This window comes from Hypomesus nipponensis, chromosome 14 (genome assembly GCF_054491055.1).
Source record: "Hypomesus nipponensis isolate SF chromosome 14, ASM5449105v1, whole genome shotgun sequence".
Classification (NCBI taxonomy): domain Eukaryota; kingdom Metazoa; phylum Chordata; class Actinopteri; order Osmeriformes; family Osmeridae; genus Hypomesus; species Hypomesus nipponensis.
The window spans coordinates 13,664,227-13,939,174 of NC_140374.1; the positions used below are offsets into that span (position 1 = coordinate 13,664,227).

At 43.6% G+C, this 274,948-nt stretch overlaps 33 protein-coding genes and 1 long non-coding RNA gene across 59 annotated transcripts in view; 14 read left to right on the top strand and 20 right to left on the bottom strand.

Annotated features, from left to right (window-relative positions):
- The first annotated feature begins 282 nt into the window (after positions 1-282).
- Positions 283-3,512, top strand: LOC146258695 (uncharacterized). The gene is made up of 3 exons (XM_084671214.1): positions 283-336; positions 2,459-2,691; positions 3,171-3,512. The coding sequence occupies exons 1-3, from the start codon at positions 319-321 to the stop codon at positions 3,289-3,291; spliced, it is 372 nt and encodes a 123-aa protein (XP_084527340.1). The 5' UTR covers positions 283-318; the 3' UTR covers positions 3,292-3,512.
- A 5,065-nt stretch (positions 3,513-8,577) lies between these two features.
- On the bottom strand, positions 8,578-14,109 carry csnk2a2b (casein kinase 2, alpha prime polypeptide b). 2 transcript variants are annotated; one of them, XM_084673073.1, is made up of 13 exons: positions 13,913-14,109; positions 13,050-13,209; positions 11,868-11,979; positions 11,457-11,558; positions 11,026-11,076; positions 10,824-10,883; positions 10,617-10,700; positions 10,059-10,169; positions 9,860-9,961; positions 9,656-9,756; positions 9,359-9,507; positions 9,006-9,088; positions 8,578-8,909 (listed from the first exon to the last, which is right to left on the bottom strand). In XM_084673073.1, the coding sequence occupies exons 1-12, from the start codon at positions 14,079-14,081 to the stop codon at positions 9,012-9,014; spliced, it is 1,278 nt and encodes a 425-aa protein (XP_084529199.1). In that variant the 5' UTR covers positions 14,082-14,109; the 3' UTR covers positions 8,578-8,909; positions 9,006-9,011. The 2 variants fall into 2 exon arrangements, with proteins under 2 accessions (XP_084529199.1, XP_084529200.1); XM_084673074.1 differs by having other exon boundaries at positions 13,050-14,033.
- Positions 14,110-14,117: 8 nt separating this feature from the next.
- Positions 14,118-18,098, top strand: cfap263 (cilia and flagella associated protein 263). The gene is made up of 8 exons (XM_084673077.1): positions 14,118-14,383; positions 14,481-14,610; positions 14,710-14,868; positions 15,125-15,280; positions 15,488-15,724; positions 16,191-16,298; positions 17,330-17,485; positions 17,730-18,098. The coding sequence occupies exons 1-8, from the start codon at positions 14,313-14,315 to the stop codon at positions 17,901-17,903; spliced, it is 1,191 nt and encodes a 396-aa protein (XP_084529203.1). The 5' UTR covers positions 14,118-14,312; the 3' UTR covers positions 17,904-18,098.
- Positions 18,099-18,103: 5 nt separating this feature from the next.
- znf319b (zinc finger protein 319b) lies at positions 18,104-23,674 on the bottom strand. Its single transcript, XM_084673076.1, is given in 4 exon segments — positions 18,104-22,434; positions 22,933-23,103; positions 23,400-23,512; positions 23,515-23,674. Coding segments are annotated over 4 exon segments (1,797 nt in total). The 5' UTR covers positions 23,630-23,674; the 3' UTR covers positions 18,104-21,036.
- Positions 23,675-24,683: 1,009 nt separating this feature from the next.
- usb1 (U6 snRNA biogenesis 1) lies at positions 24,684-27,647 on the top strand. Of its 2 annotated transcripts, XM_084673079.1 has the most exons (8): positions 24,684-25,356; positions 25,516-25,653; positions 25,770-26,005; positions 26,250-26,433; positions 26,663-26,716; positions 26,852-26,957; positions 27,212-27,292; positions 27,380-27,647. In XM_084673079.1, the coding sequence occupies exons 2-8, from the start codon at positions 25,517-25,519 to the stop codon at positions 27,485-27,487; spliced, it is 906 nt and encodes a 301-aa protein (XP_084529205.1). In that variant the 5' UTR covers positions 24,684-25,356; position 25,516; the 3' UTR covers positions 27,488-27,647. The 2 variants fall into 2 exon arrangements, with proteins under 2 accessions (XP_084529205.1, XP_084529204.1); XM_084673078.1 differs by lacking the exon at positions 24,684-25,356 and having other exon boundaries at positions 25,399-25,653.
- Positions 27,648-27,978: 331 nt separating this feature from the next.
- pla2g15 (phospholipase A2, group XV) lies at positions 27,979-32,606 on the bottom strand. The gene is made up of 6 exons (XM_084673075.1): positions 32,279-32,606; positions 31,194-31,350; positions 30,508-30,626; positions 30,281-30,379; positions 29,957-30,181; positions 27,979-29,733 (listed from the first exon to the last, which is right to left on the bottom strand). Exons 1-6 carry the CDS (start codon positions 32,424-32,426, stop codon positions 29,219-29,221), a joined length of 1,263 nt encoding a protein of 420 aa, XP_084529201.1. The 5' UTR covers positions 32,427-32,606; the 3' UTR covers positions 27,979-29,218.
- A 118-nt stretch (positions 32,607-32,724) lies between these two features.
- On the bottom strand, positions 32,725-37,300 carry lcat (lecithin-cholesterol acyltransferase). Of its 2 annotated transcripts, XM_084672080.1 has the most exons (7): positions 37,210-37,300; positions 36,085-36,319; positions 35,064-35,220; positions 34,826-34,941; positions 34,622-34,717; positions 34,007-34,231; positions 32,725-33,630 (listed from the first exon to the last, which is right to left on the bottom strand). In XM_084672080.1, the coding sequence occupies exons 2-7, from the start codon at positions 36,230-36,232 to the stop codon at positions 33,023-33,025; spliced, it is 1,350 nt and encodes a 449-aa protein (XP_084528206.1). In that variant the 5' UTR covers positions 36,233-36,319; positions 37,210-37,300; the 3' UTR covers positions 32,725-33,022. The 2 variants fall into 2 exon arrangements, with proteins under 2 accessions (XP_084528206.1, XP_084528207.1); XM_084672081.1 differs by lacking the exons at positions 36,085-36,319; positions 37,210-37,300 and adding an exon at positions 35,922-36,053.
- On the top strand, positions 36,792-44,064 carry drc7 (dynein regulatory complex subunit 7). Of its 6 annotated transcripts, none has more exons than XM_084672073.1 (19): positions 36,860-36,890; positions 37,128-37,161; positions 37,239-37,399; positions 38,179-38,353; positions 38,510-38,635; positions 38,995-39,189; positions 39,532-39,690; positions 39,966-40,184; positions 40,348-40,470; positions 40,669-40,741; positions 40,992-41,120; positions 41,328-41,456; positions 41,654-41,877; positions 42,110-42,325; positions 42,588-42,698; positions 42,812-42,922; positions 43,198-43,392; positions 43,658-43,797; positions 43,885-44,064. In XM_084672073.1, exons 3-19 carry the CDS (start codon positions 37,239-37,241, stop codon positions 43,967-43,969), a joined length of 2,571 nt encoding a protein of 856 aa, XP_084528199.1. In that variant the 5' UTR covers positions 36,860-36,890; positions 37,128-37,161; the 3' UTR covers positions 43,970-44,064. The 6 variants fall into 6 exon arrangements, with proteins under 6 accessions (XP_084528202.1, XP_084528201.1, XP_084528199.1 ...); XM_084672072.1 differs by having other exon boundaries at positions 36,878-36,915; XM_084672076.1 differs by lacking the exon at positions 37,128-37,161 and having other exon boundaries at positions 36,792-36,890.
- A 151-nt stretch (positions 44,065-44,215) lies between these two features.
- On the top strand, positions 44,216-50,953 carry uba2 (ubiquitin-like modifier activating enzyme 2). 2 transcript variants are annotated; one of them, XM_084672077.1, is made up of 17 exons: positions 44,216-44,430; positions 45,332-45,415; positions 45,651-45,721; positions 45,922-45,986; positions 46,103-46,203; positions 46,418-46,539; positions 46,793-46,860; positions 47,201-47,322; positions 47,627-47,726; positions 47,967-48,118; positions 48,293-48,386; positions 48,691-48,803; positions 49,264-49,419; positions 49,524-49,620; positions 49,808-49,913; positions 50,093-50,235; positions 50,397-50,953. In XM_084672077.1, exons 1-17 carry the CDS (start codon positions 44,290-44,292, stop codon positions 50,609-50,611), a joined length of 1,950 nt encoding a protein of 649 aa, XP_084528203.1. In that variant the 5' UTR covers positions 44,216-44,289; the 3' UTR covers positions 50,612-50,953. The 2 variants fall into 2 exon arrangements, with proteins under 2 accessions (XP_084528203.1, XP_084528204.1); XM_084672078.1 differs by lacking the exon at positions 44,216-44,430 and adding an exon at positions 44,812-45,034.
- LOC146258704 (uncharacterized) lies at positions 45,832-48,865 on the bottom strand. The gene is made up of 2 exons (XR_014729720.1): positions 48,618-48,865; positions 45,832-46,218 (listed from the first exon to the last, which is right to left on the bottom strand). It is a non-coding gene; the product is annotated as an uncharacterized LOC146258704 (long non-coding RNA).
- Positions 50,954-51,155: 202 nt separating the features above from the next.
- ca5a (carbonic anhydrase 5a) lies at positions 51,156-61,937 on the top strand. Of its 3 annotated transcripts, none has more exons than XM_084672084.1 (7): positions 51,156-51,428; positions 54,742-54,939; positions 55,378-55,496; positions 56,886-56,981; positions 57,281-57,343; positions 58,423-58,581; positions 58,816-61,937. In XM_084672084.1, exons 2-7 carry the CDS (start codon positions 54,750-54,752, stop codon positions 58,975-58,977), a joined length of 789 nt encoding a protein of 262 aa, XP_084528210.1. In that variant the 5' UTR covers positions 51,156-51,428; positions 54,742-54,749; the 3' UTR covers positions 58,978-61,937. The 3 variants fall into 3 exon arrangements, with proteins under 3 accessions (XP_084528210.1, XP_084528208.1, XP_084528209.1); XM_084672082.1 differs by lacking the exon at positions 51,156-51,428 and adding an exon at positions 52,553-53,166; XM_084672083.1 differs by lacking the exon at positions 51,156-51,428 and adding an exon at positions 53,195-54,607.
- Positions 61,938-66,878: 4,941 nt separating this feature from the next.
- Positions 66,879-78,459, top strand: slc7a5 (solute carrier family 7 member 5). The gene is made up of 10 exons (XM_084672079.1): positions 66,879-67,685; positions 69,892-70,017; positions 74,403-74,508; positions 75,180-75,224; positions 75,511-75,634; positions 75,931-76,034; positions 76,165-76,261; positions 76,939-77,088; positions 77,872-78,049; positions 78,320-78,459. Exons 1-10 carry the CDS (start codon positions 67,103-67,105, stop codon positions 78,373-78,375), a joined length of 1,569 nt encoding a protein of 522 aa, XP_084528205.1. The 5' UTR covers positions 66,879-67,102; the 3' UTR covers positions 78,376-78,459.
- Positions 78,460-86,090: 7,631 nt separating this feature from the next.
- klhdc4 (kelch domain containing 4) lies at positions 86,091-90,569 on the top strand. The gene is made up of 12 exons (XM_084672180.1): positions 86,091-86,297; positions 86,430-86,521; positions 86,619-86,697; positions 87,097-87,195; positions 87,476-87,612; positions 87,816-87,908; positions 88,114-88,276; positions 88,425-88,503; positions 88,666-88,874; positions 89,063-89,486; positions 89,804-89,878; positions 90,022-90,569. The coding sequence occupies exons 1-12, from the start codon at positions 86,199-86,201 to the stop codon at positions 90,192-90,194; spliced, it is 1,722 nt and encodes a 573-aa protein (XP_084528306.1). The 5' UTR covers positions 86,091-86,198; the 3' UTR covers positions 90,195-90,569.
- A 202-nt stretch (positions 90,570-90,771) lies between these two features.
- On the top strand, positions 90,772-94,997 carry LOC146258708 (E3 ubiquitin-protein ligase Hakai). Of its 2 annotated transcripts, none has more exons than XM_084672182.1 (6): positions 90,772-91,078; positions 91,631-91,798; positions 91,873-91,973; positions 92,357-92,440; positions 92,595-92,668; positions 93,576-94,997. In XM_084672182.1, exons 1-6 carry the CDS (start codon positions 91,066-91,068, stop codon positions 94,600-94,602), a joined length of 1,467 nt encoding a protein of 488 aa, XP_084528308.1. In that variant the 5' UTR covers positions 90,772-91,065; the 3' UTR covers positions 94,603-94,997. The 2 variants fall into 2 exon arrangements, with proteins under 2 accessions (XP_084528308.1, XP_084528307.1); XM_084672181.1 differs by having other exon boundaries at positions 90,774-91,078; positions 93,561-94,997.
- A 114-nt stretch (positions 94,998-95,111) lies between these two features.
- actr6 (actin related protein 6) lies at positions 95,112-98,591 on the top strand. The gene is made up of 11 exons (XM_084672183.1): positions 95,112-95,310; positions 95,442-95,559; positions 95,668-95,736; positions 96,106-96,229; positions 96,374-96,509; positions 96,597-96,653; positions 96,818-96,916; positions 97,207-97,285; positions 97,403-97,574; positions 97,682-97,820; positions 98,192-98,591. Exons 1-11 carry the CDS (start codon positions 95,243-95,245, stop codon positions 98,319-98,321), a joined length of 1,191 nt encoding a protein of 396 aa, XP_084528309.1. The 5' UTR covers positions 95,112-95,242; the 3' UTR covers positions 98,322-98,591.
- Positions 98,592-107,512: 8,921 nt separating this feature from the next.
- atp2b1b (ATPase plasma membrane Ca2+ transporting 1b) lies at positions 107,513-127,396 on the top strand. The gene is made up of 20 exons (XM_084671921.1): positions 107,513-107,952; positions 113,199-113,396; positions 114,279-114,536; positions 114,789-114,914; positions 115,587-115,817; positions 116,796-116,822; positions 118,424-118,576; positions 119,032-119,246; positions 119,485-119,727; positions 120,214-120,455; positions 120,911-121,148; positions 121,513-121,692; positions 121,952-122,039; positions 122,153-122,259; positions 122,640-122,831; positions 123,176-123,389; positions 123,739-123,950; positions 124,143-124,250; positions 124,560-124,748; positions 125,028-127,396. Exons 1-20 carry the CDS (start codon positions 107,757-107,759, stop codon positions 125,394-125,396), a joined length of 3,786 nt encoding a protein of 1,261 aa, XP_084528047.1. The 5' UTR covers positions 107,513-107,756; the 3' UTR covers positions 125,397-127,396.
- A 548-nt stretch (positions 127,397-127,944) lies between these two features.
- gtse1 (G-2 and S-phase expressed 1) lies at positions 127,945-134,500 on the top strand. Its single transcript, XM_084671920.1, has 12 exons — positions 127,945-128,075; positions 128,548-128,637; positions 128,753-128,810; positions 128,900-129,578; positions 129,914-130,090; positions 130,676-130,817; positions 131,137-131,556; positions 131,958-132,027; positions 132,592-132,816; positions 133,161-133,500; positions 133,690-133,806; positions 134,184-134,500. Exons 2-12 carry the CDS (start codon positions 128,595-128,597, stop codon positions 134,277-134,279), a joined length of 2,367 nt encoding a protein of 788 aa, XP_084528046.1. The 5' UTR covers positions 127,945-128,075; positions 128,548-128,594; the 3' UTR covers positions 134,280-134,500.
- A 687-nt stretch (positions 134,501-135,187) lies between these two features.
- Positions 135,188-179,746, top strand: celsr1b (cadherin EGF LAG seven-pass G-type receptor 1b). The gene is made up of 35 exons (XM_084672873.1): positions 135,188-138,695; positions 149,514-150,197; positions 152,421-152,643; positions 154,417-154,532; positions 155,690-155,778; positions 161,808-161,965; positions 162,766-162,929; positions 163,313-163,438; positions 164,105-164,271; positions 164,469-164,654; positions 164,760-164,873; positions 165,263-165,437; positions 165,551-165,692; positions 166,715-166,835; positions 167,196-167,379; positions 167,520-167,621; positions 167,875-167,969; positions 168,528-168,737; positions 169,828-170,011; positions 170,319-170,489; positions 170,757-170,964; positions 171,686-171,853; positions 172,329-172,455; positions 172,868-173,068; positions 174,007-174,181; positions 174,746-174,858; positions 174,946-175,025; positions 175,212-175,338; positions 175,737-175,862; positions 176,116-176,240; positions 176,658-176,764; positions 176,909-177,055; positions 177,184-177,414; positions 177,528-177,849; positions 177,964-179,746. The coding sequence occupies exons 1-35, from the start codon at positions 135,188-135,190 to the stop codon at positions 177,986-177,988; spliced, it is 9,201 nt and encodes a 3,066-aa protein (XP_084528999.1). The 3' UTR covers positions 177,989-179,746.
- A 655-nt stretch (positions 179,747-180,401) lies between these two features.
- Positions 180,402-181,565, bottom strand: LOC146258713 (gamma-crystallin M2-like). The gene is made up of 3 exons (XM_084671401.1): positions 181,542-181,565; positions 180,813-181,055; positions 180,402-180,704 (listed from the first exon to the last, which is right to left on the bottom strand). The coding sequence occupies exons 1-3, from the start codon at positions 181,563-181,565 to the stop codon at positions 180,402-180,404; spliced, it is 570 nt and encodes a 189-aa protein (XP_084527527.1).
- A 2,143-nt stretch (positions 181,566-183,708) lies between these two features.
- On the bottom strand, positions 183,709-185,044 carry LOC146258714 (gamma-crystallin M2-like). The gene is made up of 3 exons (XM_084671399.1): positions 185,018-185,044; positions 184,577-184,819; positions 183,709-184,011 (listed from the first exon to the last, which is right to left on the bottom strand). Exons 1-3 carry the CDS (start codon positions 185,042-185,044, stop codon positions 183,709-183,711), a joined length of 573 nt encoding a protein of 190 aa, XP_084527525.1.
- Positions 185,045-187,516: 2,472 nt separating this feature from the next.
- On the bottom strand, positions 187,517-188,396 carry LOC146258715 (gamma-crystallin M2-like). Its single transcript, XM_084672117.1, has 3 exons — positions 188,373-188,396; positions 187,961-188,203; positions 187,517-187,810 (listed from the first exon to the last, which is right to left on the bottom strand). Exons 1-3 carry the CDS (start codon positions 188,394-188,396, stop codon positions 187,517-187,519), a joined length of 561 nt encoding a protein of 186 aa, XP_084528243.1.
- Positions 188,397-189,983: 1,587 nt separating this feature from the next.
- LOC146258716 (gamma-crystallin M2-like) lies at positions 189,984-190,840 on the bottom strand. Its single transcript, XM_084672115.1, has 3 exons — positions 190,814-190,840; positions 190,441-190,683; positions 189,984-190,286 (listed from the first exon to the last, which is right to left on the bottom strand). Exons 1-3 carry the CDS (start codon positions 190,838-190,840, stop codon positions 189,984-189,986), a joined length of 573 nt encoding a protein of 190 aa, XP_084528241.1.
- A 2,640-nt stretch (positions 190,841-193,480) lies between these two features.
- Positions 193,481-195,505, bottom strand: LOC146258717 (gamma-crystallin M2-like). The gene is made up of 2 exons (XM_084672110.1): positions 193,945-195,505; positions 193,481-193,792 (listed from the first exon to the last, which is right to left on the bottom strand). Exons 1-2 carry the CDS (start codon positions 194,197-194,199, stop codon positions 193,490-193,492), a joined length of 558 nt encoding a protein of 185 aa, XP_084528236.1. The 5' UTR covers positions 194,200-195,505; the 3' UTR covers positions 193,481-193,489.
- Positions 195,506-197,422: 1,917 nt separating this feature from the next.
- LOC146258718 (gamma-crystallin M2-like) lies at positions 197,423-198,961 on the bottom strand. Its single transcript, XM_084672102.1, has 2 exons — positions 198,632-198,961; positions 197,423-198,480 (listed from the first exon to the last, which is right to left on the bottom strand). Exons 1-2 carry the CDS (start codon positions 198,959-198,961, stop codon positions 198,187-198,189), a joined length of 624 nt encoding a protein of 207 aa, XP_084528228.1. The 3' UTR covers positions 197,423-198,186.
- On the bottom strand, positions 198,872-202,595 carry LOC146258719 (gamma-crystallin M2-like). Its single transcript, XM_084672109.1, has 3 exons — positions 202,018-202,595; positions 201,676-201,918; positions 198,872-201,495 (listed from the first exon to the last, which is right to left on the bottom strand). Exons 1-3 carry the CDS (start codon positions 202,042-202,044, stop codon positions 201,202-201,204), a joined length of 564 nt encoding a protein of 187 aa, XP_084528235.1. The 5' UTR covers positions 202,045-202,595; the 3' UTR covers positions 198,872-201,201.
- A 2,896-nt stretch (positions 202,596-205,491) lies between these two features.
- On the bottom strand, positions 205,492-206,881 carry LOC146258720 (gamma-crystallin M2-like). The gene is made up of 3 exons (XM_084672101.1): positions 206,269-206,881; positions 205,934-206,176; positions 205,492-205,785 (listed from the first exon to the last, which is right to left on the bottom strand). The coding sequence occupies exons 1-3, from the start codon at positions 206,434-206,436 to the stop codon at positions 205,492-205,494; spliced, it is 705 nt and encodes a 234-aa protein (XP_084528227.1). The 5' UTR covers positions 206,437-206,881.
- Positions 206,882-208,659: 1,778 nt separating this feature from the next.
- Positions 208,660-209,619, bottom strand: LOC146258721 (gamma-crystallin M2-like). The gene is made up of 3 exons (XM_084672107.1): positions 209,470-209,619; positions 209,115-209,357; positions 208,660-208,962 (listed from the first exon to the last, which is right to left on the bottom strand). The coding sequence occupies exons 1-3, from the start codon at positions 209,494-209,496 to the stop codon at positions 208,660-208,662; spliced, it is 573 nt and encodes a 190-aa protein (XP_084528233.1). The 5' UTR covers positions 209,497-209,619.
- Positions 209,620-212,191: 2,572 nt separating this feature from the next.
- Positions 212,192-213,075, bottom strand: LOC146258722 (gamma-crystallin M2-like). Its single transcript, XM_084672108.1, has 3 exons — positions 212,999-213,075; positions 212,643-212,885; positions 212,192-212,494 (listed from the first exon to the last, which is right to left on the bottom strand). The coding sequence occupies exons 1-3, from the start codon at positions 213,023-213,025 to the stop codon at positions 212,192-212,194; spliced, it is 573 nt and encodes a 190-aa protein (XP_084528234.1). The 5' UTR covers positions 213,026-213,075.
- Positions 213,076-215,048: 1,973 nt separating this feature from the next.
- LOC146258723 (gamma-crystallin M2-like) lies at positions 215,049-216,624 on the bottom strand. 4 transcript variants are annotated; one of them, XM_084672106.1, is made up of 4 exons: positions 216,436-216,624; positions 216,071-216,313; positions 215,685-215,922; positions 215,049-215,113 (listed from the first exon to the last, which is right to left on the bottom strand). In XM_084672106.1, exons 1-4 carry the CDS (start codon positions 216,460-216,462, stop codon positions 215,049-215,051), a joined length of 573 nt encoding a protein of 190 aa, XP_084528232.1. In that variant the 5' UTR covers positions 216,463-216,624. The 4 variants fall into 4 exon arrangements, with proteins under 4 accessions (XP_084528232.1, XP_084528231.1, XP_084528230.1 ...); XM_084672105.1 differs by having other exon boundaries at positions 215,049-215,121; positions 215,684-215,922; XM_084672104.1 differs by having other exon boundaries at positions 216,071-216,452.
- Positions 216,625-219,626: 3,002 nt separating this feature from the next.
- On the bottom strand, positions 219,627-220,512 carry LOC146258724 (gamma-crystallin M2-like). The gene is made up of 3 exons (XM_084672114.1): positions 220,486-220,512; positions 220,078-220,320; positions 219,627-219,929 (listed from the first exon to the last, which is right to left on the bottom strand). The coding sequence occupies exons 1-3, from the start codon at positions 220,510-220,512 to the stop codon at positions 219,627-219,629; spliced, it is 573 nt and encodes a 190-aa protein (XP_084528240.1).
- Positions 220,513-223,497: 2,985 nt separating this feature from the next.
- On the bottom strand, positions 223,498-224,339 carry LOC146258725 (gamma-crystallin M2-like). The gene is made up of 3 exons (XM_084672113.1): positions 224,313-224,339; positions 223,949-224,191; positions 223,498-223,800 (listed from the first exon to the last, which is right to left on the bottom strand). The coding sequence occupies exons 1-3, from the start codon at positions 224,337-224,339 to the stop codon at positions 223,498-223,500; spliced, it is 573 nt and encodes a 190-aa protein (XP_084528239.1).
- Positions 224,340-226,658: 2,319 nt separating this feature from the next.
- LOC146258726 (gamma-crystallin M2-like) lies at positions 226,659-227,539 on the bottom strand. Its single transcript, XM_084672116.1, has 3 exons — positions 227,513-227,539; positions 227,101-227,343; positions 226,659-226,952 (listed from the first exon to the last, which is right to left on the bottom strand). The coding sequence occupies exons 1-3, from the start codon at positions 227,537-227,539 to the stop codon at positions 226,659-226,661; spliced, it is 564 nt and encodes a 187-aa protein (XP_084528242.1).
- Positions 227,540-230,623: 3,084 nt separating this feature from the next.
- On the bottom strand, positions 230,624-238,073 carry LOC146258727 (gamma-crystallin M2-like). Of its 2 annotated transcripts, none has more exons than XM_084672112.1 (3): positions 238,065-238,073; positions 231,049-231,291; positions 230,624-230,926 (listed from the first exon to the last, which is right to left on the bottom strand). In XM_084672112.1, exons 1-3 carry the CDS (start codon positions 238,071-238,073, stop codon positions 230,624-230,626), a joined length of 555 nt encoding a protein of 184 aa, XP_084528238.1. The 2 variants fall into 2 exon arrangements, with proteins under 2 accessions (XP_084528238.1, XP_084528237.1); XM_084672111.1 differs by lacking the exon at positions 238,065-238,073 and adding an exon at positions 231,490-231,522.
- LOC146258728 (GRAM domain-containing protein 4-like) overlaps positions 234,656-274,948 on the top strand; it is a 42,422-nt gene continuing 2,129 nt past the window's right edge. Inside the window, exons 1-20 of one of the 10 annotated variants that reach the window (XM_084672091.1) lie at positions 234,656-234,964; positions 240,487-240,742; positions 242,963-243,037; positions 243,907-244,027; positions 261,406-261,526; positions 262,329-262,387; positions 264,928-265,060; positions 268,327-268,352; positions 268,568-268,659; positions 269,452-269,543; positions 269,760-269,808; positions 270,079-270,150; positions 270,297-270,340; positions 270,567-270,676; positions 270,962-271,116; positions 272,725-272,872; positions 273,125-273,218; positions 273,738-273,828; positions 273,980-274,048; positions 274,315-274,948. The exon at positions 274,315-274,948 is cut by the window's right edge and continues 2,129 nt beyond it. In XM_084672091.1, coding sequence (XP_084528217.1) covers positions 234,936-234,964; positions 240,487-240,742; positions 242,963-243,037; positions 243,907-244,027; positions 261,406-261,526; positions 262,329-262,387; positions 264,928-265,060; positions 268,327-268,352; positions 268,568-268,659; positions 269,452-269,543; positions 269,760-269,808; positions 270,079-270,150; positions 270,297-270,340; positions 270,567-270,676; positions 270,962-271,116; positions 272,725-272,872; positions 273,125-273,218; positions 273,738-273,828; positions 273,980-274,048; positions 274,315-274,422 — 1,944 coding nt within the window. In that variant the 5' untranslated portion in view covers positions 234,656-234,935 and the 3' untranslated portion in view covers positions 274,423-274,948. Of the gene's footprint in view, positions 234,965-239,792; positions 240,086-240,486; positions 240,743-241,749; positions 242,012-242,962; positions 243,038-243,467; positions 243,606-243,906; positions 244,028-261,405; positions 261,527-262,328; positions 262,388-264,927; positions 265,061-268,326; positions 268,353-268,567; positions 268,660-269,451; positions 269,544-269,759; positions 269,809-270,078; positions 270,151-270,296; positions 270,341-270,566; positions 270,677-270,961; positions 271,117-272,724; positions 272,873-273,124; positions 273,219-273,737; positions 273,829-273,979; positions 274,049-274,314 lie in introns of those variants that run through there. The other 9 variants (XM_084672094.1, XM_084672092.1, XM_084672093.1 and 6 more) reach the window with 9 other exon arrangements.

The following is a 274,948-nucleotide window of genomic DNA, read 5'->3' on the forward strand; positions in this document are numbered from 1 at the left end:
GTGTGTGTGTGTGTGTATGAGTGAGTGAGTGAGTGAGTGAGTGAGTGAGTGAGTGAGTGAGTGAGTGAGTGTGTGTGTGTGTGTGTGTGTGTGTGTGTGTGTGTGTTTGTTCATGTGTGTGTGTGTTACATCTGTGGTGGTGATCTCACTTTTGTGCTGTCAGAGGGGGGCTGGGCTGTTCGGCATGGTCTGCTTTGTGATTGGCCCAGCTTTCTCTGACCTCATTGCCTCAGATGCCATAAGAAGCTGGGGGGGTCACAGTCTCCAAACCACTCACTCCTCCAGCCCACCACTGAACACACACCACAACACCTCTCCATGGCAACGGTTGTTCCTGTGAGTACTTCTGAGTATTTGTTAGTATATGTGATGATGAGGATGATTATGATATGAGCCACAATAATGCGATGTAGGCCTCATATCCCATCATACTTACTATCATCCTATCTTCGACTATATATTGGAAATATATGTTGGCACTATTTGACATATATTAACACGAAAAAAATTATAAATGTAACATTTGGACTTCATATTATATGTAACTTGGCATTATTATCATTGTTTCATTATTGACGATGATGAAGTTCTTTGATGTGTGTTAATAATTGCATGTGTTGTCTTCACTGTGGACTGCTTTGGGAATTAGAAAAAAAGCATACTGAATTGAATTGTATGCTAGCTGCAATGTTAGAATGACAGAACTGAATTCAGATATTCCAAATTCTGAACATCTGTGTTTTACCTTCCATTCACTTTCAAATGTTTCCTTTGGTTTCTACTCTTAATTCACAACTGGATTCAGCAGTTGATCTGCACCTCAGGAAGAGGGGAGCCTTTACTACATTTCTCCTGCCAAGGTTTCTTGCATTTCCTGCAAGTAGTTTCTCGTGTTCCTTGAGGGTTGAGGTTGGTTTAGGCACAGATGCCCTCTGTGACTGCTTGTTAAAGGGCTATGAACATTTCAATTTTAACGTGTTACTGCTGCTAGAGGAGTTGCCAATCCTCCAGTCAGTCAGTATATAGAGGAGGTGTGTATATAGAGGAGGTGTGTATATAGAGGAGGTTTATATAGAGGAGGTGTGTATATAGAGGAGGTGTGTATATAGAGGAGGTGTGTATATAGAGGAGGTGTGTATATAGAGGAGATGTGTATATAGAGGAGGTGTGTATATAGAGGAGGTGTGTATATAGAGGAGGTGTGTATATAGAGGAGGTTTATATATAGGAGGTGTGTATATAGAGGAGGTGTGTATATAGAGGAGGTGTGTATATAGAGGAGGTGTGTATATAGAGGAGGTGTGTATATAGAGGAGGTGTGTATATAGAGGAGGTGAATATACAGAGAAGATGTGTCTATAGGGGAGGTCTATACAGAGGAAGTGTGTATATAGAGGAGGTGAATATACAGAGAAGATGTGTCTATAGGGGAGGTCTATACAGAGGAAGTGTTTACATAGAGGAGGTCTACATAGAGAAGATGTGTATATAGAGGAGGTCTATATAGAGGAGCTTTGTATATAAAGGAGGTGTGTATATAGAGGAAGTCTATATAGAGGATGTGTCTATATAGAGGATTGTCTATAAAGAGGAGGTGAATATATAGAGGAGGTGTGTATATAGAGGAGGTGTGTGTATAGAGGAGGTGTGTATATAGAGGAGGTTTATATAGAGGAGGTGTGTGTATAGAGGAGGTGTGTATAGAAAAGGTCTTCATAGAGGAGGTGTTTGTTCAGAGTAGGTGTGTATAAAGGAGGTGTGTGTTTATTAAGAAGGCATGTGTGTTAAAGAGGAGGTGTGTATACAGGGAGTGTAGATGAAGAAGGTGTTTATACAGATGGGATGTGTGTATTCCTGGACGTAGACCAGGTCAGATTGGTTCTATGATGTGACAGGGCAGACGTCCAGCCAATCATCTGCCATAAGATCAGGTGACTGGGAAAATGAGTCTTTGTATCTGGATGCTTTCTTGCTGACGTGTGTGTGTGTGTGTGTGGGCAAACTGTGTTTGTGTATGTGTGCTTGCTCACTGATGTGTGTGTGTGTGTGTGTGTGTGAGTGAGTTAGTCTTGGGTGTCTGATGAGGGTGATTGAGTGTACTCCTAAGCTGAACAGTCAGAGAATGTGCCGGCTCAGATGGTAATTAATTGGGTGAGATCTCAAAGTGAAGATGTTCTTTAGATGCTAGAAACCACTCAGTAACTTTCCAATTAGTCTCTTGTGGCTTTCACACATTGAGTACACCTTTAGGATTTATGATACAAGCAATAACTGGTTTGATATTTCCTATCTCTCTCTTTTGGGCTGAATACAACATGGTAACAACTTTTGTTCCTCATCAAGCAAATCTTTTGAAATTATCACTCATTATTGGAATGATTAACTAACTCTTCTTTTCTCCCTTCCCCCTGTCCTATTACCTCCTCTCTCCCTCCTCCTGTCCTCCCTCTCCCTCCAGTTTGCGTCGTGCTATGCCAGAAACAGCATCAGCGACCAGCCCCTGCAGCTGTTTGGACAGGGCTCGGGCGGGGACTACATGTCCCTGTTCACTTACCGAGGCCCACGGGGCGTGGCCCGCCCCCGCCTGGTGGGCCACACCCCCAAGATGACCCTCCGTCAGATCTGCGGCATGCTTCGCCTGATGCGCCAGCTGCGGAAACGGGAAGCTGCCGCCGCCGCCGCCAGCGCCTGGTGAGTCCGGCAAACAAACCCTGCAACTTGTGCAAAGCTGGTTCAGGCTGCGTGTCATATCATCAGCTTATGTCACTCACACAATCACTGCAGGAATGTTCATTCAAGGTCTAGGCCAGGGGTCCCCAAACTGTCATTTTTGTAAACAAAATATTGGTTTGATTCACCCACCAACAGAATGGTACATTCAACGTAACGTTGTAACATTGTGATCGAGCAGGTGCACACGAGCCAGCAAGAAAATTCTCCACAATAATACACAAGTCACTCCGGCCCATGTAATTTTCTATTACAGACCGACCCGGCCCCACATTTAAGAAAGGAATCTTATCTGATCTGGCCCTCGCAAAAAAAGGTTTTGGGACCCCTAGTCTAGGCCTTCCTGTTTTAGGGGACTGGAACACCGCATGCTCACACGTCATGTGTTCCTTTTTCTCTCTCTATCTCTCTCTCTCTCCTCCTCCATCTCTCTCCCTCAGGAAGCAGGCTTCTCCCGTTGTGGTCCCGGTGTCTCCCATCACCAGGACAGAGAGGAGGTGTCTGCCTGCTTGTTTCAGGCGCAGACGCAGCAGCAATAAAGCCTCGAAAAGAGTCGCCTGACCCCAGACCCCTTCACCCCCCCCCTCCTCCCAAACACCCTTGACCCATAACCCACCACCAACGATCCCCTCCATCCCAAACACCCAGTTACGAACAGCCCAGGATCAACAACCCTGTTGCCCCTTCCCTCCCTACCAACAACCCTGGAGGGGGGGGGGGGGGGGGGTGATGTATTCATACATTTATATGTGGATGGAGTCTCTACACACCAAACCAGAAACAGAGACTTTAAAGCTAGGGTGTGGAGGGGAGGGTAGTAAGGGGGTAGTGGCAGTGGTGGATGGGGGTTTGAGTGACAAGGGGTAGGTAGAAGGTAAGTGGGGGGCACTTGTTAGACGTTGCACCTGTACTTTTCCATTTGGAAGGAAGGTTGGGGGGGGGGGTCGACGACGACTAATGACTGAAGAGAGCTGTTTTCCCACCTCAGCCTGGTTGCCTATGACAACACGTGATGTACAATCACCTCTCCTAGATCTATCAGCTTGGGTCTCTCGTTTGTAATTACAGCAGGGTCAGCGGTCCACTCCAGTGGAGGATTACCTGTAATTAAACCAGTGGAAACTTCACAGAAAGAAGAGACACTTGGTTAACGTTCTGTCTTTTTACTGTTGTCTGCGTTTTGGAGTTTGTTGTACCTGTCCATTTCCCTCTGAAGCATGTAGCCTTCCTGCTATGTTTACTTTTGAAATTAAATTAAATTACATTTTTGAATTATAATCTGTCCTGTGTTGCACTGTGCTGCTGTGTTCTGTTACAAGTTTGTGTGCCGTGTAATAAACTTAAGGCGAAAGATGTGATGTGTATGCTATTGTAATGTTGTATACACCGTTTATTTGGTGTAGTCGAGGTGCACTGGAGAGCCTTTTGGTGAGATAGTAAATGAGCAAAATACAGAAATTAGATTGAATTCATCGCATCTAATTCCTGTTAGAAAGAACCACAATCAGCCAGTCAACCCAGAGAATAAGCAGCCAGAAAACACACACGTACCTACATATGGAATGACACTATTACATACAAACAACCCTGTACTCCTTTCTCACATGTCAAATGTTCCACCTGGTTGTTGCAATTTTTTACAATCACTTTGACACTCATTTCAGAACCTTGATGTTCTTTTTCAAATCTCCATACACAAAACTCACAACTGATGATAAAAATGCACATTTTTAAAAATGCTAACATGATTTTCAATTGCTTGGATACATTACACGTACACCTTAGATCATGGGTTCATTGAACTATAATCACTTAACATCAAAGTATTACGATTTTAAAATGCAACTCACGCATAACATCTGAAATGTCTGTCATTTCCTTACATTACAATGATCCAACTCTCAATTGATACTACTGCCCAAAATGTAGCTGTTGCATTACTCTTACAGTTTTTTACAATCACTTTGACACAAATTCCAGAACTTTGATGTCTTTTTTAAAAACTCTGGATACAAAACTCAAAACGGTCATTACTTGTAACACACACTGTCACATGATCAAAGCATAGCATTATGTTCATATCTCTAAAGACACCTTGCGCATGCAGAATCATTAGTTCAAAAAACGAATTTATCATGAAATACCATAGGAACATTCACTTAGATTATCCAAAGACAAGACACCTATAGTTTCACCATATAGTTGTTTGTACAATCATTAAATATTGTACAACAAAATATGTGATACATGTTTCATAAGATACTACGTCACCATAAATGGACAAAGGGGGAACACTACAGACAGTGGAATCATTGAGCAAAATCAGAAATGTATTGATGAAATACAATCAAATTACAAAATGTCTTTGTTTTTTTGTATCAAAGCAAACATTAGCTACAAAAGAAAACGATGCCACAGTACGTGAACCTGTACTGCAGTGTTCCTCACCTGGCTCCAAAAACAAACGAAGCAAAATAAAGGATTGATTACTCTCCTATATTTCCATCACCCCTGTCTAGTGGATTTGGCAAAGAACTGTAAGAGTAGCATTTCAGATGTTATGTGTGAGTTGCATTTGAAAATCTTAATACTTTGATATTAAGTTGTGTGATTTTGAACAGATGATTATAGTTCAATGAACACATGATCTAAGGTGTATGTGTAATGTATCCAAGCAATTGAAAATTATCTCAGCATTTTTTTTTTTATGTGCACTTTGATCATCAGTTTTGAGTTTTGTGTATAGAGATTTGAAAAAGAACATCAAGGTTCTGAAATGAGTGTCAAAGTGATTGAAAAGAACTGCAACAACCAGGTGGATCAGATTAGTATCTTATGAAACAGGTATCACATATTTTGTAGTAAGTGAATGGTATTCACTTATATGGTATATGGTATTTCATGATAAATTTGTTATTTGAACTCATGATTCTGCATGCGAAGGTGTCTCAAAGATATACAAATACAATGCTTTGCTTCGAACATGTGACAGTCTGTGTTACAAGTAAGGACTGTTTCGAGTTTTGTATCTAGCGTTTTGAAAAAGGACGTCAAGGTTCTGAAATTTGTGTCAAAGTCATTGTAAAAACCTGTAAGAGCCATAGACCCTCCAGGTCACCTGGCTCAGGTGTGAACACATGCCATGTGAACAGACCAGGATGACCAGCGCTGACCGGACACTCAGCTACAGCTAAATGTTTCATGGGGGATGAGAGATGTGGACATGTGGACAAACAGAGGAGTCAGGTTGTAGGACAGGAAGCACAGTCTCCAGTTTCCTTTCTGAGGAGGAAGTTTATATTTCAGTCACACTTTTCTGAAGTTACAGTGTACACACACACACTCCACCTTCAAGGCTCGCTGAATTATTTGAAACTATTGAGGCCATGCGGTGGGGTGGGTGATGCTTCACAATGTTAAGAGGTATTTGTACAAGGAGGTGGCAGTTGACAAAGTTACGTGGATTTTTTACTGTATTGTCGCCCAACAAACATCTCTCACTGCCCATCCTGTCAAGTTTTCCTCTACGGACTCTGTCTGTCCTAAACCAACTCATTATTTTTTCAACTAAATTATTTGAGAGTGATTTGTGTTTATCTGGATTGAATGCCCCCCCCTTTGTCTGGTGTCCACTGAGGGGATGGTGAGGCTGTTAGGACCTACAAGTACATGGGTGTCCAGCTCTCCAACCACCTGGACTTGTCACCGAACACCGATGCCCTCAACAGGAAGGGACAGAGCGAGAGGCTGCAACAGAGACGTTGTCGTACAACTTGTTCAGCAGGGGGGGGGGGGGGGGGGGGGGGTGACTTGAGTCTGGGGGGAGAAGGCCAAAGGATAAAGAGGTGTTGATGCGAGAGGAAGGAAAAGGGAGTATCTCATCGGATACTGACTGGAGAAGGTGGAAGGTGTGAGATCCAGAGGGCAGGATGTGGAGCAGTGGGCTGTGATGAGGCGTTCCGCCTTCAGGGTCGTCAAGTGTCTCGAAGCAGACAAGATGGTCTCCAGCTTGATCTTACACGTCGACCCTAGCACTGAGGGAAGAAGGGGAGGACAGAGGAGGAAGTGGAGAAGAGTCGACGTGGGTTAGAGAATACCCCGCAAATATTACAGCTTCTATAAACACAGATAGCCATAAGTACAGCTACTATAATCACAAACAACCCTAACAACTGGGGACTGGAGCCCATTGCAGGAGTGAGCTGGCCCGGACTCTCCATGTACTTAGCTGAACTGTATTAGGGTAGAGCCATAGCTACTATGCTAATGTAGAACTACAGCTCCCATCAGCCAACAGGAGCTGAGATGGAGGAGAACACAGAGAGACTTCATGTTCGATAGTGACAATTAGCTGACCCACCCAACACTCAGCAAAGTGTCTGTTGAACTTGATGACAGTTATGCAAGTCTGGTTACACAGGATGCCTCATCTATATAGACTCACTGGAGAACACAGCAAGGTCGGTGTATGAAGTAGATTGAAATACTAGATGATTCATGTGCCAAGGGCTGGTCACTGGATCTCAACATGCACAACCTGGACCAGACTATGTCACTTTAACTGTGCACTAGTATTGAGTCTAACACACACACACACACGCACCTAACATCAGAGCCTTTGTAAGGGCTCTCTGGTGCTTGATTGGCAAGTAGTTATCCACCAGCTGCAGCTCATAAGGGTGTGAAACTAATAAAGGTCCTGCTACACATGGCATGAACAACAGTGTTCCATCCATGTCATGAATGACAGCAAGGTCTGATCTGTCAGCAGTTACAACACCCAAACAAACTTCTGTTCTTGAAATCATCTTGTCATCCACCCGTTATCCTGACGCACATCAATGACTTGCAGGTAGAGCCTTTGTATGCGCCTGTGTGTGCGCGCGTGTGTAGGATGTGTGTGTGTGTGGGTACTCATGTGATGCAGCCACTTGCCTGTCAAGTTATCGACCTATCATGTTCCATAAAGATTACACAGGTAATGATGCGAGTGTGGGGGCAGGTCTGGTTTCATCTCAGCTTCTGATCACTTAGTTGGCTGGGCCAGGCCACCAGCACCGACTACATTTAGTCATTAAGCAGACGCTCTTGTCCATAGCGACTTACTGTAACATTCCCTCAAGGCAAGTAGGGTGAAGTGCCTTGCCCAAGGACACGTCATTAATCCCGGCCAGAAATCGAACCGGCAACCTTCTGATTAATAGCCCCACTCCCTAACCGCCCAGCCATCTGACCCGACTACCAGGGCTGTAGACAGGGCCATGCCCTGCTCCCTGTTCAGAGGACAGCATGGCCGCCTTTAGTCGAGGAAACCATCTAGTAGTCCAGCTGAACTGTCGAGTCAGTAGCTAACGATCATAACGTATTAATGACCTATTCATTAAGCAGTACAGGGCATGATTTGAACCGGGAGCCTCTCCTTGATCCGAGGTCAGGTGCTCTATTCACTGAGCTGTACCCTACCCTGTTCATTTAGAAACTAAATGACCTCTCTACAACCTTACCCCCTCTGCCCCTGGAATGTCCCAGCCTCCCACCTCTGGGATAGACAGGGAGACGGAAGTCACAAGACAAGACACGTTCATCTAAATAAAAATCATTTTATTTCCATTAATATTACTGTCATCATCATCATCATCAGCGGCATCGTCATCATCATCATCGTTGTCGTGGTCGTTCTAGCTGGAGCACAGAGGTCCACCATGTCAGGAATACAACAGCAGAATGGAGACAGACCTGAGGTCTGTCAGGGACAGGCTACTGGACTGGTAGACAGACAGCCGGGGGGGGGGGGGGGAAGGGGGGGGAGGAAGGGGGGCAGTCTGGCACTCCTTTTCATTCTCCATGCTTAGATTAACAAGAGGGGGGGGGGGGGGGGGCTTCTGTTTACCTACTGAGAAAGGGAGTGTGAGGGAGAGGAGGAAGGGAGGGATAGGACAGGAAGGCAGCAGTGACGGTATCAAATGAGTCTCATTGGGTCTGGCTGCTTCACACACAGCTGGGGCCAGCCAACGGCAGAGACTGACACAGAGAAGGAGTGTGTTTGTGTGTGTGTTTGTGTGTGCGTGCATGTGTGTGTGTGTGTGTTACTGGTGGGCATTGCTTTGATCCACAGTCACTGTACACTTGTAGAGGTTTCTGCCACAGAGGGGTCGAGAGACGAGGTAACCAACATCCACCTGAAACAACAAAAAGAAGGGAGTGGTTCTCCTGACTAAAATCATTCATAATGTGTGTGTGTATGTGTCTGCGAGAGTGTGTGTGTGTGTGCATACCAGTTCTCATCGAGCTGTAGTTGATCCAGTGGACACCATGTTGCCATCAGAATTGGACAAAGACTGCTCCTTTACCACGGGGTCTGGAGGGAGAAAGACTGGCGTCACTGGAGGCAAAACCGTGTGTGTGTGTGTATGAGTGTGTGTGCGCGTGTCTGTGTGTGTGCGTGTATTTGCGTGTGCACGCCTGTGTGTGTATGAGTGTGTGCGCCCGCATGCGTGTGTGTTTCAGCGTATGTTTAGAAGCGTGTGTGCGCGCGCGTGCTTGGGTGAATGAGTTTGTGTTTGTGTATGACAGTGTGTGTATGACAGTGTGTGTGTGATAGTGTGTGTGTGTGTGGGTGTAGACCTACAGAAGTAGGGGTGCTCCATGGCCTCCGTGGCCGTCAGCCTCTGCTGGTGGTCGTAGCGCAGCAGCTTGTCCAGCAAGTCCAGGGCCTCTGGACTCACCAGGTGCTGGTTCTCAGTCTGGACAAACTGCTCCCAGCGCTTCCTGCTCTGCCTGCAGGGGGCGGCCCAGGCCGGGGGAGGAGTGGGGGATGGGGGGAGCGAGAGAGGGAGTGAGAGAGAGACAATTGGCGAGTACGGGTAGGTGAGGTGAGAGAGTGTGGGTGAGTTTGGGAACGAAGAGAGAGGAAAGAGATACTCACTGTCCTAACAAGTCCTTGAAGCGAGGGTCCAGTTCGATGTGGTATTTGCGCAGGTATCCAAACAGCTCGTCGGTCCCCAGCACTTTGGCAATGCGGACCAGCTGCACACACAACCACATCCCATGTATCGAGGCTGATGGGGTCATATCTACAGTCCACATTCATCCTCTGGTTAGGTGCGCTTATGTGTGTGTGTGTGTGTACCTGGTCGTAGTTGTCTTGGCCGTGGAAGAAAGGCTCTTTCCTGAAGATCATGCTGGCCAGCATACAGCCCAGGCTCCACATGTCCAGACTGTAGTCGTACATCTGGGAGAACGACACACTAACAGTCAGCTACACGATGGCCCACCACACACAAACACTCCCTCTCTCTCTGGGCTAGACTGTCTGTGTGTGCTCTTACCTGGTAGTCCACCAGTAGTTCAGGACCTTTGAAGTATCGAGACGCCACCCTGACGTTGTACTCCTGGGCAGGATGGTAGAACTCCGCTAGGCCCCAGTCTATCAGACGCAGCTACACACACACACACACACACACACACGCACAAACACACAGGACAGGTACACACACGCACGCACACAAGAGCCCAAAAGTGCACGCACAAAACAAAAGGTCAAATGGATTGAATGATACCAATCACACTGAATGGGAATGGGTTGGTCTCTTTCAGACTGTCTGCGGTCAGGTTTGTGTGCCTGTGTGTGTGTGTGTGTGTGTGTGTGTGTGGCTGCTGCCCTCTGGTGGGCAGTCTTAGTTTTACCCAGATACAGCCCACAACCAGCATTTTAGAACGCTCTCCCATGGAAAACCCATGGATCATGCAGACCTGCATGAGTCTGACAGGACTGCTGTAAACACAGGCCATTCATGGAATAGTCTGAGAGTAGTAGACTGAGCTTAGGCCAGGAGAGACAACACGCACGCACACGCACACACGTGCTGGACAGAGGGGCTGCCTACCTTCCTCATCTGGTGGTCGATCATCACATTGTGAGGTTTGACGTCACGGTGCATGATCCCCATACTGTGGCAGTAGTCCAGAGCCTGGGAAAGAACACACACAATGGCAGAATCAGCCTCCGGTTTTCTTTTCTCTCTGTCCAAAAACAGAGCGAGAGCGAGGAGAAGAGAGAGAGAGAAGAGAGAGAGAAGCGGTGCAACACTCACCTTCAGCAGTTCATACATGTAAAAACGTATATCAAAATCTGTTAACTTCTGGTAGAGCTCCTGAGGGGACAACGAGAAAGAGACTGAGGAGCGCAGGGCAAGGACACACACACACACACACGTACACACACACACGCGTGTGTGCCAAATGAGATCTTTTGATCATTTTCGTAAAAACAACAAGAGAGGAGACATGTTCTACCTTAAAATCTGTGTTATTGATGCATTCAAAGACAAGCGCAGGCGTTCGGGACTGCAGAGAGAGAAAGACAGAGAGAAAGAGAGAGAGAGAGAGAGAGAGGGTAAACATGAGAAACAAATCTGAAAGGGGGGGGTCAAATCACCAGAATCAATCAACATCTCCAGAAGCTTTAGGACATCATCGTTACTCAGAGCAATGCTGAGATGGAGGTGGTTAGCCGCAGCTTGCTCACAACAGAAGCCCTTACAAGTGTATGTGTCAATGAATGTAATTATTAACTCATTTCAAACTAATTAGTTCCACGCAAACAAAGCAGTCTCTGGATCCTAAGTTTGAGAAACACTGTAAAACAGGACGTCAGCTTAGCTGGTTCCACCAGGGGACACACAGGGAGCAGAGAGAGGTAGATGGAGAGAAAGAGATACACATACCACAGGGTCCTTTACTGTGTCGACCAATCGGATGATGTTGGTTCCTCCTCTGAGGTTCTCCAGAATCTTGATTTCACGTTTGATCTTCTTTTTCTTGACAGGCTGGAGACAAATTCACAACCAATCAGCAGGCTGGAGACACATCCACAACCAATCAGCAGGCCGGAGACACATCCACAACCAATTAGCGGGCCGGAGACACATCCACAACCAATCAGCAGGCCGGAGACACATCCACAACCAATCAGCAGGCTAGTTAAACACCTTTCCTTTCCGAAAAGTGGTTTACTGTGGGACTGTGTGATGGTGTGTTTACTGCTGTGATGGGGTCACTGAGTGTATTGCTGCTGTGCTGGTATGATGCTGCTGTGCTAACGTAGCAGCAGGAGGACCTGTAGCAGCCATGTTCACCTTGAGGATCTTCACCACCACCTTCTCATTGTTGTTGATGTTGATAGCTTCAAACACCTCGCTGTACTTCCCCCTGCCCAGCTTGCGCACCAACTGGTAGTCCTCCTGGTTACTGGAGCCAGGGAACACAGTGAGGGGGAGGGGGAAGGAGAGAATTGGGGAATGGGAAGAAAATCACATGACTCACATGGTCCTCATTCCATTCTAGGAGGTTCTAAACTGTCTGGTAGAAGACTGTTTGTTTTACGGCAGAGGAGAGGAGGGGGCATTTGAGCCACTTTTTAAGCTCCAGCCTGAGGGGCTGTTGGTTATAATACTGGTCTTTAAGCCAGCACTTCTGTGTATAATGAGACATTTCCTGGTGTGACATATTCAGAATATGAGTTAACTTCACAATAACACTGTGCACACTTTTTAATATGTGTTCAAATCATCTGGATGCCTTTTCAGATGCTTGCGTGTCTTATCTCATTTTAAAGACAGTGGGCAATGTCGTCACCTACCACTCATGCTGTGATGACAACAAACGGACGACACTGATCTGAAACGCAGGGGATATTGATTGTTCCTTCATCCCTCTGAGAGGATGGTGTTTCGGTATGGATGAGTATATCGGATGTGAGGAAACCATTACAAATCTAAGGCGTCATTCTCGGACGCGTCCGGGCCCCAGGCCGAGCGGCCCTGCGGCACCTCGCAGATAGATGACTCTACTATCCCGATCGATGCTGGAGCTCGTCTATAATAATAGCGCTCAAGGCGCAGACTCGAATTAAACGAGGATATCCCGCACGCTCCCGTGAAAATCTTGTTTACAGGGCCGTTTCACAACGAAAGAATCAATTTCATAAGAACGACAATCTAGTATTAGTATGACGTGTTAATGACGGTCTGTTATCATATGACCCAGCTCAAAATATCCATCCCTACTAGTCAAAAGCTGTTCGTTATTGATTTGCATGACCACTCATGTAAAGCCATTCGATTGTGGATGGCTACTACCATAATATGGTTAAGGTCTTACAACAGCCTAAATGAACTACTTTTATTCTCCATAATTAATATGAATAACTACTAAACTATGAAACGTGCTTGACTTGATTGTGCTTGTGATGTGAACATTTCTATCTCGTGACTGATGTTTTGGACCAATTTTAAACTTTAGGAATAAAAGCCTCTCACCTCCAGCTGGGCACGTGGGCCTCATAGTCCCAATATTCCCTGCTCTTCAGAGTGTTGACATCGGCGTACACCCGAGATTTACTACCGGCCGCCGGGCCCGGCATTGCGAGCACCGGAGCTCGGTCTGTGTGGAGGATGCGATTGCCACTGAGCTCTTTTGCTGTGCAGGCAACAGAAACAGCTCAGACCTTCCACCGGTCGTATGACGTCCCGCTAGCCTACTTTACAGCTTAAAAGATAACCAATTGCGCTGCAGACAGCTAACAATTAGCAGCGCCTGTCGCATGGATTGTCAGCAGCAGCTAAACCGACTGGGCTTCAAGGTTCTGGATGAACGAGGGGGGAGAGGAACCGTCAGATATAGCCGGAGTTAAGACGAGGGGGAGGGGAGAAGGTGTATTGAGGTAGACGAGGTGAAATAACAAACTGGCCTTATTACTTAGCTTATATTAAAAGTTTAGAACATCGTAATAAAAATTCCCAAAAACTAAGCAAAGATGCAACGATTCTGGTGTTAAGGAATCCAAATATTGCTTCCTATATTGGGCCTGAAATCCCGAATCCGACGCAATGAGTTCCTACGCGAATACATCCGAGTCAAATCAAACGTATTCCAGCGCGGGGGGGATCTTTAGAAAAGGAAAACCCCAATCATTAAGAAGTAGTTGGAGTTATAACGGTTCACCCCTTTTTACTAAACGGCATACTGACTGGTCGCTATCGCCGGTTGGAGAGGGGGTGGAGTAAAAATCGATGTTGTTAGCTCGCTATCATGCTATCTCTGAGATATCGCACCACCGATGAGTGCGGTGCGGTGCACCCTCGCTGGGGCGCGTGGCATAAGCAAGCGCGATGAAAACCACCTCGAAATCCCTTCCAAATCCGGCGGAGATCGGGTTTTTGGGGTTTTCTTTTAGAAACCCCCCCGGTCCTTATTCCGAACCGCAGGGAACCGGATTGCCATGGAACAGCCACCCGGAAATGAATACCACATGGACAAACTCGTGGGATTGCAGTTCGCTTAATTTTCATACAGCAACAGTGTATAAGACAGCGCCATCTTGTGGGTAGGAGACATACACAGCCTCAAATATTATTTTATCTTATCTCATCAAAAATCTTCGTTTGTTTTATTCTTCCGACCAGATAGCATGCATTTAGCCTCAAACGACATCAGAAATCTTTAATAGATCTACGTTCGGAGGAATCCCACGTGACACACAACTTCCATCCACGACACAAGGTTTGTTTACCTTAGCAACCATGGCTGAAGTGGACGAAATAGTTACTGAAGCAGAGAAAAGACATATCGTCAAACTTATCGCGGATTTAAGGTAAAAATTGTATTCCAAAATGTTATGTTATTATCTTTAGTTAATTATCTCTAATTGTACTACAATCCCCCTTCCTGAACTGTCCCGCTGTGACCAGACGCTCCAATGCGGTTCTACGGGCAGAGACGGACATGTACGAACGGTACATCAACCGTATCGACCCCAGAGACATGATCCTTCAGCCGCCGTCCGAGAGCCAGGGTGCCACGCAGCCCGAAGCTGGAACAGTAATTATTGAACCATCTGGTGAACCATCTTGTTCTTGCACACCCAATGTGGGTGTATGAGCTTTTAAAAATGCAATGCGTGTGTGGGTGTGCGTGTAGAGCCGGAGGAAGTCCAAGGCCAAGACCGCAGCTGTAGACTGTAAGCCGCAACTGACCCCGGAGCAAAAATGTGATATAGCGCATAGAGAGCTGGACGAGACACGAGAGGACCTGGAGAAACTGAAAGAGAGCACTGAGAGAGTCCTTCACAATTACAAGGTGAAGCACTAAGCACACACAAACACACACAGTGCATAGTGAAATCAGTCTAATTCTGGATCAATGAACTTCTTATTCTTCTCTAATATCATAATGTTACAGTGTTGGGCCTGATAGTTCCCCTCATGACACGTTGTGGCCTATCTCATGCTCTCTTATATCCCCAAATACACACACACGCACACGCACACACACACACACACACACACACACACACACACACACACACACACACACACACACACACACACACCAGGCTACTTTGGAGGAGGCTGACATCAGGCTGGTGGAATTGAAGAAGGCCAGTTATGAGTTTGACCGGGATGTGGCCAAGGTGCTGAAGGAGAAGAGAGGGGTGATAGTGGCGGCGGAGAAGATTGTCAGATACATGGAGGATAGGATGAGGGCCAAGGTGAGCGATACTGCTCCAATTGTTTCGACTAAGGGTGCAGTCGTGCCATACGCGAGACGCAACCGATGCCCGTTCTAACCTTCTATCATCCTATTTACTCCTTTGACTGTTTTTACTACGCCCTCCCATCCTCCGCTACTCTGACTCTCTTTTGGGTCTCTCTTTCTCTCACTTTCTTTCTCGACCCACGACCCCCTCCTCCCCCAGGACACGCTGATGGAGAAGCTGCGCCTCAGAAGCGCTGCGCTGCAGGTGCAGAAGAGGAAGCTGCAGCTGCAGCTGCGGCAGAAGGAGGAGATGGGCGAGGCCCTCCTCGAGGTGGACTTCAAGCAGCTGAAGATCGAGAACAGCCAGTACCTGGAGCGCATCGACGAGCGCAACGCAGACCTCCTCCGACTCAAACTGCAGGCAGGGAACACCCTGCAGGTCCTCAACTCCTACAAGGTACTCTGGAGGGAAGGGCCTGTCTGACGACAGCACTTGACGCACCACCCTGGTCAGACGGCATTAGGGACACTAATGGGCGACGCACACTTTTTCCATTTGCATGTTAGACATTGCCTTCATATAGAAAATGCTTTTATCCAAAGCGATGAACATATATTGAATATGGGAAGTTTTGCAGAAAAATCAAGGATCAGAAGGGCATTGTTCTGTGTTTCGGTGGTCAGAGGGTTTGTAACTGAGTGAAGAGTCGAACGGGGCGGGCAGTGGAGGAGAGGAACAGAACAGTGTAACTATGTCCAACTGAGATTCGGTTGAGAAACATTAACATCGATTTACATTTGAATTTCCCCTGTGTGTGTGTGTGCGTCTCATCTTACAAAGATGTGTATCGAGAGGTGTACTGCGTGCATCTTGTTAGACAAAGGTGTGTATTGAGGATGGATATTGCGTTGCGGTGTTTCAGAAGAAGCTGCAGATCATGACTTGCGAGTCCATGTTGCTGAGCAGTGACATCGCCTCTAGGAAGGACATGCTGGTGAAGATAGAGGAGGAGGCCCTACAGGCCGAGGAGGTGACACCCCCCCCCACACACACACACACACACACATTCATAGATCCATGTAAAACTGGTTCCATAAAGCACACATCTATCATAGCTCAGTGGTTTAACATGTGCAGATCAGAAAGCTGCAGGTTTGTATCTCATTATTTTCCCACCATTGCAGATACAAGCTCTTTAAAACCAGAGCATATGGCATGTGAAATGTCATATATACAGGCTTTACACATACAAATGTACTATACCAGTGGTTCTCAACCCTGTTCTCAGGGACCCCCTGTCCTGCATGTTTTACATGTTTCCCTGCTCCAACACACCTGATTCAAATAAAAGGGTCGTTATCTAGCTCTGTAGAAGGCTGGTAACGAACATGCATTTGAATCAGGTGTGTTGGAGCAGGGAAACATCTAAAACATGCAGGGCAGGGGGTCCCTGAGGACAGGGTTGAGAACCACTGTACTATACCATACAATAGTTTTCTATAGTTTACTATACTAATATTAGTAATGTTATTATCCTATTGTAATGTTATACTATTGTAATGTTATATCCCAGCACAGGCTATGCTGACAGCTAAGCTAATTCATGTAAGATGATCTGTTTAGCTCAGTGGTTAGAGCATTTGAGTAAGAGGTCACACGCTCAACTCCCCCTTTGTACGTAGGTTGTTATGTTGTTGTTGATAAGTGTCTACTAAGCGCATACACAGTATGACTCAACAACATGAACACGGTTCAACAGCACAGTTCATCAGATCTCCTCAGAAGCGGGATGCACAGAGGAGGACATGGGGAGAAGGGGAGGGGGCGGGATGCACAGAGGAGGACATGGGGAGAAGGGGAGGGGGCGGGATGCACAGAGGAGGACATGGGGAGAAGGGGAGGGGGCGGGATGCACAGAGGAGGACATGGGGAGAAGGGGAGGGGGCGGGATGCACAGAGGAGGACATGGGGAGAAGGGGAGGGGGCGGGATGCGCATGTACAGACGACAGGCAGATCAGGTGTGTATTCACACGGTCATGTGTCCCTGTGTGTCCTGTCAGGAGCGCTTGAAAGCCGAGACTCTGAACAGGAAGTTGCGTGGCCAGCTGGCGGACTACCGGGTTCCTCATGTGCTGCAGTACATCACGGCCAAGGACTCCCACAGCCAGCTGGAGCAGAGTGTACGCACCTGGGAGAGGAAGGTGGAGATCTCTGAGGTAACACACCCTTCCTCGTTCACGCCCATGGAGGTAGAGCCTAGGAGATGTTCCTAAGAATGCTTGGGCCTTACAGCCAGCCTATGCACTTAGTGGAGTTGCAGTATGACAGACTTTAACCAAGAGCTTATAATTGGGAATAATTCCACATTTCCTATAAGCGTTTACTAAATCAACATATATTACATTCAATGACTGTAACACATCCTGAGGTAACTGCTGGTATTCCAATACTGTCATCCAGATGGCTCTGAAGACTCACACCAAGGCCTGGAACAAAGTTAGGGCCTCCGTTGGGGCGGGGCCAGGACCAGGGCCAATAGCGAGTGCAGTGGCCAGGCTTGGGCCAATCACAGGACCCATGGCTGGGCCCAGGCCAACCACAAGGCCCAGGGGAGGAGCTGTGGTGGGTTGGTGAGGCGTTCCTACCTGTGGATCCACTCTCCGATAGCATCTCTCAGCCTCTCAAGCCTTTTATAAACCCCTAAGACATCTGGGTATGGTGGAGTTGGTGTGCACGAATGATTGCATTGAGACAACGGATGGAGATGTATATGGATGGCTATCCTTGCTTATTCAACTTAATTATCCTGCAATAAACCCAAAAAGTCCACCAGATTTCCTTTATAAATGAAAAAAAGTTTATTTGTTAGTGCTGTGTGTATTGAATGCTACATACAGACAGATATCTTAGCATGAATGTACACAAACTGTACGTTGCCACGTAAATGGTTCTTTTTTTTTTCCTTTTCTTCTTTTGACTACATCATTCACATACTACAATTTGAAAAAGCTATAAGAGGATTGCGTGCCGTCTGACGCACAAACACCAGGGACAGATAACAGGAGCTAACACAGCGGGCATGCAGGGGAAGGAGACGCCAGGGACTGTGGGAACCGTCAACACGCTAATCTCCGTACGCCACCCCGGGTCCTAAAGACCCCTCCACCACTCTCGGGTCAGCCCCTTTGAATCTCGAAGGCCCTGTCATCTCCTTCCAAGAATATAGATATTCATATAGATTTTAAAGAATATTAATACAAAATGAATATAAACACAAAACTTGAAAACATAAAAAAAACATATACAGTACTTTTTTTTTTCTTTTTTTCTCTATTCCAAAATTCAATCCCCAACTGCTCCCGATGTCGTTTAATGCCAGATGAAGGAAATCAACACGATGAACAAATGGAACAGGTGACAGGGAGGCCAGCTCAGGCACAGTGGCAGTGGATAGAAATACACTCGGTACAATACACATGGTACAGTACCAGGAGCACACTGGACCCAGTACACACGGGACAGTACCAGGAACACACATGGTCCAATACCAGGAACACACATGGTACGATACCAGCAGCAGGCCAGACAACACAGACTCTGGAGCAGCTTGGGGCTTCAGCGTCCCCCTGACCCCAGTTCAAAGGCCGAGCAGACGTCAGACTGAATCCCAGTCTCGTATGAAACATACTCCGAGCTGCCCTGTCCTCTGGGTGTAGAACACTTTTCAATACTGCACTCAACAGATCCTACCTTTGAAATGCTTCAATGACTGAAGAACAACACACAGCCACGTGAACAGCCCACCCATCCCCCCCCCCCACACACACACACACACACACACGACTGGACCTGCCCATCTGAACGAGCTCTACCTCAGAACAGGGTCCACTCAATCTCATGGTTGGAAAGAAACAAAATCAAAAGTCAAATCTATGGCAGACCATGCAAGTCCAAAAGTCTAGACAAAAACCAAAGAGGGTCTTTGGGAAACGCCTTCCCTTCTAGAGACGTCTCGAGCCTGCATGCACTGCACTAATGACTGATACGGAGCAAAAAACATGGCCTGCCCTAACGCAACTTTCAGACAGCTCACTGTGGTCCTTCAAACATGGCTCAAAACGTCTTTCCTCCTAATGGAACTGTGGAGGAACTGTGGAGCAGGAGGGGTCCGAAACTAACCTGTGGAAGGAGAATGCTCTCCATGGAACCTTGCAACATCTCATCACAAGCAGGATGGACGTCAGAGAGAGATAAAACAGTTTCAACAGAAAGGGAAAGCAAACCCACTTGCATACTATTTACACGCAGAAGAAGCTTATATCAGGTGTTCTGAGACAGTTTTCAGCACAGATAAAAGTCTAAACTGATCTCTGCTGGGATATGAGCTGAAGATTAGTGTGAAATATATATATATATATTTCTATATGATGATGTGAAGCTGGAGCGGTGAGGAGTCAACCATTAGGGTCACTAAAAACGTTGGCTGGTTAGATTCCCCTCAACTGGGCTCTCTGGGGCGTTGTTATGGTGTTTAGCGTCTGCTAAATGTAAAATGTGTTTTGGTACAAACTAGAGTTGCCACTATCATGGCCACACACATATACACCCACATACAGCCACTCACTAATATTTTGTATATTTTTTCCACAAAAGCACAACAAAACTAGCCCCCGGCCGCCCTCCCGTTATTTCTTACAAATAAAAAAAGAATAATTAAAAGAACCCCAAAGCTTCTCGTCGTGGGCTTGATACAAAAGAAAGCGTAGAAAGAGTAACTGCACAGAAGATGATGACGGTGTGTGGGTGAGTTGGAAGAGTGCGTGCTGCTCCTGCAGCAGTGGGAGATGTTGGTGATGGGACGGGCTACCCCCCCCCCCCCCCCCACACCAACACCAACACCACCCTCCTCCCCCACCCAGGCTGGACACACGTCCGCTCCATCGAGGGTTAGTAATAGCACAGCATACTGGAATCCAAACGTGAGAAGCAGGAGAGACGTCAGCAGACTATAGATGCTGACGGGCAACTTACAGTATAAAACTATTTTCAAGTTCTTGGTAGTCTATGCAGAATCTCCATAGGTGGGGGTCTCCAGAGTCACAACGGCCGCTGTTGGCAACAACAACAAAAAAAGCTAGTTTGGGGTCGCGCCGCGGGGCGCCACGCCCGTGTAGAGGAAGGGTGGTCAGAGGGCGGGAGGGGTCCTCCTCTTCACAAACCTAAAAAGGTTACTTATTTACACAAACAAACAATTGGCTGGACTAGACAGAAATGTAGGCTAATGTGGTGAGTTACATTTCTTCTTCTCTTCTTTCTTTAAGGAGTGGGGGGGGGGGGGGGAACTGGTTCAAAGGGAGAGAAAACATCAAGGTTGACCTAGTCGAGGAGCCAGTATTCCTCTAGTCTATAAAAATGTAAGTAACACGTTCAATCAGGATGGGGTGATTCTTCTGTCCTTTAGAGAAGTAGAAGTTAGACTTGGCAGCACGATGACTAAGCTGTAAGACCCTTTTAATATGAAACAAAGGAAGATTAAAAAGAACCTGTAGGGGTTTCTTCTTGGGGTAAGGTGGGGGTGGGGGGGGTTAGTTTTCAGATAGAAGGTAATCCTGCAGTGTTAGGAGGTTCTCTGTCAAGCTGGAGGGGTGGGGGTGGGGTTAGGGGGGCAACTGAAGGTTTGCAAGCAGGGTTATTTATTTTCTGTGCACTGTAAGGAAGAAACGAGGGGGGTGGGGTGGGGTTGGGAGGGGGGGGTGTTATTAGTAGCCTAGATGCAGGGAGGGACCGGGTAGCCCCCTCCCTCAGCAGTGTGCTGTACAGTGTGCTCCTGTAAAGAGCCCAGGTCGCTGAAACGCTCCCCGCACCACACACACTTAAACTGGGCCTCGCGCGAATGCACACTCTGGTGCTTGGCCAGGTGCTCCCTCTGCTTGAAGCCCTTATCGCAGCTGGCACACTTGTAGGGCTTCTCGCCCGTGTGCACGCGCCGGTGCCTCTGCAGGTCGGAGGTGTACTTGAAACGCTTCTCACAGTCGGGACACTTGAGGGGCTTCTCGCGGGACGGGTCGCAGCGGTGCTGCACGAACTCGGACGACGACAGGAAGCGCCGGTCGCACAGGGAGCACTTGAGCGGCTTCTCCTGGCAGTGCGAGTTCTGGTGTCGCTGCAGGGTGGAGCTCTTCTTGTAGCCCTTCCCGCACACGTCGCACTTGTACGGCTTGTCGGCCGAGCCAGAGCCGGAGGACGACTCGCCGCACTTGTGGCGCAGCAGCTCCCCCGACTGGCTGAACTCCTTCTGGCAGGAGGCGCACTTGAAGAGGTTCTCCATGCCGTGGACGTGCTGGTGGTAGAGCAGGTGGGAGGGCTGCAGGAAGCCCTTGTCGCACAGGTTGCACTTGAAGGGCCGGTCGGCGGGGTTCTTGTGCGTGCGCCGGTGGCGCACCAGGGCGTACTGCTGCTTGAAGCTCATCTGGCACTCCTCGCAGTGGAACGGCCGCTCCTCCGAGTGCGTGCGCTCGTGCTGGCGCAGGTCCGACGGGCGCTTGAAGCCCTTGCCGCAGGTGGCGCAGCGGAAGGGGCGGGCGCCCTGGGGGTGGCACGGGTGGTGCAGCAGCTCCGATGACTCCTTGAAGTGCAGCTCGCACAGGTTGCACTTGAACAGGTGCTCGCCGGAGTGGGCGTACATGTGGCGGACCAGGTGAGAGCGGTGCTTGAAGCTCTTCTCGCACACGGCGCACTTGTACGGGCGCTCGGAGCTGTGCGTGCGCTGGTGGTGCGCCAGGTGGGACGACTGGCTGAAGCTCTTGTCGCACGTGTCGCACTTGAAGGGCTTCTCGCCCGTGTGCACGCGCTCGTGGCGGGCCAGCTCCGACAGGTGCTTGAAGCCCTTCTGGCACACGGAGCACTTATAGGGGCGGTCGCGGGCCGAGGGGAAGGTGATGGAGGAGCTACCGCTGGCCGACGCCCCGTCGCTGGACGGCTGCTGGGGATTGGTGGCGGAGGAGGTGGGCGTGGCGTTGCCCGAGGAACCGGGCCGGTAGGTCTTCTCACAGATGGAACACTTCATAGGGTTGCTGCTGTTGTGCGAGGTGTGGTGCTGCGCCAGCGAGGTGAGCAGGGAGAAGCCCATCTTACACACCCCGCACACAAACGGCTTCTGCTCCACCTAGGAGAAGATAAGATAGTGCTTTATTAACCTCCATTACAGAGGAGATGCGCACGCCACCAGCACGCGCTGGGGCGGTGAGAGCCGTTCCGTTCCGCGGCAAGCTCCTCAAGCGGACGGGCCCGCCGACTGTGAGATGCGTTTCAACTGGACGTGCACCTCCAACTTGCAGAGGCACCGGATGAGATTAAGGACGCGATTTTGCTGGCGCGGAGCAAACACCGCAAAACACCTTAATATCTAGAATAGAGGGGGGGGGAAAGCACTTCAGTCAAAAAGATTAGGGATTAAGGATCACATGGTTTTCGGTCAAATTGTTCAGAGAAATCATGGGAGGTTTTAGGGAGATCAATGTTAGAATTCAACAGCATTGTCATGATCTGAGTAGGTTTTTTTTGCTCCGAACGGACCAATTTTGCTCCAGCAAAACCAAGGCCTTAAAATACTCACGGCTGGAGGACATGAGGACCTGGAGGGACGAGCCTTGAGCCTGCTCACCTGCACGCACTGATGCTCCAGCAGGTCAGTCGCCTGGTGGAAGATCTTCATACACTGGGTGCACTGGAAGGAGCGGTCCTGGCTCACCATGCACTGGTGCTCGTGTGGGTTTGCCAGGTGGGAGATATCGTGGCCGCAGGCCCCACACTTGTGTCCTCCCTCCCCTCCTACCTGCGTGCGGAGGGAGACACGGATCGCTTCTATCAGCACAAGCGGGGGTGCAATGCCACATGCTACATTCACTTTGTTTGCGACAGGTCAATCCTGCATCCTATTTTTTTTATTACAAAGATTCATGGTTCTTTTGAGCAGGAAACCTTCCGTGTACAGTATGATCACCAGCAAACCAGACCATGAGAGAACCCCCCCCCCCCCCCATTACTGTCATAACAAATCGAATAGGCGTGCCAGTGACGGCAGGCCCGGCAGAGCCCCAGGGGTGGGTCCGGGTGTGGAGCCAGGCCTACCTGCAGGGAGGGCTGCTGGGCCTGGGCTGGGTGCTGCTGCTGGCTGTGCTGGCCTCCTCCGTGCTGCTGGGCCCCGTGGTGCTGCTGGGGCTGCTGCTGCTGCAGGCTGGGGGGTCCGGCTGGAGCACGATGCCGTACACCGCGCAGCCCAGGGCGTTCTCTGCCCCCGGGGGGATGGTGTGGACCACCGGGGGAGGCGCCACAGCATGTTGCTGCCATGCCTCGGTCATGCGGGCTCTGGTGTAGGGATTCAGCTTGGCAGCGGATGGGGACCTCTTTGTGGGGGAGAAAGTGGAAGGTGAGTGAGCAGGCTGGTCAGTGTGGGGGTGCTGGGCACCTTACAATGTCATCTAAAGCCAACTGACGTGGAGGATAATGGAGAGTGGTTGTTACGGGAACGGGGGTGTCTTCTGTTCTTCAGGTTGCACAGGATTTCTGCAGAGAAGACAATACCAACAAGAAATAGGATTATTTCACCTTTCGATAGCTATGTTATGACTCCCATGGAGATGTGCAAGCCCTTGGTTTTATAACTTTCCAATACAACAATGTCCAACCAAAGCCAACTATTAGCCAGGCTGAGATCATATCGTAACAAGATCACATCAGTAAATATTATCCTCGATTGTGTTTAAACATTTTATTACGCGTCTATAGTGTCACAAAGACTTTCAGGAGATGTCAATCAATCAACTTTCTGATATTAATGATCTGATAAATCAATCAATGGTCTTGCAACGACAAGTAGAAATTCGCCACAAAACCCTTGACAGCGTTCTGATTCCAAGTCTATGCCGACCCTACCGCTCATGATTAGCATAGCCGACGTACTAGCTAACTAGCTACAAGCTTAGCTAGGTAAAATTGTCTTATGTATACCCAACTTCTTCACCATAACCAATACCAAATTGATTCAATATATTAAATATTACCACCCAAACGTGAACTACGCAGATGCATGAGAGCGGGATTAACACGAATACAATGAAGCATCATTCAATTTTTTGAGAGGGCGGCTGATGCCCATGGCTAACGTTAGCTAGGTATCCTTAGCCGCCGGAGACCTAGGCTAGCTTGGCTAAAAAGCTAACTCGCTAGTAATGTTTACGGGGTTCGAAAATATTTGATGTTGGAACATCTAATCTTGATAGAAGATGCACCGCTTGCAGGGTACTGATAATTTGACAGGTAGCTGAAGACGGGATAATTGTTAACATACCTTGACCGATTGCATGAGCTATTGGCGGGGTTTACAATTTTGACAGAAATTGGGAAACCGTTTTAGGCCCAAAAACACGTCCCCTCTTCGTTCGTATCCGCAGACTCAGCCAGTCGTTCTCTTGTCTGTCTGACGCGTTCCCAATACCAGGGCCGGAGAATTCGGAAATTGTCAATCGCTAAAAAATGCCTAAATACTATAACAATTATTTGAACGGCACATTTAAACACTTCCCTCGTCCTCGTGTGGTCGTATTATAGCTTAGTTGTACTTTTTTAGGTTAAATAGACGAACATTTAGGATAAAACGGTAGGTAGCAATCGGGCTAGCAAAAAACCCTGCCCCGGCACAGGAACATGAATAATCCAATTTTTAATTGGCATGCTCACAACACACCCGGAACCTGCTACGAATAGCCAGCTTTCACCATTATTCTGTTAATAATATGATGAGTAGATATTTGTAGTTTGAGTTAGGGTAAGCGAGATATTTTCTCTGTTTATAATTATTTTATTTTCTAGCTCAATATTTTACAGGTCTTTGTTACTCATACATCTAGATATTAATACGATTCATTTTATGAAGTAGTGAATATTCAGTGACAACTACTGCTAAGAAAGACGTCTGAAAAAGAGATGTGTAAACCAAGTTGAACATTTATTAAAACCAAGAAAATGGATACGCTAGCGATATTCCCATTGATGTTGAATAAAAACGGAACGCAGGACCGTGTACTGGGTATGGAACCTACGTTGAATTACATGTTGTTTCAACGGGGGCATCAATTATCCTAACAACTGTTTGTTTACATCGGAAATAACGCCGGTTCCCTGTTTTGCCGTCTCTTGTAATACGCCTGGAGCCACAGCCGAATTAATTGTTTCTTTGTTCCCATAGGATGATGTTAGTTAACTACAGTAGCAGCTCTGAAGATGAAACTGAAGTTTTGGAAAATGCAAAGAGGCGCCAAAGTTGTAACAACGATGACAGGTTGAGGAAGAAACACAAGTCAGAGTTAGAAGTCCCCAGTCACAGGTATAACGAAAATAATGCTTTTTCAATTACATATATTTAACAAATGGGCTCATCAGAACAAAATGATCTGTGTGAAGTAATGTCTCATCCAGATATAAACCTCTTTGTATTGTCAGGAACAACTTCAATGACCATGAGTCTCTCTCAGTTACTGGTACTACTGCCAAAAGGCACGAGTCCAAAACGAAGTCAGAAGCAGCGCTTTCCAGACTGCCACTCCCTGACAGCCTGTTGGACATGTTCACAGGGGAAGGGGAGGACTCTGACACGGAAAACAGCATACATCATGAAGGACGGATACGCTCCTTCAAACATGAGAGGGGGAACTGGGCCACATATGTGTACTTTCCATGTAAGTTCATGTCTTAGTCTAATCAGCCCTAAGGCTTCACGTAAATGTTAGGGTGGACCAACAGTTTCAGTACAATTATTCTAAGCCATGCACCTGTACACAACACACTTCCCAAATATTAAACACCAAGTTGCTATAAACAGGGACCGAGGCAAGAGGTACACACAGGGTAGAAAGGGGCAGCTGCTTCCTGTTTGGTTGCACACTTTAAGCGCCCTCTCCATCACATCCCCTTGCGCCACAGACCTTCCAGAAGAGGAGTTCCTGGAGCTACTGGATGAGATGCTGGCATTAGCAGCGGCCCATGGGGTCCCGCTCTCCCGGGCACAGGACTTCCACCTCAGCATGTCCCAGACAGTGGTCCTGCGACACCACTGGATCCAGCCCTTCATACAGTCCCTCAGAACCGGCCTGAGCGACTGCAGGAGGTCCGCTGCTGTCCTCGCTAAACGCCAGCCCTAACAAACTTTTGTTATTTTTGCGAAAGGAAAAAAAGAACTTTATAGATGTGATATTATTTCTTAGCATCTCTAATGTCCAATACGTATTAGTCTCTTTAATGTCCATTTTGAAATGTGTGTGAAACTTTAACCTGTATGTTTAAGCATAGGGAAACCTTACAGAGGAAAGATGTGATGGAGATCCTTTTTTTTGTAGGCTAGTGTGTTCAGCAGAGAAACTGAGGGTCTACTCCAATGCAGAGAAAACGAGGTACTGTGGATTCTTCATGTTCCCAAAGTTCTGAAGAACAAAATTTGTTGTCAGGTCTTGCTCAGAAACGAGTTTAGAGAAAGGAGAAAAGGAATATAGAACTTTCAGATTCAACCATACCACTCTCTTTTGTAGAACCTTCCTGGGGATGGAAGTCTCTAGTGGGCATTCTCAGTTGTTGCAGATAATGAAGACAGTAGATGGAACCATGGAGGAGTTCCGCCTGGATACATTCTACAAGGTCTGGAAACCAGCGCCTCACACTACAAATTCCCCTCTCATTGAAACACTAGAAACCTGTCTTTTCCACACAATTTTTGTCATCTCCCAGTCACCCTTGGTTGCACTGATCCGCCCCTCTAGTCAATGTTTCTTTTCCAGTGATATGTTCCAAACTCGGACTGCAATATGAGTCCAGAGATGACAAAGTAACCAACAAAAATCAAAGTCAAGTCACACTTTAAACTACTAACCATCTCATCTCTCTGCTACTAGAATCCATCGTTCCATGTCAGTCTGGCCTGGTGTGCGGGGGACTTTACTGGTTGTATGCGTACCTGTCTACAAAAGCTCCAGGTGACTCCTCCTTCGTCAGACACCCTCCTTGTGTAGCCCGACTCGGTCTGTTGAGGTTTGGATCCAGTGTTGTTCCTTCGTCCTCAGGGCCTGGTGGACTGCCATGAAGATGGACGGTTCCTGCTGAGGGTGGACTGTCAGGAGCTCCGCTGCAAATCAGGGAACAAAATCTTTTCTTTCCCCTTAGTCTGCTGATATTTCAGTGATGTACACGACCTTCTCCTTTCCCTTGGTCTGCTGAGGGAATAATGCTGGTGTAGGACTGCTCAAATAGAACTCGGATCGGGTCTGACCCTATCACCATCCTTTTACCTGATGTATCATTTATGCTGTAAATAAAGATTATTTTATCATATGTCAAACCTTATGTCATTATCACCTGTGACATTAGCAGCCTTAAAATAGACAATGACCAAACCAGTAGAACCACTGCAGAGGTTGTTTTTGTTAATAGTCCCAGGAAGTATCACATGCAGATTTGGTGTACTGGTTCATTAGAAGTGTTGCCTTCTGCAGATACAGTATGATTAAATCAAGCTCAATGTAGAGGAAGAAAAACACTGCCAGTCACACCATCAGTTCAGAGACTGGCCTATGGTGAAGTAGTCATTATAAAGATTCACTATTAAAATGAAGAAAGTTTAATATAATCTGTGTTTAAGAACAATACTAATATTCACACTTCATTGTTCTGGCATAGACACACTTTTATTAACAAAATGGAAACATCTAAACAAATACATTCCAAGTTTTGTTGTAGGGCTTGCTGAGTGAGATCAGAAAGACATAAGGTAGAGTGGTCATGTACCAAGCAGTAGGGTCAGGGTAGAGAAACCACAGAGAAGGGAAGAGGAACTGAAAAGGACCAGACACAACTGCTACTGAAACTTGTACTGCAGTTCCTCAGTAACCCTGGGATCACTCCTCTATCACAAAAAAAGAGAACACGAGACGGGCTACATGTGTAACATCACAGCTTTACTCAGTCAGAAGGCAGCAAATGTGCACAACACACAGCTTATTTGATTTTCAGCAATTACAACATCTTGGTCTGGCCCAACCATGGGGCTGTAATATGGCACAATTACTATCACACTGGTCAGAGCAGGCCTTGCTGTGCTGTAGCAGGTTCTCAATACCAGACATAATAACATCCATGTAGGATAACAAAGAACAGGTGCAAAAATCTAACCGGTTCAAGAAAGAACTAATCAATATAAAGGTTATCGATGAGCTGACAGTAAGCATAAATCTGATGATAAATCTCGTGTTGTACAGATCGCAAACAATGGCTGACTTTTAATAGCAGACTAACAGAAGCAAAGCATGATCTGAATGAATTACACCAGGCGATTTTTAAGTGTTCGTTTTTTGATGACTGTAGCCTACATGGAACATCGTTTTGTACTCAATATAGGCCAACAGCTTTAATATGTAACATCTTAAATAGAATATTAGCTTTTAAAAATGTGCTGATAAAATCCGATTTTAGTTTTATGCCACAAAACAACCTGTTACTCTCCATTTCTAGATCAGTTCCTCTTAAATTACAGAATTGTAGTTAGCGTACAAGCCTACAGGTCTTTCATAGGTCTACTGTATACATAAATATAAATCAACCATAAAATCATTCAACATTATAAAACTGAAATTCTTCTATGAACATCAAGAAATCCAATGTATGAAATCGCATGTGTACGTGAATGAAGCTCAAAGATCTGGATCCAAACCAACGCCAATCAATTCCCTGCCAACGAAGCATCAGTCCTTGGTCTGAATGACGAGATCACTGAGGAGAACAAGAGGAAAAGGCGAGGAAAGGAAGAGATCAAGAGAGGGAGGAAGAGGCAGAAATTGGTTGCAGCCCCTGAGTGGGGCAGTTGAGGGAGAGAATCGGGGAGGTGGGGGGGGCAGGAAGTGGACCACTCAGGTAGGAAACAGCACAGCCTTGATGTAGTCGACGGTGGTGATGTTGAGCAGCATGTTGACGTGTTCGTTGCCCGGCAGCTCCACCAGGTGGACCGGCTGCTTCTGCTTCCCCAGCCAGCGTTTGCACTGCATGGCGCTCAGCAGGTTCACCGTCCCGTCGCCCTCCCCTTGCACCACCGTCGGCTCCACGTCCGGGAACTTGCCGTCGTACTTGAAGGCCTCGGCGGTGGGCACGCCGCTCCCGTACAGGCAGTGGATGGCCACCCCGGGGGCCTGCAGCGCACTGACCAGGGGCTCCGTGTCCTGCCGCATGGCCCAGCCGTCAGGGAAGTCCAGGTCGCTGAACAGACGCTGGTAGTCCCTGACGGTGTAGTTGGTGGTCGGGGTCTGGACCAGGGCCTGGTTGTTGGGCCATGAGTGGGCGTAGGGGAACAGCCAGACGGTGGAGACGGCGGAGCGCTGCTGAGAGCGGATCTTCAGAGGGCTGATGACTGGAATACGGTTGTTATCGCCTGGGGGGGGGGAGACCATCTTGTGATTGGAAACACATGGAAGGAGTGATGTTCGACTCAAACCACAAGCACACCGACTGGCTTGGTTGCTAGACACTGATAAAATGATCTGCAGTCCCACACCACAACACCCAATAAACCACACAGAAAACAAAGCCTCTCAACCCTGCACTCAAAAAACAACAACACCCAGTAACCACCCCACACACAGTGCCCAGCATACCAGAGGTGACCACCCTGAGGGTCTTGGCCACACCCGCCCAGGGGGCCCCCAGGGAGATGAAGGCCTTGATGTAGCGGTCCTTCCAGGCCTGGGGCTGCTGGTTGAGGAAGTACAGTGTGTACATGTTCCCCATACTGTGAGCGATCAGCACCACCGGACCCCCGGCCTTCTCTGCCATCTCCTCTATCATCTGCTGGAGGCCCAGGAAGTAGGCCTTGTTCTCATCTTGAGGAACGTCACAAGCCAGAGCAGCAGATTAGACATTGGAGATGTTGTGAAAATGGTAAATGGGTTGCACGTGTGTGCGTGTGAATGAGACCTTACTGGGAGCTTTACGCCAGTCATAGGGAGCTCCTCGAATATCATCATCTCTTGTGTACCCCTTCTCCACAAGCGCCTGCACTATGGTGAAGAAATACATACCTACACACACACACAGCTGAGTTAAGGGATCATGTCTGATACAGTGACCCTCATCAGCTGAGCAAGCCAGTATAACCTGGAGGCCAAGAGAGCCAACAGGGTTATGGGTTAGTCAGGAGGCCACTCACCCAAGCTGCGCTTGCTGGGGTCCAGATACTCCAGAGGGTAGGTCTGCCCGAAGCCAGGTACCCTGACAACCACTCCTGGGGGAGACTCGGAGCTCCTGGTGGTGCGGTTGTAGATCAGCCTGGAACAAAACAGGAAATGTGTTACAGATGGACAGAGACAGTCAGGCGGACAGACAGGCTAAAGAGACTAAAATATCAAGGAGGCAGGGAGACCAACAAACAGAATTGTCTACTATTTGTATCATGTAAAAGAACTGAAATGCAGATAAAGAATGCTGAAGCAGTGATGTAAATCAGGGGAAATGCGCTGCATGGGGCACACTGAACAATCAACCTTGTTTAGTTTTAACCTGTTTTCACTGATGATAATAAGTATTGGTGTGGTATGACTGATTCTAGAAGCATGAAAGGTTAGAAATATTGAGGGATGATTATAGAAGACACAGTATTTTAGTCGGTTTAAAGGTCTGTGTGCACTGGGGCCAATGCTGATAACCTCATAGGCCAGGTTATGACCTATTGATGTGTTTTGTAAAGCTCAGCACCTTTCAAAGGAGTGCAAACGAGTTTCCCCATCATACGCAGGAAAAGCACAATCCCAAGACAAAGTGTAGGACCGTTTTTAGTTAATAAGTGTTGAAAAAATAAAACATTGACTGTTCCTGCCATTCCAGACAGCAGCTCACCTCATGTTGTCGATCCAGCAGTCGATGATCACAGGCATCAGCTGCTCAAGGTTCAGCCATAGGGTGAAGAATGTGTCCGTCTTCCTGTAGCAGATATAGTGAACCACGCTAGGCTTGTCCAGCTTAGCCTCTAGCTGGTTACCCAGGTCTCCTGGAACTGAAGGAACAGAATATGTTGGCTGTACAAATCTGCATTAATATTCGCTTAGCATCCATCTACCTATATGAACAGTCGTCTGAACACATGAAACCAGATAAGACTCGGCTAGTTACTCTGATCTCTACGATTTGGACATTAGACCAGCATGGCAGTCACGCAATTATTTGATACAGTAATGTGAGATCTACTAAAATAGGGAAAATACAGTAACACTAAGATGATGAAGGCAACTATCAGCTGCTTTCTTTGATGATGGTTTATTCAGGTTCAGGCCCCACCTTCCTTCACGCCAATATAGTGTAGGCTACTAACTGTTATCCAGCGTTAACCACAAGTTAGAGACCAAAGTCAGAGGTGAAACCATGGGGTAATTCACTACCCACAATCACACAAATGTAGGTATACAAACAGTAGACTACAAACTCGTCAAACAAGATTAGATAAGCCTTTGTTGAAAATAGCCGAATCTGTTAATTTCAAGACTCATTTTCACATTGAAGCTGGCTGGAGACATGATATAGAACTTTAGAATCGGGCATAAACTCCACTTTTGTGCCTTGCCTATTTATCGGCCGAATGCTTAAGTTTCCCAGACTAACTATCTGGCTCAACAGTTGCCACTGCGTGGTAAGCAGTCACATTCTGTTCCATTTACAGTCATATGACCGGTCTCCAGCATTGCTTCATGACTCATGAGTAAACAATCGGTCAGAAATGGAGGTTGTTGTTTATGCTAGCTAGATAGGCCTACACACAATTGGGACACTTACATAATTGTTAGCAAAAAACTAACAAAAAAGCATTCGAAATGACTGCAGTCTGTCTGGAGTCAATGAATCACGCAAGTAAGTTAGCATAGCTAACTAGCTATCCTCACATGATGAGTATCTACCAAACAAGCACCCTACAAGATGAACACACTTACTCAGGACCACTGGGGGTCTTTCCGACTGGCAAGACCGTCCCGGGAAACATTTCTCCAATGTTCTGGCGTTGCTGCATGTTACAAAAAACAAAAACAAACACAGCTGGAACAGCTTAGGGAGAACAGTCAACCCACAGCTGAAGACCATTTCTCGCTATCTCTCATAACGCTCTTGGTATTAGATAACACGAAGGTCTACGCACATAAAGAACTCTATGTTCTGCAATTCCTAGAATTAAAAAAAAAATATCCAAAGATACCGATGGTAGCGGTAAAGACAACAACAGGTTTCTGACGGCGGAGACGCTGTCTGATCAAGGAAGAATAGACGACGTCAGACATAGTCGAGTGATTATGGGAGTGGCATAAAGATACCTTGATTAAATTAGGCCGATTCAGTTTTAATCAGAGAAGATCTTCCAAAAAACACAGCAAAGTAAATATAGTCTGAGTTTAGTTTTTTTATACACGATCACTTTAATCATATCACAATCACATCTTCACATTGCAGAACAACACATACTGAAACAATGTTTTTTAATTTTTTTAAATAATCTTATAGCATACAATTTCATGACCTTTTGACAACCAATAACACTTTATGCTACGTCATGAGTTGTTCATCAATGACATCAGTTCTTTTCTGACAGTAGACATGACTACTCTTTTCTTGAAATGGATAAGGATGTAACTCTTTAACCTCACCCTAACACACCGGGCAATGCTGCTAGGCCACTGCTTGGTCTAGTCCTGGGTGGTGGGGGGGGATAAGGGAGGGTCGCTACTGTCAGCTGTGGAGTTAAAGTTGCTGGTCTCCTCTGGCAGGGGCTCTGTCCACCTATCCTCCAGGATCCGCTGGATCAAGTTGAGCACCTTGTGATCAAACACCATGTCCAGATGAGGCATGCCATTGAACTCAGTGACATGCACGGGCTTGTCCTGTTGGTTGACCCAGCGCTTGCACAAGCCCATGCTCCGACTGTCCACCGTATCGTCTCCGTCATCGTACAGGAAGTCCACTGGGTCTGCGTTGGGGAACTCCTCGTCATAGATGTAGGTGACAGGCGTGGGGAGACCCACCCCGTAGAAGCAGTAGACCTCCACTCCGGGCGCCGGCAGACCTGCCGTCAGGTTCCTGGTGTCCTCCCACATGTGCCAGCCGTCCTCGAAGTTGATGTCGGTGAAGAATCGCTGGTAGTTTTGGTTGGTGTAGTTGACGGTTGGGGTAGAGATGAACACGTGGTCCTTAGACCACGCCTCCTCAGTCGGCAGCATCCAGGAATTGGTTGTGGTCATCCGCTGCTCCTCCCGGATCTTAATGTTGGACACCAATGGGATGCCGTCGTTTTCACCTGCGGAGACAAAGTAGAGTCGCTAAGACGGTCACTAAAATCAAATAGAAAAACGAAATTACCTTTTGAAGTAATATGGAATTGTTAGGTAACTGCAACCCCACCAGGAATAAGGGTTCTATTAAAAGATGTAGCCTCCTAAAATATAGATGTATTGGTTGTGACAATGGGATATTAGGGTTACGATGAAGGCCAGCATTATAGGTGCATAATGTGGAGCGTTAATGTTACTGTTAGGGTTAACCTTGTTTGCCTGGTACCCGAAACCATCACTGTGGAGGGTTAAGGTTACCCACCACCCCCCCCTGCATGCCTGGTACCTTAGGCCCTCCCTCTGGGCGAGGTAGGGTAAGTGTTAACCTTGTGTGCCGAGTACCTGAGGCCATCACTCTGAGAGTTTTGATAGCTCCGCCCCAGGGGGCCCCCAGGGAGATAAAGGCCTTGATGTAGCGGTCCTTCCAGGCCTGGGGCTGCTGGTTGAGAAAGTACAGCACGTAGTTGCAGCCCATGCTGTGGCCCATCAGGTAGATGGGCTGCTGGTACTCCTCATACATTTCCTCCACTAGGGCCTTTAGCCGAGCAAAGTAGTCCTCATTCTCATCTAAGGACAGAGAGGTGGAGGAAGGGTGGAGAGGGAGGGATGGGTGGGGGAGGAGGGGGAGGGTAAGAGAAGGAAGGGGAGAGATAAAGGGGAGGAGAAGGAGGGGAAGAGGGATTGAGGGGAGGAAAAGGGGGAGGGGGAGGAGGAGGGGTTAAGGAGAAGGAGGAGAGGGAGGGGGGAGAGGTGCACGTGGAGGAGGAGGGACAATTACATAGGAGTTGAAGGAAAATCTGTGCACACACTCAGGTTTGTGAGCGTGTGAGCATGAGAGCGTGTATATGTTTTGATGTGCTGTATGTGTGGTGTGTGTTTCTGTGGGGTGTTAATATGTGTGTGTGTGTGTGTGTGTGTGTGTGTGTGTGGGGGGGGGGACATCTTTATAGTACTCACTTGGAGCCACCCTCCAGTCATAGGGAGCTCCACGGACAGTCTCATTGCGGACATATCCCATATTCACCATGTGCTGAACCATAGTGTGGAAATAACCTGAAAGGTTACATACACTGGCATCTTAATTAAACCACGAACATAAATGGTTCGTCATTGTTAGTGAAGAGATCAGTTTACAGATCAGTACATAGATTGATTTTATACCTGCCAGCCTGTTGGTGTCCAGGAACTCAATGGGATATGTTTTTCCAAAACCAGGCACTCTCACCTCAACTCCAGGTGCATTGGATGACCTGCGTGTTGTTTTGTTATATACAATTCTGCAGTGGGAAAACACATAAATATAAAATCACTCTTAGCATAAATTAGCATTTATTATGTGGCTCGGTTAAAACTGTTGATACTTATTCTGCTTGGATGCCGTTCCATACTGCCTCTTCACCTGATGTTGTCTATCCAGCAGTCTATCCCGATGGGCATGAACATATTGAGGTCTATCCAAAGGGGGAAAAAGTCATCCGTCTTCTTGTAGCACATCCAATGCACCAAGGTTGGCTTGTTAATCTTGGCATCCAGACGATTTCCCAGGTTACCTGGCACTGCACAGACATTACCATACATTGTGTAAGAAGAGGCAGACATTACTAGACGTTGTGTAAGTAGAGGCAAACAGACAGACAGACAGACAGACAAACAGACAGACAGACAGACAGACAGACAGACAGACAGACAAACAGGAAGGGATGCATGGATGGTTGAGACAGCCAAGTGTCTTTGGATAACTGGATATGTTAATTGAATTTATAAAATACAGATTTAATACTGAACCCACTACATCTCTCACGAGGGTTGTGAGAATATGTCACTGGTAAGTTTGGTCATGTTATAGCTTTCTTCAAATATAATGTATTTACACACATCTTAATGAGTAGCAGGGCTACTGTACCCAATAAACCAAATGCTTGGGTTTCCAAAACAATATGGACATCATGTCCATACTGTGTATTACACCTTGTTTTTCCAATGTTCCCAGAACATGACTTTAGAGATAGGGTAATCACAGAGGTCACATACCTTTGACCTCTAAATATTGCTGCCACAAACCCCACAGCCCTGCAGGTGTCCCTGGTCTGAGTTTGTCTTCTGAACACATGAAACCACAATCTAATTTTCCAAGTAGTTTATTGTCCATTATCTTGAAAAGGTCGTTTTCATTTAGGCTTTTTGGTGTCTAGATTTTTTTAGGTTTACGGTATTGTATAATATAGGTCTGCCAGATGTGCGAGATGTTCAAAGCCACCTGTAAACTGCGACGATTCCAGAACAGACATCAAACGAACTTCAACCGAATGTCACGTTGCCGTTTCTCCAGACATATAAACCAACAGAGGCATTGCACACAAATGATCGAGTAAATATATAATAAATAAGTAATATATGTATAAACATGTAAACATACTCACCTATAATAACTGGGGGAGTGCTATTGCTTGCCTGACGAGATTTAGCATTGGGAGGAAAGATAACGTTGAACAGCCAAAATGCAGCTGCGTGCTGGGATATAAAGATGAACGCCAGAAAGAGCGAAGAAAACAAATGTGAAAAGTCCATGATGTTCCTGCCAAAGTCTCTTCACGACTTTCGCAACTTATACGTCTTTCTCACTGGGTCACTGGAGGACTGAACTTTTAATGCTGTCTGGGGCAGAGGCAGGGTTCGACCGTGAAAGATGGAGAAAGAAAAAGTGAGGTTATTTTTTCTAGACCTTTTCAAAGCTTTAGCTGGACATAGGCGCATCTCCATAAACTCGAGCTAAATATGCCTTCAAAATGAATTTGCAAGAACATATACAAATACACAAATACAACACACACAAACACACACCTACACACACACAATCTAGGTTGATACAAAACTACCTATTGCCCTATTGATTTTAGAACGGCCCCATATTTGCAATGGCTCAAAGGTGAATGACTGACAGTCCCAAACAGATGACCACAATGTCCAATAAAGTGCTTTTTATTGACTTTCTTTAGCAGTCATAATGTTATGTTTGTAATGTTTGTAATAAGTTAGTTACGGGTAAGATAATAAGATTGAATCCATAGCAAGTATTTGGTTTGATTTTCTTCACTTTCATTCATACTGCAAGTTTTTTTAAATGTATCAAATCAGAGCCCGTTTCTGATCCAATTGGAGTTCTCTAAATTCTATCGTCACTCAACTCCTGTTACTATGGAGACACAATGACAACAATTTCGTCCACGTAAGGGAACTAGCAATCTAGCTAGGTAGCTAATGTTAGCAAATAACAGAAGAAAAGCTTATCTAACTGTTTACACTTGTTGTTAAAAATACTCCTACAGTTCTTTAGCAAAGAATGTTATCATATAATTATTATATGCTAAGATTAAGTATTGCTACAGTAAGACAGCTACTGTAGCTATCGAGAGCTGTCAATAATTCTAGGTAACAGTCTACTGTAACTTTAATCCAACTACAGTACAGTACAGTAAATTCAACAAAGTATATACAAAGTACGTACCAGCCACTGTATGAATACAATATATAATGGTGTGTTCTACCTGTATTAATTGATTTTCTTCCTCACCAGATGGAGGTGGAAATCTTGCCCGACAAAGAGCCAGAGAAAGAGGATCAGGATGTGATAGCAGAGCTGCAGGAGAGTACATTGGAAGAGGTGCGAGATGACCTGAACGAGCTGGAGAAGACCCTTGGCAGCATACACACAACCGGAATGACAAAACCCTACATGTGAGGTTACCAAAGAGCATTGACATTTGCTACAGTTGTTGTCCACGAGTGTTCAAGTAGGGCATCTGGTCATGTTGCTTCAGGTGGTGCTTTCAACATAGCAGTGTAAGAAACACAAGGGCTGTTTACGTTTAATTTAATGATTACCCATATACAATGGCCCTGCTTTAGTTCGCACTGTAACTGAACATATTTGTTGTGCCTACACGTTTGTACAATTGTGTGCAATTGCGTGTTACAGTTACATCGCGTTTGTGTCACGGCTATGGCTCCGCAGCAGTCTCTTCTGTGTGTCTCTTCTGTGTCTCAGTCCTTACCTGCATCTGTGTGTGGTTGTGTCTGCGTGTAGTTTGCTTGTTTGTTGGAGTAGTTTCACCTGTGTCTAGTTTGGTCCTTGTGTTTATAGTTTCTTCCCTGGTTAGTTTGATTTTGGGTTTTGGGTGTTCTTCCCATCATGTTCCGGATTCTTGTTAACTAATAAATACATTTTAGTTCCTTTTATCCTTCCTGCCTGCGTTTCCCTGCAGGTCCACCAACTCTGCCACATTCGACAGTTTGTCAACGTTGTTCATCCCTGTTACTGTAAACCAAACACACACACACTTTCATGATGGGAATGAGGACATTCAAAGTTACACATGAACATGATGCAACAAATGCATGTGTCTTGTGTACACAGGACAATAGTTTACCTTCAACCTTTCCTCTCAGACTGTCAATAATGTTTCTGTGCTGAGGCCACATCCACACTCACTAGTGTCCCTCCTCATATCCGGCAGCCCAGAACAGGTCCAGAAGGTGGACGTGTCCCAGTGTCCCACCTCCTACAAAGAGAACAGCCCTAAGGAGAAGCTTCTGCTGGCGATGGCTGACAATTTTCGCTACCAGTATGCCCACATATACCCCGACCGCAAGCCCCTGCTTCTGTGCCCACTCAACGAGTGTGGCGTCCCGGTACTGTACACAACTGTACATCCAGATATGCTCTCTCTCACACACACTTAATATCAAAGATACCCCCACTGTCTCCCACACACATACACACACACACAAACTATGTGGAAGGCCAGCTATCACAGTGGTTGTACTTTTGTCTCCCTGATCCAACAGAAGTTTGTGAGCACCACTGTGCGAGCCACCTTGATTCCGTACCCTGAGCTGTACAGCTGGGACGGATGTGCCAGCTTCGTTTCCGACTTCCTGTCTATGAAGCCACTGGACCCTCCCATAGACCCGGTGAGGAGCAGCAGTCTGTTTACGTTCTATTGCATACCAGATCATTTTATCTTTCGATATTGTGTATTTAATTATCATCATAGTATAATAAGCAGCAGTGTGTTTACAGTCTTTAGATTATTTGTATCTGTTTATATAATTATCATATTTAAAAAAGCATCAGTTTCTTTACTTCTATTATTTTTGCGGTATTATTGATGTGCTGTCTTATTAAATATAGCATAGTCTATACATTATGATTATTATTTTATAATCAAATCTAAATACAGTAATGATTGTATAAGTACTGTAGTATGCAGTTTACAGTATGCAGGGTAGTATGCTGTGCAGTGACAGCTGTGTGCCGTGTGCCTATGCAGCCTGTACACCTGTACTCTCCTACCTGGGTGCTTCAGACCCAGGTGGGCACCTGCTTCGAGTCGTCCACGCTGTTGTGCAGCTTGCTGCTGGGCGCCGGCTACAACGCCTACTGTGTCAGCGGCTACGCCGTCAAGGAGATGTGTATGATGAACCAGACCAAGCTCGAATGCCCCCTGCTCACCCCTCCCGTGAAGGTAGAGTATCATTGAAAACCAAACCGATTGATTTGTATGGCGTCGTGAAAAGAAAGGAAGAACATCGAAGGAAGGACATTTAACTCAAAAGAAAGGGATTTCAAATGACCACCACAGCCCGTAGCTCATTCAACGCACAAACAACGTGTTTTGTAATGTAGGATGTCGTCCAGTATACCGACAGTGCTGTGACAGGTCTAATACCTGCGTACCGGGACAGTAGACCTTGTTTCTGCACGGGTGATTTACAGCCACATCCATGACAGACAGCCAGGCCCTGCAGAGGTATAAAATTGCACCATAGAGAAGATGTGTGTGGAGTCAGTGTGTGTGTGTGTCCAGGGCCAGGCTGCAGAGCAGAAGGAGCAGATCCAAAAGTACTCTGTGAAGCCTCCCAGAGACCTGCTGAGCGGCTTTGAGCAGAGCCAGGCGGATCGTCGCCAGGCAGAAGCCCAGGCTGCCGTGCTGAAGAAGCAGCTCGAAGCCGATAGGCTGCAAGAGGTGAGGCCCGCGGCTCTTGACAACATGTAATCACAACCTTGAGCGCAATGTCCACAGTGCAAACTTTATGCATGAGGACAGCTAAACCAAGCCTTCCTAATGCATGACAGACTGTAGAAATGAATTGGATTTAATCCAATTCAGAGGTTGAACAATATCCCATACACACATTCCAAGGTAGATCCATATTACTAAACAGGTTATGAGGTAGAACTTGATTATATTGCAGGTTCTGAGGTAGAACCATATCACATGCACATCTGTGTGTTTTCCAGGAGCGAGAGCGACCTCCACCTGACCCCTTGCTGGGTCTGCGGGTCCACTGCTGGGTTCTGGTGCTGTCTGGGAGCCGCGAGGTCCCAGAGAACTTCTTCATCGATCCCCTGACAGGGAAGAGTTTCAGCACCAGCGACGACAGTTTCCTGGGCATCGAGTGCGTCTGGAACCACATCAACTACTGGGTCAACATGCAGGACTGTCGCTTTGGCTGCGCTGTTAGTATGCTCTGTCTGTCTCGGGGAGTGTTTAGTACACTCCGTCTATCTGTGTGGGGCTGAGTTTAGTATGCTGTCTGAGGAAGTGTTGAAGTATGCTCAGTCTGTAGGGGTCATGAAGGGGGCCAGACCGGTTCATGACTGTGTGTATGCCTTTGGACAGGATATGACCTACGACCTGGGAGATGCGATCAGGTGGGAGTATTTGCTGTGTGGCTCGACAGGTCATTCTCTGCTCCTCATTCCCGACATGAGGAACGAACTGGAGCCAGAGGAGGAGGATGAAGTGAGTGTTAATGTGAATACCCACGCACTCGCTCTACTTATCTTCACTTTTCTCTCTCTCGGTTTGTTACTACCAGAACAAGGGTGGTCTAATACTGTCAGACAGAACGATTAAGGTCTATGATAGAGTGCATGCTTGTAAGTGTGATGAGAGGAATGAACATATCAAAGTGGTGTTTTCTTACCGTCTGTGATGAAGGATGAAGTTCCGGAGCCGAAGCAGTTTGAGATGCCTCCATCTTGGGTGAAACCCATCACCATCTCAGAACAAGGTAATCCCGCTCGCTCTCCATCCCCACTTTCTCTCTCTTTCTCCCCTCCCGTGTTTCTCTCCATCCTCCCATTATTTTCTCTCCATTCGTCTTTCTTTCTCTCTCCATTCCGCCCTCCTATATGTATTTCTCTCTACACATAAGTCCTCTCTTTATTTATACCCCTTTCTCTCTTGTGCCATTTGCCTCTCTCTCTCTCTGTCCCATGGTTCCTGGTTCTGCCCTGGCTGGCCTCTGAATGGATGTCTAGACATGGAGACTCGCTGTCCTGGAGGTATGAAGGTGCTCAAGTACCGGAAGGCCAAGCTGGAGAAGTTTGCCCACTACCTCCTCCCAGATGGGCTGGTCACCCGCCTCACCACCTACACAGACCTGGACTGTGAGTGGGTCACCAGTGGGACAGGCCTGGGTTAGGATTGGTCACCTTTGGGACAAGCCTGGGTTAGGATTGGTCAACAGTGGAATGGTGCCTGAGTTACGATTGGTCACCAGTGGGATGGGGCCTGGGTTAGAGTTGGGGGGTTGTGTGTGTGTCTGTGAATTTGTTAATGCTTATTTGTATGTGTTTATGTTTGTTTGTGGGAAGGCTCCAAACCTGAGATAGTGAGGGAGTGGTTCCAGCACAGACACGACCACCTGGAGGAGCGTGAGCTGGAGAAGAAGAGCAATGTTACCAAAGAGAAGTTCACACCTGGACGCAGCTACGCCTTGAAATGTAACTCTCACCTCATCTGTCCATCTAATGGACTTAAACATTCCTGCAAATTACTGTCACAACGTATTTTGCAATCCACCGTCCAAATGCGCTTTACTCAGCCTGCACCATAAAGTCTAGTCAGGGAAGTGTGATTCATCATAAAGGTCATTCACTGTATTTGTTTGACATAATGTTTGTTTCGTGTGCCGGCTTAGCCCACAGGTACATCACCTTGACCCCTGAGACGGAGCGTCAGATGGACTTCTACAGCCACGCGCGGGCAGATGGCCTTGCCCAGATTGTGGAGACACCCCTGGAGATGAAGGAAACCTTCCAAGACCGCCCAGACTTCCTCTACTACCGTCATGTGGTTTTTGACAGGAGGGCCAAGGTGTTCGGCCCCAGAGATGCTCCGGACCTGGGACACAGACCCCTGAAGGCAAGATGGCTCCTGTGCCGTGTGTGCTCGGATAGTGCATCCTGCTCATAGTGACACCACCATGAACGACACACGGTATTAGCTGATGTTGATCAGCTGAACCCGTGGCATCATCCTCATTTAAACTAGGGATTTAAGATTTAAGATACATCACCATAAATAGATCACTGACTTTGTTTATGTATGTTTGTTGTGTGTGTGTGTGTTTGTGTATGTGTGTGTGTGTGAGTAGAAGGTATTAGAGAAGTTCCATCGCGACCTGTCGAAGCCGGCCAGTGAGGACGTGGCAGAGCGAGTGTTCCTGGTGTCGGAGGACCGGATCCAGGTGACGTACCACCGGGAGGACGACAGGATCATCCCCGCCTGGAGGAACTTCACCAAGCCCAGGGACTCTGGAGACTCCAACAAGCCCCAGTCCTTCACCCCCGAGATGGCCTCCTCCTTCCAGGTGTGGCCCAGTCCACCCCACTTGAGTTAGGGTTAGGCTACACTCACCCACCATCAGTCAGCAGCGGTGCACCAATGCGCAATCGACATCATCTACCTTATACCAAGAAACATCATAGGAGGATGTTTCAAACACCTGTGTGGACACTTCGCCACTGGAGCACCCAGTGAACCGCTGTTTGACAAGTTAGCATGTGCTAAATGACCCGCACCAAACTACATTGGCTCTGTTGAACTCCTGTATGCTGTGTGTGCGTGTCCAGGTGGATCCCTTCGAGAAGCCCAGTAAGAACGTGTTCCTGTATATGACGTTGATGCACATGATGAAGGAGGAGATTAAAGTGGCCAAGAGTATCAAGGACTCGGAGAAAGAGGTACCGTGTGTGTGTCTGTAGATACACAGCAGTATCGAGATCCCTAAATGATTCAAAGTGTGCATGTATGTGGATATGTGCGTGTGTTTGCACGTGTGTGTGTGTGTGTTTAGGTGAGAGCCATCCTCCAGCTGAGACAGCAGGAGGAAAGCAGCATTGAGCTGAACATCTCCATCTATAACACAGCCAGGAATGAGAAAGCACGCTGCCATCGGGAGGAGCTGGTGAGTCCAGCACCGCCACACCGCTCTCTGAAAGAGAGGGGATGTGACTCGCCCATGGAGTTACTGATGACTGACCTGCCATCCGGGCCATCAGACTTTCTCTGCATGATTACATATGTCCCACTAGCACGTCACAACACTTTTCCCTAAGACCAAATAGCTTGTGCTGATAGAGTTAGAGAGAGTCGAGCGATGACGACACTATGAGGATATTTTATTTTGTGTACACCCCCCCCCCCCCTTCCAAGCGTAACTTCACTCCCCCCTGGTTCCAGGAGCGAACAGCCCAGGAGGAACGCCTACGGAGGGAGGAGAAGGAGCTGGACTGCTTGGCTCCGTTCCTGGCTCAGCTGGGCGACCCTGACAAGCTGACCAAGCACACTGCCGTGCTGCTGAGGAACAACTGTCTGGCCGACCTCAAGCAGCGCCTCATCGACATGGCCAACCTCATACAGGCCCGCTTCGAGAGGGTATACACCAGTACAGTAGGGGATAGAATACAGGAGTAGACTATAGTAAGGAATACAATACCATATAGAACTGTAAAAAAAGAAGAGTTTAATAGAGAATGGAATACAATACAGTAGAGGAGAGTATAGTTGAGTATAGTAGGTTTGCATATAGGGTAATGTAGTAATAGAGTTAAGTACTTGATTGAAATACAGTATACAGCAGTAATTGTAGCAAAGGTCCACCTGAACATGATTGTTTGTGGTTTTATTCTTGTGTTTGCAGGAGACCCAGGAGCTGCAGCAGAAACAGCTGTGGTACCAGAAAAACCAGCTGAGCATGACCAAGGAGGACGAGGATGAGTACCTGGCCTACTGCTCCGACGCCATGTTCAGGATACACATCCTCAAACTCAGACTCAGCAGGTGAAAACGAGGGACTGAGCGAATGGAAGTGGATCCTGAGTGGTTTTGTGTGGATATCAGTTAACCCGTGCGTTGGTTGCATTCCAGGCATAAGGACAAAGCCCCCCAGAAGTACCTGGCTATGGACGAAAAACTGAGGAGAGACCCTAGACTGTCGAATTATCTGTTCTGAACAATGAAAAAAAGCTTCTCCAAATTAAATAATCACACTCCTCTCCATGCTCGGTTTAACTGTGCTAATCTACTCAATAAATGACTTTTCTATTATTTATCCTCCGTTTGCGTTTTTAATACGAGTCTTTTTCTTCCGTTTCTGAGAAAGTATATTGGGACAACTGAAGCCACTTCGTCTTTTCTCCAGCAGACGGTGCTACAGGGAACGTGCTGGATCTTTGCCATTCTCTCTTTGGTTTTGTTAGAAAACTGGCTAGCAGCTAGCTGGTTAGCAAATATTCTCTCTATAGCATTCATTCCGTCTTGAGCCGATCAACAATGGTACATCTGGTGGGGTCTCTCCAAAAAGAGCTCGCTGACTCCGTATCCGCGTGTCGGGTGCTTGTGGTCGGAGCCGGAGGTATTGGATGTGAGCTCTTGAAAAACCTCGTCCTTACCGGCTTCAAAAATATAGAAGTGGTAAGTTGAAGGGGGAGGACACTTCTGGGTCTTTGTGCACAGCAGGGCCCAGCGTGCTAGTTAACTAGCAAGCTAGCGTTCTCGAGGTAACGTTAGGTGCATTTATTTTAACAGCATTTGTCTATTGGACCTCATGACTAGGGGTAACTAGCGTCTTTAAAATTAAACATAATCTTGCATGCTTATCATACCCGTTGGATATTTAAACAAGTTGGCTGTTGTTGGTTCTGGGTTATGGCGTATTCACGTTTAAGTACCGGGTTACTAACTTAGTTTTGAAACATTTTCATCCCGGCGCCGCTCGGGGCGGGCTGGTTAGATGAAACGATAGAACCCACTAGCTAGCCAGGTAGCAAGCTATTGGTGGATGTGGTCCTCCAATGTTTATTTTTCAATTACCAACTAGCTGGTTTAACTGATGCATTACAGATTAGTCCAAAATCGAGTTTCACCCGTGGTTCACATTTTATATAATAAATACTTAGTTAATGATGGATATGGTAATCTTGTAAGGTAGCTAGTTTAGATCATTTTTGGACGTTTCAAGTACGCGCCATATTTTGGACACTAGATTTGTCGCCTGCCAGCAAACTTATCTTCAAAGGTTGTGTCTAGGAAAGCCATTAAGAGTCTTAATCAGACGAGACAGCAAGTCTTTAGTGTTGTGATCTTTCAGGACTGATTGTGCGGAGGATCTTATGCTAGCTAACAGTAACGGTAGCACAGATATTTGAAGACTACTTCATGTGCAGGTTCCCATTGTCTCCCAAGTCGTTTCCAGAGCATCTTTGTAATTGTCACATGGATTTCAATCAATTTGTTTCAATCCAAGCAGGCTAATTGTCGCCGTTTTGCTAATCGTGTGCCTAATAAAGTGTATAACACTTGTGTGATTCTTTAGATCGACTTGGATACTATTGATGTCAGCAACCTCAACCGACAGTTCCTGTTCCAGAAGAAACATGTGGGGAAGTCTAAAGCGCAGGTTGGTTATGAAAATATTCGTTTAGTGTTGTAAATGTATAACATTTACAAAACAACCAAATCACTCATTATACAAATTCTCCTTCGAGGTTTTCCCATCACAGAACTTTGACACCTGTTAGAGCACAGTAGCAAAATTACGGATCACTATGGATTCAAAATTCCCATCACTTTCTTTCTCGTGAATGATTGAAATATTTTGGGTCTAATTTCTGGTGTCTTTGTCTCTCCTGCAGGTGGCCAAAGAGAGTGTACTTCAGTTCTGCCCCACAGCCAACATCACGGCCTACCATGACAGCATCATGAAGTGACAACACACACACAGCAATCAATATTTAGTTCACTATAAACAAAAAAAGATATTAGTATTAGTTGTCTGGTTGATGCATATTCTTTTTGACACACCACGTCCCAATGTTAACATTTCCAAGGCTTGTTTAATTGTGTTATTTGGTGGGACTTCTCTATGTCCTGATTGTGTTAATGGTGTCTCTGTGGACTGTGTAGCCCTGACTACAATGTGGAATTCTTCCGGAACTTCATACTCGTCATGAATGCCTTGGACAATCGAGGTATAGTCTTATATCACTTAACCCCACCACAAATACACACATACTTTCACACACACAGCAGACTGTTCTTCTTCTTCAGATCTTTTTTTTTTTGTGTCCTCCATCTCTTCCTGCAGCGGCCCGTAACCATGTCAACCGGATGTGTCTGGCTGCGGACATTCCGCTGATTGAGAGTGGCACAGCTGGTTACCTGGGCCAGGTGACTGTCATCAAGAAGGTACGAAGACGCTGCCTACGGAAAATGTCAGAATTAGATCTGTTTAAAGTCACATTCTACTCCTTGTGGCTATCGACCAGATTTATATCACTCCTGTGTTTGCCGCTTGATCAATTAGCCATTTGTTGAGTGATGAAATCTTAAGTCGTTCTCCATTGTACCACTCATATTTGTTCTGTTTCCCATCGCTCTCTCTCTTCTTTTTTTCTCTCAGGGTCTTACAGAGTGCTACGAGTGCCAGCCTAAGCCCACACAGAAAACCTTCCCAGGATGCACTATCCGTAACACCCCCTCAGAGCCCATCCACTGTATCGTGTGGGCCAAGTACCTCTTCAAGTGAGTAGCCGCTCTCTACTATGAAGCCCTCTAGTGGTAGTCGCTGTTGCCTTGAACACAAGGGAAAATAACTTATGCGAAGGTAGTGACCCTCATGTCAGATCAGACAGCTGACAGCTGTCGCCATGTATGATAATCAGTTGTACCATGTCAGGCCTTCCCAGCAGTTATGTACAGTTTGTACACAGTCCCCTGGTCTGTTAGAACTGATCATTATAAGGCTCATATGTCGTGTATGTTATGTGTTTGTCAGTCAGCTGTTTGGAGAGGAGGATGCAGACCAGGAAGTCTCACCTGACACCGCCGATCCAGAAGCTACATGTGAGTACAACTATGATGCTCAAAACTGACGCCTAGTGACTCGCGGTCACTCGGTTTAATTATGCTCCCTGCCTGATAATTAGCGTGTAATAACTCCCCCTACCTGGTAGCTAGCGTGTATTAACACCTCCTGCCTGATAACTAGCGTTTAATAACCCTCCCTGCCTGGTGGCTAGCGTGTAATAACTCTGCCTGGTAGCTAGCGTGTAATAACACTCCCTGCATAGTAACTAGCTTGTAATAACACTCCCTGCCTGGTAGTTAGTGTGTATTAACACTTGTTGCATGACAACTCCCTGCCTGGTAGCTAGCGTGTATTAACACTTGTTGCGCGCCCCAGGGAAGCCAGAGGAGACGGCAGCCCGAGCCACAGCCTCGGACCAGGACGGTGACATCAAGCGTGTGTCCACCAAGGACTGGGCCCGCTCCACCGGCTATGACCCCGTCAAGATCTTCAACAAGGTAGGCAGCTGCTGCAGGTGTGGCCTCTGGAGATATGGAGCAAAGACGATTATGCTCCAGTGAGACAGTAAGAGTCTGTTCCAGTGAGACAGAAACTCAAGTCCAAGGTTGAAGAATTCTTGTTTAGCGGAACCCTGTTTGATGTGTACACACACTGCTCTGGTTTAGCTCGTTATGAGGATTTTTTTGTTGTTGTTGTCCTAGAACAGCTTAGCAACTTGTTGAAGGAGCTTGAATGATGTGACGGTTGTAGAAGTGGCCAGGCTTGCTATTGGCTACATGACTGTGATATCTTGTGCTGCAGCTCTTCAAGGATGACATCATGTACCTGCTGACCATGGATAAGCTATGGAAGAAGAGGAAGGCCCCTCTGCCTCTGGAATGGCACGAGCTGCAGAAGCTAGGTGAGACTGGTCTGCTGTCTCTGAGATCTACTATGCTACAGTTGTGGATGTTGTAATAGTAGGAGTGCTAATACTGGTTGGAATCATAATACCCAGGACCAATGTCAGTTTGTAGTCTTTTCCCATATTGGTGTTTTCCTTTTCCTCTCTCTCTGTTTTGTCTGTGTGTGTGTGTATGTGTTCCACCCTCCTGCCCGTGTGTGTGTGTGTTCTCCACCCTCCTGCCCGTGCCTGTGTCAGTGAGCCCCGATGAGGAAGTGTCTGGGGCTGGCCTGAAGGACCAGCAGGTGCTGGGGGTGAAGGGCTACTCCCAACTCTTCTCCCGCAGCGTGGAGACCCTGCGCACCCAGCTGGCTAACCAGGGAGATGGAGCAGAGCTGGTCTGGGACAAGGTGACAAGGACACAGGGGCCTGCTTCAATACTGCTCACTAGCATGCTTCCTTCCTACTTTCTTTTGAAAGAGCCTCTTATCTAACACACTTTGGTGAAAATATGTCCACCCTTTTAGGGTGCCTGAAAGAAGCCCTCATGACTTTGTCTGAACTCTTTCCTCTCCTGCTACCAGGACGACGCCCCAGCCATGGATTTTGTTACCTCGGCAGCCAACCTGCGCATGCACGTGTTCAGCATGAACATGAAGAGCCACTTTGACGTCAAGTGTGAGTGACAGCAACATGCGGTTACCGTAGTTATTTTGCACTTAAACTTGGTGATCCGGATCATAGTTCAAGTGTGTTCTATTTAATTTCTGGGGCGCAACAGAAATACGAAGTTAGTAGTGCAAGCATGAAAAGCTCATCTAACCCAGTTCGTATACCGATGAGATCATATTTGTTGCATTAGTTGTAACTTGTTGTGTGGCTTAAGCCTGCTGCTGTCAGTAGATTTACCTGCAGTGTCCCAGAGGGAAACTTCTTGCAGTCAGAGAGCATTGTTGTCACGGTGACGTCCTGCTTCTTGCAGCCATGGCTGGCAACATCATCCCTGCCATTGCCACCACCAACGCCGTCATCGCCGGCCTCATCGTGCTCGAGTCCCTCAAGATCCTGTCTGGGGAGGTGGAGCAGTGTCGCACAGTGAGTTCCTAGTTTCCTGTCCCTGCTTCCTTTTTCCTATGTCACTTCCCCTCCTTGTTTCCTTGACTTCCTCTCCAAACAGGAAGTGGTTTTATTATTAAAGTTCTGATGGTTTCCTCCTATCTGTTCATGAAGTTATTTTACAGATGTATTTTTTGAATTGTATGTTTCATGGGTGTGTTTTATAAAATGTTTGAGACTTAAGACGACATTTTTTTATTCTTGAAAGACAATGTTGTGTCTTCCAGATGTAGGTTGTCCTGCTCAGATGTCTGGTGTTTGTTGTTGTTCTCTCCACGTTGTCATTCTGTCATTCCATACCTCGTGTGGAACTGGACCCAGGTCATGAATCATTGAGTGGTCAGGATACTTGCTCAACTCAAAGTCTGACCTTTAACCTTTTCCCTGTCTGACCAGGTCGCTCATAACTGGTCCACATTTTGTCAACTTCTTTTTCTAGATCTTTCTGAACAAGCAGCCCAACCCCAGGAAGAAGCTGTTGGTTCCATGTGCGCTCGACCCGCCCAGCGCTAACTGTTACGTATGTGCCAGCAAACCCGAGGTCACCGTCAAACTCAACGTCCACAAAACCTTTGTACTCAGCCTTCAGGACAAGGTGAGGGTCACATTAGACATGGTTGAGCCCAGCTTGACTAGTTATCTATGGTACGTCTGCGCGTGTTTTTGCGTGTGTGTTGCTCTGACCAGTGTGTGTTGTAGATTCTGAAGGAGAAGTTTGGCATGGTGGCCCCAGACGTCCAGATAGAAGATGGGAAAGGCACCATCCTGATCTCCTCCGAGGAGGGAGAGACTGAAGGTACCCTAACCTCATAACCTGAATATGTCCCTTACACGCTGCATTAGATATCAAAGCATTTTCCCAATCGGAACACCAGGGGGCGCTTGTAGTGTTTTTTTGTATTTGTATCAAGCTTTTAACTTGAAAATATTATTTTCTAAGATATGGCTTACTGTGATATCATCTGCATTCATTGGTGTTTCAGGCAACAACAGCAAATATCTGTCCGATTTCGGGATTCGTAACGGGAGCCGTCTTCAAGTAGACGACTTCCTTCAGGACTACACTCTACTGGTGAACGTGATTCACTGGTACGGCCTCTCTCTTTCTCTTCTTCATTGATTAGGTTTTTGTTGTTTCTATCTGTATTCATTTCTCTCTGTTATGTGATCAACTGGCATTAATATCATGTAGCTTCTTCGATTAAGTTGTCATCTCACCTCATCATTGTGTGTGTGTGTGTGTGTGTGTGTGTGTGTGTGTTTTCCAGCGAGGACCTGGAGAAGGATGTGGAGTTTGAGGTGGTGGGGGATGCCCCTGACAAGGCCCCAACTCCAGCCAACACACAGGAGGAAGGCAACAACATCGCCAATGGCAACAAAGATTCAGCACAGCCGTCCACTTCTTCAAAAGGTGAGCAGCACGCACGCACGCACGCACACTACATGTTCATATCACACTACACCAATGGGCTAACCACGCAAAGGAGTGTCTGGACACGACTTTTGTGTCTGCTGTAGCTGCTTGTCTTGTCTGTAAGGCCAGGATGATGTGGTTTCCTGTCTCCTTCCCAGCAACCCCGGCGGCGGCGGACGACGACGACGTCCTCATCGTGGACTCCGATGAGGAGGAGCCTTCCTCCAGTTCCATGGATGTCACCACAGAGACGGGCGGCAGCATCCGCAAGAGGAAGCTGCAGGACGCGGAGACCGGCGAAGCCTCCGTCAAACGCCAACGCGTGGACCAATCAGCCAAGGACGACGACGATGACATAATTGCTCTAGACTAGCTCTAGTCCGTGGGCACGTCGCCCAGGTTTTTCTCCTCAGAAGGACAGAACTCTGTGTTAGTGCTTTCATACCGCTGTTCTACCCTCACCAAACGTGTGTAAATATATGTACAAAAAACTGTTGGTCAGTTGTTTCACTAGGATGCTGTCTGAAGTCAGTGGTAAGTTTGACCCGATTTTATCCTGGAAGACGGACAAAATGCTTTTGATTTTTTTGTAATGTTTTTTTATTTTATAATGTACTGTATTTACCTCGTCGCGAGTAAGGGTGTCACTAGTTCTGTGTAAACATTTTAGGGAGACTGAAAGAAACGCATTAAATACCAAATGTTTTTTTGCTTATGTATTTGATAAGAATCATTGTAATCTTAAACATTGAAGGGTAAAAACAAAAAAAATACATTTGAGCATCGATTGATTGATTGACTGACTGACTGGCTGATTTACTGACTGACTGACTTACTGACCACCCATTGACCACAGACAGTGGGCAAAATGGGCATCATCAGCCTCTTTCATTGTTGTTCTGTAGCTGAGGACCATAAAGAAGACACCAAGAGACTCATGATGAGACCAATCGTAGTTGGGGTGGCCTTGGGACCAAGCAGATGACCACTGATGAAATAGATCACCTGATCATCAGATACCTAAAGTCATCTAAGAAGTCCTCTGACTCAACCACACAGGGCTGGTGGAGGGGGCAGTCACTGCATTTCTGGCTAAGGTGACTTATATACTGTTAGTTCTGACCAAAATAAAGACAGCTGTAGGTCGACAGTCTATGGCTAGGACTACATCCAGACCTGGAAGAGAGCAGGTGTGTACTAGCTATATATATATAGCCTTTATTGTTTGGTGGGGTGGATGTGGTTTGTGAATCAAAGATGATCTTTCGAAAATGTAAACCTGCTTGTCTTACCTGGGACTTGATGAACGGGACACCTTGTTTCCCAGTTAGTTGCCTGGTGTTTGCAGGATTTAAACTAGATTAGACAGTGAGTTATGTTTTCTTGTGTTCAGGCAGAGGGGAAAGTCCTCATTACAGCAATTACGTTTTGCAGAAAGGAATGTTGACGTTGAACCTGCTGGTTGGCCCGGAACAGCCAGTCATTTTTGAGTGTCCTGCTCACCTTGAGATAAAATGCTTTGTGTGCTCCAACTTGGCGTGGAAAAAACCTAGAACAAATGTTTAGCGGTTAGTGCGTCCTCGACAGGGATTAAAGTCCAGTGCCCAATGACGTCCTCTTGATTGGTCACATGGATGAGCCCATTTACAGTAAATACAACATTCATTGTCGGGGTTATCTGAGTGTAGGTAAAAAAATGAAGCGAGTGATTTGCCAAATTGCTATGCTTCTTCAATGAAAATGTGTGCTTTATGATTATAAGGAAATAAAAGAAGTGTGTCTAGTGCATCTGATGCTGGACATGGGTAGGGTTCATATAAAGCAGGATTCGTAGTGTTGATAACTTTCATGACATCCACAGGTAGTTTATATTGTAACTGTGAAAGGAAATGTGTTGGATTTCAGGAAATATAATACAGGGGTGTATAGGTTTGGTTTGAACATTGTTCTGTCAAAATGTCCTCCTGGTAATGTCAACACTTCATCTTTTTAACACTTTTACTGTGATGGTCAGTCAGTGAACCCTCCCTTTCAAGACTTGTGACCTGCCTCTGGTGTGCTTTGAACGCTTTTTCATTCATCTGAGAAATAAAATATTCGAACGCGTTTTAGGGTTCTCCCGTCTATCCAATCGGGAGCAACACAGACTATAAACGAAGACAAATTACCAAAAATTACAAAATGCCTTCCGATCCTTTCCTATTGTTAAATTGATTGGTATGTCCCCATAGCTCACCCCTACGTAGGCTACGTCTATGTTTGGCTCGCTTCGACGTAATTGTTAAAACGCCCCTCGTTGGATGAAGCTGATTGGCCGAAAACCCGCGACCCACACTCGGCGAGCTCTCCATTTTATAGCTTCACAATATACCTCATAACAACAACTTTACTTAAAAACGTTTTAGTGTATGTGGGAGCCACGGTGCATATTTGAGCAATAATTTGTTGTCTATTTGTTGTGCGATCGAGTACAAATTAGTCATCTACATGTTGGTGGACAGATGAAGACCGGTTTATCTTTTGCTGTCGCTGTGCGTTTTGATGAAAGCCTGCCCACTTTGTGAATACAACCAGTCAACTGAAAGCGAGGAGGCGTTCCAAATGCAACTGACATCGGAGTTGGTCTGAAACCCAACAACGGTGTAGTACTGGGTGTTGGAAAACTGTTATGTAAAGGAAACTTCGGGTGAATGATGCCATAACTGATTGTTTTTAGCTTTAACGTCGTTGTATCGTTGTGACAAGCTTCGAAAAACGTTTTAAGAACCAACATCCAAGGCTCGATCATGGTGATTCTCTCATCGATTGCATCGCCGCTCGCTCGCCAACTGCACAGACGTCTCATCAGGCACACTAGGAGCCAGCGGTTTATGCCAGTGAGAACATGCAGTCTCAGTGCATGTTCGAGCAAATATGTGCTTTCGCAGAGTAAGTTAAGTGTGCAAATTAATGTTGACGTGTATTCAACAATTGTATGAATTTAAACCAGGATGTGCCGCCGCATTCATTTTAGAAAAAAATCCGCTGTCAGTCGACGGAGTAAACTAGCTAAACAGAGTTGAGCTTTTAAAGAGCGTGTCCGAAAGACAGTTAACCTGTGTTTTCTGTTTAGAACACTAGAAACATTTTTTATTACAAGCACATGATGGCTACAATGTCATTTTTATGAAAATCAAAAGGAGCCGAAGCTCTCGTGCTACTGTGTTGTCATGTTAAGCATGTGGAAAGAGTCCTGGAAACAAGGGACTGGATTATTCGCATGGGTGGATTAGGGTCGAGCAGAATTCATATTTATCAAAAACATTGACGTCCAGGTTTTGATTGCAGCTAAGGTCTGCCGCTAAGATGTTGACGTCCTCTACGCCTATTATTGACCGATTTTCAAAAATGTTGAGCTCGCATATAGGGTAAGATGTCAGAATATTTTGCCACATTCCATCTTTTGTTTGTCCTTAACGCCAGGTTCAGAACAAGGTAACATCAAGAATCACGTCCATGCATGTTCTTATCCAACCCTGAAGAATGCTTTTGTACTTGCTCTTATCTGGTTGTGTAGGTTAAGGGTGGGGACTTGTGTCTTTAAACTGCATGCCATTGAGTTGAGTTCACAATATTATCATTTTCTAAATGGATCCATTTGAGACAATAGGCTACATAGTCTGTGCCAAACTGTGATTGACCATGGTTTCGATAGACAGCACACACTGAACGTAGCCTATATGGAGGTTAAATGACATAAGGATAGCCTATAACAGCTTTATCGTAGAGTATAGGTGGACTATGGACACTATCGTGGTGTCACGTTAAGGGATACATCCTGGGACTATGTGTCAAGATGTCATTCACGAACCAATAGCAAATATTAGCAAACACTTCACACTCAGTCAAGCTTTTTCCAGGGAACCAAGTCTATTGGTAATTCAGAATAATTCTGTACGCTTTTTAATTAAAAGCTGTAGGCCAAAACAAAACCATCAGTCACATGCCACATAAGGAAGTCCGCTACATGACTTTTCCATAGTTGGCTATATCCCACAAAGTCATTCAGAACTAGACGAGCGGATCAGTGCCCAGCTGTGGAGTACAGTTGGCGGTCTGCCAATACATTCCGCGCGTCACTTTATAGCCTTCCCACGTCTAACTTATTTTGCAATTTCCTTCGAAAACAGCCTACAAAGGGAAGTATATTTCTCCCTCACTCTTTCCTCCAAGTACTGCTAGCCGAATCACGGATGATATTTTTGTGTAGTCGATAGACTACTTTTTGATCATTTTTTTGTGTGTGAATAAAATCGTCATCTATTTCGATTCGTTATATTGTTATATTACTGTTACAAAATGCAGGGAGCAGCCGAGTACACAATGAAAAGTAGGTGTTTTTAATCGATGTGAATAATTCTTGGTTGTACGATTTTTTTTCTCCTGTTTCTCCTACAGGCTAGTTTCTTTCCTTGAGGTAGCTTGTCGTCATGAACTGGTTGTCTAACATAATCTCTTCTTTAGTGCATCCGATGTGGCAAGGACCCCTTGCCATCCCGGGAGGAGAACGCCAATCTCCAATCGATATCACGGTGCGCAAGAGCATCTTTGACCCGAACCTGAAGCCGTTGATTGCGAAGTATGACCCTAGGACCTGTCAACAGATCTGGAACAACGGCTATTCTTTCCTGGTGGAGTACGACGACACCACCGATAAATCCAGTAAGATGTTTTTCTCCCACTTTTCCTGGACCGTTACTGATTATCAGTGGAATGCCTGCCGGCTGCCACGTGGAAGTCATAACTGATTTGACTGTGTTCTTTTATTGTTACTTCTCATGTGTATTGATCAAAATTATTTAGGCTATAATTTCATGTGAGCATCAATATAAATTCCGCAGTTCATAGGTTTATTTTCAAATTAAGTCGTACTAAAGGAAATTAATTATTGTGAAGTCTTAAAATGCCCAATTTTGGATGGTATTGGCATGTCAGAAACCTCCAGGATCAGTCTACAATAATAAACAATGGGTATTGGAATCAACTTTTTGACAGTGAATCAATGGTTTCATATATGAATGTTTTCAGTCAGAGTTTTGTTGTTGTTTCTATTAGATCATTGTTGTTACATAGTATGACATTATCGTGATAATTGTGCAGCACTTAAAGGGGGTCCCTTGGAAGACCAGTTCCGGCTTTGTCAGTTTCACTTCCACTGGGGGGAGACCAACGCCTGGGGCTCGGAGCACACTGTGGACCGCCGCCTGTTCCCTGCTGAGGTACCGAGCTCAGATCATGTACTTGACAGATTATGTATCTGTCAAGAGAACTTAACAAATACTGATCTCAAAACTGATCTCAGTTCACGGAAGTAGCTGAACAGACTGATTCCAGTGTTACTTCAACTTGGAATAGTTTACACACATGGTCTGATTGTGTTAATGATGTCTATGTTTGGTATTTTACGGTAAGAGAGAGGGCCCTTACTGTTTTACTGTAAGTTAATGTGTCAGTAGGACTTCTGCCTGTGTGTTTATGATGTCCAGTATTGCCTGATAGAGACAATAAATGGATAAGACAATGACAGACTTTGGATAAGGTGTATACCTAGATAAGAAAAGCCTACTGTATTCACTGTCGCAAGGACGTTATGATGGGTATGATGGGTAACGGGGCAGGGGTTTGACAGGGGTGTAGTCGTCCTGTGGAGAAGTGTGGAATATGCTCAGTCCCAGACATACTTGCACGTAATGTTGAGTTTGACAATCACACTGGTGCGTCCCCCTTTACAGACACAGACCGGGTGCTCAGTCCCCTCTGCCTTCTGGGAAGGGTTCTATTTTGGTATTGTTCCGCTCGTCTAAGTTTATGTAAGAGAGGGAACAACAGGGTTTCTGGTCCCTGTAGGGCCTTGACAGGCTGTTTGTCTGGTTCAGCCGGCCCTGCGGGACCACGCCACAGCCTCTTGCTGGCAGGGGGAAGTTCACATTTTTCTTAACTGCTCATTACACAGTATCTTGTGGATGTGTGTGCATGTGCATTGTCACTTGGGTATACGCCCTCTTTAGACAAACACTTTTTACAAGAGGTATTTGGTTTTCAGTGGATTCACATGGGCACGCCCTGGTCCCTGTAGAGACCTGGTCCCTGTAGAGACCTGGTCCCTGTAGAGACCTGGTCCCTGTAGAGACCTGGTCCCTGTAGAGACCTGGTCCCTGTAAAGCCCTGGTCCCTGTAAAGCCCTGGTCCCTGTAGAGACCTAGTCCCTGTAATGCCCTGGTCCCTGTAGAGACCTGGTTCCTGTAGAGAGCCCTGATGATGGAGGCAGCAGCAGCACCGACTGCCAGGCTTGGGCCTTTGTTGAGCTCTCAAACAGGGAGGAACACGGTGAGAGGCTGCATGAGAACCTGCAAGTCAGCAGAGGGTCAGAAAGATAGGGTGTCATGCAACAGAATGGCTCAGTGCGGATGAATGGAAACGGACACCTGTGTTAGGCCTGTGTTGGTGTGGTGGATGGATTATTGGCCAATGGCTTTGAGGCTTAAATGCAAGTAGTGTACTCATACTGTACCCGATTGTGCTAATAATGACAAGGGCTGATGTACAAAGTGTTCACATACTCTGTCTGTTTTTCACTCTTTTTCCTCATTCTTTCTCTGTTTTTCTAGCTTCACTTGGTTCACTGGAACTCTGAAAAATACAGTTTGTTCGAGGAGGCAGTAATGGAAGAGAACGGTCTGGCTGTTATTGGAGTCTTCCTCAAGGTAAAAATACCCTACCCCACATAGCCCTACCCTGGATATTTACTGAACTATCCTACAACAAAGCCCTACCAATTTGTCTACGTCTCAGCTTTCCAGCCCTCAACCTCCCCTCAGCACGCACACACAGGGGACTTGTGTTCGTTTCTACAGCACATTCTCCTGCAGATTAACATTCCATGTCTCACAGTAAATCGAAGATCATACCGAACACAGGCCCACTGTGTGAACATGTAAAGAAGGTTATTAAATAAGTGGTGGATATGGACAAAAGAGGCTTGTTTCCTGATCTTTCTCCTTAGGTGGGAAAGAGACATGAGGGGCTCCAGAAACTAGTGGACGCCCTCCCTGCTGTCAGACACAAGGTGAGAACAAGACCGCAATCCTTTCCTCCAGCCATGTTGGTCTGGGAGGGAGCGGGTTGTGGGATGGGTGTCGGAGGGGTCTGAGAGGCGGAGGGTCTGGGAAGGGTCTAGGAGGGGTCCGTGGGGGGTCTTGGAGGGAGAGAGGTATTGTTAGGGTCTGGGAGGGAGAGAGAGAGCTATGGTTAGGGTCTGGGAGGGAGAGAGAGAGGGGTCTGGGAGGGAGAGAGAGGTCTGGGAGGGAGAGAGGTCTGGTTAAGGTCTGGGAGGGAGAGAGGTCTGGTTAAGGTCTGGGAGGGGAGAGAGGTCTGGTTGGGGTCTGGGAGGGGGAGAGAGGTCTGGGAGGGAGAGAGAGAGGTCTGGTTAAGGTCTGGGAGGGAGGGAGGGAGGGAGGTCTGGGAGGGACAGAGAGAGAGGTCTGGTTAAGGTCTGGGAGGGACAGAGAGAGAGGTCTGGTTAAGGTCTGGGAGGGACAGAGAGAGAGGTCTGGTTAAGGTCTGGGAGGGACAGAGAGAGAGGTCTGGTTAAGGTCTGGGAGGGAGAGAGAGGTCTGGTTAAGGTCTGGGAGGGAGAGAGAGAGGTCTGGTTAGAGTCTGGGAGGGAGGTCTGTTTAGGGTCTGGGAGGGAGGTCTGGTTAGGGTCTGAGAGGGCTGTTGTTCCCACCTCAGCGGGTGTTGGCATGTAGATGTGTGACGTGGGAACTGCTCCTAGATGAGCATCGGGTCGATGCTGGGGAGCGGAGTATAAAGGAGGAGTGGGGTTATCGGCGCTTGGACTGTAAGAGAATAGACTGTCCACCAACACGATGACACAAAAGTACCATGCAGTAACATGAGCTGATCTTGGAACACGTGAGTGTTGGGAACACTCATGATATTTTCCAGGTCTACTTTCATCGCCCCCTTGTGGTGAAATACAACATTACAACCCACCACTGCCAGTCAAGTTGGAACTGTTTAATGTACAACTGTCGATTAGATTTCAGTTTGATAAAGGGATGTTTTAAGTTATGCTAATAGAGGCATTTCATTTGGCATTTTAAACCTGTAACTTGGCTATCTGTACTCCTTCCACCCCTCCAGGACAGTGTGGTGGAGTTCACCAGGTTTGACCCTGCCTGTTTGCTGCCCACAAACATTGATGACTACTGGACCTATGGAGGGTCACTGACCACGCCCCCTCTCACAGAGGCCGTCAGCTGGATCATCATGAAGCAGCACATTGAAGTCAGCCATGACCAGGTGTGTTGTTTCAGTATGGAAAGCTGAGTCATGTAAACTTGCATAACTTGTTTTTACTTAAAATACGATCCCTTGACGCATTCTCTCTCCTTGCCCTCCCCTCTTCTCACTCTCTCTTTCTTTCTTCTTGTCTCTCCCTCCTCTTTTGGTCTCTTTCTTCCTCTCTCTCTTCCTGTGGCTCCCTCCCTCCTCTCTTCATTTGCATTTCTCCCTCTTTCTTCCTCTCGCTGCCAGCTGGCAGTGTTCCGGAGCCTTCTCTTCACCTCAGCGGAGGAGGAAGCCCAGAAGAGCATGGTCAACAACTTCCGGGTGCAGCAACCACTGAAGGGACGGACAGTGCGTTCGTCCTTCTCCCCATTCCTCCAGGGGGCGCCACCTGCGGAGGGAGACTACTGACCCGACACCAGAGTCCCATCTCATCCACCCAAAAGCCCTTCAGCCCATATTGGGGACTTTCAAAGTCTTACCTGGTCTTCAGAAGTCATGCCGTCTGTCATACTGCCTGTCTATCATACTGCCTTGTCTGCCTGGCGATTTGGAGTCAAAGGCCTTGGAACAGTTCATCCCATCTCCTAAGCAACAGAGCTTTCTAGCGGTGGAGGTGGTAAGGTGTGGAGGCCATTTTAAAAGCCTTACTTGGTGCCTGACATGTTATGAAAAGGTTGAATGTTATATTTTTAATCCCTGGTTCTTGGGCAAAAGGGACATTTTATCACAATCTCTGGATGGTTATAGTCAAGCAACTTTTTTCTCTTCCTATCAACAGGCAGACTATGACGTTTTACAATTAAGTGTTGATGTTTAACGATAAGGGATATATTTAGTGGTCAGTCACTATTCATAGCACCCTCTTGTGGACATAACAAAATCAATGTTATACATTTCCATTAACACCATAGCGTTGGTTAAAACACATTAATGGTACAATGCTGAAGAAGATTTGGTTTGTTAAATTCAGTCTGAAGAGAAGTCGCCGTTTTAAATGGGGGTTAGGCTTACCTAAACGACTATTATAAAGAATGTACATCTTCGAATATGTAGCTTAGAGCTGAGAAAGATAATATATGTATACAGTATGGCATCTAGTAGCCTTAGAAGCTGTGCTGATTGTTAATCTTCAGTGCTTTTGCTGGCATAGAAGGGGCCCCAATATACGCACAAGTCATTTGTTTTTGTTTTCTACCGCAAAAAAATATTAGATTTGAAGCATTGTTGATTAAGATCTGTTCTTTTCCTTTTACCTGAGATGGCATTTCTCTGACAGTGCCTTTTAAATGTCCACTGACATGGCCAACCATGCTTTTATGTAATCAATACCTCACTGCATTCTGCACGGCCAAGGCCTACGGGGAGAACGGATATAGGTTGCATCTCAATTCGGAGACATATTTTGCTCCACCTTTGTCTTTTTTCCACTCTGATCTTTTTTACCACTGACCCGATACTCTGGCAGGGGAAAGCACGGGGCATTTCCTCCACTCATTACGCACATGTCTATTCCCTTTGCCCTCTGCTATCACCTCAGTAGTCAGAGAGGAAGGCAACCATGTTGAACGATTGAAACTCACCCCTGATGGCCGTTGCAGGGCCAGCTCCCCTGTCTGCTGCTGCTGCCGAGGCGTCTATCTGAATATCTGGGCCCTCCAGGCCAGAGGTGCAGCCAGCCAGGCCTGTCTGGCGTAGCCTTCTAACTGTAAGGTTGTCAGGCTACACTGCGTCCAATAGAGGTACCAGGGGGAGGGTGGCCTTAGCAGGGTTGGGGGTTAGGATGGTAGATGGACGGGGTTGACACTACCCTGGGACCACCAGTTTGAATCATTTCTACCAAGCTGGATTGACTATTTGAATCACTTCTACCAACCCAAACTGACTGTTTGAATCACATCTACCAAACTGAATCGACTATTCGATTCACTTTTAGCAACCTGGAACTGACTGGTATTAATGCACCGGGGGCATCCTTGAATGCAGTTCCAAACTGTATTGGTGATGAAGCTTTGTGTTCTGTTACTGCCTGTTCAGCATCAACATTGTTCTACTAACCTGTGTCTCCAAACAGGAAAGTGAAGTAGGGAGAGAAAGGAGGAGTGGGGGGGGCGGGGGGGGATGGACAGAATGAGCGACTGTTACTCTAGGGATTTCTCAGTAAAAGGCATGAAGAGCTTTTGTGATCATTAAAACCCAGAAGGAAGCATTGATTGGTTAGTTCTGCCTTCAGGGGGTGGGGTATGTGGTTTGGTCTGGCCTGTGGAGTGAAGGGCAGACCACAGTCTTCTTTGTGATCTTTCTTTAACAATGTTCCTCTCAAAACCAGCCTCCGACAAGGCCCCTGGCTGAATGAGCCACCTGCCCACTCCTCAGCCCCCTGTTGGTCCCCCAGCACCCTTCGGGCCCCACTAGAGGCATGTGACAGTGAAGCTAACTTGCTCTGAACACTGAAACACTGTCTAAACATAGGAGTCTAAACTCACCGTTCCCTGTGTCACATCTCCCTGTCTCACCTCTCTCTACCCTCAACTGTCCCTGTCTTACCTCTCCCTACCCTCACCTCACCTGTGGTGAGAGGGTTAAGGGGCTGATACACCAGTGCTGGATATGGTTGTGAAATTATGCATTTACTGGTTTGAAGTTGGGTGGTTATTTTAGGGTTGCATTTTGGAATATTGCAATTTTCCAATGTACTGTATGGAGAGTGAAATGATTGTCGTGTCCTGTGGTAGATATACTGACTTTATCCGTTGTGTCAAATGTGGTGACTTGTTACATGCCTTTTGAAGTGGCCCTATCCAACCACGAGTATCACAAGTTCCTTTCGTATATGCATTTTCTTCCTAAATGTTTCTTCTCCTAAATAAATTATATTAATAATAATGGAATCTAATAACATTCTAAATCTGATGACGGTAATTTTTTTGTTTGTTCTATGTTTCAGCTGCCGTTACTGAGTGTTTTGAAACGTGTACATAGGTCTCGAGAAAATATGCACACAGAGTGCACCCTATGCATGTTGTACAGGAACAGGCCTGGGCCCTGTTTGATGTGATAGCAGGTGTTGTCCCCATGCTGCAGGCTGTGTTGACCTATGTGGGCTTGTGCTGTAGTACATACTGCTGTTTGTTTAGTCAGTGGGCGTCCACATTCCTGGCCCCTGGGCTGAGAGGCCCTGGGCCCCTATCCCAACACCTGCTCCCTCATTGGCTCAGCCCAGCTGTACAACCAGGAAGTGGAGCTGTTGGGTTCCACAGGGACTGTAACCCTGACAACAACCTCTGCTGACAGGAAATGTATAGTACTGTAGAAGATTTTAAGGACACAATATATGAATAAAATGAAAAAGCAACGAGTGCTCATTTAGAGCTGCCTGTGTGGTTCATTGTGAGAGCTGATGATATAGAGTAAACTGTGTGCAGCTGTGTCAAAGAGGCCAAGAGTCACTGTACACTATAGCTCAGATGCAGTATACTGTATGTTTATTCAAAGCAATCTGTCCAACACATTGAACCCAACCGGGGGGGGGGGGGAGGTGGAAAGATCACAAGTGGACTGAGGAGCTCCAAACCTTTTAATAAGACCTTAGAATCGTGTTTAATCGCCAAGTGGTCACAAACAAGGAATTTACTTTGGTGGACAGGTGCATACAGTGAACATTTGAACATAATGAACAAAATAACAATTTAGAAAATTTACAACAAAACACAATTCTAGGGCTATACAATATAATATATATAAAATACGATAAATAAAATAATTGAGAAAAAATATATACTGAATGTGTTAAAGTGAGAGTGTCAGTTTGGGGCTTTGTTAACTGTAACCACCACCAACCCTCCTTATCTATACTAGCATCTCACCTTAACTAAACCCTGATCCCACCTTAACCCTGATCTCACCTTAACTACTGTATACTCCTATCTGACCATAACCCTCATCCCATTACAGCACTCCCTCCAAACACTGTTGAGTTCTGGGTCCCTGAAAGCCTAGTATTGGACTATGAATTAAGGGTAGAATGGATGAATGGAGAAGTAGATGAGTGGAGGGGTGGATGAAGGAAGGTGTGGTTGAGAATGAGAGGATGGGCAGATGTGAGGTGGAGGGTTTGATGAGAGGACTTTAAAAACAGACTTGTGAGAACCGGAGCTGGGGAACACAGGGTCGTCAGGTCTCAGGGGTTCCAGAGAGTTCTAGGAAAGGTGTATGCAATGTAAACATGCGTTGAGCAAATGGTTCCACAGCGACCCATTGTTCCCTCCCAGCCAGTCCTGGAGACAAGGTCAGGCCCAGGCAGTTAGGCCGAACTGTGAAGTCCCCCCGCCCAACCCGGACCCCCCCACCACACACACACGTCCCCCGCCAGTCCCCCGCCCCAGTGTGCCCCCGACCTGTCTCGACTACTGCTTTGAAGCCCCAGCAGAGCTTGGAATGCCCGGAAACCTGGTTTGAATTTGGTCTCCACCTGATTCAAACAGTCCCTCATTGGTGTTTATTTTGTTTGGCCAAGAGGGAAAGGGAGGATGGAAGAGATGGACGCGTTTGTGTCTATCAAAAGACTGCTAGGTTTCCCATTATTGTGTGAGAAAGTTTCAGATAATTTAGGTTTTGAACTTTGTATGAGAACAAGTAAATGAATGAGGTTAGGGGCATGGACATTGGATGTAGTCCAGTTAGTCCCAATGTCTCCTGTGACCACATTTCTCCTGACTCTGAAGCTAATATTGCAGGGCAGAATGACCACTACACTGATCTGGACCCCTGTATACTCATTCAGACAGAATATGGATCCTGAAAAAATGTACCAACTGATGAGAAATTGGAGGTGGAAGGTGGACACGTATTTGTGATTTAAGGTTTGTGGGTGTAGTTTAAGGTTTGAAGAAGAAGAAGAATTGGATTCATTTCACACAAGTTTGTGGTTCACACACACACACATGCATGCACACCCGGTGTCCTCTGAATGAATCCCCATCCTGTTGTCCTTCCTCCCAGGGGAGCAAAGACCACTGGGCAGCCACATCACCAGTGCCAAGGGACCAAGTCCAAGTTCTCACCCATGTCCTGGCCAGGGACACGGTCAACAGAGCAATCTGTTATACATGTCATTGGGCTATTAGGACACCCAGGTCATCACAAGGAGAATATGCAAACTCCATGCAAAAGGACCGGGAGACACCGACAGGCCCTGAGTGAGAATCGAACCCAAAACATTATGGCTGCGAAGCGGCAGTACAAGGCAGAGGGCCACCGTTCCACACGAGGGGTTATAGAATTAGGTCTCGGTTCAAGTTGATGGAGCCTGATGTGTTAGTTTAGTTTCAGACTCTTCTTTCCTCATATTCATGATCCGAAGGCTGAACAGATGGATCAGCACATGAGACTGGATACGTGTCGACCTAGATCGAGTTCAGCTCAGCAATAAAACATGAGGTACTCTGTTGAAAGGGCCTCTTCGATGAGGACAAGGCTGCTGGTCCTTATTGGGGAGAGGCTGGGACCTGAGGCTGTACAGGAGGCCAGAGGACTGACCGTACGCTCCGGGACGCACTGAGGCTCATGAAGATGAAAGGAAAAGTCTCATTAAAACTCCTTTCTCATCTTATTGTTCCAAGTTTGAAGGAGGTAATTTTAGAACAACAACGGAACAACCCCCACGTTCCACAGCTCCAGGGGATGTAAACAGGATCTTCAGCTTTGGGACGGTCTCTGAACTCCAGCTGGACTCTCTCTCCTCCTGCTCTTCTCCCTCCTCATTCATCTCCCCTCCTCTCCTATACCCCTAGAGTCAGCCTAAAATATTACTAGTCTTTCGAATGGTTCTTCCTGGGTTCCAATAGACAGGACTTTGAGAGAGAAAAAAGCATGCTTGTGTGTGATGTGTATTTGGCCCCAACCTTTTTTGGCAGTTTTATTCAAATGTTCTGTAGTGTTCAGAAGAACGGACACCATCACAAAGGCCTGCCATCACAGCACAGGGGACCATCACAAAGACATGTACACATGGTAGAAGCTCCCCACCCACTAAAGCAACAGTCTTCTGCACCACCGTTTGGATACAGCAGACACTGGAGGCCCTATTGCACCACAGTCAGACCGACACCTAATCCTCAACACTTCTCCCAGCTCCAGAACAAAAACGACTGTGAATTCCTTCATAAGTATTTGACTCTTGGCTCCCTGTGCTCGAGTAGCAGGACAGGCATCCAGACCCCCTCTAGGCGATAAGGTTTTTCTGTGTAAGCCCAGCGGTGTGCTGACATCCTTCCCGGCAGCTCCCGCTGGCTGGCCCTCCATGGGCTCCGCTCATAGGCCTCTGGTTTGTTATCTCTGCCCGGTGAGGTTGCCTCCATCCTGGGATGGTGTTGGCCCAGGTTAGCCCTGCCCTGAATCAGCTGTGGTCAGGGAGGCAGGCAGGCCTTTGCATCACTGCAGACCTTGGCTCAACCACCTCTCCACCTGGAGAGTGATGATTCTTACCATGCTGGAGAGAGTTTACTGTGATGATTCTAACCGTGCTGGAGAGAGGTTACTGTGATGATTCTAACCGTGCCGGAGAGAGGTTACTGTGATGATTCTAACCGTGCTGGAGAGAGGTTACTGTGATGATTCTAAACATGTTGGAGAGATGTTGCTGTGACTGTGGTGATTATAACCATGCAGACAAGTGGTTACTGTGACTGTGATGATTACAACCATACTGGAGAGATGTTACTGTGACAGTGATGATTCATGCCACGCTGGAAAGAGCGATTACTGTGATTACTCTAACTATGCAGGAGAGAATACTGTAACGATTCTAAACATATTGGAGAGACGTTGTTGTGACTGGTGATTATAACCATACTGGAGAGATACTGTGATGAAGATTACACTGTTGTGTACCTTTTGTTTTGTCTACTCCCTATACCCATAGGGGGTTAAAAGTGTAGAAGAAAAAAAGAAGAAAAAACTAATGCAAGGTACAAGGTACAGCATATCACATGCTTAATCTGAGAATATATAAAAGAGCAAATGAAATGAACTTGAATGAAAAGTTCAATCGTATTTTCCAGGCCTTGTTACTAAATCCTGGTTCCAAATACATGAGAAATGTCTGTCTTCCAGGACGTGGGACCAAGACATCTACTAGATGTGTTCCCAAGGTTCCCTGTTGTTGCCTGGGAATGTTATTTAAGCAGAAACACCACAACTCAGACCTTGAGTGGAAGATAAGCCTAAAACTATAACCTTGCATTATTCACTGTGTCATTTTTAGCCCCAATATCTCTGTAGACCTTAACGGTAACTTTGGCTGCCATTCTTCCACCGTAGCAACTTTATCTACAGACAGGAAATTGTATCTGTCGCTATCATCTGTGTGCGTACGTTCATGTGAGTGTTCAGGTGTGTGTGTGTGTGAGTGTGTGTGTGTGCCGGAGCAGGTCATAGTGGTCCCAGAGGGTCCCAGACAGAGGAATGTCAGGCAGGCCTTGTCGGGACAGGGGATAAGGATGTGCATCCCTGCTGAGCTCTCCCACATGGAAATGATTCCCCCCTGCTGCTCTGAACCCAGTCACCTCTCTCCGCCCCCCCCCCCTCCCCACTCCCATCCCACACTACTCCCTGGTCAATAAATCCACACCCCTCTTTCTCGCTGGTCAATAAAGCCACACCCCTCCTCTACCTGGTCAATATAGCCACCTCCCCTTTGCTTCCTGGTCAATGTAGCCAACTCCCCTCCACTCCCTAGTCCTTGTAGCCAAAAAAAATGTTTTTTTTGTGCCCCCCTCTGAATGGCGCCCTAAGCAACCGCCTATACCACCTGTAGGAAAGACCGCCCCTGCCATTCCCCTTCACACCTTGGTTAATTAAGCCACGCACTGTCACATCCAACGGCCCTTTGCTTCCTGGCCAAGCTACTGAGTCAGGTGGCTGAGCAGTTAGAGCGTTGGGCTAGTAATCTGAAGGTTGCCAGTTCGAGTCCTTGGGCAAGGTACTTGCCTCGGGGAGAATGTCCCTGTACTCACTGTAAGTCGTCTGCTCAATGACTACATTTACTGTCAGTTTTTAAAGAGGTCATTAAGTGTCAGTTTATTTTCAGACACTGGGAAAATTGTTTCAACAAGTTTCAGCAAGAAAATTTGAATAGTTATTAATGCAATCCCTGGCAGCCAGTCCGGTTGCTTGGACCCATTTAGGGGCATTTCATCCTTGCCTAGAAGCCTCTGTCAATCGCTAGAGGGCGTTCCTGAGTTTCTTAACGGCGCATCACGTTCAGCAGATGATGACGAGGAAGGCTGGCCTACACTACACCCAGGAGAACTATTGGGCAAATTCTCTAATCCTTTGTACACAGAGGCAGAGTTGCTGTGACACAGTGGAAAGCACGCTTGTCTGAGTCTGCAGCGAGCCAGCATCTTAGCGTGTCCTCGTGTTCCAGTAACCAAGCCTACGGACCAGTCTCAAACTGTAGCATCATTGTCGTTGAAAACACATTTTAAAGGGAGAGCGAATAAAGCGGAAAGCGTTGTCCCCACAGGAGCGAGAAATGTCTAGTTTAAAGAAAAGAAATTCGAATTCGTCCGCCGACCGCGATGAGGAAGACAAGCAGGTGACGGAGAAGATGCTCTCCCCAAGCGGAGGGGAGAACGGGAACACAAACCGGACCGGTGCCCCGGCAAACGGGGAAAAGGAGGTTGGCAACATTGAAGGAGAGGAGACAGTAGTTCTACAGAGAACCATCACACTAGTTAACGGCGTTGCCATCATCGTGGGTACCATCATCGGGTCGGGCATTTTCGTGACCCCCACTGGAGTGATCAAAGAGGCAGGATCCGTTGGTCTGTCACTGGTCATTTGGACTGTCTGTGGGGTGTTCTCGACCATCGGTGCCTTGTGCTATGCCGAGCTGGGAACAACTATCTCAAAGTCAGGAGGGGACTATGCGTATATACTTGAGGTTTACGGGTCTTTGCCTGCTTTCCTCAAATTGTGGATCGAATTGCTTATCATACGGCCATCCTCACAATACATTGTAGCTTATGTCTTTGCTACCTACCTCCTCAAACCCATCTTTCCGGACTGCCCAGTGCCCGAGACAGGAGCGAAGTTAATCGCCTGTCTTTGTATCCGTAAGTAACCTAAAACTGACCAAAACTGTAGCCTAACATCTAGTAGACCAAGTCAAGGAAGTCAATCAGCAGAACCATGCTTCTTTATGACATGCCCTCTTCCTGTTACATCAGTGTTGTAAGTGCGGGTAAACCAAAGTGTGAACCAGTTTTTTTTCTTAAGCCTACTCACTTCGCTTCGCTACGCTACGCCAGGCTCCCGTGTAAGATTTAAGGAAAGCTAAATGTTGGTTCACGGAACAAATGCCGCTGCGGCTGGGTGTGGGCATCAATTCGAATGTGGCCTACTGTTGAAAAAATGCAGCGTTATTTCATCATCCTCAGCCTGTAGTATCCTGAAGTGCGCGCTCAGTAATACGCACCATCCACGTGTCATAGCCTATTCTATTGTTTCTACTGCATGTCTATAAAATTGAGGATGATAACAATTAATAACTAACTAGATATATGATCATATATCATATATTTTATAAGATAATACAGTACAGTATCTTACGGTCTAAGTGGTCTAAGGGTTGAAAATCAATCAGACGCGAAACGAGCGGAGTCAAAGCACCAGAACTCTGTCTTGACACTTGTTAATTAAAAGGGTAAATGTCAACAAACTCTTGTCACAAATACTTTCTTTGTATAATAATAATTGTTGATGCTACCTATTTATATATAAAATAATTTGTTTTGTGTTTTAAACACTTCCACAGACCTAATCCACAGGTTGAGATAGGGAGGGCTAAACTACTCACACAAACAAACTGGCCAACCGAAGGCGTGTGTTGTGCTGTCAGATTGGAGTTTAGCCTGTTAGGATTACGCCTGGATTAGTTTTAGCTCCGGCTAATTGGCGAACATATCAAAAACAGTCTGAGATTGTGTATGTGGTTGGGCATTTGTGAACTGTTTTCTCTCTGCTAAACCTCTGTCTCTTTGATAAACTGGCGCTCCCATTCACCCCATGCAGTTTGGAGGAAGGGGGGGGGGGGGGGGGGTTGCCCGATGAGGATAAAGGAATGTGTTTGTGAGAAAGGGAGAGAGAGAGAAATAAATACTGTGTATGTGAGCAAGACAAAGAAAGTTAGAGAGAGAAGTAGATACTAAGTGTATGTGCAGTTTTGAAAGGAAGACAGACATTGTGTGTGTGAGTGTACCTGTTAGCATTGGTGTCTTTGTACTACCGCTAGTCTGAACCCATAATCCCCATTTTCACCGAGGGCCTAATCCCATGTGGGACCGCTTGATAGAGATACAAACTATGGATGACTCTGCAGGTGTTGTGCCACAGTCTGCCTTAGACTGTGTGTATGCGCATGAGTGTGTGTGAGTGATTGTTACAGTGACCTATTTCATTGATGTGAGTTATTAGTTCGAGGCCATGTTGTAGGGTTTGAGTTTCACAATCATCATTTAGGATCGAGAGAGAGAGAGAGAGAGAGAGAGAGAGAGAGAGAGAGAGAGAGAGAGAGAGAGAGAGAGAGAGAGAGAGAGAGAGAGAGAGAGAGAGAGAGAGAGAGAGAGAGAGAGAGAGAGAGAGAGAGAGAGAGAGAGAGAGAGAGAGAGAGAGAGAGAGAGAGAGAGAGAGAGAGAGAGAGAGAGAGAGAGAGAGAGAGAGAGAGAGAGAGAGAGAGAGAGACAGAGAGACACAGAGAGACACAGAGAGAGGCTTGTTTGGGTGATCCCCATTTATGTTCTTCACACTCGTCTGTCTACATACACATGTGTGTTTGTGTATATAGGTGTTTTTGTGTTAATTTTTATGCATGTGTGTTGGTGGTTCCAGACTGTCTGTGAGGGAGAGAATACAGTACAGAGAGAGTCTTTGTGCTGTGATCTCTCAGGGCTGGTCAGACCTCTATTGTTGCCTGATTTACAGATTATGCTGCTTTGAAGTGGAGGCTTGTTAATCACTCTTAATGGGGTGGCTGGTTACTCTGGTGTAAGGCTGACTGGCTGGCTACTCTGGCGAGGGCAAACTAGCTGAGGTGCTGAAGTGCGGCTGTACTGGGCTAGTTGTACTGTACCTTCTGTGTGGAACTCTGTGTTCTCTGTAATCGTGAGCAGGTTTGGAGGGAGTATCCATTCACAACTGGTTGTCTTCTCAGGAATGACAGAAGCAACCATGTAACACAGACAGACAAGCATCGCTCCACTCATTTTAAACAGAGGTCAGTCAGCGACTAACATGTACCCCCCCCCCCTGTCTCTCTACCAGTGCTGCTGACAGCGGTGAACTGCTACAGTGTGAAGGCCGCCACCAGGGTCCAGGACGCCTTTGCTGCTGCCAAACTGCTCGCCCTCGGCCTCATCATCGTCATCGGCTTTGTGCAGATCGGCAAAGGTATGGCCTCTCCATCACCACCCCCTCTCTTCCTCCTCTCTCCCGCCTCTCCCTCTCTCTCTTCATCCTCTCTCTTCATCATCACTCGCAGACATCAGGGTATGGGAGTTGCTCGGCATCCGATTGCAGAGCAAGAGGTCTCACGTTCCATTCCACCTATGTATTTGATCAATTGGAGTGATGTATAATTGGAATTGGAATGATTGGAATTATTACAACATTCATTTGTACGTCACTCTCTCTTCTCTTTGCTAATCCGAGAACTCCAATACAACGTGTGCACCTGCCTATTGTAGAAGTACACCATCAAGTCAGAATACTGCTTGTCCTTAGAGGGCTGGCGTGACACCAGCGGTGACACCAGCCACTCAAAGACACCGTCACGGCCTAGTAAGCTCACTACAGCACGAGCAGATACAGAGCATGAGGAATAGGGCACTATAGTCCTCCTGTAGGACAAACCAGAGAAAAAACTTATGTACCCTTTTTTATTACTGATTGACAACAAGAAATATCATTTGTTGATAATAAATAGCTCAGTTTCCTTATTATTTTCACATCAAAACAGAGGCCGGGTTTCTCTGAGCATCAATCAGTACAGTGCAGGAAGGACTATGGGATACACTTAAGACCAGCCGCATTCACACACACCCACATACACACACAAACACACACACACACTCTCTCCTATTGTATTTGCTTCACAAATGGATAAAGGAGGGCAAAGTACAGGTCTGGTGCACTTGTATCCAAATTCTGGGGCGAACACAGATCCTTTCATCAGATTATGCTCATTAGCCTCAGTAGATATTACTGAGGGTTCCTGTTCAATTGTGCCCCAATCCTGGTCCAATTAAGGTGTGTGAGAGTTGCCAATAAGCAGAACAGAACAATCTTGGGGAATCAAAACACTGTTTCATTGTGCTGTACAGGGACAGGAGAGGAGTGGAGTGGAAAGGGGAGGAGAGGAAAGGAGTGAAGAGGGGAAAGGGGGAGAAGAGCGAAAAGGACAGGAGAGGAGAGGCAGTCATTATGGAGAAAGCGAAAGCCTGTAGGGCTAAGACTCTTTTCAGGCTGTCTTAGTAGGCCACCAACAAGCAAGTCTCCAGACTGACTTATTGCTACATGGCTCGGCTCCTTACGTAACGTTATGTAACGACACATGCCTTGTGTCCTTCAAATTAGTCTGAAGGTGCCCTTCCTGGTAGTGACCTGTTGTAAACTGGGCCGGACATTGACTAGGCTACATGACTCAAGGTTTCAGCTGCACGGCGAGAGAGAGGCGTCCACTGAGGTTGATGTCCGGACAAGGAAGCAGGCAGGCAGGCACAGGGGAGTGCAAAAAAACAAATTTCAAGTTAAAAATCAAGTCTACAGGCATGTTCATACTGCATACAACAGTTACTGTAATGTTTGTGTGCGTGCCATGGTTTAAGTATCTCTCCTCCAGGGTCCTGGCCAGGGTGGGGTCACTTTAGTGACAGTTAGAGATAAGCGTAAGCATGACAGCCAGTTATTTGCTGTTGCCCAGTCCTGCGCGCACACACACACACACACGCATGCACCTATGCAGACCCTGTCTGCCTCTCACCTGGGATCAGAGAACTCACACAAGTCTGACAGGACTAGGTTGGTGTGAGCGAACTCCTAACAGTGAATCCTGCTGAATATTGATACAAATGTAGAAGAAGTGTCTATATGTGTTTACTAGGACTCAGATCTGAGGTGAGTTAAGTGCCCACCAACCCAGTCAGACAGAGTAGGTCTTTCTCACTGGAGAGGGCATAGCACCTGCTTCCCAGCTCCTCCTGGAAGACAGGAAGTTATAACTGGCAGACAGGAAGCTCTTCCTGGCAGGCAGGGTGTAGGGATGAAGTCTACTGGGTCAGGCCTTCATTAGGCTGCTCCAGATTAATGACAGCAGGCTTGTTGCACAGTAATCTGATTAAACCAATAATCCAGCGGTCTTTCAATCAAAAGCTGTTGTTGTTTGTCTCTGGGCAGCTAGTGTCCATTGATGCCATTCCCTCTCTCTGTTTCTCCCTCTCTCTTTCTACCTCTGTCTCCTTTTCTGTCTCTGCATCTCTTTCTCTACCTCTGTAAAATAGTCTGTCTCTCTTTTCTTTCTCATTTCCTTTTATCTCCCTTTCTCCTTTTCCGTGTCTTTCTGTCTCTGTCTAACAATCTTTTAAATCTTTTGACCTCTCTCTGTCTCTCTCCCTCTCGTCCTGTCTGTCTTTCTAAGGCGTGTAAGTTCCTCTGGGTCTCCGTTGAGGCTGCAGACTGAGCTTGGTTTGTAATGGGATCTCATAATGGTTTATTTACAGCAGGGACCCAAACACACACACACACACACTTAAGATCAAAACACACAAACACACATGAACAGACTTACACACAAACTCAATCCACCCCCCCACCCTCCACCCCCCCCACACCTCCGTGACCAATCAAAGCGCAGTGGGCTGTGTCTACCTGTACTGTGCCTCCTCAACCCCCTCGCAGCCACGCCTACTTCCAGATACCGGTTTGTCAGGTCGCCTGACCAGACGTTTACTGGATATCACACAACTCTCAGTAGTTCCCTCCTTCACAAGAAGTTCCTTGACAATCTAGGTTAGAATCACCATGGCAATAACCTGTTGTATTTGACAGAGATTATCTCGTTCAATGCTGAGGCAGAGATGTCATCAACCTCCCTCCTGATTGGCTTTCATGCCTTTCATCTGAATGAACAATGAGTACTAATGTGTGGGACAGAACAGCAGAGCCCATTTATAGACTGTACATACTGTATAGCTGGACAGCGTACCTTCTCAGCAACTTTTGTACACTAATAGAATGGCCACGCACACACACATACACACACACAAACACACACACAACACATCTGTTCATTTATCAGTATAATCCATTCATCAAGGCACATATTCCATCATTAGTGCATGTATAATGTGTGTGTCTCTGTGTATGTGTGTGTTTCTGTGTATGTGTGTGTGTGAGTTCAGCTAGAATATCCCCCAGCCCCCTGCCTGAAACTGGTGCCACAGGTCCAGTCATGTGACCAGCTGACCACCAGCCCCCAGTGAGGCATGACTGGGGGTTGGAGCTCACATGATGCCCCTCTCTGGGGCACTCCAGCACTATAACACAACACCACCGCAACACACCAACACAGCACCACCGCAACACACCAACACAGCACCACTGCAACATACCAACACAACACCACTGCAACATACCAACACAACACCACCGCAACATACTAACACAACACCACCACAACATACCAACACAACACCACCGCAACATACAAACACAACACCACCACAACATACCAACACCAAACAACAACATGCAACGCCACAAAACTGGAACAACACTACAAACGACAACACCACAACAAAGTACAGCACTGCAACACCATAACAATACAACTAGCACACCTTCCACCCTGCTGGGCCCCACCTGTCATGAAGTGTGTGTGTGTGTGTGTAAAGGGTTGATTGTGTGTGTACAAATAGGCGTCCTGGCGGGGTATGCATGTGCATGTGTGCAGGCATGCATGCTTGTGTGTTTGCGTGTGTGCATACATGCATTCATGTGTGTGTGTGTGTTTATGGTGCAGCAGGGTCACAGTGGTCCATTGTCCGTCAGAGGGTGGGGTTGGGGGTGGTTGTGTGGATGGTGTTTCTCACGGCCCAGTGCAGGCAGGGGGCCTCTGTCTGTACCAACACCCTGGATCTGTTGGTTTAGGGTCTGTCTGGTGTCCTGAGGCCCAGCCCAGCCCAGCCGGCAGTCTGCCACGCCTGGAATGCAACCTGCGTCCCGGGTGTCTCCCCTCAGGCCTCTTCCAGAAGCTTCCTACAGATTTTTTATTAAAACCTACGGGTCGCCTTCCAGACCCCCAGCCCAGACTCTACCCCAGAACCCAGACCGGTGCTCCCCGAGCAGGGTGTTTTAGTCTGGAATACCTCCATCTTTGATGATTATAGGGGATTTGGTTAGGAGCACCCCCCCCCCCCCCCCCATCGCCCTTTGATTCCCTTGCCTTTTAATGTGGCTCAGAGTAAGCTGTGGTATTCTGTCTGGGGGGGGAGGGCTTGATATTGTCTGGACCCTTGGCCCCCTCCTCCTCTCCTCCACACGTCCTCGCCTCCTCTCCTCATCACCTCTCCTCCCCCACCTCTCCTTTTTCATATCTTCACCTCCTTTCCAACCCCGCTCCCCCTTCCTCCTTCCTTCTACAGGGATGAGTATAGCTCTGTTGTGAAATAAACACATTATTTATTCTTTCTTCAGACTGATGTAGAGCTGGTGCCACTGGTGGTGATGCTGGGATGCTGGGATTAACCACATACTGTTGTCTCTCCTCATCTTTGTAGGTGACACAGTCTACCTCCTACCAGAGAATTCTTTCAAGGGTTCGAAGTCAGACTTTGGGAACATCGGCCTGGCGTTGTACAGTGGCCTTTTTGCCTATGGAGGCTGGTAAGTCCAAGGGGCTGGGGCGCGGGCTTGGACTGGGAATAGTAGTGCTACGCTTGTCTGGAGAAAAACCCTGCACCTTAACTGACTTCCAGAGTTCCTTTGTCCCCCTCCTGGTATGTGTGGGTCTGGACACAGTGGGGTACTGTCATGTCAGCCAGTAATCTGACCGTAAACCCCAGTTTAGCTGGCCTGGAGAATTAAGACCACTATTACAAGAATGAATAAGTTGTGGCCTACCTGCTAATCCCCCTCCTTCTCTCTGCCATCCTGTCCAACACCTCGCTCTCTGTCTCCACTGACTCACTGATTTACATGCAAACAATTCTCTCTCGTCCACACGTTTACTCACTCATTCACTCCCTCTGTGACATGCTTGCGTGTAAAAAGGGCTATACAAATAAATCTGATTTGATTCTCTTCTAACTCATTCAGCCCCTCTCTTTCTTTCTTTCTTTCTTTCTTTCTCTCTCTCTCTCCTACCTCCTCTGTTTTGCTCTAGAAATATAGCATGTAGTTCTTACATTCCGGTAGGCTTCTTGGCTGTGCTGGGTACCTCATACTGGACCACTGTTAGCCAAGCTCACCCTGAGCTTGCTCCTGTTTGCTAAATAATTGTTTGCTTTTCACCTGTGTGTGCGAGAAAGATAACCCACATCTCGTATCCCCTACAGGAACTATTTGAATTTTGTCACTGAGGAAATGATTGAGCCTTACAAGTAAGGGTTGACACACTTTTACATATAATATTATTAAAGCAGCCATAACTGCAATGACTGGACATATTGAAAGAGACCATTTATTCACCTGTGACCACCCATTTTTAATTTGATAAATGATTCATGTTCCAAATGATTCCTGTTTAAAATGATTCATGTTTAATTTTCCTTTTTTTTCATATTTCAATTTGTTCATTTTCGTCCATTTTTGTTCATCAATGGTTCATGTTTAAATTGATTCATGTTAGTATTGATTCATATTCCTAATGATTCATGTTCCTCATAGGAACCTGCCTCGGGCCATCATCATCTCACTGCCCATTGTCACAGTAGTGTACGTGCTCACCAACCTGGCCTACTTCACCACGCTCAGCCCCGAAGACATGCTAAGCTCAGAGGCCGTGGCTGTGGTGAGTCACCTGTATACTCATATACTACACAGACTGTCCTGTTTACTCATATACTACACACTCTGCCCTGTTTACTCAAATACCACACACTCTGCCCGGTATACTCAAATACTACACACATTGCCCTGTATACTCAAATACTACACACTCTGCCCTGCAAACTCATATGCTGCACACACTACCCTGTATATGAATATACTGCATACTTTTCCCACTCTTCCTTATAGACTTACTACTACTACATACCAGCCTATTTTAGCAGACACTGTATGTGTATATGTGTGTGTCTCTCTCAGGACTTTGGGAACTACCACTTGGGCTACATGGCTTGGATCATCCCTGTGTTTGTGGGCCTGTCCTGTTTTGGCTCCGTCAATGGCTCCCTCTTCACCTCATCCAGGTAGCAAACACACACACACACACACACATATATACGCATACTGTATACCCCTTCACTCACACACAAACATGTACACCGAATAACGACCTTTCTCTCTTTCCCCTTCTCCCCCTCTCCTTCACGATTCCAGGTTGTTCTTTGTGGGCTCCAGGGAGGGTCACCTACCCAGTCTGCTGTCCATGATCCACCCCACCCTGCTGACCCCCCTCCCCTCCCTCCTCTTCACAGTACGTACCTCCTTGTTAGACCTTCCTCCTCTCTCATACCTGGTTGACAGGACTGGTCACCTGGTTGAGAGGACTCGTCACCACAAGGCCATTCACACGCTATTATGAGACTGTACATTTAAAACTGAACACACATCCTCCCTCCTTTTTGCCTCTTTTGGGGCTAAACTCAGAAGGTTTCAAGGAGGCACAAACGCTCTTTTGGATCAAATACATGAGTTTTATTAAAGCATAAAGCAGAATTGACAATGGGTACGCAAATGAACAGAAAGAGGCAGAGTGGTAAAAAGGGCCCAGAGCAAACGAAGGGATCATTTTATACAGTCCAAGAACCCCCCGCCAAACGTTTGTTCCGCCATCCAGACAGAAATATCACATATTGCTCAATTTGCCAGTGTTGCGTTTCCTAAAAAGGGGCCTGTGTTATGTGAGCCCCCGGGGACTAAGAGAAGTTGTTTTCAGGTTTGGTGTCAGATGGGTGTGGGCTAAAGGTCACTTCCTGGTCCTATGTCTAGGAATTGTCATCAGAAAGACAAGACTTCTATGTGACAACTCATGCATGATGTTTGGGTTTTACTGAATGAATATCAGTCAGTTTCTCCACCACACCTCTCTCTTTCCTCCCTACTCTCTCTCTCTCTCTCTCTCTCTCTCTCTCTCTCACTCTCTCTCTCTAGTGTGTCATGACTCTGCTGTACGCGTTCTCCAACGACATCTTCTCAGTCATCAACTTCTTCAGCTTCTTCAACTGGCTCTGCATCGCTATGGCGATCATCGGCATGATGTGGCTGCGCTACAAGAAGCCTGAGCTGGAGCGACCAATCAAGGTGGGTAGAGCGTCCCAGGGCTCTGCCTCAGTAGAGCAGCCCTGGCTCCAGTAGAGCGGCCCAGGCCTCTGCCTCAGTAGAGCAGCCCTGGCTCCAGTAGAGCGGACCAGGGCTCTGCCTCAGTAGAGCAGCCCTGGCTCCAGTAGAGCGGCCCAGGGCTCTGCCTCAGTAGAGCAGCCCTGGCTCCAGTAGAGCGGCCCAGGGCTCTGCCTCAGTAGAGCAGCCCTGGCTCCAGTAGAGCGGCCCAGGGCTCTGCCTCAGTAGAGCAGCCCTGGCTCCAGTAGAGCGGCCCAGGGCTCTGCCTCAGTAGTTTGCACTCGGTCAGCCGGCTGTACACTGGCCCTTTGTGCGACTGTGGGACAGGGAGACCTACTCGTGCCCCCAAATGGAGCCATAAAGGCTGACAGCCGAGTCCTCCCTCTGGCCTGGTTGACATTGTCAGCGATGTGCTAATGAGGTGCAGGGCACTGAAGTGAAATGGGCTAAATCTATTTATCTAGCACAGATACATGTGCTGAGTGCCTGTGTGGGGATGGAAGGGTGTAGGGGGCGTGTGCATGTTGGGCTGGAGGGTGTTTGTCTGTCTGGGTTGTGTTTGGCATGCATTTGCTTGTGTTCAGGGGGATTGTGTGTCTTTTTTAGGGGTGTGTGTGGGTTGTTGGGGGGTTGTATGTGTGTATGGGTGAACTATGAATGATCTGTTCTTTCCCTTCTTAATCATCACAACAGCTGAACATCGACTTAATCTAAATGAGTGCATAACTTAATGTCTCTGGCATTCAGGTGAACATCTTGCTGCCCATCAGCTTCGTGTTGGCCTGCCTCTTCCTTATTGTGGTGTCAATCTGGAAGACGCCCCGGGAGTGTGCCATTGGTTTTGGCATCATCGCCACCGGTGTGCCTGTCTACTACTTTGGCGTGTGGTGGCAGAGCAAGCCCAAGTGGCTTCTCCAGGCTATATGTAAGTCCCCCCAGCTTGTTTACCGCTAGCTTCCTGCTGTTTTAGTGCTGGTTTTCTATTAGCTCATCATGCAAGTTTAACGTTAGCTCATAGTTAGTTTTCTGTTAGCTCATTGCTAGTTTACTATTAGCTCCCTGCTAGTTGACTCGTTGAAATGTCCTGGATTGAACAGTCTAGTTTCCTTTCTGGGTGTAAATGAGCTGAAAAATGTATGTATTGAATGAAATGTTGGTTCATTTTCTTACTACATGTGTATGTGCGTCTTTCCAGTCTCAACCACTGCACTGTTTCAGAAGATGATGGAGGTCGTGCCGCAAGAATCTTGAAGACGATCAGAGGCTAACCCTTAAATGGCCACCGCTCCCTCCCACCCCGCCCCAGTCCCAGCTCCTACACCAGACACCCCCCCACCCCAGTCCCAGCTCCTACACCAGACACCCCCCCACCCCAGTCCCAGCTCCTACACCAGACACCCCCCCACCCCAGACCCAGCTCCTACCCGTAGACACACCCTATAGCCTGTTCCTCATGTGTCTCTTCATGAAAATCTCTAGCTCTCTTTCTTATAGTCAATCGTATTGTTACAGTGTTCGAGTGAAGGAGAGCCATGCTGTTAGCCATACCTCACCGCCCCCGCCCTCCTACTACAGACCCAGCAGGGCACCCTCCAACAACTGGGGTCGTCTAATTTTGGAATATTCCCATGTCCAGTGCAAAGATTCTGTGGCTAGTGGACTGTGTGTAATGAATTGACTTGTTGGATTGTTACATTAATTTGCTTTTTTTGTTTGTTTGTTTTATACTTCATACGCAATCCAGCTATCAACTGAAAAGTATTTAAAAGCCTTTTTTTTTTTTACTATTGTTTTAATCTTACGCAAAATCAGCTCCCTCTCACCCACTCCACGCAAATGATCATGGCTACTCCTTTCAGCACCTTACACGCTGCCTCATGCAGCACTATGTGTGTGTGGCGTGTGTGTGTGCAAATATGTTTCTGAGTACTTGTAGTAACTTGTCTTAACTACTTGCTTGTAGTTGGGGAGCAAGGACGAATATACCTGTCGGGATCAACCAGTGATATATAAGGAGCTGGTTAAAACCCAAACCCCAACAGCTTCTACCCAGCGGTCTGAGACTCACACACAGTTCTCCAGCATCACCGCTAGACGTGAACAGGCCCCTTAAGGTGAAGTTAGGCTATGTTTTTACCCAGTTAGCTACATGGTGAAAAATGAGCTTGCTGCTTTATTTTTTTAATATCTGTAGATAAAGATTTCTACTGTTCATGAGTTGTATTTTTCTAAGTCAATGCAGTGGCCCAATTTCTTTCAAACGGGGTCTATGCGATCTCTATAGACTGAGGAGGTGACACGATTAGTGGTTTTAGACCTGTCAGTAAACGTTGTCACCTTTTATGATTATAGTTACTATGACAACAAATGTGTCAATACAGTATTAGTTATGAGTACTGTACATGCAAATCAACAGAGAGTGTTTGTAGGTTGTACGACTCTTGAGAATATCACACTGTGGTTTTTGTAACAGACAGATAGACAATCCTGCAGGCTGCAGGGGAGAGAACAGTCTCATATATATTTCATGCCCTTAACATAGAGTTGAATTGCTATCATTTATAAGAAGAAGACATTTTTAGTTGTTGGTGTTTGTATGTACTGGTATGTCTGACAGTGGAGGACCTGATCTTCCTAATCCCTGGGGAAGGGACTCATTAGCATCAGTAGAACATCCAGTTAGTTAGCAGAAGGCTACCATGTTTCGGTCATGCCTCGCTAGGAACACTGTGGTCACAGTCACTGTAGGTCACCCTGTAACGAGGTCTGACAAGGACCTCAAGTTCAGGAGTTTGTGTGTGTGTTTGTGTGTGCGGATTAATCTGCCATTTGGCGATTGTCGATACAAAAGAGTAAACTGACTAATATCTGTATCATTAATCAAGTAAATGTTGTTTTACGTGTGAATATGATCTGGTGTGGGTGTGTGTGAGTATAGATGTGCGTCTGTTTATGTTTGTAATTTCCCTTGGTCAAATGATCAGTTGTCGTAGCTTCTGCATCCGCAACAATCAGTTGGGCGTCAGGTGGCAAGGCTAGGCTAGAACAGGACAGGCGGGGCTAGGTTGGGTTAGGCTAGAACAATTTATTCTAGATAAGATGGATTTGGCTAGGACAGTTTAGTTTTGGTTAGGTCAAGATGGCCTATGCTTTGCTAGGCTGTGTTAGGTTAGCTTTGCTTATGTTGGGTTTAGCTTGGCCATTTTGGGTTGGGGGGAGTGGAGGGTGTGTGGTGGAGTAGGGTGGGGAGGGTTATGGGTGGGGGTGTATAATCAGACAGGATGTAGGAGGGTGCCGAGGTCAAGACAAGTTACTGTAAAAGGGGGCGGAGGGTGGGAGGGAGGGGGAGGCGGGAGGGGGAGGGGGGGTACGGAAGGTTAACGAGATTATCAATCCATTGTTATTATTTGTAGTTATTATTGCGTACTGTATTAATGTAAAGCGTCCCTCACAAACTGTCCCAGAATTTTAATCTCTATGTTCCACCGTGGGTTGTCGTGGAGATGGCTTCCCACCACAGACTGCCTGACGTATCAGAGAGCTGCAGCTGAGGCCGTTTTCAGACAACGGTGACACAAGCTGCCTAAATATGGGAAACCTGGAACCAAAGTTCCAACAGATACACAGGCACTGTTCATGAAGTTGTTTAGGACCCTCCATCACCTATTGTGGATGAATACACTTAAGACTGTCTCCCAGTCATTGTCAACATTTCTTCCTATAGTGTTTTGGACTGGACCTTGTGTTTTTTTGGTCATGGTTCTCCAAGGGCGTTTATCTGTGTTTAGATTATCTAACACTCCAACCCATCAAAAGATGGTGACTAATTTTGAATAGGACTGTAGAAGATGTATTTATTTATTGTAGAAACTTGTTAGTCTTCTAATTTTTACAGGGCATTTGTGGAAGTGCTTTACAAATAAATCTCACTTTTTTTTTCCATGTTTGTGTCATATACATTTTTTGCATCCTTAGTTTCTGCTACTCCAGTGACATTTTCCAAAGTGGCCTTAGTCACACAATAGGTGCAAAAGTATGAGGGGACATTAATCAGTACCAGGAAACATGTCTAAATACCAAGGGACATGACTCAATACCAGGGGAGATAACTCAGTACCAGGAAACACTACTCCGCCCCAGAGTAGCAGAAGACCACATGCCCTGGACCCCTGCCCAACTCAACTTTTTTTCCCCACGGCATTAAGCAGCTTAGTTAGGCATTAGGCTGGTGCAGAATTAAGCAAGACACTGGTTGCTGGGGATGTGAGTTTGCTTATCTGGGTTCTGAATCAGGCAAGTCCAAATCATGGATAGAATCTGAGTTCTGATACAGTTGACACCTGAACATGCATGGGATATGGGTTCCAAACCAGGAGAGACATGAACATGCATGGGATATGGGTTCTAAACCAGGATAGACATGAACATGCATGGGATATGGGTTCTAAACCAGGAGAGACATGAACTGAGGGAATCTGTGTTTTGGGTTTGGGGGTTTTAATTTACTTGATTGTCAGGATCATTGCACCACAACATATTTTCTAGAGCAACTTAAACTTACACTCAGAAGATACTGAATCAAGTGATCCAGTGGCCCAACCCTTCAGTAATGGACCTCTTCTTTGGAATCGTGCCTGAGATTAACAGGTTTACCTCCATGCCTAGACAACAACCTGGTTGAGTCAGTTTTTTAAGGCTAAACCACACCTATTAGACGACTTGGCAGAGACTGAAGAATGACTGCACTCAAACCTCCACACTCAGTGTATTTAAATATATGTGTATCGTGTGTCATTTGCCCTCACGTCTGCCTTATCTATCCATCAGTACCCTATTCACCAGTCAATACCTTATCTATCAATCACTGCCTTATGCATCAGTCATACCTTATTTATCAGTCAATACCTTTTCAATATTACCCTCAACTCTTCTCTTTTTGCAGTTTCATGTTGTGATATCTTCTACCTGTAAGAAGAATAAAGATGTTTATTGATGGTTACCTTGCAGGTCTCCTTGTGTGCTTTATTGGTGGATGATCCAGATGATTTCGCAGTGGATGAAAGTTGGTTCATTTGTGGGAAAGTGGACTGACGTGTTGGCATGGTTGCAATCAATGTTATTTACATGGGGCAGGTTTAATATTAAAGTCTCAAGAACAACTGAGTGACACAGCGCTGGCCGGTGGACAGTGAAGGCAGCTGTGATGACTGAGTTGACTTTGATAGTAAGGTTGGTGAGTGGAGGTGGGGACAGTGACAAGGATCAGATCATGAGATATGGATATTTGGGAAAGCAGGATATGAATCAATAAAACCCCACCTGGGAGGAAAACAGAAATCCAATAAGGCCGACAATAAATCAGGCAATTGAGGTTGGCCATTCACACTTAATGTGAAATGTGTTGTTGGGGGTGACAGCAGCACAGCTGGTTCTTTACTGACCAAGTTTGAGTTTCCTGGACTAACAAGACGTACATTTCATCTCAGACATGCCAGTTGCATTAAGTGCAATTATATGCTAATTATGATTTAAATTTGGACAACGTAACCCTAGAAACCTAAACATCGGACACGTAAGACCCAAGAGGAATCCCAGAGTTTGAAAAAAGTCTAACTAAAATAAATAAAACTAACATACAGAAGGAAGAATCTCCAGAATGTGTTGATGATGATAAGCCAAGTGTTTCATGTGCAGGGACAGAGAGTACAAGCTCTAAATCAGCTGTAAAACAGTGATAAGACAGGACACAGAATTGGGCACATTTTATATGGCCCCCCGACAGTCTCATTGTTTCTCAGACCGGTAATATCCCCCCAGAAGGAGCAGGGATGGTCACAAACCTAAATCATGTTGAACACTAACTAGTGTGGCGTTATTGCATTCAGGGAATTGTGGCAAGGCAGTGCAGACCTGGAGCAGCATTCACACCCTCACCAGAGCAGGGAATCCCCAGTCTGTTCAGGTCTACCAAATACAGTAAACTCAAGGAAATGTTGCAAGTAATTATTACATACTGCTCAGCACCAAGCAGGCCAATGAGAATGGTGGGGAAGGAAAGTAACATGGTCACAAGCCACAAGTTGTGAGCACTTGATAACTGTGTGCACATGTGGAGGAGGGAGAGCGCTCTGAACCCAAGCGGAACCTCATAACTTCAATCCAGTGTGAACCTCACAAAAAAACGGGTGCATGTACAACCTCAGAACACATTATAAGAGGGTTAGCAGGAAATCGTTGCTTAACTTCCTGTTTGAGAAGTGGAGTATGTCACCCGATATGATCCAGGCCAATTCCTAGTGGGTAGTGCCAACAGCTGCAGATGCCTGCCTGGTATCACCATGGAAACACCTGACCTTTCATCCCCCTGTCTTCCTACATTGTGCGTGTGCATGATTTGTGGATGTGTATATGGATGTGTGTGAGTCTGTGTATCTGTGTTTGGATGTGGAAATGAACCACTACCTGCCTTGTTTCTGGGCAACGGATGAATCGAAAGCCATTTCCTCAGTTTATCGACGCTATACACCCAAATCTTTAAAACCAAACACAGATTATCTCACTCCATCCCTGTTTAATATCCGCCCTGGGCCTCTAGTCACATCCTCATCAGCATCTTTGGAGAAAGATGTACAAGGCCTGTGTGATCTATTGATTCAGGGTTATTCACACACTGTGTTTAGGACATTTACGCACCCTGTCATTATCTTTCTTTCTTTCTATCTTTCTTTCTTTCTTTCTCTCTCTCTCTCTCTCTCTCTCTCTCTCTCTCTCTCTCTTGTCCTCTTCCTCTCTTTTCTATTTTTCCTCTCTTTTTCTCTCTTTCTTTCTTTCTTTCTTTCTTTCTTTCTTTCTTTCTTTCTCTCTCTCTCTCTCTCTCTCTCTCTCTCTCTCTCTCTCTCTCTCTCTCTCTCTCTCTTTAACTCTCTCTCCATCTCTTTCTTGTTCTTTTGTCATACAACTCAAAAGAAAATGTGCCTCTGTAAACTGAAACAAGAAGGGGTAGAATCCTTGCTGTCTAGCATTATTCATATCAGTATGAAAAAAAAGTGAAACGTGCATGACAATCATCAAATTACAATCAGACCAGTCCCTAGGACGAAATAAACTTGTTGAGCTAAAGCTTTTGAACATTTCTAGTGACCCATAACATGCTCTGATCAGACACTGTGTCTGTGAGAAGGTGCCTGTGTTAGCTTGCAGAGCTGAAGCCGCAGTAGTGGGTGGCGACTGAGAGTAGAAGAGCCCTACAGTCAGGCATGAGAGACTCTCGTGATGAAGAATGTGACTGTTATGACCCCCTCTAGTCAAAGATTTACACAGAACAACACACAGACACTCACACATAAACACACACAGGCATGCACATACACATGCACACACACACACACACTCACTCACCCGGCACAAACACTCCTACAGATATCTTACAATGCTTTCCTCAGAGAGAAAGGTTAGGAATCAGGAGTGAGGAGGGCAGCACAGTCATGTGTTTGGGCTCTTGAGGCAGTGAGAGCACAACTCTGACTTTTATAAATATCAGAAAACGCTCACAGCTAGTCTGGGATCAAGGATGTGGCCTATCATGTTCAAATGCATTCATTCACTTACTTTTCGTGTGTAAATAGCGTCTCTTAAATTTTCAGAGGGATAGAACATTAATTTTGATACTAATACTTTGTGCGCCCCAGCTCTTTTGGAACATGTACCTTATTGTGGCTGATTGCAGTGAAAATGTACAGAATTCACGCACACACACATACACAGATGTCAGGGGTGATGGATGGAAGGTGCAGAGGTCTAATGAGAACATTTCTGCAGCAAGATTCTGATCATTATAATATCCGCCTCGTTTCAGTGTGTGTGTGTTTGTATGTGTGTAGGTGTGTGTGTGTATGTGTGTGAGAGAGAGATAGAGATAGAGAGTGTCCATTCCTATTAAGGGCTTTACTGAGCAGAAACGTACATGGCAAATATGAGTTCCATGGCTTGGGGACACTGTTGTGTTTGACTGGGTTGAAGGTCAGACATTCTCCTTCATGGCCTTTACCTTGGAGTCCTGTCAGCTACGCTTGGACTTACCCTGACCCCGGTGGGGTTCCACCGCTGTGGTCAGTCGGGTGAAGTCGTGAAGGACTGTGAAGTTCAGTCGACATTCAATACAAGACCGTGACACCAGTCAGCTTTACCATGTGAGGTGCAAGACCTCCCTCTGAGGCGAGCGGCTGACACTCATGTCTCCCTGTCACGTCTGACAGGCTCGCTGTTTCACACCGTCCACGACATTGTTATACTTGAACGCTTGTCCTGTTAGACGGGATTAGGATTATGCTTCTTCTTTTAGGAGATGGAGATGATGGTGACCTTTAGAGCCCCCCCCCCCCCCCCCCCCCCCCCCCCCCCCAGACTTCTCAGAACAGCCATGTGAGGTTCCATGTAGGGGGGTAATAAAATGTTGTCATGTCCCTAATGGGTGCCCCCCATCACCAAACCTCTCCCCAGACGTTGCCATGGCTCCTAATTAGAGCGAGGGTGCGACTGCCACACATGCCACCTGACACCTGTCAGAGGATTTCCAGAGAATAGATACTTCCCTCATAAGTTCTCCCCTCTGAGACATTCCACACACCCTGGAGGAATATTGAGTCTGCATGAGTGACGGAGGCCGTTGACCTGAACCACGACTCAAGTCTGGACCAGAGACCTGTGGCTGTAGAGCCCTGCATCCCAAACACTTTTTATCGGCCTATTTCAATCATTAGATATCGAATGTGGACGTTTCTGTATGTCTTCTAACAGCTGTCTGTGAGGAAAAAAAATTAGCGTCACAATTTGGTTTGTTACGACTAAATTAATGGCCTTTCCTTGATTGTTTATAATATTTTGTAAGACACCCTGTCCTAGAGATGGCGCTGTTGTATTTTGTGTGCACGCGAAGACGAACAGGGTTTTCACTGCACGTTGGTTGTTGATACTATGGCAGTGAAAATACATGTGTGGTGCATTTAGCATATTTCCATGTGCTTCTGAATATTGGAAGTTTTAGATAAAAGCGCCTGTAGAACAACGCTGCCAACATGGGCAAAAAGAGCAAAAATGAAAAAAAAGTAAAGGGAGCAGAGAAGACCGCTGCGAAAATGGAAAAGAAAGTTACCAAGAGATCAAAACGAGAGGAGGTAGGGGAGCTAGCTACACCTGTGTTCCACCCTATCTGGTTAAATAGATTACTCGTGTTTATCTGTGATTAAATGACACGCCTGTCTAGGCTGTGTCTCATAAACGTCTCTTCCCTCGCTGCTGACTGACAGGAGGACCTGGAAGCGCTCATAGCTGAGTTTCAGACCCTGGATGCCAAGAAGACCCAGGTGGTAGAGACGTCCTGCCCACCACCCTCTCCCAGGTAACACCTTCTGTCCACCCCTACCTCCAGGTAACAGCCAGCGGTTGTTGTTGTATGAGTTAGGGGCCAGGGTTAACTGTGTGCCCTCCCCCTCCAGGTTGAACTCCTCTCTCTCTGCTCACCCTGATAAGGACGAACTCATTCTGTTTGGAGGAGAGTTCTTCAATGGGAAGAAGGTGGGCCTCGTAAACCATACTTCCTGTCCTGTACCACATACTTCCTTTTCAGTACCACAAACCTATTCCTGTTCTGTACCACAAACATCCTGTCCTATATTACACCTTTCCTCAATAAGGCCAGATGTGTATGCTGTACATCTGTCCTATGCTGCCCTATTATTGCACTATGCTGCCCTACTTTATATATATTTTTGTAAAATGTTATATCATACATATTGTTTAGCTGTTCCGTATTAGACTATTTATTTATACATTGTACTTTTTAGATTAAGATCTGTATATGTTTATTTTATGCACCTTCCTGCCACAGTAAATTATGCGTTTGTGTAAACTTACTGTAAATGAACCACTGACCCCTGGCCTCTTACCCTTCTCCCTCGCTCCCTGTCTCTCTAGACATATCTGTATAATGACCTCTTCTTCTACAACATCAAGAAGAACACCTGGGTGAAGTTAGACATTCCCAACCCTCCGCCTCGACGCTGCGCCCACCAGGTAACCACCCACATCTCTCCCTCCCTCTCTTTCCATCCCACCTCCCCTCTTTTCCCCCTCGTCTCATCCTACAGCTGCTTGCAGTCACGCTTGAGCTGTTTTTACGGTTCTTGTGTGTTCATGGAAGTGATTCTACCGGGGTTCAGTGTTCCTTTTTGAACAGCAGAGGGCAGCCTCTGCCCGAGCACAGCTCAAAGGAGATTGTGGAGTTTGCATAGATACTATAGATACAGACTGTTGTCCCTGCCCCACCCCCACCCCTCCCCTCTCCCTCGACCAGGCGGTGGTGGTCCCTCAAGGAGGGGGGCAGCTGTGGGTGTTCGGGGGGGAGTTTGCCTCTCCGGACGGGGAGCAGTTCTACCACTATAAAGACCTTTGGGTGCTGCACCTGGCCACACACACCTGGGAGCTCATCAAGTGAGTGGACAGGTGACACACACACACACACACACACACACACACAGGTGACACACACACATACATACATTTGGTAGATACACACATACAGGTGATGCATACATGCAGGTGATAAACACACAGGTGACTTATAGATTGACTGAGTGATGGAGCCGTGCGTGTGTGTTTTTGTTTGTTTGTGTGTGTGTGTGTGTGTGTCCCAGGGCTCCAGGAGCTCCAACAGGGAGGAGTGGTCACAGGATGGTCCTCAGTAAGAGACAGCTGCTGGTCTTTGGAGGATTCCACGAGAGTGCCAGGTGAGGACTTGTGTACACAGGACTGCTTCACATACATACCAGGCTTATAAACTGTATTTCTATGTGTTTATACAAGTTTATACCTGACTCCCCCCTCTTCTCTTCCCCTCCTATTCCTCCTCTTCCCCCGCACTCCTCCTCCGGTCCCCTCCTTCTCCTCATCGTCCCCCCTCCTCATCACTCACCTCCTCTTCCTCTTCTCCAGGGACTTCATCTACTACAACGATGTCTACTCCTTCAGCCTGGACTCCTTCACCTGGTCCCGCCTCGCGCCCTCAGGCTCCGCCCCCTCCCCGCGCTCCGCCTGCCAGATGACCTCCACCCCCGACGGCTCCGGCGTCATCATCTACGGGGGGTACTCTAAAGTGGTGTGTTTTTTTTAAAAGTGGGCTTTTATTGTGCAGGGCTTTTATCCATGTAGGTGGGGGGATTCATTGTGTGCGTGTGTGTAAGCCTTTTCCTTTTTTCTGCCTGTATTGTTGTAATACCGCTTTCACTGGTGTGTGTGTGTTACAGAGGGCTAAGAAGGACGTTGACAAGGGCACCATCCACTCTGACATGTTTCTGCTGAAAAGAGAGGGCAAGGAGGACGAAGGTACTAGCACCCACTCGTCCTGCACGCACACATACACACACACACACACACACATACTCTTCTCCTCCACACACATACACATCACTGTGTGTATACTTCTTTCACCCTTCTCTCGCTCCACCTCCTTCTCCATGTCCATCCTGCCACCCACCCCCCCCTCAGAGAAGTGGTCTTGGTCCAGGGTGAACCCCTCTGGCTCCAAGCCACCCCCCAGGTCAGGATTCTCCCTGGCGGTGGGTCTGGGAGGGCGGGCAGTACTGTTTGGGGGCGTGTGCGACGAGGAGGAGGAGGAGACGCTGGAAGGAGACTTCTATAACGACCTCTACCTGTACGACATCAACAAGAACCGCTGGTTCCCTGCTCAGCTCAAGGTACCAGCTCATCTGCAGCCTCGTCACCTCCAGGCTAACATGCTAACACGTGGACTTTCTGTCGTGTAGGTGTACACACGTCACCGAAGGGCTTTCCTTTTTTTACCCGTCTATCTTTATCCCTGCCTGCCTCCCTGTCTGTCTATAACTCTTCCTGCCTGTATGTGTCTCTGCTTCTCTGTCTTCAGGGAGGGAAGTCAGAGAAGAAGAAACGTCGTCGGGGGAAGAAAGGCGGGGCTGAGGGGGCGGGCCCAGACGATGGGGCGGGGCCAGACGAGGGATCTTCAGCTCAAGGGCCGGTGGAGGTCGTCAAGGAGATCGTCACGGAGGACGGGACGGTGATGACCATCAAAGAGGTGATCCCTGGGACACGGATGGAGGAAGCGAGCGAAGAAGAAGAAGAGGAGGATGATGATGATGAGGAAGGTGCAACAGCAGCGTTGGTGGAGCCGTGCTCCCGGTCCAGTGCCATGGCAACAGTGAAGTATGGGAAGCTGTACCTGTACGGAGGGATGTTTGAGGTGGGAGATCGACAGTTCACCCTGAACGACCTCTACTGTCTGGACATGCACAAGATGGAGCAGTGGGAGGTTCTCGTCCACATGGACCCCAGTGAGTCGAGTACCTGCCTGCAATCACAGGCTTTACACAATCTGACCTTGTGATCACTGACCTGACCCAGAAATCATAGACCTGACTCTGAAATCTCAGACCCTGAAATCACTGACCTGACTCTGTAATTACAGACCCTGAAATCACTGTCCTGAAATCACTGACCTGACCTTGAAATCACTGCCCTGACCTTGAAATCCCTGACCGTAGGAATAATAGATCCTGGAATCACTGACCTGTCTGACCATGGTAGTGAGCTTCAAGGCTTGGTTTAATCAAGTTAATCTGACCCACAATACACCTCTCTTCCCCTGCAGAGACTCAGGAGTGGCTGGATGAGTCTGGGTCGGAGGAGGAAGACGAGGAAGAGGAGGATGAAGATGAGGAAGATGGTAAGCTGTCTACTTGTGTCGGTTTACTGCGTGTGTCTCAGAGATCACCTGCCGACTGCACCAAATGTGTGTGTGCATCCGTGAATGTCTTTGTGTGTGTGTCTCTATCGCTCTAATAGGCTGTGTGTATGTGTGTGTTCCAGAGGAGGACCATCCCCCTGTGCAGACGGCAGAATCCCTGTCAGAGTACCAGACCCGGACAGAGCAATATTGGTTGGATCTGGCCCGGACTAACATGGGCCAAGAGGCCAAAGACAACAAGGTCCACAAAGTGGCCCTCGCCATGGCAAAAGTATTCTATGAGGACCAGCAGTGAGAATGTATATGTGTGTGTGTGTGTGTGTGTGCATGTATGGGATTATGAGTGTGTGTATTTTGTGCAAGTGTATAAATACAGCAGTGTATGTGAACATGTGGATACAGTGATATATATGAAAATTAAACGGTTTAGGATTCATTACTATATTTCTTCTCAGCCTTATCCATATCCTCTTCCTCTGTGTGTTGGTTTAAAACCCCAGTCACTCGGGGTAATGTCAGCACTACTGATGTTTATGGGATTGTTTGTAGTTTCATAACTTCAGAGGAAATGTAAAGAACCTGTCATTATTCTTTCATTTTTGGATGACTCCCCAATGTTTTACAACTATATTTTGCAAGCATGGTTTCTCATTAAACATCTTTAAACACCTGATTTCCACTAATCCTTGCTGTTTAAGGGCGGTTAACTGGTGAAAGTTCTGGATCAAGTAGTGGCCCTCACACTACCTTGGTGTCCTGCTGCATTTTAGTAGTTTATATGGCTCCCTTACTTTCATTGGAGACCTGGACCAGCGGAATAATCCATGCAAATCTAGAAGCAAATGTATTGTGTGGAGAGACACAAGGATTTTTTTGTGTGTATATGTTGTTTGAGTACCAAACTCGTCGTCACACAGTCGTATTCAAATTAACCACCCGCTCCTACTGCTAAGATTCCCATTCTGTTTTCCAATATGTATAGGAAAACCGCTCAAAAAGATTTTCTTCGGCCATTCGTTTTGGTGTGGAAGTCATCTTCTTTAAATAGATTGGGGCATTGGGTTTTTGGAAGGCTTGGATCACAATGTGACGACAGACTTATGTATATTTGGTGTACACTCCCACCTGTCACTGTCTGACTGAACGATACACATTTACCCATCACCATGGACCAAAGTGGTAGGGCTCTCACTTATGTGCATTTTTACGTAGCTTTTTGTTTTCAAAAATAGTTTGTTATTTCCATAATGTAAACCGAATGCTTAATTCTCACCTGCTGTGCTGTGCTGTTTATCAGCTGTGAATGATACTAGAATTGAACGCAAGCATGACGTTTAGGTTGCGGCCTTGCCTGCTGCTAGCTAAATACCTCGATTAAAACGTAGCTATTTAGGTTGTGAGAAGGATGTAATAATATATGTAGCTAACAATTATTGAATAAAAACTTAACAATAGCTTGTGAGTATTATGGCTAGCTTCCACCTTTGTTATGTTATGTTTAGCTTGAAGCTAGGTTGTTAGCTATCTAAACAGCAGCAGCAGCGTCAGCTGCTTTACCACAGTTAGCTGAGTATCAAGTTGGCAAACTACCTGCTACAGGAAGCTACTATAGCTAATCACAGAATGATCAAGTGCACAACACTACACCGAAATATATAGAAATAATAAAAAAAGACGATACAGCCAACATAGTGTAGGCTATCAAAAATAATGACAGCTTTTTCTTCACAGACAATGACATGCAAGGCACTGATGGTCCAGGGATTCTTGGGGGTCCGGATGTCCGGAGACGGATCCCTATCAAGCTGATATCGAAACAAACTGTCCGGAGCAAGCCTGTCACCCGCTCCCAGAGACCTGCCAGCCGGTTACCCTCCAAAATCCAGCCTGGAGAGGATGGTAAACAAACACTTTTAGTTCTAAAATGTACCATTATAAAGCTTAAAAACAGTGAACAACAGCCTATTTTCTAGATGAGTTTGCCTTCAAGCTGGAAGAGAGGTTTGAGTGCAAGTCCGGAGATGCTTTTGGGAGCCAGAGGCGGTTTCCCCAGCCTATGTTCTGGGACTACAAGGTAATACTCTTCTCAATCTGACCCTGCCAGTGCTTCTAAGGTCCAACCCTCGGTATAAACACTGCCTACCTGCACCATAGAATAGATAGCTTTGTGGTGGTGTAGCAGGGTAAAGCAGTGTTGAGAGAATGTGGTCATGTGTTATGAAATTAGAGAAACTATTAAAAGATAAATACCGCTTGTCAATAGAGCCTAGTCAAAGATTGAAGTTTTAAATACTTCCTTTGTACCCTACTATACTCTTAATGTCCTGTAAAACCTCACACAAAGCCCTATACTTTGTCTTTCTAACCCATTAATTGAAATTATTTAGCATGCTGTGCATTTTTCATGCATTCTATTTTCCAAATATATTCCAAACAGTTTGACTTGTTTCCATGCAGCTCAATCTACTTGGTGAGAAGGATGACACACCAGTACATTTCTGCGACAAGTGTGGCCTACCTATAAAAGTCTATGGACGCATGGTGAGAAATGGTCCATGTGGATGTCATATCACATACTTATACTAGTAATAATTACACATACATTACTTTAAAACCAAATGATAGAGGCCAATTGTTCAATGTAACTAAATAATAAATCTTGCAATGAGATATATCTCTTAACACCCTGCTCCAGATTCCATGCAAGCATGTATTTTGCCACGACTGTGCTGTGCTCCACGAGAAGAAGATGGACAAAATGTGCCCAGGGTAAATAAAACCTTTTTTCTACATTTCTATGAATACCGGATAAGTAGTCTTCCAAGTAGCTGCTTCTATCAGCCTAGTGTAGGGGGGTAAATATTGTCCAAACAACCAAAACGAATTCCCCTATGGTTTAAAGGAAGATGGGAAACTGAACAGTGTATTAGCATGAACCAAATAATGCCAATACCAATAGTATTCCAGGTATTTGACTCTATGAGTTAAATCAGAGCAAGAATGGTCAAAGTACGGTTAAATGAAATACGCATTTAATAACTTTGCAAATGAATGAAATCAATTACAAGGCAAACATGTTACAATATGAAAGCTTTCAATCTTACCTCATCTACCATGATCATTGTAAATCAGAGATAAAGCAAGAGGTGAGCAAGGAGTAGGACAGTAGGACAAGGGAGAACTGAGGAGAAGGTCTCAGGAGACGAAGAATCCAAAGAACAATGCATTACAATTCCCTTTATACACGAGAACAACCAATCAGACCACATCTTGAATGGGGTGTGAGAGCCATCAAGTTGAGACCGTCCAGAAACTCCAGACTTTAGCATATGAGAGGTGGGGGCAGGTTTGACACCCAGCCTTACACTAGTATATGTCATATCGTTGCTTACAATCTGTATTTTGAAGTAAATTAAATGGCCTTATTTCCTATCAACTGCAGTTGATAGTTAATGCTTTTTTTTGTCCGCTTGTCTTTCAAATCAAGCTGTACATGCAGTAGCAACCGGAGTTGGGTCAGTCCTAAACATTTGTGTGTGTGCGCGCCCCTGCCTGTGTGGGTGTGCACCTTTGGTCTATGGACTACAGTATGCGTTTCCTATTGTTGATGCATTGTGTATGTTCCCGGCTCCACTACCTTTTCTAAACCCCTGAAGCTTAGTCTGACCCTGTACAGCTGCACAGACACGGTCCAGCGCATTGAGCAGTGCCTGCGAGGCTCCCTCTACATGTGCAGCATCGTCCAGGGCTGCAAGCGCACCTACCTGTCCCAGAGGGACCTGCAGGCCCACATCAACCATCGCCACATGAAAGCAGCCAAGTCTGGAGGAGGAGGAGGGGGGCACCCCAGGCCAGAGTCGTTGCACCCACCCCCAGCGTCCTCCGACCCTCAGGACCGCTTTCGCTTGCTCCCGCCCCCGCACCTGGCCAAGCCGCACCCCCTCATCCCCCCTCCGCTGCAGGGCCACGATCCTTTTGGCCAGCCTCCTCCCGTGTCGCCTTCCACCCCGTCCTCCTCTGAGCTGGGCCCTGGCGGCCCCCCGCGACCCCCGCTAGGCCAAGAGACCTTCCGCATCTCCACAGTGACCACGCGCAAGCATAGCAACCTCATCACCGTGCCCATCCAGGACGACTCTGGGAGCCCCGCCCCTTCACGTGAGCCCCTCCCCCAGCAAGCTCAAGGATTGCCCCCTCCCCACCATCACCAAGGAGACTACCCCAGCCAGCCACACCCCCACCACATGATGGCCCCGCCTCAGCCTCAGCACTATGGCCCGCCCCCTCCGCCCCCTCCTCCTCTAAGCCACCCCATGCAGCACCCCTCCCAAGGCTCTGGGACTCCACATATGGTCTACAGTCAGGCCCCACCAATGACATCGGGCCCCCCACCCCTCACCCCGCCCCCGGGCCACATCATGAACCAGATGCCACCCTTCATGAACCATCCACCCCCCCCAGGTCCATTGCCACAGCATGGGGGGCCCCCTCCTGTCAACGGCCCCCCTCCACACCACTACAACCCCAGCTCCATGCAACAGGACCAGGGCACTCTCAGCCCACCCTTTAACCAACCAGGAGGACTGAGTCCAGGCATGTGGCCGGCCCCCAGGGGCCCGCCTCGCATGCAGGGACCCCCACCCCAGGGCCAGATGCCCGGCCCCCACCACCAAGACCAGTCTCGCTACAGGCCATATTACCAGTAACCAAACCAATGTTGGTCGCTTTACAATAATGATTACTAACATACTTTATTAGGGGTTAACAAATCTAGCTTGTTCAGTTGGCAACTTGAATTTGTGTGCGGTCATTTGTGGTAGTTTAGCATTGCCAAAGACTTGCAATTGCAAATGTTTTGCACCTTAGTGTACAAAAGGTACCCTTCATGAATTGAGCAATGGATGAATAATGTGAATACAAATGTGTTTCAACCCCATATTATTTTGTCTTAAGAGCATTGTGATTTGGCTGAATTACAGTATTTTGTTGGTGAAACCATAATGCTGTGTAACAGCATGTGAAATACAAAGAGCTCCATTATATTGATCGAAGTCACTATGTAAATTCAATATAAATATTTTTATAATAAAATTAAAGTCAACCCCGTTGTCATGTATTTATGGTGGAAATGGCTTGCTTTTGTAAGACTAGGACCTAACGGGACGACCTGTGTTTCACTTAGACTGATTTATTTCGAAGGACTTCAATTGTGGCATTTGATTGGTTTAGAAGGAGGCGCAGACAAACGCTTCATTTGCAATTGTGCCAAGCTACTTGCATGAGGGAATAAAATACAGCACCTTTAAATAGTCGTCAGATAAACGATTCAAATATATTCAGTACAGTATGACCACGTTAATTCTTGACAATGGAGCTTATACCGCTAAGATTGGATATAGTCACGAAAAAATCAGGTAAATGTCATCTAGCTTGCTAGCTAACGCGTTAGCTAGCTAGCTACGCTCCATCACTCGCCAACACATATATTACAAATAATTATTTAAAAACAAAAGGCTGATGTATTTTCTTTTTACTTTAATGACAGCGTCATCCCAAATTGTCAGTTCCGCTCCAAGACATCCAGACTGAAGACTTTTACTGCCAACCAACTGGATGAAATAAAGGACCCGTCGGGACTTTTCTACATTCTACCTTTCCAGAAAGTAAGCTAAGCATCTTAACATCACCTGTCCCACAATAATTCAGGCTGCTGTTTCTAATATAAAAGTGTTTTGGCATAAGGATGAATGAACGATATTTGTCAATTATAGGGTTACCTCGTCAACTGGGATGTCCAGAGAAAAGTATGGGACCATCTATTCGGAAAAGAAATGTTCAAGGTGGTAATTCTCTTTTCAAAACAGTGCATAGTGGGAACTGGGAAATGTCTATCCCATTCAATCATAGTCGAGGACGTGTAAACTAACATTTTAAACGTATTCGACGTTTTTTTTTTTCTTCATAACAAATGTATTGGTACTTACAAGACCTAACTAAAATGGGTTCAACATAAGCATTAATATCTTCAACTGGAATTTCTACATGTATAAAAGCACCTATTAAAAAGTCCTGAAAGAATAATTACGGTTCCAAACAGCACCCAACATTCTAACAGCTTTGCTTTCTCACTGTTGAAGACTTTACCTTTATTGCTATTGCCAGGTGGGAATGGGCTACCTTACTTATTGTAAACACCTGTTCTGTTTCAGGTGGACTTTGCAGATACCAGTATAGTGATCACAGAGCCCTACTTCAACTTTACCTCTATCCAGGAATCTATGAACGAGATCCTATTTGAGGAGTACCAGTTCCAAGCAGCACTGAGAATCAACGGTAAATAGTTTTGAGTAAAGTGACACTGGAGCTCTGCAATGGCTTCATGTATTTTCAAAATTAGCATCATCGTTTACTATTGTTTTGAAGGTCCAAACGTTGTATGAAGCAGATGTTTGATCCGGCTTGTTCTGTGTGTTCCAGCGGGGTCTCTGAGCGCGCACCACTACTTCCAGCAGAACAGCCCGGAGCTGTGCTGCATCGTGGTAGACAGTGGCTTCTCCTTCACACACATCGTCCCTTACTGCCGGGGGAAGAAAATGAAGCACGGAATATGCCGGTTTGTCACCACACTTTAAAAAGAACGACGTGGTTTCTAAGAGGATGGTGCTCGATAACAGTTTCATTTTGTGTTTTTGGTTCTTAGGATCAACGTAGGAGGAAAGCTACTGACAAATCATTTAAAGGAAATCATCTCATATAGGTGAGTGTGTTACTTTAATTCTACATGAACTGTAGGATGTGCAGTAGGTTCCCTGCGTTGGAATGTCAGTATTGAGTTAAGTACACATACTTAATAAGATGCAATTTCCAGTACTTGTTGTACTACTTGTTGATGTGAGTGAAGTCAAATTTGCTTCCTCACAGACAGCTTCATGTCATGGACGAGACACATGTTCTTAACCAAGTGAAAGAGGATGTGTGCTATGTATCCCAGGACTTCTACAAAGACATGGAGATAGCCCAGTAAGTACTAGATTCTTACTGTATTGGGGTCTCTCCTTGTATCATCTAATCTGGACACTACCCAGATTTGTGATAGTTGACATGTTATCGTTGTTTCTGGTTAAAATACAAACCGTTCCTCGGCACTAAGCACTGAAAATCGGTTAGAAAAGTGCACTCGGGCTCCTTGATTATCTGCTGTACGTACTGTATGCACTATATACACTATTTGTACACCACTTTGGATAAGTGCTTTATGAAAGAAATGTGACAGAAGAATTATCGAGGTTGATGTTCCCTGTGTTTACCAGGTTGAAAGGGGAGGACAACACTGTGATGAGAGACTACGTGCTACCAGACTTCAGCTCCATTAAAAAGGGCTTTTGCAAGGCAAGGACACACCTTCACTTATAAGCCCGCCCCTGCACTCTCCTCTTTCCACTGTCGCCCGTCAGTCAAACGGCTGCTGGTGTTTACCATCTGGGATGCCTTTCTGCCGTTTTCCAGCCTAGAGAAGAGATGAACTTCACAGGCAAGTATAAGACGGGGGAGCAGATCCTGCGCTTGTCCAACGAGCGCTTTGCTGTGCCCGAGATGCTCCTCCACCCCTCGGACATCGGCATCCAGGAGATGGGCATCCCCGAAGCTCTGGTCAACTCCATCAACAACCTGCCCGAAGGTGGGGGAGAGAGAGGGAAAGGGAGGGAGGGAGAGAGATAGAAAGCAATGACTGTGATCTCAGTGCGCTCCAGTGAGCTCCTGTTCTTCTCCCGTTGTGCTTGTCAGAGATGCAGCCTCATTTCTATAAGAACATCATCCTGACGGGAGGCAACACGCTGTTCCCGGGGTTCAGGGACCGGGTGTACCAGGAGGTCCGCTCGCTGGCCCCCGCAGACTTCCACGTGTCTGTGGTTCAGCCCCCAAAGTGAGTATGACTGCAGACTGTGTGATGGCAGAGGATGGACATGCCATAACCTTATGGACATGCCATAACCTTATGGCATGTCCACAGTTCACAACACAGACAGACATAATGAAAGTACTCAATGTTCCCATCATCACTTAACCACTAACTAAAACAAAGAGCCAAGAGCAGAAGAAAAAATATATATATATACTGTGGTATGAAGATAATTAGAGAAGTCACTAGGCACTTCAGTACTAACTCGCTATGTTTTCCTAAATATGTTATATCATCCTAGTCTCATTATAGTCTGTAACTATCATTAAAAAAACAATGTCACTGACACAAATGAATTGCCGCAGATTAGTAATGATCTTTGTTTTCTTACCCAGTCCAATATCTTACCCGTGGGAAGGAGGAAAGATTTTAGCGGACAACCCTGACTTTGACGAGATGGTGGTCACGCGAGACGAGTATGAGGAGAATGGACATTTCATCTGCGAAGAAAAATTTGATATCTAATGAACTTTAATACATTTTGGTTAAACAGTACACACTACAGGTACTCACTTGAGGTCTGAACTGTTAGTATGTACTAAGACAAAAGAAACTCTACAATGAAACTATTTACTATTCCACTCCTCAGTTTGCTGGCAAACTAGGAGGGTGCAGGACGATTACAAAATGACACAAAGAACAGTCCATGCCTCACCCATGAAATGCATTTACATTAAGTGTAAAAAAATAGTTTGATTGTCTGTGAAATAAATTTGGGCTCACTTTTGTTACAAATAGTATATGCATGTTTACCTTCTGAAGCAATGAGCAAATGCTTGATTCAATTCCAAATGTTAACATAATTATGTTCACCAATACCAGTCTTTTTGGATAGAGCCTCTTCGGTGCACATTTCTGGAAGGGAAGTTTTGAAAGTGCGCTAGTGAAAACACCTCCAATCAGTGGTACTTAATTGAATGTGCAATAAGAGACTACTACTGCCCACTACTGCCCTCCTTCCACCTAGAGTCTGTTGCATGTGCCTCACAAAAATATGTAAACATCTGCTGAATACATAACACCGGCATATGTATTTACATAGTGTTGCACAAGATGTGTCTTTGGTATGTTTAGAAATGAATTAAATGTGGTGTAGAGCTTTTTCTTATAGATTTTTTTTTAAAGCTTTTTTCTTTGTAGACCATGCTCTGTACTACACTCTACTATAATGATTCATCCCTGGACACAAAGTTACAGCTGACAACTTCATGAAAATGTATTTGTCATATCTGCTGCAAGGAATGCTGCCGTTCATTAGAAAAGGGTAGAAAATGATGTGGCTGTGATGCTGACGCATTTTCACAGTCAGATTTAATTTCAGTGCCCTTTGCCTTTCATGACACTATTCAACGTCTCAGAAGCACAATGGAATAATGAGCCACTGTATATTGGTCTGGGAAAATTACTGTTGAGGTAGATCTATAAATGGAGGACAGAAAAGGCAAAAATCGGTTTTGACATAATAAATTGCTACTGGAAACAAGTTTCGACTTTAGAAGTCTATGCAAAGACCTTGTTGAAGTTGAAATCTAAATGAATCATTCTTCTTGTGTGTAGACTTAGTTCAAATTAAGTCACTGAATGGATGTATATAGGATTACAGCTGCTATGCAGTCTTATCCATTTGGCCCTTTCTCTTTCGTTTGAATCATATGAATAATTGAGTCGTACTGCTGTCTCCATTTGTTCAGCAGCAGCAGCTTGGCTGTGTGAAGTTATAAATGTGATCCTGTTCCATGGCTACCTGATGGAATCTTGGCTTCCCCTGAATGGAATGCACTGCTGGAAGGATAATACAGGGTTTCTTCTGTTGCTGTCTCTTTGTCCTCAGGAATAGAGGGAAACTTAAGTGAGCAAAGGTAGAAAAAAAACACTTCTTAACTCCATCACTTTTCTGGAGTGAGGAAGAATGTACTGAAAAATAAAATTCTAATGTGTTTTGAAACTGTATGCAGTACATAACACATGAATGGCAAAGGTAAGCTGAACCAAGCACCTACAGCTCTCATTTGCCATTTTTGGTTTCGGAGTTGTGTGTAGCGTAACCAATGGCAATAACCAACGTAGCCCATCCTGGTAATCTTTTTTCTATATTTCATTAGTCTGGTATTAACAGAAGTGACCACCTAAAAACGTGCTTAGTCAGCATCTCGCAGAAAAAGAATTATACCAACAACAAAAAAAGACCAAAAAATAATATTTTGTTTTGTCAATTCATTTCTTCTACATCTCACTTTACTTCCACTTTATCAACGTGTCTGTTTAGGGTTGTAGGTGAGAGATTTTGTGTTTGTTTTGACATCATGGTGTCGAAAGCAAACCATTTAAATCTTTTTTCAATCCTACATCTGTCATCTAAGGGGTCATCAGACATGGTTCTATTCATGGTGGAAAACCACAGAGATAATCATCATGATTGCAAGAAATCGTTGTCATTATATTCAGCATCTACCGGATCTCCTTAAGCAGTTTTAAATGTCCCATTGGAAAGGAGAAAATAATTGGAGCATCGGTTCATGTGAACATCATTATGTGTCACGTGTCTGTAGATCTCACAAAACAGCCATTTGACTTCTGTCCTATCACAAATAATAAACAGATTTTACGTTACAACGCATAGCACATTCCTAATGAATTAGTGTTCAGGAAAAGTAACTTAGGGTGCAGTTATATTTGGTGCACACTCCTTTCGACTTTGACTCATCTGGTTTGTAGTTTGACTAGTGTTGGGTGGTCAAGGAATGGTTTGATTTCACATCATATTACATGCTGTGTTCCCCACAGCTGCCTGTGGGGCTAATCGGGGTGTATATGTCCTTAAAAGCACTGATGCTGTTTTCCTCTTAAATTATTAAGCTTCTTCAGCAGCTTTAAGCCATTGAGAAGAAGATTAGTAAGGTTATTTTGTGCCAACGTGTTTGTGTCTGTGTGTGGCGGGGTGTGGGGGAGGGGAGAGTGAGAGAAAGAGAATGAGAGAGGGGAAGAGAGATGCACACAGCACTAATTGGAGTGTGTGTGTGCGTGCAGTGTGTGTAAGGATGTGCCCCAGTGTTGATGTTAGATCTCTCCCTGATCCTCAGAGAAGCAGCCAGAGCCAGTGACTAATTGCTTTGATGATGAAAACAATCAGGGATGAGTTTGCATTTTGTTCCTGCCTGTCAGGAGATATATCCACCTTTTTGTTTTGAAGATTAGTCATTGGAAGGCACAAACTCCTCTGTGTCTCCCAAAAATGTGAAGACCGTGCTCTGGCAAATTAGAAACCCGATGATAACGTGGGATCAAAACAAGAATTTTGAAAATGATCTGCAGCTACCGATGGAATTTGGGAATGAAAGCAAACTACTTAGGATATGTGAGCACCAATCCACTCAGCCCCCACTGTAGCTGCTATTTTAAGTGAAAACAAACATGTGCTTCTCAGTGATTTGCCGCTTGGTCTGTTTGTAATGGTGCAGGCAAGAATATCATGTTAGCTCAGTGTGTTAACAGTGTCCGAGACAGGGGGTCGGACCAAGTGACTGAAGTGAGGAGTGAGGTCATCCTTCCCTGTGTTTCAGATCTGCACCACAGCAGAGTAGCAACTGCCTCTACACATCACTGTAATCCTGCTGTGTGGTGTCTGTCTGAGTAAAATAGTGCACATTGGCCTGTTCCTCTAATCTTGCTGTCTGTGCAGTGTGTGTGTGTGTGTGTGTTGTGTATAATCCTGCTCTGTGTGTGTGTGTGTGTTTATGTGTGTCTGTAATCCGGCAGTGTGTTTTCGTTTGGTGTGTGTATGTGAGAGTATGTGTGTAAGCGCCATTTAAATGTAATCCCCTTCCGAGCATGGGCATCTGCGCACGTGAGGGCGTGCGTACGTGTGTGCTAAATGCACACCGCTTTAGATTGTGTGTGGCACGTGTGGAGATGCGCCACTTGCCGTCAGATGGCTTTGCAGCACTCCAGGTAATGATGAAGGGTGGGGCCTTGATTAGGACGTGGGACACTCGCTCTGATCTCTTAATGTCTCTCTTTCGGCTCAAGGTTCTGGGTGAACTGGGCCTGGGCTGGGGGGAGACCTGAGGGGGGGTCTGGGCGAGCCTGGCCGAGGGAGGCGGGGCCCTTGTCAGAGAGGAGGGAGGAGGGAGAAAGAGATGGGGGCGGGGCTTAAGCTGAACCCCTCCCCCAAAGCTGCTGGTCTCTCAAGGGCCTTGGGGAGGGGGTAGGGGTTTGTGTGTGTGGGGGGAAGCTGACCCATTGACGATGGGGTTTAGTGGTTTTTATGCCGGAGCACCAGCGAGCCAGCGGCTAGCGTCCAGGCAGCATCCTCCAGACCACACCTTCGCCACGCAGGAAAGGCCGAGCACACAGTGCCACCAGCTGGAGCTTCCAGCGGATAGGCTGGGCTATTTATAGCTAATCCTGTTTCGGTGAGGTCATGCTCTCTACCGTCCCTGAGACGGAGCAATCGGAGTTAAGCGCCGTACTCGCGTGCAACGGTTGTACTGGAGTGAGGCTGTGTGTGGAGGCTGCGGTACAGTACACCAGACATTCTCTTTAGTGAGTATGAGTGTGTGTGTGTGTGTGTAGGACTGAGGACATTCTCTTCTGGAATGGCATGGTTGGTTTCGTCTCCTCTTAAGTCCCGCCTTGCCGCCACTTCCTGCTGTGACTTACCTGTAAGTGACTCCGCCTTTTTTCCATCAAGTTGTCAGTCACATGTAGGTCTGTTGTACGTCCTGATGCTTGAGTTCCAGCTTGTTTAGGAGACAATTTGTTGTCAAGTTCAGGAATTTGTCAGGATTTTGTATTTGAGTCCCACATGACCCAGTCTAGGAGCTTTGGCAAGGGATTTTAAGGCCACATTATCTCTTTCACCATCCATGTATTTATTTCATTGAATGTTTTTGTAATACAATGGACATTCCTCTCTCTCTCTTTTTCTCTGTTGCTTCTCACACAGACTCAAACACACAAATACACCATCTGTTTTGTGACTAAATAGGTTATCAACACCTTCTCTGACTCATGTGTGTGAAAGGGTGTTAAGGCCAGCGCCACAATATTGAGATTAACCATCGATGGAACCACGGCAAGCTTGACAAGGCTTCAAATGTTGCCATGTGGTTCGAAATAGACAAGCATTTACTTCTGGTTGTTTTTTTAATTTAAAATTCGTACAGTATTTAGAGGTTGCCATGTTCATCTTAAATAATCAAATAATAATACTGTTGGGTAGCTGAATGGCATTTTGAGTGTTGACTGTCTGTGGCAAAGCTTTTAAGAATATAAACATGGTACACTATAACAGACCGAATTTAATGAACGACCACCCCAAACAACATCTTAGTGCCTAAGAAGATTTTACAGATTATTCTGTTTGATGTTCTAGGCCTTGATCTCATCAATAAATAAGCATTCAAATAAGAGGTAATTCTCTAATCTAAAGAAATACCGAAACAAACAAGCATTTGCTTTTGCTCCGGGCTGGTTTCAGAACTGCTGCCTGCCCATGTTTTTGCACAAATGCCAAAGTTATCTCTTTTTTGATGTTGTTGTTCATCAAATACATGAACATCTTATATATGGATGGTGATAATTCTGCAATTCCCAACCAGTTTTCTTTGCGGCACTGCACTGATTTGATCTGTTAAACACATCTGGAGGACATGGGATGATGTACAGACAGAGGCATGCGCAGCACAGGAGCTTTGTGCATGTCAAGACTTTTCCAAAGTGAATATGTCTTATCTCTTACCTGTCTTGCTCTTTTACTTCTTCTGGAGTTCAACACGAAACCCTCTGTGTGTCTGAACAGTTTAATCCCAAAGCTCAGCTGTCCTGAACTGCCATTGTATTTGTGTATCTATAGGTACAGTAAGTTTCTCATGTATGTTTTTTCATGCACATTTTATTGTTTTAATATAACAAAATCACACCTCATGGATTACAGCATTGCTTGATTAATGTTTTATTCACATCCCAAAACATACTTCAGTGATTGGGAAAAGGGTCACAGATGAGAACTAAACCATCTCATAACTTAAACTGACCTTTCCAGCACAAATCCATTTACCAATTTCCATTTAGGAGAACTTCCTGTTGCCTTTGATGCTGTGGAGAGCTTGACTTCCTCCTACCAGTATTCTTTGATGTTGAATCAATTTCTCATCCTTAATGCAGCAATCAGACTGATAGTAATCCTCATCAAATCAAGAGCACACACAGAGATCTACTGCAGCAACTTCACGTACACAAACACAGACACACAAATGCACTTACACAAACACAAAACACACACACACACACACACACAATGTGTTCTGCAGTTGTGTTTAGTCATTCTACATTCAGTATCAAGGACATTGAAAATGATAATTTACCCCATACTCACTTTTGGTTTGTACTCACCTTTACTAGAACTTTCCGTAGTTTCCATAGAAACACACATTTAAAGGGCACTGGCAGAGTGTTTAGTTTGGAGAGTTGGGTGAGTAAGGGAACAGAACAATCACCTGCATCATGGAATCTCACACCATTCCTCTGAGCAGTGTTCTATTAGAGACCTTTTGGGCAAAATCAAGTGTTACTGGGTTGTCATCTTATCTTAATTGTTCTGCCTTGTAGGCAACATTTGCATATATTAGCAAGCTAGTATTTCAGGGAAGAATTTACGACAGTGTCACAGAATAATTTAAATCTGTCCTTCATTAGGGAGCTATTGTACACCTCCATGTACTGCCATTGTTGTTGAACAAAGATGATTAATAACACTAGCTCTAAATAACCGATGGCACAGGGTCACAGGAAGTGAAGCAGTTATCTTATCGTAACTGTGGCCAACAATAATGTGTAATGATTAGGGTTTGTCACACTTTTGAACTACTTTAGCAGCCATTTTTGAAGAGCGCATTCCCAAAAAATCCCATTTAAGCATCCCGAATCCTTCATAACAATGTAATCTTAATAAACTTTGTAAACTAGGCAAATGCCTTTTCCCAAATTCTTTTTACAGAAATTTAAATTTAACATGGGTTGTAATTGTCACCAAAAGTATCAGTATGAGATGATTACATTGATAATGCCTAATCCATTCTTATTGAGCAGATTTCTTTATTTAAAATCATTCGATGTGCTAGATCTTCTCACTATAGTGAGATCTATCAGGGGCTCTCTTTGGATCTGCTGATACTGCTAGACTGCTGGGGTTTCTCACAGAAATTACACTAGATAGGACTATGTTGTTTTGGGAACAAAGTGTCCTGTTGAAATTATGCTTAGGGTAAACAGCCCTTGAAATATCCTGACCAATAGGTGGCTTTGTTTGTCAGCAGATACATGATTGTCTTCCTGCACAGCCCGGCTGCGAAGAAATCCAGTGCCAAACTAAGGTGTTTAAAAAGCTTCCCATCTGGTGGTCTGTGATATTTAGGCTTGTCACTGTTTCCTACCTCAAATTGACAGTTTGATCTACTGGCAGAGGTTTTAACAAAGAAGGGGGAATTAAGATTGTATTCAATATCTAAGACCACACATATGTCATATAAGACCACACACTTTTACCTAGCTTCATAATAACCTACAGGTCAAACAGTGGAATATCCTATACATTTATCTAAGAGTTCTTATGTAAAAAAAAGTACAGTCCAGTGCCTGTATATGACGTCACGGGTATTAAACGTCGTGTTTTATCACCCCCCAGTCCCCTCATAACATGGTACGTTCCCTGATAGTAATTCTAAGAAATTCATCAAATGGAATCCTCCTTAGGCAGTAGGACAACTGCGCTCCAAGCTGAACATTTTCAGATGCAAACGCTCCGCCGTCAGAGCACAGCCGAGTGAACGGCGACAGAGTTTTTCCTCAGTTCTCTTCACTGCGCCTGCTTCCTCCCCGGCAGTGAGCGTCTCTCAGGAGAAGCAAGCGGTGGATGTGCAACGCACCGATGCCACAGATTGCCTAATTAGATTAAGCAAGAGGCTTTCCTGAGATAATCATTTAGCCAGCCTTTTTCCTCTAATGAAGCCTGCGTCGGGTGAGTGTGTGTGCGATGAAGGTCAAACCATAATTTCAAGGGAAGTACCGCAATTTTGGTTTTAAACCCGGAAAGGTTAACTATCTGGACACCCTCCTGAAAATCTAATAGAAACTCTGTAGGTGCGATGTTTCTTTTGGGAAGACGCTGCCTGCCCTAACCGGGCTGACAGTTGTACCGGCATATACCTCCTGTTGCGTTCGGAAGGGGGATGGGGGTATTTCTTGTAAGTACAACCTCTGTTCACAGTCAGTCAGTGCTAGAATAATTGTGTTACATATCACCCTAAATGTTTAATGTGATGGATCTTGAACGTCGTGGACTGCTGAAACTGATTCTACGTGTACGATACCATTGTAAATTAAACTGTACAAACTATGCGTTTGTGCGTTGTCAATCCATGAGATTATAATTCTCATCCACAGACAAGGAAAATGTGTATGAAAGCGCGCTACGAAGCAGAAGCAGTAGGAATGATTCTGCCTTTCTAGTTTTGCGGGTCTCTTTTAAATCCGGGCTTTTAAGACAGCCCAAGTACCTCCATCAAATTCTCTTTGGATTGAATAGACTCATTGTGACTTTTTGACCCTTTAATCAATGTTTAAGATTGAAGAAGTCACACAGATGCCGTTGTAAAATGCACATGTGGTTTTGGATCGTCGAAGCCACGTGTTTTTTAAATTCTGCTTTTAAGAAAAACAAATGAAACCTGCATGCTATTTTTAGACCTGTTTCTAAATCTGCACTCATCCTCAGACCTTACAGTGATGGTTTGAGTAATTAAACTGTCTGTACATTTTTTCAAAATTATTATTTCAATTGATCAACCTATAAAAAACAAAGCATTTTCCTTGCCATTAATTAATCTCTCCAGGGCCATGCCAATTTTATACAACTGCTAATTTTAGCCTTTCATGTCAACCAGACATGTCAGAATTCCCTCTCCTTGACTTCCTGTACAAGCAGGTTGTCACTCAGTTTACTGGTCAGTGAGGACAAGTGTTAAATTGGCTAGCCTCAAAACAAACAAATCACCCCCCAAACTGGACTTACTTATGATTGATATATTAACTGAGTTGACACTTGAGCTTTGTCTACAGGCTAAATCCTACTTTATTTAGGAGGTAGATATTGAAGATGTTTATATGTGTGGGAGTCAGATGGCTGAGCGGTGAAAGAGTTGGGCTTGTAATCAGAAGGTTGCTGGATCAATTCCCCACCGTGCTAAATGACGTTGTGTCCTTGAGCAAGGCACTTCACCCTACTTGCCTCTGGGAATGTCCCTGTACTTACTGTAAGTCGCTCTGGATAAGAGCGTCTGCTAAATGTCAATGTGTGATGTTGCTGTGGGTCTATGGTTTGGTTTGACTGAATTTTGAGTCATTATGACAAAATAAAATGCAAGGGTTGAATGGAGTATGTTCACGGTCACAAATGACCATATTTATGAGTAAGAAAGTGGTTCCAGTGATTTCATGGAAGACATCTTCATTCCCCTTCCTACAGAGTTTGGGACTAATTCGCGTTTGTGTAAATCCCAATTTGAACTGTTACGAACCAAATTATAACCGATATTAATGTGGTTATTCATGTCTAGTAGTGCAGGTGACTAACTGTTTTTTTCCTTTTCCAGATATAGCCTTTAAAACTGCAGAGGACATCTGCCAGAATCAGCAGCCAAAATGCGAGAGTGGGCATATAGGGATCAGTTGAAGATGGCTTTTTACGTGTCTAAGTCACGCTCCCAGTGTGAAGTCTATCCCTGAGGAATTAAACCAGTTTATGGGAAATACCGTATTTTTACCAAGGACTTAACTCGCCTTTTTTCAAAAGCCTCTCTCACCACCGCCACCCCCTCCTGTGTGGTGTGCCCCAGAGGAAACATGGCCAACAACTCATTTCGTGGTTCGAAGCGAGGCCGGCATGCCGAGGCCAATCACGATGGAGATTTCAGTGTCTCGCTCAAAGATTTGCGCTCCCTCATGGAGGTCCGAGGAGCAGAGGGAATAACTAGAATCCAGGAATGCTATGGAGATGTCCAAGGACTATGTTCCAGGCTACGAACATCACCCGTGGATGGTAAATATGATAGGTCTTTTCACTTACATTTCAAACTTCTGGTTATTTGACTCTTTAAACTAGTCCTTGGAGATCTATTTCATCTATTCAATTGATCACTAATAACCACAATTATTACACCACATTTACTGAAGTGTCTTACTGGGTCATTTACTTCATATCTTTAGTATGTGACGGATGTTGAAAGCAACTGCTGTAGGTTGGTTGTCAAGACAAAGATGGAACATCCAAATTCGTGCCACGTTCTAGCATTCATGATTTATAACAACCCTGCTATTATGTGGATGACGTCCGGATAATAGCTCCTTTGATAACGTTTTCAAAAGATGGGCATCTTCTTGAGTACTCTGTGATTGAGCAGTGTCTCCGAACGATTGGAACAGATTGAGTGTTCAGTCCCCAAGTGTTTCCACACTGTGGGGGCTGTCTGTCACTTCTTATACACTGGGGGGAAACTGTTGCTTTTCACACAACATAACTGCCTAGGGTGACACATGTCAGAGGTTATTAATGTATTTTGGATGTGTGGGGTTCTGTGACAGAGAGGACTTTAGCCTCGAAGCAAGGAAGGATGGAAATCCAGCAGAATTTTCAATCAAAAATGTACAATAGGTTATTGATGCTTTTCATGCAAAGGTGATAAACTTGAAATTATGTGTTTCTAATTTACTCCATCAATATGGTGAAGTTGTGCAAACATTCAAGGGATATCAAATCAGGATTTAAAGCAGCCATGCTTACATAAGTTTTCAGGATAGCTGCTTCTTAAATTGAAGTCGTATCAACAAGGAATTTTACTTTAAGTGGAAAAGAGCATAAATATGACATTAGACTGAACCATTAGTGAAGAAGAAATGACACATTTTATACAGCTTCACATCTCCCCGTTGAGTGCTATTGCTCAATTTTATAGTGAGAAGATTGATGTGGTTTTATATGTGAATTATATTTTTAGAAGACAGACTGTGTCAGTGATGGTAAAAATGTGGAACAATGATGATTCACTCCAGGTGTCATGTCATTGGTGAATGACTTTGATGTAATTCAACACAAGATCATTACTGATCGTATACGTTTTAATTATAGTTTTCTGATGGGTTGGGATTTACTGCCACTCTCTTTGCCATGTAATCATTGTGTTAATAGAATATATCCGTATATATTCAGAAGAGACCACTGGTAGACAGGCCTGGTTGGGGTACAGGTGCAGCCCAGTTGTCATTCTGTGTAATTACTTCAGTGACCTTTTTTGAACTGTTGGGGGATGGGAAAGGATTGTGAATGTGATCCCAGATTAAACAGCACATTTCCATTGCTCTCGCCCTCTTTCTCGTACTCTCTCCTCTCTCTTCTCATTGTTCCCTCCCTCCCTCTCTTCCTCCCTCTCCCTCTCTCTCTCTCTCTCTCTCTCTCTCTCTCTCTCTCTCTCTCTCTCTCGTCTCTCTCGTTTATACCATGAGTCAGAAAAGTGAATCAGACCAAGGTAACAAACTTGATTCATTTAAAACAAGATCATGTGAACCCAACCACTGTTGATGCTTGTGGTCTTGATGGATGTCAGTGCTATATGGATATTTCACTCAGTTGCTGAATAACTTGTTCCAAGAAAATGTAAAAAATGAAACATAACTTTTATTCACACTTCTTTTAATAGATCTAACCTCTCTAATATTTTGTGTACATCGAAAAAACGCTTTCTAAAAACATCTAAAACAGCTTTAACGTTGTTCCTATTTTCAACGCTGTTAAAGCAAAAATAATTTTGGCACAGTTTTTAGTCGAGGATGAGGTCAGTCCCTTTCCATGTCTGGGAAACTGGGCCATAGAGTTACATAAATGTAGTACTATCTATATCCAACCAGCTGACTGTATCTTTATAGTGAACCACACAAAGAGAAATAGATAATAACCAAAAACCATCCATGCTCCCTCCAGTAAGTCATGTCTCTTACCAGACTTTGGCTGTTCAATACACCCATACCAGGAGAGACACATATTATTCTACCCGTTTTACTGAAGTATTAGGATAAGAAATGTTTTCAATCAATAAGGGGAAGATATTCACCAATCTCTGACTAAGATACTGTTCTTCTTACTTCATACTTCCTATTAGTTCATCAGTAATCAGAGAGGAGTCAGTAATTCAACAGTAAGTCCCCCTCCCTTATTCCTGTACCCTCTGGCATGTTTGATACCCAGTGTTTTGCCTGTCTCAAATGTGTGCCTGTGAGCTATTTTAGGGGAGCAATGTCATGAAAATGTAGGCCTAACATCTATCTAAATCCAATTCAAATCAAACTTTATTTATAAAATAAATATAGCCCTTTTAAAAGCAATGCTACAAAGGGCTACACAGATGCTCACAGATTAGCACCGTATGACCAACCTAAACTGTCAAACATACTGTGAAGGCGGTACATATGTAGCAGGAATTTACAAGGCTACATTACATGCTCTCAATATTTTTTCCCTCTGCCAACCCATTTGTCTCTACTCTTTCCACAACATCTGGCTGTGACTGAGTTCCCAAAACCATATGTGCAATGCATTGGTACATATATTGTACAGCACTGGACATTTTGTAGGATGAGTCAAATATCCCCTTTAAAACCTGTTGAACCATGATAAGTTGAGAAAACTCACAACCTTGAAATGTTGTTTTACGAGAGATACACTGTCCTTGTGTATCAAATCACATATTTTAATAGCCACCTATTTTAGCTTTGAGTTGAATATTACTGTAAGTTGAAGAACATATCTCTATTAGCTAGGCTTTTCAGAGTCAGGAATGTTTCAGTAAGGACAGCTCTTTCCACTCTGTATCCCATTCCGTCCTTTGACATTTGCCTTCTATTATTTATTCATTCATTCACCATGCCCCTCATGCACACTCAATAAACACCTTTAGCCTTTCACCCGCACCACTTCCTGTCCCACCCCACCACACCACACCACTACCACTACAACAAACATTTATGACTCACCCACAGAGACATTACTGACAAAGAGCATTAAAATGTCACTAGCAGCTTGACTACATAGGAAAATCCATTAGACCGACAAATAAAGAAAACCAGCACAGCTTGACTATAACTCAGTGTCGACAGGTGGGGGCAGATTGATTTACCTTAGGTAATCCCACTCACCTTAAACCGCCAAGCATGGCAGTTGATTGCTCGGTTCAGGACTAATCTGTCACGCTTGTGTAACGTCCCCCCCCCCCCCATCGTCCGCCTTTGAATACATCTCTGATTCTGTGTACATGCTTTTTTATGCTCAAAGCGCATTGACCCAACAAATGAGAAGCCTGCTAGTCTTGTGTAGACGATAGGTCAAAGCCAAAACGCTGTTGTGGCTTCTACAGTTTGAATAGGAGTTTAAAGTGCTGGATGGAACAACATGGTTAAGCGGGACTTAGAAGGAATAAGCATACTAACCCAACTCAACAGGTCAGAGGAACCTGAACCTGCTATTTGTCACAGAGAGTGAGCAATGAGTCACTCAAACGGCATCTTATTTCATGAGGATGAAATAAAAAGCAGACCTCTCCTTCCATTGTATACTTAGGTTTCTTAATTTGTGCTGCTGTCATGGGAGTCCGCAATAACACTATGGCCCAGTTTCCCAGACATGGATTAAGCCTAGTCCTAAAGTAAGAGAACAATTTAATGAAGATATTCATTGAAAATGCTTTTAGTCTCGATTAATCCATGGCTAGGAAACTGGGCCTATAAGTCAGAGTCCAAGGTCATAGATTCTACCTTCATAGTTAAATTTGTCTCAATATTTGTGGCCAAAATTATTGGTGCTTTGTAAAAACATTCCAAATGTTGTTGACCAACAGCTGTATTGCTCACTGTTTTAATGCATTCTCCATTAAACCACTGAGACTTTGCAGTAGACTTTGAATTATTAGGCTTCAGTTACTTCTTTTGACAGTGGTAGGTCTGTAGCTATATTGAAGTAGAAGGTACTGAGCAAAGAGACACACTAATATCTATCTACACTAATATATTGAACATTTTGATCTGAGAGATCTGATCTTACAGAGGTACACAGAGTTAACATATTGTAGTGTGTGCACGCCCAGTGTTGCTGTGAATGACAGTGCTTCGCAGTCAAACAGAGCTATAGATCATGTTTTTGGGGCACTATAGAGGTACATCCATGGTGCACTTCAGTCTGTATGCGGGTCAATTGTCAGCAGTCGAGGCTCTGCTTTTGAATGACATGTCATTTTGTCATTCTTTTTTTGTCTCCCTGCTGTTTTCTACTGTGCACATCATAGTCATACACATCATGTTTACACCAACAGCAGCAAGTGGACTGGCTGTTTTATGTCAGCACGCATTCAGTGACAGCCTCTGTGTCATCTTCCTGTTGCCAAGACAAAGCTATGTGTAGTTTCAGACTATGGTATTGAACTATTGACTTCAGCACTCTTGTGAGTTTAGGAGAAAAATTCTGTTATAAATTCTGTCAGTAATGTTTAGCTGCAAACTTTCATGACGTCATAAAAAAAAAAAACAGGAACAGGGAAGGATTTGACAAGAAGGATGTTGCTTAGAAATCCTCAAATGAATCATTCATGCAGTGCACTTTCTATGGTCTGTTGATATTTGGATTACCCTTTGCCAAAAGTACAAAAACTGCCTAGGGATTTTGTGCATCTAAGGTTGGACAATGTGCTATTTTAACCCTTGTAAAACACACAAAAAAAGAATTTAGTATGCAGCATTTTATTGACTGATATTTTCTCAGAGCTGTATAGCAGAGGCCCATTCTTCCTGTCAGTTTTCAGATGAGTTGAGACAGCATGAGCACACCCGCTGATCAGCAGCAACAGGAGCTGTCAGGGGTGATTAGCTGTGTTTGTTTTTCTGATCCTTTCTAATGTGAAGCCTGCGGACATCAGGGCGGCTCTCTGACTGTAGTAATGCTCCTCTCCACTCACAGCAGGTTCATGCACTTCATCATTGCTACAGTATTCACCCTCTTTGGCCATTGAATAAACATGTGTTCATGCTTTAGTAAAAACTGTACATTTTATAAGGTATTTTTTGTCTCCATTAATCAGAGAAGGCTGTAAAGGAGACACACAATGACAATTGTAAACAAAACTGCTGTAGAGCATTGCTTTTAGAACACTGAAACTGTATAAGACGATACAATACACAACTGTCTCACAAAATAGAAAAATACAAAATCCAAACAGATGTTGATTTGTGTTGCCTGTCTCCCTCCAGGCTTAGGAGGACACGCTGAGGACATTGAGAGAAGAAAAGAAGAATTTGGACAAAACCTTATACCTCCCAAAAAGCCAAAAACCTTTCTCCAATTAGTGTGGGAAGCATTGCAAGATGTGACACTAATCATCCTTGAGGTGGCAGCCATTGTATCATTAGGCCTTTCTTTTTACAGACCTCCAGATGCCGAAAGAGAAAGTAAGTATCTGCTCGTGTGTTTGCTTTCCGTTACGCCACCCTGTAGGCTACATATGCACATGTGAATGCATTTTCAAATTCTATTTGATTTCAAGTTCCACCATTCTGTTAAACGTATACATCATTTGATAAATGTATTTCAATATTTCCTGCAAGGAGTCAAGTTGATATTGAGCTCTGGTTTTCCATGGTGGGCTGCACAGTCACTGGACATTAGAGATTGGACTGATACATGGAAATCTGTGTGACATGTGGTTGTAAGAACTCAGTGCAGACCGAAGCATACGCGTGTAATTTAATCCGGCTGTATTTCTACAGTTTTATCCTTGTTAATGATTGTGTAATCTGAAAGGACTGTGACCTTATTGACATAAACATGGTTTAAAATAAAATTACCAATTTAATTTCACTCATGTTGCGAATATACGTATTTACAGTGACCTATGGTTAGAGGTCTTCTCTGATTCTCTGATTCACTTGGATGAACTTACAGTCCAGTTTCAAAACTTATTGTCTGGTGGTTCTTGTGGGTAACAAGTGAACTTCCTCTGAGCTGGTGAGCGGACACATCAAGGCCACGTAAAGAGGCGGGTGTCAATGCCAGAAAACAAGCGTCTTCTCACTTTTACCAGTAAAAAAACTAACATTTAACCTGCACCACCACGGTCCTCATAAAACAAATGAACTCCCCAACACTCAACACCAGTTGTGCCATTTCTGAATATCCTGTGTTCTCAAACACCAAGGACAGCCACCCCAGCCACATGTCAAGCCTAATCTAACAAACCCTGTTCAAGTCAAAACAGGGGAAATAACAAAACACAAACAAGCTTCTTTAGAAAAAAAGCAGCCGTGCTCATCGTTGTCGCCTGTCCGCTCCAGATTGCGGGAATGCGGCGGGAGGAGCCGAGGACGAGGGCGAGGCGGACACGGGCTGGATCGAAGGTGCCGCCATCCTCCTATCGGTGGTGTGCGTGGTGCTGGTGACGGCCTTCAACGATTGGTCGAAGGAGAAGCAGTTCCGAGGGCTGCAGAGCCGGATAGAGCAGGAGCAGAGGTTCACCGTGGTGCGCGGCGGACAGGTCATCCAGATCCCCGTGTCCGACATTGTGGTTGGAGACGTGGCCCAAATCAAATATGGTAATTTAGGCCTAGAACTGTGTTTGTACGTAAACCAAACACTATTCATGTAGAAGTAGAGGGACAGAGGCCCACACACCCTCTCACACCTGACAGTAAATATACATGCGGTTTCATAGAAAAGGATTTACCTGTCGTGACATTTAGTTGTCTGTTGTGACCAGTAAAACGTACTGTCTGCAATGTACTGGAATCTAAAATATTGTTATTAATGTCCATGTGCTTGTTCATCCTGAATGCGTGTGCTTCCAGGTGATCTCCTTCCAGCGGATGGTGTTCTCATCCAGGGCAACGACTTAAAGATTGATGAGAGTTCTCTCACAGGCGAGTCGGATCATGTCAAAAAGACCTTGGACAAAGACCCAATGCTGCTGTCAGGTATTGAGAAGCACCCACTCCCAATCTCCCACCCCTCTCATCATTTTATGTGTCATCGTTTTGTTAAGGTTCCACTGAAACCTCATACTTAAGCCCCATGTTCTATTTTGGTAGGTGAGCAACACATTTAATGGGTATGAAGGTTCCAGCATTTTCAGCAATGCCAGCACACTCAGACAAACCAGCATGACACAATTTTAAAATGCATTTTAAGACATGTCACCTTTACTGTTTAGTTGTTAGTGTTTCAGCGAACGTTTCTCGTGTGATAAGTCCGATTAGCTGCCCAGATCCAATCTTATGGAACCTGTGCTTAGATAATTGTATCCTCCTTTTAGATCATTATCCCTGCTGTGATCCCATTGTTTACCACTGTACATTCGGACTCCCTCTGGTCTCTCAGACAGAGATGATAATGGAGCCAGGCAGCTGTTTTTCTCGCCTGTAGATAGTCGCTTGGGAAGGCACCGTAAGGCCCTGACTCCACTCTCTTTCTTTCTTCTGACCAACCATTTAACGGGGTTCGATGGTTAAATAAGTGCACTACTGGTTTCTCACTCGCTCCCCTGCCCAATCACTCACTCACTCCTTTACTCACCTATTCACTCTCTCCCCTTCTCATCCCCCCCCCCTCTCACACCTCCCCACCCTTTCTCTGTTACATTTTCTCAGGCACTCATGTCATGGAAGGTTCCGGAAAAATGCTGGTCACAGCGGTGGGTGTGAACTCCCAGACGGGCATCATTTTCACCCTGCTCGGAGCCAGTGGAGACGATGACGAGGACGACGAAGAGGAGAAGGCTGAGAAGGAACGGAAAAAGAAGGAGAAGGAGGAGAAGAAGAAAGAAAAGGAGAAGAAAAAGAAGGAGGAGAAGGAAAAGAAAGGCAAAAAGGACAAGAAAAGTATGTGGAGAGTAGTGTTAAGAAAAAATGGTACTGTGCATTTTTTTTCCATTAAGACTTATTGTATTGTCAATGTGACAATCGTCTTGACTGATATTAAATCATATGACATATGCATAGTGCAGTTTTATATTACACACACATCCCATCCAATCCTTTTACGTGAAGCGGTTGGGCCTCTGTGAAAAACAGTAAGATGTAGCGTTTTATGCAACATAACAAGTTTAAAAACATAATTCATGAGAACTATTGAGTATCAACATTATGCTTTTGGTTCATCTTTTGGATGGATATATGCTGTATGTATCTGTTTAATGTAGATGATTATGACATGTCTGTGGGCAGCATGTTCTCATCTATGAGGCTGTAGCAATGGGGCTGGCTCTATGCTCCAGATAAAAGGCGTACATGTGCAGGAATGATGGAGACCAAGGCATAGACATACTCAGTCTCAAAGTTCAGTTCACACAAGTTGTATTTGACTATATATATATGTATATATATTACACCTATCATAGCACCTTAACGATGTTGGTTTACTTTACTTCAAACATCAGAAAACATTGTGTCGGTGCAATGGTTGAGTTGGGGCTGTGATGGTCATTTGAATCTCCTTTCTTTCAAGGCTTTTCATACCATAACTCCAAATACATTGTTTTTGTATTCATAATTCTGATGCTTTGTTCAGAGTTAGTCAACTGCCACTTGTAAAGTAATTATGAATATTATTCAGAATAATACTGATAAGTCTGCATTCAGGTCAACAAGGCCCAAAGTGTGTGTGTCAAGGGAAAGGTGATGTTAAGGTTGATCATTGTCCACCCCCCTCGTGTTGATGGATTTTAATAGAAGATAACTTCACTGTAACAAATCACATTTTATTCCCTCGCTGCACTCAAGTTAAGCCTCACAGATTTACATTCAGGTAAAACAGATGTGTGTAATAGACTGAGTCAAGTGTTTCTTCTAACTCCACAGATAAGAAAGAGGACAAAGGGAAGAAAGGTAAGAGACATCTCATTATTGACACTGACCTATATTGAATGCTTCCAAAGACAGTGTGTGTATTTATATGACTCATAAACTTGAGGTTGGTGGCTGTAACCTACTTGAATTGTGTTTTTCATTATTAAGAGAACCTTTGATCTGTAACTTAGTAATCATTGCTGTGCAGCATGCACCAGAATAAAGGCAAACAAATTAATACTAGCTATATGACAATTTATTTACTTATTTTATTTTAGTGTCGGTTGTGTGTGTTTGGATGGTTTAGTTGCTTGGATGGCTGCAAAGTCTGACTTATTTGGTCATTGTTGGTCTGGCATGTATGTATCGATCATGCAGGTTTAAAGGGAACTTCTATAATGTCATGGTGACAAGGGATAGATAGAGGAGGTTTATAGCTCAGCAGTTGAGGATTTGACTGCAAATCTAGAGTTTGCAGGTTCACATGCAATTTGGATAAGAGCATCTGCTGAACAAATGCATAAAGACGAAAGCATTTCCTCTTCCTATGCCTTAATATCCACGCTATGACGTGATAAACAGCCGTTCAGCGCTAATCTCCATTTGCATTAAGTTCGTCTTTTGCCACGTTCCTTTTTCAGCCGACAGGCCCTGTGCTCGTTTGTCGTTTTGGGGGATGTTTGCAGGGACCCATTTCCTTTTGTGTCGAGCGTTAAGTGCCGTTGTTTACCAACAGCAGTAACTCTGCGGCGTTCTATGCGAGGTGAGTGCGGCCGGGCTGCCATATGGTGACTGTCTTCAGTATACGCCCGTGTGGACATATGGTCATGTGTATGTCCCTGTGGCCCGGGCAGCAGGTGCTCTTGACTCCGTTCATGGTGATTAGGACCAAGGAGATTACAGGCCTTAAGCTTGGCAGCTGCTTTTTCCCCCTGCCTGCCTTTCTTCCTTAACAACCTAATTTACTGTACTCGGATCAGCACACTTACACACATACAGTCCACGCGCACGCACGCATCGTATGCATGCCTCGACAAACACCCCGCTGCCGAAAGTCCCTCGCTCCCAAAACCATCCGGAGAGTGCGATATGAATCGATTGTGCGTGTGTGTTTGGGACACAGAACAGCGGGTTATGTTTTGGGATGATAGCGGTTAGATTGGCTTGTAGTAGAGAACCTCTGCCAAGAAATCCCAGACTAGGATTATTGGCGTGGGCCAAACGCTCACAGTGTGTGGTGGATCCCACAGTGGAGCTCCCCCTATCAGTTTCCATGCAGTGTCAACAGCCTCCTGTTCTTCGACCTATGATCTCACTTCCATTTAATGGTTCATAGTCAGATATACGCCCGACCTGTTGCTGCCCTGCCTCTGTCTGCAGGTGTGGTGGTCTCTTCTTGATCCCCCCTCCTTGTTGTCAAGCGTTTTATCATCTGGGCTTTGTACGGATGTTCAGAAACGGTATTAATTAAGTATGAGGAAAAGAAACGGTATCCCCAAAGTAAATGATCAAGGATCAGATCAATTTTTTCAAAAGCCTCGACACCTTTTGTCTTGAGTGCTCTAACAACCGTCAGAAGTTGAACTGCTAGAAGTGTTGTTAGTCTTATGGTTTATGCAGAGTTTCCTCATTCCTGACAGGCAAGTCTCAGGATGGTGCGGCCGTGGAAATGCAGCCCCTCAACAGCGAGGATGGAGAAGGAGGGGAGAAGAAGAAGGCCAACCCACCAAAGAAGGAGAAGTCGGTCCTTCAGGGGAAACTAACCAAGCTTGCCGTGCAGATCGGCAAAGCAGGTATGAACAACACACAAGGTGCTTCTGGAGTGTGGGTGGGGGAGGGGGGGGCGGTGAGCTATTCAAATCTAATTTCCATGTATTTGTTTTTTCTCCCTTGCCTTTCTATGCCGACATGATGAAAGTGTCTGGCACTGGCAACTCTTTTACTGCTTCCCCTTGAGAGTTGAAATAGCTGCAGTCACAACATCTGTTTATGTCTTTCTGGCATACGGCTACATAGTACATCGACTTTCACTTCAGAAAAGTGAGCTCTTTAAAAAATATATATATCGATCAAATTGGGGGAGGATATGTATAGCTCAGTAGCCGACCATATGACTGCAGATCAAGAGGTTTCAGGTTCACATCCCCCTTGTATGTCGCTTGCGATTCAAATGTCGACTCAACGTATACATATTCACATATGTTCATATTGTGCTCATTTTGGGATGACTTCTTTCTGTGTCTTCCAGGCCTGTTCATGTCGGGGCTCACGGTCATCATCCTGATCTCTCTGTTCCTGATGGACACCTTCTGGATCCAGGGCCTGCCGTGGATCAAGGAGTGCACACCCGTCTACATCCAGTTCTTCGTCAAGTTCTTCATCATCGGCGTCACCGTGCTGGTGGTCGCTGTGCCTGAGGGGCTTCCCCTCGCCGTCACCATCTCGCTCGCCTACTCCGTCAAGGTCTGCAAAAACTGTACATTCTGGTCGAAATTGCGCTAGCTTTATGTTTGTTTTAGTCGCTTGTGTTCTTTCATAATGCTGTACTGTTGAGGATGGACAAACAAATACAGTGGAACAGTGTTTTATTTTGGTGGGATGTTAGTCGGATGTTGGCCAGAAGGATGACGAGATTCTGCCTGGCATGGAAAGCGTTACCTGTAAATGTGTGTCCATGACCACATTGTTATATATTCCTCAGAAAATGATGAAAGACAACAATCTAGTGAGGCACCTGGATGCCTGTGAGACCATGGGCAATGCCACCGCCATCTGCTCAGACAAGACGGGCACTTTGACCATGAACAGGATGACGGTCGTCCAGGCCTTCCTCGGGGGCAGACACTACCGGAAGATTCCGGAGCCAGACCTCATACCAACCAAGATCCTGGACCTGCTCATCATGGGGATAGGGATCAACTGCGCTTACACCACCAAGATCATGGTGAGTTGGCTTTGACAACCCTCTGACTCAGGTGTAAAAACGGAATCCGTTACATAAATTTGTTTATTATTTCCATTTAGTCATCATGATTCATGTCCATGTAATACAGTATATCAATGTTTCTCCCAGTTTAAGATATCATAATGTTGGGTAAAGTATAGCTCAGTAGTTAGAGCAATTGACTTCAGATCAAGAGTTGGTAGGTTCAAATACCTCCTGTACTGTATGTCGGATTGGATGTGTTACGTATTACCGTCTAATTTCATACTGCCTACTGATACGTGAAATAACATCAATAAATACAACAGATCAACACCTCAAATAGCTACTATGAAGAATTGTGCTTTAGCCTGGGTAGCGTAAGGCACTGGGGATGACTGTTTAGATTGTAGAGATGGCATCTCAATCAGTCCGTGGCACAAACCTTTGTGACATCTCAGCATCCGAAGCTGTCCTTCCATCTCTAACCGAGCGTTGCGTCCTCAGCCTCCAGAGAAGGAGGGCGGTCTGCCGCGCCAGGTGGGCAACAAGACCGAATGTGCCTTGCTGGGCTTCTCCCTGGACCTGCGCCGAGACTACCAGACCATCCGCAACCAGATCCCTGAGGAGAAGCTCTACAAAGTGTACACCTTCAACTCTGTCAGGAAGTCCATGAGCACCGTGCTGAAGAACGCAGACGGCAGCTACAGCATGTTCAGCAAAGGAGCGTCCGAGATCCTGCTCAAGAAGTACGCCTGCTCTTCCGCTGTTGAGACTGTTTATAACTCTGCTGTTGATTCAATACTGTCAGGTTCAAACTGAACTGAAATATCTAGACTAACTGTGATAGCATTCCCTTACTACCTTTAGACTTGGGTTATTATTGACATTGTAGACATGATCCACTGACAGTTATATTTTGCTATAAATATAATGTAGGACCCTTTTGAAATGTATTTTTGGACGTCTCTTCTTTAATTACCTAACAAATCTCCATACTATTCACACTACATTCACATGAGCGGAAGACATAACATGTCATACGATGCAAAGCAAAACATTACACCTACCCCGTCACACAACACTTAACATTGCACAATACAACACACTACACATGACACATCATATATTATCCCACACACCACGCAACACATCACACACAGGACCACGTCAAGCTAACAGGGCTCGTTGTGGCCCTTCCCAGGTGCTGCAGGATCATGGTTGCCAGCGGAGAGTCCAAGGTGTTCAAGCCCCGGGACAGAGATGACATGGTGAAGACGGTGATCGAGCCCATGGCCTCCGAGGGCCTCCGGACCATCTGCCTGGCCTACAGAGACTTCCCCCCAGCGGACGGAGAGCCCGACTGGGACAACGAGACTGACATCCTCACCGGCCTCACCTGCCTCTGTGTGGTGGGCATCGAGGACCCTGTCCGGCTTGAGGTATGAAGCGCTGACTGGATAAACCCACGAGGCGGATTCGGTTATTCCGCCAGGGAGACACAGTGACGAAAACAGACGCAAAGCCTAAACACCCAAAGAGCTAGCACACTCTTGTGTATCACGTTTGACATTGGAAAACAAATGCTTCTCCAGGCGTTTCAGTGTGCGGTGATCATATATGCTAGCTCACCAGGAGCTCAGAGACCAGGGTCATTATTCAGTCCTATCAAGAACTGGTCTGTCTTAAAATAGATTTGACTTAAATTTGAATTATAATCTTAGTCCTGTTATTTGTTTATGCAAAAGGAAGTGAAGGGACTCTAGATTAGACCTTGTCTCATATAGCTGGTTCGTTTCACCTCAGGTCCCAGATGCCATTAAGAAGTGCCAGCGCGCTGGCATCACCGTGCGCATGGTTACCGGGGACAACATCAACACAGCTCGCGCCATTGCCTCCAAATGTGGCATCCTGCACCCGGGGGAGGACTTCCTGTGTATCGAGGGCAAAGAGTTCAACCGACGGATTCGCAATGAACTGGGAGAGGTAAGCCGTCCTTGTAGAACCCCTCTCTTCTGCCCTTCAGTCATCTGTAGTTGTCACACAGTGTCTGGTTAAGCTACAGAACGTTCCTTGGCGCTGGCCACTGAAATACTGTTAGAACTGTGCACTCTTGGTCGTTGATTTTCTGCTGAACTTACGACTAGGCACTGTTTGTCTGTTGCTTTGCATAAAAGCATCTGCTAAGGGATTCAAATGCAAATCAGAGATCCGGTTTAGAGGCCAGACATCTTTTTTGTTTCAGATTGAGCAAGAGCGCATTGATAAGATTTGGCCCAAACTGCGTGTTCTAGCAAGATCCTCCCCAACTGACAAGCACACTCTAGTAAAAGGTACGTTTCAGATTCTACCGTGTCCGAATGATACTCATTTGGAGAATTCCAAAACTTTAAAGTACGAAATGTTCATTTAGGTTCATAAACGAATGACTTATTTATCTCGACAGGTATTATTGACAGCACTGTTCTAGAACAAAGACAAGTGGTAGCTGTGACAGGAGATGGAACTAATGACGGCCCTGCCTTGAAGAAAGCTGACGTCGGATTTGCTATGGTATGATACCCGATGTATCTTCATGTTGCGTTCAATACCTGTATGCTTAGTGACAGCCCAGAAATGAAACCCGCCGACAGAAATGCCTCGCTATAGGATGGTATTTTGAAATATTACAGAATAATCTATAACAGTAACATCAATGGCAGAAAAAAGAGCCATTGAGTGTTTCTTCGACATTTTCAAATGCGGTTTTTATATGAAGGGAGGCCAGCTGGAGAACGGGTTCAATAAAAATGTATTCATTGTCAAATTAACAATCCCTGACCTCTCCCAAATACAACCACATCAATTTTTCATAAACACGCCATGTCTCTTCATTTGACCAGACGTGCACTGTCACATTCTGACAAACCTATTCTGACACGGTGTTGCTACAGGGCATCGCTGGCACAGACGTGGCCAAGGAGGCCTCCGACATCATCCTGACGGACGACAACTTCTCCAGCATCGTCAAGGCCGTGATGTGGGGGAGGAACGTGTACGACAGCATCTCCAAGTTCCTGCAGTTCCAGCTCACCGTCAACGTGGTGGCCGTCATCGTGGCCTTCACTGGGGCCTGCATCACACAGGTAACACACACGCACACAGATGACACACACACACACACAGAGGTGACACACTCATACGCCAGCAAGACACGTACACACACAGGTGACACGCATATAAATGGGACACACACATATGTGATACGCACACGTGATACACACACATATGTGATACACGCACATGCAGAGGTGACACACACAGGTAACACACACACAGGTAAGACATGCACACACAGAAGTGATACATACTGTCATACACCCTTGGTTACTCTCTCTCTCTCACTCACTCCCTCACTCACTCCCTCACTCATTCACTCACTCACTCACTCGCTCGCTCACTCACTCACTGTCCACCGCTCCCTCTCCAGGACTCTCCTCTGAAAGCCGTGCAGATGCTGTGGGTGAATCTGATCATGGACACCCTAGCCTCCCTGGCCCTGGCCACAGAGCCCCCCACAGAGGCCCTGCTCCTGAGGAAGCCCTACGGCCGCAAGAAGCCCCTCATATCCCGCACCATGATGAAGAACATCCTGGGCCACGCTGTCTACCAGCTCACCATCATCTTCACCCTGCTCTTCGCAGGTCAGGCCTGCAAGCAAACCTGAACCCTAAGCTCAGAAGGGTGGAGACTGAAATAGTTTCGCTCATACTTTTGTGGAACTTATCCCTTGTGCTGCCTTGGGGTCATTGTGACCCACTGTTGTGGTGCAAAAGGTGGGTCACAATGACGCGAAGGCAGCACAAGGTGACGTTGATGTATAAATTCAAATAATATTGAAAGGGATCGGCCTGGTTTGTAATGCTAGAATGATAATCAACCGTCCTTGACGACTCCCAGGATAGAAATCCACAGTTTCACAATTTTGTGATATATTTCAAATGAAGACTCTGAGACAGACAGCTGACTGACGACATCACTTCCTGTCCACAGGTGAGCGGATTTTCGACATCGACAGTGGCCGGAACGCGCCCCTCCACGCTCCACCCTCGGAACACTACACCATCGTCTTCAACGTCTTTGTGATGATGCAGCTGTTCAACGAAATCAACGCCCGCAAGATCCACGGCGAGAGGAACGTGTTTGACGGCATCTTCAACAACCCCATCTTCTGCTCCATCGTGTGTGGAACATTTATCATTCAGGTGAGCTGCATTCAGGTTTGAAAAGAGAAATGAAACCTGTGTTTGGACATCTTGAGAACACATTTGACTCGAGTTCAAATGACACCAACAAAAATGTATTTCAAGAAATCTGAGGTGAGACCAAGTGAAACTGCATGATGTGGACCTAACCGGATGTGGATTTTAATTTAGTTTCCTGTATGTCTTTTCTAGATTGTTATTGTGCAGTTCGGTGGAAAGCCCTTCAGCTGTGTGAGCCTGACCATTGAACAGTGGCTCTGGTGTGTTTTTCTGGGTGTTGGCTGTCTTCTATGGGGCCAGGTGAGCTTCATTCTGGTCTTTTATCTCTTGAAAATGTCATGAAATAACCGTTAAACCTTTCACAGGGGAAGAGGCTTTCACAGTTCTTACTGGAAAGGTGTATTCTTAGGGATGAGACATGCCACTGAAAAGACGAGATTATGACTAATCTTGCTTTAGTCTGACTCGTCCGCAGTTCACTTCTTAGTCAAAACCCGAAAATAGAGGTGAAGGGAGATAGTGAGAGACTCTATTGGAATGCCCAAACTCAATGTCCCTATTGAGACTGTGACACCCCTCTGCCTCTCCGCTCGTCCGTTTCTGTTGCAGCTGATCTCCAGCATCCCCACCAGCCGCCTGAAGTTCCTGAAGACGGCCGGCCACGGCACGCAGCAGGAGGAGTTCCCTGAGGAGGATCAGGAGGAGATGGAGGACATGGATGAGATCGACCACGGCGAGATGGAGATGAGGAGGGGCCAGGTGCTGTGGTGCCGCGGCCTCAACCGGATCCAGACCCAGGTACAGTCCCAGCAGTGCCCAGAACATACAGCTCATCCTGTTTGAGGGATGGATGGATGTGATGACTTGACATTGCTTAAATATATATATATATATATATATATATATATATACAGTATATAGTGTTAGTCTTTGAAAGTTGTTGAAAAGATCACTTTTTTGTTAGGCCTCAGCAAATCATGGGTCTTTATGGTAAATGGAAAATGGAAAAAAGTTCTTTTCCAAGCAAACCAACTTAACTCATTTGATTGCATTGCCGTTGGCTGTGTGTCTCCCCAGATCCGTGTGGTCAATGCCTTCCGTGACACCATGTCCCCCTACGAGGGCCTGGAGACCCCCGAATCACGCAGCTCCATCCACAACTTCATGAGCCACCCGGAGTTCCGGATACAGGACTCTGAGCCTCAGATCCCGCACATCGATGACACCGAGGGTGAGGACGAACCTCCCACTAAACGCAACTCCGCCATCCCTGCGCCTCTTCCCCCGCTCTCCGCCATCCCGACCTCGCCCAACCAGAACAATAACGCAGTGGACCGGATCTTTCCGCTCCACAAAGACTCAAAGACTGGCACCCTGCCCCAGAATGCCGCTGGCCTACCTCCGTGCCCCGGGAGCCCGCTGCACAGCCTGGAGACCTCTCTCTGAGCAGGGAGGCCAGCCACTGCTGCCCCTGGGTCCTCGAGGAGCCCATTTATTAGAATGACCTACCAAACCCACCACTAAACACAACCAAGAGGGCGAAGAAGAGGGCTCTGAAGGTTTGGCATGTACTGAAATAGAAGACACCAAACATTCTGGAGAGCATCTGGGTTTTTGACCCTTGAATGTGGTCTAGCTGTTAGGTGTTTGTATGAAAAACAGAGATTCTGAAACTTAAAAAGAAAAAATATTTGCTTAGATACGCTTGAATATAATTAACATGGAGTCTGGGTTTATTGCCTCTTCTCTGCACATCTTAAATGGTAGTAAACAATGCATTGGCTATTTATATTTGTACAATTTGATCAATTTGAAGCACACCTGTTTACAAGTTTGTGCTGTTTTTCAAAGGTTGGTTGAAGACCTACCGAACACAATGTACTATAAAAGAGTACAAGGGTGAAATGGTAAATATTGTATTTTAGATATGGCTGTATTTAGAATTAATAGTTTATTTTGAAACTGCAATGTTTTGCCTGCAGTTTCTATTTGGTATTTATTTGTCCAGGTACAGTACTTAAAAAACTATAGCAAGATACAAAGACTTGTGTAGAAAAGTGTTTTAAAGATGTGGTCATGGGGTCAATAAGGTATAAGTGGAATACCAAGAGAACATCCACAGATATCTAAGATGGCTTCTCTACTCTGTATATAATTTATTTGTTGTTCTCAACTAGTTCCAAAGCTACATTTCATATTCAATTGAAAGTGGTCATGTTCCTGTTTTTCAGTGGTGTGGTGTTGGCTTTCAGTCTTCACATCTATGCCACTGATGCACAGACTTCTCATTAGTGTTAATGAACAAAGGTAAGACCATGAATGTGTTCATGTTTAGGCAGAATTTAAGTGTGGAAGGATTCTAATTCTGTTATTGTTCCAGATTTGTATTTTTAGAGAATTGCGTAAAGCAAGTGGACCTTAATGGTTTTAAGTTTAGGATTTTGTCAGAGTTCTAGTTTGTTGTTGGGCATTCGGAAATCTCTTAACTGTCAATTTGTTGAAGGATAACCAGAAACCAGGGAGAGGTTTTGCAAAGTATAATCAAGGAAGCTTACTTAGATTTCTGAAGAAGACATAGGCTACAATCAGTCAATTTACTATTATCTTTGAGGAGATGTTTACATCCTTTATCATTAAATGAATCCATCTCTTCTTGTCATGAACTTTGGTCAACATATTAGCTGATAGCTGATGAACATATTCACACTGCAAAATATTTTGTGGGCAATGTAGATTAAGAAAGAGAAAAGACTTAGACCGAACACAGAATACTTTATTGCACTAAATGTTAGAGAGACTGGATATTATGTATATAGCTTTGTACTGGATCTTTTTAGAGATAAGCCAAAGCTTTCATGACTCAGAAATATGAGGTTTATGGGTTGGGGGCAGGTGCAGCATTAAAACAAATCATTGCATTTTTTGTCAAGCCTATCATAAAAATACTATCATAGTCATATCTTGTTAGTTAGTTGTTTGTCAACAAGATTGTGTGGTTCATTGATATTGGGTGCAATTCAAATAAACCCTTAAAAAGAAAAACACTGAAACAAATGTTTTGAGCTATGTTTTTTTTAAGATGGAGAGTTGGGTATTTCAATACACCTCTAGAAAAATATCAAGACTTTTTGACTTGCTTCTGACCAGTTGAAATCTTAAAAGTTTAACTGCAAATGCACCCTTGGTCCATGGTTATGTAACTTCAAATCACATCTCATGAAAGCAGTAGTGAAAAAAATACTATTAGATGGAGAAAATTGGAGAAGGTCAAAAGGTCATTTTTTTGGTTTCTCGGTAGTCTAATTCCTGAACAGGGAATGAATTTAATCCATCTCTTTATGGATTATGTTTTTTTTTATCTCACTATTTGGTAATAAAGTACTTAATGTCTGTTTATCTTCAGCAGTGTAATAATGTGGTCGATATTCCTTTTTGAAACTTGTCGAGTAACGTGTATGGTTTTTGAAAATAAAAGATGAATATTTAGCTTACTTTACGTGCAATGTCATTGTTTCTTACTTTTACCCTTCATCTAGTGTCTGGGATGTCAGGCCCGGTTTAAAAAGTAGGTCAAAACCATATAACAGATGGGCCATCACTGTTCTATTTCTTTGTATTTATCTTACTGAATTAATTGGCTTTTTGATAGTAGGCTATTTTGTGTGTGGGGTAATAATGCCTGCTTATTATAAAACAAAATGACATGCTTGGCTAACTTCTTTTGAACAATGAACCTGTAATGATATTGCGTGACAAACGCATGATTAACAATTCATTTTTCAATAATGTTTCCAAGATCAAGGCCAGGCCACCTAAATGTCAGATTAGAGATTACATAATTAAGTTTTTTTGTACATTCAATACCTCTTCTCTCCTTCATGATTACGGTTATTCGACTAGAAACACAGTTGACTACTTTTCTACGTAACAAAACAGTAGTTGGTTAACGTTGGTAAACGATATCAGCCAATAAGGAAGCACGTTTTACGTCACATGACCAGAAAGTTTTGTCCACCAAATTTGAAATGAGTGTCACTGAGATGTTTGTGAAAAGGATTTTGAACTAAGGCACTGATTAAACAGATATAACGTCTTGAAACAGTGCTATATTTCTTAAATACCACGGTATGTATCCTTTCTATATACCAATTGCACTTAAAGCCATATTTCCAATATGGGTTTAGTCGACATGATGATGATACTGTAGTTACTAGAAAACTGAAATTGAAAGCACACTTGATTAGGCTCGTTGTAGCACGACTGAAACAACATTGACTATTTAGTGTTTACCTAGGAGAAAGATGATAATTTGACGAAATTACAACAAATCGAGTTATTTAGATAGTTAGATGGCTAATATGTGCAACTGAAAAACAGTATAATCTAATGCATGCTAACGAGCTAACATAAGCGAGGCCACCTAAGTGGTTAGCCTAGCCCTAGATGGTTAGCCAGCTAGCAAACTAGCAATTGAAATCTTTCACAAATTCATTAATATAAAGGCTACACATGGCAACATACTGTTCCACCTAGCTATTTGACACGTTTGCTTTCGGCTACATGTAGGACATTCAAATGTTCTTTTTTTATTTTTAAGAACACGAAGGTTGACCGAACACTCAGTGGAAGCATCTTCGTACCTTTATGTCTGGATCCATGGAGAGTATGGATTTCAATGCAAATTGTGGTAAATAATAATACCTATTTCAACCGTCGTGGCTGTTGATGTATGTTGTTGAGTAATGTTTTATTTTTTGGGAAGATTCATTAACATGAATGCTTATCTTTATTCTATCTTCAAGATTTCTTCACTTTGGCAGAAGAAAAGTTCGATTTTGACGTTTCATTATCGCCTGCCAGGTTTGTGTAGAATTTGAGTTTGACTTGAAAACGATTGGAAAAGCCTCCTCTGAAGCACCCTTTCAATACCCTTTTTCATGTGTTTGTAGTTTTAAGGACGATGAAGATGAGGACGAGGTTTTTGTAGGCCCCATCAGTCACAAGGAGAGGTGTATTACAGTGGGACTGGAGACCAGATGTAAGGACAGTGTCAGCAACGGGGATCTGTCGTTGGGAGAGGAGCAGAGCTGGAGCCCCCTCACTGGGGAGAAGTTTGAAGAGATCTGCAAGGAAGCTCAGCAACTAGCCTGTGAGCTGGAAGGCAACCAGCAGCACCCAAACAATGGTGGCACTAAGGGTTCACCCACAGATGACAAAGACAAGAACAAATATGAAGACTTTGTGCAGGACACAGGATCTAAGCTGGGGATATTCAGCAAGCCAACCAGTGGGTTCCTCAGCCCCGTGAAAAGGGAGACCTTCTGTGTGCAGGACAGTCCCATGAAGCAGCTCCCTGCTGCCTTCCAGAAGCGTCTGCTCCGAGCTAACGGGCATGCTATCTCCGGAGGTGTGGCCTGTGCTGCTAGGACACGAGTTGGCTCTGTTAGCACCTCGAGCCCTGTGAGGGGGCCCAAGTCACAGACACAGCCCAAGATGGTACTCAGAGGCAGGGCCAGTTTGGCCGGCATCAGAGGGGTGCTCCCCAGCAAACCAGCTGCCCCAATCGGGACCACTACTCAGACGAGACCAGCCCCAGAAAAGACTACAAGGCTCCCTCCTCCACGTAAAGTATGGGCTCTTTTCTTTTTCTCTACGATTGTTTGCCAAAATGCTTAATGCTTATACTTGACATGGTTTTACATTTTAAGTATAGACCAGGTGGGCCATGAAGCCCCTTTCACTTGGCCGTTGAGGGGCTTATTTGTAGGAGCTTGCAATGATCACATACACCACTTACTGACTATCAAGGGTTAAAGCAATGCCATTCTGGTCACAAGGACTCCTTAAGACCTGCAATAATATATAAATATAGGCTGTAAGTCTATACAATACGCACGATAAATTGTACCTTATTAAAAATGTCCTTGGATGCAGAGTCTCAACTTTTGCTTGTTTTGTTTTAGAGTACCTTAGGATCCAGGCGCAGCCTTGCCTGTTGTGACTCCAGCAGGATGGGCTCCAGCAGGGTGGGCTCCAGCGAGGACCTGCTCTCAGACACAGCGAGCGTGGCCTCCGACGTCAGCGACTCCTCCCTCAACTCCAGCCTGCAAGGAAGGAGGAGGCTTGCTCCCCCCAAGAAGGTAAGACAACGTTTGTGAGAGGTGTTATTAGGGGTGGGGGGAAAAATCGATTCACATTTGAATCGCAATTCAGTCTTCTACCGATTCACATCGATTCACTTTTTGTTCATACATTTTTTTGGGGGGGGATTAAAAATCTCAACAAGTTGTGACCCCAAGAATTGAATCGAATTGTGAGGTACCAAAATATTCCCATCCCGAGGTCTTATGGTGTCTCAGGAGCAAAGGATAAGGAGGTTGTTGTAAACTCCTTACTAGGGTATTTTTCAGGACAAGCAGACGTGGTCATGCTGACCATGTCTGGCTGACTGGGCCAAGAGCAAGGAACAGGAAGATCTTAGCTAAATGTAACCATGTCACCCTCTAGTGGACAGGTGTGCTTAGTGCATCATGCAATACTTTTCAGTTGTTCTTGGAAGTTGTACTGATTAGGCTAGATGGTGCATCTTTTTTTTGTCAGTCAGGCAGAAGAAAATGTCAATATCAGTCTGTTGCAGCATCTTCTCAGTTCATTAGCCAGCTTCTCTGTTGAAATCAAACAACAACATCAGGAGTACGTGTCCCTAATCCTCTGGGTTGTTTCAGACTGGACCTCGAGTCCTGGCTGGAACCAAAGGCCCACCTCCTCAGAACAGGAGAGGGGCAGAGGGGAAGAGGAACACTTCCTCCTCCTCTTCCTCAGTGTCCAGCTTCAACTCAAGCCTGTCTGTGTCTCCCACTGGGAAAGGTGAGGACCGAACCGATAGCTTTCATTCATGAATGTCCAGTATCGGAACGTAGCTCTACAAGCTTACCTCTAGAATGTACTTGCATGTTAGCCATGTCACCCATCCATTCATGAAGGTTCTTTCAATAAAGGGCAAACCATCACCCACCAAACATTATCCACCAAACATGACTTACTGCAATCACTGGGAAACATTAATTGTACTTACATAGCTGTGTTTCTGGTACAAATGGAACAGCTTACTTATATATTTTGTCAGTATTGTTCCACCTGGTGTATGCTGTAATGCAATAGCTCACGTTACCATCTGTCATTTCAGCTAAACTCAACTCGTCTCTGAACACGAGTGTGGGGGGCCCCAGTGGGCTCATTCGCACCAGCGTGAGTCGACTGGCCAATCCGGGCGCGGGCGCCAAACCCCGCTTACTCAGCAGCCGAGCCCCCGAAGCCCCGCCCCCTCCCAGATCCTCCACTGCGGGAGGACGACGCTCGATCTCCGCCCAGGGGAGGAGGCCCTCTGAGGTGGTCCGGTCCACCCCCATCAAGAGACCCGAGGGTGGGCTCTCTGTTGGAGCATCCACCCCCCTCTTCCAGACCCCCGCCAAGAGAGCCATGGAGAGGACCTCTTCTGTACCTAACATTCCCTCCTCGTCGAGTGTGGTGAGGGCCAACTCCAAACTCAAAATCTTTTTGGCCCCCACACCCACCAGCCAGCTTAAAGGGTTACGCATGTCTGAAGGTAAGGTTTGTTTTTGGGCATGCGAGTACAGAAGCCTCCTACAATGTTTGTGTCGTTTTTGCCATTTTATGTGTTTATGCCCTATTCAAATGCTATATTGATGCTTGAGTTTTGATTGTTTGTTGGATTATGGATTGTTTATTTTCCCACCAAGATTTAGTTAAACAACCTTTATTTAAAGTGTACTATCAAATCTAACCGCTGGTCGAAGTGATGTCGTCCGGCCATTCACAAACCCAAGAGTAAATGAACATGTCTCCTCCATCTCTCTTTTCCAAAAACTGTCGCTCCTTCTTCCTACTCTTCTGTAATGGACGCTTTCCCCTCCTCCTTTCTTCTCCCAACCCCACTGCCTCCCTCCCTCCTCCTCTGTTTCTCCTCCTTCCTCTTCCTCCTCTCAGCGGTCTCGTCCCCTGAGGCTTCTCGGATAGTGAGGCCAAAGAGGCTGGTGTCCGCCTGCAGCGTGGACAGGTATCTATTCTCTCCTTATTGGTGGGAGGACCACAATGTCACTTCAGATTGAGACGTGACAAAAGAAGAAGATTGAACGATGCCTTTAAGCCGTGTCAATCACTCTGTCTGGAGTGTCAGCAGTACTATTTGTCATGAATAGAAAATAGTGATTTGTATATATTTATTTTTGTAGCTTAAAGGGTCTTTGCCTGTCAGCTAAAGATGCTACCTTTCCTTCCCATAGTTTTAGACCAGAATATTGGAGCAAGGATTTGTAGTTTATTTCGTATAGAGAATGATAGTTGTATAGATAATCTGAAACAATAATATGCCCTTATCAAAACCTGTGCTTTTGGCATATCTGACATACACAAAACATACACATGTCAGTTTTAATTGGTCCTGTCAATTTAATTGGTTCTTTAGAGCTCTTGTTAGCTTAGCATTTTGATTGATATTGATTGATACATGTATATACATTTGAATTCAACTGTCCAAATTGTTAAATTATGAAGTGTTTTAGTATGATTTCAGAATAGAACCTTCTTTATTCATGTTCTGTCTTGTCTCTCCTCTTTCCAGCCTCCCTCCTCTTTCCCATCCTGCTGCCCCAGTCCCAGAACCTCCCCAGACGCCCTCTGCTGGTGGTAACAAGACACTGCAGTCTAAGATCAGGCACCCCTCTGCCCTGGCCACTCCCATGAACCGGCGGGTGTCCGGCATCCCAATGATGACCCCTAAGAGTGTGTCGAGGCTGGGGAGGCCCTCCCTGACAGGGGCCAAACTTCTTGCCTCCAGTCATTGGAGGTAGGAGGGGGAGGGGAGGGGAGGTAGAGTGAGAGTGGTTTTTGCTGTATTTTACTCCACACTGTATTTAGCTGGCTGTAATATCAGACCTAATCCACACCTGCTCTATTGTACTTTAGTTTCACCCAGATTAACTACTGCTGTTTGCATGAATGCCTTCCATCGGAAGGCCAGGCAATCATGGATATGGGATTGAATTTCAGGCAGCAATGCAGAAAAGTCAATACTCCCATTGAGACCAATCAACTAATTGTATTCCTCAGTCAATAGTTTGATCACCCGGGCCATAGAGAATGGCCATGCTAAAAAACATTCCCTTCCTTGCTTCCATTCCTCTCCTTTAGTCCAGTGCAATTGAAGGAGACCAGGCAGCAGCAGCAGCAGCAGCAGCAGGAAGTGGTGGAGACGGGAGTCCCAGGAGAGGAGCCTGCCTGCCCTGCCGATGAGACCCAGGTCCCACTCTTCTTCCTGGGGAACGAGCCGGAAGCACAGCCGCCTCCCGCGGTCCCCCAGACAGAAACACAGGAGACCCCCTCCACCGTCAGTGAGGTTAATCAGAACCCAGCAAAGACCAGCAACGAGGACCAGCAGGAGGGTCCCAATGCCAGAGAAGAAAGCCAGAAACCTGACGTGAAGGAAGATCTTCTTCAGCCCAGTGGGGTCGAACGACAAGAAACGAACGAAGTAACGTTATCACACGCTAAAGGACTAAATCCCTTGTTGCACCGTGTCCGCTTATCATACAGACTTCCTTGGCATTAACCATTGAAATACTGTCAGAATGATGCACTTATGGTGTTTGATTATCCGCTGTACTTGCTACATGCTCAGTGTATCTTCTCATTTCTTAACGAATGGTGTGACCTGTTCCAGGTCCTGCTGGTGGATGCTCCGGCTCCTGTGTTGAGGCTACAGGAGAAGCTGCTCATTGACCTGTCCAACACTCCTGAACTGACCAGGACTGCATCCACCAAGCCCTCTGGTGGACAGGTGAGGGGATAGCGTAGTTGTGATGATGGTTTTTTTGCACTGTCTGTTCAATTAGACTATTCCTTGGCTGTAAAAGAGGAAATTCAGTTTAATGTACACTTTTTTTATCTGCAGTACTTACTGGATGTAGTATTGGTATGTTGCGTTTGGATAAATGTCTGCTAAGTGAATGAACTGTAATGTCAAATTGCCCTTCATTACAACAGTCTGTACAGTAAAACATTTTTTGCAACAAATACCCAGCATAGACTGTTCCTGAAATAGTTTGAGAACTGTTTCAGGTGTGTATTTATTTAAATGAAATTATTTTAGTGCTGCATCCAGTAATCCAGTAAAATAATTTGAATATTAAATCTAATTGTGCTTCTTTTATACAGTTGATTGACCTGACCTCTCCGCTCATCAAATGGAGTCCGGAGACAGGAAAGGAAAATCACATCAACGACGCCCCATTGATTAACTTGTCGTTTTAAGCAGATACGTTACGGTTATGTACGAGGATTCAGAAGAAGCCTAGTCTGTGTGTCTTTAACAAAAGTGGAAATCAATACATGTTCAGTAAAAGAAAAATGTTTTAAATCAAGCCAGTTAATTTACCTTTTTTAGGTATATGAATATGGGCCTACTGCTTTCTTTGTGACAGTCTTGCTGCTTTGTATTTTCTTTAGTGTCTAAATAAATGTTCTTAATTTAATGGAAATTGTCTTTATTATTGTAAATAGTATATTTTATGTCATACGTGATATCATATTTTTCAGTTGACGGGTAAAGTGTTACTGATATGAGGACAAATAGAACAAAGTAGCTTGGACCTTCTAATCTGAAGGTAATTAACGGTATACGTATCCGCTAGAGGGGGCTAAAAGGCAAGAAACCACAATAAGTTTTTTGTTTGAACCAACACTGCGTGAGTGAGGCTGTTTTTTTTCTTCATCCAAACCGTTGCCTATTCAAATGATGTCTAGACTTCAGAATTTTATTTAATTAAAAAACGAATGCGCTTATATTCTTAAAAAGATAAATAATGGTTAAAGTAAGAGCCTACTGTTTTGGAAAGCCAAATGTTAGGTTACTCCTACTACTATTCAGATTTTTTTCTCATAGGCTATAGGCTATGCGAGTTCCAACACTGACAAAGGATCCCTCAGACTTTGGGAGCAGGTTTATGCAAATGAACTTTCAGGGAAGGGGGCAGTACGACAGAGTACTTCAGATCGAACTGGGACCACTGAACTAAATTAATTCATGCACGCCAAGCATCATCGCCACATTTTATATCAGCCATGGAAAGAAAGCAGACGGCGAGGACAAGGGAGAAGGTAGAACGGTGGACTTTTTAGATGTTCTCAAGAGGCAAAGTTGATGTCATGCATTTTAAATCATGGAATTACAAATGCTCTGGCTATGGATTGCTTTCTCGTGCGTTCAATACTTAAGATGTTTTGATGTACACGTTTCGGACACATTTCATCCAGAGGCAGTTTTGGCAAATGTATCTCTTGGACAAGGCTGGATTTATAATATCGACAGGACATTAACTCCAAAATGGGTGAGGGAGGTTTTGAACATAAAGCAAGATGGAATATTATATTTCTCAGGAAAAGTAACTTGTGCGCGCCTGCCGATGAACCCCGTGCCAATATACTTACAGATCAGATCATTTACGGCGGAAAACGTCATACGGATTAATTTCAATACTTTTGTCCATGGACAAAATTGTTTCATTAAATACCGGAGAAAGACTCCTGAGCATAAGCACAACATGTATGTGAACATTAAAAGTGAAATAGTGACATCTCCTTGCCTTTCAACTGGTATTTTGCTAATGGACATTTATGAACATGTACCTCTTTTTCTACGGAATAAAGCATTTTTCCATTCATGCAAGTCAGGGGAACAGAAAGTGACATTTTATAGCGGGAAGTTTTCTCCAATTTGTTTACGACCCAGCGAGAGGCAAGAGTTGGATTTTGTTTGTAAGGTGCAGGGGTCAGGAAAGCCCATCGTCAGCGTGAAACTGCGTTTCTCCCATCCACACAAGCGCGATGATTTAACAAGTAGCGAATATGATGTACTGGATCCATGGACCAAACGGAAGAAGAGAAATGTGAATACAGCTCCCCAGTTTCAATTGCCCAACTATCAAGTGTCTGTGCCCGAGAATGAGCCATCGGAAACTCGCGTTATTACGCTCAAAGCCTTGGATTCAGACGACGGAGATGCTGGTCGAATTGAATATGACATGGAGGCCTTATTTGATAGCAGGTCCAATGATTATTTTCAAATTAACTTGGATACTGGTAGCATCACAACTTTACAGCCGTTGGATAGGGAGGTGAAGGACACGCATGTGTTCAAAGTTATCGCCACAGACAATGGCAACCCGAAGAAGTCCACCACTGCTTATCTCACTGTCACCATCAGCGACACTAACGACCATGGGCCTGTTTTTGAACAGACGGAGTACAGGGTTAGTATCAGGGAAAACGTAGAGGTAGGGTTTGAGGTGTTAACTATTAGGGCTACAGATGGGGATGCCCCATCCAATGCCAACATGATATACAAGATCGTGAATGAGGAAGGGGACAGTGTTGGCTTTGAAATTGACCCGCGAAACGGACTAGTCAAAATCAAAGTCAGGCCAGACAGAGAGGCCATGTCTCAGTATCAACTCATAGTGGAGGCCAATGATCAAGGAAAAGACCCATGCCCTCGAAGTGCTACAGCTACAGTTCACATCTCAGTGGAGGATGAGAATGACAACTATCCCCAGTTCAGTGAGAAAAGGTACGTGGTCCAGGTGCTTGAGAATGTGGCAGTGAACACCAAAGTGGTCCAGGTGCAGGCCACAGACAAAGATGAAGGCAACAATGCCAAAGTGCACTACAGCATTATCAGTGGGAACGTGAAAGGCCAGTTCTACATCCATTCCCCCACTGGTGTCATTGATGTCATCAACCCTCTGGATTATGAGATGAACAGGGAATATAATTTGCGGATCAAGGCTCAAGACGGGGGCAGGCCTCCTCTGATCAACGGCACTGGGATGGTGGTTGTGCAGATTGTGGATGTCAACGATAACGCTCCTATGTTTGTCAGCACCCCCTTCCAAACCAGCGTCTTGGAAAACGTGGCCATCGGTTACTCAGTTATCCATATCCAGGCTATTGATGCCGACTCGGGTGACAACTCTCATCTGGAGTACAGACTCATTGACACGGGCCCTGGCTTCCCCTTCACTATCAATACCAACACTGGTTGGATTACAGTCAGTGTGGAGCTGGATCGGGAGACAACCGATTTTTACACTTTTGGCGTAGAAGCAGTGGATCATGGGATTCCCGCCATGTCGTCCTCCGCTGGCGTCAGCGTGACCATTCTTGACGTCAACGATAACGTCCCCACTTTCACCCAAAAGGTCTACTCCTTAAAGATCAACGAGGACGCGGCGGTCGGGGACAGCGTGCTGGCTCTGACCGCTATCGATCGGGACATCAACAGCGTGGTCACCTACCAGATCTCCAGCGGCAACACGCGGAACAGGTTCGCCATCACCAGTCAGAGTGCAGGGGGACTCATCACCCTGGCCCTGCCTCTGGACTACAAACAGGAACGCCAGTACGTCCTCACTGTGACCGCTTCAGACGGCACACGCCACGACACCGCGCAGATCTTTATCAACGTCACCGATGCCAACACTCACCGGCCTGTTTTCCAGAGCGCCAACTACCAGGTGATGATCAGCGAGGACCGGCCTGTGGGCTCCACTGTGGTCGTGATCAGCGCTACAGACGAGGACACGGGCGAGAACGCCCGCATTAGCTACGTCATGGAAGACAACGTCCCCCAGTTCAAGATCAACCCGGACTCGGGCGCCATCACCACGCAGATAGAAATAGACTACGAGGACCAGGCCTCCTACACGTTGGCCATCATTGCCCGCGACAACGGCATTCCCCAGAAGTCTGACACCACATATGTGGAGATCATTGTTCTGGACGCCAATGATAACTCCCCACAGTTTCTCCGGGACATATACCAGGGGAGTGTATTTGAGGATGCCCCGGTGTACACCAGCGTCCTGCAGATCTCCGCTTCCGACCGAGACTCTGGCTCCAATGGGCGGCTCATTTACACTTTCCAGGGTGGCGACGATGGAGAAGGAGACTTCTTCATCGAGCCTTACTCCGGCATCATCAGAACGGCCAGGAAACTAGACCGGGAGAATGTGCCGCTGTACAACCTCAAGGCCTTTGCTGTGGATAAGGGCGTCCCATCTCTGAAAGCGTCCGTGGACGTTCAAGTGTCTGTCTTGGATATCAACGACAATGCGCCCGTGTTCGAGAGGGATGAGATGTACGTCTACGTGGTGGAGAACAGCCCCGTTGGTTCCATCGTAGCCCGCATCACCGCTACAGATCCAGACGAAGGAACCAACGCGCAGATCCTATTTCAGATCGTGGAAGGGAACGTCCCAGAAGTCTTCCAGTTGGATATTTTCAATGGGGATCTCATCGCCCTCACAGATCTGGACTACGAATCCAAAATGGAGTACACCATCATCGTCCAGGCCACTTCTGCACCTCTGGTGAGCCGGGCCATCGTGCACATCCACCTTCTGGACGTTAACGACAATGGTCCTGTCCTACGCGATTTTGAAATCATATTCAACAATTACATTACCAATAGGTCAAACAGTTTTCCAGACGGGGTAATCGGAAAGGTTCCAGCTCAGGACCCGGATGTGTCGGACAAGCTTCATTACACTTTTGTGGAAGGGAACGAGCTGAGTCTTCTTATCCTAAACCAGGCCACCGGGGAGCTCAAACTGAGCAGGGATTTGGACAACAACAGGCCCCTGGAGGCAAACATGAAGATCTCTGTCACAGGTAAAGGAAATTTTGCTTTGAACACAATCAGTGCCTTTGCTTTTCTTATACTTGGCTTGATACGTGTTCTGTCAAATGCAAAGACAGTCTATGACGGATGGATTCTCCATGGGGCATCCAGACTGTTGAGCAATCATGCAACACAGTGTGGCTGAAAGGCTTCTGTATAAAATACAGAAGCCTTTCCTTTTAGTTTATTGAATGGTTTTTCAGAAGTAGTTGCATGACAGTGCATTACACATGCCACTTTTATAGAGCTCAAATTGTAACTTTTTTTCATCCCAATTACTGAGGGAACACACTACTGTCATTTTACTAGCAATACCACTGTCATTTTATACACATCCAGTCACTCTCACCAAATAGGGCGGTCTCTTTCAGACCAGGAACTTTCATGCTCCTCTGATATTGTAAGTGTGTTGCAAAGGCTCTTCATTTTCCTAGTTCCCTCCACCACCCCAGTCTTCACTAATGGGTTCTGCCTTTGCTCAATCTGTCGATGGGGAATCTAAAATCCCTGCTTCTTACCTCGATACAAAGTCTCAAGTTGGGTTACTTAGGACATTGTTGGGTCATGAAGCAATAAAGTCAAAGATGACGTGTCAGTACACTTCTTAGTATCTTGCTAACAGACTACCTGAGTATCCTGAGTATAGTCTTTTTGGGGTCAGCTTTAGAAACTAGGCCTAAGTAGGCAAGTAAAACCCGGTGTAAAGGTTTTAGACCCCAGGAAAGAACCATAGTTGTTCAAATCAATGATTGACATTTGACAGATATTGTGTCTTCACACTTCACAATTCAAAATCAGGCCTTTTATCTCCTTTACATCCCCACTTGTGAAGTGACTAGCCACTGGACTAATTGTTGTCAGTTGTAAATCAGTTTTATTACTGGTCTGTGCCTTGAATTTGAAAGGGATTCTCACTTGAGTTTAACGGACCCTCTTGAATGCAGAAGGGGACTATGCCGATTGGTTTAAATCACCACATTGCTTACAGTGACGAATGACTGACCATTAAGATCTATTATTGTGTCCATCACTATGGTCACCACAGCTGCAGTGACACCATTGCACCCTCTAAAGTTCCAAATGTCTTTTGTCCCTGTGATACCAAAGAGAGAAAACAAGACCGATGACCAGACAAAACGCTTCAAACAAATTGTCTTTCACCTGTGAAGTTGACCATCTTTGAATTTGATCAGCTATGTGCTTGAAGAGAACAGTGTTATTATCATAACCTTATATCCATCATCTAGCCCTGGTTGATGCCCTGTATTTTGTTGTTTTTAATCTTCTATGATTTAGAATATTACTGTAGAGCTTGTGGTTGTGGTTTGAATGCCTTCTGAAGTGCACTGTCATCAAGGTACCCAAACTAAAGGGTTTCCAGAATTAGCTAATACAGTAGGTTCCTTGATCTACTTACAGGCAAGGGCTAAACCTATGTATGAAATGCTTGTGCCTTTTGCTACATTTCTGTTTTGACAGACAAGCATAGGCTTCAAACCATTTCATGAGTAGACAAGTGTTGAGGTACATCAAAACTAGCTAATGCTAGTAGCAGAAAATCTGTATAAATATTTGAACTCATTTCAACTTACCCAGCGTTGAGGCCTACATGATACGAATGCTTCTTACAAAAACTTTGCCCCTAGCTCTTTTATAACTTACTTATGAAAGAATGATTGATTAGTCCATGTCACTGAGAAATTCCCCGTAACTCATGATTTTGCACTTGCTTCAGTCTAATCTTCAGCGTGTGGTGACTTGCTGACACTGGAGTTAATTTGACTGTCTGGGAAGAGTTTCAGTATCTCAGTTTCTCTCTTGCAGAGAGGAAACCTTTAACTGGATCTCTTCTTGCACTCTCACTCACAAACACAATCCCACACACGCACAGTCTTTTTTTCCTTTCCTCAGGGTATGTTTTCTTGAACAGTTCATGTCTTTACAGCCTGGCAGTTTCAGCTCACCCTGACATAACACATTTCTATTAAACATATACAATTTTTTGTAAATTCGTATTTGAGCTATTCAGAGTTGTCTTGAATTTCAGGCATTGCCTCTCCAGCCATGGGAATTGAATTAACCGTCCATGCCTGGCCCAGAATACTTGGCAGATCTTAGTGTCTGGCTTCAGTGGAGCTTTATTAGACCCAATGGCACTTGTAATTCAATTTGAGGAAATTACCAACCGCATGCTCTGGTGCTTGGCAAAAGATTTCCTAATGCAAATAAATAGCTTTCATCTCTTACAGTGGGGATTGACATGAGGTTGAAGGTCAAAGAGGACTCTTTTCCCAGAGTATACGTTATCCTGTGCCTTACAGTGAACCCAAGGCAAACATGTTTTGCCAGTTTGTTTTCTGGAAAGAAAGAGGGTATAATTGTAATTAGTATCCAGAATTGAGCTGTGGAAGGGAAAACTGTTGGTGCGTCTGTCCCATGGTGTTGGTGCTCGTCCCAGACATCACATAAACACTCCTATTCTTCTTGTGTAACCAATTAAGCTTAATCCTGCCTTGTCTTGCAATGTGGGTTTTGAGAAAGGGTACAGGTAGGGTCACACTTTACACAGTTTCCATATGATCTATATGAGAGTGTATGATCTCATACCCCATAATACATTTTAATTATATCTATATTATCCTACACAACTGGAAGTGTACTAATAACATTGTACCTGTAATTATACTTTAGGTATACTGTTTTCGCTTGGGTACTTTTACTTAATATGTATTAAAATTATATTTACCTTTAATTTGCAAACATGATCATATGACAGGTATTACACTCATACTCTGGCCAGCTTCTTAGTCCGTCACATTAACATTCAATTATGTCGGAAATACCAGAGAGTGCCAGAGAGAATAATGTGATGTCATTGTTCAAACATTTGTTCCTGGTGGAGATTTATGATTCCCGTGATAGTCTTGGACAGGCCCTTCAGGCTGGGCATGACGAAAGGCAGGTAATTACACATCCAAATAATAGATGGTAAACTCCCCCACTGCGAACAGTAGAGACATACCGGCAAACAAAATGCACCCCAACGTTAGAGGCACAGATGGAACCAAGTCATCATATACAGGCCTCATGAAATAGTCCACTGTGGATTCATTTGCTTCATTTGGTGCTGGAATGTTATTTAATGTGAGCAGTTGAGTTATTCAATCTTTTTGTTGTTTTGTATTTTGATGTAGTGCTGTCTTGATTTACAGTCATAAAAGGGGCTTTCATTCGATTATCTCAAGAATGTACTCACGAGTTCCTCTGCTGAGTGAACTACAGATAATGTAGGTATGTTTAATTTCACAGAGATGTTGTAAAATTCCGGAAGAGTCTAAGTCTTAACAGCCAAGTGCACTGTCTTCTTCAGGTTCTAAACCTCCAGTATTTATTTAGTGTTCAAGTATGTAGTTCTGTTTGCTTTCAACTAGACTAGGAATCCAAAATTTCTCTCATGATTAGTCACCTACTCTATTCCGGACGTGGCAAGGTGTCAAAACTTGTTTATTTATCCCAGGAGCTGTCTTCTAACTAGATAATAAGTAGACCACCTCCTTAGGCCTCATGCTCATATTTTGACAAGAGAGAGTTAGAGAGAGAGAGTAGCCTCAGGGGAAAGCACCAAACTTAGAGCATTGTAATGATGACATCATTAACCTCATGCTCTGATGGGAGGGGGTAACTTATTTGACTGAATGTCTGAATGTACGTTGATTGGAGTTATGCTCTCAAAACGGTGTCACTCCCTAGGTATTTGTTCTTTCTTATGACAATTCCACAACAATCTTATTACTATTCTTGTCATCTGTTAACATGCCAAGCATCAGTGACTTTGAGCTGTGTGAAACATTTATGGCAGCATCAAGCTCATGGTTCTGCAGCCTGTTAGGGAAACAGGATTAGACACAGGTTGTCAAACTGTCTGTTGTTCAACACGTTGTCACAACAGAATATTGAGTATTTACATACTACTACATAGTACTACATAATATTTACCAAAGTAGCTATTGTCTTGACAGTTTCAAGTGGGACTTATGGAGAAAAAAATCATCACGTCCAAGATGTGGTTACATATTTGTGCGAAACACTCAAACCTCCTAACCAAATCAAGATGTGCTTTTTGCCCATCATGCCTTCTCTAAATATCTCTAAAGTCAGGAGGAGTTTCAATTTTGGTAAACCAGGCAGGTTGCTGTCCTACACTTTTTCCAAAGAGCCTTTACCCCCAAGAAGAGAGGAAGGGGAGGTGGAGGGGTGGGTGTGAAGACCATCTCAGAGGGTGAGAGACTTTGGCAATTTTTACAGTGTCACCATGGCAACAGGAAACAGTCACACATTTGGGACATTCTTAAGGGGGAGGAGAGGGCCCCGTTTTTTAGGGATTGGGGGAGAAGGGGGAGAAATGGAGGGTAGGAGGAAAGGAGGTGTACAGACCCCCCTCCCTCTCCACAATTGAAGCGCTGGGGGTTGGCTATTGTCCCAATGCAGATTTCTGCCACACTCACACAAAGATGTGTGTGTGTGTGTGTTAAGGAGACCCGACAGAAGACAGATGAAATCAGAGATTAGTTTTCTCGCTCCTTCAGGTTAAGGGCTAAAACAAAGAACAAGACATTGTGGATGTTATATTCAGTCTGTCAAAAAGAATGACGGTTTTGTGGAGTTTGTGTTTTCCTTGTGTGATCCATGCTATGTTTAGATAATTTATTATTGGTTGATTGTTGCATTCAGTTGTTTTAGGGTTTTAGAGTTTTACTGTTTCTTAAATATTTTTTTGATAAGACTTCTGTGATTTTTTTTTGTGTGAGACTGCAACTCAGTGGATTCTAATAGTTTGAGTTCGTAGGAAAGTGTTTGCATTAATGAGCAGATATTGGATGCCCTTCTGATTGTGTTTTTCATTCATTGTTCCCTTTGAGAGTTACGTTCAAGCTCACAGCATTGCTGCCCAGTCACTGGAGAGAGGCTTTATTTTAAGGAGGAAATAAAGGTTGCTGTGGGATACGAAAAGGATTGTTGAAATCTGAGACAGAAAGCATGAGGTATTCTTCTCTGAGATTAGACAAGCGCATAGGCTATCACCCACTGCTCGAACTAAGCCTTTAACCTCTGAATTCCTCAAAGCAAACACATTGTGTAAAACAGTGGCTTGTTCCATCCCTTGGCATTACAATGGAATGATTCGGAACATTGGGTACGTTTTAGCATTCTTTCTAAATTGATGACATTTTGCCTCTTTTTTGTCCCAGACAGTTAAAAGTCAAATGGAAACTCCCCAAATGAGAAAATCAGGGATGTTTTACAATCCAATCATTCCACAGTTGAGCTAGTGTCAGTTCAACAGGAGTTAGACAATGAAATCATGAAATATTGACATTTAACTACCTCTTCACGTTTCCCTGTAATTGGTATTCAATCCCCTTTTTTTACAGGAAATCCCCAAGCAATATATTCAAACGTATGGTCATTTGTCAGAATTCTGTTTAGTATACCACTGTTGTGATTTATGTCCGAGAACACCCAACTGTCAGGTTGAACTGTCATTGAAAGAATGATATGAGACTGTCATGAACCCAGTCATTTTCTGAAGTGGTACGTATGTCTGGATTGGAGTTATTTTGCTAAATTACATGTCAGTCTGGAATACAGTGTCTTATTGGTGAAATCATATTATCCCCATATGACAGGAAAACCTGCTAATCCTATGGAGATACACCCATATTAGATGTAAATAGGAATTCTCTCCTTATGGAGGATGATTCATGACTAATGTTTGTCATAACTCATAGCCTAACTGTTCTGGTCATGACAGGTGATATGCCAGAATTCTTGTTATTTCACACTTTTCCATTGTGACCAAGTGTTTGTTCCTGACTTTTATTTCAAAGTCACGCACACTGAATTCAAGTTTTTTTTCCATCAAACTCCTTACATTCAGAAGTAATTTCTCTAACCCTCAGGGATTTCAGTGTTGTCAAACACAGATGCCTATAAACAGAAATACCGCGCTCAGTAGGCTGCTGCCCTCTGGGCTCTTCCAGTATTCATTATCATTGTGATCAAAGCCTGGAGGCTCCCCACCAATGCTGGTAGAAAGTCAGAAGTGAATTAAGGTGGAAGGCCCTGAAGCTCCACATGAACACTTCTCTTTATCTCATCTCCTTTCTCCTTTCATCCCTCTTTTCACAAATCCTGCTCCTCCCCTCCCCTTCAAACTATCCTCCCCTCTCCCAACTTTCTTTTCTCACTCTTTCTTTTTCTTATGAATGCATTCTTTTTACTTTCTCATCTCCTTGCCCCCCCCTTCCCCCTCCCATTTTATCTCCCTCTCTCAGGTGATGAGAAGCAGTTGATGTGTGGCACGCCACTTCGAAGATAAGCGTTGGTTCTCTCTGAGTGCCAGTAAGACTCTTATCTTGAGCTGCTTTTCCTGGGCTTCATGGGCTGTTACTACTACATGGATCCATTAATTAACCCTCTGGCTCTTTTCTGTGGTTTTATAGCATTCCTCTGGAGTTGCGTCTGGGCGGATTTGACTATTTAATGACTGCATTGGTGCAACAGACACATGCCCAGTACACATGGGGTTATTTCTTACATGTGAAAACTGTTCTTGAGGCCTCAAACTTTTTACAATGAATATATGCCAATATATGAATGAATGAATAACGCCAATTCTGCGTGTATCTCAGATTTATAATTCCAAAAACATTTAGACTCAAAGGAAGAAATCCAGCCTAATATTTTCTGAAATAGGCTATCAATAATGATTTAGGCTTTTTTTTAAATCAAATTGCGAGTAAAACATATCACGTGAGATCCTATCTCTGTTTTGCTAGATTTGCATTCTACCTTTGCATTTCTACCTCTCTCTTTCACTCACTCTTTCACTTTCCTCCCCTCTTTCTCTCATTCCTTCTTTTCTCCATCCCTCCCACTGACAGGCTGGAAAAAAGCACATGTTTGGGTGCTGTTCCATGCTCAGTGAAGTGTGCACTTCAAGCAGGAAGATTGGCACACTGACTGTTCTCCTTCCCAGTGCTCTTTGTGTGGTGTCAGGACACTGGCTCGTCTCCAAACAGCAAGAGATTATTTAGGTCAGCCACCAGCATGGCTCTGGCCAAAGTGATCGCTGGCTTCTGACGGGCATCTCAGGGTGGCAGGGGGTAGGAGGGTGAGAGATCACCTAGCATGTGGTGTCATCCACTTGAGATTTATCCAGCTTTAGAAAGAAGTCACTGACTGACTTGATATTGGCATATTTCGATATTAAAGTTGGACTTTTGACCTGTCCGGTCAGTATTATGTCTTAAATGGGTTAGAATTTGTCAATGAAGGGAGTGATGTACTGAGTATTGCGCACTCACTGATGTGATATTACTGTAAGTACTATTGAAACACACTTGCCAAAGTGTCTAACATCCAACTAACATCCAACATCACCTTGAGTTGGTAATGTTGACCGTCTTTGGTTAAGTTTACGAAGTGGGGTGTGTTTTTTAATTAGCTTTAGATATAGGAAGTCTCACTGCAGAGTCAGCTGTTAAGCCAATTAAAACTGCGAAAATTTTTCTCAACAGTCTCTAGTTAAAGACTGAGAAAGGAAAAGAGATCTCTGCCTCCTCATGGCTGAATATTCCAACATAAATATTTCAAACTTGATGAGTGGTGTCATAGGAGACTCTTGAAGGCACACTAAGTTGAAGAGAACTTTTATTAGAAATGCTTGCTTTTACAGGTTAAACCTTTCACCACATGATCATTTTACTCAGTAGTAATGCAAACTAGGCCTGCTCAAAGATTACCAACAAACTGTTCCCATACAGTGCAAGCTGAACACAGTTTTTGCAAGAAGAACACCGTTTTTAAACATACATTGGATAGAAGCTAATGATGTTGCTAGCTAACAACAATCTGCCTGAAGTTAATGGAGTTAAGCCTGCTGTTTGCTTGCTTTTTGGGACTTGTAACAGTAGCGCTATTCTTCTTTTCATAATTTAAAGAGGACACAGCCATTTAGGGAACATTCCCCTTCTGTGGAAGTGCAGTGTCCAGACTTGTCAAGGGGTGTAATGGAGTTAATGGTCTCCTAATTGAGCTAAAACGTGCCAAAATGTCATGGTTTCCAACCTCAAATCCTTTCTGCTCTTCCACAAATTCCACCTGTCTTTTTCTAACAAAACTAATTGTATTTCATGCAAATAACTCAAACAGGCGTACAATACTCGATAAACAATATTGTATATTTTTACTTTATACTATAGCTTTTACTATAGACTCTAAGCACATACCCACCACTGTAACCAGGTGCCAAAAAGTCCTGTGCACTGAATCCTCTTTCCTGGAATGAGGGCATCTTGTCAGGAGTTAACCACGATGGCTACTAACCCCAGAATTTTGACTCAGAGCTGCCTTCTCTCCCTGCCTGTCCCTTGCTGTGACCTCTGCTCCATACATACTTATTGTTGTCAGACATGGTTGCACTTTCCAGCAACCACACAATAGGAAGCATTTGTACAAAAAGTGTTGATCATTTATAGTCCCAGAGAGAGGGGGCTCCCAGAAAGAGGGGGCTTCTCTCTCTGTCTCACTGTTTGGATATGTGTGATATCAGGTCAGCTCAGAAGCTGCTCAAGAATGTTGAATGTGAAAGCTTTTTAAAAATAGCTTGTGAAGTCATATTTGTACAGATGCCAAAAGTGCTAGTTAGCTTCAACTTTGGTTTATTAACCATGTTTATCCTTCAGCTAATTAACTTAACAAAGCTAGTCCATAAATGGATTGGCTCAAAACTGTGTTGTATTATAGGGCACCAATAGCATTATCTGTATCAGTTCCAAGGCCTTAATAAGCAAAGTTGTAATGTACTTGCTGAGGCTGTTGAGTGTATTTCACCCCTCTGAACAGGCTCTCCTTATCTCAGTGATAGATGGCTGATATACTTGTGCCAAAGCTAACAAGGCACCCTGGTGAGTGTCTGTCAGGACCTGATATGCAAGCAGTGAACACTGGCACAGAAGATGTTTCTCTTCCTCATGACTTGGTGAATGGGGCAGGCTTTTGAATAAACAACCAGAAATTATTTTTTAAGTAGAGGATTTTTATGTAGTATTTCTAGGAAAGATACCAGCCATCAATTTAATGTTCACTCCCTTGAGTAATTGATTATGGCTAACTACAGGACAACATGAAGAAATCGAGGTTCACAAAGAAAGAGCTCATTTTTGGGGTTTGGTTAGTCAGCTTTGTCAAATGATTTTGCACGTGTTTTTCTTGACAAGAGATAAACAATAGCTGTATTGCTCAGATATTTTGGTAGTTTAGGCTTTTTTGGTCCACCTTGTTCAAGGATTTGCTAGATTTTAACACTAAAAAGGGGAATGGGGCGAAAGTGAGAATTGCATTCATAATATTCCTTAAAAGACATTCCAAGATGGGCTGGTCTCAAATAAACCAGGGAAAGTTCTAGTTGAGGGTAATTATACGGTGTGTATCAAGGACACGAACACATGAATCAGAATAAAATCTCTCTTTTGTCAAAAAGTCCTTTATGTACATCTTGGCTTGCAGTTGTCTTTGTATGACCAGCTGCTACTTGAGATCTTTGTGCCTATGTGTGTGTGTGCCTGTGTGTGTGTGTGTGTGTGTGTGAACTATGAAATTAAGCATTGGTTGTAGTTGATGTGAATATATTTACAAAAAAAGATTTTTGGGCCTTCAATATTTGTTTGACTGCACAAACGAGTACATCTCCGTCTCGTCTCGTCTCGTCATCTACCTCTTATCCGGGGGTCGGGTCGCGGGGGCAGCAACCTAACCAGTGAGGCCCAGACTTCCCTCTCCCCGGCCACTTCCACCAGCTCTTCCTGGGGGACCTCGAGGCGTTCCCAGGCCAGCCGAGAGACATAGTCCCTCCAGCGTGTCCTGGGTCTTCCCCGGGGCCTCTTCCCAAACGAGTACGTGTGTATGAAAAAGTGGGGGGCCCTTGTTGTGTCTACCCTTGTGTGTGTGGCTTCATTGACAGTATGTGAGGGGACAGTGTAACAGAGTGGAAACCTTGTCCTCTTTGTCCGCTAATTATTATACACTGCATTCACATGATGGTGGGGCCCTCTGCTCAGCTCCATCCAGGCAGCCAGACCCTCACAAAGCCTCAACAATCTGGAGAGAACTGGCTCGGCCCTATTCAACTCCCCGCTTTGGGGACCGTTCTTAATCCCCCACCATCTAGGCCACCGGGATGTACAGCAGTTGGACATTAGTGTCAGTGTGACTGACCAGGGAATTAATACTTTAGAGCGTTCTAGAAACTCTATACCTTTCATGTGAATCATTTGTTTACATTAAGCAAAATGAAAATCAGTCATCTACCCTGTATGTTTGTTTTAGATATTTTTGGGGGAAACGTTTATCCATAGCTTATAATGTGAATTTCACAAAAGGGTTTCAAACTGTGCTCCTCACAAATAAGTGCATTGTTGCATCATGTTGTTTCGTTAAGGTAGAGACATTTCTGGACCTAAGCACTTCATCATATTCTTCTTCAGAAGCTATGATGAAACTAGTCTTAAATAGAGCCAAAACAAAGGTTTCTTTGAATGGATTCATGTTAACAATCACCATATTCATCTGTTTCTGGATAATTGTGGTCTCCACAGCTTAATGTCCTTAGTCATACTTACTTTAATCTGTTTCCTTCTGACATGCTGATTGTTAGTAAGTTTCCAATGTTTCGGACTACTTGTACGCCGATGACCATACTCCTTTTTGAAACCCTAAATGACCTTGTCGTCTTACTTTCCCCACAGACGGCGTTCACCAGATCACCGCCCTCTGCACCCTCCGGGTCACCATCATAACAGACGACATGCTGACCAACAGCATCACGGTGCGTCTGGAGAACATGTCCCAGGAGCGCTTCCTGTCTCCTCTCCTCGCCCTCTTCATGGAGGGTGTCGCCGCCGTCCTCTCCACCCGCCGCGACGGCGTCTTCGTCTTCAACATCCAGAACGACACCCACGTCCAGGGGAGCATCCTCAACGTCACGTTCTCTGCCCTGCAGCCTACCAGGAGCGCGCGTACCAATGAGCTGGGCGTGTCCCCGGCCGCATCCTCCAACCCGGGGCTGTTCTTCCCGTCCGAGGCCCTCCAGGAGCAGATCTACCTGAACCGCACGCTCCTCACCCTGGTGTCCAGCCAGCGCGTGCTGCCGTTCGACGACAACATCTGCCTGCGCGAGCCGTGCGAGAATTACATGAAGTGCGTGTCGGTGCTGAGGTTCGACAGCTCGGCGCCCTTCGTGGCGTCGGACACGGTGCTGTTTCGGCCCGTTCACCCCGTGACGGGGCTGCGATGCCGCTGCCCCCCGGGCTTCACGGGGGACTACTGCGAGACGGAGATTGACCTGTGCTACTCCTCGCCGTGCCAGAACAACGGGGTGTGCCGCAGCAGAGAAGGAGGCTACACTTGCGAGTGTCCGGCGGACTTCACAGGCGTGTGCTTTTTCTTTGTTCTGTCTTTTGCTCTGTCTTTTGCTCTGCTGTCTTTCATTCTTCCCAGTCTGTAATTCCCCTATTTGGGCTCACTATGCTTTCTCCCAATTGAAAATTTGGTTAAATGTTCCCCTGACTTTCCCTAACTTTTCTTTATCTTAGCCTTTCTTCTCTTTTCTTCCTTTCTCTCTGTCTCATCTTCCTGTACAGGGAAGTTTATTTTAATGTATTTCATCAATATTTATTTGATCAATATATTCGGAGAATATATCGATTTTGCAGTTATAGAAAAAACCAAAGCCACATTGTTCAAGAGAAACGGCAGTTTAAATATCCTTTAAAAACTGATAGCTGCTCTTTTTAATGTACCTGTGGACTTTGCCACAAGGCGTTCAGCCAGTGCCTTGATTACACCCAGCTATTATTGTATCTATTAATCAGTCTCCGGCCCTGCGGCCTTTGAAGACTCCTGGCCTGGCCATATTGCCTGGAGCCATAGAGGAAGGTGATGACGGTCATTCTGACAGTCCTGGTCTCAGGTTCCTCACACTTTGGGGGGAAAAGCACCTCTCCTAATTCCCCTCGGAACCGGAGATTATCCCCCGGTGGAGTCGGTGATCTGCTTCTAAGCTGGAATTCCGTACCCTGTAATTCCTAGGTGTTCTCTTTATCCAGATCTTGTCGGGATAATTTGCGACACTCAACACCGCGCATTACATTTCTGTTCAGGGTTTCAGTCTGAGAAAGGCCCAGTGGAATGTACAGCACTGGAGGAGGTAACAGTTGTCGCTGTTGACCTGGAGGACAGTTATCTCTGGTCTTCTTTACAGTGTATTTCTTGTCTGCCTTTCCTCTCTCCATTCTGACCCATAATGTGGAGACTCATTGTTTAGTAACTCCCTATATTACAACATCCAGTAATAATAGCCTTTGTTTAAGTTGGTAAATTGGGTCTACCGTTGAGAAAAATAGATTTTTTTAAATCTGTTTATTATCTTCATTGAGTTGGACTAGAAGTGACAGGCATGCTGAACCCCTTTGAGATTATAGAAAGTCAAGCTACTGAACTCCTGTAAAGGCCTGTAGACATTTCATAAGTAATGCTCTGTCACAACATGCCTACAGGCACTGAGACCAGGTAAATCAGCGCCTCCTTTAACATTCTCTGGTAGACTGTTGTGCTGTTCAGTTTACTATCACAGTCACTATCACAATCTAAAACCATACACTAGCGCATACAACCAGCTACAACATTAAAATATTGTTTTTACACTCAACCAGTGTGAATATTCAACTGCATTTTCTTTCGGTCTGTGTTCAGTTCTGTTGCAAAATCCCCCATGATCCCTTGCTAGCTGTTAGGAACAGTTTGGCTGAAATCAGACCAATGAGTCAGCGCTTCCCCTGCCTGCCGCTTCTGTCAGCGCCCGTTTCAAAGCTGTCACCATCATCACACGCTTCAGTGTTGGTTAACCAGGCAGGACGTGGTCAGAACGGGGGTGTGGTGGGTTGTGACAGGTGTTTTGGAGACCACCAAGGTAGTTCTGTTCTTGGGTTGAAGACTCACCATTGTCCTGTTGTCATTACCACAGCAACCCCCTTGGTTCCAAAGTGGAGCCGTGGTCAGTTCGGGTCATTGAACTTAACAGTTACATCTCAGTGTGTCTTGACAAAGCTTGCTTAGAAGAGGGTACTTTTCTCCCAACCCCCCCTCCCCACACACTGTCTTTGTTCATTCTAGCTTTTAAGGGTTTTTAGTTTTGGACTTAAACCGTGTGAGAAAAAAAAAAATCTGTTGTTCCAAAGGTGATACCTTAAGGAAGTTTCAGTTGTCTGAATAATTACAGACACTGATGGAGGCCCGAGCAGGAGAGGTATACTTTTGGACTTTGCATTTGTCTTACAGAGGATACTTTACTGTGTCTATACTTGGGTATAGACTGTAGAAACACAGTGAAAGAAATTGATGAAATATTGGGCATCAAAATATTAAATGATCTGACATATATTCTTTATGCTGACATGGGTATTGTTGGCAGTGCTCTCTTCTACCTACTTGTGATATTAAGGCCCAACGATGGATTGTTTAATAGACACTCAACCAAATCACCCGCTAAGCTTTGTCCCACATCCAATTCACTGGTAAGGGGTCTGGGGTCTGGGGTCTGGGGTCTGGGGTCTGGGTCTGGATCTTGAACTCCTTTGTGTTCTCCCCTCCATTAGGTGAACACTGTGAGGTGAACTCCCGCTCTGGGCGTTGTGTCCCGGGGGTGTGTAGGAATGGGGCCAGGTGTGTGGACCTGCTGGTGGGGGGCTTCATGTGCCAGTGCCCCCCAGGAGAGTTCCAGAAGCCCTATTGTGAGGTGACCACACGCAGCTTCCCTGGACAGTCCTTCGTCACCTTCAGAGGCCTGCGCCAGAGGTTTCACTTCACCCTCTCCTTCATGTAAGTGCTGTCTGTCTCTCTCTCCTTCATGTACGTGCTGTCTGTCTCTCCTTCATGTAAGTGCTGTCTGTCTCTCTCCTTTATGTAAGTGCTGTCTGTCTCTCTCTCCTTCATGTACGTGCTGTCTGTCTCTCTCTCCTTCATGTAAGTGCTGTCTGTCTCTCTCCTTCATGTAAGTGCTGTCTGTCTCTCTTTCATGTAAGTGCTGTCTGTCTCTCTTTCATGTAAGTGCTGTCTGTCTTTCTCCTTCATGTAAGTGCTGTCTGTCTCTCTCTTTCATGTAAGTGCTGTCTGTCTCTCTCCTTTATGTAAGTGCTGTCTGTCTCTCTCTTTCATGTAAGTGCTGTCTGTCTCTCTCCTTCATGTAAGTTCTGTACTGCAATGCATAAAATATGTATGTTTGTTCCGTGTTGGATGTTATTTTTCTGTTTATAGTTTGTTCTTGTACCAGACACTGGTTTGAAATTATGGTTTAAGATACTGTGTTTGTGCGTGCATGGCTGTGTCTTTAGTAAATCTATTGTACGTACATGTTTGTATCCCTCAAGTGCATACCAACAATACAGTGTTCCTTTGGGTTTCTCAACATTGGCCCACACCTGGACTCCTATCCCTGCATTGAGCTATCTCTCCACGCCCACATGATAAGCATCATCACTTCATGCCAAAACGTTCATGCCGCACAGCCGTTTTGTAATAAGCGGTAATGACTGTCTCCACGGTAACGCTAATAAACAGCAACCGAAGGGCTTTGTCTTGTGAGGCGAAAGGGGTATGGGGGGCGTGTTGGGGCGTGATATTCACTGTCTCCGACCCTGGTTTTACAAAAGTGCTGACTCGGTACGAAAAACGCCTTTTCCTGCTACCTGAGTGGCTTCAGGATACTGGGATCGACCCCCTGGTGAGCGACCATACAGCTCATTTCCACTTCACCTTAAAAGGAGGATTTGAAGGAGCAAGTCTGCCCTGTAGAGGGTTTTTTATTTAACGACAGGAAATAGTGAACAATCCAAAGTACTTTCACTGCGGCCTAAGAAATATGTAGCCTAAATCTGATAGACTACCATCAGACGCATGAAAGAATTGCAAGAAACAGCTACCCAACATTATGGAAAAATGATCTATTTCCACGTTGAAATAGCTGTGATGCAGTCTCTCACTGTGCCATATATCTAACGTTCCATAGAAAAGGTGAAGAGACCAAAACACAGGAAGTGAAACGTGGCGTAGGTGTTTTTGTTGGGGAGAGCTTCCTGGATCGGTGCCCCTGTGCCATGTGGCATGTGACCTCTAGTGACCTTGTACCCCGTCGTATGCCAGCTGCGAGGTCAATGTCACACAGCGCCATGTTCACTGATCTGACGTGGGTCCAGGTCCCAGCACTATATCCCTCTGGTTTTACATCTGTCCACACCAACCCTCCCTCTTCCATTTTCCAAATTCCTCTTTTCTCTTTACTTCCTTCTGTCCACAGTTTTTCCTTTTACTCCCCGCTTTCCATTTTCACCCTCATTTCCTGTAATTTAGGTTCACTTTGTCTCTCAACATTCAAGCTTTCTTTATCGCAACTGAGCTCATTCGGACTCAACACGCGTTTGCTTGTCTCTGTGCCAACAAAACTATGAGGAAATAAAGAAGTTCCCTTCATATAAATGTCCCGACATTTATATGAAGATTTATAAATGGAACGTGTTCATCAAAAAAGGGTCATAGCTCTGTGACTTTTCACTCTGCCACATAGTAGTAAAACATCACTTTTGCCATTTTTACCAGGTTTGCCACGAGGGAGAGGAACGCTCTCCTCCTATACAATGGCAGATTCAACGAGAAACACGACTTCATTGCCCTGGAGATCATTGAGGAGCAGGTGCAGCTGACCTTTTCGGCCGGTGAGGAAGGGGGCGGACAATTTGGTCTGATTGTCCTTGTCGTCTAAGGTTTTTCACTAAAGGAACATCATTAAATGTCAACACACTTGACAAGGACGACGTTTAGGATTAGAAAGGACTTGATACAGTATATAATGGGAAGTGTAAACAGTAACCTCAAGACAGAATTAAAACCTTCTCAAAAAGGCTTCACAGTGTCCTGCCTTCAACATACAGTACCAGTCTGAACTGACTGTCTGTACAGTACTCAATTCTCTAAACTAAGTAATTCATAAGTTCCTAAAGCTTCTGGTCACGACAAATATGTTATTGACAGTAGCTTTGGAGATGCTCAGATCGTTCTCCTCCTCAGACAGACAACCCTTTGTCTGCGGGTAATGCAGAATCTCATTAACTTGAGGTGAATTATAGTCTAAGTGGATGGGTTAAAGGTCGTACTGCCAAGCCAAGGAGATACCTGGGAAAAAATGTCAAGTGTAAACATCACCACCCTGATGTGTTCCAGTCTGGTGAGTGAAGAGACCATCCTTGACAGAGAGCTGCTGGTCTATACAAACACTCATGAACCCCCAGCCAGGTCTCCATTACTGTTGTGAACACTGTTCTGGATCAGTAGGGTTTCTATTGCTTCCACCCCCGTACCCCCCCATCACTCTATTTATAATTTCCTTTAACTACAGTGGACTGCATATTCTCCTCTAATTAATGTAGACACTCTCCTTGAAAGCAGGACTGAGAGGGAGGCGGCCATGGTTGGAGTCCCCTTAGTAGGAGTCAGGGGAACTGGGTTCATTCCTGAGCGAATGTCTGATTCAAATGGCTTCATTTATTTTGATATTTTAAGTTCTGCTCTCGTCTGTATTCTACACTGTCACTTCCACGTTCTGCTTTTTCTGTAACTGCCCACAGTTACCTGAACACTTCATGAGTTCATTTAGGATCAAGAAAATGAATTACATTAAAATGAATACTGGAATTATTAACTGTGTGTTGGAACTATCACAATGTGCCTGAACAACCCTTTCAGAGTTTTTAATTGATTAATCCTCTAGTTGGATGGTATTTATACTCTACGTGGTCTCCATGTCAAAATTACAAACCCGGTTAGAGTGGATGCTGTTTGTTGTTGAAATGTTTCCTGTTTCATTTCCATCCAGGAGAAACCAAAACCACCGTATCGCCCTTTGTCTTCGGTGGGGTCAGTGATGGCCAGTGGCATACTGTTCAGCTCCACTACTACAACAAGGTAACCACCCAAATACTGTTACAAGTATTCACATCCAATCCTTGATTTTCTGCTGTTTATAATGCTTTGTCTGCTCATTGAATACAAATGTAAATGTAAGGTATGCAAACATGTCCTGGATGGGCAGAGCATGGTGATGCATTTTGGTTGCCCCCTCCTTTGGATGCTGGGTGGAGTGAGGGGGGCCAACGGGGGAGGGGTCGACAGTCTCTGGAAGAGCCTGTGTGTGTGTTGATCTGTGGAGTTGAGGGTGGGATGAGATTGAAGTTATTGTCACTGTATGTTAACATATTGAGCTGGACAATCGCCTAGCTACAAACAGCACATAATCCAGTACATAGTACTGGCCTACCTACCAGATGCAACCCTTATCGGCAAATTGCAGTTAGTAGAGCCCCATTGAGATTAGATTAGCAGGTCCTAGACCAATGGAGACCCCGTTTCTAATCCTCAGGGCCTCAATTCAACGGGTCAAAGGTCAGGGAAATGGGACAACCACACTACCACCATCCCCCCTCCTCCTCCTCCACCCCCCAACCCCTCTCCTTCTGTTTTTGCTGGTTTCATCGCAAGTTCACAGTAGTGGCAGGCTCGCGTGGTTTCCATGGGAACAGACACGCCGGTCTTTGTTTTGGTGTTTTTAAAGTTTGGGATGAGATGAGGTTGAATTTGACAAAGAAAACATTTGGGATCCCTCCCCCCTGTTTCATTTGAGTGTTGTGCCCTTATCTTGAATGACAAGACTGTATTGTTCATGGTTTTGAAACTGAAAAAGGAAGACCCCCTAGCAGTGAGGTATTTCTGGAATTAATAGTTTTCTCTGCGAGGGCTTTTGATGTTTATGTTTAAGGACGAGGAAGCTATTACGGTCTACTTGAAAGGTGCAACCTGCTGGGAGACCTGATTAACGGAAAGATTAACTCGTTTTTTGTGCTATTTTGCTTATGTGAACACCTTGGCAGAATGAGTAAACATGAGTTGAGTCAGAGTTTTTAAGTGTTTTTGTCTTGACTGTAAAAATACTCCAATAGTTTGCCAGGTCATAAAATACCTGCCAAAGTTGTAGTTTCCTAGTTAGGGGTGAGAAACAGTGACCCTATAATAAGTGATGTGAAATCAAGGCTATTCTTTCTTTGCAGTGAATTAACATTTCCACCATCTTAAACGTTTGTCGACAATCGTTATGATATTGGGAGACATCTAGATGTATCATCAACATATCCCAAACGACTCCATTGTCCAAAGACGATAATTAATCAATAACTAGCCGATGAATCCTGTTTTTTTACGAAATGTTGTGAACTCAACCCCCCACTAGCCCCCGCCTCCTAGCCCAGCTTCTGTTTCTCTCCCATGACAATAAAGGAACAGCATGCTGCCCTCCTCTCTCCCATCTCTCTCTTCCTCCCTTCTCTCTTCCTCTCCCACCCCTCCCCTTCCTCCCACACATCCATCCCTCCCTCCTTCTCTACTACCTCTCGCTCTATCCCTCTGTACCACCTCTCCCCCTCTCCCCCACCCCTCCACTCCCTTCTATCCCTACCAGCCCAACCTCCCTCCCTGCTCCCCCCGTGCTCTCACCCTTCCTCACTCCCTTTTCCAATTCATACTCCCCTCCTGTGGTGAGACACACAAGCGCTGCCCCTCCCTCCTGCTGGTGCATTCTCGAGTGGGACAATGTGCAGCTTGGGCTCCCATCAACACTGCCAGCCGTCACCTATTTACTCCTGCCTAAGCCCTCCTCAGAGCTCAGGCCATAGGCAGGTCGAGGCAGTCTGCTTATCTGACGTGTGCTTTGTCACCAAAACAGAGCATTTTGAGTTGGTCTTACTAATATTCACATTTATTTGATCTGTCATGAGTGGAAAAAATGCCGGAATGAAGTAAAAACACACACAAGTCAATATTCCTATTCACACAAACACAGATTTCGTCTCCTTTTTCTTTGTTTTCTTAACCTATTGTGTATGAGTTGACTGCCTCCCCAGTGCCAAGGGTCAGAGCTCATGAATTGGTGTCATGAGAGCAAGAAATACAGGTATAGTTTATAAGTACGTAAAGAAATGGGAGAAGGGGAAGTTTAGTATTTGATTTAATGTGTCTCCATTCTGATAGCTTTGACCCTGGGGGTGAACAGATCATTGATAGAAGAGTCCTAGTTTGTGTACTGCTTCTAGGACATCAGAGTTCCATGGCCAAGTTGTGGTTAGTTAACCTTCACTTGTCTGTGACACTGCTGTGGGGAGTTCAAGTGGTCGGTTGTTTTGTCTTGTGGTCAAAGTCTTTTTTATCCTACCATGGCATGCTTTGTAAGTGTGTTACAGGATACCTTACATCGCAAACAGTCGACCTCCCTTTCTCTGTCTCTCTTTCTCAGTTCCTTTCATTCACACTCACATGTGCTCACTCATAGACACCCACCTCTTCAGAAAATCCAAGCTGGGCCAAAGTCTGTGGAATTTTGTTTATTCCTGTGTGAAAGTAGGTGAATTCAGTCTTGTTCTACCCCAAAGATAATATGCTGACGTCAGTGCTTGACTCTTTGTTGTGTATTTTGATGTTTTGTAGGCCACAGGAAGTCTGAACAGATTTGATTTATGACAGTGTTTGTTAGGAATGCGGAGGGGAATCTCAACCCCTGTCATCACTTTGTTCCATGTCCTGTTGTTTTCTAGTCTATGGTGACAACATGGTTGAACCGATATAAAAAAAGCTGTCTTCCTCTACAATAACTTTACAGTCTCTGTTTCCTGTTTCAAATCATTCTGAGGATTCCATAACTTCAGTTTGCATTCACAGGGTCAAGGATGAACTGCTGACAACATTCAATGAATTTAACAACTTTATGACCCCTGTTACAAATGAGAAAATGCCATTCTAGATATTCATACTGTTACACTCTGTATCCCGTGGACAGGCCTTGTATCTCTCAGTAAAGGCAAATTCACAGTCGCATTCCAACTGTCACAATTTGAATAGAGGCTTCTCATTGGGTGCTCAGAGTCAAGTTTCAGACAATTATTCTTGTCGGCAGTGGCATCCGCAGAATGATCATATAAGCTACCGTATCGCTTTCTTGATGACATATCAGCCCTGATTGAGAAGTCTGGGTGATTCATTGAACAAGGAGGATTAATGACAGTCTGGAATGTTATCTACATTTGCAACTAGACCCTAAAGCCCGTTATGTCTTTTGTTTACGAAGAAAGACAATAGTTTTTTTTGACAGAGTTGAAGGAGTGCCCTGGACTCTCACGTTTCAAAAGAGCAAACCTATATACAAAGAGGCGTCCAAGAACATGACCTCATGTTGTTGGGTCTTTTCAGCTTTGTCAGCCATGCCGACAAGATTTACGTTGATGACAGCCAATGATGTCAAGAAGGTTTAGCTCGAGGGACAGAGAGGAATCTATACACATGACAGTTGTGGCAGTTGCCCCAAACTAATTTCTACACATTTCAAAAACTGAAACTCACATTTCAATTTGTTTATAATCATTAAGGTTTAGTGACAATAACCCTTACAGACTTTATTAATAGGGTATGGCAAACTCATGTCACGTTCAGCCTTTATGTTGAAGTAGTTCAGTCATAAATGATGGGAGTTACATTTCAACAGATCCCCCTCGGTCAAGTATGGCACCGGGACAAGACCCACCCAGCCAACATCTGAGTCGACTCTGTCAGGGTGCCAGGATGATCATTAGAATTTCAATCAAGAACATGTTGAAGAGTCAGGGATTAAGCTCCAAAGGCCCTGGCCGTCATCTGTGCGTAATCTTCAGACAATGGGTGCCAAAACGCTCATCCCTCTATTAATGTTGTTGGCTGAGCGAGGAGTTGTACAGTAGTTGCCAAACAACACTATCCTTTTCTTCACTCTCCTCCGAGGTCAAAGATTGATCGTATTCGATTGTGTTTGGTGTCATAATCTTTCATGTAAAATGTAAACGAAAGTTTGTTTTCACAATTACATTTGGGACCAATAGTAGTGGAGAATGTTGGTCAGTTCATTGCACATCTCAAACCCAGTTCCACTGCCTTACTGTTAGTTGTGGACTCTTGTAAAAGAATTGTTACAAACATGAAAACTACACCACAGAAAAAAAGATAAAAGACGTAACACTATATCACTCTTCTCTGATCCTAGAAGAGCAAACTCCTGCTGACAAATGATCACTTTCCCCATAACATGTTGGGAGACTGTAATGTATAGCTTTGATACATCAACTGGACAATGGCCTAACATTCAGCACATCCCAAGGCTAAGTTAGTGAACATGTGAGATGGACTTTGGTAATTGATACCACAAGCTTTACAGAGGGAGATGCCTGTAGTACTGTAAGACAAGAGCAAGACTGTGTTTGGCTCATCCTCCAGCGTGTGTTCCGTCCTTGTTCAACAAGTGGACCAGCAGGCTCTGAAGTGACTGATATCTGATGCAAGCTTGTCAGTACTTGCTAACGTACCAAATCAATACAAAGGAAAGGACTTGGACATAATTGATATGGTGTAGATATGTTTTGGTGACCCGCAGGTAGTGGTGTAGGATTAGTCAATTGATGGTACGCCCTATTTTTCTCTACTACACTGCACCACTGCCCACAAAGTGTGGATGTCTTGACCAACCAGAAGAATTTGTTTGATTTTATGCCAAACTTTAACACAATCTTTCATATTGTGATTTGAGTAGATGCTCCAGCCAAAGTTTGAGGTTAGTGCGATCCTCTGTCCTGAAGAACAGGGTTCAGAAGGAGGCAAAGGCCCAACCTCCTGTCTGTCTTTCACTTCCTAATTCAGGGTTTCTCAAATCAAAACAAAAACTGCATGAAGATTTGTGGATTAGTGTACCATCCAGGAACAAATCCCTGTTCTGTTTTAAACGTTCCCTTTCAGCACCAACTTTACAGTAAGAACCGCAATATGCCTCGCACATCTGCTCGTCTAAGCATTCTTTTCTCATGCATGTTGAAGCGACACTATAAAAAGAAAGTAATTCCTTTTGGTGTTACATCTGCAGCATTATGGTTTTATCTTGGTGTTAGCGGCTGACAGCAGGACACTGGAAGAGTTACGTTCAAAAACGTAATGTACTAAGCTTGCTCACAATGAGAGAGATATTTTAGTTTTTGCAGTGGAGTGACACATTTTTGTAAACAATGCCATTTTATGCAATATTATATGCTGTTCTAAAATTCACCTCATTACTGAGCATGATGCTGTTCGGGGGTGGGGGGACCAGGTGGAACAGTAAAAGTGGTGGGTGAGTCGACAATTCAGCGGGCCAAGCTGCTACTTAAAAAGATGGTCGCTGACGACAGCAGCCATTGTTGTTGGCGCTGGTTGGAAACTGTGGTGTCTGGGGAGGATTTGACACGGAATGGAGCCCTCTGTCTGTGGTGTCTCTTCACCCACCAGTGTCCCGCTTCTGTAATCCAATTAGCCCCCACAGTTCTGCGCTTAGTTTCACCAAGCGTTAAATAGACTCTGCACGGCATGAAGGTTTCCACTAGCATGGCTAATGCTAGGGAGGCTAAATCAAGGACATCTCAATGACTAGAAAGCAGGCAGGGAACATCTCTCTGTTGGATCTTCTGTGTGTTTTATAAAGGGAATAACTTGAATGTCTCTGAGACTCAGGTGCGATGGAAACACGCCAGCGAGCCTAGTGCCCATGTTTGGTATCTGGTTTGAAAGGCCCTCAGAAAACAGTGCTGCAACCAGACTGCCCCTTGTATACATGTTTTTGGTCCAATTGAGAGGACATCCTGGACTTTTTTAATGATGACAAAAATGTGAACAAACTCAGGAATTGCTGCGTAATTCTAGTTTATTAAGTCAAAGGTGCATAAATGTTAGTCCAATGAGATAAAGATGTGACATTTATTTTCCTTAAAATTATGTTCTGTAATATGTTAATATAAAAAAAAAACATTGGTCTCACAAAGCTCTATGAAGTGTGAACAAGCACCGTGAGGTGAACTGTTTTTTGGGGGTTTAGATTCACATGACTTCCTGTCTCTTTCCAGCCCAACATTGGTCGCCTCGGCATCCCTCACGGGCCCTCTGGGGAGAAGGTAGCGGTGGTTGTGGTGGACGATTGTGACATTGCCATGGCAATCCGCTTCAGTGGTCAGATTGGGAACTACTCATGTGCCGCCCAGGGAACCCAGACAGGACTGAAGAAGTGAGTGTGTTTGTGTGTGTGTTTGTGTGTGTGTGTGTGTAGTCTAAACTGTATATGCACAAATGCAGTCTCACTGATGTTTCCTCATTCCTCGTTTCTCTCTCCTCTCTCTCTCATTCCCCTTCTCTCCCTCTTTTTCTCTCCCTCTTTCTCTCCCCATTTGTTCTCCATCAATTTCTTTCACATCATAGGTCTTATTTTGTGGATTTTAATTGCATTATAAAATACTTCCAACTGGACTATTCAGATGCCTTATAAAATGTGCTTAGACTTTATACACTTCTTAAACCGAAAGATCACCATTCAAATGCAAATCCTCCTATATCTGACCCCATTTCTTATTCATATTCAAATTCTGTTCTTGATTTAAACCCTTTTTGTTTGGGGTATTAGTGAATCACAAGACACAGCACAATAGAGGCTGTTTGGTGAAATCTGAACAGTGCATTTTTCATAATTTTATATTATAAACCTCTTGCGTCAACGCTTAGTCAAATTAACTTTAATTAGGGCATTTTGATCAAAATCCATAATAATAAAACTTGTTGGATTTCTGTCTATAGGCTGCATTGTCTTAGTATACTGTGTGTTCAGATTATTCTGTAGTGTGACAGTAGTTACATATGTTATATAATCGGATTCGTAACACGCATGCTATGTTCCATTTTCTTGAACTACCAAACCCTGTTGCTCTTTCCTTCTCTAATCAGCAGTGACAAAGATCTATACCTCCCATCACTTTTGTAGTAGGCAGAGTTTTAGTTAGAGTTAGTCTAAGATGGTTTTCCATTCTCTCCTAGGTCTCTGGACCTGACTGGACCGCTGCTCTTGGGTGGCGTTCCCAACCTTCCAGAAGACTTCCCGGTGAGTAACCGGGACTTCATAGGTTGTGTGAGGGACCTGGTTGTCGACAGCAAGCCCGTGGACATGAACAGCTACATTGCTAACAACGGAACGGCTGCAGGTGAGGTCCACACAAATCAAACTTTACCCTCCAACTTTACTCACAATCTGGCAGCAGGAAAACACATGAGTAGCGAAAACCCCTAAACACACTAACTTGACAGTCTGACAAAAATAAGCACAACATTTGACCCCGGCCAGCACCTGGTCTATGGCAGTTGGCCATTGATACTTGGCCACCACACTTACACACATACACCATACACTTGGCCACCATACTGACCCAGCAGTGGGTCAGTTAATGTGTTTTGGCCTCAGGATCCCATGGTCAGGTCACATGACCAGAAAAAAACTACAGGCCCTGCTTCAACCTTCCACTGTCTTTGCTGTAACACACGTTTTTGATTGATTATTTGTGAACTGGAAATCTTTTTTTAAATTCAGGATGCACAGCAAAGAAGGACTTCTGCAGTGGAGCAGTGTGTCAGAATAAAGGATCTTGTGTGAACAAGTGGAACACCTATTCCTGTGATTGCCCACTAGGCTATGGGGGCAAGAACTGTGAACAAGGTAAAGTATGTGTTTGTGTGTCTCAGTGTACTCAGTAACATATTGATGTTGTTACTCTTCATAGTTAGGGACTTATTATTGAATATATTTACATGATATTGTATTCATTTGGCAGATGGTTTTATGGATGGACATACAAATAGTGCATATAGAATGTACAGCAGAAAATGAAGCATCAGCAGTACATAGTTCTTACAGTATTTCGGCAGTTAAACTACTTCAACTTTTGACTCTTAATCAAATCAAGAAAGGTAACATTTCCACCTTTCTAATGTCAGTCATTCTTGCGTGAAAAGGATATCACATATTAAGTAGCTTTAAATTCTCAGAAAGCTTACTTTGACCTAATTCCTAAGGCCATATAAGTCAGTGCTCAGAAACTCATGATCACTGTACTGTCTCTGTTCAGCTCTGAAGACTATGAAATACACCTAATTACTGGCCAGCTGTGTATGTGTGCTCATGTCTGTGTATGCATGTGGGTGTTTAAGTGTGTTCGTGTATGTTTGTTTCCAGGCGTTCAGTGTACACACTTTCCCTGAAAATCCCACACCCAATGAATACCTCCATTTTTTTTACCTCCTCAAATATAAATGTGTCGGAATGTGTCACTATGAGGAATGGGAGCACTCTAACAGTCACGGCCCTCCTCTCCCCTCCCTTCAGTCATGCCCTCGCCTCAGCACTTTGACGGTCACGCCCTGGTGTGGTGGAGAGAGCCGGAGGTCACCATCGCCATCCCCTGGTACATGGGCCTGATGTTCCGCACGCGGCAGAGCTCAGGCATCCTGCTGCAGGCCAACGCTGGGGACTTCTCTAAAATACACCTACTGGTGAGTAAACTAGGCTCCGCTAACATAGAGTTATGTGAAGGTATGCTAACCCATGCTAAATGCGTACTACCAACATGTGACATGTTAATAATGAGAGGCTATACTTACTTGACTGGCACCCCATTGGTAATATTACAATTACACCAAACAAACAACAGCGGATTTCATGAGGGCTCCTTGTCTTTTCCGTTCGTCAGATAAGCAGCAGACACGTACGGTTCCAGGTTTTCCTGGGCGTGAAGCGCGTGGCGTTGCTGGACTTCCCCCAGGTGCGTGTAGACGACGGGCAGTGGCATCACATCCTGGTGGAGCTACAGAGCGTCAAAGACGGGAAGGACATCAAGTATATGGCCAAGGTGTCTCTGGACTACGGCATGTTCCAGGTACGCACTGGGAGAGCAGCTCTGCGTGTGAGGGAAAAGTCGACGTAAAGAATGTAAACATGTGTTGTGAAATGCAACATCAGATATGCTGTGTCTGTTTTGTAGAGGTCGGTGGAGATAGGCAACGAACTGCCAGGATTGAGACTGAGAAGTCTTTTTGTGGGAGGACAGATGAAGAAGGATGGGACAGTCATGAATGGCCTGAAAGGCTGCATGCAGGTGGGTGCAGATCCAGCCCCTGTAGGGATGACCTACTTGCAATTGTGCTAAAAGATCTACATTCGATTTATTCAACATAATCTGGCCTTTCTTTAGCTCCGTGTGCTTAGGTAGATTCTCTACTGTAAATACATTTTGTTGTGTTGTGCTTTTTAACTCTCATGTTTACAAAAATGTCTTTGGGAACAGTGAACATGAAAATGTGAAACAAGAATCACCAAGATACCTCAAGTTACTGATAATAATTTAAACGAATCTTCCAATAGATTGATGCTGAGGAGACTGTATTTCTCTATAACAGGTTTTTTTACCTTTTAAAGTGACCCACTGAACTGAAAAATGAAGGAAAAACCTACAAATGTTCCAATTACACCCTAATGCACTTCCAGGGTGTACGAATGGGTGAGACCTCCACGAACCTGGCCAACGTGAACATGCACCAGGGCCAGAAGGTCCGTGTGGAGGATGGCTGTGACGTAGCTAACCCCTGTAGCTCCAACGTGTGCCCTGAACACAGCCGCTGTGTTGACAACTGGAGCTCACACACCTGTGTATGCCATCCTGGTAAGCCCCCCCGCCTCTTTCTTTAGGATGCAGGGCTTGAAATGTCTTCCTTTTTCAAAATGGAGGCCCGACTGAAACCTGAACCTCTGAACCACCGCTCCATTGCTTCCCAGGGTACTTTGGGAAGGACTGTGTGGACGTATGTCTCATGAATCCCTGTGAGCATGTTTCCACCTGCGTTCGCCAGCCAAGCTCCCCCCCTGGTTACAGCTGCCAGTGTGGCAAAGGCTACTATGGCCAGTACTGCCAGAAAAAGTGAGTTGTCAACATGTCGCACACACACACACACATTGGCCACACAAATTTCACTACCAGGTCAGCATTATTTGTGAGGCACCTTTTAAAAACTCACCTGCTGAGAAGTCTGTTTCTTTAAACATTTGCCATTGTTTCCAAGCTTACCCCAATAAACCCAACCGTACCACTCAACACCTCCTGTTACTCTCTGTGCTAATCTGCTCTTAGTGATCAGCTGGGCCCTGGCTTTCATATCAGTTGGTGTTGAAGGAATGTTGATGTTTTGGCACGAGCTTAGCACGCATTTCCATTCCTCTTTCCAGTCTTTTGATCGTTTCCAGATGGGCATACATGTTCCAGGTCAGGCAGACTTTGGCTTTGAGGAATTCTGGTTTGTCGTCAAGCCGAAAAGCAAAGTTTACAAGCCTCCTGTTGCACGTTCACTACATACAACAGTTCTCTCGTTTTGTATAGATTACAGACACCATTTTTTGTTGTACTTGTGGTCTGCCGTCCAGTAATAATCGCAGCGCATGGGGCTGGAACAATTCTTATTTACTCGTTTACTGTGTGCATGTACAAAACTTGTCTCAGGTACCACAATTACAGGTAGGGCTTAACCACCTGCACAGGCCACCCTAACCCTGTGTGCTACCTGCAGCAACGCATACAGTGTAGGGTAGAGAAGGGTAGTGTGTGCGCGGCAGTTCAAGAGTGATCTTATGAACCCTCACAGGTGCTCAACTAACCAACCATGAACAGAAAACATAACCAGTTGCTGCAAAGCAACAGAACTGCAGTTGATCGTTTTGTGAAAAGTTTGAGCTGGTTCTTATCAAATTTCAAAACAAAACAAATTTGATTTGAACAGCCTTTCTTACAAGCAAGGTCACAGAGGGCTTCACAGATGCCGCCAGATCAACACCTATTATCAAACTAAAACCTCAGAGGAGACAAGGCAAACATGTTTTTTCTAGACTGCATTCTGGTTGTGATAAGCTATGTTCCATCTGGTTTTAACACGTATATATGCGTTCCAGAGCTAACCTTCCGTGTGCCCGTGGCTGGTGGGGGAATCCGGTCTGTGGTCCCTGTAACTGTGATGTCACCAAAGGGTTCTACCGGGACTGCAACAAAACCACTGGAGAATGCCGCTGCAAGGTTAGCCCAAACCCCTTCTAAATGTGCAATAATAAATCCTATGTGTTATGCTATGCACAGGTAAAAAAATATTTGCAATGTAATAGACAAGTCCTTTTATATCCTTTGGTATCTCTATTCCCTTCAAATTAATAATTGCAAACTTATACTTAATATACCACACTCTGCAGTGTTTGTAACATGCATTGTCACATGTTATGTTATGTTTGTTATGCACAAAAAGCATGTGCTACGTAATGCTGTGCCATGTTAATATATGTGCTATGCTATGTTAATACAATGTGCAATGCAATGCTAGACTATGCTAATAATTTGTGCTTTGGCATATCGCCCTCCACCCACTGTCTCCACTGCATACAGGATAATTACTTCCGGCCTAAAGGTGGGGACACCTGCAGCCCGTGTGAGTGTTTCCAGCTGGGTGCCCTGTCACGCTCCTGTGACCCCCAGACAGGCCAGTGTCAGTGCCGGACAGGCGTGATTGGCCGCCAGTGTAATCGCTGTGACAACCCCTATGCCGAGGTCACTTCCAGCGGGTGCATGGGTGAGTGGAAGACACCCTGCCCGTCATTCATGCGTTCATTAAGTGCATTTTGTTGACCTGCTTACTCGTCACTCGCTCGCTCCCTCCCATGTTTGTGGTGTCAAGTTATTAACCGTTTATTATTGTTATTGCGACCTCAGTCGTGTATGAGGGCTGTCCTAAGGCCTTTGATGCCGGGATCTGGTGGCCTAAAACCCAGTTTGGACAACCAGCTGCCATGAAGTGTCCCAAAGGCTCAACAGGTAAGAAGGAGAGATAGATTTACTTTCATGTACATATATAGTGACATTGGTATTAAAGGGATATTGATTGCCGTGAAAGGCATTGAGAAATGTAACAATGCCAAACTTTTTGGGAAGCTAATCGATGAGTGCTTGTATTAGCTACTCCGTCAATAGATCTTCATCCTCAGACATTTTATTGTGGAAAACATGAATGGAAAAAAAAGCATTGAAAAGAATCACACTCCTCCTACTCAACTGCTCCTATCTCCAGGCACTGCAATCCGCCACTGTAGTGAAGAGAATGGCTGGCTTCCTCCTGACCTCTTTAACTGCACCTCTCTCACCTTCTCACAACTCAAAAAACAGGTCAGTACCTTGTGCACTTTTTTGAACTGTAACACAGTGTGGTCGGTCACCCCCCCTAAATACAAAGTAGAGAAATAACAGAAAAACTCATCAATTGTGACTGCGGTTCAGTCATCATGGTACTTTCCTTGCGTTGTTGATGATATTTGGGCCAGTTTGCCTCCAATTTGCAACATAAATTGAATAAGGAAGTCGCTTTAAACATAGGTTAGGTTTTTGTAACTGTGACTTATGGAAAATGCTGTGCATCACAGGAATGTTGCATGTGACATTTCAAATCTTCTTTTGGAGACTTAATATCCGTGCTTAATTTGATGGTATGCTGTCATATTTTAAAACCTAAATCAAATGGTTCCATATATATATATATAAAATATCTGGATAAGAGCGTCTGCTAAATGACAAAAATATGTACTCACACTCCTGTCTTTTTATAAGTATTTAAAATATACTCTCGAAAATAGATTTAATTAATTGTTTTAGTAAATGTTTAAGAAAAGCTGCTGTCTGTGTTTTTAACCCTAACCTGAACTGCTGTGACCTTTGTGTGACCTTCAGAATGAAGAACTTCGCCTAAACGGCTCTCGGATGGACAATGACAGGTCAAAGGGCATGGCTAGCATGCTGCGGAGTGCCACCAATCGCACGACAGCCCTCCACGGCAACGACGTAAAAACGGCCTACAGCCTCCTCACTCACCTTCTGCAGTACGAGAGTACGCAGCAAGGGTTCAACATGACTGCCACACGAGATGTGCAGTTCCATGAGGTGGGATGTCTCAATAACTGGTTCAATGTGTGGTTATCTCTATGGCATTACTTGGTGCATCCTGTTTATTATCTCCAAGCTGAGACATTAGAAAGGAAAGATTGAATCAATGGAAGGTTGTCAGGGTTCCTTTATGAACCGTGACTCATTGATATTCAATTATTTATCGAGTTTCTTTTCTGACCTGACCATGACCACAAGAACTGGGGACAAAACATAGTTCTACACTTAAACAGTTCATGGAATCTTAGAATAAAATATAATTATTTCACTCTTGTTTGATAGTTTATTAAAAGTTTCCACATATCTGAAGAATAACCTACATTGTTTGGCTAAACTTCTTAAAGATTGTGCTAGCTTTAAGTTGCTAAGTTCTCAAATCCTACTTATTGTTGATACTGGTTCTTTAAGAACCTATTTTCCCACTTTGAGATTTGTCCTTTCCTGATGGGAATGCAATCCAAGCCTAGGAGGGCATAGATTAAATGTAAGTAATATAGCCTAGTGATTAGCACGTTCTCTATGAGCTTTATTAAGGTTGTGACCAACAACACGACACCCACGGCTAAGTTAAAGGTGAGCAGTGTATATTCTTGGCACAGGGCCCAGCTCAATTGTGTAGTCAGAAGATGCAGCTGGGCGGTTTTAGGGGCTCAAGGAGAGAGGTTGTTAGGTGATTGGACCAATTGGAGCTCAGCTCCACAGGAAAGGTTGGGCATCTGGCCAGGGAGCACCAGTAGGTTATGAGTTTATGGAGTTTGCCCTTCCCCCTTGCTTCTTAGAGTCAGCTTTCTTCCTTTTCTTTAGCCCTTTTCTGAATCTTTCAATCTCAATTCTTGGAATTTTTTACTCCAAATCCATGGTATTCAACGAGGATTATCAGGTGTTATAGAAACTTCATATATTAACTCATATAATATAATTTGTTATATTGATAGTGGTGAGATGCTTGTACGATAATAGAGTGTAGGATAATAGTGTCACAATAAACTGTAAACTGTGTTATGGCATGGAAGCAGTGAACAGTTCAGAGACCAAATTCTGGTGTACCGTGATTAAGATTCAGGATTGTGTGGGGCACATTTTCCAGAACATTGTCCGGACGGGCAGCACCATCCTGGACCTGGCCAACCGGGCCCAGTGGGAACAAATCCAGCGATCTGAAGGTGGCTCTGCCCTGCTACTAAGGAGCTTCGAGGAGTACGCCCACAACCTGGCCCAGAACCTGAGGAAGACCTACCTCAAACCCTTCACCCTAGTCACGGACAACATGAGTGAGTTCCTCCCCCTGAGAATATCAATGGCACACTCCTTTTAGTGTGGGGTATAAGGAGAGAACTTGTAGAATAAAAGCACAAATCGTAACACTTGTTACGATAACAAAAGTACATTGTAACCTTTTGTTGACATCTGTCATCACATGGTTCTTTTTTCATGCTGTGGATGTGTGTTTAAAAATAAGTACGGTTGCAGTGTTAAAATACAGTGTCAGCAGTTTATTACACACAGAGACAATGTCCTTCCAAAAAGCCCACCACCAACATGTAATCTAAGCCCTGTTCATCCTTTCCCCACGCGCAGTCTTCTCTGTGGATTACTTGGACCCCTTCGATCCAAATAAAGCCAAGATCCCTCGCTTTGAGGAGTTGCTGGGCACCTATTCCAAAGAGCTGGAGTCTTCAGTCCTCTTCCCAGAATTCCCCTCACGCACAGAAGAGGTCAAAGGTACACGTGAGGTCAAAGTTGAATTATGTTTAAGTGCCACAGTCATCCCGACATCAAAGTTTGCTGAAATGTTTTCAGTCTTGAAAAGGTTGTTTCTGACTGATAGGCCCCATCACTCTTGGAAGATAAAAGGTCATCATGCGCTCATATGAAGTCCATATTGCACAGCATCTGTCGACATTTCCACATGTGTTCTCCATCATAAAAAATTCACATGACATTCATCTATATAAGAGAAAAATGTTTGAGATATTGAACTTTTAAATATTTTTCTATGTGTGGCTTTCATTACAGCAGTTCCCATGGTGACGACCACAGATGCACTGCCCCCTGTCCAGACTGAATCAATGGCAGTCAATCACACAGAATCTCACACAGCGTCCCCTAAACGGAAACGCCACGCAGAAGCCCCATCCGTTCTCCCTGTTGCTGTGGTGATCATCTATCGAACCCTCGGACAGCTACTTCCGGAGAACTATGACCATGATCGCAGAAGCCTGAGGTGGGTTTTCTGAGGGCCAGGGAAGATGTCAGCATGTGCATCCATATGGTTCTTTTATGAAAGAGAGAAAGGGAGAGAGACAGAGAGAGAGAGAGAGAGAGAGAGAGAGAGAGAGAGAGAGAGAGAGAGAAAGGGGGAGAGAGAGAGACAGAGAGAGAGAAAGAGAGAGAGAGAGAGATAGAGAGAGAGAGAGAAAGGGGAGAGAGAGAGAGACAGAGAGAGAGAGAGAGAGAGAGAGAGAGAGAGAGAGAGAGAGAGAGAGAGAGAGAGAGAGAGAGAGAGAGAGAGAGAGATGAAATCCTTGAAAGGGAAAAGGGCTTAACTTAAAATGTAAAAGAAAGGCAGGCATGATCGTGGATCTGGCCTGCGTTTCACAGCAACTGAGAAGACCAGCCATTTGTACTGTGGAAATAGTTTATCTTGCAGGTTTACCTTTTGTCTTCACTCTCATCCAAGGATTGCTTTAACAAGGCCTTGCCTGAGCTATGCCACCAATGGCAATATTTAAACTAGGATGAAATAACGACAGCTCTTGTAAACACGCAACATAGGTTCAATGTCAAAATATTTAGACGTTCTACATGGAAAATTTAAGCTTAACTGCCTCAAGGCTGTGCAATCTAGCCGTGTATGCTTGCATTAAATAATACATTTTTGTCTTTAGAATACTTTCCCCAACTGCAGATTTGATGTTTATGTGTGTGTGTGTGTGTGTGTTTAGACTTCCAAACAGGCCCATAATAAACACCCCCATAGTGAGCACGATTGTCTACAGTGAGGGATCTACCATGAGCATGCCCCTTGAATGCCCCATCACCATGGAGTACAGGCTACTGGAGACACAGGAGAGGACCAAACCAGTCTGTGTCTACTGGAACCACTCTATTGCGTAAGGCTTAGCTATACCGTAATCTACTCTACTCTGTTATATTCTACTCACACTCCGCCATGTTCTACTCTGCAATAGCTTAGTCTATTCTACTCCACTTTGCTCTACTCTGCTAGTCTATACATGTTACACAACAGATATTGGTTGAAGATGAGATGCATTTTGTTTCTGATTCTGAAAGGGTATTAACAGATAACGTAACAGGTAATGACACATTTTGTTGTGCACAATGGTAGACATGAGTAGGCAAAGTTACCTCAAGCTGTTTTGTTACGTGTTATCCATATACCTTTCAGGGTTAAGGATATTAGTATCATATTGTCAATAGCTTTAGTGTTCTTTATACAACACGATAAGCCCCTGAAGCTACATATCAAAGCATGTTGACAGAGCATTCTACAGATCTGCCGGTTGACACAGGCAGCTGGTTGGTCCTGATCTGCAGAATCATCACCTGTCTCTGCTCCTTCTCCAGGGTTCGAGGAACGGGAGGCTGGTCTGCCAAGGGCTGTGAGCTGGTATCCAGGACCAGCACCCACATAAGCTGCCAGTGCAGTCACATGGCCAGCTCCGCTGTACTGATGGACATCTCCAAGAGAGAGGTATGACATCAGACCTTCTGACCTGCATGAAACTGTTCATACCAGCAATATCATCTGCCTGTTCAAACCATCAGTTAGTTTAGTGTAGTTTTTATAACAAACCTGAGGTTTTACGAAATGCAGTTCAATATTTAGCTGAACCAGAACCAAATGAAATGGATCCAAATAAATCCAGAATCAAACCGAATGTGATCAATTTATTTGTTTAAACTTGTGCAGTAGTATATTATTGTACTTAGCATTGCCCAATTAAGGGTGTGCTTTTTGTTTTTTGTTGGTGTTTTGATCTCCTATGGACAGTAGCATTATGTTTGCTCACACAACAATCCAAATCCACAGAACTAATTTTCCTTTTTAGACACCATTTTACTAACCAGACCTTGACCTCTTTTCTGCCTCCGTCCTCTCTCAGCATGGAGAAGTCCTACCTCTGAGGATCATCACTTACACCACTGTCTCTGCCTCACTCGTGGCCCTCCTCATCACCTTCCTCTTACTCGCCATCCTCCGTAAACTGCGCTCCAACCTCCACAGCATCCACAAGAACCTGGTGGCCTCTATCTTCCTGTCCGAGCTGGTGTTTCTCTTCGGAATCAACCAGACAGAGAATGCGGTATGGTCTTTGAATCTACCCCTGTGGACTGACTAAATTCATGACTTTATGTAATGATTTTAAGGAAGCTGGTACCTGATGTTTAAGGAGTGTTTGTCAGTTAATGCACTTTTTCAATGAAATGATTTTCAAAACCCACTCAAATTCCATTCCCGTGGTGTCAACATTTAATCTGATTTATGATTAAAAGTGCAAAACATATCAGCTATTGAGTAGGCTGCTTCCTCAAAATCTAATATTTCATCTCCTAATCCTTTTTTGTTTACGAGTTGCTCTTCCTCTCCATTCAGCCATTCATTATGTGTGTTCTATGTTGCTTACAAGCCTCCAGGCAAGAAAAGGAGACTCAGAAATGTCTAATACCTGGGTTTACGGTGTCGTGCCAGGAGAAACTCCATTGTTGACAAATTGAGAGATTAGCAAGAGTAAGGCTACTGAGCTAGCCTTTGGGGCCTCTCCTTTGCTATTGTGAATTACATTCCAGTCTTTTGTAAAACAAAATCTCTTGTTTTTACAACTCATAGGATGTACTGGTATGGTCCATTAGATTTTGTGTAAAGTGTAAAGTAGAACATAATTGACCTTAATTCACAGTTTGGTCTGGTTGAATCAACTTGAAAAGTTATTGTGTTCCTGAGGACTCGCATCACTAACTGTTGAGAGTTCTGATGCAGATGCCATCCTGTCTTGAGCTACCTGAACAGGGACAATAACAGCAGCTTAGCAATTTGGCCTTTAGCCATTGTTAGATACAGGCATCTTGTAGAAACTATTTTCAAACTGTTACACTCCACTTAATAGAACAAAACAAAAATACAATCTGCAACTTTTGGATATTATTATACATGTAAATGTATTAATTTTTCCAAGATATTATAGCCTCCAATAGCCCTTCTACAAATGGATTCTCATCTGTCTCTCTCCTGTCTCTTCCTCAGTTTATGTGTACGGTGGTAGCCATCCTGCTTCACTATTCCTACATGTGCACCTTTGCCTGGATGTTCGTGGAGGGACTGCACATCTACCGCATGCTAACAGAGCTACGTAACATCAACCACGGACACATGAGGTTCTATTACGCCATTGGCTGGGGCTTCCCTGCCATCATAACAGGTGAGGACTCTCTTGCACACAATCACTCACACACAGACAGATGTGCACTCAAACACACAGATGCTCATTGACACACATACACTCACCCTTTAACACTCAAGCTTAGCCACACATGCACACAACACACGCGTGCAGGCAAAGGGGAACAACTAAGTTCACACACGTTGGTGAATTTCACCAGGATTATTTTGTCAGTGCCTTTTCTCTTTAGACAAAGCATAGTGGGGAAATAGGTGGGACCCCATAGCGTTTCTGTCATGTTTTTGTTACAGTGATAGAGGTTATCTACTTCCTGGAGGACTTCCTTGTCAGGTGATAAGCATGTATGAGTGACAGATATCTGATTGGCTCACGCTCGTTACAAAGGAAGTGCTTTGAACTTCACTGGAGCCGACTAGGGTGTCTGCTCAGCAAAAACCATGTGAAAAGTTGCTATGAAAATATGTTTTAGAGGTCTGTCAATAAAGCGCATATATGCACCTATTAAAATAAAATGTAAGAGGTCATGAAGGGGAATCTTTTGTGTGTGTGTGTGCATGTGTGTGTGTGTGCGTGTTCACTCAGGTCTCGCGGTAGGGCTGGATCCTCAAGGTTATGGAAACCCTGACTTTTGCTGGCTGTCTGTCCATGACACACTAATCTGGAGTATTGCAGGGCCTATCGCCATAGTGGTGTTGGTGAGTGAGCTTTTGTGCGTCTGTATGGATATGCAATTTTTTCAACATTTTTCAGCATTTTTCAACCATCTCTTGCATCTTTCCCAGGTGAACATTGCTATATTCTTTCTGGCAGCCAAAGCCTCGTGTGGAAAAAGGCAGTGGACGTTTGAAAAGTCTGGAGCCATGTGAGTTTCTTTATACCCAATTGAGAGTAAAAACTGAACTCCTCCATAGTGCCATTTTTGCTCCACCTGATCATCGTCTTACTCACCCTGTTAAACATGTATATGAACTGTACAGTATGCAGGCATCGTTATGTGAGCTTCCCTGAAGTAGCTTATTAGCGGTGCGTCCTGTCTTCTCTCCTGTAGCTCGGCTCTTCGCGTCGCCTTCTTGCTCCTGCTGCTCCTCAGCGCCACCTGGCTGCTGGGTCTCATGGCTGTCAACAGTGATGTCATATCCTTCCACTACCTCTTTGCCATCTTCAGCTGCCTTCAGGTAGGCTTCTTGGTCAAGTCAGTCAGCAAGTCATTTTGTTCGGCAGACTTGCGTATAATACTATTTGCAAATGAAAGAACATTTAGTGACAAGCAGACTTGTAGGATTGACTTGTTGTGCTATTGATTTATTAGACCTGGTATAGTTTAACCCATAAAACAATACCAATAGTAAAGATTTTGAGATGAACAAAACGTACCTAAAATGCTTTCAATAATTAACTATAACTCTTAGGTAGAAAATAATTTCCGTCTTCTAAAGTGCTATGTGTTTTTTAGCGGGAACAAAATGTAGCTGAACTTGACATTTTCTTTGACACTTACTGAAAGGAAATAAGTTTTAATTTCTTCAGATGTTTCCAGTAATCGTCATCTTCATGGTCATTTCTTTCTCTCCAGGGTGTGTGTATCTTCTTTTTCCACTGCATCTTCAACAAGGAAGTGAGGATCAACCTAAAAGAGGTCTTCACAGGGAAGAAGCCCGTCGTAGAGAACTCGTCCACCACCCGAGCAACGTTGCTAACAGTAAGAGCCACACTTTCTTTGAAAAGTGTGAATTATGCGGATCTAAAGTGACAAATCCATTCATTATTATTCATTTCAAACCTGTTCTCCTGCCTTATTGGGACTTGATAAAAAAAAAAAATTGTGTGATGGCCATTGGTAACAACTGGTTGTGAAATGGTTGAGTGGGAAACATGCTCATACAACACACACTGCTTCAGTTGATTTACCTCTAACAGAATCTCACTCCTCCCTTTCTCCTTCTCTTCCCCAGCGCTCTCTGAATGGCAAACACTCATTCACAGAGGATGACGGACTGTACCGCACGGCCATAGGAGAGTCTACGGCCTCTCTGGACAGTACCATCCGGTCAACCCGCAGTCACAGCAGCCAGACCAGGTAACTGGACCAGGCAGTACTGGTCCTAAACGCAACACGGAGATATGACGCGGCGTGGTTGGCGCCCTCTGCTGGTTGTGCGGGAGGGTTCATTAATGGATGCACTTGGGAAAATGCCGCCCCCCTCTTCATGCCGCCCTAGGCGGCTGCCTATGTCGCCTGTAGGAAGGACCGGCCCTGGGACCAGGACTAGGGCAGACACCTGGATGAGACATGGCCAATTGGGGTGTTGTTAACTGTCGTTAGATTGTTTTAGAGAGCCTGGGTTTCTTTACTGTTCTGTTGAGATAACCGGATGTTTTCCATGTTCTTCTTTCTTGCTTATGCTAAAATGTGGAAAAAAAACTCACAAACACACTCAGCCTACTTTAACCTAAACCTGTTGTACAGTGCACTGATGCCTCTCTCTCACCACAGAGTGGAGTCAGGACAGAAGAGGACAACCTCCTCTGGCTCGGCCAAAAAGAGTTACCACGGAGACGGAGACTCCTCCATCTTCCTGCGGAAGCGCTCCAAACGAGACGGTGTGTAGCCGTGGAGATTCTCATAAAAGACAAACAAAGAAGAAGAATATCTGAATAGCTTTGCCTCAATGGTCCACAGCTAGAAGGAACAGTGTGTCCAGTAGGGACTGAACTAAACTGCTCCATTGTTTTCCCTCGTTTCAGATTCGGACTCGGACAGTGAGCTGTCGATGGACGAGCACAGTAGCTCCTATGCCTCGTCGCACTCCTCGGACAGCGAGGACGACCGTGGAGGGCGCAGGCATCGATGGAACAATGAGAGACAGCAGCCCCAACACAGCACGCCTATAGGTAGCACACACACCCACAAGCACTTATACATACTCACAAATGTAAACACACAGTCAGCTGCACACCATCAAATCACCATACATCAGAGGTTCATCAAAGAATGTGTTTTGTCTGCTTTCCTGATTCAGTAGACACAGTAGCCAATCACGTAAAGCCTTACTGGCCAGCGGAGCCGCCGACAGCCAGTGAGAGTGAAGAGCCCAGCGGTATGGAGTCGCTGCGGGTGGAGACCAAGGTCAACGTGGAGCTCCACCAGGATGTCAAAGAGAATGGGGAGTGTCCCTCAGAGAACGAAGGGAGGGGGAAAGAAGACGCACCCCCCAGCTCACCTGACAGTAACCAGCCGGAGAAAAGGAGAGGTGGGCGACAGAGAGAGCGAGAAATACCATTACTTGCTCTCTAATGTGTGACAAATTGCTCTTTAAGTCACCTTTTGTCATTTTGGGTTGTGTGCGTGTGTGTTCATCTCCAGGCATTCTGAAGAACAAGATGGCCTACCCTCCTCCACTGACAGACAAGAACATGAAGAACCGGCTCAGGGAGAAACTGAGTGACTACAATCCTTCTCCCACCATTTCTCCACGGACCCCTATCCCCCCTTCTCCCACCAACAGGGGCCTGCGCCCTGTAACCGGGGGAAACGGGGTCATCATCAAGTCCCCGCCTCTACCTCCTGTACTGCCACGTCCACCCCTATCACCGCGGGAACAGCGCAACGGAGTAACCATGGTGACCACAGCATCGATGGCGCCACCTGTTAACGGGGTGGATGACACCCATAACTCAGACTCAGAGTGAGTAGTCAGATACTGTACTGGATTTTGTGTAAATGAGCAGTGTGTTTGTTCTGCTGTACAATAATTTTATATCCCTTTCTTCCCAACACTCTTTTTTGTCTGTCTTAACAGTGGCAGCAATGAAACCTCTATTTGACTGAAGGGGATATAAGTGGACTCTGCCATTTAGTGGAGATAAGAAATCCTAGTAAACCCAATGTAGTCTCTGAGACCAAAGGAGGTCAGCATCCCAGCAGTCCTTTACAGACTGTAAACTCTCAAAATGAGCTGTAGTACAGAAAATGGTGACTTACATCAATGAAGAAGGGAAGATACAGTGACAATTGAACTCCAATGGGTGAAAACTACATCTCCAAACTTGCTATAGGAAATGTCTGACAGACAAATGGCACTTCACAACCAACAGGTGGCAGAATATGCAATTGATGAATGGTGGCATTGCAGTGGAAGACAACAGACTAAGATTGAGGACCTCTTATTGAAAACAAGAACTTTTAACATTTTGTAACCAGATGTGCCATAATTTGGAGGTCCCAGTGATCTCACCAAGTGCCCAATTAGTTACAGTGTCAATATTACACTAGAGACTGCCTTTGTAAATATAAAACATGTAAATATGTTGTACTGTATTTAGGCTGTTTGTATTTTGTTTATAGAAGAAAAGTAATTTTGTATATTGTAAGTAGTATTATTTTACCTTTAGCGTAACTGAAAATCTTATACCAGCTAGTTTATTTTTCTTCGGGATGTACATGTAGTGACACTTAACTTTAATGGTTTAATGGTGAAGCTTGACATGTTTCACATAATAGTATGATTTGTTTAGTACATTTTCTACCGCAGACTACATTGATTGCACTTCTTGATATTGCTATATGGATTTGTAACTAAAATTGGTTTGGAAAGTGAACTTGTTATCAAACCCATTGGCAGCTGAATTATATGAATACTTAACTTTAAATAAGCAAAATGCACTGAAATGGACAAACAGGCAACAAACACACTTTACAGTTTGAATTTCCATCTCAGTTATTGGTACAATTAAGTTAATATATTCCTACAGTAGGGTCCAAAAGTCTGAGATCCCATTGAACATTGAATGGGGGAATTGAAGACTGAGAAAGCCACACATTCTGTGACACCACAAGAAGCTCTGGAACATTGGAACATCATGCTGGGATCATCAGGTTTTGTAAAACCTTGTGGAGTCCATGTCAGCTCGAGTGCACACTGTCAGTAATGCAAAAGGGGGAAATGCCAGATATTAAGACATTTGATTCGCTCAAATTGTTTAGTTGATGTCGTTTGCAATTAAATAATTTGTATTATTTTCAAAACAAGTGCAAAATAGAAGTATCTTGACTAGTTTTCCCGCTCTCTTGGACCCTGCTGATTTCTCTGCTAAAAAGGGTTCAGTCTTCGAACAGTATCATATATGTGCTGTTTTATAAACAATTTAGAGGAGACTAGAAATACAAATACTATGTTACAGTATTCTTGCCAATGACACAGTATTAGCTGACTTGTCAACCATGTGCCTTTATCCGAAAATGTATGCAACAAAAACAGTTCATGTCAAATGTTGATCGTCATCAGAACCAGTCATGAATTACTCCCAATTTGGTCATTTTAAACTTTTTACTACTTACAATACTGTATGTTCTGTTGTTTACACACAAAAAAACATGAACACAGCCCAACGCTAACGTTGTAGTGCCATCATTTCTTCTGTCAAAGGTTTTCTGTATTTCATTGTTTACAGATGAGTTATTAGTAATCAAGCAATTTGTGTGTGTTGTAGACACTGGATGCATCATAATGTAATAAACATGTATTTATTTTGTTAGAAGACACTGAAAATAAGACTTCTACGACTGTAAAATAAAAATAAAAAGCGGACTTTTTTACACTAGCTTCTGTATTTTTGGGGAATCTACCTTGAAAAAAGCATCTCATGTTTAGAATGCCCATTGCAGCTATATAAAGTCGGTCTCAGACTTTGAAGTGAGTTCACAGCAAACCCCAAAAAGCCGAGTGTAGCTACCATAACAACTATCCCTTTGTCAGGGTTGTCTTCAACCTTTCTTGTGATGTAAGAATATAGCAGAAACCTTTATCTAATTTGAAATGCCATATAGTGGGGATTTGAATCTGCAACCTCTTGAACAGCAGTCAAATGCTTTAACCATTGAGCTATACCTACCCCCCACTTCACATTGATCACCACTTTAAATCATTGCTATATCTGACTTAACAATTTAGGGAAGGTTAGCAGTTCATTGTCAAAATTAACATTAGCCACTGACTTGAGTACATTGGTCAGTAACCATTTACTTTAAATGTAAATCATACCATACCTTAGTAATAATATTGCTGTTCAGCTAGTCACATAAATTGTTTACAAGCTTCTCTGTATTAACTACTGGTATGGAATTACTATTGTACTGTGATTGTATTATTTTTGGACATATTATAGAAAACAACTCATTTTTTAAAATAATTTATTGAGATCTTCATACCAGCGCAGTTAAAACATACAAAAATACTGTCTAGTAGAAAGAGTCATTGATGCGCCTCATGCTCATGAACCTCATGTTGCCCATGCCTCCCATGCCTCCCATGCCTCCCATCATCTGGTGGAAGTTCCTGTACTCGCCAGGCCTCATGTAACACATTCTGCCTCCGTAGTGGGGCTGCTCGTACATCAGCCAGTGGCCGTCCATCACGTTGCAGGACATGCAGTTGTTCATACGGTAACGATCCATGATGTTGTCACAGTCGTCCATCATCTCATGCATCTGGCCACCGAAGTTGTCCCTCTCGTAGATCCTCATCCTGTAGTTTCCTCTGTGCTGTAGTTGTACAGGGAGAAGTTTATGGAGAGACAAGAACTTATTAAATCAGATTTGATTTGAATCTTTTCTCAACTTTAGAGACTTGACACTAATTGTTATCCTTACCATGGGGATCATACGACAGGACCTGATGCAGTCGCTCCAGTTAAACATGCTCATGTAGTCGGCATACTCGCCCCTCCTCATGAAGTACTGGTTACCCATGTAGTTGGTGCGGTCGTAGACCATGAAGCAACCTCTCTCCACCCTGCAGGAGTGGCAGCGGGACATGTAGGAGGACATGTCGGACATGTCGTTCATACACTCATAGGAACGTCCCATGAAGTTCCTGTCCTCGTAGAAGGTGATCTAAATGGAAATACATGATGCAATCTCTTCAGCTATTCATAACCGTATGGATGTTTTTTGGGGGGTAGAGAGTGTAAATCGACAGGAAATATAGGGTAGAGACCGAAAGAGGGGCAAAAATGCAGGAAATGTCCCAGGCTGGAGTCAAACCCAGGCCCCTGTGGTAAAGCCTTAGCTTACAAGGGACATGTTTGACCAGTAAGCCACCAGGACACTCCCATTATTAATCAGTGATCAGCTATATCTTCCTCCAATTAAAATCAAACAGATCATGATAAAACCCTTGTTCATCAACATTTTTAGAATCCTCTTATAAATGATACACGGTTTTAATTTAGGGACCTTAGTGTTTCTTTTTGCCGCAACACAATAATCACTTAAGTCATTGCAGAAAACACCAACAGCTGAGAATTTATGCAGAACTATGTTTACATTTTAAGAATTTGCTAAATAAATACACATGTATTAGTCTTAGATTGTTCTTACCTTGCCCATGTTCATATTAGTCATTTTGTCTCAGTTGTAGCTGGAGCTGCTGTTACTGCTGCTGTTGCTCTTGGTGATGTTCTGAGTTCCTACCTGGCTGAAGCCTTCCTTTTTATACCTGACAGTCAGAGGCCCCATTGTACAAACTTCCTGACCCAGCAACATGCCATAGAAACCATGCTTTAGAAATACCACTGAGGTGTACACACATGTTCAGGAACGGGCTCCCTCAAAATACCTTAATCAAGAACAGAGCAGCAAAACTGGTGATCACGAAGCTTATTGTAATGAGTCAATCGTTTTTTTATACCCATTGTCCTTGAGACATAACAATTGTACTTTCTTTTCACTTTCTGCCACATTTTTTATCCATTTCAACTGTGTGTTTAATTCATATTTTCAAATATGAGTAAAACATATCTTGTTCTGGTCTAAAAATATTTTTTCAATGACACTCTCCATCACACTGTCTTACACAAAAGCAATAGTTCAACTTTTATTTGCTGATATTATAGAGGATGGTTTCCTTCCTGATTGAAGAAAAAAAAAAAATATATCAAAAAATAACATAAGATATTCAAGGTGTTTTTCATGGAGCGTGAGAAATGGTTGAAATGGTTGAGAGCCCTATAGGTGGCAGAATCTGCAAATACTCATAGGCAGCATAGCAAAAAAATTAAATTAAAACCTTGACTTTTAACTGTTATCTGTACTTTGTTATAAAAAATGCCATGAGTTGGAGCTCACAACTGAATTATGTCACCTTGTTTTGCCAAGAGTCAGAACATGCTACAATGAGCAGAATACACAGACACCTTTAGCTAGGTACAATTTACAAGACTAGTAAAGTGCCTGGTGATGTAGATTATATATTTCAAATTGATGGACATCTCCAAGAAAGAGGTATGTAACTTAAATTTAGATACATTGCAAATGACAATATTGCTAATCTAGTTAATGAGAATGAATAATAACCATTAAAGTTAAGTTTAAAACCTTGAATTCATTTAGTACAGTTGACTGAAATTCAGATTTTCTTAATTCATAAGTGAAGTAGTACCTCAATATTTGTATAAATATTATGGTCAGTGATCTTCTTCAGACTGTAATAAAAAAACATCTGTTATAAGGAAATTCTGAACCCTAGTTTTATAATTGAAGACATGGTGGTGGCCTTGTTTGTCTTGTTAAGTAAGCGTTGTGGTGTTTTATAAATGTCCTTTCTTTTTAGGCTTTTCACAAACTTTAAATCCCCACAAACATTTTGTATTTCATTTCCACATCATCTCAATCAGATTTATACATGTTGAATGTTTTTCATTTTTTTCAGAGCATGTCATTCCCTGTCAATATCATAACAAACATAGAAATTGTCTTCTTGCAATGGATACTGGACTATCCAGCTTTAGAAAATAACAATGTACAGTCGTGGCCATACGTTTTGGCAATGACAAATGTTATGTTTTGCAAAGTTTGCTGGTTCAGTATTTGAGGAAAATATGTTAATGTTTCTATAGAATACTGGAATACAATAAGGCACATTTCCTATTTTTTTAAGCTTTTTTGGTGCAAAAATCCTCAATATGTGCAAATTGTCAACTCTTTTACAGCAGTCAATCGACTCTTAAAATTCAATCAGAATAATAGAGTGATAACACCTGGCTAGAACTATTTCACACTTTCCTCTGTGCTGATGATATGACTTCTGAAATTATTATTAATTATTATTATTAATGTTAGCAATCATTTTAGGCCAAGGCCCAGCAAGCTTTGCAATAAAAAAATTATGTTGCTCCCAATACTTTTTTGGCCACGGCTGTACCTTTTAATAACCCATCTGTAGTCAGAACAAATAATACGAATCACTTTATAGGAAAACTTATATTAAAAGAAATTTTTTCAAAAAAGAATTTGTAGTTCAACATTTTCATGTTTTCCTGTTTATGTTCTGGTTATTTACAAATAACTTCAGACTATTCAGTTAGTGATTGTATTGAAAACACAATAAAAGTAATTTTGCTTTTGTATTGCTTAGTGGTAGTAGACATTTTTGTGTAAAGTACTAAAATCACTCATGTTCAATAAAAAACAAGCACTTTGCAAGAGATATACAATATGTTTACATAGGCTTTATTGAGATCTTAATGTTACAGTATCTAAACATTGTCTAGTAGAAGGAGTCCATAATGCGCCTCATGCTCATGAACCTCATGTTGCCCATGCCTCCCATGCCTCCCATGCCTCCCATCATCTGGTGGAAGTTCCTGTACTCGCCAGGCCTCATGTAACACATTCTGCCTCTGTAGTTGGGCTGCTCATACATCAGCCAGTGGCCCTCCATCACGTTGCAGGACATGCAGTTGTTCATGCTGTAACGATCCATGATGTTGTCACAGTCGTCCATCATCTCATGCATCTGGCCACCGAAGTTCTCCCTCTCGTAGATCCTCATCCTGTAGCTTCCTCTGTGCTGTTATTGGAGAAAGAGGAGTTTCATTGAGACAATAGTTTGGTTGAAATTTGAGTGTGATTTACTACTTTAATATTAGATTTTATCCATAACAAAACTAGCCTGGCTGCCAGCCCAACTCCTCCTGCCCACAAAAAAATGTGTTCGGGAAGTTGGGTCTGGAAGGTCTCGTATTGGGGACAACTACAGAAAACCCAGAATCGGGACGGACCAATGAAATTGCCAGGGCGGGCTTTATACGATGATGGACAAATGATCAACAGTAACGTAATCAACAATGTCACGAAAGAGCCCTTGGGTTGAATTTGTTTTCAACAAACAACATAATACGTTGCTCTGATTGGTTGTAGGTCTATCCAATTGAGCGTAGAGGCATTTGTTTTACGAGTTTGGTTGAAACACGTTCCGTACTCAAAGCCCAATGGAGAGTTTTCAGACTCATATTCTGACTAGAATTATGAGTATGACAACGTCAGGCTATAACAAAACTATAAATATGGAGGAAAACCATAAGATTTGATACAGCTAGAAATAAATATGTAGGCTGACTAATAGATGTCCTTACCATGGGGATCATACGACAGGACCTGATGCAGTCGCTCCAGTTAAACATGCTCATGTAGTCGGCGTACTCGCCCCTCCTCATGAAGTACTGGTTACCCATGTAGTTGGTGCGGTTGTAGACCATGAAGCAACCTCTCTCCACCCTGCAGGAGTGGCAGCGGGACATGTAGGAGGACATGTCGGAACAATCATTCATACACTCATAGGAACGTCCCATGAAGTTCCTGTCCTCGTAGAAGGTGATCTGAAAAGAAATCAAAATTGAAGTAACATTTGGAAAATTAGACCACTGCAATACAACACTACCCTTTCAGACAGAGAAAGTGTACATATGCATTTTGACTCATAATTAGATTACTGCTGCAATGGGTGGTGTGGTGTTAGAGTCTAAACACATGTACATACAATTTGAATCGTTTTTTTAGGCTTTGACCATTCTTACCTTGCCCATCATATTCATGTTGGCCATGTTTGCTCAGTTGTAGCTGGAGCTGCTGGTACTGCTGCTGTTGCTCTTGGTGATGTTCTGAGTTCCTACCTGGCTGAAGCATTCCTATTTATACCTGACAGTTAGAAGCCCCACTTTACAAATCCCCTGACTCAGCATCATGCTATAGAAAACCATAGAGTATAGAGGTTTGTCCACTTTTCCAGGCTCTAGCACTGCCTCAAAAGACTGTCATCAAGCACGGAGCCGGTGACCACAACGTTGATTGTGCCAAACGTCAATAGGGTGAACAACTCCCAAGCCCTCTGATTTCTAATAAAAAGTGACGTGTATCACCAGCAGAAATAATGTTAAATTTCCTGCTTTAATGATCATTCCACACAACTGCTATTATACTTCATTGTTACATTCTATTGAGATGATTGAGTTCACGTAAACTGTTCTGTTGCACAGCAAATAAATAAATAAAATCTCCACATCTTTGTCTTTCCTAACAGAGGCTGAAATTACAATTTCTATTGATTGACAGGGATTCAAAGACAACTATCACAGATGATGCCTTTCACAGTTAAAGATACAGGGTAAATAACCCATGGATGAAAACTATGTCTCCCAGCGTGCAACAGTCTTTCTAACATACTATACCACACAACAACCAACAGGTGGCAGAGTACATAAAAATCTTCTTTGGTGCCATAGCAGTGAGACAAAGTAGACTGAGGTTGAGGACAATTAACTTGAAACAATAACTTGTAATGTTGTATTATCAAATTGTGTATTGAATTGGAGAAATAAATTCATAACCTTAGACTCCATCGCAAATCATTTATAGGAAATTACACATTGTGTACATTCAAGTGTTTTAGCAACTGCATTATATTTAATATAATTTCTACACATAATGTTTTATACTCTTCCAGATTTGGCTTTACATTCATCATTACGTTTTCCACATAGAACGTTTTTACAAGTTTTCCAACAGAACTGATTACACATACTGTATCAGGATTTATTCAAGAATATGTTTACTTTCACATTCTATAATAATAATAACAATATAACACATTTTTATTGTGATACACCTTTATTGAACTCTAAAAAGTTAAAAGTTAAAGTTACAATCAAATATACAATAATAATAGTCAAATTAGCTTTTTTATTGTCAAGCTTTGTACACAGGACAGGGACATTTGTAAAGATGGTTTACAACATTGGTTTCAGGGTAAGTCATAACGTTGTCTTGCTAATGAATACAAACAATTATACTCAAAACTGCCATTAAGTAAAGCTCTGGGCAAATCTTTTCATTAAGAGTACATTAACTACTAGATTACTAAATGGCAATATCTTTAGAAAAAACTGAATAGGTGCATTACACAAGAATGTATATGTGATGAAATAGTATTAAGTGCAACTGGTATGGGTTATTCCAAAATGTATATAGCGTAGATGTTGAACAGGTGCAATTGAAGATTATGTTACCAAAACAAAATACATTTTAACATCTGCTAACCCCTGGAAAGCCCATTATACACCATACTGAATTTACAAATGTAACCCTAACTGTACAGTTTTACCAGAATGTAACCTGCAACCATTGAAAAATAATTAGTAGAGGTATGTTTCTTACATAGTTAGTGTATTGTATATTTTAGGGAAAAATGTTTTCAGTAATGAGGAATACTATGCAAATGGCATCTTAGTAGTATGAGTAAAATGTTCACAACTTGCCCTGCTATTCCCCTGGTATGCTATGTTTTCCTATGCTGTTCAACTCAAGGCCGTAATCATAATATATATTGGGGGGGACACATCCTCCTCAATATTCACATCTGGTCAAAATGTCCCCCCCAACATATTCATATAAAAATAAAAATATAAATGTGCTACGCTACAACAGGCAACCACGCACGCTATCCGAAATTATCAACAAACAAAAAAATGGTCCCCCCCAATGTTGATTCCATGGCTACAGCCTTGGTTCAGCTTTATTAGTATCTTAATCCCCAGTCATTTCTATGATTTTTATAATGATTGTTTTTACAGATGTTACTGTGTCACTTACCAGTAATACGTCCAGTAAGATATCCACTCTTTAATTTAGAGTGGATCTTTTTCTCTATCTCACAAACCAAAATGAACACCACCCAAGATAACTGTTAGTTTGACCATACTACTGTATGTAGCTTTGATTGGTAATCATGGAAGTTTGAGGAAAACACTTTCAGGAAAAAGTTTTTTTTGGTTAATGCATTTTTGAGCTATTATAGTCAGTACAATTTTCATCATAGGAGACAATGTCATTAGGAGAAGAACTTAATCTAGTTACTTTTCATAAGAAAAATTGTACACGATGCGTATATGTCTATTGTCAGTGGAGGTATCAGTGATTTTTGTGTACAGTAGAAACATCTATTAAATATTTTCCGAAAATTTTGTTTTTTATCAATAATTTATTGAGATCTTCATATCAGCACAGAATTTAAACAATGTCTAGTAGAAAGAGTCGTTGATGCGCCTCATACTCATGAACCTCATGTTGCCCATGCCTCCCATGCCTCCCATCATCTGGTGGAAGTTCCTGTACTCGCCAGGCCTCATGTAACACATTCTGCCTCCGTAGTTGGGCTGCTCGTACATCAGCCAGTGGCCCTCCATCACATTGCAGGACATGCAGTTGTTCATGCGGTAACGATCCATGATGTTGTCACAGTCGTCCATCATCTCATGCATCTGGCCACCGAAGTTGTCCCTCTCATAGATCCTCATCCTGTAGTTTCCTCTGTGCTGTAATTGAACGGAAAGGTTACTAAAAGATGAGACCTTGACTTTCAAGAGTTTTCAGGGCCACAGATGACAGAGATATTAAACCGTAACTAAGACTGGTGGAAGCTGAAAATACAGATAGATTCAAGCAATGGTAATAGTTGTCCTTACCATGGGGATCATACGACAGGACCTGATGCTGTCGCTCCAGCCAAACATGCTCATGTAGTCGGGGTACTCGCCCCTCCTCATGAAGTACTGGTTACCCATGTAGTTGGTGCGGTCATAGACCATGAAGCAACCTCTCTCCACCCTGCAGGAGTGGCAGCGGGACATGTAGGAGGATATGTCGGACATGTCGTTCATACACTCATAGGAACGTCCCATGAAGTTCCTGTCCTCGTAGAAGATCATCTGAAATCATTTTAATCACGAACATTTTCATTAAATGAGACCCTTGCAGCCCTTCTAACATTGATAAAACAGTGAGGTTATGCTTGTGTTCTGAGAATGAGTTTGCTTCTACAGTGAATACATGCAGTACACATTCATAGGCTACATATACTGTAGAAGGCATTCTTACCTTGCCCATGTTCATATTAGTCATTTTGGCTCAGTTGTAGCTGGAGCTGCTAGTACTGCTGCTGTTGCTCTTGGTGATGTTCTGAGTTCCTACCTGGCTAAAGCCTTTCTATTTATACCTGACAGTCAGAGGCCCCACTGGTCAAATACCTGATTCAGCAACATGCCATGGAAACCTATAGAGTGCTGAGGTTTGTACTCTTTTCCAAGGACGAGTGTTAAATGACCTGTGTCAAAAACATTGAAATGACGCTAGGGACATTACACTACAACCCATTTTGTGGCAACAATCAATGGGTTGAATGAAAATTCTTGCAATTTTACAGTTGCAATTTTACAACTTTAGTATTGCTAATTTCTAACAATGTATGTGAAAGTTTAAGGTTAAAGATGAGTATAAACTGAAGAAGTATTAGAGAGTACCCAAACCAAATAATAAGACCTTCCTAGTTAGTAATCAATACCAATGGCAACTGAATTATACAACATAGAGATTTGAAATGAAGAAAATGCACTAAAACCTACCACACCCGCAACTCATATCAGTAACTGGATATGGGACATTTCTTTGTTTATTTGTGTTTAATGACATACTTAAATCAGATGTATCAATATTATAATTACTTGAGATTGTTGATGTAATGTAGAAACACTTGTTTTATAGAGGGGCAGTGCTCCCCACTCTTATACCAACCTTGTTTTTTTATGGCCTGTTGTAAGCCATTTAAATTGTTATACAGTATAAATACATACAGAAGCAGCACCTATGTAACTTCAATTTAGATACATTGCAAATGACTATGTCTCGAATCTAGTAAATGAGAGAGAATATTAAAGTTAAGTTTAAAACCTTGAATTTATTTGGTACAATTTACTGAAATCCAGATTTTCTTAATTCCCAAGTTAAGTAATTACCGGTTCTCAAGATTTGTATACATATGATGGTCAGTGATTTTCTTCTGACTGTAATCAATAAACATCTGTATTATGGAATTTTGGAACCCTAGTCTTATAATTGAAGACATGGTGGTGGCCTTGTTTGTGTCTCGTTAAGTAAGCGCTGTGGTGTTTTTTTAAATTTTCTTTCTTTTTAGGTTTTTCACATATACCATAAATCCCCACAAACATTTAGCATTTCATTTTCATAATGTTCCATCTCAATCTGTTGTATACATACAAACTCATAGAAATTGTATGTTAGAGTATTCTTGCAAAGGATACTCGACTAACCAGCTTTAGCAATCAACAATGTGCCTTTTAATAACCCATTGGTAGTCAGAACAACTGCTACGAATCACTTTAAAGTAAACATATATTAAAATAAATGTTGAGTACAATATTTTTACATTTTTTTGCAGTTTAACATTTTCCTGTTTTCTTGTTTATGTTCTGGTTATTTACAAATAACTTCAGACTATTCAGTTAGTGATTGTATTGAAAAATAAGCGTAATTTTGCTCTGTGTATTGCCTATTACTTAGTGATAGTAGACATTGTTGTGTAAAGTACTAAAACCACTCATGTTCAATTAAAAACACGCACTTTGCAGGAGATATGCAATATATTTACACAGGCTTTATTGAGATCTTAATGTTACAGTTTCGAAACATTGTCTAGTAGAAGGAGTCCATAATGCGCCTCATGCTCATGAACCTCATGTTGCCCATGCCTCCCATGCCTCCCATGCCTCCCATCATCTGATTGAAGTTCCTGTACTCGCCAGGCCTCATGTACCACATTCTGCCTCTGTAGTTGGGCTGCTCATACATCAGCCAGTGGCCGTCCATCACGTTGCAGGACATGCAGTTGTTCATACGGTAACGATCCATGATGTTGTCACAGTCGTCCATCATCTCATGCATCTGGCCACCGAAGTTCTCCCTCTCGTAGATCCTCATCCTGTAGTTTCCTCTGTGCTGTTATTGAACAGAAAGGTTACTGAAAGTTGAGACCTTGACCTTCAAGAATATTCAGGGCCACAGATGACAGAGATATTAAACCGTAACTCAGACTGGTGGAAGCTGAAAATACAGATTCATAGATTCAAGCAATGGTAATAGTTGTCCTTACCATGGGGATCATACGACAGGACCTGATGCAGTCGCTCCAGTTAAACATGCTCATGTAGTCGGCGTACTCGCCCCTCCTCATGAAGTACTGATTACCCATGTAGTTGGTGCGGTTGTAGACCATGAAGCAACCTCTCTCCACCCTGCAGGAGTGGCAGCGGGACATGTAGGAGGACATGTCGGAACAATCATTCATACACTCATAGGAGCGTCCCATGAAGTTCCTGTCCTCGTAGAAGGTGATCTGAAAAGCAATCCGGAAAGAAAGAACTCGAGGATTTTTTTTTTATGAGACTACAACAGTCCTATGTCCAAACACATCTTAATAAGGCTGTATTTGTGTTAAAACTATAGTAGAATGTTTTCATTGTTACCTTGCCCATCATGTTCATGTCGGCCATTTTTGCTCAGTTGTAGCTGGAGCTGCTGGTACTGCTGCTGTTGCTCTTGGTGATGTTCTGAGTTCCTACCTGGCTGAAGCCTTCCTTTTTATACCTGACAGCCAGAGGCCCCATTGTACAAACCCCTTGACCCAGCAATATGCCATAGAAATCTATAGAGTGCTGCATTTTGTACACATTTCCAGGGATGAGCTCCCTCAAAAGACATTCATCAAGAATGGAGCTGGTGAGCACAAAACGGATTGTGGCAACAGTCAATGGGTTGAACAACAAAAAATGCGCTGTGACTCAGTGTGAATTGTAAAATGTAGTACTTTACCAGAAGAATTTCTGTCTTTTGTTTTAACTGCTAGCTCTATATGACACACTATTTACTTATTACTACTAACCCTAATTTTGGATTAGTGGTAAAAAGTGTACCCAATGGTTAGATGGTTGAATGGTTAAAAATCAAGCTTAAATAAGGAGACCTGTCTAGTAATCTAAACTTCTATGACAATCAGAATTACAAAATATGGAGTACTAAAGCAAATTAATGGCACTTCACAGCCAACAGGTGTCAGGCATATGCTTAGTGTTGACTAGAGGAACAAATCAGTTTGGGACTGAGGACATTTAATTTTAAACAATAACTTGTAACATAATATTACCAGATTTGCAACTCGTGACTGTATGACAACATCATCATCAATTAGTCTATCTCCAATCTAGTAGCACAGACTGCCTGCCCCTGTAAATGTATTTGTTGTATGTTATTGTCAGTATTACAACTTAACTGTTATACTTGCCATTTCAGGGGTATGTCTTGCAACAATGTTTTGTTGTCATGCAATGATGTTTTGTTTTCGATTCATCAATTCAGGTCGCTGTCTAATGCAGTTGACTGTATGTTTAATTCAGTTGTTACTATCCTTGAGAGTTTGAGTTGGTTGAGGGGCAGTTCTATAGGCGTATGTGAAGCCCTCTGTGACATGCTTGCGTGTAAAAAGGGCTGTAAAAATACATTTGATTTGATTTACTTTCGTAATACCTCATGCTGTTAAATTGTTATACCATGTGGTTACATATTGGTTCCCATGTAAAAACATTGTCATTACTGTAGGTATAATTATATAGTAATTAATGTAAACTGAAGGTACAGTGAACACATGAATCAAAAATTGGGCAACATTGTACATTAGGTAACATGAACTATCATGTAACCACAAAGCAATAACTATAGTAGAATTTTTGTATTTATCGTAATTGCCATGTAATTAAATGGTATTAAGTGTTTGCAGAATATCTTATTACAAAAGTGTAAGAAGGTAGAGTGGGGGAGAGGGGTGTAAGGGGTAAATGGATGTGTTACCAAAGCAAGATCAAGGTTCACATCAACTTACCCCTTGAAAAACCCAACCACCCCCTTCACCAAATTTCACTTGTGTTTAACTTATGCTTCTGTGATGAAGTGCAACTATGTAACAGTTCTGATGTAACGACAAGGCTGTTACTATGGTTTTTTTATGAGGTCGTGTGGAAGTTAATATCATGTGAATTGTTACCAACATGTTTTACAAATTACCAATCAAATAATCACGATGTACTTTAAATTATCATGGAGAGTGCCCTATCATTCTGTCAAGTGTTTGTTGATGAACACCTGTTTTGATGACAAAATAGTATTCAATACTTTAAGATTTATTTTCAAATCTTCATACCATCTCCACACAGAAAGTTATATACCACATTCTGAGTATTTGTTTGTTATTCTGAAAGCATCATACAGTACATGCAGATTTAAGAGCTTCATGGGGAAACTTAAATGGTATATCACAGAATCTAGATGTTTCAACAAATTGCCTTTAACTTTATCATGTATTTGCTGTCAGCAAAAATACAAAGCATTTTTGAGTAAAATCTTGATCAACAAGATCATCAACTAATTGTTATTAATGATGAATTGCCAGTTTAAAACCAGTGACTCTGTTCACCTAACATGGAGTTACACAACTCACATTCAAGGTACTTCACCAATGAGTAAGGGAGGGCAAGGAAAGTTCTCACATATTTAAGTTATCTATAGACAACACCTGTTGATCTTTTGACACTGTCTAGTTTCAATTCCCGGCTTAACAATGTGATGTCACTATCTGGAACCTCTGTCAAAGCTAGGGCAATAAAACGACAAGAATAGCTCCTCTGAAACTACATAAATATCACATTAATGTACTGTAGGTGGGAAAATTATTCAGTTAACATATTTTATTACCATACATTTTTTAAATAATTTTATATGGTTGGCACTGCCCTTAGCATTGTTTCAAACTCTACTGGACTTACAACTTTACTTGGACATCTTGAATTACTTTTGTTTATGTTTAACCAGATACATTAGATTGCATTGGTAAACCAAAAACTTTAAGTAAGTACCGTACATCGCTTTTAAGATGCTTCTAAGGCATTGTTCTTATACTGGACAACACAAGTTTGGCAGTTGAATTATATATTTTTAATAATTATCCACACTGGTCTGGACTTAATGTATCAATGTTTTGTGTAGCAGCCAAGTTACCTCAAGTGATGAATTCAAGCAAAATATTTACAAATTAAAGTTTTATTTTGAATCAAAGCTGCATTTAGATCATATCAGCACAGTTAATACATTGTCTAGTAGAAGGAGTCCATGATGCGCCTCATGCTCATGAACCTCATGTTGCCCATGCCTCCCATGCCTCCCATGCCTCCCATCATCTGGTGGAAGTTCCTGTACTCGCCAGGCCTCATGTAACACATTCTGCCTCTGTAGTTGGGCTGCTCATACATCAGCCAGTGGCCGTCCATCACGTTGCAGGACATGCAGTTGTTCATGCGGTAACGATCCATGATGTTGTCACAGTCGTCCATCATCTCATGCATCTGGCCACCGAAGTTCTCCCTCTCGTAGATCCTCATCCTGTAGCTTCCTCTGTGCTGTTATTGGACAGTGAAGAGTTTTTTGTTAGACAAACATTTTACACTAGAATGGTAGAGACAACCAAATTATCAAAACCATCAATTGTGGAAGTTACGAGGAAGTTAGAAGCTAGATAGACAAATGCAGGCTGACTAATAGTTGTCCTTACCATGGGGATCATACGACAGGACCTGATGCAGTCGCTCCAGTTAAACATGCTCATGTAGTCGGCGTACTCGCCCCTCCTCATGAAGTACTGGTTACCCATGTAGTTGGTGCGGTCGTAGACCATGAAGCAACCTCTCTCCACCCTGCAGGAGTGGCAGCGGGACATGTAGGAGGACATGTCGGACATGTCGTTCATACACTCATAGGAACGTCCCATGAAGTTCCTGTCCTCGTAGAAGGTGATCTGAATAGACATTTTTTATGAAGAAAATTGAGTAAATACGAAAATGTAACTCTGTCCATCTTTCAAACATTGAAATAAATGTGAGCATTTTTATTTTGAGAATGAGTTAACTTCAGAAGTTGGAAAACTGTAGTTAAGTCTAAATATATGCCAAACATCTTTGACCGTTTTTACCTTGCCCATCATATTCATGTTGGCCATTTTGGCTCAGTTGTAGCTGGAGCTGCTAGTACTGCTGCTGTTGCTCTTGGTGATGTTCTGAGTTCCTACCTGGGTGAAGCCTTCCTTTTTATACCTGACAGCCAGAGGCTCCATTGTACAAACCCATTGACCCAGCAACATGGCATAGAAACCATGCTATAGAAATACCACTGAGGTTTGTACACATTTCAAGGGACATTCACTCTCAAAAGGCTTATTTCAAGAACAGTGCAATAGAGCTGGTGACCACAAAGCTAATTGTGCTAAAAGTCAATAGGTCTAAAGACTCCCATGCTTCTGACTGTATGAATAGTTGAATGTAGGACTAGAAGAAATCCTGGCCTTTGTTTTTACTCAAAACACTCCATACAACTTTCAACTCATTTTGCGATGATTACATTCAACACAGCTTTCAGTTTGTGTAAAATCTTAATTGCCTAGTTAATTACTGGTTAATTTAGCGCAGCTACTACTCTCCGACTCAACAACCTCAGCTTTTATAATGCATAGGTTTAATTTTACTAAATTGTATATTAATATATAGATTAATTAAATAATATATACAAACACACAACAAAGATAATCTCAGAATACACAGATCTCTATCGAGAAATTACTTAAATACTTTTAACCAAGGGTTTATGTCCATAAATGTGACTGTTCAACACGTCATATGTTGAGAAAGACTTCAGAAATAAAAACAACTGAACTTGTTTGACTTTATTGCATAAAAATACAAAGTTTGTTCGTCTGTGTCCCTCTTAGCTGCGAACTTCCTGTTCTTCAACAATAAAAGGCTAAGATTTATGTACAATTATCACAATTCCTATAACAAAAGTTCAACACGTGGAATAATTATGTTCCAGTTTCTGATTGAGATGACTCAACCTTCCCTTGGTCTTGAGCATAGACTGTAAAGAAATAGACGAAGTGTCTCCGCTTCCTCCCATTGTACGAAAATGAAGCCAACATATCGCGGATACGGTTGCTGCCATCTTGCGCTGTTGACGTCATTCGGAGCCAGAGTCTGTGCAGCAGTGATCGAGTGGTGGAACCGCGGTATCGAGGTGCCACCCATACACTTGCCCCTCCCAATTGCGAGCACACAATAGCCCCGGGGAATCGAATCCTGGTCCTTGAGGGCCGCTGTCCTGCATGTTTTAGATGTTTCCCTGATCTAACTCATCTGCTTCCAATGACTGGTCGTTATAACAACCCATTTAATTGAATCAGGTGTGTTGAAGTATGGAAACATCTAAAACATGCAGCACAGCGGCCCTCGAGGACCAGGATTCGACACCCCTGCTAGCCACTTGAACAGACATTAGCGTGTTAAGTAAAATGAGAAAATAAGAGAAACCATCTTTGGCAAAAAAAAAATTTGATGCACACTTATATTGTTTAGTTTGACCAGAGCCGTCTACAAGGTCCACTCCCTGGACGCGTTTCCCAGATTCCTTAAAAAGCTCTTAAGCGCTGAAACCTTCTTAGGAGCGCTCTTAAGAGCGCTGTGAAAGAAAGACGTGTTTCCCAGAGTCGTTCTTAGCTTATAAGATCTTTCACTAAGAAGGAAATGTAAGATCAGCCTGACCCGCTCTTAACAACCTTCTTAGCGACCAAACGCTCACTGCAGCCGTGTCAGGGAAAGGTACAACTGACACTCAAAGGAATACTAAAACCATGCGTGATGATAAATGTGCGCCCAAAGCTGCAGAACACTGACGCAAGAAAAATAATAGCATAATAAGAAAAATAACGATATAAAAATAAATAATTGCTCATGTTTTCCTGTAGCTACATAAATAAAATGAATCATCATTACTATCACTCATTACGTTTTCACAAACATTCGGCATCTGCATGAGTTGACATTAGATATAAAAACATCAACAACCCTGTGGTATTTCACAGAAATCAGGGAAACTGACAGGTGTAATTGAACTCGGCTGGAACCTCATCAAGAGATCGAGGCTCCACCTCAGTCTATATATAAAGGCGTTGCTGAAGTCCACGCGAGTGAGACACCATTGCTGCAATACAGCATATTCTCGCTGCTAATCAATAGCGTCGCCGTGCGCGAAGCCAGATAGTTTATAAATGCCTATGTGCGTCAGCACTTCTCCCCACTGAATGTGCTGTCGGACCGGGCAGTCCAAGTACCGGCTTCCCTGTATGGAGATCCAACGCCTCGTCACGTTAGAGTCCCCACACATCCGGAGGGCAACCCGCTGCAATTTTGCCCTCAACCCGGATGTGCAGCTCCTGGCCTTGTTACGTTTTTACGCAGTGGGGAGCTTCCTGGATGTGGTGGGGGACGGCACCATCCTCAGCAAGGCATCGGTTTCACGGGGTGTGGCGGCCGTGACATCCTGCGCCATGCCCGGACACATCCAAATGCCCACCACACGGGACGAGGTCCGCCAGGTCCACAGTGGATTTCATGCCATGGCTGGGATCCCCCGGGTAGTCGGTGTCATGGATGGCACACTGATCCCAATCCACTACTCCCAACAATAAACCCACTACCACTACCATCACACATCAACTATCATGTATAGGGCTCAAGGCCGTAGCCATGGAGTCAACATTGGGGGGTACGAATTACATTTTTTATGATAATTTCGGACAGCGTGCGTGGTTGCCTGTCGTAGCGTAGCACATTTATATTTTTATATCAATATATTGGGGGGGACATTTTGACCAGATTTGAATAGTGGGGGGGATGTGTCCCCCCAATATGTATTATGATTACGCGATTACCCACCACTTTATCAGGGCACGAATCACACATTTTCCTGGCATCGATTGATTTAGTTTCAACACCACGGCGGTGGACAGCTCCCACTAAGAGCTTCTTAAGAGGCGTCTTTGGCGGGATCTTAAGAAGGCAGTTAAGAACGTGTCTGGGAAACACTCCTATCTTAGCACTCCTTCTAGTAACATTAGTTACCCGAACCCTTCTTAAGAGCCTTCTTAAATCCTTAAGAACGATCGAATCTGAGAAAATGCTATTAGTAAGCCCCATTGTACCGAATATGGTTGCAGTTCCACCAGAGTACCACTGGTGGTGATAACAGGTGTTCTGCTAATGAATGCTGATTGTATGAAGTCATTTACATTTTAAAAGGCTTTTTAGAAATTGTGATTTACATTTCACAACCAAAAGTATCATTTGATCATAGGAGACAATGTCATTAGGAGAATAACTTAATCTAGTGACTTTTCATAAAAAAATTATACACAATGCCTTTATGTCTGTTGTCAGAATCAGAATCAGAAAGGGTTTTAATCGCCATGAAAGTTTACACAGACAGGAATTGACTTTGGCAGGAGGGTGCATACATTCAACATATAGGAGTAAATCTTAGATAAGTGGTTTAAGTTTAAACAAGTCTAACCATACTATACAAATGTGCAAGTCTAATGAACTAATACTAACTAATACTAAGGGGACAGGTATGTAGAATAAAATAAATATAAAGTATAAAATAGCTATAATGTACTATATATAAAATACATGCTTAGTGCAAATATGAAATGGCAAGGGTGCAATATATGGCGATGGTTTAAAGTCTGTGGTTTAATGAACCCTTGGCCTTGTTGAAGAGGCCAGTGACAGATGGAAAGAAACTGTTGTTGTGGTGTGAGGTTTTAGTCCTGATGGAATGCAGCCTTCTTCTGGAGGGGAGTGGTAGAATCAGTGTTTTTTGTGTACAGTAAAAACATATTTTCAGAAAAACATTTTTTTTATCAATAATTTATTGAGATCTTCATATCAGCACAGAATTTAAACATTATCTAGTAGAAAGAGTCGTTGATGCGCCTCATGCTCATGAACCTCATGTTGCCCATGCCTCCCATGCCTCCCATCATCTGGTGGAAGTTCCTGTACTCGCCAGGCCTCATGTACCACATTCTGCCTCTGTAGTTGGGCTGCTCATACATCAGCCAGTGGCCGTCCATCACGTTGCAGGACATGCAGTTGTTCATGCGGTAACGATCCATGATGTTGTCACAGTCGTCCATCATCTCATGCATCTGGCCACCGAAGTTCTCCCTCTCGTAGATCCTCATCCTGTAGCTTCCTCTGTGCTGTTATTGAACAGAGAAGAGGTTATTGAGACACTAAAAATGTTATGCTGGAATTGTGGAGGCAACCATGTAATTTAAATTGTGGAATGGAAGCTACAATGAAGTTGGACGCCATATAGACAAATGTAGGCGGACTAATAGTTGTCCTCACCATGGGGATCATACGACATGACCTGATGCTGTCGCTCCAGCCAAACATGCTCATGTAGTCGGCGTACTCGCCCCTCCTCATGAAGTACTGGTTACCCATGTAGTTGGTGCGGTCGTAGACCATGAAGCAACCTCTCTCCACCCTGCAGGAGTGGCAGCGGGACATGTATGAGGACATGTCGGAACAATCGTTCATACACTCATAGGAACGTCCCATGAAGTTCCTCTCCTCGTAGAAGGTGATCTGAATAAACGTGTAAGGAAGAAAAGTTATGAAAATGGATAAATGTAGTAGAGTAGAAGAAATACATATATATATATACATGTACATATGTCTTTTAAATATACTGTATATTCATACAATATGTATCCTTCGATTGTTCCTACCTTGCCCATCATGTTCATGTCGGTCATTTTGGCTCAGTTGTAGCTGGAGCTGCTGCTGTTGCTCTTGGTGATGTTCTGAGTTCCTACCTGGCTGAAGCCTTCCTTTATATACCTGACAGTCAGAGGCCCCTTTGTACAAAGCCCTTGACCCAGCAACATGCCATAGAAACCATCTATAGAAATGTCACTGAGGTTTCTACTCATTTCAAGGGACTCAAAAGACTTATGTCAAGAACAGTGGAAAGGATCACAATGCAGAGTCAGCCAAAAGTGAATAGGATTTTCAGATAAGAAATCTTTTTCCAAAGATACTTGTCCCAAATTCTTTTTCCAGCTTATTGTACTCTGTGATCTGTGTTTCCATGTCCTTTTCCCTTTTTTTTTGCAAACAGAACTAAATATCAAAAACTTGAGTTAACACTGTTTTCAAAACCTCACATGGTTTAACACATCCTGTAATAATCATGGTATTGATTCTATGGGGTTTTTGGAACATTTATATTATATTTTTTATAAATTAGAGATAAATCCTTGTACTCTTTGACTAAACTCGTTAAAATAAACTTGGCCATCACTTTGCATTTAAAGTGGCATTACCAACCATGTAATTACAGCACTACTGCCTATTGTAAACATTTTAATATGAAAACATGAAGGGGGCGAGCCAAGGCTGATATTGAGGCGACTGAAGGCAGAAATTGAAGCTTTAAGAATGTGTTTATCATTTTGTTCTCAACAGATTTAAAATATAGATTCTTTATCAATCTCAGTGACAATGGAATTCCGGAAATCTTTGACAAAATAAGAGAAAAAAAATCGAAACTTAAAACGTTACCAAAGCTGTATATTAATAATTACCATTGTTTAACAATAAGGCATTACCTGTAGCAATGACATCATAGTTACATAGGAATTTAAATATCAACTCAGATAAAATCACATTTTATTGGTATCCTTTTTTTTTTTACCATCCCTTTATGTCACAGTGCTTCACAGATCTATATTGACTTTCACTACCCTCTGAACAGTTTCCCCCTCCCCCTTAACTCACCAAATTTTTGTAATAACCCGTATTTAAAAATACATGTGATTACTTACACAATTTAGAAATAAATACTTCCATTAATTTAAAAGACTGATAGGCTTCTAAGTGTTTACATGGTTACTCATTTATATAACATTCTATTTGACACTTTACTGAACTGCGCATCAAAACAATCTTATCATCTAAATGTAACTATTAGCCAAGGTCAGGTATTCTGTACTTGTACAGCCAATTATAAATTGTTTGAGTAAATACAACTTGCTTTTGGACTCAAGTTCAGCATCTATAATGTGAATGCACATTCCTCACCAGCATTTCATTGTGTTTAACAATACAACGGTTTGTGTTTGACTTTCAAGAATTCCAAATCTTAATCAGTGTTAAACCTCTGTAGGCTTATGTATTTGTTTATGTCACTAGTCAGAAAATAAAACAATTTGTAAGCAATATAATAGGCCTAGTTAAAGTATTACACAGTTTAGGGGCTCAACAATTACATTCACATTCTAGCATTCTACCACCCACTAAAATAAGATCAGATTTGTGGCTACACTCATCACATCGCATCCACTCTCAAAAGTGAGAACCATCAAATTAAGTGGGTAACATCTGTCAACGATTATAGTTGTATGGCTAGCATTGTTAACCGTGTATTTTGAATTGTAGTCTAGCTAGGTAGCTAGATAAACAAAGCCACTTAGCCCCTATATAACCTTTCACCCCTGCCACCCCAACCAACTCCAAATGTAGTCGGGTGGCAATGTTTAGCTGGCTAGCTAATTTGCCAAATAAGACCATTGCCTAAGAGCTCTCTTGATTGCAAAACATTGGCTTTCTTACTTAACAATGTGATGATTTTATCTGAAATCCTTTTGAGATTATTTTGAAAATGTACACAAACGCTACTTCCATCATAGAAGGCCATGCCCCTTAAAGTTTCGAACTTTTCTCCTAGTTAAAATACATTGTATGATGCAAAATACTTTTTTGTGAGTTACTTGTGGTGGTGGTATGAGTGGTTTGGTGTGCAAAAACCAAAATCAACTTTTAAAACTCAAACTCAACCTTTTCAGACAACAGTTTTTTATTTTTTATCAATAATTTATTGAAATCATAGAAGCTCAGTGTTTAAACATTATTTAGTAGAAAGAGTCATTGATGCGCCTCATGCTCATGAACCTCATGTTGCCCATGCCTCCCATGCCTCCCATCATCTGGTGGAAGTTCCTGTACTCGCCAGGCCTCATGTACCACATTCTGCCTCTGTAGTTGGGCTGCTCATACATCAGCCAGTGGCCGTCCATCACGTTGCAGGACATGCAGTTGTTCATACGGTAACGATCCATGATGTTGTCACAGTCGTCCATCATCTCATGCATCTGGCCACTGAAGTTCTCCCTCTCGTAGATCCTCATCCTGTAGTTTCCTCTGTACTGTTGTTGGACAGAGAAGAGGTTATTGAGACACAAAAAATGTTAGGCTGGAATTGTGGAGGCAACCATATGATTCAAATTGTAGATTATTGAAGCTACAATGAAGTTAGACGCTATATAGCGTCTGATAAATCACTAAATGTAAATATAGACAAATGTAGGTTGACTTATTGTCCTTACCATGGGGATCATACGACAGGACCTGATGCTGTCGCTCCAGCCAAACATACTCATGTAGTCAGCGTACTCGCCCCTCCTCATGAAGTACTGGTTACCCATGTAGTTGGTGCGGTCGTAGACCATGAAGCAACCTCTCTCCACCCTGCAGGAGTGGCAGCGGGACATGTAGGAGGACATGTCGGAACAATCATTCATACACTCATATGAACGTCCCATGAAGTTCCTCTCCTCGTAGAAGGTGATCTGAATAGACAAGAAAAGTTGGTTGAGTAAGTACAAATCTAACTATACTATACATACATGTACTGTCTATACAGTATTGTAACCTTTGTTCATTCTTACCTTGCCCATCATGTTCATGTCGGCCATTTTTGCTCAATTGTAGCTGGAGCTGCTGGTCCTGCTGCTGTTACTCTTGATGATGTTCTGAGTTTCTACCTGGCTGAAGCCTTCCTTTTTATACCTGACAGCCGAATGCCCCATTGTACAAACCCCTTGACCCAGCAACATGCCATAGAAACCCGGCCATTGAAATACCACTCTTCTAACATTTCAAGGGTAGGACTCCCTCAAAAGATTTATCAAGAACAGTGCGGTGGATCTAATGACAGCAATGCTTATTTAGCCAAAGGTCAATATGACTTTTTCAGGCTTTTACAATAGTTTTCTTTGATAGTTCTCCACAAAGACACTTTATTTTTTCAGCTTATTGTCTGTTATGGGCTGCTGTATTTGTCATGTACTTCTTAAAACAAATATGAGAACACCACCATTGCATAAATGGATGGCAGAGCAACTAAACACACATATTTTGTTTTTTGTTAAACCTAAATTTTAATGTTCATATATGGCTTCACACATAAATCCCAATCGTGAGACCGACATTTCTTTGGAAAACAGTTCATTTCAGTAATTGCTCTTAAATCCTGTTTCTTTTCCCCCCTATTGTGCTTAAACCGTTGACCTTTATGATGTGAAGCGTGCCCGTTTAGAGGTACCATTGTGTCATCACAGGGAGAGAGGACGTGTGTGTGTGATATTTGGCTGTTCATGTATCATTTTGACAATTTCAGAAACATTTGTATGTACGCATATGCTGAATGGCTGCAGCACATATCCAGCATTCGTTTGGTGCGCAGTTTGAACGTCTCTCTAGCCCTTAGATATAGACTATGCATACGCAAGGTGAAATACCACCAAAATGGTGGGGCAGTATACCAAAAATCCTCTTAAGTGCTAAGTGAGTATTGCTGTTGTACATAATCTGAAGTATTTGTGAACATATTTAGTCACAAAATGTTTTGTCACCAACCTGCCTCCTAGTGGACATGTGTTTATTTCCACCCTCCCACATCAACATAAAAATTGAGGAAATGTTTACCCTCAATGCACTGATTACATTGTTGCCATGTTGAGATAAAGAATACAATGGTCTGTTGGAAAAATGCTGCATATGTAGCATTTGTGTCTGCATTCGTACTAGGGCTAGGCGATATATAGAATATTAGCGATAATATCACAATATTTTGACAACAATTCAAATGTGAAAATATCGTGAACATCGAATATTTCAAATTCCAGCATACTTTTCCAAAGAACAAGCCGATTGTCCAATATTAGGTAACTTTTTCGTCTTTTCGCGAATTCCCAGAGACGTGAGGTGGGGGAGGGTCTTAAAAAAAAAATTACTGCTTAAATTTACACTACACATTTTGTACTTAGTAACAATAGCTGTTCTATCTAAATTGTTTTTGATGTTTTATAATGGTTTCTAATGTTTCCAATGTTGTTTGCTAACTTAAAGCAAATGCAAACATATCAATATATATATTGAATATCGTAAACATTTTGACAATATCGAGATATCAATTTATTTTAGATATCGCCCAGCCCTAATACGTACACATATAAAACTGGAGTATATTTTGGTTTTAAGGATGAAATAGGGGTATACGTATGCGTGCATTTAAGGTCCAGGGAGACGTGCATAAAGTACGCACCAAACGATCACAGCATACGTGCGGGAAGCAGCCTAGGCATGGAGCAGTATACCAAAGATCTTCTGACGGGCTGCGAGATAAAATCAGGAAACAGCACAGAAGTAGTAGAACACAACAGAGGCATGCATTAACAATACCTTCTCCTATGTCGCCATGAATTTGTTGTTGTACCATTTTTGATGTAGGCTAGTTGACAAAGTATTAAGTGACAAAATGTTATGTTGCTGACCTGCCTACAAGTTGACATAGCTTTAAAAATATGTTGACATGAAGAACGCAGTGGAGTATGTGAACAACTGCATGTGTAAGTTTTAGGGATGCACGATATATCGGTGGCGATATTGCTTTCAGCCAAATCGGCCATATTTTTTGTGTTATAGTTATTTGTCCAATAAAAAAATGTGGTCAATAAATTAAAGCCGATAAATTATGGATTAGTACGCCCGTTGAACCACTTATTTTTTGGTAAATTTTACAAATCTGATCATTTTGGTAAAAGAAAGATCAAGATATTCTATGCAATTAATGTTTTAATAAAAGCAGTTGTCCACTGTATTTGTTTACCTTTCGATTTTGTAATCAGCCTCAGGCTTTGTATTTATTGGCATGTATCGGTTATCGGCTTCCAAACATAAAGAGTTATCAGTTATTTGTATCGGCCAAAACATCCATATTGGTGCATGCCAAGTAAGTTTTGCATACATACACGCACAAAACTGCAGTAGGCTTATAACGAGGCCTTAAGCTTCTTCAAAACCTTTAAAACTACCATGTCCAAGAAACGTTGAAACTTATAGTGAAAAGACATGCACAAGCATAAACAGATAGTGCTTTTACAAACCCATATTCACTACGATATATACAGTGTTAATTCTTCAATGAACACATCAAAATGATGTGATACATTTAACTGGACTTCTGATTGTCTAACTTAAACAATTAGTGCCTAAGTACTTATTCCGTACTTAAATTTGTGGACGGGCCCACTTTTATATACCCTAAATTCTTGACATCATTATGAGGTTTTGCTGTTGTAGAATAGACCTTGTATACATGAGTGTAATAAACAGGTGTTGTACTGGAACAAAACATCTCCACAAATAGGTCGCTTGAATTTTTTTTGAGGAACTGTGATTGTATATTACAATAGCTTTCTGTGTGTGGCCAATGGCCTATCAGTGGGTTTGTGTCTACTGTAGTATCAAAATTAACTTGAAACTCGAACTGATATAAAAAAATATATTTGATATGTCTTCATAACATCCAAGTATCTAAACATTGTGATGTAATAGGACCCAAAATGCATGCTCATAAACATCATCTTGACCATGTCTTCACACATCTGATGGAAGTTCCTGTGGAGATTAAATTTCTCATGAATAGGTAGTGATATTACTCAGTCAGTATTGTCAATATTGCATCCATATCTCCTTGACACTTAACTGGGTGTGATGATTTGTCGTCATACAATGCTATGTGACCACCTCCATGGCACACACTTTATGTTGACTGAGGACGGAGTTGAACCATTCATAGTAGGTTGCATTGTTAACCTAAACTATATTGGCAAAATATATAGATTTTATAATGAGCAAATTCTAATGTTGCAGAACATATCTTTCAAGACTTTGTCGGTGGTTACTATACATTGCAAAGTTTGCAAAAAGCTTTTCTATGCATTGAATGTGGTTGAATAAGTGGTTTTGAATGAAGAACCAAATCTACCCAAAAGTTAATTCTGTACAAAATATTTACAGGCAAAAGTGTTTCTCAGCACTTTATTGAGATCTTCATATAAGCACAGTTAAAACATTGTCTAGTAGAAAGAGTCGTTGATGCGCCTCATGCTCATGAACCTCATGTTGCCCATGCCTCCCATGCCTCCCATCATCTGGTGGAAGTTCCTGTACTCGCCAGGCCTCATGTACCACATTCTGCCTCTGTAGTTGGGCTGCTCATACATCAGCCAGTGGCCCTCCATCACGTTGCAGGACATGCAGTTGTTCATGCGGTAACGATCCATGATGTTGTCACAGTCGTCCATCATCTCATGCATCTGGCCACCGAAGTTCTCCCTCTCGTAGATCCTCATCCTGTAGCTTCCTCTGTGCTGTTATTCGAGAAAGAGGAGTTTTGTTAAACAACAATAATTTGGTTGACATTTCAGTGTGATTTACTTCTTTAACATTAGATTTTATCCATAACAAAAGTATAATTATAGCGTAAAACCATAAGATAAGATATAGCTAGATCCTTACCATGGGGATCATACGACAGGACCTGATGCAGTCGCTCCAGTTAAACATGCTCATGTAGTCGGCGTACTCGCCCCTCCTCATGAAGTACTGGTTACCCATGTAGTTGGTGCGGTTGTAGACCATGAAGCAACCTCTCTCCACCCTGCAGGAGTGGCAGCGGGACATGTAGGAGGACATGTCGGACATGTCGTTCATACACTCATAGGAACGTCCCATGAAGTTCTTCTCCTCGTAGAAGGTGATCTGAATAGACAAGAAAAGTTGGTCAAATTTGAAAGTACAAGTCTAAATATAGATACACATTATACAGTATTGTAACCTTTGTTCATTCTTACCTTGCCCATCATGTTCATGTCGGTCATTTTTGCTCTGTTGTAGCTGGAGCTGCTGGTACTGCTGCTGTTGCTCTTGGTGATGTTCTGAGTTCCTACCTGGCTGAAGCCTTCCTTTTTATACCTGACAGCCAGAGGGTCCATTGTGTAAACCCCTTGACCCAGCAACATGCCATAGAAACCTAACCATAGAAATACCACTCTTCTAACATTTCAAGGGTACGGGTCAAAAGATTAATCAAGAACAGTGCAAATGATCAAAGCAATTCTGTGCAATAGCAATGGTGATTTAGCCAAAAGTCTCAGACTTTTACTATAGTTTTCGCAGATACTTGTCCACAAAGATAATTTGTTTTTTGCTGCTATGGGTTGCTGTATATGTCACGTAATTCTTAAAACAAATGTGAGAACATCTACATTGCATAACTGGGTGGAAGAGTAACAAAAAACATTTTTTAAATTTTTGTTAAACTCTTTTTTTAATGTTCATGTATGGTTTCACGCATCAATCCTGCTATTGACCGACAATTCTTCAGAAAACAGTTCATTTCAGTAATTGTTGGTAAATCCTGTTTCTTTTCCCCCCTATTGTGCTTAAACCATTGACCTTTATGATGTGAAGCGTGCCCGTTTAGAGGTACCATTGTGTCATCACAGGGAGAGAGGACGTGTGTATGATATTTGGCTGTTCCTGTATCATTTTGAGAGTTTGAGGAACCTCTCAAATTAGCTTTCCTAAAAATCCCACACAAACAATTTTCACCAGAAGGCATTTGTAAGTACACATATGCTGAATGGCTGCTGCACATATCCAGCATTCGTTTGGTGCGCAGTTTGAACGTTTCTCTGGTTCTTAGATATAGGCTATGCATACGCAAGGTGCAATACCGAAACTAATTATAGGGCAGTACACCAAAGATCCTCTTATGTGCTGCAAGATATAAAATACATATAGGTAACAGCGAAGAAGTAGAAGTAGCCTGCACAACGGCGGTAAATTTGAAAGAGTAAATGTATGAGCTGGCTTGCAATTAGATATAAAGACTTACATTACCAATACCTGCTCTTATGTCATCATGGTTATTGCTGTTGCACATAATCTGAAGTATTTGTCAATGTATTTAGTCACAAAATGTTTTGTCACTGACCTATCTCCTAGTGGACATAGCTTTCAAAATATGTTGACATAAAGAACGCAGTTGAACAGGCTATGTGAACAACTGCATGCGTACGTTTTGCGTACGTACACGTACACGCACAAAACTGGAGTATGCCTATAACGAGGCCTAAAGCCGTGCTTCAAAACCAGTAAAATTATCATTTACAATTAACGTGGAAACTTATTGTGAAGAGACGTGCACAGGCATAAACAGGTTGTGCTTTGACAAACCCATACTACTATGATATATTCTGTGTTAATATTTCAATGAACACATCAAAATGATGTGATACATTTAACTGGACTTCTGATTATCTAACTTATTAGGGACCAAGTATTTATAATGTACTTATATTTGTGGACTGGCCCACTTTTATATACAGTCGATTTATGTCATTATCATGAGGTTTTGCTGTTGTAAAATATACATTGTATACATGAGTGTAATCAACAGGTGTTTGTTGTTGTGAAAAATATTGGAACAAAACATCTCTACAAATTGGTAGCTTGAATTACTTTTGAGTTATTGTGATTTTATATTTCAATAGTTGTCTATGTGTGGCCTATGGCCTATGAGTGGTTTTGTGTTTACTGTCGTATCAAAATCAACATGTATTGGAACTCAAACTAAAATATTATTTTTTTATCAGTGATTTAATGTTTTTATAACAGCCAACTATCTAAACATTGTGAAGTAGGACCCAATGATGCATGCTCATAAACATTATCCTGACCATGTCTCCCAAAATTTGATGGAAGATCCTGTTGAGATTCAATTTCTTATGGATAGGTATTGATGTTACTCAGTCGGTATCGTCAATATTGCATCCATATCTCCTTGACGCTTAACTGGGTGTGTTGATTTGTCATCATACAATGCTATGTGACCACCTCCATGGCACACACTTTATGTTGACTGAGGACGCAGTTAAACCCTTCATAGTAAGTTGCATTGTTAACCTAAACTATATCGGAAAAATATATACATTTCATAATGAGAAACTTCTGATGTTGAAGAAGATATTTTTAAATCGTTTAAGACTTTTTCTGTGGTTACTATACATTGCAAAGTTTGCAAAAAGCTTTTCTATGGATTGAAAATGGTTTTATCAGTGGTTTTGAATGAAGAACCAAATCTACCCACAAGTATATCCGTACAAAATATTGACAGGCAAAGTGTTTCTTTCTCAGTCATTTATTGAGATCTTTATGTCAGCACATAAAAAAAATACTGTCTAGTAGAAAGAGTCATTGATGCGCCTCATGCTCATGAACCTCATGTTGCCCATGCCTCCCATGCCTCCCATGCCTCCCATCATCTGATTGAAGTTCCTGTACTCGCCAGGCCTCATGTACCACATTCTGCCTCTGTAGTTGGGCTGCTCGTACATCAGCCAGTGGCCGTCCATCACGTTGCAGGACATGCAGTTGTTCATGCGGTAACGATCCATGATGTTGTCACAGTCGTCCATCATCTCATGCATCTGGCCACCGAAGTTCTCCCTCTCGTAGATCCTCATCCTGTAGCTTCCTCTGTGCTGTTATTGGACAGAGAAGAGTTTATTGGGAGACCAACATTTTACACTAGAATAGTAGAGACAACCAAATAATCTAAACCATCAATTGTGGAAGTTACGAGGAAGTTAGAAGCTAGATAGACAAATGTAGGCTGACTTATAGTTGTCCTTACCATGGGGATCATACGACAGGACCTGATGCAGTCGCTCCAGTTAAACATGCTCATGTAGTCGGCGTACTCGCCCCTCCTCATGAAGTACTGGTTACCCATGTAGTTGGTGCGGTTGTAGACCATGAAGCAACCTCTCTCCACCCTGCAGGAGTGGCAGCGGGACATGTAGGAGGACATGTCGGAACAATCATTCATACACTCATAGGAACGTCCCATGAAGTTCCTGTCCTCGTAAAAGGTGATCTGAAAATACATTTGCAAGGAGAAAAAGTTGAGAAAATGTAAAAATTGATGCAGTAAATATCAGCATATACACCCATACCCCCACACATATTTAACCATTGTTCATTCTTACCTTGCCCATCATGTTCATGTCGGCCATGTTTGCTCAGTTGTAGCTGGAGCTGCTGTTAATGTTCTGAGTTCCTACCTGGCTGAAGCCTTCCTTTTATACCTGACAGTTAGAGGCTCCATTGTGTAAACCCTGTGACCCAGCAACATGCCATACAAACCATCTATAGAAATAGCACTGAGGCTTCTACACATTACAAGTCATGGGCTCCGTCAAAAACCCATGTGAACAACAGTGCAGTGGAGCTGATGATCACAATGCTGATTCAGCCAAAAGTAAATAGGACTCCCGGCCTTCTAAAAAATATATATTTTACCAGACTAAATACTGGTTCTTGGTTTAACTGATAGCTCCATATATCTCCCATCTAATTTGAAATAAACAATGACTGTATCTGTTTGTTTTCAGTGTTTGCCAAATGTTTTAGTTATTGACTCTTCTACCCAACTTTCTCACTCCACAGTAGCAACAATGAGATGTTAATTAAACTATTAGACAATGAAGGTGGACTCTGCCATCAAGGAGAGATAATAAGACATAGTTGACCAAGTAAACTATTTTGGAGTCATGTAAAGTGACCATATCATTAGTCGTAAGCCCAAATGCCCTACGATTAATAGTATGACTGAATTGGATTGATTGACTGTTATGGTTAGCTGGCAAGCGTAGTTTGCCAACCAAATCCTCATTGGTGTCAAAGCAGAGGAACAAGGCCTGGGATAGAGAACTTTTAATTTGAAACAAGGACTTTCAATATTGTATTACCATAGGTACTTTAGTGAGATTGTGACTATGACCTCACACCAAGTCTTCATTTTGTAATGCTAGCATAGTACCTGACTGCCACTATTAATGTAAAATATTTTAACATGTAAATGTTTTGTATTTAGGATACAGTTAACATGGGACCACATATTTCACATACAATTAAATTAGTTCTTCACAACTCTACCTGTATTGGGTTAAGTCTATCCATATACTGTAACCTAGGCCTATATGTGTCAGTGTATCATTTTGTTGTTGTTGTAAGAAACAGTCAGAATTGCGCCTACTTACCCCCAAATAATTGTAGAAAAATGTACAAACTAATCTCCCTTTCAATCTAGTTCATTCTATTTAGCTAATTTTGCTGACTTAAGCAACTAAGAAGACCATTTGAAAACTTTATCAGGTAAAGGTGTTTTTTCCCTCATTAACAATCGAACACCCAAGTAGACTATATATATATATATAAAAAAAAAATGTGTCGCCTTTTTGTAAACATTGTATTATATCTTACCTTGTATTCTATGCTTGTTTAATGCAGGGATTGGAATTTCGACTCTTTTTACTGACTCTGACCTTAGAATTTAATTCAGCGTGAACACATTTCAGGATCTTTCTGTTCGAGTCATAGTGGCGCCTTTGCCATGGATGGAAAAATGTACAGAGGCCTACACGGTTCTATGGGAATATGTTGTCAGAATCTTGCAGAATTTTTATATAAATCACCAAACCAAGCTACCCTCTCCCTGAAGCTCATGTTTGCAGTGCAACAATCCATTCCATTGTCAGTATTGTTCAAAGACTAAAGATTTGTGTTAATATCATTCTTGATCCATTTGAATAGTTTGTTCTATTTATTTTATTCACGTGTCAGATCATGGCACTATTGCTGTGAATGATAAAGATCAAGTGATCCGTGTGGTCGTGTCAGTCACCATTTTTGGGCACAATTCAATCTTTCGCCGCCACGCATGTGCTACTCGACCTAAACACAATCTAGAAATGATTCAATCAAACACCCATCCGGTGATTCATGATTCCAAAGTCATAAAAAATATGAGCAAAAATTTAACGATTTCTTTCACAAATCGACCATCACTAGTTTGAGACCAAACTGGACAAACTCAAACAAGGTGCTGTATGAGGGTACAGATAAAGCCAATATATTAAGTAAAATCAAGGGAATGTCTTCCAAGTGTAATTTTTATGTTTTTTTTGTGAAACTGTTTGTTAAGGTTGGTTTTTAAAATTGGTGATTGGTTATTTTTGTATCTTAATATCTGTATGGGTATCGGACCTTTACAATCAAATTGTATTGGTAGGGTGCAAGTTAAGACTTTCTGTGTTTTTAAACTTAATTGAATACCTCAGTGCTGTTCAACTCAATATCGAAAGGTAGCTATATAATGTCCCCAACTGGAACCTTGTGTAAATATTGTGAAAGAACCAATTAAGCATATTTCCTCCTGAAACAACATACAGCATCTGGGCGTGGAGGTTTCAACTTCTTATGAATAGGTATGGATGTCATTCAGTCAGTATTGCCAATATGGCATCCATGTCTCCTTGACGTTGGAGTGATGAGTTGTCCGCTTACAAAGTAATTTGATAATGGTTCAAGTTTTGTGTCGACTGAGTACTGAGTTGAACCACTCACAGTCGGTCGATTGTTAACTTGAACTAGGCAAAACATATACTTTTCATAATTAACAACTTCTGTTGTTGAAGAACATACTGTATCCTTAAAAGATTCACAAAATTTCAGGATGTTCAGGATGACATTACATTGACAGTGTAAGTTTACACAAATCTTGTATGTGTCATTGGTTATTGTTGTGTCAGTTTTTTTTCTCCAAAATCTATCCAAAAGCACAGTTTGTACAAAATATTTACAGGCGAAAGTGTTTTTTTTCTCAGAGATTTATTGAGATCTTCATGTCAGCACATAAAAAAATACTGTTTAGTAGAAAGAGTCATTGATGCGCCTCATGCTCATGAACCTCATGTTGCCCATGCCTCCCATGCCTCCCATGCCTCCCATCATCTGGTGGAAGTTCCTGTACTCGCCAGGCCTCATGTAACACATTCTGCCTCCGTAGTTGGGCTGCTCGTACATCAGCCAGTGGCCGTCCATCACGTTGCAGGACATGCAGTTGTTCATGCGGTAACGATCCATGATGTTGTCACAGTCGTCCATCATCTCATGCATCTGGCCACCGAAGTTCTCCCTCTCGTAGATCCTCATCCTGTAGCTTCCTCTGTGCTGTTATTCGAGAAAGAGAAGTTTTGTTAAACAACAATAATTTAGTTGAATTTTGAGTGTGATTTACTGCTTTAACATTAGATTTTATCCATAACAAAAGTATAATTATAGCGTAAAACCATAAGATAAGACATAGCTAGATCCTTACCATGGGGATCATACGACAGGACCTGATGCAGTCGCTCCAGTTAAACATGCTCATGTAGTCAGCGTACTCGCCCCTCCTCATGAAGTACTGGTTACCCATGTAGTTGGTGCGGTTGTAGACCATGAAGCAACCTCTCTCCACCCTGCAGGAGTGGCAGCGGGACATGTAGGAGGACATGTCGGAACAATCATTCATACACTCATAGGAACGTCCCATGAAGTTCTTCTCCTCGTAGAAGGTGATCTGAAAATGCATTTGCAAGGATGAACAGTTGTGAAAATGTTAAAATGGAGTGGAGTAGATGTCAGCATATATATATAGACACCCACACATTTGTGACCATTGTTCATTCTTACCTTGCCCATCATGTTCATGTCGGCCATGTTTGCTCAGTTGTAGCTGGAGCTGCTGGTACTGCTGCTGTTGCTCTTGGTGATGTTCTGAGTTCCTACCTGGCTGAAGCCTTCCTTTTTATACTTGACAGTTAGAGGCTCCATTGTGTAAACCCCGTGACCCAGCAACATGCTATACAAACCATCTATAGAAATAGCACTGAGGCTTCTACATATTACAAGTCATGGGCTGCGTCAAAAAACCCATGTGAAGAACAGTGCAGTGGAGCTGATGGTCACAATGCTGATTCAGCCAAAAGGAAATAGGATTCCCAGCTTTAAGAAAAAAATATTGTACAAGAAGAAATTCTGGTCCTTGGTTTAACTGATAGCTCCATACATCTGCCAACTAATTTGAGATAAACAAATGGTGTCATAGCATAGGAACAAAGCCTTGGATTGAGGACTTTTGATTTGAATACAGTTAACATGGGATCACACACTTTACATACAGTAAAACGAGTTAACTTCTTCAGAACTCCTGTGTGTATTGGGTTAAGTCTATTCCATCCATATACTCTAGGCCTATGTGTGTCAGTGTATTTTTTTGTTGTTGTTTTAAGAAACAGTTGGAGTCATGCCTATTCACCCCCAAATAATTGTAAACATATTGACAAACTTATCTCCCTTTCAATCTAGTTAATTCTTTTTAGCTAACTTTGCTAACTGAAGAAAATAAGTAACTAACCTGATAACTGTTTGAAAACGTTATCAGGTAAATGTGTTTTTTCCCCTCATTAACAATAGTGTACCCAAGTAGCCTATATTTTCAGAAATAACGTGTATTATGTTTTGTAAACATTGTATTATATTTGACCTTGTATTCCATGCTTGTTTAATGTAGGTATTGGAAGTTTGCCTCTTTTTACTCACTCTGACAATCAAATTTCATTCCATATAGTGAACAAATCTGTTTCAGGATCTTTATGTTTATTCAAGTCATGGTGGTGTCATTGCCATGCATGGAAAAATTCATAGTGGGCCTACACGGTTCAAAAGGAATATGTTATTAGAAACTTGCAGAATTTTTATATAAAACACCAAACCAAGCTACCCTCTCCCTCTAGCTTATGTTTGCAGTGCAACAATCCATTCCATTGTCAGCATTGTTCAAAGACTAAAGATTTGTGCTGATATTGTTTTAGATACCCTTGAATAAGTTGTTCTATTTCTTTTCATTCACGTGTCAGATCATGGCACTCAGACTTCCAAGTGTCATTTTTATGTTTTATGTTTTTTTTTTTTTTACTTTCTGTTAAGGCTGGTTTTCAAAGTTGGTGATTGTTTATTTTTGTATCTTAATATCTGTATCGGTACCAGACCCTTACTCTCAAATGTTATTGGTTGGGAGCAAGTTAAGACGTTCTGTGTTTTTAAACTTAATTGAATACCTCAGTGCTGTTTTACTCAGTATAGAAACGTAGCTATATACTGTCCCCAACTGGAACCTTTGTTTAATATTGGGAAAGAACCAATTAAGCACATTTCCTCCTGAAACAACATACAGCATCTGGGCACTTTGAAAAAGGCGTGGAGGTTTTGATTTCTTATGAATAGTTATGGATGTAATTCAGTCAGTATTGCCAATATGGCATCCATCTCTCCTTGACGCCAGAGTGATGAGTTGTCCTCTTACAAAGTAATTTGATAACCTCAATGGTACAAGTTTTGTGTCGACTGAGTACTGAGTTGAACCACTCACAATAGGTTGCATTGTTAACTTAAACTAGGCAAAACATATACTTTTCATAATTAACAACTTGTTGTTGAATAACATATCCTTAAAACATTCACAGCGTTTCAGGATGTTCAGGATGACTATATATTGAATAGTGTACATTTGCAGAAACCTTGTATGTGTCATTGGTTATGGATTTGTCAGTGTTTTTGTGTACCAAAAAAAGTACCAAATCTACCCAAAAGTACAGTTTGTACAAAACATTGACATGCGAAAGTAATTTTTTTCTCAGAGATTTATTGAGATCCTCATGTCAGCACAGTAACAAAAAATGGTCTAGTAGAAGGCGTCCATGATGCGCCTCATGCTCATGAACCTCATGTTGCCCATGCCTCCCATGCCTCCCATCATCTGGTGGAAGTTCCTATACTCGTGTGCTCTCTCAGTGTTATGAGCTGTTATAGAAGCTACTACTGGGGAATCTCCCACAACTTAGTATATCATTTAGCCATGCACATGCTAAAGACAGATCTTCCTGTCAATAGTTAGTATTGCAGCTATGTAATTCCCCTCACTAGATTTGATACTGGATCCTCTGACCACATCCCAAATACACTTTTGCAGAAAGCTTAACCTCTGAATTATGAGTATACAACCATTAGCACACCTTTTAAAGCCTTTTACCTTTTACATTTAGTCTGAAAACCATACTTCTGTTGTTGGGAAACACTGCTTTAAAACATTTATAAAAAGTTGGTAGTTACAATGCATATACATAATGTACAATGTTTTACAATGTGTTATCAGTTCTTTGAGTGTAGTATCAAAATTCAAACAAAGGTTTGTGGGCAAAAGTGTTTATTTCGAAATCATGGCTTTATTGAGATCTTCATATCAGCACATTTAAAAATACTGTCTAGTAGAAAGACTCATTGATGCGCCTCATACTCATGAACCTCATGTTGCCCATGCCTCCCATGCCTCCCATCATCTGGTGGAAGTTCCTGTACTCGCCAGGCCTCATGTACCACATTCTGCCTCCGTAGTGGGGCTGCTCGTACATCAGCCAGTGGCCGTCCATCACGTTGCAGGACATGCAGTTGTTCATGCGGTAACGATCCATGATGGAGTCACAGTCGTCCATCATCTCATGCATCTGGCCACCGAAGTTCTCCCTCTCGTAGATCCTCATCCTGAAGCTTCCTCTGTGCTGTTATTCGAGAAAGAGGAGTTTTGTTAAACAACGATTATTTGGTTGAAATTTGAGTGTGATTTACTGCTTCAACATTAGATTTCATCCATAACAAAACTATAATTAAGGCGGAAAACCATAAGATTTGATTGAGCTAAACCCTTACCATGGGGATCATACGGCAGGACCTGATGCTGTTGCTCCAGTTAAACATGCTCATGTAGTCGGCGTACTCGCCCCTCCTCATGAAGTACTGGTTACCCATGTAGTTGGTGCGGTCGTAGACCATGAAGCAACCTCTCTCCACCCTGCAGGAGTGGCAGCGGGACATGTAGGAGGATATGTCGGACATGTCGTTCATACACTCATAGGAACGTCCCATGAAGTTCCTCTCCTCGTAGAAGATCATCTGAATAAAAATGTGTAAGGAAGAAAAGTTATGAACATGTGTAAATGGGGTAGTAGAAGTATATATATATACATGTATTTGTGTATTTTTCAATAATATATTCATACAATATGTAACCTTACCTTGCCCATCATGTTCATGTCGGTCATTTTGGCTCAGTCGTAGCTGGAGCTGCTAGTACTGCTGCTGTTGCTCTTGATGTTCTGAGTTCCTTCCTGGCTGAAGCCTTTCTATTTATACCTGACGGTCAGAGGCCCCATTGTACAAACCCCTTGACCCAGCAACATGCCATAGAAACCTATAGAATGCTGCATTTTGTACACATTTCCAGGAATGAGCTCCCTCAAAAGACATTCATCAAGAATGGAGCTGGTGACCACAAAGCTTATTGTGCCAAATGTCAACGGGGTAAAATACTTCTACCATGTAGTTACATATACATTTTTACATCAGTTTTGTGGTGCAATTGATCAAAATGAAGATGTTATCAATTTCCAATTGATATTCTGTATTCATAATCAATGTTTCAACTGAATGAACTTTACCCCCTGATCTACGTACTTGACCACAGAGCTCATTGCATTTCCATTGCAGCAGCCAGTGATCAAATTAAGTGCGTCTTGCTGCATCTGCAGGTGAACCCCTCTCACCTCAAACACACACATTCAAAATTGATAACAGAAGAATATATTATAGCTGGACTGACAGACAATGATGTCCAAGTCTTTATGCTTTTATGCGTTCATGCTTGTCTAACAGGTGTGAACCGGTGATGGGCGTAGTTGGTAGTGGTCGCGCTTGGCAAGTCAGAGGTTGTGTGTTCGAGCCCAGCGAGTGGCGAAACACCTTGGTGACGGAGTGTGGCCACGTCTGTTACATACCTGGGCTGAAATGTGGAGTTATGGTGTGTTTACACTGCTGCGACGCGAGCGACGCAACAACATGCTTTCCATTCATTTTCAATGGAGCTTGGCGAATTGCTTGCGTGGTGCATTGTGGGGAGTGCATTGTGGGTAGCGACGCGATTTGAGTTATGATGGCCAATTGGAGTGTTTTATTGTTTCTTGGGACGTAGCAATCATCGTAAACATTTCTAGTTTTCAGTTTCAAGATGGAGAAACTAATCGCCTGTGTGGCTGCATATCCAGTCCTTTAAGATACATCTCTGTATTTGTTCAGAGACATTAATAAAAAGAATGAGGCCTGGCACAGGGTTACGACATTGTCAGTGGTCTTGGTGTTTTTTTTGTACTTTCAAATTCAGTCTCAACACATTACGTAACTAGCTAGCTAGCCCTGGAACTCCAGTTGTATCGACAGATTAGCAGAGATTTAGAGTAATATAATAAAACGTTTTTACACATGTCAACGTGTATGTCTATGAAACATTTTTGTATTTTGTATAGGCTACAAGTTGTAATTTCATCAACATTGCGAGTACGGAAACCCAAGGCTGCACACTTTGCCATGACGTTATAGAGCTGCAACAGTGACTTTAGAGAACTACAACTCTGGATTAATCTGTTTTACATGCCCCCGAGCGTGGTGCACTGTGGGAAGGCAAGCGATTCGCATTGCTGCAGTGTAAACGCACCGTTAGACTGTTGAACAGTTTTTCACCCGTTTTCAGCTCAGGGTTTGTATAGGCGGGGCAAAATCCAACCTATCTACATCACAGCCACATATCTACGTAAGATTACAGACGGTTGCATTCTGTTACTCTGCTGGTACAATGCAAAGACAAAGTAATTGACACATAAAACACGCGAAAATCTGCTATCAATTTTGGGGGGGATAATTATATGACATTTTCTCAAAGAGCAATTCCTGAGGGGACACCAAAATTACTGCTGTAACACATAACCTACATTGTAATATGTTAAACGTATATTATTAATATTATTGAAATGTCCTTATGTTTACAGTGATTTATTGGGGGGGACAAATCATATTTTCCCAGGATGGGGCGGGGGGTTTGTGTCCCCCCCCCCGGGATTTCCGCCTATGACTGCAGGTAGGTCTGTTCTGATATTTGTAATTGATTTAGCTAGTGTTGCTGTTGTTACTAAAGTCAATACATTTGAGGGGGCGGAGCTTCAGCTCCTTCAGGCGACACACCCCCCGGCCCCAGTCTCAAGCAGAGAAGACTGCTGATTTTCTCACAATTTCAAAGCCTAATTTAACATACTTGTCAGTTTTGTTTTTTTTCATTCGAATTTGGATGGGTAGTTAACAACGCATTCTTCTGTGGTGTGATGAACTTGAAACTCATTTTCAATTCCACGTTACAGCATCTTTAAAGCAGAGGGATACACCGTGTTCGACAGCTTGCGGACATCGGTCCCTGGTCCCGGGACAGCCTTCCCAATTTGTCTGCCCTTTGAAACTCAGAGCTGTGTGTGCAGGCCTCTTCAACACCATCTGAGAGAGTTTTCTCCTGTGCAGGACATGCCATAAGTCAGGAGAGGTGTCGTATCTTGCCAGAGAAGACAAATATGGTAATTGTTCTGCTAAAGAACTGCTGAAGTTTGAAGCTGGCTTAGTTAGCATACCAACTCAACATTTATCATCTTGTTACTTGTTAATAGTGTAACTGTTTTTTATTGTAAAATTATTGTAGTTGTTTGTTAGGTGACTTAGGTTTACTTATCATATATTTAAGTAGGCTACTTTCAAACATTAATATATTGTTGAATCATCTTCAATACAAAAACAATAAAATAACCTTTATTTGATGTCATTTTCAGTTTTTAAGAATCTTAATTCTTAAATTCTTATCATTTAGAAAATCGGAATCGTTTTAAAAGTACCTGTTCGGTACTTTTAAATTGTAAGAATTATAAGAATCCAAACGATACCCAACCCTAGACGTTATAGAAGCTACTACTGGGGAATCTCCCAGAACATAGTACGTCATTTAGCCATGCACATGCTAAAGACAGATCTTCCTGTCAATAGTTAATATTGCAGCCATGTACTTCCCCTCACTACACTCGATCCTGGATCTTCTGACCACATCCCAAATACACTTTTGCAGGAAACTTAACCTCTGAATTATGAGTATACATCCATTAGCAACACTTTTAAAGCATTTTACCTTTTACATTTTGTCTGAAAACCATACCTTTGTTGTTGGAGAACATAGCTTTAAAATATGTATTAAATGTTACAATACAGAAACATTATGTACAATGTGTGTTGTCAGTTCTTTGAGTGTAGTATCAAAATTCAAACAAAAGTTTTGTGACAAAGGTGTTTTTTTCAAAATCATGGCTTTATTGAGATCTTTATGTCAGCACATTTAAAATACTGTCTAGTAGAAAGAGTCATTGATGCGCCTCATGCTCATGAACCTCATGTTTCCCATGCCTCCCATGCCTCCCATGCATCCCATCATCTGCTGGAAGTTCCTGTACTCGCCAGGCCTCATGTAACACATTCTGCCTCCGTAGTGGGGCTGCTCGTACATCAGCCAGTGGCCCTCCATCACATTGCAGGACATGCAGTTGTTCATGCTGTAACGATCCATGATGTTGTCACAGTCGTCCATCATCTCATGCATCTGGCCACCGAAGTTCTCCCTCTCATAGATCCTCATCCTGTAGCTTCCTCTGTGCTGTTATTAGAGAAAGAGGAGTTTCGTTAAGATACAATAATTTAGTTGACATTTGAGTGTGATTTACTGCTTTAACATTAGATTGTATCCATAACAAAACTATAATTATGGTGGAAAACCATAAGATTTGATTGAGCTAGACCCTTACCATGGGGATCATACGGCAGGACCTGATGCAGTCGCTCCAGCCAAACATGCTCATGTAGTCGGCGTACTCGCCCCTCCTCATGAAGTACTGGTTACCCATGTAGTTGGTGCGGTTGTAGACCATGAAGCAACCTCTCTCCACCCTGCAGGAGTGGCAGCGGGACATGTAGGAGGACATGTCGGACATGTCGTTCATACACTCATAGGAACGTCCCATGAAGTTCCTGTCCTCGTAGAAGGTAATCTGAAAAGGTCATTTGTGAAGAAAAGATTTGATGGTACATGAAAAAACAAATATGCTCAAACATTTATTAGAGAATATTTCTGAATGAGTTCACTCATACAAAGGTCTATCCATATAACTCTTGCAATACGTATACCCATTTATATATACTTTACTAGACCTTACCTTGCCCATCATGTTCATGTCGGTCATTTTGGCTCAGTTGTAGCTGGAGCTGCTGGTACTGCTGCTGTTGCTCTTGGTGATGTTCTGAGTTCCTACCTGGCTGAAGCCTTCCTTTTTATACCTGACAGCCAGAGGCCCCATTGTACAAACCCATTGACCCAGCAGCATGCCATAGAAATCTGTAGAGTGCTGCATTTTGTACACATTTCCAGGGATGAGCTCCCTTAAAAGACATTCATCAAGAATGGAGCTGGTGACCACAAAGCTTATTGTGTCAAACATGAATGGAGTAAAAGACTTCCACTGTGTAGTTACATATAAATGTTAACATCAGTTATGAGGTGCAATTGATCAAAATTCAGATTCTATCAATTTCCAATTAAGTAATTTCTCTGTATTTATAATCAATGTTTCCACTGCATGAACTTTACCCCCTTGATTTATAATCAATGTGAGCTGCGTTTGATTACAGAAGACAAAAGAACATGTCATAGCTGAATTGACAGTGATGTCCAGGTCTTTATGCTTTTATGCGTTCATGCATGTAGCAGAAGGTTATGCTGTGTTTGGTGGAACATAACGTGTCAGACAGGGTGAGACCAAGGTCGGATCTACCATGTGGGCAATCTGGGCATGTGCCCAGGGGCCCTTGGGCATAGAGGGGGCCTCTCTGATCGGAGAATTGTTTCTTTTTTGGGGGCTACATAAGAACATTCTACACAAGGCTTGCTTGGCCCTCAATTTTGATGATTAACCAATTAGAATAAAATCAAAGTTTTTGTTGAAAAAAAATGAAGTATCATGAAGGGGGGGGGCATGAGCTTCAGTGCCCAGAGGTCGTTTGGGGTACTAATCTGGCCTTGGGTGAGACAGTTTTTATCGCAAACAAAAGTGTTCCAGCAGTGGAAACGTAGTCAACAATGGGCTGCAGGAACCTAGTTCTGGGAAATAAAAGTTCTAGGCTCTCGTGGTGGAAAAGTGGCTATGCACAGGCTCAGGCTGTTTATTCAACCCCTGGCACGTGGTCAGTTGAGAAACACCAGCTTTGAGGATTAGACTGAACTTTAGACTTTTTTAGCCTACACTTTACATTAAGGTGACTAAATTATACCGCTTAGCATTTAAAACCATTTTACTACCTGACAATTCCTATATACTGATAATTTAATCACTATAGGTATCGTTACTTTCTCTCTCAGAACAACCTGCTTGACCCCAACCAATCAGGATTGAAGACGGGCCACTCCAAAAAAACTGCCCTCCTGTCAGTCACCACTGCCCTCCAGTCTGCCAGAGCGGCCTCAAGATCATCCGTCATCATTCTGCTGAACCTCACCAAAACAGAACTTCTCATCATCCCGGCCAAACCCTCCATCTCTCACAACCTTCAATCACCCTGGGATCTGCAACGGTGACCCCTTCTTCCTCTTCCAGGAACCTTTGGGTTACCATGAATGACAAGCTCTCCCTCACAGCCCACATTGCTAGTCTCCTGGTCGTGTAGATTCACCCTCTACAACATCTGGAAGATCAGGAGATACCTGTTTGAGCGTTCCACCCAGCTGCTGGTACAAGCCCTTGTCCTCTTCAAGTTGGACTACTGCAACTCGCTAGTCGCCAGTCCCCCAGCATGCACAACCCGCCCTCTCCAGAATATTCAGAACGCAGCAGCCCGCCTGGTCTTCAATCTACCCAGACGCTCCCCTGTTACCCTGCTCCTCATCTCCCTCCACTAGCTTCCCATCACGGCCCGTTTCAGAATCAAGACCTTGGTACTGACCTCCCGAGCGGTGAACGGGACTGCACCCGACTACATCAAGTCTCTCATCTAGCCTTACACCCCCACCCTCCATCTACGGTCTTCTTCTGACAACTGTCTGGTGGTTCCACCTCTCAAGAGCACCCGTACCCAACCCAAGCTCTTCTCCTGTCTGGCCCCCTAATGGTGGAATCACCTCCCTACCTCCATCAGAGACACTAACTGTCTCCCCACCTTCAAGAAAAGGCTAAAGACACTTAGGAATGATTTTCTGGACCTGATGTTAGTTTCGTCCAGGAAAACAATGACTCATATTGAGGGACTTGTTGCTCTTGTTGGTTAGTTGTGAACTGATTTAACTTCTAGTACTCGCTGTGAATTATATTATTGTTTCTTGCTTTCCTACAGGTAAACTCTTGCACTTATGAGGTTCATGTTGTTTAATGTAACTTATTTAATTACATGCTCTTATGGTTCTGAACCATTGGCACTTATTTGCTTTTCACAATGTATGCTTCATGTTTTGGCTACCCACAAAATTTTTGGGGCTATCTTGTTGTTTATGATTATTGACCTATGCACTTTTGTAAAGCTCTTTCTTGGAAGTCGCTGTGGATTAAAGTGTCTGTTAAATGGATAAATCTAAATGTTATGTAGTTAGATGGTAGCTCATGTAACAATCATGTACAGTTTTGCCATTTTTATTCAAACGTTTTCATTCAACTCCATCTCTATCCACAAACTAGAAGTTATTTACTGTCCTTTGTGTATTTACTTTGTGCTCTCTCAGTGTTATGAGCTGTTATAGAAGCTACCACTGGGTAATCTCCCATAACATAGTACATCATTTAGCCATGCACATGCTAAAGACACAGATCTTCCTGTCAATAGTTAGAATTGCAGCCATGTACTTCCCCTCACTAGATTTGATACTGGATCCTCTGACCACATCCCAAATACACTTTTGCAGAAAGCTTAACCTCTGAATTATGAGTATACAACCATTAGCACACCTTTTAAAGCCTTTTACCTTTTACATTTAGTCTGAAAACCATACCTCTGTTGTTGGGGAACATTGCTTTAAAACATTTATAAAAAGTTGGTAGTTACAATGCATATACATTATGTATAATGTTTTACAATGTGTTATCAGTGTAGAATCAAAATTCAAACAAAGGTTTGTGGGCAAAAGTGTTTATTTCGAAATCATGGCTTTATTGCGATCTTCATGTCAGCACATTGAAAAATACTGTTTAGTAGAAAGAGTCATTGATGCGCCTCATGCTCATGAACCTCATGTTGCCCATGCCTCCCATGCCTCCCATGCCTCCCATCATCTGGTGGAAGTTCCTGTACTCGCCAGGCCTCATGTAACACATTCTGCCTCTGTAGTTGGGCTGTTCGTACATCAGCCAGTGGCCCTCCATCACGTTGCAGGACATGCAGTTGTTCATACGGTAACGATCCATGATGTTGTCACAGTCGTCCATCATCTCATGCATCTGGCCACCGAAGTTCTCCCTCTCGTAGATCCTCATCCTGTAGCTTCCTCTGTACTGTTATCGGACAGAGAAGAGGTTGTTGAGACACTGAAAATGTTATGCTGGAATTGGCAACCATATAATTTAAATTGTAAATTATGGAAGCTACAATAAATTTAGACGCTATATAGACAAATTTAGGCTGACTAATAGTTGTCCTCACCATGGGGATCATACGACAGGACCTGATGCTGTCGCTCCAGCCAAACATGCTCATGTAGTCGGCGTACTCGCCCCTCCTCATGAAGTACTGGTTACCCATGTAGTTGGTGCGGTCGTAGACCATGAAGCAGCCTCTCTCCACCCTGCAGGATTGGCAGCGGGACATGTAGGAAGATATGTCGGACATGTCGTTCATACACTCATAGGAACGTCCCATGAAGTTCCTGTCCTCGTAGAAGATCATCTGAATAAAATTGTGTAAGGAAGAAAAGTTATGAAAACGTGTAAATGTGGCAGAGTAAAAATGTATATATACATGTATATATATATTTTGTAATATATATTCATAAAATATGTAAACTTACCTTGCCCATCATGTTCATGTCGGTCATTTTGGCTCAGTTGTAGCTGGAGCTGCTGGTACTGCTGCTGTTGCTCTTGGTGATGTTCTGAGTTCCTACCTGGCTGAAGCCTCCCTATTTATACCTGACACCCACAGGCCCTGTTGTACAAATCCCTTGACCCAGCAACATGCCATAGAAACCTATAGAGTGCTGTTTTTGCACACATTTCCACGGATGAGTTCCCTCAAAAGACAATGGAGCTGGTGACCACAAAGCTTATTGTGTCAAACATCAATGGAGTAAAAGACTTCCATGCACATAGGAGTAAAATGTATCACCAGAATAAATTCTGGTCTCTTACTTTAAGCAGCATACACCTGCAAACACATTTTGTGATGATACATTTCTATTGAGTTACACACTTTATATCTTTCAACGGTGGCAACGATTGAACTGTAATTTAACCACAAGGCAATAAAGATTAACTCAACCTAGAAGGAGAGAAAATAAATGTATCTTTGAACAATTATACACGTATGACCAAACATTCACACTATCCAAGGATGTATTGGCCGAACCCTTAAAAAACAATCTCTTTTACGGAATATAGTTGTCTTTCTAAGTGAAAGTTTAAAGCTATTTAATTTAAAACCTCATACAGTGACAAGAATGTCAATTCCCAACTGACAAATGCTCATTGGTGTTAGGCAGTAGTTTGGGGGTTAAGGCTTGAGGAATTGAAAACAAGAACTTTCTTCTTTCTTTCCCCTCCATTAATTATATTCCTATTCAATTCCAGTGTTCCTTTATTGTGAAGAAATAATTGTATTACTTTAGTGACTCACAGTTTCAAAGACTACATTAATCCATGCCATGAAATGTTGATATGTTCTCTGCCTCTAAAGTATTTGTATTGTTTAGTGTCTATTTAGTGCACTTATTGCAACACATTAAGTTGGTAAGGCCATGTTGAATGAGTAACTGTGCATGGCCCAAACATGTGAGTTTCTATGTGTCCTCTTTAAGGAGCATCATGCCCAAGGGCGGCTGACTTATATAAATATGTAATTTTAAATCAAGGAAATGGTCTCACAACCAAGACGTCTTCATAACTTCTCACAATACAAGCTTTAATGATTCTGTGCATGTTTCTTGCCTTATATTCCTGCCATTTCAACAGGTGCAGCAATTGCAAATATATGATATTTATGCCACTCCAGAGACAGCAATGGCATAAATCAAAAGTACTGATTTAAGATGTCATGTCACCAGCAAAAACCGTCCCCATAATGTATCTCTGAATTGCTTCTGACAGGGGTCAGATGGCTGAGTGGTTAGGGAGTCGGGCTGTGAATCAGAAGGTTGTTGGTTTGTTTCCCGGCTGTGCAAAATGAAGTTGTGCCCTTGGGCAAGTCACTTCACCCTACTTGCCTCAGGGGACTGTCCCTGTACTTATTGTAAGTCACTCTGGATAAGAACGTCTGCTAAATGACTAAATGTGATATGTACTCCTTCCAAAGTTTCTTCCATTTTCGTTCCTGTTGAGTTTTTCTGTGAGTTTTTCCCTGTCTTCTTTGAGGGTTTAGGTTGGTTGAGGGGTAGTTATATGGGCGTATGTGAAGCCCTCTTTGACATACTTGCGTGTAAAAAGGGCTATACAAATACATTTGATTTGATTTGATCTCTACCTGTAAACAAACATTGCCAGTAAGGGTAACTGCAGTGTAAATGCAAATGGGAAAGGATTACTTAAAATTGACAGATGAAGACTGGAAGAATACCTTTTAGTGATATGCGTAACCTTCAATTAAACCAAATAAAATATATATGTATTTGTGTAGCCCTTTTTTTACAATCTTTCCCATAAAACTGCACCTAAATCAACCTTAGACCCACAAAGATCTTACACAAGGAGGAGCATGAATTAATTCTGATTCATAGTATTGCAATCTATTTATAGGGATGATATTCTTCTATGAAACTGATTACCAAGAATGTTTCATTCAGAATAGGTAACAATAATAAGAATAGATTTGATACTGGATCCTCTGACCACATCCCATGTACACTTTTGCAGAAAGCTTAACCTCTGAATTATGAATACAACCATTAGCATACCTTTTAAAGCCTTTTACCTTATACATTTAGTCTGAAAACCATATCTCTGTTGTTGGGGAACATAGCTTTAAAATATGTATAAAATGTTGGTAGTGACAATGCATAAACATTATGTACAATGTTTTACAATGTGTTGTCAGTTCTTTGAGTGTAGTATCAAAATTCAAACAAAGTTTTGTGGGCAAAAAAGTTTATTTCGAAATCATCGCTTTTTTGAGATCTTGATGTCAGCACATTTAAAAATACTGCTTAGTAGAAAGAGTCATTGATGCGCCTCATGCTCATGAACCTCATGTTGCCCATGCCTCCCATGCCTCCCATCATCTGATTGAAGTTCCTGTACTCGCCAGGCCTCATGTACCACATTCTGCCTCTGTAGTTGGGCTGCTCATACATCAGCCAGTGGCCGTCCATCACGTTGCAGGACATGCAGTTGTTCATGCGGTAACGATCCATGATGTTGTCACAGTCGTCCATCATCTCATGCATCTGGCCACCGAAGTTCTCCCTCTCGTAGATCCTCATCCTGTAGCTTCCTCTGTGCTGTTATTCGAGAAAGAGGAGTTTTGTTAAACAGCAATAATTTGGTTGAATTTTGAGTGTGATTTACTGCTTTAACATTAGATTTCATCCATAACAAAAGTATAATTATAGCGTAAAACCATAAGATAAGATATAGCTAGATCCTTACCATGGGGATCATACGACAGGACCTGATGCAGTCGCTCCAGCCAAACATGCTCATGTAGTCGGCGTACTCGCCCCTCCTCATGAAGTACTGGTTACCCATGTAGTTGGTGCGGTCATAGACCATGAAGCAACCTCTCTCCACCCTGCAGGAGTGGCAGCGGGACATGTAGGAGGACATGTCGGACATGTCGTTCATACACTCATAGGAACGTCCCATGAAGTTCCTGTCCTCGTAGAAGGTGATCTGAAAATTTGTGAAGAACATGTATGGTACATAAAAAAATGGTACCCAAAATGTTCAAACATTTATCAGAGTATATTTCTTAATGTGTTCACTCACACAACGGTTTACCTATATAACTCCTGCAAAAACTCTAAGTGTATCCATTTACATATACTTTGCTAGACCTTACCTTGCCCATCATGTTCATGTCGGCCATGTTTGCTCAGTTGTAGCTGGAGCTGCTGTTACTGCTGCTGTTGCTCTTGGTGATGTTCTGAGTTCCTACCTGGCTGAAGCCTTCCTTTTTATACCTGACAGCCAGAGGCCCCATTGCACAAACCTGTTGACCCAGCAACATGCCATAGGAACCTATAGAGTGCTGCATTTTGTACACATTTCCATGGATGAGCTCCCTCAAAAGACATTCATCAAGAATGGAGCTGGTGACCACAAAGCTTATTGTGCCAAACATCAATGGAGTAAAATACTTCTATGCCCATAGGAGTAAAATGTATCACCAGAATACATTTTGGTCTCTGTTTGTACTTTTAGCTCCATACACCTGCAAACAAATTTTCTGATGATATATTTCTATTGAGTGACACACTCTATATCTTTCAACCGGGGGCTGGGGGGCTGGAGCCCCTCCAAAAGTTTCATTAGCCCAACCATTTTTATTTTATTTTTTTCACATTTTAAATCTAAATGTGTTAATTTCTCTTCCTAAAACCGACTAGATGACACTATTTAAAAGGATATTTAAAAAAATGTCTTCTTGGGGAACATGCCCCCAGACCCCCCTAGTTTTGCTGGGTCACAGGAAAAATAATAGGTTTTATCTAGGTAAAATTAGGAACCTAGATTCGCCCCTGAATTTAACCATAAGGCAATATAGATTAACTCAACCAAGAAGGAGAGAAAATAAATGTATCTTTGAACAATTATACACGTATGACCAAACATTGACACTATCTCAGGATGTATTGGCTGAACCCCAAAAACAAATCTCTTTTACGGAATATAATTGTCTTTCTAAGTGAAAGTTTGAATTTATTTAATTTAAAACCTCATACAGTGACAAGTATGTCAATTCCCAACTGACAAATGCTCATTGGTGTTAAGCAGTAGTTTAGGGGTTAAGGATTGAGGAATTTAAAACAAGAACTTTCTTCGTCCTTTTTTCTCCAGTAACTTAAGTATATTCCTATTCAATTCCAGTGTTCCTTTATTGTGAGGAAATAACTTTATTACTTTAGTGGCTCACAGTTTCAAAGACTACATTTATCCATGCCATGAAATGTTGATATGTTCTCTGCCTCTAAAGTATTTGTATTGTTTAGTGTCTGTTTAGTGCACTTATTGCAACACATTAAGTTGGTAAGGCCATGTTGAATGAGTAACTGTGCATGGCCCAAACATGTGAGTTTCTATGTGTCCTCTTTAAGGAGCATCATGCCCAAGGGCGGCTGAATTATATAAATATGTCATTTTAAATCAAGGAAATGGTCTCACAACCAAGACGTCTTCATAACTTCTCACAATACAAGCTTTAATGATTCTGTGCATGTTTCTTGCCTTATATTCTTGTCATTTAAACAGATGCAGCAATTGCAAATATATTATATAATATCTATGCCACTCCAGAGACAGCAATGGCATGAATCAAAGGTACTGATTTAAGATGTAATGTCACCTGCAAAAACAGTCCTCATAATCCACCTCTACCTGTGCAGACAAACATTTCCAGTGACGGTAAGTGCAGTGTAAATACAAATGGGAAATTCTGACTTAAAATTGACAGATGAAGAATGGAAGCATACCCTTCAGTGATATGCTGATCCTTCAATCAAACCAAATAAAATAAAATTTTGTTTGTGAAGCCTTTTTTTTTTAGAGGATTTTCATAGAACTGCACCCAAACCAACCTTCGACCCACAAATATATTTCACAAGGAGGAGCATAGTTGACAATCTAAACATAAATTAATTCTGATTCATAGTATTGCCATCTGTTTATAGGGATGATATTCTCCTATGAAACTGATTAACATGTCAGTTTCATTCAGATTACCTCCATTCACGTAACCCTCTTCTGTATCAGGTGTTTACAGTAAATTAAGGCTTTTTTCCCTTTCTTCAGATTATTAATGGGATATTAGGCTTCATCTACACATACTGTATTTAGTGTTGTTAAGGAAGTGCTATTACATCCACTTAACCCTGCACCCCTCACAACCCCATACCTGGATTTATTATATATTCTTGGCATTTCCCATTTAACCTCTATATTGTTAATATGAGTACTACTATATAGTTACATATACATTTTTACATCCGTTATGAGATGCAATTGATCAAAATTCGGATCTCATCCATTTTCAATTATGTAATTTCTCTGTATTCATAATCAATGTGAGCTGCGTTCCCCCTGCATGAACTTTACCACGGATATAGGAACTTGACCACGGAATTGGGTTTCCATTGCAGGAGCCAGTGATCAAATTCTAGTTCTAGGGAGCAAAAAGGAGGATCTATTGAGTTCCTTCTCAGAGGGTGGTACTTTCCAAAATACAGGACCCTTTGGAGTGGGGCTGGCAGTGCTGAACATTTCCAATTGGTTGATTACTCACATTCTGTGTCCACAAACTAGTATAATAATGATCAAAAACATTCTTTCTGCATCTGCAGGTGAACCCCTCTCACCTCAAACACACACAGTAAACATTGTTAATATCTGCCATTTTTATAAAAACGTTTTCATTCAACTTCATTATCTACAAACAAGAAGTTCTTTGCTGTATTTTGAAAATTTACTTAGTGCTCTCTCAGTGTAATGAGCTGTTATAGAAACTACTACTGGGAAATCTCCCATAACATACTACATAATTTAGCCATGCACATGCTAAAGACACAGATCTTCCTGTCAATAGTTAGAATTGCAGCCATGTACTTCCTCTCACTAGATTTGATACTGGATCCTCTGACCACATCCCAAATACCATTTTGCAGAAAGCTTAACCTCTGAATTATGAGTATACAACCATTAGCACACCTTTTAAAGCCTTTTACCTTTTACATTTAGTCTGAAAACCATACCTCTGTTGTTGGGGAACATTGCTTTAAAATATGTATAAAATGTTGGTAGTTACAATGCATAAACATTTCGTACAATGTTTTACAATGTGTTGTCAGTTCTTTGAGTGTAGTATCAAAATTCAAACAAAAGTTTTTGGACAAAGGTGTGTTTTTCCAAAATCATGGCTTTATTGAGATCTTCATGTCAGCACATTTAAAAATACCATCTAGTAGAAAGACTCATTGATGCGCCTCATGCTCATGAACCTCATGTTGCCCATGCCTCCCATGCCTCCCATGCCTCCCATCATCTGGTGGAAGTTCCTGTACTCGCCAGGCCTCATGTAACACATTCTGCCTCTGTAGTGGGGCTGCTCGTACATCAGCCAGTGGCCTTCCATCACGTTGCAGGACATGCAGTTGTTCATGCTGTAACGATCCATGATGGAATCACAGTCGTCCATCATCTCATGCATCTGGCCACTGAAGTTCTCCCTCTCGTAGATCCTCATCCTGAAGCTTCCTCTGTACTGTTATTAGAGAAGGAGGAGTTTCGTTAAGAGACAATAATTTGGTTGAAATTTGAGTGTGATTTACTGCTTTAACATTGGATTGTGGAAAGCCATAAGATTTGATTGAGCTAGACCCTTACCATGGGGATCATACGACAGGACCTGATGCTGTCGCTCCAGCCAAACATGCTCATGTAGTCGGCGTACTCGCCCCTCCTCATGAAGTACTGGTTACCCATGTAGTTGGTGCGATCGTAGACCATGAAGCAGCCTCTCTCCACCCTGCAGGAGTGGCAGCGGGACATGTAGGAGGAGATATCGGACATGTCATTCATACACTCATAGGAACGTCCCATGAAGTTCCTGTCCTCGTAGAAGATGATCTGAAAGGAAATCAAAATGTAATCAAATTTGGGAACATTTTAAAATATTAGAGGCATATGCATATTTGAATAATATTATATATTTGTATATATTGTATTTATTGTACAGCTACATTTGTACAGCTCATATTGTGAGTACGATATCTAAACTGTTTACTCTATGTAATAGCATGTATACATCGAAGGTAAGTCAGTTACCTTGCTCATCATGTTCATGCCGGTGGAGGTCATTTTGACTCAGTTTTTCTGTAGCTGTAGCTACGGGTCCTGCTGTTAACGCCCTTGGTGAGTCCTTTCTGGCTGAAGCCTTCCTTTTTATACCTGACAGCCAGGGGCCCCACTGTACAAACCCCCTGACTCAGCAACATGCTATAGAAACCCATAGACCGCTGAGTGTTGTCCACATTTCCCGTGATGGGCGCCCTCAAAGGACCTTCTAAAGGCTGTTTCTCTTAGAAAACCATCACAAAGCCTTTTATGCAATCGTTAACAACGAACAGTCACTCTATAAAATCTCTTTGTCATTGTCATCCTCGAGAAGGTCATTTGTTACCCCCTTAGAAATTGTAACTTTGGTTATTGTATAGACAATTGCTTAGATAATAGTGACATAAAGAAAAAATATGTTTTATTTGTTTGTCCTGTGATTGAAAAGGTTATGCATCATTTGTTGAAGGTGTCCCCACTTAATGTATTGTAATCCTAAACTTGTCCTCTATGTATCTGTTCGTGAAAAGATAACTTTAGACAAGACTGTAGTATGACTGCACATTGTCCACCCTTTCAAAAAAAGCTTTGCGATGATGTCCTGTTGGAAAAACAACCAACCATGGTTTGTTCTGCTCTCCTCTACTCTGCCCTAACATTACTACCCATTACTGAGAGCACATAACAACTGTCAGTGATGCCGTCAGTTAATACCATTGTACATTGACTTAATGCTACATGAACACCTAAATAATGGATTGGGAAAAGTAACACAGAATTAATTGTTTAACTGATTTTCTAAGAAACTGAATAATATATCAACAAACATTAATATTTTGTAGATATGTACAGTATTTTTATGCAAATGTTGATACTGCATGTTTAAGTTCATAGCATCTGCATTCACAGTATACTTTTGGGGGACGTTCCTATTACATGTATGTAAATTATGCACCATGTAAGATGTAGGGCCTGTATTGTGGTTAGAATTGTGGAAACCTAAATGAATACATTCAGTTCAATTGCCATTTTCATGTTGACAAAGAAAACTATGTGTGCGCACTAGAGCAATAAAAGCCACACACTGTTGCTGGTTAGTGGTGTACAAGCACTTGACATGTAATCCATGAGTCCCAGGTTTGAAACCAGACAGGTGAAATACTTTTCTTTGTTCTACAAAACTTTTTTTCTATTAGTCCCTTTATTCGTTTGAGTCAGTGTGATACAAGTGAACCGAGGAATGAGGAAAAAAATCAGTTTGTTTTGCAGAATCAAACAAATCACTTTTCATCTCTTGTTTTTTTTCACTGTTATAGGTATTGTATACACTGTGCATGGTGAAGTCCACACACTGTTCCTTGCCACTAACCACCAAAATACTGCTATGGCCATGTATGTCTGATCCTTTATTCTCTGCTGAACTTTTTATTTTCACTAGCTGTATGCTTTGAAAAAAGTGTCTGCTAAATGAATACAATATAAATGCACTTTCACAATATAAACATTACAAAGTACACATTAAAATGTCTGTTCATTTTTGGTATCATTTAATTCAACAAGTGAATGGATATCTCAGACATTAGTCATGCAAACAAAATAATAGTATGCTGACAGAAAGTAGTGTAGTATTATTAGAATAGTTTGAATTAAAGTTACATTGTTAGTATATTATCTTAGATATGAAGGCCTACGTCTTTTTGATGCTTCGATAAACACATCTGCTCAGTGAAAAGATTCTTTAATATAGTTTGGAAAGGAAGTTTAGGAAAGGAAGTCTAATTTAGTTTAGGAAAGGAAGTCTTGTGTATCAAAACATGCTTAACTCAAACTGGAGCATTTATTTACATAGGGACCCTCAGAAGCGCACAACTCCCTCTAGTGGAATATATCGAGAGCTTGTAGCCAGGTATTGACAGAAAGCTTGGTGAGATGTTTTCAGTGCTGAAAGGACACAACTAAATATGATGGTAAGAAGGTTATATTTAAAGGACAACTGAAAGGCTTAGCAGTAAAAGTGAGAAATTGAGAAATACTTGTCTGGGCTCTCCTGTAAAACCTGATAAATCGCACTTATGCTCCTTTGTCTACAATACCTAGATTTAATGTGAGGCCTTGTCTCCAACATGGCACCGCTATACTCATAGTATCATAGGCTATTATTTTGTTAAAATTTAGAATGTCAGACAAATAGATAAAGCTAAATAAATTATTTTAAGGTGCGGCCGCAGCTCAATTAGTGCTGACTCTAACCCAACCCTGATTGCACTGGTATCCTCTGAAGATCTAAAGTTGCATATAGTTTTTGGCTGCTGGAAGGTAAACAAAATATAGCCAACTATTATGTAAGATAGTAAGAGTAAGAATTGATAGGGATATGTGTCCATGTATTGTTTGGTATTGTTTTTCTGACCACCTGTTTGAACATTGTCTAGATTTTGAAGCTAAAGTCTTATAGAAGGCTATGATGTTCACTACTTGTGGGACCTGCAGTGATAACTGTACATGCACACACAAGGAATTAGTTCTTGAAAATCTGATTAATTTAAAGAAATCACAAATGAACCAAGGATATAGCATTTTTTGCTGCGTGAGGTAAGTGGTATTTTGTGATAGATAGAATGTATTTTGTTGTAAAATGTAACATGTTACTTGGAACAATCCAGATTTATCAGAACATCCTATTTTTGTATGCAAGTACTCGAACTAAGTTTTCGTCTCTGTTTCAGTGTGGGAAATATGAAATGTTCTTGAGTGCAAGGTGCAAGCAGGATTGAATGTGGTTATGGAGCGACATCTTCTGGTTCTGTTGGGTAGAAGTAATTGCACTTGAGGGTTTTGTTCAAATTTCTGCTTTACCATAGACTTTCAACAGTCACGAATGGAGCGTTAGCTGAACTCCTGCTTGCTCTGTTTTTGGAGTGAAAAGATTACGTAATTAGGTAAAACAGTTATGCGTTGTAGATCATTTGAAATAAAAATATTTGACACACCTAGAATATTTTAACGATATGCAATCAAAGGCTACTATACAGTCTAAAACAGCACATCATCATATAAAAAATAGGTGCATGTAAAACATGTGTCCAGATAAATTGTTTATTGAACAACCAACGTCTCCTTTAAGAGCGTGGCGCTGACATTGACGAAATTTCCTGGTTTAGATGTAGCGAGTGCCTCACACTGTTTCGGAACAACAGATAATTCAAAGTGAACATGACGTGTAGATAGGGTACTTTTGTTTATCTTTAGCCACATCGTTAGACGTAACGGAGGAGCATTACTTTGAATGTTGTAGTTTTTTTTCCCCACCCTTTGGAATAAAGGGATTTTTTGTCCAATGTTTGTACTTGGGCGTGAGCGGGGCGGACCATCGGGGGATTTCATTGCAATACATTGGCAGGTGGGAAAGGGCAAGCGTTGGAATAACCTCTGCGTTGATGAAACTTGGTTACCAATTTCGTTCTGGGTAAGAAACTTTATTAAGGGGTCCTTGTCATTCAATCCCTATTGTCAAATGAGCAACACGCTTAAAACGTGTTACCAAAATGAAGTGACACCCCGTCCTAGTGATTCGGTGCTGTTTACGTAATATTGGCATATTAAATTCCCTACCTATCAACCGGGCATAAGAAATTCTCTAAATGGTTTGAATTTGCAAGTACAGTGAGAATATGCTACCCATGATAGCGTTTTGTTTACGTGTAAGTGGACACAAGGCACGTCTTTGGATTATTGTACATTAGAGCTAACAATGCAACAGTCGCTCGCTGGCTAGGGCGCTCAGTCTCGGGAGTCGGTTCAGAGGGATAGTCTTTCAGAAAATAGAAAGCATACGGTACTCGTTTTCTTGACAACATGGTGTATGAAAGTGTTTCTGATATAGCGTTAAGTGATGCAAGTTAACGAAATGGAACTAGCCATGTTGCATACTCCGTGTAGGACTGTGCCGTTGATTTAAATGATTTATGACAATTAGGTTGGCTTTAGTTGGCTTCTTTGTCACGCATCACGCAGTACCACGTCTTTTTAAATTGAAAATCAGTGAAGTCTACTTCCTGATGTTCGGTGGCCAGTGTCATGTGCTTATGCCAGTCAATGATGTAGCTTGACACTAGCTCCATTGAAACCTCAAATGGGTTGTTAAACCGCCTATTTGAGGCTTAACAAATCAATGACGATTTTTGTTGTTGCGTTCGACTGTGCCAGACAATCTCAAAAGATCATACATGAATCTGTCTGGCCTGACATGCATTTTCCAGCGTTTCATTCTGTCATGAAAAAGAACATTGTAGAAGTGTGTCAGGTCTGTGTGATCAGTTAGTTGTATTTCAACAGTCTATAAGGGGTGTTTGTCTTAGCAAGTGTGTGCCCCACCCTAATCAATCCCCAGCTGAATGCTGTCCGTTTTAACATGTCCAACCTAATGTGTGTCTTAGAGATATTAGTACCCCCCCACACACACACACACACACGTGTACACAGACAGTGTTTGCTGAGACTGTATGTGCAGACAAGGCAGAGAGGCCGTGTGCTTCCTGTTCTGCACACGAGAGACTCACTACCTCAACTCACTGTCAGACCAACACCACACCACAACCGTCATCTCACACCACCTCAGTGGCTGGCCGCTGAACACCTGCAACCCAACTGTCTGATGGATGGATGGATACATGGGAGAATAGATAGGTGGTGGAAAGGTGGATAAATAGGGTGGTGGGGACTAGTGGTTGGATAGATTGTTTGTTTGGCTCACAACTGACAAGATGGAAGTGGGTGGGTGGAAAATAAGAACCTATTTATTACAATTATCGCTATGACTAACAATAATTATAGTGTTGAGGACCACACTAGGTACGAGTTATGAGACAGTTACATACAGTAGTAAAGAAATCTTAAAATACATCAACATTTCTAAGATAACCATGCAAACTGGACAGTAAAACAGACTAAATAAATGTAAAACCTTACCCTAATACGTTAGACAGTCATCAAATTGCTTCTTCTAATAAGGATGAAGTTGCAGGCTTTGGCACACTCATTCCATTCCTTCTGATTGATGGAACCTTTTATTTACTTGGTGTCATACATGGTAAAAGTTGGCCACAGTCCAGATTTTCACCCACTAAACATCTCTTTATTTATCTCTTTATAAATCTATTTAGCTTTATTATCTACCCAGTTAATGATACAGTTTGTAATATTTCCTACAAAATGATTTATTGTAATCTGGTTATGACTCAGCTGAACAAAAATGTTCTAATGTGCTCAATGTTCAGCGTTTTTTCCAAATCACACTGAGAACCCTACAGTTGTGTTTGCTGTTGGTCCATTTCAGTTTAATCACCTTATATCAATGTGGAAGGCCACAGCAAGTCTTTCTTTACAGCACATCCACACCCCTTGGCTGATAAATATTTACTGGTTTGTTGATTTCCTGTACCTCGAATTAGTGGGATTGCCTGTTTGTGTGTTGCACTGTAATTGTTCTCCATACATTTTACACATTTTACATTTACATGTAGTCATTTAGCAGACGCTCTTATCCAGAGCGACTTACAGTAAGTACAGGGACATTCCCCCGAGGCAAGTAGGGTGAAGTGCCTTGCCCAAGGACACAACGTCATTTGGCTCAGCCGGGAATCGAACTGGCGACCTTCAGATTACCAGCCCGATTCCCCACTGCACAGCCACCTGACTCCATACAGATAACCTTGGTCTTAGGCGACATCTTGGAATACAATTTGGCGCGAATAGTCATGTGTCTCTTAAAAAGGTGTTTTTGTGTTAACTGAGCAAACAGGTGTGCGAGCACATGCACACTTTGGGTTTGGTTTACGTAATGGAGGGAGTAAGCTCCCTGCTGCGTGTGTTTGAATACTTACATAGGGTGTGTGTGACTGGACTGAACAAACAGGTGTTCTGCTGTCTGGGAGTGTGTGTGTGTGTGTGTGTGTGTGTGTGTGAGAGCAAATGGTATCAGACCAATATTTGTGTGGTGAGGACCTATCAGAGTCCACAGGTAAAGGACTTATCTCGCTTGATTGACGACCCACCCACAGGGCAGCCCCTCTCGGTAATTTGATGGACTGCCACAGTACAGCATCACGGCCAAGGCATTATTACCACTCCGCTGTCCCTTCCGTCCCTGTCTCCGCAAGAACAGCACCCTGGAGGCTTCTTGTGGTCCCAGAACTCACATAACAGATGTTAACTTTGCTGGTCTTTTGTGCTCAAGGACAGATTGGTCTGGTAGCCTAGAGGCAGTGGCCCTGTTGAAAAGGACAGTCACAAACGTCTTCATTCTCACTCCTATCCCAAGGCTGTCCCCAGATCTAGTAAATTGGGCTTATACTTAAGTGATGGCAATTTAACTGTTTCAACATTAGGTGAAATAAACATTTTTTTTTATAGCGCTTGCTTATTATTATCATCCATCCATCCATTATATGAAGAGAGAGAAGAGAAAGATCATATTGTAGAAACGTCAGGAGCAGCACAAAACAAACATTGTCAAAGATATCTTGGACTGTCCTTGCATTTCAGCTAAAAGACCGTTCAGGCTCTACTTTATTCATGCCTTCAGCCTTACTCAGCTCAAGCTTCTCAATGGCCAGGGTATTGGGACACCGTTGAGATTTATTTTTTTGTCTGTGCTCTACCTTGGAATATGAATGGACTTGAGTGCCATGTCTATTACTACCTGTCGATTAATACCTGTCTATTACTACCTGTCAAGGCCCTCATAGGACAGATGGGGACACAGACATGAAGCTCAAAAGCTACAGCACGGTATAAGTGGATGTGATGGCATGTAGGTAGGCAAGCAATTACAAAGCAACCAAAGCTTTTAGCACATTGTTGGGAATTTATTCTAACAGTAAAGTCGTATTGGTGAAGATTGAACCCAAGTAGTGGAAGACATTTCTGGTCAAGTCTGCGCTTAATCGACCAGGAACCCTGTGAACGTTGAAGACCTGAGTGCTTATGGACACTTGTTTATGTTCTTGTTTGTTCAAGAAAGTGAACTAGAAACTTCCCTCTTTGTTCTGTAGCCTACCACAAGCCCTCCTCCATGTTTGCAGTAGATGATGATTGTTGTGTTTACCTTATCATGCAAGGAGAAGAGTTCTATAGAAGCAACCACACAAGATGGCCTTTAGTGTGCGACGGTCAAATACACTTTTTTACATTTCAGTTTCAAATAGATGATGTGGTTGTTCTCTTATTAGAAGAAAAAAAAAAAAAATTGAAATGTTTCTAAATATCTAAGGGGTTATTCAAGGTTTCTCGTGGAGGCTGTACTTTTCGTTGTCAGCTATTTGTTATTTGGAGCGCGATGAGGTGATGAAGCCAATATTTAGGTGTCCGCCGGTTGGAAATACAACACATGGTAGTTTCTTAAATGAACGTACAGATCGGGGAAAAAAAACTATCGCTATACCCTGAGAAGTAAATGTAGGTAGGGCATAGGAAAGCATTTGAGAATATCACAATAGATTAAAAGATTTCCTTCATTGTAACATTGATGTCCTCAAACTGAGAGCAACTACTCATCCTCTCGTCCTCTCATCCCCTCTTAATGAACGATGGCCTTTCAGACCTCTTCATGAAGCTGTGGTGCGTGTCCGCCATGTCGTGTCTCTCTCTCTCTCTCCCTTTCTTTCTTTTCTTCCCCTCCTTTTAAATAAACCCTGTTCCCCTCATTTATTTTCCCTCTCTTCCATCACTGGCTTTGTTCCTTTTTTCTTACAATTTCTCCTGCCTTTATGTCTCTCCTCTGTCTCTGTCTCTCTCTCTGTCTCTCTGTCTCTTTATTCTCTAGCTTTCACTCTCTTTTTCTATCTTTCTTTCACTATCTCTCTCTCTCTCTCTTGTTGCTAACACTCTGTGGGGGCACAAACTGGTTGTCCAGCGTGCTGGCTAGCTGACCCAAATACAGCCCGAAAAAAACATTTGGCGGGGGCGGCCCAACCCCAGGAGCAGCGCCCATCCCTACCCCTCCTCTCCAACCCTCCATCTCCTCCCCTGCCACCCTTTCCCTCCATCCCTCCCCCTCTTCCCAAAACACGCGCACACACCAGTAGCAAGCTAAGTTAGCCTTGCACATTCCACTATGTCTATACTGCACTGTCAGAGCAAGCTTGGACAGCATGTATTGCCAGATATATTGGTCTTAGACAAAGAATGGGTTTCAACATCAAAAAACCAAGGTAGGATGTTGCCGGATCCACCAATCTTTTTGCTATTTTTATGAAGTTTTATGCTCCAGTAGACTAGTTACTAGTGTATTGTTGGGTAACAATTTGACTACTAAACTAGGCTACAAAAAATCTAGCTTGAGTTGACAAGAGTTGGAACACTGTTTTGCTTGGTTGGTCTTGTCTGACTTTTTAAAATAGAATGCTGTTAAGTTTTCTGATGGGGTCTTGTAGGTGTCATGGAAAAAAAAACTTACAATTGTTTACTGTAAGGATTGTTAAGGACGAAAATGAAGCTATTCAACCTGACGTTACTTGAATAGTGTTACTGCGATCAATTTGGATTCTCTGTAGATGTGGAACAGTTGTGATCACAAGGTAATTTCCAAGTAAGTTCACTGTTTGGCATCCCATTGTTGAGTGCTGGGTTTTATTTTCTCCTGTTATAGATGGAGAAGAGTGCTGTCATGCAGCCTTGAATGTTTCTGGATGAGTCAGTAAGCCACTGAGGCCTCGCTCCTCATGGCTGTGGTAGAATGTGCTGTTTAATGGAAGAGACTCATGTCTAAGTTTCACTGCTTGCTCATTAAGATGAGGATTACATAAATGTATAATTTCGCCATGAATTTATGAAAATGAAATACATTTCTTTTTTTCCCAAGTAACTGATATCCTCAACTATCTCTCCTCATCTCTGTCCACTGCAATCCCCAACTTCAAGCAAACTACATTGTTTTTTGTACTGTGTGTTTCCTAATTGCGTTCTCTTGTTTTATTTCTGTCTTTGCAGGGATGCCATACATCATGTTAAGATAAGGACCAAGAACACTGTGTTAACCATGCTAAAGCGTTTGGACAAAATCCGTTTCCGGGGCCAGCGTAGGGATGAGTTCCTGGATCTGGCCGAGTCGCCCAACACGTCCGACAATGAATGTAGCGATGAGGTGGTGATGAAGCCTCGGGCCTCCATTAAGGACACGGAGGAGCTGAGAGACCCTGTGAGTGCAGCCTCACTTTGCAGCCAGCTCCCACAAACCGAACCTCAAGTAGGATACTTTTTCTTGATTAAATAATCATTTTCAGCTGCGATTAGCAGCTCTGTGGCTCGGTTGGTTGGGTGATCGAACATGGTCGCAGCTATTGCAAATTCACGCTTGTTACATTAAACATGGTAGAACTCAAAGAGAAACTTCATAGATCCCTGCATGATCTCAAGCCAAACTAACCAGAATTTTTACAATAACTGTAATATTAATGTAGCCATCTCCATCTCACATTGCAGTACTTGTCATCCCCTATAGCTCCTCATTTCTAACACCATCCAAGCAGAATTCACTCCAAACCTTCTAGAAACCTTCCTCATTAAAGTCCGCTCACTCCTGAGGTCCGACAGGCCTGTATCTGGAGGAATTTCGCCAAAGCGTCATTCCTTTTGATACTCTGCGTTTCTGTTTATTCAAGCGCTTTCCTGTTGCTCCAGTCCTCTTAGACGAGGATGAGGAGATAGACCTCCAACTGCTGTCTGCGTCACTGGGTCACATGCAGCAGCTTAGACTGAACACACGTCTGCCAAAGCCTTACCAGTTCTCACTTCTTGATACGTTCCCAGGACAACTGTTTGTTTGTTTATTTATTTAACTGTGTTCTCTTTTTAGTCTTCTCCTCAATGGTGCTTAGATCTGTCCACTGTAATTTGCTAAGATTCAGTACTCTTGCCTAACTGACACCAGTTTGGCCCAAGATCTTAAGTAGATCTTGAACTTGAACTGCTGTCTAAAAATGTCATGACTCTTTACAAAACATATTATTCCTACCCCTGGCCGAGTGAAAGTCTTCTCAATAACACCCCCTGGATACTGTGTCTGACGTCTGTGGTGAAATGCCCAGATTTTGCAACCAACTCAATCACTTTTTGCAGAAAGAGCTCATCCAAATATTTATTTCATGCTTTTTATTTTTTATTTTTTTATCCAGTTCCAAGTTAACATGAGTAATTTGTCTGCATAGCGGAACATATTTTTGTATTATTCTGTTTGAGTGAAAACAGTGATAGAGCCAGCTGTGCAGTGAAACATGAACTAACATTTATTAATGTCAGGGTAGCTGCTGTTAAAGTTCAACTCTCCCTAGATCTCCTCTTCAGAGAAGTAGCCGTTTCAGATCTGGTAAGCTGTCGGTCTGAGTGTTGTGAAATGTGGGCTAAAGGAGCCAGGCCACGTGATGAAAGGCGAGCTTTGGTAGACTGTTCTGGGGTTATTCCAGTTCAGTCACTGTTCACACCAACGTGTATCACACCAGCCTTCTTCACCCTACAGGTCAGTGTGGGTTCATGTTAAGGTTCATTTGAGATGATTGTTTTGTCAAGGTAGGAATCCATTCAAACAGTAGTGAAAACCATCGTGAGTACTGAGACTTTTACTCAGAACGCTTGAGAAATACAGTCTGTTAGTTGGGTGGTTGTCAGCTTTACAACTATTTCTTATCTTTAACACAGGAAATGTTCCAACTCTTAAGACACACCCAAGATCAATTCCAGTTTAGTGAGTTTGAGGCTATTGTTTGAGGCTCCTATCTATGACAGTGTGAGAAATGTTTCTCAGTTTTCTGGGGGGTAGGTAGGTGGGTGGGTGGAGCCCTGTTTTGATCTTGTTCCCATAGTAACAAGAGAACGATGGTATAGTGCTGTTGTCTCTCTGGTTCTCTGTTGCGATGCTCTCACTTCCTTCCTTCATGAGGTCTTCATCCAGCAGCAGTTGTCCACCAGGATTTACAGTCGTCACAGTCATACTCTGTTATTTACAACTTTGACGCACAGATTTATAATGATAGCAAATCTAATTTATAGTAAGATGACAAATGTAATTTGCTTTAATTGGGGATATCTAATTGACACTAACAAAGTCAGTCAAATAATGTGGATTTGTTATTATGCAGGCTGGTGCAACTGGTCAGTTCTAAAACCCTCCCCTACCTTATCAAGTCTGTGTGTGGGTTGTACGGCGTGCCACTGTTTGTTATGATTGTCTTAGCCTATAATCCAAGATGAGCGTTTTCCGCAATTTTTTGTTTTTCAATTATTTGTCTACAAATGCCACCATTAAAATCAGAATGCGCAGTTCACCCCTTGCTTTTGGAAACGTGTCCTAAAAGAGCAAAAAAAAACAGCAAAAAAAACAGCAACACAGCTATCTGAGATCATAGTTCTGCTCTTTAGCAACGGAGACCTTGTGACCCGAGCTTGGCTTGTGATGTCTGTTTCTCTCCAGTTCCCTCTCCTCATCACTGCGGAGGTTACTGCAGCTCAGGGCACAGATGTTGTTCCCTCAATCACTGTCTCTGAGGTAACCCTGTCCTGACTGCTGAAGGGAGGTTTTCTATAGAGAGTAACCTTTAACTATTCAGACGGTTTCTTCCCTGCGCCTTACCTCACCTTCTCCTTGCGTTCTTTTCTTTTTTATTCTCTCCTCTCCTCGCAGTTTGATCTTTTTGATCGTTTTTTTCTTCTCAAGTTCGGCTCACTTTCATCTACCTTGCTGCCAGCTAGCATCTTTGTGTTATCAAAATGCTATCACTTGTCTCGAACCCTCTCTCTGTCTCCATCTTTCCCCTTTTCTCTCTCATTTCTGTTTCTTTCCCTCTGAAACTATTCCACCCTATCCCACTGTCTATCTGTTTCTCTCTCCCTCTCTCTCTTTCCATCTCTCCCCACCCCCCTCTCTCTCTGTATCCTTCCCTTCCTTTCCTCGCCTCGTGCCCCGTTCACGGTGCAGATGACAGTCAGAATACAGGATTAGGATGCTGCAGGTTTTTTGGGCTTGGCTGCTGCCTGGTGTTGGGAAACAAGGCTGGATGAAGTGGAGGATACCACACTCTGCCTGCCCGCATTTCCCTCCGTTTTCACACTCGTGCGTGAGTGTGGGGATATGCGGTCATGTAGGAGCTTGTTATTAGTTGGTGTTGTGTTGTATATGTGCTTGGGGCTGTTTGTGTCATTTCTGTGTTTGTTTGTGTTTCTGTGTCAGATTCCACTGTTTCTTGCTCTCTCTCTCAGATTTTCTATTAGTGATGCCTCATTTTAATGTTTGTTTGATGAGCACTTTGAACTGTTGCTCATGTGTACTGTCTGTGTCTGTGTCTGTGTTTGTGTGTGTGTGTGTGTGTATGCATGTGTGTGTGTGTGTCTATGTGTGTGTGTGTCTCCTTGCATCAGGCTGGTCCGGGGACTCTTGCGATGGCCGCCGCCATCCAGGACTTTCAGAGGACGGAGGCCGACCGTCTCAACGAAGTTAAAGGCCACCTAGAAATTGCCTTACTAGAAAAGCACTTCTTACGTGAGTACCGGATATAATGCTCCTTTTGGCAATTAAAGGCTACAAAATGTTGTTAAATAGTGTATTAATTGTGTGCATGTTGTTTATTGACCCAAGTCAAAAATGGTGCATTGGCTTCACAATGGTGCCTCCGTTAGCATGATTTAATTTGGGTGTCGGATGGACAAGATAACTTTTCCGTTCAGTGAGGGGAAACTCCAGCCTGAGATGATAAGAGCTGTGTGTTAGCTTTGTTGGTGTGTTGCTCAGTCATTTAAAGGTTGCTGCTTCTAAGAGCATGTGTGACACTGGGTGAGCTCATTCTCGTGTGCGTGTGTGTGCGTGTGCGTGCGTGTACATTTAATGAATCTCACTCAGAGCCTCTGCTTGGCCAGGAGATGAGCTTTTTGGAGCAGCTCATCTGGCCCCTCGTGTCTGGTGATGTGGAGGGTTGGGATTGTGGGATTAGATCGGACGGTCTCATTTCCACTTTTCTGGCTGATGATGCACAGTGGTGTTTTTAGTGCACGGTATTCTAAAACTGTCGTTGAGAAAATATTGTCGGTTCACGCTGCCTGAGATGTGCTTACTTAGCGATGTGGCAGACCAAAGAACTCTGTCCACCGAAAGACTGTAGAACAGTGCTCTTCTGATCCTTGACCTGCTGCTATACTTTCCATGCACTGCAAAAGGAATCAAATGTAAACGGTGCATAATAGAAAGTGCAGAAGCTAATCAAAGATCAGACGTGCACAGTACAAAACATGCACCATATGAGTTGGATCTCGCATTTGCCTGGAAACGTGTTTCAGTCGTTTCCTTGTGCTAGCTCAGAGTGGTTGTTCTTGTTGTCAGGGGACTGGTGGGATATGGCCTCCCAGTCACCACTCAAGTCCCTCGGGGTCCATCTGAAGCGGGGTCAGCAGCATGGTCTGGTCTTTAGGTCAGAATCCAGCCACCTCTGTCTGGCACCAAGGGAATCGGGTAAAGTGGTCCGTTGTCTGTGGTCCAGATGAGGTGCACGGCAGGCCTAGTTTCTGTTGTATGGAATTGTGCGGCAAAAACAAAGATTGAAAGCTTAATTGTATACGGTTATTTCTAGTTGGCTGAGGTGGGGAGTGTGGGGGCGGTGGAGTGTGGGTTGTTAACTTACAGGCAAAAAGCAATGGGATAAAGAACTGAGAAACATAAAACATCTAATGCTGCAGAGCCGGTTCAACAGTCCTGAATATAGGGAACACAGGGAACACAGTGATTTCCCAGGTTGGATGTAAATCCACTGTCTGGAAGAGGGAATCCTGACTCCCTGAGAGACTGGTGAGGAGACAGGTGATTGGTCGAATAAGGAGCTTTGTGCTCCTTAGTCTGTTGTGATGAGTCAGAGAGACCTGCAGTGCAGAGCTGAGCCGGTAAGAGGGGGGTGGGGTTGGGTGGATTTGAGGTCTTGCATTGCACTGTGTTGGCAGACCTCTGCTTATCCCAGTGACCTAGACTTTGTTTCAATTAGCGTGCCCACAAGCGCTTTGGATTAGCCTGCAGCGCAGGGAAGACCTGCGTAGGTCCGCGTGAGTCTGCGTGTGACGAGAACGAGAGGGTTATTTGGAACGCTCGCGCAGCCTGGCGATGCCTGTTTTCTCCATGTTCTGTACTTTCATCGGAAGGCTCATGGTTGCCTAATCTACACTTGCAGACTTAGTCATGTGTCGAGATTTGTTATGTAAATACACCGTTAGAACCCTACCACACACGCCCTCACACAGACACACACACACTCCTACACACGCTCCCACACACAGTCACGTGTTCATCCACATGCTCCTGCTGCTTCTCTGATCGATGGAAGGCAATCTGGCCTGTGGTCAATACGATTGTTAAACGGACAGCACGCTGCATAACATGTTATTACCCGACCGCACTGCTGTGGATGTTCACATCCCACTCCAGAATGTTGTATGTTGTTACAGGAAGCCCACAGACGGCAATATCCTCACGCTTGCTGTCCTGCATCATTCTACCTTTTGAGCCTCGGCGGCTCGGCTTTGGTCATGCTGACCATGTGACGAGCTCCAGCTGTGCTGCTCGTCAGCTGAGGGAGAGGCGGGAAAGTGTCTGAATACGCCGTCCTCGACCCGGTTGGGGGCCGTGAGGCGGCTTGTCGTTTCCTCTAGCGCTACCCGTTCTTCCGGTGCTTAGACTCTTGCGGGGATTTCACTATACGTACACACATGAGGGAAACGAGTGCATGTGTGTGTCTTCTGAACCTGCTCGTGTGCACCGCGAGTACACCAAAGGTCAACGGGGGACCTTTCCGATCACAGCTGCAACAAAAACCAAAGGGTTATTATTAGCCGAGACCTTACATAAGCCTCCCCACACGACCCAACCACAAGAAAGCCAGGTATTGACTGGACAGCTTGGTGTCACTGGGATGACCTGCCCGCGATGGACACAACAGAAGGAAGCATTAGTGCGTGTCCCCGGACTGCTTGTTCCGGAGCCTTCCCCAGGAGTGTTCATGGTGTCCTGTCCTTTTGACTTTTTGTCCACATATTTAGTTACGGTCGGTTGTGAAACACACTGGGTTTTCATACTGTGCTACTGTTTGGTTTGATGATGTATGGTCTGTCTGATAGCCAGGGCACCTACGCTGTTGGCATTTCCTCGAAGGGCCTTCATAATTTACATACATTTATCAATTTTGCAGACGCTTTTAGCCAAAGCGAGGTACACATGCATAAAGATAGTATCACAGAATATCAAAGATTAAAAGTGCATCGCTGTCGTCAGAGTCCAGGAACGGTCTGTTCTAAACTTTAACATGACCTATAATTAAGACCTTTGGTCATCAAAGCGTTTATCTGCTGATGGATATCGAGTGTCATGCGTAAATGGTAGCCTCCTACAAGCACCATTTTGGTCCTTTCAAGATAGCATAGTTGTACGTTGTATTGTATGTTTGGGAAGTTCGTGTGGATAATCATGCATAAGCCACTAAGTTCCTACCGTACCTACACTTTCCTTTTGTACGAGCGTCAGAAAGTACATTGCACATACTCATACAATTGCTCAACCAAACTAAGTATAAAATAGTAATTAGTACCGTTCTACTACTTTAGTGTCTTAATGAGGGGTAGTAGTCGAATTGAGGGGGAAAAAAAACAACTAATGTTTAGACTGTAAGTTTACAACCCCAGGCTTTTGAGGCCCTTTAAGTAGGATAAATCTGTAACTCATGTGGAAGTGGAGGGTCTAACACAGCTATCCTGCTCTGCCCCGTCGCTGGAGCAAACCGGTTTTGGGTGGTGTCCAGGTGCCTGTGGCTCAGAGCCTGACAAGAAGCGAGGGTAAAGAACACCTGATGTCTGTTCCTGGATGACTTTGCGCCGAGATACCAGAGGAATCTCCTTTACGTCACCTGACTGGCTGGCTGTTTAACCATGTGACCATGATGGAAAACTGCTCAGGGGGAAGGACGGAAATAGACGTTGACAGGCTTAATGTATTTATTCAGACAGGGATGCTGGTGAGATGGCTTTTTAATGGGTACTACTGTGATCTTCCTGAATGTACTCGTAATAATATCACGTAAAATATTTATCAGGCTGTAAAGCCATTGCTCAGAATTTGCCTTGTCATTGGCCACTGTTGTGATAAACAATTTCATAGACCGGATTGTCTGACCAAAACTCACAGTACAGTATATCTCCACTGCTCTAAATAGCTTGTCATGCCCTCTCTTGGAATGTCAAAAACACCTTTAGATTAGTACTGAACTTGTCAGACATAACGACAAAGCACCGCCCACCAATCAGGTTCTTGATGATTTTCAAACTGTGGGAAACCAGCTACCCCAGCACTCCGTTGGAAATGTTGTTTGTACAGTATTGTTCCAAGCAGCAAGTTTTCCATAATCCCTTAGAGCAACCAAACGTTGCGCGGTCCACTTTCTCCTGCTGCCTGTCTGCTAGGGACAAGATTTAACGGGAAAATGTCATATTTTATGTAGCATGTAAATACAACTTTCAAAGTACTTTAGTTTTGAATTCCATATGGAATTGAAAACTGAAGTATAGAGAGTATATATAGAGAGCTACTGATTGATTGCAGTGAGTTTTTACAACATTCCAGTTGCAGTGCAGTCTAAAGAACATTACATTCATCAGGGATGTTGATAGCCTAATGTTAATACCTCATACAGTTTAAGAGGTTTTCCATCAGCTGTCAAGCAGACTTGTAGTCTGATTATCTTGTTCACCGAGTCTAGCGTTAAGTCAGTATTCATACCCTTGGAATAGATGGAAGGCCTTTTTCTTCTCGCACACAAAAACCTGAAGTGTGCCTTTCTTCTGCTTCAGAGCCAATCACACTCTGGCCCCATCTACTCCATATGAGGAAGTTCCCCCGACGGTACGACCCCTACAGCTGAGTGAATAGTGAATAGGCCTGCTTGTACCACTGTTCCCGGCCATGTCCTCAGGCTCGGGAAGCCATGCGTGTGATAGGAGTCTGCTAGCCGGCCCGCGCATGGTCAAACCAAGGCCTCTATGCTAATGTTCGCGCTTACATAAGTATCTGGGACGTCGGTGTGTTGCTCCCCATGCCCCATCAGAGCCCCTCTGCCAGGCCAGCATACAGTATATGTTGTCCATTCAGAAAAAGCAATCAGTCATGGAGTGGTGGCGTTGGATAGAAAAAATGCTGGGGGCCCTCAAACTATCCAGGTCATAGCTAGTGATGTCAGATGAGAATGGGAGGTTTAGGACAAAAAGGTAGGGTTGATCAGATATTACCTGTCAAATACCTTGCGGTCCGATTATTATCCAGATTACCAACCCTAGCTGGACGTTTTAGTGCTGATGTGAATGACTGATTCCGTGCCCATCCCCCCCCCCCCCCCCATTCCTCCCAGCAAAGTGACTAGGTAAAATATGAACCTGATTTGAATGTTTTGGTTTTATGATTTGTTTTCTCACGTCGCTTTCTTATAGAGACGGAGCATAAGGTTTGTGTATGGGTGTGCGTGCGAGTGTGTTTGTCAAGGCCCACAGGCATGCACGCACAATTGTTCTGTTGTGACATTGGGGACCAGGATGTGGTTGAGTTTGTTGCAAGGGCTCGTTCCAGATGAGCGGTTGCTACAGGAAACTAAATATGAGATGGAGGTGCTTGGTGGTGAGAGCACACTTCCTGCTGTGCCTGAGTCACCCCTGTCCAGGCGTCTAAATTAAGAACTATCACCTACTTACTGCTGCTCCTTGGTTTGGGGAGCTGCCGGTTTGGTGAGGGGACAGGTGGAAATTGCAGTGAGCAACAGGGCTTTGGAGCCCCCTCCCTCTGATCTCTGTCTTGGTTTCATCCTCTCCTATCACTTACAATCGCTCTGTCCTCTCTCTCTCCTCTCTGTGTCTATATCTCTCTCTGATGATGAGGAGGATATTGGTTTCAGGGGTGGAGATTACTCCTGAAAATCCGATTCAATATATCACGATGACGGATAGGAAGAAGGCAGTTATCTCTGAAAGGCTGGTTATGTGCTGTTTTCCACGATTTGGAATGCTTACATTGTCACCCCAAAAATATTTTCTAGGTTTGAGCCATCCTTTTTTGCAGTCACAATTAGCTGATACAGGCTACATCTTCACCGCCACTAGCCAAGTCAGGGTAGATCACTGCACAATTGTGCTAAGTGCATCTGTGATCCTGGGCCCAAGTGGTGCGATGACATCACAGACAATGAAAAATTGACACTTTCCGCACTGAACTTCCTATCTGATTCAACTGGGTGCTCTGGGACTAGGTGTGTGATTCGTATTTACGGCCTGTTATACTGTAGTTCAGCCTTGGATGTCTCTGTGTTATAGGTTGCTAAGACGACACTGTTCCCTGTCAGACTGTTGTTTTTTTATTTTTCTTCTGAGGTGTGTATTGCCACTGATGCCCAATTCCCTGTCTTTGGTTAAAATATAATGGAATTTTACACCTAGATAATATACAGAAATTAAAATGTCAGGGTTAGGTTTACTTTATGTCTAGTGATAAAGTTAATTAGGGGAAATGTATTTTGCAGTGTAAGATAAATGTCACAAATTGAGGGAGAACTCTGTTTTTGACAGGAATTTTGAGGAATGTTGGTTAGCATTAGGCTAACAGAAGGGCTATTATCCTTACGTATAGTACATTCGGTGGTAGGACCTAGGAAGGGAAGCTGTTGGCCATGTGGGTTGTGGAACTTCCTTACATAAATGCTAACTAGTGGGTGTACTGAATACTCATAAGTGACTGTAACTGGAAATTATGTAGGTTAGGTGAGGATGATGCACTCTTGAAATTCATGAGGAATTGCCATGTATGCTACAATCCTTCCAACTAAACTGGAAACTCCTCCCAAAAATGTTACTAGATATTCTTCACATTGTAGAGAAGTAGAACGTTTAATCAAGTTTAATGAGACATCTTTAAATCAGACTCACATTTCACATGGCTTAGGAAGGACAGTGAATGATATATAAAATATTTGATGGTGTGTCTAATGCTCCGTTTCCACCTTGAATTTACAGTTAATTATTGCCTTATATTGTCCAATTGTTGCAGTTTAGTGTCTACGTTATTCGAAGAGCAAGGTTGTTAAGGTCACTTCCTATAAGACCCACACTCAAACGTGCTACACAGGATGTTGTCCTTTGAGTAATCATTCAGTTTTAAGCCTCTCTGGTAGCTACAGTAGCGTGCCCCAGCTTGTCTGGCACCAGGCTCCCAGCAGCACCTGACCTGTCAGGAATGAGAAATGGGTTTAAACTAAATCAACGTGTTTTTTGTTTTGTATTTCTTTTATGTTGTAATTTCACTCCATTATCTAAATGAAATGTTAAAGTTTTTACCAACTTGATGGCTACTAATCAAAAGTTGAATACATGTATAAGGAATTATTATTATTCCTGTAGTCACCAGTCTGGTTGGACAGGAATTTCTTGTGCGCTTTTATGTTAATCACAATCGGATATTTCAGCTAGTGTATTATTATTTGGTCATGTACGCCCAGTCTATGCACTTAATCATTCACATATTGTTTTCTTACTGTGATCGTCTTAGTCTCTGCCTGCACATAATAACGATCTACGGTCATAGATAATAACGGTCATTTTAATGTTGAGGTGTTAAACTCTCTTTCCATTCATCTGGTTATCTAACCCTCTTAAATCCAGATCCTAAACTGACAGCCATGTTGTTGTAGTGGAGACAAATAACTTTCTTCCGCGAAAGTGTATGGGTTCATGGTGGTGACTGTCATTGCATGTAGGCAGTACTGAATTATTAACCGCAGCGCTGTTGTCCTGTTTAACCTTCTGGTAAAAGTGTAACACAAAGCTGTCCTGACAGCCTGGCTGAAGCACCGAGGTCCTTTACCAAGGTCGGGAAGAACCGGTGCCTCTTTTAGACCAGTCTGTTTGAAGAGACACCAACAGGAGGCTGCTCTCACAGTCCAACAGCATTGGTTTGATCTGTGTATATTTGTGAGGCACTTTTTTTGTTGTTGTTGACTAAACTTGCTAATACGCTTTTGATGTCGTTCAGAATGGTCTTCTCTTCTGAGTCTTTTCCAAGAGAGTATTTTCAGAGCTTTTGCTGTGAATGTGTAGGCCATGAACACAATAACAAGAGTCATTTCCCTCATGGATCTCTTGATTTCATTCCTATCCTCCATCCCTCTTCTTTCTCATGCCTCAACTGGTTCCCTCCTCTTTTCATCGCATTCGTCCCTTTCATCTTTCCTCATCTGCCCTCTCGCCGCGCGTCTATCCTTTCTCCCTCCACGAAATCCTCCCACTTTTTCCCCCGTTTTGTTCTCCCCTCATCCGTTTTACAGTTCACCCCATCTCTGGCCTTTGCTGCTCTGACTCAGGGCCAGTGTATTGTCAGACTGCAAGAGTTGACATATTGCACCCTGTGTGTGTACTTTCTGTGTGTGTCTATGTTAGGATAATTTCTCAAGTAATGCACAGAGTCGTCGGATTCAAAGAAAGTACAATAGTTTAATGCTTGCCAGCAAGGAGACAAAGTCTGATCGCAATACAAAGTTTGTCCGCTAGCATGTTGTGCTAGCTAGCTATTTAAGCAGAACCGCTCTTTACAGTCATTGGTTAAGACAAAGGCATGCAAATGTTCCATTGCTCTTCTTCATTGGCTCCTTGCATAGACCTGGCGCGCGTGTGTGCGTGCGTGTTTGAGTGTGTGTGCCTTTTGACCCCTGTAAGCTTGACCACATGATTCACCCAACACAGATAAGGCCAGACATCTTTTATGGCCTCTCCAGTAAGAGAGTGGTCAGCCCAGGTCACCTTGTTTACATATGCCTTGTGTTCCCCAAAGTTCAGATTTGGGGGTAGGCCTCTCTCTACACACAAGGAATGCTGAACACAGAATCATTCTTATACAGGATAAATGTGCTACATCTTCAATTTTCCCAACATATCCCTCCTGTTTATCCTGAATAAAATGTCTTATTCCAAAACCACGCCTACACACAGTCAATAAAATAAAAATACATAAAATAAAATAATTCATAAAAATCAAAAATGTGTAAAATTCAATAAGACTACACAGCATTATAGTCTAGTAGTGTGAATGCTTGGACATGAGGGAAGCCCATGGTATTGGGTAAAACCAGTCATCACGCAGCTGAATGGTAATTTGACGTCTGATGAGTTGGACCTCATCTCAGATCTCCTTAACCACACAAAATCAAATTGAAACAAAGATTGCAACAAAGAAATCAATACAGAAATTTTCAGGATATAAGAGCATGCCTACTTGTTGTCAATATGGTCATCTCTAAAACCATCAAACATTCAGTACACTGTCAGTCAGGTTTTTCTAAGACAGGCCCTGATTGTGCTCTTCCTCTCCAGGTTAGGTGATAAGCATTTCTCTCCAGGTCAGGGAGTCATAAACCTCAGTTACCCAAACAAAACCCTGTTTAACCCTTAAGTCACCCCAGATTTTGTCTCCAAATGTACTCCCCCAGTCAACCTTATCTCCATTTTATAGGTGGCAAAAGCTTCTCCCCCTCCCCCGAAGGTGATCTCCTACAGAGCAGTCAGGACTTACGATCAACAGACATTTCTTTCCAGCCTGCTGCTAACTCTTTTACAACCTTTGCATGATAAGACATCACTTGGGCACAAATCCTGAAATCTCATTATATGTTATCAATTTCTGTTTCTTCTCAAATTAATATCAATTTTCTGTAGTAGAACCAAGTTTCTCAAAAACTAAACATAAAGCTTTAATGCAATTCCCAAGTAATACTTCATCAAGTCACATAAATGAAACAGTATTGTTATCACCTCTTCCGACAGTCCATAACTGTTCTCAAAACATTCAAACTTCTGCCCTGGAACATAACAAATCAACTGGAACATATTTACATAACTGGTAGAACGTATCATGATGGAGTGTTTGTACCTAAATTTTATTCCACAGAAAGGTTTCTAACCTATCTCAAGATTAAAACTTCACTTCTAAATCTATTTAACATTTGCATTGTTATCAATGAAACAGTTACATCTTTACTTCTCCTTGTTTCTCAAAGTCCAATTTGCTGAAACGGATGCCATGATTGTGTGCATGGTGATTGTGTAATCTTCTCGTAGAAGATGTAGTCTAGTTACAACGGCAACCTCAACGCACTGTACTACAGGCACAGCGCGGAGTTTTCCTTATTTTGACGTCAAACAAAATGCACGCTTGACTCACGTGTACCATGATATCTCCTTGTTTATCACCTCTGAAACTAGACAGGAATGACCTTGTTCACCTTGGGTCATTTTCCAGGACTTAACGTGTCAAATCCGTCACCACAATCCAGTCTCCTTAGGTCAGGAACCTCTCACTGGATTGAGACAGCATCTTTCTCCTGTCTGCGAATTTCAGAAGAAGTAGACTACACAGTAATTAAAATTACATTCTCACAGAGGTCAGTTGAAAGCAACTGACTCGTCATCGGACCATTCCTGAATCTTTACAACATTTCTTTAGCTCAATAAAGTTCATGCATATCTTGCTCTCACTCAAATCGGGTATGCTAAAAAAGTTTTTTCTTAAAGTTTTCTTGAATAGTTTGCAAATCCATATGCTGTGAACACTCTTTCGTTATCACTCCCTCCTGTTGAGACATGATGAATCTCATGGCTCAATATTATAGCATAACGAAATAGATTCTTCAGTAACATAAGTTCCTCCTGTGGATTTACACAACCCCTCATTTTGGTGACAATTCTTGCATATCTCTCAAGACAGTCTCATCCCTATTATACCTTTTCTAATGTCAAGACAGACAGACTTGTATGGCTGCCTCTTTCGCTGCCACACATGTTTTAGCTTTCCCAGAAAAATAAAATCAATGTCATCAGTATGAACTTCTAGTTGAGCAAACAAATTCTTCATAATCAATATCTTTCCTTGTAGATAGTCACTGAGGTTAAAACATTGCATCTTTTAACCATAGCGAACAGTAATGAGATGCTATTTCATTGTTCAGTAAACATAAAACTATTGTCATAATGTTGAAGCACACATTATACCCTGTGTAATCTGTTGAATCAGCCGGAATAGCACTGTGCCTAGTTGAGGTCTAGCTTGGCGCATGCAAGACAGTTGGACTTCCCTTTTTGCGAGTTTAAACATTATCCATTCCAACCACTAATTTTCTGTCAGTAAATCCAGTTCTTAATACTAGTGTGTTCTGCTCGTCTCAGCGTTGTTGTCTTTATCTGTCCTATTGTTTCCACTAGGAGCATCATACAGTAGCAATCACTTTTTCAAACCATAGTATAGGGAAGACTATTATGAATATTAGCAACAGTAAGCTAAATATGGTACCACGGATGTCACAATACTACGGATGAGGAAATAGGTCATCCATCTTTTCTACCTGTCCCTGCTTACTGTCTCCTATCTTTTTAGCCTATTTAGTCTACACCCTATGTCTCTGTTGGCTGTTGGTTTCTTCACTGAGGTTGAGACGCGCCTTTCTTTAAGAGAATGACTCCCCTTTGTAGTAAGACTTGTGCCTCAAGACTGTGGTGCGTAACTAATCAGTCCCTGTATCAATGTCCCTTACTTTCTTACAATGTGACAAATGCATCTAAGACGTCCTCTCTGCTATTTTGACTGCAGTGGGTGTGGTGAGGAGTACCTGTTATGGTCCCCCCCACCTGGGCTGGACCAGTTCTTTCTTTTAATAACTTTAATCAATACCCAATCTCCTGGTTTAACTCATCCACGCTTTGGTTTACTGCTTCACCTGGAACAGAATTTAGCAGAAGATATCTCTTTTCTAGTTAGCATTTTGTAACGTTTTGATCCACCTCTTCAGGAATTTGGACTACTTCTAGTAGAACCAACACAAGTTCTTCGGAATTCTTATCTTTCCAAGTGATCATTGCCCTATTTATCCATTGTTGAGCAAACATATATAACAAGACAATACCTCATCATTTGATATTCAACTCCTATTACTTATGTCTAGAAATCTGTTTCTTTGTTCCCTTTTAAACAAAATCAACTGTTAGTCTAATTTCTTTCACTCCAAAAACCTTTCTTTGTTTAAAACCTGTTAAGTTTAAGACCTATATCATTTTAGATTCTCTGTTTAACCAAATCACACCTCTTTTTGTCAAAGATATGATAAAAACCATTGTCATCCCAAACCAGAATTTATTCTGTATGTTTCTCAAATGAAAATATAAACCACATAATGTTCTTAATGTGGCCATTAACCAAACATTTTTTCCCAACTATATTTTCTATAAAGGTCAGATAGGTAGAACTTCATAACCTGCTTTGGCTGCAGTCCAAAACAAGCTAATTAGCACGAACCATCATAACCACAATTTATCAGACCAAATGAGTCTTCCCAAATTCTTTCAGAACAAAGGTTATAATAACCTTCCTTATGCACTAAAACCATTCATTAATACAATCTCACCACAGACTAACTGTTTATCCCAACCATTGTGTCATGCTCTTGACAAAACATCAAAATAAAACTTAAAGCCAAATTACAATCAAACTCAAAATAAAAGTATATTTTAGTTATTTTCTCTTTCTCATTTATAACCAAACTGCATCTAATACCTTTATCAAAACCCCTAGATTTGACTATTTTGACTTAAAATGTTTTCCCATATACTTAAAGTATATGCGATAGTTCCCTTTTCAGAACATCAAAGTGTTTGAACCAATAAACAAAACACATTCCTTTGCCAAATAAAAACAACCTTCCTGTGTAAACACAAACTTCCCATAAGTTCCCATAACACCCAAGGTTGCCATTATTGACTAAATCTCACTTTTGATTTCAAAATTAGCCTTCTACTAATTCTCTGAGTCACATTTCAATTTGCTTTAAACTATCGTTATCATAATGTTGTTTCACCAAATCAATGTTCGGACAGTTAAAACTGCTCCCAGACCTAAGTCACTCATGCCAGTATTACACTCCGTAATCACGTCAACCAAACAATGCCCTTAAGACAAAAGAAAATATAAATTCTCCCTTTTTCTGTTTTAAACCTTTAAATTCACAATTTAACAAGAGTAAAATAAGCCCGTAAAACAAAACCTTACTCTATAACTTCTCAAAAGTCTTATCAAAGCATGTAATACAGAATACGCCTTTGAATATTCCTATATTTACCCAGCCATTGTGCCCTCGGAATGCGTAATGCACGGACAATTCTTCAAATCTCAATTTTGCGGACCAAAAACCCTAAATGAAAATATTGAATTGTAATATTTTATAGTTTGTATTATGATTTAATGCAACACTCTTGTTACTTTCTCAATTACTCTTAATTTTTAATAACTCAAATCTATCACTGTTTCCATCAGCGCCCGCTTCAAACTCGAATCAAACAAACAGCGCGCTCTGGAACAAAGCAAAAAACGTATTTTTCTTTGCACAACACAGATGGTTGGCTTTTACCTTCTATTCACTTAATTTTGCTCTATAACTCTTCTGATTGTAGGTATTAGAACCAATTTTTAAACCAGGGGTGTAATTTCTGCATTCTTATTGAATACCTTCACACAGATATGCCGCTTATAAATACAAGTTCTGGTCGGAAAGGCTCCAAAAACCTCCCTGTTTGGCTAGGAATTACAACAAATGTTGATCACGCATTTGTTAACCACCAAACTTCGAATTCATCCAAACGGACACATCCTTCAGCATTAATACTCACATATTTATGCAGAATTACCCTCTGGGATCACCTTTGTAAAACTTCAACGTAACGGGACACTTTTAGCCCCCACCTTTCCTCGGAATTTCTGAAACTCATGTAAAATGTACTCAAACAACCCAAAACCTTGTTAGCAAATATTCATCACGTAACATGTTTTAAAAAATCACCAAATTAATATCAAATTCGCCTATTTCTCTAAATTTGCGTCTTTTTCAATCTCTCAATTTCTCTGCGCATGCGTCATGCGATTACTCATCTTTGATCTCATATGTCAAGCTGCAATTCCTTTACTAGCCTGTACCCGCCGCCATCGCCGTTGAATCTGTCTGTAAACTCTGACAAATACCTTTGCCATTTTTCCTGTCTCTCTGGACACTCACGAAACCACAGCCTTGATCTTTCCGATCCAAGCGCTGTCTTTCTGGCAATTTTTCTGACATTATTCAACAGACAGCGGACTGGCAATTTCCTAGAATCATGTCAGCCTTCTTTGAGACTCGTTTGAGACAAATTACCACATTCTCCTCACTCTTTAACCCCAAAAACGGAATTCAAACTTCAATTTCACCATTGAACCCGAATTTTGGTTTCCATATTTCTAAGCATTTCACACTTCCAATGTACAACTTTTAAAACAATTAACCATGGTTATATTTATATAGAACCTCGATATTTACAATTCTATCAACTCTTAGTACTATTTTAATAACAACATAAAAATTAGGCCTTAACAACAATCGCGAATTATTTCCCCTTGTATACACTTCAGTCCTTCAGACTGGATCTTTTTTACGGGCGCACGGAGATATCTTTTACCTGTAGCCTTCTCACAGGCTGTGGACAGCCTACCCGCTTCACTGGTATTCTACAGAACTTAGTAAAATAGGTTACTAACGCTGCTTCCCGGACTCCGGCACCACATCTTAGCGAGTATGACTCTGTGATTAGTCTTCACTATCTCACAACTGGATCTGAATTAAGCAAATGTAGGTGATAGAACTGCACGTCTAATTTAACTTTAACTTAAAAATCGAGAGTTCAAATTCTGCATTGTACACTGAAAAGTCCTATCTTTTGTTCACACATATATCTGAGTCCTGGTCGCCCAGGCCTCAACCTGTTCGTTTGGCTAGGATTTAATAACACATGTTTGTAAGGCACGTGTCTACCACCAGACCCAGATCTATCAAAACAATTACATCTCAGCAACAATAAACGCACTAATGCAGAACTCCACTCTCTAATGGCATGTCAAACGCCTTTACCATGTGTAAATTACAATTCCCAATTCATCAGCAATAACAATCAGTTATTATGTGTCAAATTCAACCAATATACATTTACAGGTCAGGATCCATTTAGAGTTTTAGTGTACAACTTCACAGCGGAGTATTTCATCCCTCAGTTTTACTGCAATGGCATTCCCACATAAATCAGCAATAATCTTTCCATTTGGTTAGGTATTTAACTACCACCAAACTCAGATATGTTTCAAATATCTCAGTTCTGGTCGGTCAGGCCGTAACTGATTCTGTTTCCCGGATCTCCCGGCGCCATATTCTTAGCAAAACCTACTGTCTATTTACTTCACCGATCTTTCTGCTCCCAATGCGTCACAGATCACGGATCTCAGTAAATATGACGCCCTACTTGCTGCACTGGGCTTTAACCAGATCTTAGCAGATAAGGACCAGAGTGCACCTTTAACGACTACACTATGGAATTTTTAAATCAATTTGGCCTTAAACATATTAGTAAAAATAAAACACAAATCTTGTTCTCACCTTGAAATTCAACGACACTGTGCCTCAGGCTATTCTTTTAATCTCGTCACTTCTTTACCAACCTCCAGTGGGACCGGCCTTTGAGAAACAGCAATTAGCTGCAAGGTCTTTTTATCAGGAGTTTAGAAACCCCTGCCGTGCACGGATTCGGTCCCGACCCTGGACAGCGGAAAAAGATATTGAGATCCGGCTCGCAAGGACCAATTTGTTAGGATAATTTCTCAAGTAATGCACAGAGTCGTCGGATTCAAAGAAAGTACAATAGTTTAATGCTTGCCAGCAAGGAGACAAAGTCTGATCGCAATACAAAGTTTGTCCGCTAGCATGTTGTGCTAGCTAGCTATTTAAGCAGAACCGCTCTTTACAGTCATTGGTTAAGACAAAGGCATGCAAATGTTCCATTGCTCTTCTTCATTGGCTCCTTGCATAGACCTGGCGCGCGTGTGTGCGTGCGTGTTTGAGTGTGTGTGCCTTTTGACCCCTGTAAGCTTGACCACATGATTCACCCAACACAGATAAGGCCAGACATCTTTTATGGCCTCTCCAGTAAGAGAGTGGTCAGCCCAGGTCACCTTGTTTACATATGCCTCGTGTTCCCCAAAGTTCAGATTTGGGGGTAGGCCTCTCTCTACACACAAGGAATGCTGAACACAGAATCATTCTTATACAGGATAAATGTGCTACATCTTCAATTTTCCCAACAGTCTATGTGTGTGTGTGTGTGTGTACTCGGGACAGAGAGTCCCGGAGTGTGTCAGGGGCAGGCTAAGGCAGTCCCCCCCCCCCCCCCCCCCCCCCCCCCCCCGATGGGAAACAACTCAGCCTTTAATCCACAGCACACTCTCCAGAGGTTGCTGAGCTGACCTGACCCAAATCAGCTCCTGCACTGGTCAGGCCCCAACTCCTGTGACACGTGAATCAGTAAGCCAGAGTCTTTGGAGGTTGAGATACAGTGGGCCTGTACTTTGCACAGCAATGACTTGAAATCCTGAATCCAAATTGGTATTTTCATCATTCTTCATTGATTTATAGTTTTTTGTTTTGGACCAGGTGCTTTAGCTACACTGTACAGTTTCATTTTCACATTCAGCTTGATTAAGCCATCGAGAAGAGACATGGAGAAGGCGGCATCACGGAATACCCCTCCTTTGTATCCGTTCATATCTCATTCTGACAATATCAGATTTCATCCCTTTAAGGTTTTATGTATCATCCCTTTAAGATGATCCCATCTCATCCTGGCTATGCAGTTTGCAAATGCAGGAGTCATTACAATGATGAAGTAGGCCTATGTGATCTGTGCCAGCTTATTCATTTTTAATGACCACTAACAGGTGCTAAATGAGGCTAGCTTTTGCACACCAGAATTTATCTTTTCTGCTCTCTCTCTCTCTCTCTCTCTCTCTCTCTCTCTCGCTCTCTCGCTCTCTCGCTCTCTCGCTCTCTCGCTCTCTTGCTCTCTCTCTCTCTCTCTCTCTTGCTCTCTATCTATCTATCTCTCTCTCTATCTATCTATCTCTCTATCTCTCTATCTATCTATCTCTATCTTTATCTCTATCTCTATCTCCCCTTTCCCTTCTACAGTATTAGATAGAATGTCGATATGTTTTTGGAACGCCTTGAAAGCTTTTAAAGGAGTTTGTTGTATGGTAACTGGCACTCACAAAGTCAGTAGATTCAAACAGACTTGTTGATTTTGTGTTTGTAACACATGTAGGATGTGCTTGTGAGATTTTGTGGGTCCCTAGGTATGGGTGTACCCATAATCATCTTGCAGGAGTGGTTCTAAAAAATTGAAATGTAAACAATTGTTATGATCCAGTGGAATGATTTCATGTTTTTAGGATTCATGTCTGTATTTGCAGTGGATAGCCCAAATTATTCTACACCTTGATGAATTTGAATTTGCTGCAATTAGTTTTGTTGTTATTTGCTTTGTACATAATTAGATCTTGATGTGATTGCGAGACGTCAAATGACCCACGAGGGCCCGGTATATTGGAGCAACCAGAAGAATTGGCTTGTTATTGCCTGCCTGATGTTGAATTGTTCACTGTTACCTCTCACTGCCACTCTTTTATACTAAGACTGCATGTGTGTGTACACATATACTGGCTATACACAGAAAGTACATTTTCTCATATAATAAATACGGTGTGTGTGTATATATACTGTGTATATATATATATATATCACACACAAAATGTGAAGGCGTGTTTGTTCTTTAAATAACCATGTTCTATTCTCAACAGGGTGTCTTTCTAATAACACAGCAACAGCTCTTGATGATAGTCTAGTCTCCTAGAGGCAGGGGGAAGCGCCGCTCGTTAATCTCTGATGCCTTCTTTCCCCTCGATGTGTTTCACAGAGGAGGAGCTGAGGAAACTCCGAGAAGAGACCAACGTGGACACGCTAAAACAGGAGCTGGAGAGGGAGCGCTCGAAAAGAACCGACCTGGAGCAGAAGATGAGCGAGGTTCTGAGAACGAGGTAGAAACCCGAGTCCCGCCGATCTCCTTCTGTCAGATTTGAAAAGGGCCCCCCTTCGTCTCCACCGCCGACACAGTAGGGACGGCTCTCACCGTGACACAGTTCATCCCACAGAAGGTACCCTCCACTCAGGGTATGCTGATCAGGAAGGACACTGTCAGTGTGTGTCTGTGCATACGTCTCTGTTTATAGCTAGTGAGAGTGACAATGTAACACACAGAATGCCTGTGTGACTCTGCGTGTGTCAGTGCATGCTTCTCGCCATGTGGTGGGTGACAGTCCTTGTTAAAAATAGTCTCGGGAGCCCTGGCTGGGTCTCTAATAAGCAGGGCTGCATGTGGCTGACAGACTCTTCCCCCCCCCCCACTGTCTCCTTTCCCATTCAACAAGGATCGCAGTCTCTGGCCTTGAGTTCATGGACCTTGTGTCCAAGATGCTAAATGTCAATCAGTCCTGTGTCAGGCAGAGTTTGAATGGAAACTCTCTTTCTGTGCCAGGGCCATTTAAACGAACACAAGGAAAAGCTTTTCAGCCCCATTCTCACTTCGCCTCCGTGACTCCCGTTTCCCCCCCTCACTCTTTTGAGACGTCAAGCGACCAGGATGAATCCAAACTTTCCGTCCATTCTCTGTTAGCGTTTGATGTGGCTGTGTACAGGCCACCTGAGGAGAGTTTAAAGAACACGGCCCATGAGCCACCAATGCTCCGTCTAAAAACAACGATAAGAACAATACATATACATTTCCCCAAACTTGAAAGCTGTGTATTTCAGTCACGCATTCCGTTTCCTGTTTCCTCGTAGGCCGGAAGATTCTCCTCCACAGCCTCCCAAAGCATCTCCTCCGACAGTCAACGGCACAGGTGAGACATGTCACTTTACTTCATGTACAAACAGGTGTATTAGCTATTATTATTCAACTCTAAATTTGTAATTAAATTTTGTTGATATAAATATGAGCTCACACTGGATTAGGACATTATGTGTTATAGGTTTAGATTAGCCTGGCTGCCAGCCCAATTTAGCCCCGCCCACAAAAAGAAATTGGCGGGAAGTTGGGTCTGGAGGAACTTCTTTTACGAGTTCGGTTGAAACACGCCCATATTCGGACGGAGAGTCATCAGACTCATATTCTGACTAGAATTATGAGTATGACAACGTCAGGCTAGGTTTAGATGACGCTAGGAAACTGTAAAGAGGATCAGGACCAAAATATTTCCAATGTACTTGTACCCGATCCAAATGGCAAAAAAACTTGAAACATGAACTTGAATCATCAATGAACAAGCAGGCCAACACAAAGCATTTGACCTTCCTACTCACTGTTGCTCCAAACACCTCGCCCGCGGCATCAAATAAGGCTCCCCTCATTTGAAAACCTCGTCGGTCACATTTGGGATTTCGTTTTGGCCGCATAAATGACACCTTCCTGTCCCCCACACCGCCCTCCACCCCCCGACGCCCCCCCCAGCTAATGCAGCACACCATTCTTGTCGTACGTCTCCCCATGAATTCCACCCGGCTCCTAATTCAGTTCTGAAATAAAGATGAGGTGGCAGGGCTGAGGGGTAGAGAGGGATGGAGCGGGCTGCCTCAGCCTGCCTCAGCCCGGCCTGCCTCAGCCCGGCCTGCCTCGCGCCGTCTCCAGGCGGAGGAGCACTAGGGGTTCGACATCTGCGTGGGAGTTTGGAGAACAACCTGCTGGCACTTCTGAGCCTGCTGTGGTCGCTCCGTGTGGAGAAGCGTGTCTCACCACCCCCTTGATGCGGCAAATGAGTGTGTGCGTGTGTGGGCATGTTTGTGTGTGTTACAGCATGTGAGTGTTTGCGTGCGAGCGTTTCCATGTGTTGACTTGGGTGTGTTTGCGCGTGTTTACATGCGTTTACAGGTGTGTTTGCGCGTGTATGTATGTGAGGGTGTGTGTAAGTGTGTGTATACAACTGTCAGCCCCAGGAAGTGTGTTCCTGTGGAGGGTAGATGTGTTGTGAATTGCATCCTTCTCTGTCCCTCTGTAGGGAATTTCACACACAGGGAAAGTGGATCCGGCTCTGGTGGAAAATTGGTTCTTTCCTGTTAAAGGTCTGCTTGGTACCTACCTCAGGCCTTGAGTGGTTGAATGTTGTGGCTAAGCGTGCATACACTGCACCTACAGTACACAGCTCATTCCATTTGCTCCTGTCCAATGGCCTCCGAATGTAGCATATTCTACTGATAACAACTGTCATCTCTCCAAAGAAAACCAAACATTAACCTAATACTGAGAAGCATCTAGTCGAACAAACGGTGCATCGTTGTTTTTTTCCTCTGGATTCCATACTGTGATTTATGGAGAAGGATGCTTCACTGTGGGGAGTCTGTTTTAAACAGGAAGTCTCACTGTCGTGATTTGAGCAGCAGTCCATTGTCGTGAGTTACAGTGTATTTTTGTATTGCGCTCATTGTGAGTCTTTCAGTCAGCTGGGAATTACCAGTTTGTTTAGTAATATGCAATTGTGTAGCCTGCACTTAAGCTTGTTTGCACTTAAGTTTAGGAAACTTCCTTTTGGTTCATCCATTCCAGATGCGAGGCCAGGGAAAAGTTGTGCTCAGATGTTTGCGGTACCATATTTTGAAATGTATGTTTTGCGCTGGTAGTGATGCAAGCAGCCATCTGAGAGTTTAGTGCCTGGACAACCTGTACCAGACCTGAAGCCTTATGCAGGTTTGAAAGGGGAATCAAGAGAAGGAGAGATGGTTGGAAGCAGAGGGGAGAAAAGACATCTGATGCACTGTTAACAATGTCTCTTGAGAGAAATATGGCAACTTTGAGTCAAAATAGGCCACTCCTCATAAGAATCATCATAATCCCTAGTGTTCTTCTTTATTTTAGTTATTCAGCCTTTGGGGGTGTGCAAAAGCTTCTTTAGTGGTTGTGAGGAACACTTAGCTTTACCACTGTGTTCCTAACACTGGTACACCTGAAGGTGCATGGTCGTCATTGGCTTTTCTAGTCAATCAGCTTGTAACTGTACATCTTTTAAAGGTACTAAATTCTTCAGGGTCCATCTTGAGGGTTTAGGTTGGTTGAGGGGCAGTTCTATAGGCATATGTGAAACCCCTCTGTGACATGCTTGCGTGTAAAAAGGCCTATTTGATTCAGGGTCCATTGAGCGACTCTGGACATGGATAAGCCTGTTCCAGGAGCACCTTGGAAAACACCCACACTACTGTGTACTGGACTTTACATTGTTGGTCTGACTTTCCTCTTCCGGTCTCTATCTCCCACTCTCTCTTGCTCCCTCTCTCTCTCTCTCGCTCTCTCTCCCTCACTCTCTCTTTCCCTCACTCTCTCTTTTTCTCTCTCCCTCCTCTCTCTCTATCTTTCTCTGTTTCCCCCTCTCTCTCTCTCCCTCCCTCTCCACAGACAAGCAGAAGGAGACCCGCTACACTCGTCTACAGAAGTGGCTGTACGACAGGTTTGGGGCCTACGTGGAGGACTTCCGCTTCCAGCCGGAAGAGAACACTGTGGAGACGGAGGAGCCACTCAGTGCCAAGAGGTCAGAGTCCACACACACACACACACCCTCATACACACACACACCCACATACACACACACACCCTCATATACACACCCTCATACACACACACACCCTCATACACACGCTCATACACATACACACCCTCATACACGTACACACCCCCTCATACACACACACACACACTTATACACACTCTCATACACACACAAACACACACACCCTCATACACGCACACACACCCTCCTACACACACCCTCAAACACCCCCTCATACACCTCCTCATACACACACACACATACCCTTATACAAATGCTTATACGCACAGACACAACCTCGTGTACACACACACACACACACACACACACACACACACACACAGAAGCAATCACACGCACACACACTCATGCTCACACACACACAATGACAGAGCCTGGAGCTCTGTCAGAGTAATTCAAAATGTTTCACTGAGTATCTATTGGCTGTTTGCAGATGTACTGTTCAAATAAAGTGTTACTCAGATGTGTGACTTACTTGAAATAAAGCCCTCCTGCTACAGGCAAATCCCAGCAAACTAGTGAGAGCACTCGATTCGACTCACCCTCTGTGATAAAACCAATGGATCAGTTCCAGCAGAGCAAAATGAGAGGGAAATTAAACATGAAGGAACTCAATTACAAAGATAGTTTTTAGTAATAGATCTCTGTCATTTCAGGTTTTGGGAGTAGGTTTATTGGAGTAGTTCAACTTAAAGCTTCTACTGGATGTTTTTTAGAGATTCTTCTTGTATTGTGGCAAGATAGTTCATCTGCTTCTGAGTCACCGACCAAGTGTTCCAAGCTGCATGGTCAGATGTGCTCAGCTAACTTTGCTCAGCTAACTTTGCTGACTTTTTTATTTTAAGGTCTTAGTCAACTTATAATAGCCAGATTTCTTGGAAATGCTTACTCATCGATTCTGTAAGGTTTCCTTTTCCATATCTGTTTCCAATGTTTGGTTTTTCCATACCTCTTTAATGAGCTTCCCAGCCTTCTGAGATTTGCTGTGAACATGCTGGTCATTGTTTTAAAGCAGCGATCGATCATGAGGTTGTTCAAGGACACAGTGTAGGACCATGTGATTGTTTGGTGATCCAGTAGAGCATGCAAGTGCAAGCATGAGGTCAGCGTTGTACGATTGGTACCTAGGAGTTGAGTTCCCCAGAGTGCATAAGTGGATTATGATATCTGACAGTACTGTATATAAGCACAGCATAGGCCTAAATCCTAATCTCTGAATACACAGTTTATTGTTTTACTTGTTATAAGTAGATTTGACAAGCAGTAATTATCTCAGCACATATTGCCAAATGAAATGTGTTTTAGCGTGTCGTGTGTATTTTAGTTTACGTTCTGGTGTGTTAATGTTTTAGTGTGTGTATTTTTGTGTAGGTCTGTGTTTCTGTTTGTGTTTTAGTGTATGTGTGTATATTGTTGTGTTGCTCTGTGTGTTATAGTGTGTGTCTGTGTGTGTGTGTGTGTGTGTGTGTACAGGATGTCTGTTTGTTTGTTGCTCCACCAGTGTGACAGTGTGCTTTGCTGGAAGGCCGGCACTAGTTATCAGCGCAATCGAACACAGTCATGATAGCCCCATCTCCGCTCGATGAGTGGAGGGCAGGGACGCTAAAAGCCATCAGGCTTAACGGCGACGGAGTCCTCCGACTGCACCCTGTTTGGAGAGAGAGAGAGCGAGAGAGGGAGAGGGGGGGAGTCATAAAAATGATGGCTTTGTAATGGGCTCACGGTCTGTCAGCGTCCTATTCATCAACGCTACCTCTGAAGTAGCCAGTCACAGCGTGAGCTAAACAGCCCTATGAGCTCACCACAGGTATCCGATTGGCCCCCTTCTTATTGGTGACAGCCAATCCATGGGCTTAGTAAGGACACTGGGCGGTTGTAGCCATGGAAGTAAGTGTAATTCCTGACCTCTAGTGGTGGATTATGTGTACTACGTGATTATTTCCTTTTCCTTTTCTATTGTAAGAACTGGTTTTGGGTTGGTTCATTTTCTCAGTCCCTAGTGTGTGAATAGTCCAGGATCTGTTTTAAGGTCTTGTTGATGTACAGCAGAACATGTAGGCACAGATTTTAAAGTGTAGTTGTTGGGCAGAATTCCCCCAAGCAGGGTGTTCACTTGCTGACGCAACACAGGCTGATCTAAAGCTTCAGATCTCCCCTCTACACTGTAATATTACTGTCAGCTGATACCAGTGTTTTCCAGTTTATACACAGTTGTTCTAAATATCAAGCCCTTACTTTGTAGTCTATTCAACTCTTGTGAGACACCCCTGTTATCATGTAGTTAGGCAAGTACAGAAAGGTTTTGGGTGGTATTTTCACCTGAAATCTAAACTTTGGACTTCTTTAATCAGGTGTATAGACACAAGGGAGAGAGGCGGATGGGGGGATCCAGAAATTGAGAGGAAGCCATGGAAAGAGAGAAAGCAAAGACAGAAAGAGGAGATGGGAGAGAGACAAGGAGGAAGAGGATGAGAGAGAGGATGAGGGTAAGAATAAGCGAGGGAAGGATAAGAGAAAGTGAGGAGGATAGGGGCGAAGGAGGCCTGTGTTCTTGAGAGAGACAAGAGAATAGGGGTGAAGTGAAAGGGAACACTTGCTCAGTGCCAGTTCATCTGACCTTGATGTTAGTCCTCAAGACTGAAGAGAACAGAAGGAGCAGGAGAAAGGGAGGGAGGGAGGGGGGGGGGAGGGGAGGAGAGAGAGAGAGAGAGAGGGAGAGAGGGAGAGAGGGAGGGAGGGAGGGAGGGAGGGAGGGAGGGAGGGAGGGAGGAGGGGGGGGGAGGGGAGGAGAGAGGGAGGGAGGGAGGGATGGAGGGAGGGAGGGAGGGAGGGAGGGAGGGAGGGAGGGAGGGAGGGAGGGAGGGAGGGAGGGAGGGAGGGAGGGAGGGAGGGAGGGAGGGAGGGAGGGAGGGAGGGAGGGAGGGATGAGAGAGGATCATAGCAAGCGTGGGATTCTTCAAGCCTTCCACAGCACACTGAGACTCAGGGGAAAGCTAAATAGAGCAAGGTCGTTTACTTTGCAACAAAACACGTATCATATCTCTACCTGTCGTATAGCCTGAGACACTTTTGTGCACAACTTTTTCTGTTTTTTGGGGTGGGAAGATGTGGAGTTTGTGTCAGGAAACGACACCATAACATTGCTCATCCTTGGCTTTTTGTTGGACAGTTTATTAAAGCAAGCTGTGTGTTTCTGTGGAATAACATGTCTGATGTCTCGTTCTCAGGTTGACAGAAAACATGAGACGACTAAGTAAGTGTTCAGAAAGAACCTCTATTGTATCTTTTGGGCGGGAGGGGGGCAAGGTGTGATATTTTCCACTTACAGTCCTCATATTTACATCAATAAAATAACTAATTTCACTAAATTAACCAACATGCATCACAATACAACCTATGGTGTCATTATGTCAAAAGAAACGACTCCCTTTTTCCTAAATGTTGTGTGTGTTCATCTCTGCTATCCAGAGAGAGGGGCCAAACCTGTCACTAACTTCATGAGGAACCTTTCTGCCTTATCCAGCTGGCACTCTGTATACACGTCAGCCATAGCCTTCATTGTAAGTACACACACACACGCACACACACACCCACACACACACACACATTAATCTTAATCACAATGAAAAGGTTTTGGACAGGTAGGGATGTCCATATCCTTTATCAAACTGCCCTCTTGTGTTGAATATCAGTACTACATGGCCTAGTTTGCACATCAGAGAAGATCCATATCTGTCGCCATTTATTTTTCAACCAACCTCTCTCTTGTCTTTTCCTTTCTCTTTGTATCTCTCTCTCTCTCTCTCTCTCTCTCTCTGTGTTTCTCTCTGCCTCTCTTACTCTGTCCCTCTTTCACTTGTTCTCACCCCCATCCTCTCCCTCTCTTAACACCCATAGTCATATTTCACAGGCACAGCATCTGTATGAACCCAGCCTTGCATGTGCTTGTCCCCTGCTTGACACGGCCATGCATTTACAGCTCTGCACGCATCTCATTCTATTTAGAGACAGATCAAGATGGATAGACGTGACATGCATGAGAGAGTTATGTGATGTGCCATACACATTCATTCATGTGTAGTAATATATGAATTGCAAGAGAAGGTCATGTAAGTACACCGTGCCTGACTTCTCTCTCTCTCTCTCTCCCTCCTCCCTACCCTACCCCCCCTCTTTCTCTCTCTCTCTCTCCCTCCCTCCCTCTCTCCCTCTCCCATGTTCTTCCCCTCCCTCTATCTCTCCCCTCTGCCTCTTAATCTCCCCTGTTGCTCTCTCTCTCTTCCCCCTCCAACACTCTCCCCCTTTATCCCCGGACTCCTCTGTCTCTGTCTTCCTCTCTTTCTTTTCCACAGATCTATATGAACGCTGCGTGGCATGGATGGGCCATCCCCATGTTTCTCTTCCTGGCCATTCTGAGGCTCTCCTTAAATTACCTCATCGCAAGGTTAGCCAGTCAGCATCACCACGCACCATCAAGCCTGTCCATCTTCACCCAGTTGGGGAAGAATCGGCTGATGATTAGACCTAGCATAAATCGTATTTCTAGATTCTGAAACAGACGAATGTTCAGTGACATTGATGCCCACTCAGTAAATATACCGTTTTGAACTGGATGTGAATCTATTAGTTGTTTATCTATGATGTTCTGTGTGTTGATCAGAGGATGGAGGATTCAGTGGAGTATTGTTCCCGAGGTTTCAGAACCTGTGGTAAGACCTGCCCTATGACAGCACCAAACAGAACACTCAATCAATACATCCAGTACAGTTTGATTATGTGACTGATTGATGGAGTAGTTCTTATTTTGGGCAAGAAGAAAGTTGTTTTCACATGAAGAATTGTGTGTATAGAAGCTCTTTAAATCCAGTATTTCTGCAAATTGTTGTGGAGAAGGCTTTTTGATCCAATCAATCAATGGAACTCAGCTAAGCCTGCAAATGGGGTGCCTCGTAGTGTAACAACCATCTTTGTTTTTCTAGGAACCAGCCAAAGAGGATCTGACTGTTTCAGAGAAATTCCAGTTAGTTCTTGATGTAGCACAGAAAGCGCAGGTGAGGGGTGACGGTGCCGTCAATTTACACGTTTTAAATTGTGATAGATGGCACGTCATAATTCGCACAATTAATTGCACTGTTAGTTTGGTACACTTTAGGATCTTGAGGTTTGGCGTTTTCACATGAAATGTGTGTTTTAACAGAACTTATTTGGAAAGATGGCAGATGTGTTGGAGAAAATAAAGAAGTGAGTGTCTTTTTAGTTTGTGTATATTTTTGCAGAGATGCCTTGTTTGTCTGGATGTAATGCCTTTCGTTACTGAAGTCACTCGGTCATTTCACCTTTTCACCCTGTGTGTGTCCTCTGTCTTTCTTGTGTGTGTGTGTGTGTGTTCTTCCGTGCGCTTGTGCCATGGGTGCACCTGTGTGCGTTCTTGCGTGTGCGTCTGCGTGTGTGTGTGTGTGTGTTTCAGCCTGTTCATGTGGGTGCAGCCTGAGATCACTCAGAAGCTCTACATCGCCCTGTGGATGGCCTTCATCTGCTCCTGCCTCCTGCCCTACAAACTGGTGGGCTTCATGATGGGTGAGAAGGCGACGACTGAACACGCCCCCTACTGTGCTTTTCAACGCCTTTGATACTGCACATTGCATGTACAGCAGCGTTACTGTAGGTTACTTGCCGAGGGTTGAGTAGCATTACTACTGTCACTAGCAATACTGTATATCTCATATCAAGTAGCGGGAGGGAGAGGAAGGTAGATGGTGGGAGAGAGAGGGAGGGAGACTGCGAGGGACTGAGAGAAAAATAGTGTTTGAGATCTATTCACCCCTCCAACCCCCATCTCCACCCCCCAACCCCCCCCTCCAGGTCTGTATGCTGGTATTAAGTTCTTCATCATTGACTTCATCTTCAAAAGCTGCCCAAAGCTTAGGGACAAGTACGACACACCTCACATCATCTGGACCAATCTGCCCACTGATCCCCAGCTGAAGGAACGTGGCAGTGCCACTCTCTCCAGACGGGTAGGCTGTGTGTGTGTGTGTGTGTGTGTGTGTGTGTGTGTGTGTGTGTGTGTGTGTGTGTGTGTGTGTGTGTGTGTGTGTGTGTGTGTGTGTGTGTGTGTGTGTGTGTGTGTGTGTGTGTGCGTGTGCGTGTGTGTGTGTACAGATCATTTCACAACGTTAATGAACTTTTTCGTTTGGCTTTTTCCTGTTCATTTTTATAAATGCACATTTACATGCATTTCTCAAGTATATGTGTTTTGATATTGAGTCCACATATACTATTAACAAAGTCAAATGTTTTTTTGGAGACAATGAACATGCATTTATACTGAACGTATAAATACACAGTCATTTCAACATCATTGTCATGTTTGGTTCACTTTTCATTCGCAGTATCTGGACTGTGGGGATCCTTAATTTAGTTTCTGAGTGCAGTGTGTTGTTTCTTTCTCTCAGCTGTCTGGGTTTGAAAAGGTAGGGGCCCCTGGTGTGCAGAACTTGTGTGTCACACCTCCACCAGTCTCAGCTGTGTGTCTGCTGCCGTGACTGTGTTTTGGAGTGGTTGTGAGGGTGTGTGTGTGTGTGTGTGTATGTGTGTGTTGGTGTGAGCCATACCGACTATGAGTGTCTATGTAAAGGATCAAAAACGTTCTCCGTAGTTTGACTGTTTGTGTTTTCCCACGCTGCTCGTCCTCTCTGACATGCACGTGTGTCACACATCACCACCGTTTTTGATCTGTTTCCATAGGCACCATCAGAGTAAACCCGAGACCCTCTCTGAGTGTCTGCGTGTTTGTGTGTGTGGTATGGTAGAGCCTGGAGTGTCAATTGGGGCTTGATGTATTTTTGATTGACATTGATTGGATTGTAGTGTTGTTAGCAGTGTAGATCTCACATTTGCCTCGGGAAATGTTGACAACATTGGAACAGCCAAGCTGAGAGCCCTGCATATGTATTATAATTTTTTTTAACTGTATTTTAAAAACAAATGTACTATAATTTGTCAGTTTGATTGAATTTGGGCTTTGGGATAAGCGTGGCTGTTCTTTTGTTGTACTGAGCTGTAGCTTGTGGTTATGTTCTTACATGCAAACAAATTGAAAGGCTTTATAATGTGAGAATACCTAGTGTGCTTCTGAAGAGGAGCTGTTTTCTGGAAACTGGTGTTATCAAAATGTTATGTTGTCAATATGTCAATATGATATAGAGGGGATGTTTCCTCCTTCCTTATTAAAAATTTTTTTGCCAGTATTATCTTCTGTAGAAAACATGATTTGAGTATTTATAGTGGTATTGCTTTTTATCACGCAATGTAGTCTGCTAGTAGGATTCTGTAGACAAGAGGTTCACCTGTGAAAGTGCCCTAGAAGTAACTGAGTTACCGCCACAAAGCGTCCTCAGCCTGTGTCACCACTCTGCTGAATGTAACCAGAGCAACACTCCTGGTGAAGTGTGAGGATTGAAGCTGGCCACACTGCCATGGGTTAGAGAAAGCCTGCAACAACTCCCTTTGCTGCTTGGGTTATGCAAATGCCCTCCTCTCCTCTGGCCAAGCGTCGAAAAGTCTAATGGTCTCTGTCTGTCTCTCTTTCTCTCAACCTCCCTTTCTCTCCCTCTCGATGGTAGATTCAGCCGACAGTGGCTCGTGGAAGCCTAGCAACAGGCATGCCATTGGGTATCAGTCGTGAGGAAGATGGTGGGCGGGCCTTCAGCACGAAGAAGGGGGCTTTCCACGAGGTCTTCAACCTGTCAGAGGCAGAGCGCCCCCTAGCTGGTGTGTGGACTTCCTGTCTAATCATAGGATACTGTGCACCCAAATACCACTCATACTTTTTACGTCTAAACAGAGTTTAGAAAAGTAATACACTTCCATGAACAATTTTTATTTAAGTAACAGTGTAATACATGTGAAGTTTGGATAAATTACTGTCGGACGATGTGGACTGAAGTCACCATCTATGTCTATGCATGTTGACCGCCGGTGTCCAGTGTGTTATATATTTGTGTGGGGTTGTTCTGTGTGCAGTGTGTGAAAACGGGTGGCGATGCTGCTTGATCAACAGGGACAGGAAGATGCCCACCGACTACATCCGCAATGGTGTGCTCTACGTCACAGAGAAGTACGTGGGGGGAAAAAAACACACAGATCACGCACACATCTACTTACATTTTCGGACTATAAGGTCCACCGTTATGGCCGCAGCAGCTCAATTGAATGATGTGTACATGTATAAGACTCACTGGACTATAAGCCGCAGGTGTTTTAATGTTTAATTACCCTATGGAAGGGTTTGTGCACAGAGGGGATTGTTGGGAAAGAGATGGCTGCTTGACGAAGCTCCCATTTATTAACCGTTAGCTGTAAAAAAATCAGTAGATTAGCCGCACTGTTATATAAGCCGCAGGGTCAAAAAATGGGACAAAAGGCGCGGCTTATAGTCCAAAAATCACGGTAGTTCCTGTTTGCACTTTGGTCAGGAAAAAAAATTGGTTTGAGTAACACTTTCTGTGGTTGCGTTTTTCTTTACCAAAGGAACATGAATGTTGTACTCTATTTGATTACAGGGCATACACTCCCTGCCCAGTTTTTAGAGAATGGCTCTGTGCTCTTATCGTTTGTATTTTCTCTACATCAACAGTTACCTGTGCTTTGAGAGCTCCAGCTCCAGGTCTAGCTCCTCCAAAAAGAACAAAGTCATCAAGCTGGTGGACATCACTGACATACAGAAGGTAAGTCCCGTTTCCACTCACTGCTCCTGTTATTTGACAGAAGGTCTGATGAAAACTCTCTGCCAATTGTTGCCCTTATTACATTTGTATATGTTCTCTCTACACATATATATATATATATATATATGTATGTTGTTTGTCCTTCCTGCAGTACAAAGTACTGTCTGTGTTACCGGGATCTGGAATGGGAATCTCCATAGCAACACCGTCCACCCAGAAGGTAAATGCCCCTTTTAAACAGTATTTCACCTTTGAAAAACCTCTGTCTCTCTCCCCCCTCTCTCTCTGTTAGTCTCCCCCTTCCTCCCTCTCTTTCTCACTCTCTTCCTGTTGTCTCTGTTCTGTCAGTCTAGACATTTGCTAAAAACACTCAGCAGGTTGAAATGGGTCTGCACATGATTTGACGAGGTGTCAAAGCTGATTGCACCACTCCCCCCCTCTCTGTCTCTCACACGTCCTCTTCTTATCTTCTTCCTCTTTTCACAGCCTTTGGTGTTTGGTGCAATGATCCACAGAGATGAGGCCTTTGAAGCCATCTTTACACAATACATGAAGATCCTGACCATGGGCACAGCCACCAGCCCAGAGACTTAGCCTTGCTGCAAGATAGCCGCCTTGCTACAGTGACTTCTTGAACCGCACCAATATGGCTGCCTTTCCAAGTGACTCACTCTAGTGCCCGTGATGGCTGCCTTCACTAACGACTCTAGTTCTTAAGATGGATGCCTTCATGGGTTACGTCCTCAGACTCACACGTAGAAGAAGCACACAGTGCATCAATAGTAGCTTGCTGCCTATTGCACATGTAGGTTAGCGTGGATGGTGAATCATCTTAAGGCCAAGTCAACATGGATTCCTTTGGTCCTTTTTCTGATGATTCCTCTTTCTTGCTGGGTTTATAACCAATGGCAGGTTGGGGAGAAGGGATTGTGGACCCGCCTATCTTTACTGCCCCTATTGGTGAGGTTGAGGTTAAGTGTTTGGGACTGACTTGGGTACCCATTTGTCTATCGTTTACCTGTTTCGTTTGGTAAAAGGTTTTTAACTCTTCTGTGTGTGTGTGTGCGCGTGTGTGTGTGTTTGTTTGTTTGTCTGTCTTGTGGTGTTTGCCGGAGGGAGG

What these genes read in the sequence shown, in the direction of transcription:
- LOC146258695 (XM_084671214.1), top strand. An exon ending in GCCGCCGCCGCCAGCGCCTG is followed by an intron (nt 2,692 to 3,170) that starts GTGAGTCCGGCA and finishes TCTCTCCCTCAG; the next exon opens with GAAGCAGGCTTCTCCCGTTG.
- csnk2a2b (XM_084673073.1), bottom strand. Translation starts at nt 14,081, where the DNA reads ATGAAAATTAAGCGAACTGCAATCCCACGAGTTTGTCCATGTGGTATT. An exon ending in GATTTGGAAGGGATTTCGAG is followed by an intron (nt 13,210 to 13,912) that starts GTGGTTTTCATC and finishes TTGCCTGCACAG; the next exon opens with CAAAAGAGCTCAGTGGCAAT. An exon ending in GCCAAGACAACTACGACCAG is followed by an intron (nt 9,757 to 9,859) that starts GTACACACACAC and finishes TTGTGTGTGCAG; the next exon opens with CTGGTCCGCATTGCCAAAGT.
- cfap263 (XM_084673077.1), top strand. Translation starts at nt 14,313, where the DNA reads ATGGCTGAAGTGGACGAAATAGTTACTGAAGCAGAGAAAAGACATATC. An exon ending in AAACTTATCGCGGATTTAAG is followed by an intron (nt 14,384 to 14,480) that starts GTAAAAATTGTA and finishes CGCTGTGACCAG; the next exon opens with ACGCTCCAATGCGGTTCTAC. An exon ending in GGAAGGTGGAGATCTCTGAG is followed by an intron (nt 17,486 to 17,729) that starts GTAACACACCCT and finishes ACTGTCATCCAG; the next exon opens with ATGGCTCTGAAGACTCACAC.
- usb1 (XM_084673079.1), top strand. Translation starts at nt 25,517, where the DNA reads ATGATGTTAGTTAACTACAGTAGCAGCTCTGAAGATGAAACTGAAGTT. An exon ending in TTAGAAGTCCCCAGTCACAG is followed by an intron (nt 25,654 to 25,769) that starts GTATAACGAAAA and finishes TTGTATTGTCAG; the next exon opens with GAACAACTTCAATGACCATG. An exon ending in CCTGTCTACAAAAGCTCCAG is followed by an intron (nt 27,293 to 27,379) that starts GTGACTCCTCCT and finishes CTTCGTCCTCAG; the next exon opens with GGCCTGGTGGACTGCCATGA.
- pla2g15 (XM_084673075.1), bottom strand. Translation starts at nt 32,426, where the DNA reads ATGGTCTTCAGCTGTGGGTTGACTGTTCTCCCTAAGCTGTTCCAGCTG. An exon ending in AAGACCCCCAGTGGTCCTGA is followed by an intron (nt 31,351 to 32,278) that starts GTAAGTGTGTTC and finishes CTGTTCCTTCAG; the next exon opens with TTCCAGGAGACCTGGGTAAC. An exon ending in CCCCAGCAAGCGCAGCTTGG is followed by an intron (nt 30,380 to 30,507) that starts GTGAGTGGCCTC and finishes GTGTGTGTGTAG; the next exon opens with GTATGTATTTCTTCACCATA.
- lcat (XM_084672080.1), bottom strand. Translation starts at nt 36,232, where the DNA reads ATGGACTTTTCACATTTGTTTTCTTCGCTCTTTCTGGCGTTCATCTTT. An exon ending in CACTCCCCCAGTTATTATAG is followed by an intron (nt 35,221 to 36,084) that starts GTGAGTATGTTT and finishes ATGTCTGTGCAG; the next exon opens with TGCCAGGTAACCTGGGAAAT. An exon ending in TCTCAGAGTGATGGCCTCAG is followed by an intron (nt 33,631 to 34,006) that starts GTACTCGGCACA and finishes TTGTCTCCGCAG; the next exon opens with GTGAAAACGACGGCATCCCA.
- drc7 (XM_084672076.1), top strand. Translation starts at nt 37,239, where the DNA reads ATGGAGGTGGAAATCTTGCCCGACAAAGAGCCAGAGAAAGAGGATCAG. An exon ending in TGCTCACCCCTCCCGTGAAG is followed by an intron (nt 39,190 to 39,531) that starts GTAGAGTATCAT and finishes GTGTGTGTCCAG; the next exon opens with GGCCAGGCTGCAGAGCAGAA. An exon ending in AAGCCGATAGGCTGCAAGAG is followed by an intron (nt 39,691 to 39,965) that starts GTGAGGCCCGCG and finishes TGTGTTTTCCAG; the next exon opens with GAGCGAGAGCGACCTCCACC.
- uba2 (XM_084672077.1), top strand. Translation starts at nt 44,290, where the DNA reads ATGGTACATCTGGTGGGGTCTCTCCAAAAAGAGCTCGCTGACTCCGTA. An exon ending in TGGGGAAGTCTAAAGCGCAG is followed by an intron (nt 45,416 to 45,650) that starts GTTGGTTATGAA and finishes TCTCTCCTGCAG; the next exon opens with GTGGCCAAAGAGAGTGTACT. An exon ending in AGGTGGAGCAGTGTCGCACA is followed by an intron (nt 48,804 to 49,263) that starts GTGAGTTCCTAG and finishes TTCTTTTTCTAG; the next exon opens with ATCTTTCTGAACAAGCAGCC.
- ca5a (XM_084672082.1), top strand. Translation starts at nt 53,025, where the DNA reads ATGGTGATTCTCTCATCGATTGCATCGCCGCTCGCTCGCCAACTGCAC. An exon ending in GCCGCCTGTTCCCTGCTGAG is followed by an intron (nt 55,497 to 56,885) that starts GTACCGAGCTCA and finishes CTGTTTTTCTAG; the next exon opens with CTTCACTTGGTTCACTGGAA. An exon ending in TTGAAGTCAGCCATGACCAG is followed by an intron (nt 58,582 to 58,815) that starts GTGTGTTGTTTC and finishes TCTCGCTGCCAG; the next exon opens with CTGGCAGTGTTCCGGAGCCT.
- slc7a5 (XM_084672079.1), top strand. Translation starts at nt 67,103, where the DNA reads ATGTCTAGTTTAAAGAAAAGAAATTCGAATTCGTCCGCCGACCGCGAT. An exon ending in GCTCAGAGGCCGTGGCTGTG is followed by an intron (nt 75,635 to 75,930) that starts GTGAGTCACCTG and finishes TGTCTCTCTCAG; the next exon opens with GACTTTGGGAACTACCACTT. An exon ending in TCCCCTCCCTCCTCTTCACA is followed by an intron (nt 76,262 to 76,938) that starts GTACGTACCTCC and finishes CTCTCTCTCTAG; the next exon opens with TGTGTCATGACTCTGCTGTA.
- klhdc4 (XM_084672180.1), top strand. Translation starts at nt 86,199, where the DNA reads ATGGGCAAAAAGAGCAAAAATGAAAAAAAAGTAAAGGGAGCAGAGAAG. An exon ending in AGTTCTTCAATGGGAAGAAG is followed by an intron (nt 86,698 to 87,096) that starts GTGGGCCTCGTA and finishes CTGTCTCTCTAG; the next exon opens with ACATATCTGTATAATGACCT. An exon ending in AGAGGGCAAGGAGGACGAAG is followed by an intron (nt 88,504 to 88,665) that starts GTACTAGCACCC and finishes CCCCCCCCTCAG; the next exon opens with AGAAGTGGTCTTGGTCCAGG.
- LOC146258708 (XM_084672181.1), top strand. An exon ending in AATCCAGCCTGGAGAGGATG is followed by an intron (nt 91,799 to 91,872) that starts GTAAACAAACAC and finishes CCTATTTTCTAG; the next exon opens with ATGAGTTTGCCTTCAAGCTG. An exon ending in TAAAAGTCTATGGACGCATG is followed by an intron (nt 92,441 to 92,594) that starts GTGAGAAATGGT and finishes ACCCTGCTCCAG; the next exon opens with ATTCCATGCAAGCATGTATT.
- actr6 (XM_084672183.1), top strand. Translation starts at nt 95,243, where the DNA reads ATGACCACGTTAATTCTTGACAATGGAGCTTATACCGCTAAGATTGGA. An exon ending in TCGGAAAAGAAATGTTCAAG is followed by an intron (nt 95,737 to 96,105) that starts GTGGTAATTCTC and finishes GTTCTGTTTCAG; the next exon opens with GTGGACTTTGCAGATACCAG. An exon ending in CATCAACAACCTGCCCGAAG is followed by an intron (nt 97,575 to 97,681) that starts GTGGGGGAGAGA and finishes TGTGCTTGTCAG; the next exon opens with AGATGCAGCCTCATTTCTAT.
- atp2b1b (XM_084671921.1), top strand. Translation starts at nt 107,757, where the DNA reads ATGGCCAACAACTCATTTCGTGGTTCGAAGCGAGGCCGGCATGCCGAG. An exon ending in TCCAGATGCCGAAAGAGAAA is followed by an intron (nt 113,397 to 114,278) that starts GTAAGTATCTGC and finishes TGTCCGCTCCAG; the next exon opens with ATTGCGGGAATGCGGCGGGA. An exon ending in AGGCAAAAAGGACAAGAAAA is followed by an intron (nt 115,818 to 116,795) that starts GTATGTGGAGAG and finishes CTAACTCCACAG; the next exon opens with ATAAGAAAGAGGACAAAGGG.
- gtse1 (XM_084671920.1), top strand. Translation starts at nt 128,595, where the DNA reads ATGTCTGGATCCATGGAGAGTATGGATTTCAATGCAAATTGTG. An exon ending in TGTGTCTCCCACTGGGAAAG is followed by an intron (nt 130,818 to 131,136) that starts GTGAGGACCGAA and finishes CTGTCATTTCAG; the next exon opens with CTAAACTCAACTCGTCTCTG. An exon ending in TCCGCCTGCAGCGTGGACAG is followed by an intron (nt 132,028 to 132,591) that starts GTATCTATTCTC and finishes TCCTCTTTCCAG; the next exon opens with CCTCCCTCCTCTTTCCCATC.
- celsr1b (XM_084672873.1), top strand. Translation starts at nt 135,188, where the DNA reads ATGGAATTACAAATGCTCTGGCTATGGATTGCTTTCTCGTGCGTTCAA. An exon ending in GTGTCCCAAAGGCTCAACAG is followed by an intron (nt 167,622 to 167,874) that starts GTAAGAAGGAGA and finishes TCCTATCTCCAG; the next exon opens with GCACTGCAATCCGCCACTGT. An exon ending in CCCGAGCAACGTTGCTAACA is followed by an intron (nt 175,863 to 176,115) that starts GTAAGAGCCACA and finishes TCTCTTCCCCAG; the next exon opens with CGCTCTCTGAATGGCAAACA.
- LOC146258713 (XM_084671401.1), bottom strand. Translation starts at nt 181,565, where the DNA reads ATGACTAATATGAACATGGGCAAG. An exon ending in CTAATATGAACATGGGCAAG is followed by an intron (nt 181,056 to 181,541) that starts GTAAGAACAATC and finishes ATTTCCATTTAG; the next exon opens with ATCACCTTCTACGAGGACAG. An exon ending in CCTGTCGTATGATCCCCATG is followed by an intron (nt 180,705 to 180,812) that starts GTAAGGATAACA and finishes GTACAACTACAG; the next exon opens with CACAGAGGAAACTACAGGAT.
- LOC146258714 (XM_084671399.1), bottom strand. Translation starts at nt 185,044, where the DNA reads ATGGCCAACATGAATATGATGGGCAAG. An exon ending in ACATGAATATGATGGGCAAG is followed by an intron (nt 184,820 to 185,017) that starts GTAAGAATGGTC and finishes ATTTCTTTTCAG; the next exon opens with ATCACCTTCTACGAGGACAG. An exon ending in CCTGTCGTATGATCCCCATG is followed by an intron (nt 184,012 to 184,576) that starts GTAAGGACATCT and finishes CTCCAATAACAG; the next exon opens with CACAGAGGAAGCTACAGGAT.
- LOC146258715 (XM_084672117.1), bottom strand. Translation starts at nt 188,396, where the DNA reads ATGACTAATATGAACATGGGCAAG. An exon ending in CTAATATGAACATGGGCAAG is followed by an intron (nt 188,204 to 188,372) that starts GTAAGAATGCCT and finishes AAATGATTTCAG; the next exon opens with ATGATCTTCTACGAGGACAG. An exon ending in CCTGTCGTATGATCCCCATG is followed by an intron (nt 187,811 to 187,960) that starts GTAAGGACAACT and finishes GTTCAATTACAG; the next exon opens with CACAGAGGAAACTACAGGAT.
- LOC146258716 (XM_084672115.1), bottom strand. Translation starts at nt 190,840, where the DNA reads ATGGCCGACATGAACATGATGGGCAAG. An exon ending in ACATGAACATGATGGGCAAG is followed by an intron (nt 190,684 to 190,813) that starts GTAACAATGAAA and finishes ATTGCTTTTCAG; the next exon opens with ATCACCTTCTACGAGGACAG. An exon ending in CCTGTCGTATGATCCCCATG is followed by an intron (nt 190,287 to 190,440) that starts GTAAGGACAACT and finishes GTTCAATAACAG; the next exon opens with CACAGAGGAAACTACAGGAT.
- LOC146258717 (XM_084672110.1), bottom strand. Translation starts at nt 194,199, where the DNA reads ATGTCTATTCAGATCACCTTCTACGAGGACAGGAACTTCATGGGACGT. An exon ending in CCTGTCGTATGATCCCCATG is followed by an intron (nt 193,793 to 193,944) that starts GTAAGGACAACT and finishes GTCCAATAACAG; the next exon opens with CACAGAGGAAGCTACAGGAT.
- LOC146258718 (XM_084672102.1), bottom strand. Translation starts at nt 198,961, where the DNA reads ATGTACATGTATATATATATATGTATTTCTTCTACTCTACTACATTTA. An exon ending in CATGTCGTATGATCCCCATG is followed by an intron (nt 198,481 to 198,631) that starts GTGAGGACAACT and finishes GTTCAATAACAG; the next exon opens with CACAGAGGAAGCTACAGGAT.
- LOC146258719 (XM_084672109.1), bottom strand. Translation starts at nt 202,044, where the DNA reads ATGGCCGACATGAACATGATGGGCAAG. An exon ending in ACATGAACATGATGGGCAAG is followed by an intron (nt 201,919 to 202,017) that starts GTAAGAATGAAC and finishes TTGTCTATTCAG; the next exon opens with ATCACCTTCTACGAGGAGAG. An exon ending in CCTGTCGTATGATCCCCATG is followed by an intron (nt 201,496 to 201,675) that starts GTAAGGACAATA and finishes GTCCAACAACAG; the next exon opens with TACAGAGGAAACTACAGGAT.
- LOC146258720 (XM_084672101.1), bottom strand. Translation starts at nt 206,436, where the DNA reads ATGTTGCTGGGTCAAGGGGTTTACACAATGGACCCTCTGGCTGTCAGG. An exon ending in ACATGAACATGATGGGCAAG is followed by an intron (nt 206,177 to 206,268) that starts GTAAGAATGAAC and finishes TTGTCTATTCAG; the next exon opens with ATCACCTTCTACGAGGAGAA. An exon ending in CCTGTCGTATGATCCCCATG is followed by an intron (nt 205,786 to 205,933) that starts GTAAGGATCTAG and finishes CTCGAATAACAG; the next exon opens with CACAGAGGAAGCTACAGGAT.
- LOC146258721 (XM_084672107.1), bottom strand. Translation starts at nt 209,496, where the DNA reads ATGGCCGACATGAACATGATGGGCAAG. An exon ending in ACATGAACATGATGGGCAAG is followed by an intron (nt 209,358 to 209,469) that starts GTAAGAATGAAC and finishes ATGTATTTTCAG; the next exon opens with ATCACCTTTTACGAGGACAG. An exon ending in CCTGTCGTATGATCCCCATG is followed by an intron (nt 208,963 to 209,114) that starts GTAAGGACAACT and finishes GTCCAATAACAG; the next exon opens with CACAGAGGAAGCTACAGGAT.
- LOC146258722 (XM_084672108.1), bottom strand. Translation starts at nt 213,025, where the DNA reads ATGGCCGACATGAACATGATGGGCAAG. An exon ending in ACATGAACATGATGGGCAAG is followed by an intron (nt 212,886 to 212,998) that starts GTAAGAATGAAC and finishes ATGCATTTTCAG; the next exon opens with ATCACCTTCTACGAGGAGAA. An exon ending in CCTGTCGTATGATCCCCATG is followed by an intron (nt 212,495 to 212,642) that starts GTAAGGATCTAG and finishes CTCGAATAACAG; the next exon opens with CACAGAGGAAGCTACAGGAT.
- LOC146258723 (XM_084672104.1), bottom strand. Translation starts at nt 216,418, where the DNA reads ATGAATATATTATTGAAAAATACACAAATACATGTATATATATATACT. An exon ending in CCTGCCGTATGATCCCCATG is followed by an intron (nt 215,923 to 216,070) that starts GTAAGGGTTTAG and finishes CTCGAATAACAG; the next exon opens with CACAGAGGAAGCTTCAGGAT. An exon ending in GATGATGGGAGGCATGGGAG is followed by an intron (nt 215,114 to 215,684) that starts GCATGGGCAACA and finishes AGATGATGGGAG; the next exon opens with GCATGGGAGGCATGGGCAAC.
- LOC146258724 (XM_084672114.1), bottom strand. Translation starts at nt 220,512, where the DNA reads ATGACCGACATGAACATGATGGGCAAG. An exon ending in ACATGAACATGATGGGCAAG is followed by an intron (nt 220,321 to 220,485) that starts GTAAGGTCTAGT and finishes TGACCTTTTCAG; the next exon opens with ATTACCTTCTACGAGGACAG. An exon ending in CCTGCCGTATGATCCCCATG is followed by an intron (nt 219,930 to 220,077) that starts GTAAGGGTCTAG and finishes CTCTAATAACAG; the next exon opens with CACAGAGGAAGCTACAGGAT.
- LOC146258725 (XM_084672113.1), bottom strand. Translation starts at nt 224,339, where the DNA reads ATGACCGACATGAACATGATGGGCAAG. An exon ending in ACATGAACATGATGGGCAAG is followed by an intron (nt 224,192 to 224,312) that starts GTAAGTTTACAT and finishes AATTTTATTCAG; the next exon opens with ATGATCTTCTACGAGGACAG. An exon ending in CCTGTCGTATGATCCCCATG is followed by an intron (nt 223,801 to 223,948) that starts GTGAGGACAACT and finishes GTCCGATAACAG; the next exon opens with TACAGAGGAAGCTACAGGAT.
- LOC146258726 (XM_084672116.1), bottom strand. Translation starts at nt 227,539, where the DNA reads ATGGCCGACATGAACATGATGGGCAAG. An exon ending in ACATGAACATGATGGGCAAG is followed by an intron (nt 227,344 to 227,512) that starts GTAAGGTCTAGC and finishes ACAAATTTTCAG; the next exon opens with ATCACCTTCTACGAGGACAG. An exon ending in CCTGTCGTATGATCCCCATG is followed by an intron (nt 226,953 to 227,100) that starts GTAAGGATCTAG and finishes CTCGAATAACAG; the next exon opens with CACAGAGGAAGCTACAGGAT.
- LOC146258727 (XM_084672111.1), bottom strand. Translation starts at nt 231,522, where the DNA reads ATGACCTCCACCGGCATGAACATGATGAGCAAG. An exon ending in GCATGAACATGATGAGCAAG is followed by an intron (nt 231,292 to 231,489) that starts GTAACTGACTTA and finishes ATTTCCTTTCAG; the next exon opens with ATCATCTTCTACGAGGACAG. An exon ending in CCTGTCGTATGATCCCCATG is followed by an intron (nt 230,927 to 231,048) that starts GTAAGGGTCTAG and finishes CTCTAATAACAG; the next exon opens with TACAGAGGAAGCTTCAGGAT.